Source organism: Lissotriton vulgaris, chromosome 5 (genome assembly GCF_964263255.1).
Source record: "Lissotriton vulgaris chromosome 5, aLisVul1.2, whole genome shotgun sequence".
Classification (NCBI taxonomy): domain Eukaryota; kingdom Metazoa; phylum Chordata; class Amphibia; order Caudata; family Salamandridae; genus Lissotriton; species Lissotriton vulgaris.
The window spans coordinates 777,487,852-777,776,209 of NC_141693.1; positions in this window are offsets into that span (position 1 = coordinate 777,487,852).

Genomic DNA, 288,358 nt, shown 5'->3' on the forward strand with positions numbered 1-288,358 from the left:
ATGTAGTAGATGTTGCTATACAGACACTACAATTTTAAAAAGAAAATAGGTGTTACAAAATAGGGCAGTATTCTAAACAGTTGTACAAGAAATATACTATGCACAAGAGTTACAGTGTAAAGGGGTTACAAAATGTGTAAAGAATTTATATTCCTAAACAAGAAGTTGTAACTTCATAGGAGAAATCAATGATATACCTGTAAAAAAAAAAAAATTAATATATAGGAGAAACATGGAGGAAAAAGTGTTACAGCAATTTGTATCTTACAGAGCAACATAGTATCCCTCCATTTGTTCAACCTGGTTTCATTAAAAACTCCTATGTTCTAATGGAAGCTAGACCTCTAATTTGGGTTGCAGGTATAGAATCAGGGAAGTTTGTTATACTAGGGAGGAGATTATATCAAGAAGTAGTGAAGTTCCTTGTCTGTGTTGTGTCCCCTTTGTGTCGCCCGCAGGCGGCAAATCCATTTAGCTTCCCTTTGTCTAACAGCTAGCTCACGGTCACCCCCTCTTTTATCCTGTGGTATGTGGTCAATACCATGGAAGCAAAATGAGGTGTCATTTGGATGTTTCTCATCATAGTGTGAGCTTACTGGGTAGCGTTTGTCCTTATTAATGATTGCCCTTCTGTGTTCTTGTATTCTTGATTTTAGAGGGCGGATGGTGCTCCCCACGTAAATGATGTTACAGCTACACCCCAAAACGTATATCACATGAGTCGTGTTACAATTGATGAAGCTGTTGATTTTATAGTTTTTCGAGGTGTTATAAGTGAAGCTGGTCGTTTTATTTAAGCCTGAATCGCAGACAATACATGACCCGCATGTATAAAAGCCAGAGGGTTTTGATGGAAACCATGACTCACGTGGGGTGGTGACATAGCTGTGGCATAAATCATCTCTAAGGGATCTGCCTTTTCTGTATGAAATGGGCAATCTGTTAGGTATTAGGTCTCGTAACCCAGAGGCACTTTGCAGTATCTCCCAATGTTTCCTCAATACATTATGAATTCGGTTACTGTTGGAATTGTATTGAGTTGTAAAGGTGATGCTGCGGTCAGTTTCTTTGTGTTGTCTTGCATTAGATGTTGTGTTTAAAGTATCTTCCCTGCAAAGGGTCTTCGCTTTCTGTATGGCTGTGTCCACAACCTTTTGTTTATACCCCCTTTTGAGAAACCTGTTTTTTGCACTGGCCAGGTTTTGGGCATAGGTGTGTTCCTCGCTACAGTTTCTGCGCAGTCTTACCATCTCGCCGTATGGTATGTTTTCAACTACAGCGCGAGGGTGGGCGCTGTCTGCGTGCAGTACAGAGTTGCATGAAGTTTCCTTCCTGTATAATTTACTGTGTACCACCCCCTCCGTGACGTAAAAGCAGATGTCTAGAAAGTTAATGGTTTCCTTGCTGTGTGTCATGGTTAGTTTCACGTTGTGTTTGTTGATGTTAAGATACGCATGGAACTGCAGCAAGGATTCCACCGATCCTGACCACAACATGATGATGTCGTCGATGTACCTCCCCCAGAACACAATGTGTTCGGTCCAGGGGGAGGCACGTTTGTTCCAGGCATGTACCCTCTCAAAGTGACCCATAAACAGGCAGGCGTACGATGGTGCTGCCTTTGAACCCATGGCCGTGCCACGGGTCTGGTGATACCAGGTAGAGTCATGTAGGAAGTAATTATTACTGAGAATGATATCAGTCATGTCCAGTAACATGTTGTTAAAATCATGCTTGTCAGCTGGTTCCCTGTCCAGAAACGATTGCAGTGCCTCAATGCCCATGTCTCTATGGATACAAGTGTATAGGCTTTCAACGTCAAATGTGACGAATGAAAGTTCCTCTGACCACTGAAAGTTGTTAAGCTTTGCTAAGATGTCCTTGCTGTCTTTGACATATGATGGAAGGTTCATGACATATTTCTGTAAATGGAGATCCACAAACTCTGAGATTTTCTCTGTAGGGGACCCAATTCCAGAGATGATCGGACGTCCCGGTGGGAATGCCCCCCCCTTGTGGACTTTGGGCAGGATGTATATGCATGGAAAACGTGGTTTGATTACCCTAAGATATTTTAGCTCATCTTCAGATAGAAGACCCGTTTCTTTCCATTCTAGTAGTTTAGCTGTTATCATACCCGTTACTCCATTTATAGGATTATGAGGGATGCGTTTATAGCAACTCGTGTCGCTAAGTTGACGGTCAATTTCGGACATGTAGTCACACAGATTCATGACCACAACATTCCCGCCTTTATCTGCCTCCTTGATGACAATAGTTTTGTCAGCTTTGAGTCTTTCAAGGGCCTGTCGTTGACAGGCGGAAATGTTGTGGTTAGGAATGGTAGAGAGTACTCCGGTGTCTTCAAGTTTATACAGATCAGCAGACACCCTTTCATAAAAGGTATCAATGTTGGGATGGTAATTAAAGGTGGCAGACATCACAAGCAAGATGGCTACTTACCTGTTAGGTGAGGGGGAACAGTGCAATGGCTGACACTTGCTTCTGGGTGAGGGAGGCCTCCATCTCAGTAGGCTGTGGGACAGGGGGCATGGTGGAAGTTGTGGAACAGACCTCCCTCCCCCATACAGGCCTCCCAAGCAAGATGTCTAGCTACCTGTTAGGTGAGGGTGGACAGTGTAATGGTGTTTGGGTTGTGCAAGGAAGTACTTCTCAGTGTGTTGGTTGGCATTTGTTTGTACTTACCAGTCTCCACTCCCTCGGATAATCCTGTGAGACTCTCAGGATGCAGTAGGGCAAGCACCTTCTCCTCCCATGATATGAATGTTTTCTGTGGGATGGGAGGGCCACTGCGAGTCACGTTCGCCAGCTCCCAGTTCTTGCTCCTCTTCCCCTTGACAACCCTCTTGAGATCATGCCACCGCTTCATGATCTCCTTCTTGGATCGCTGGAGGTCCCTACTGCATTGACCCTTTGTACTATCCTTTCCCACATTTGTGTCCTTGTGGCTAATGGTGTCTGTTGGACCAGGCTACCAAACAGTTGTGGCTCTACTCTGACTATCTCATTGACCGTGACTGTCAACTCACCCTCTGTGAATTTGGGCATTTTCTGTGAGGTCATGGTGTGTGGGGGTTGAAGTGTTGTGGGTGCAGGTGTGTGGGTGGCGGGTGTGGTGTTGGTGTGTGAGGTGTGTTGTGTGCTGTGGGATTGTTGGTGCTAGTGTGATGGTGGTAGTGATCGTGGTGGTGGTTGTGTGTATGTGCTGTGCTCTTTTGCCTCTCCTGTCAGATGTGGTGTATGGCCTTCTCTTCTGGAGTGTTGCAAAGGATTGTGGTTAGTGAAGGGGCTGGTTTATACTCAGTTATGTGGGTGTGTCCAAGTGGGATTTGACTGACAGGTGTGTTTTGGGAGTTGTCCTGTGCTTTTATTTTTGATTTTGCATTTATTTATTTCATTTGTATGTGTTTTATGTATTTGGGGGGCATGGCTACTTTGATTTGTGCAATGTTTGGCATCACTGCGGTGGTTTTGCATCGTCTGCCATTTTTTTCATGTACCGTCCACTGCGGTGGCTATGCAGCAGCTCTTCCGCTATCTCTCCCATTCACTCCTGTGTGCCACGGTCGGAAGCAGCGGTTCCGACCGCGGGACCCTCGGGGATATCCTAATTTCCCGTGCAGTGTCTCCGCTTTCCTTGCAGCGGGTTGTTGCTTTTTCGATCGCTGCGGTCGTTTTTTTTGCCGTCACCGCTCTTGTCGGGCGGTTTTGGTTGGCCCGCTACCGCCGTAGTCAGTCTTTTGTGACAGTTGATCCTATTTTGGCCGCCGGTTTATCCGCGGTCCTGGCGGGCAGTTGTTTCCCGCCGCCATGGCAGTTGAGGTGATTTTCCTCCCGCTATCCTAATGGGGGCCATAGTTCGCTGAGAAGTTAGTGATAATCTCTCAGGTGTTATTTCAAATGAGCATAATAAGGCACTAGTCAAATACCAAAGAAGTCTAGCCCTATGAATGTGGACGACGCCTAATGTTGAACATCAATAACATGCCTTCTACAACCTGTGTATGACATATTTATGGGTTAACACAAAATTACTTCCACCAAATAGTATAAACCGCTTCTCGTGGTGTTTTGTGTGGTTTACGTAGGATAAAATAATTAAACTTACTGGTTTCTTAAGTGTCTCAATTCATCTGTAAGGATTTTTTAACACAGACATGACTTTTCACTTCTATGACCTAAAAACAAGCCTGCAAATACTTTCACTACAGGTTGGCCATTTTGTTAATATCAGGAAGCGATATTTTTGAAAATGAGAGTGGTGTCACAAGTTTCGTACAAATACATGGCCAATAACTGAGTATTACAGACCCCCCAGGATATTGCGGCATAGATTTGCAAATTTAGCAGCACAAAAATGGAATTTTAGCGGCATAAGAATGGAAATTTAGCAGCATTATTGCAGCAGTTTGTTGTACTCGTAATCTTTCATTTTCAGTCTTAAACTGATTTAGCAAAGTACTCCACTGTGAAATAGGCATTAGAGAAATAAGCAACAACTATGACTTCATTGTATATCAGTTTGAAAATGTTTCAATTCTTGTTTGTGAGGTTGCGGCGTGGTTCGAGCCTCATGACAGCTCAACATCCTATGTATCATGTAAAGAGTTCCAAGGTGCACTGCATAAAACTGAAAAACAAGTTTCTTTAAAATTACATCTAAAGCAGTGACAGCTGCATGTTTTTTGCTTTTTTTCACCCGGAGGGTAAAAATGGAGAGCACGAGAGGGAACTGTCTCTGCACCTGCTTTTAAGAACTACTGGTGCTGAGCAACTGCCTCCAGACCTGGCCCACTTAAAGCCCTGGAATTGCAAAATGCTGGAGGGTCTGATCATGTCAACAGGAGCTAGGGAAGGCAGTGAATGTTTTCAGCAATGTACAGCCTTACCCTCGGTCAAGACTGTCTTTTTCATGTCTTCCCACAATGCTCCTCTGCATTCCAGCATCTGACTCTAGGCCTCGAAGTGGCAGATTTCCTTGTCCAATGCTTCTCCCCTGAGAACCCAGTGTTGACAATATTTACATCACTTACATTTACTGCAATGTTGACAACACAAAGACATTATGTACATAAATAAACATATATACTCAAACACAATTGTAAAGGTACAGAACGTTCCACATAGAAAAAATAATTTTTCAACTGAATTATTTTCATCCTACTGATTTATATGTAGTATTGGGACTTTTATTATTTAGTCCTCAATTTAGAGTGTTTTCTAGGTCCTGCGGAGGTCAGAGACTATTTACAATTTCTTAACTCGAGCCTGAGCTTTCTGGCTCAAGATGCCTAACGATCGGCATGTTTTTATCCTTGTTTACTCTTGAACTCTTTTTACATAAGTGCCAACGTGTTTTGACCTTCGTGAATGTAGGCCCGCGATGCTGTGTTTATATGAAGGTCTTCGTCAGGGCTGGACAGTTTTCTGGTAGGACATCTATTGCCTTATGCTCATAGTTTGTTGTTGTACAGGTGTTCACAACCTAATCATGGTGCAGGGGGGACTTCCGGTTGAGTTGATCTCCTTATCCTTTCTTGTTTGTCTGTTGCCTTCTACATGTAGGCGATCTCTTTATGCCGTTGTTGTCGTTGCTGTGAATTCCTCGCGTCTTCCGTCTTCACTTCATTTTTCCGTGACAACACATGCATGTCACCAAATGTGCGACATCAGGTGGATTATTTGGTAGATGATTCAGTGTAGTTGATGTGGCATGTCTTTGGCCGGAGTTGCCCGGAAAGGGGGGGCCTGGGTGTTGTGGCGGTGGGTGCTATGGCCCTCTTGGGTGTCCAGCCTGTATGATCAATGGCTCCATGGCATCTGTTGCCCTTCAGTTGTGGCTCTGGCCTGGCCTCCCTTTTGTAGTGCAGGCTGTGGTCCGACTTTGCACCAGGTCAGAGCAGGTATTATTTCCTGCTGCTAACGCGCCTTATCGCAGGTTTTGTGGTTTTATCGCCAATCTGGCTGGTCGTTGAGAATGTTGCGGAGTGGTGTTGTCGCAGCTTTTGGCACAGGACCGCCAACTCTGCATCTCATTAGCGATAGTTGCGTGGGGGTCATCTGTGGTGATTTTTTTTGCGGCTGCTATCGCAGGTAAACTGGTGCAATGGGCTGTTAGCACCAGCTTGTGAATGGGGTGATAATTGTATTGCGACTTTAGCTGCGATAAAGTGCCAATAACTCAGCTATAACTCCTTGAGAATATGCCCCCTACCCTAATCTAATAGGCAGATGTGTGATACCTTGGGAGAACTGTTGCTGCTCTTCTAAGTAATGGCATACCACCAGTATCACATCATGCCCCCTTAGCAGCATTTGAGCCAGTTCTCTTTTTAAGGGGTATCAAGGATCATGGTAGAACTGAGCTTGATTCCCTTGCTAATTGTTCGGAGTGGAGGGTTGATTGCTTATGACTATAATAAAGAATTCCCTCGAGGAGATCTATGATAAAAGGTGAGAATTTATTCTCCTACAAGTGATCTTAATTAGTAGTAATAAGCACTAACTATAATAGTAATCCCACCCCCAACAAACGGGGAGACACTGCAGCACTTGGGCCAACACACAGGAACAACATCAATAAGATATCAGGAGTTCAATAAAATGACTAACACTTGTTCTAAACATGGGTTCTGTCTTTTGAGTGACTGTATGGGGATAATGCACAATCACGCAAATACACCCATTGGGGAGATTCATGGGTGAAACCAATGGGATTTCAAACAGCTGCACATAAAAGGAGGTTTGAGGAGACCACAAGATAACCTTTATCTGTTTCTTGGCTGGACACTCTATTTCATCGAAATTCATAAGGTATAATCTTATTTTTGATTAATCACCAACTGGTCAAATACAGAACGTCTAAACTGCCTAGGTTCCTCCTTCTCATTTCTAAAAGAATTTTTATATCACTTTATCCATACAAGTTAAGCATGAATTGTCTGGAGGATGGATTAAGCTGGCACCTCTTTACAGGTAGAATTGCCCTCTAGAATGCCTATTCAATGAGTGGGAATGTAGTCTGGTAGCCGGATATTTCTGCAGCATGGGGGGTTAAAGGTAAATCCACTGGTAGAGGTACTGCTAGGACACTGGTTAAGGAACTGCCAGAGGTGTTGTTTCTGCAAAATCCAGGGATAGAAAGGCAGGTACAGGTCTCAAGCTCTATAGGGATGCAGTGCCTGAAAACAAACGGACCACAAAAGACATATACAAGATGAAAGCATGCCTTGGAGTAAGTATACAGAGCCTGAAGTGCAAAGAACATGTCTGTCCCAATTTCTTCATCCATTCTTTGGAACCCTCAACATCGAAGGGGAGGCGCCTGTCAAAATTGAGCAAAATTGAGCACGTTCCTTAGTACTCAAGTGTCTTCCTTGACCTTCTTTTACAATAATGACGCTCCTTGGGTTGATGGGATCCAGGCAGGCATACACTACAGTCAAATACTGGGGTTCTCTTTGAGCCTTTTACCTGTTGCAAGAAAGGCATTATAGGAGGGCGTGGCCAGCCGGCACCCAAGATGGTCACAAAGAGTAGAGCTCCGATCGACAGCCTCCTAAGTTCCTCAACATCTGTCCAATTATCTGCTTTTGCCCGATAATTCTATTTGTCCCGAGCTCCCTGACGCGTCCAAAAATGGCAAAGTTGTGACAGCCCTGAACGGAGATAGCGCTGCAGGCAACAGGACGTGCTGGGAGGTGATGGGTGTCCCGGCAACGAAGGCACTGTGCGACGTCTCGCGACGCCTCAGTCTATGGAGATGAGACCCGCAAGCACCGGGCCACGACTTCTCTGTGTGGCCCGCTTGCCTGGATCATAGGCACAGCCGCTGCTACTCTCACACAATCACGGTGGGATTCCTGCAGTGGCCCCGGGGGCAACATCGAGACCAGCCAGTAAGCCTACGCAGCCTAGTGAGCTCCTGCCTGAACTGCGGGCTACGGAGGGCGCAGAACGCAACTGCATTGCGGGGGGAGAGTGGTGTTTCCCTTACCCACTGCTATCCTGTGAATTGCGCCTGATATCTGGGGCCCATAAACCCTGTTCTGCCCCTGAGTTCCAATCTCAGAACAATGTCTGCTCCATCTCCCCTACCGTCGACATCACACACTAATGTAGCCAACTTGGTGCAGGAGAGCCAGCGGAGCAATCTAGAGTAAATGTCAGCGCAAGGGCCTCCTCTACACATAACTAGAGGATCAGCAACATTAATTTAATGGCGCATCCAGGGAGGATGGAGATTCTGTTGGACAGTAATGTTTTTGCTTGCGACCTAGCTAAAGGAGTCAAGTCTGCAACGCTTGGTGCAGGCATGATCTATGGTGGAGTTGTGGGATCTAATAACAGGAGTTGCCCCCTATCATGGAAGTATTGAATGAAGTGATCGACCGCCAGCACAGATAGGTGGGGTGCTGGTAATTAATACTTCCGCCTGTCTTTTGGGCATGCTCGAATCCCATGCTTGTGGCATCTACACCCTAAGTGCCGTTGGGGCTATCTTCAAGCGACGACTCTGCCACCATGTCCACTGCAAAAGGGTGCAAGCCAACCCACCAGACGAAATTGGATACATTTGTGCACTCCAAGACTGGTACCACAGAGGAGAAAACCACAGTGCACGGCTCAAAGCAACAATCGGAGGAAGGGGCCCGACCCTTTCCGAAAGTCTGATCCGCATGTGCTATCTCTCTGCTCGTCATCATGTTGATCATGTGTTCTTATATCTGAGCGCCAGGATACCCGTAGGGTGACAGTAGAGCTAATCAAGCACAGATACAATACAATACAATACAATACAATGTCATGGAAGCCATACAGGGGGTTCGCTCAGCGCTGGAACACAAAATCGACAGGTAACAGCCGAGGTCACCCTCATGCGTGCCGACCTACGCAATCTGGGGTAAAGAGTCAAAGCTACCAAAGATTCAGTGTCAACGCTCCAAAAATCTACGAAAACACTGGAAACAACTGTCAACAAGCTCCAGGCGGAACCTTCGGGCCTGGAGGCGAAATTGAAGTCTACCAGGGGCACGCACATAGAAACAATGTGCGCATATTGGGGGTTCCTAAGAGAGCGTAGGGGCAAACTATGGACCTCATTGTCGAGGACTTGATTCAGAAACATCTACAGCCCAAACTCTGTCACAATATTTCTCAGTTGAACGAGCTCACAGAGTGCCTGGAGGTCCTCCGAAACCAGGCCCCCCTCCACGTCCCATTTTAGTGAGAATATTCAATTACCATGATAAAGACCTTATCCTTCAAACGGCGTGCACTGCGCCCCCCACTCAAGTTCGAAAACTCGATTATTACACTCTTTCCAGACTTCACACTAAAACTGCAAAAGATGCATAGATCCTTTCTGGAAGGGAAGCGGGCACTCCGTGACAAGAACTTGAAATAAGCAATGCTTTTGTACGGTCAAGCTGCGTGTGCTGGCAGAAGGGAAGTCCTGTTTTTTTCAAACCCCAGAGGAAACTTGGGACTGGTTAGAAGGATGGAGAACTCCTGGTGCTCACAAACATGGCTCTCCTCGACGTTTGCAAAGGCAAGAGAGTTGCCAGGAAAGTTCAGATTGTGAAGAAGGCGTTTGAACATGTACAACGGTTACGCTAAACGGCTAACTAGCTGACCCTCTGTTATATCCTGTTCTTTCTATCTCTTTGTCCCTCCTTAGTGTTAGTGTCTGCTTGTCTATGTCATGTCTCTGTGATGTCATCCATGATTCTACCTGTTGCTTTTCAAGAGATTTATCAGTTACCTGGAGGCTGAGCAGGAAGTTATCTGCTCCCGGTGGGGTTTCTTACCTGACTACATTTCTACTTTAATGCTGTACCTGACCATCTAATCCCAAGATTAAATATACTACTTGAATATTACAACGAGGAATTATCATCTTTATTTTACTGAATGCAACACCCTCCAAGAACTGCAGAGTGATATCGTATGCCGTAGGGGCGATGACTGTAGATCTGTCCCAATGAGAGCTGGGTGAATATACCATGCTGGACAATGGACTTGTGTTTGCAGTGGATCGAATTAAATGTGGGATAGTGTTGCAATAGCTGAAGAGGCAGGCCCCAGATGTGGTGCTATTACAGGAAACTCATGTACAAGGATCCTCGTATGTGCCCTCAATAGATAGGGGTGCAAACTGGTGGCCCACTCTGGCTATGCAGGAGGGTCCAGAGGGGTGGGCATTCTCATGCGTAACTCATTCCCCTTCCAGGTCCAAATGGTCACACGCGTTCCACTTGGGAGAATTGTCAAGGTGTTGGGCCTGTGGGAGGGTAGGTCCCTTAATGTAACTTCACTATATGTGCCTCCTAGACTTCACTCTATGACATTAACTGATATCAGTTCACATATATTGAATCTGCTTGGGGTGACCTACTGTTGGGGGGTGATTGTAATGCAGCCCTCATTGGAGACCTAGACAGGCGAACGCCCAAACGGGGTGAAGCGCTCGGGAGGATGCTGACTGATTTCTTTGGGGCTTTGGGTCTGGTAGATGTTTAGAAAGTATGCAAACCCTCGGCCAGATAATACACCTTTTTCTCCGGAGTTCACTGTAGCATGTCCCAAATAGTATACATCTTCTGCAAAGCCACCCAGCTCCCCAAGTTTGGAGAGATCTCCTTTCTGCCTAGGGGCATTTTTGATCATTCCCCGCTAGTAGCGTACTTTGGCGGTGCCCCCCCACACGCCATGAAATGGTTCTTAATCCTTGGTACCACAAGGTGCCGACTATTAGAGATAATCTTACAGAGACCACCAACAAATATTTCACCGAGAACAATGGATCAGTCAATTCGGGCATAGTTCTGTGGGAGGCATATAAAACTGTGGTTAGGGTTGGCAGGGTGGCGGCAATTGCCGGACACTGGAAGGAAAGTTAGAAGCGGGTAGAAGAGATAAAAGGTGAGATTGCCCTTCTCGAACTTAGTCTCATGACATCAGCCACTCCAGATAATCCACACAAACTGATCATGAAACAAACTGAATACAGAAATATCGCTGAAGATGCAGCTAAGGCCCAATATCGTACCACTCAGCACCGTACATATGATATTGATGGTAAGGCGAGCAACCTGTTAGCTTGGTTGGACAAACGGGAAATAGCCAATAGATGGGTGGATGAGATTGTATGCCAAGATGGTACAAGACTGTGGGAGAGATATGGAATCGCTAAGACATTCGCGGACCACTACAAGAAGGTCTATACCTCCACTCAGGCCTCCACCCATACAGAAGCGAAAGAATTGCTAACCACCCTGGAACTACCAGTTCTGGAGCCCCAGGATATTAAGGACTTGCACTCCGACTTGACAAATGAGGAGGTTTCCAAGGCGATTTGTGCCTTGCAGTCTGGAAAGGCCATGGGCCCTAGTGGTCTTCCAATTGAACTTTACAAATTGAATGCATCTACAAGTGCCCCATACCTCATACGGATGTACGAGGAAAGTGTGGACAGGGGTGTCCTGCCAGAAATGCAGAGATTGGCCGATATTGTTGTTATATACAAATAGGGTAAACACCCCTGAACATTATGGCTCGTAGAGGCCTATCTCTCTCCTAGATCCAGAAGTCAAAATATTAGTCAAAATCCTGGCACGGCATCTCTCACATTTTCTCCATAAATTAATCCACCCAGACCAATCCAGTTTTATGCCGACTAGGAATACCACTCTGAACCTTTGACGCCTTCACGGAGTCCTGGGTAGGGCAGCCACAATTCATGAAGAGGCAGTGATCATGTCTCTAAACGCCAAGATAGCATTCAAAATGATTGAATGGCCCTTCTTATTTGCCACACTTGAAAGATACAGGTTCGAGGATAGGTTTTTATCCTGGGTGCAACTTCTTTACTCGGAGCAGCTGGCCTGAATACAGGTAATCGGGGGGCGTTCAACAACATTCACATTACAGAAGGGAACAAGGCCCTTTCCACCTTACTTTATGCCTTGGCTCTGGAGTCCCTGGCGATCTGGATCAGGAGGGACCCCCTTATTAGAGGCCTCGATTGGTCTGTTTACTGGATGGATAAAATCTCCCTTTAGGCTGACAATATTTTGCTTTATTTGGCCAGGCCCTGTTTTTCCATTCACCGTGTCCCACATATATTTGCTCTATTTCGAAAGTACTTTAGCTTTACCCTTAACTAGGACAAAGCCCTGGTATACGTTCTGAGTGCGGAGCGTCCAACCCTGCCCAGGGGCTGGGAGGCTAAGATAGTTACAGACGTTTTTTTTTGTACTTGGGAATATACACTACTACTACTAACCCTACAGTATTCTACAATCGCAACCTTGCTCCTCCTCTCCGCTGCTTTCATGAGGACGTACAACATTGGAAAACCCTGCCCCTTACTTTATTGGGCAGGGCCGCCCTCTATAAGATGATGGCGCTTCCTTGATTCCTCTATGCCCTACAGAACACACCTTATTTGGTTCCAGCACAATACTTTAATGCCATTGATTCAGAGGTACACACTTTGCTATTAAATAATGGTACCCCCAGAATAGCTTTGGCTAAACTTACAAAAAGCTAGTACGACGAAGGTATAGCACTGCCTGCAATTAAAAGCTATTAATGGGCCTCCCAATTAGTAGTTATTAATTACTGGGTACACCAACCATGGACAGATCCTGCTTGCAGGATGGATAGACAAAATATGCTCCCCGGCAATTATCCGAGGGCAATCTATGGAGGGAGGAAATATGCACCAAAATGCACTCCAACCTCCACCACAATTGATATATGGCACAGGGCGACTGCTGCATTGGGGTGGAAACCTAAAATTACACAAGTCACCCCATTGCTCGACACATACCAGTTGGGAGTGTTATCGAAACACCCAGGATTTGATAAGTGGGACCTGATAGGTCTCTCAAGAGTTGGTGACTTATGGGTGGAAAGCAAGGTGGTCCTGTTCAGTGATCTTCAACAGGATTATCAATTACATAGCGGAGAAACTTTTAGATACCTTCAAGCCCGAAGTGCACTACAAAGGGCGAGACCCAAAGATCTCCTGTCCCTGGAGGACAGACTTCTAGACGATTACCTCCAGGAAAAGGCCATCTCACTGACATATTGTAAAATACTGAAAAATACACCGGACACACTGGGGAGAACTCTTGCAAAATGGGTGGATGATGTTGGAGACAGCGTTGAAGACAGGCAGGAGGCTCTGGTTTTTCCCAGGAGATGGCGATCCGATCCCATTTTAAATTTATCCAGCTCAAACTCCTACACAGAGCTTACTACACCAGTTTGGTGCTTGTCAAAATGGGTGCCTTGAGCCCCTCCGCCTGTTCCAGGGGATGTTGTCAAACCTGCACCTACCTACATCAGTGGTGGGATTGCCCGATCCTTCAGACACACTACAGGAGGGTCACATCAGTGCTGTCTTTAACCTGTCATAAAACTTTGAAGTTTCGCCCACCTGTATCTTCTTAATATCTGGGATGCATCTGACTTATCGAGAACTGAGAGAATGTGGGTCTCTCTGGGTTGTAGGGTTGTGAAACGTAACATAGCCAGGACGTGGAAAGGGGTCGCTAAGCCAAGGTTCAGGGACTGGGAATCTGATATGGATTGGTGCATGCAGGCGGAGAGGGTAATATATGAAAGCAGAGGATGCCCTCAAAAATTGACTAGAATCTGGGGTCCATGGAATGTAAGTAGAGGGTCGATATGTACACCTTTCAATGACGTTTCCCCACTATCGGCGGTCCACGAGGTTGTGTAATATTTGGATCACGAAGTACGGCGTAAAGCATGCAACTGCATTAATGATCCTATGTAAAGATATGACGATTGCTATACTACTGCACTGTGAATGTTGGAAATTATGGAGATTGCACTGCTCTTTGTTGTATTCTGTCTTTGATGCTTTTGGTTTTGTTTATGCAATAAAAAGATTTTTTTTTTAAAGGGCATTAAAAAAAAAAAGAAGGGCATTTTAGAAAAAAAGAAAAGCACTTGTTTGTCAGAAAAACAGAAGAATGAAGCTCTCAGCCTCAAAAGACATCAAGCAAAAATGAAAAAGAAGCCAGAGTTAAGAGCTCCAAGATTCTGTCCCCGGGAACTGGAAAAAAAACTGTCTCATCAGTTACTAACTAGACATGATGGGACACTAATGAATACTTGACAAATACCAAGGACTAATTTCTTGGTTTACTCCTAGGTTTTAAAATATAAAAAAAATGTATTGAATACCACATGATTTGCTCTAACAAAGAATCATATACATATACAGATATGCATTTTTATTGAATCCATTGTCTAAACCTTGTTTTTTATTTTTTATGTAATTTTGGTATATAGAGGTTTGTCATATTTTAGAAATGAAATAGTTTTTAATGTTCTGTGTATTTGTGAGATTATGCACAGCCTGTATTTCATCTATATAATTTGTCACTGTTTTACCTAGTGGAGTTGTAATCTTGCCATACTGATGGTATTCTATTCCTTAAAGGATCAGCAGCAATTTTCCCAGCCTTTCAGGCTTTGGCCTATTAGGTTATGTTGTTTTTTCATCTCACACATCCTTTGAAAAGAAGTTTATGATGTAGTTTTCTTGTCACAATTTAATTTAGAATGACTCTTCTACATTTAAAATAGATTTTTTATAAAGAAAATATTCGGAAATTGGCCAAGATAATCTTTTTAAGGGCTAGTGAAAATACTTTACTGTTTTTAGAAAACTTGACTTTGACAGAGGAGCCTATTGTTTATATATTTGCAAAATAAAGCGCTCCAAGACCCCGTAAATGGACTAGACTGTTCAATGCTTAAGACTTATAATTAAGATCACTTGGAGTAGGTCATTCATTTTATTTAATTTTATGATTTAGCTCATTAGCTTTACTGTTTAATTTTTTTAGATTTCTATAATAATGCATCATCTTCATATGACAACAAGGGGCACCTGTAATTCACAATAAAACTAAGTTCAATTAACAATGTGGTATTCTGTATTTCATTTGCTGGTTATTTCTTACTTCAGTTAAACTGATACATTTAATCAAAATTCCTAAGGAAAAGTATTTTCAGTAATTTAACTAATTACTACACTTAATACAAATATTAAAACACATTTCATTACATTAATGTATTCTAGTTAAAAGATTTCTTGTTCATTTCTTATTTTATATTGATAAAAGTTGAGGACGTACTTGAAATAGCTGAAAGGAAGTCACTCATCATGCGCATGCTACTAGATCTTTAACCTTGTTTTACAAAACCACAATATCTTTCTCCACAGGCTCAAAGTTGTAGTCTACTAGGTGGTTCAAACCCTTCCAGGAAGAATGCATACAAACCTTGAGCATGGGATAATACCTGTCCCATACTGACAACTTCTCATTCAGAGTTTTGCTGGGGGTTTCCCTTTTTCTCTTTCCCTGTAACAATTGCATAAAACCTCGCATGGACATGCACTTCGCCCAACATCTCCAATTCCACTCTCATGTGGATAACACACAGAAATAGCCAATCATTTTGAATGCACAAGCAAAGACCTCCAAAGCCCCAAGTTTTAGGCTGAGTCTAACACCTTCAAATTAAATGGCTCAATACCCAGAAAACCTGCTAGTGGGCCCGGTATACCTACTCAAAATTATTAAGACCCATTGAACTCCTCCTCCTTTTTTGGTTGATAAGTTTGCATCAAAGCAAAAATACAAAGTCTTAAGAAAAACCCTTAAATTTAGCCCACCACAATTCGGTCCAATATATTTGGTGCACTGGTCAACTTAAGTCTAGACCTTAAGACTGGCACCAGCCAATGTTTTTGAGAAACATTTTACAAACAAATTTGGCAGATCTTGCAATTATATTAACTGACTGTTCCAAAGTATTTACAATTTGAAAATAATAAAATAAACATCTATGACATTTTTCACCTGATTTCTTATTTTACAGAGTCATGTAGCACAATTTTATTAAACTGTAAGAAATGTTTAATAGACACTGTTGATTTCTTCCAAGAGTTTAAGAGTATCTTCCTCTATTGGTAATCCTATTTATTTGGATTCACACAGTTTTATCTCAGTGTGGATTGTGGGTTTCTTTTTTGCCTTGTTCAGTGCTGTGCATCTTTTCTTGACTTCAACAAACTGAGAAGGCTTTTGACCTCATGGGATGTTCGCAATAGTACTAACAAATATGGGGTTTCCTTCCCTCATCATGTGGTTAATCATGAAGCTTTACACAGTACCAACAATCATCAGAACAAAAAATGTACTGGATTTGTGTCCATTGAGGGTCACAGAAGAGGTGTTACTCTCTCGAATACTTTTTGTTTTGTTTCTAGAGATCACTGCAATTGCCATATATAGGAAATGGATTTTTTGATTGAGGGGGGTTAAACCTTTTTCAATCAATCAATCAATAAATCAATCAATAAATCAATCAATCAATCAACCAGTCAGTGCTTGTTGAGCACAGCTACTCACCGTGAGGGTCTCAAGGCACTGGGGGGGATTAGGGGGGGAGGTGTTACATTGGGGGGTTGCAGGTCCGACAGGGTGCTGTGGTTCATTCGGAGAGCCAGGTCTTGAGATCCTTCCTGGATTGTGTCAGAGACGGGGAGAGGTATTGCGTTCCAGGATTTGGAGGTAGGAGAAGGCTCTTTTTCTGGTCCTGGTCTTGCGAATCCGAGGGACAGTGGCGAGGGCCATCTGGACGAGCAATCAAAAACAACGATCCTTGTCAAGGTGAACCACAAAATTCACCAATTAACCTGTGCTTAACCCTCTAGTTGCTCAGCACAAAAACAGTCAGGCTTAACTTAGAGGCACTGTGTGAAGTTTGCATGCAGCTCACAAACAGTAATAAATTGAAAATACTAAAGCCTCGAGCAGAATGTGTGAGAGTGAATGCCTTGTTCCACGGCTTTCCGTAGTCATTGACGCTGAGTGATAGAATCTCACTGTACTCTGACGACATTTGCGACTAGGCAACCTCCCCAACTCTGGGCTGCAAGCGCTGCAAATCTTAGAAATGTTCGGGTCCAACTCAGGCATGCGAATTAACAAAGAAAAGTTGTCTATATATGTCATCTCCTACCATGCAACAGTCATGCCGTGGGCACCTCAGGGTGTACATCATGGAAGAGAGGACCCAGACATACAACTGCAGCCTCTGCTCTGAACTAGAAAGACTGGCCATAGACTTTAAATTCTGAAACTCTCTTCCACTGTCTTTGCTTGGTCGTTCAGCAATTATTAAGATCGTCTCCCTGCCAATACTTTTATATCAGCTTCAGAACTTTCCATTCCCAGTGCCGAAAACCTTCTTTGCCAGGGCCAATGCCCTGTTATAGGAGCTTATGTGGAACAGTGGAACAACCTGAATTGCCCTTGCAAAATGTTGCTGATCTACATTCGAGGAAGGCTTCGCCATCCCAGACCAGGTTCTATACTTTAGGGTGGCACACCTGTAGGTGCCCAACGACTGGTGATGCTAGAGGTTCAGGGACCAAGCCTATGCAGTGGAAGGATGGGCCCTAGGCTACAACTACCTTCCATATTTGCTGTACAGTAGCGAAGGGCCACACACCATGCTAGTCCCTACATGAAGGGTGCTAGCCACATAGAAGGAAGTCAAGGGCTATGGGATGGGATGGCCGGCTGACACTAGAGACACCGCTGTGGAAAGGGACTAGCCTTTCCCAGGTGGTGCACTCCGCAGGTTTGCCAAGTGGGATGCTATTGGCATCACAACACTTGGGGACGCTCTAAAGAATGGGTCCCTTAAGGCTTTTCCAGAACTGCAAATGGAGTACCAACTTCATTGCTCCCAGCTCTTTCTTTACCTTCATCTCACATTCCACCCTCACCCCATATTTACTCACAGACACTGAAAACCCAGCCTACTCACCCCTGGAGGCGAAAATTCTACTGACTAACATTAGTGTACACAAGCTATCAGCTATCTAGCACACTGCTCAACCAACAACTACACCCCATGGAGGTGGTGAGAGAGGCTTGGTCAAGAGACCTAAGCCAGTTGGAGGATGAGAAATGGAGGGAGAAAGTGCCGGCCAAAGGGAGACTGCGATAGCCGCACAATTCCTTCTAATTCAGCTCAAACTACTCCATGCCTTATACCTTATGCAGACATGACTCTTCCATATGGGACTAATCAGTTCTGGGCACTGCCTGTGCTGCAATGATGACACTGAATATTTAGTGCACGCCTTTTGCAGCTGCTCCCTTCAGTCATAATTTTGGGAAAGAGTGCTGATGACTCTTGGAACTGTGTTGGGACAGATTGTCCCCAGGGAGCCGAAGCTGGTCCTGCTGCATGTCACATACGACATAGGGGGCAACGGATATTCAAAAGCCTAACTCTGGCCCGGCCTGCTGGTGGTCAAACCAGACATTGCAAGGGCATGGAAGAGTGCAGATGCTCGGTCCAGTGAGGGATGGGCGAATGGCATGGATTTCTGTATGGGCCCAGAATGCCCGATAAACCAGACTAGAGGGTGCCCACATAAATATATCAAGATATGGAAAGATTGGAACAAACATAGGGGGATCCAAATGCAAGCTTGCCTGCCCAGGCCCTGGCTCATTGACAAAGAGTTGCCCTCCTTTCAGCTCGTATCAGCAGGCCTCGAAGAAAATTTACTTGCCCACTCGCAATGGAGATTCAGATTTTATCAGGTCAAGCTATTTTTAGCACCTTCTAGTCTGTTCTGGGGAGTGATCATAAGCTGGAAAGAAACAAGTGTTCTGTTCATTCAGAAAAAGAATGTCCAATAAAGATGTCATTATATGTTGTTTTTATCTTGACACATTAGCTGTCTGTTCAAGGAAAAAGGTCAATGTCAGTTTGTCTTTTTACAAATTGCTCCTTGGAAAATTGAGGTTTTTTTTCATTCGCTTATTAAAGTTAGATGTTTTTGTCAGTTGAGCTATCTGAAAATCTCAATTTTTTCCCTAAAACCTAACATTTAAATAGCCTGTAGATGAATAGTACAAATATTTCAAAATATATCAGGAATTTCGAAAGCACATTTTTTTGCCATTAAGAAGTGTGATGTAAACGAAGATTTAAATAGTAGTAAAACAAATCAGAACATTTTAATTGGTGATGTGCAAATGACACATATTTGCAGAAACTCTACTTCCAAACAATACTGTTTGCACACTGTATAGTTTTATCAATAAAACCATATGTTAGTGGGAAATTGTGTGGACATTTCAATGTAAAATCTGCTGATTGTAAATTATAGTGTGGTATCACTTCAAGCTTTAGTAATATATTCATTAAAAGTGATAGTTTTTGATCATGATTTGAGAAATATTCTGCGCCCCTGATGACAATGCTGATAATGAACTACGAGGTAAATTTGGGGTCGTGTGTATACTATGTGGCTAGATTTATATTATATATGGAGCAAAGGTTTAGGCTATTAACTCAAGTAAGAGTTTTTTGTACAGCAGACATGCCGAACTTGCACATTTGAAGGTGCTCTTGTGCCTGATAATGAAGAAAATGGCATCTCAATGAATTAAAGTATTTTCCCATGATCACATCATTTGAAACCAGTTTATGGGTCAAGAGCAGTAGAATTAGGATGAGCAGATTATTGTAGTCACAAGACATGCATGTCTAGTAACATTTTTATGATTTTTAGAGGCCTCATCAGGTTGAGATTTAAGATAGGGATGTATTGGCACTTCAGCTTACTGTGGCCCCTGTGTCTGCGGCAGCCACTGAGAATATGCTCTCTAGCTTATGGGACATGAATATGCCACTACAGATAGATGAGTGGTACAATGATGCTGAAGTGTGTTTATCCCTTGTATTTTGTATGCCAGGCTTGGCTCTTGTTTTGCTTTATTTCATACAAAGCCCAATAAATAGTTGCTTAAAACAAAATAAAGTGAAAATGAAAAACAAGAAAACTTCCAAACAAGTTTAGAAAAATAGTGAACATGTTAATAAATAAAATGAGACCAGAACGACAGAAATCCAACCAGTAGAAGTGGAGATATGCAATTTCAAGGATTTAGGTAAGTATAGCCGCTGAAAACAAAAAGTGCCACTTGAGGCCATCTGGTCATGCAAGACTGGTGAAAAGTTGCAAGTTCAGACAGACCGCGATGGAGCAGGAGCCAGTAACAGGGACAAGGTTGGTCCTGCAGAAAAGATGCACTCCTCAAAGTCCGTAACAAAAAGTCCAGTCGTGGTGGAGTAGACCCCAAGGAGTAGGGAGAGCATTGCAGATGGTCGCTGCTGTAGCGCAAAGAGAAGCATTGCCTCACAGACAGTTATAGCTGAAGCGCAAAGATCCAGTCAGGCGTCACTGATGATTGTTGCTGGAGCTTTGTATTGGCGGTCATTGCGGGCTGTTGCTGCTGTAGCGCAAAGTGCAGATCTGCGCTGCTGGTCATCCCTTGAAGGAGCTGGAGCCATGAAGAGTCGGCTTCACTGGAGCTTTGCTTTGGCGGTCATCATGAGTGGCTGAGTCATGGTGCAAACGGGTCTATTCACAATCGCAAAGAGCTCAAAACATCATGATTTCTCCCTTTCTTCGCAGGAGGATCTCAACTGATGTCATCCAAGGATCTAGGACCTGGGGAACTTACTCCAACAGAGGCCAGTAGGGTTCAAGCAGGTCCAGGACAGGGCCAAGAAGATCCAGAGCAGCAGGTCAACTGTGCAGTTGCAGGGAGACCTCTGAGGCTTGTTGTGTCCATGTAGCTCAGAACAGTTAGCCACCTAACCCTTGGAGTCACTAATGTAGCCCTGGGATCAAGCAGCAAAGCAGTCCTCAGCAACATGGCAGTTCTCTGAGTGTACAAGACAAGCTTGAAGCAGCAGGGCAGTCTTCAGAGGTACAAAGCAGGCCTTAAGCAGCAGGGAAGTCCTCTAAGGATCAAAAAAGGCCTCAAGCAGCAGGGAAGTCCTCTGAGGTACAAAGCAATCCTTAGGGGAATCCTCCACAGGTCTAGGAGTGAAGTAAATAATTGGCCTGAGTGTCCAATATTCATACCTGGTGTCAGCCTTTGAAGTGGGAGAAACGTCTTGTCTTCCATCCATATCTTATTCATAAATGTCCTTACTCCCCTGTCCAGGCTCCAAGGGGTCATGGGGGATAATGTACTGGTGTCAGGTTCTTTGTGAGGGTGATACGGCAGCTCCTTTGAAATGTAAGTGGGGCAGGGAACAGCTATACCCCTCCCATCCAGGCTGGATGGCTCACCTTGCCAACACTTAGTCCCCTTTTATCTCACTATCTGGGAAAAATACACAAAGGGGAACTGCCACCCACACCCAATCATATGACTTAGTACACAGGCTGCAGGCTCCAAATGGTTAGGACAAGAAAACACAAACTTTCTAAAAGTGTCATTTTGTAAATTGGGACTTAAATTTGGGCTTTCCCATGAAAGAGGGTTTTAAATGACAATGTCTTTGAGTATAAATGTGATATACCTACGTGCTCTCAATGAAAAGTTATCACTAACTAAATGGAATAGGATACTTATTGTTATCCTAAGGGAGGGGTAGGCCTTGTGTTAGTTAAAACGAATTTGAGTTGTTCAACACCAGGACATGTAAATATTAAAAGTAAATGTCCAACTTCTTTTAAAATACACTGCACCCTGTACTATGGGCTTTCTAAGGAACACCTTAGGAGTGATCTACATCTAGAAAAAAGGAAGGGTTTTGCCTGACAAAAGTTTATTTTGCCAAGTCGAATTGGCAGAACAAAACTGCACACAGGCTGCAATGGCAGGTCTGAGACATGTTTTAAAGGGCTGCTGAAGTGGGTTCCACAATAGGTGTTGTAGGCCCACAAGTAGCATTTAATTTTCAAGCCCTGGGCACATGTTCTATCACTTTACTAGAAACGTGTACGTAAATTAAATGTGCCAATCAGGTGAAGGCCGTTTTACCATGTTTTAAGAAGTGAACACAAGCACGTAAGCACAGGTTAGCAGTGGCAAAAAGCCCTAAATGCCAAAAATAATTTGTCAGCAACAGCAGGGAGTACGCAAAATGGTTGGGGGAAGACCACCCCTAAAGCTGTCAGGTTTAACACCATCATATCTGCCTTAAGTATACAGATCTCACTGGGCGGGATGGGCAAGCTAAAAACTATATGCTGACAACATGGTTTTACTTTTAACGGCTATCAAGAAACTATTTCCTAGGCCTTACATTTAACTGTTACTTTCTAATGCTTGGGTAGCTATCGTATTAATACCTGTGGGCTGGAAACACTCCATTTAATACCATTGTTGCTGCTCTCGGAAGAGTGCTGCAAGCAAGTGAGGCTCTAACCGGGATTTGGAGCTCTGAACATTTTGCCTATTTATGAAAGAGCAAATTAATGGGCATGACTTGCAAGGAACAGCGTAGGACCTGTTTTCATGGAACTCCACAACTGTTTGCCCAACATCATCAGCATGAGCTTTGGCAAGATCATTACTTGTAAAAAGGTGAGATCTTAACCCCTTTCTGAAGTGAGTGTAATTGGATTGGGCCTGAAGGGAAATTAACATGATATTTATGCCTTAGAATACGGAGCAATTGGCTTCCTTGTCTGTTTTATTTTAAACTTCGGTGTTTAGATCAAATGTTGAGACTTATCACGGGAAGAAAAGGGGAATACCAAGTAAACATGGTGACCACGTAGGAACTGATGTTATGCAATGCAATTTTTTATGGCAGAGACAGAGCTACGCTTAGTGAGCAATGCTGACAGGTAAGTCAACCATTAGTGAATTACAATAGCCCGGCCTTGATATAATAAGGATTGCGCCAAATCTGGAGGAAATGCAAAACCGCCTGGAAGAATCACACAAGCAATTGAGAATAAGCGTCCGGATAAGGTGTTGACTGAATCATGGTGTGACGACACACACTTAACCACCACAACAAGCAGCTTGATGCATTCCTGACGGCTATCACGGCGATGAGAGAAGCATTGGACTGTACAATTGATACAGTGGCCATCGATATGTTTCACAATGACCAACGGAAGTTGAAGCATATTGTTAGAAAAAAAACCTGAACACCTGCTGACAAAACTTTACCCTGATACCATAAGGCTACAGGAACAGATGATTGAACACACAGAGTGAGTACGCTTTCTGGAAGGCAAGGTAAGGCAGAGGATTTAAAAGGCTGATCACTGGGAATAATGTGAGTGTGGTGGGCCTACCAGAGCACACCGATTGGTCTTATATAAAGGTCTACGTAAGGCAATTGATCCTTAGAAAGGTAGCCCCGTCAGACCTATGTGGCCTGTGTGCCACAAAGAGGATGCATGGTGTAGTAAAGGAAGATCAGGAGTCCACTTGATAGGTTAAGATCCTTTATTCAGGTTCCTTCCAGGTTAGACAGACAGGTTACTATATAATGTAAGTAGATAGGAAAACCCCACCAGGAGCTCGCTGTTGGTAGCTCAGCCTCAGGTGACCAACTGCCACAACCAGGCAATAGAGAGGTACAACCAGCTAGAGAGATACTCTGGCATTCTATGATGTCATAGGTATTGTAGTATTGTCTAGCCAGAGAGGAACAGTGAAGATAGTGTTTACTACATATCCTCTCTCTTTATAGAGAAATAACAGAACAAAGGAAAACTCAGTAACAATACCTCATAAGTCTCAAACAGCAAGGAAGTACACATTTTAGAACAACCAAAAGTAGTAGTGTACAATAAAAGATGACTTTAACATGAGGTATTATTATTTGAGAAAAACACAAAGATTCAATATTATGACATCAGACTATGACATAATATACCACATCCCCTCTCCTTAACAAAAGAGTGAGGTTTTGAAACAAACCAAGACTACCCTCAACACAACCCTTGATGAAGAAATGTCAACACTTAATGTATGACAAGAGTGTAACTCGAATCTTACCTAAATGAAGCCCTGGCCAGTAGCTACAAGAAGGTAGACTCAGATAAAACATAGTGTAAACACAATCTTTATCAATAACAGGAGACCTTGAACCTGAGAAGGGTACTCTGCAGGACAGCATGTTACACTGCAGGACAGCATGGGCATTGACTACCCAAAAAAAACACAGTTTCCCCTGGATAGGGTACACCGCAGAGCAGACTAAATATCTCTGGGAACAAGGCATGGAGTAGCCATTAACACTTAAGAATCTAATTTGGGCGTTGACTGCCAAAAAAAACACATAACCTCCCCTGAAAAAGGGTACACCGCAGAGCAAACAACAAAATCTCTGGGAAAAGGGGCATGGACTAGCCATAAATACTTATGGAACCTACTATAGGTGTTGACTACCCATCAACATCCCCGAACAACCAACCAAGACATAGACCACCATAGACACCAACGTCCCTATGAGAGGGTACAGCATAGAGTAAAGACTATAGCCCTGGGACTAGAGGTGGAGTAAATACTACCTTTAAACACCAAGTACATGGTATAGAATACTCACACCAAAAACACGGGCATGGACTACCCACACAAAAATACCTCAGGGTACTAATTAAAATGATATGGACGGGCATGGACTACCCCCAAAAAAAAAACACCAAATTGCATCCCTAACTTAGAATACAGACAACTCATAGCTTAGGCAGGCTGGTAAACCAAGATTACAACATCCCCTACACAACCTTATATGTGATGTGAAGACTAAATAAGGACCCAGACCATTGAACAGTGCACTACACACATGAGCTGTGCAGCACACTCACTGTCACACAATCCACTTGCATTGAAAGCTGAATTGGAAGAGTGTACACATCCACAACTTAACCAAAGAAAGGATAACCCACCCACACAAGACACTATTCGAAATAAAGCTAAAATGAATAATGTTCAATGGTAAATTAACAGCTAAAAATAAATAAATAACACATGCTCCGGTGAGCGACCTCTCACCCGGGGTCTTCGTACTCCGCTGCCTGCAGACGCCACAGAGGTCTCAGCATACGCCGTGGAATCTCGCCATGAAGATAGGAAGTGATCGAAAACACGAAGAAAGTCCCTTCAACGCCGTAGCTTGGCACTTGCTCGAGAAATATTGCAGAAAACCGTTCAAAGTGCTGGACTAGTATTGATTTAAGTCGTGTGTCAAAACTTGTTGACTCGGCAGCACAAAAGCGTAAACGAAAGGCAGTCATTGTGGAATTCACGGCACAAGACGGCTTGCAACAGAAGCCTGGAACAGCGCACTGCACGCTGTTACGCCTCCGCCGGATGGTTCACGGCAAAGGCGTGCTGTGAATAATGATGACTGAACAAAAGGCAGACGTCACAGACTATGACAGGAGCGAGGCAGGCAGCGCGCGATGTGCGCGCGGTGGGGGAGACGGGCGAAATTCAAACTGCAGCAGTTAAACTGTCCTGGCACAGTAAGTGCGAAAAGAAAAGAAATGTGTTCTTTTTTTTTAAAAATGTGTTTGACTCACAAAATAAATCTACTGTCCGTGTCCCACTAGTTGCCAAAACATACGAAGACCAAAAAAAAACAAGCTTTCCCACGAGCTCACCTCTCAGCAGTCACAACGCCTTCCTCCCAGGTGCAGGGACAGTAAACCGAGTGTAGACAGGATGCCTCCCAAGCAAGCGCCCGCTTCAGACACAGGGCAGACACAGGGAGAGATGGCATAGGCTGCTGAAAACCCATCGGCAGAACGGTTCCTCTGCGCAGAGGCAACACAAATGTCCCCACAAGCGCCCGTTTGAATGCGCAGAGGCAACACAAATGTCCCCAGACAGGAGGCGCTGTACACAACCCTGTCCGGCTTGTTGAAAAGACACGCCTCAGTATTTCTAGCGCCGCTTTACCAGACACTGCTGAGTCTGTTCAGGCGCTGCAGACTCGTAGACAGCAGAAGGACAAGAACGGGCTCACTGACAAACACACCGGCAATGTCACTGTTGTTTGTTTTCCCAGAACAAAACGCTGGCAAATCCTTTTCTGCAGATCAGACTTGCAGACAGTGAGTTCAGACAAGTTGCAGAAACAGGAGCACGCAGATTGCCAGGAGACATCAAATAAAATGAACACATGCCCAGAGTGCAGGCTGTCTAGATGAAACACGACACTGGTGGGGTCAGCTGGGCATTACCTTACAGTATAAATACGAATTTTCCACGATTCTTGATGTCTTGGGTTCTTTCTTTTCCTTTGTAGTTGCTTAATCCCTTGTAAATAACTGCACGCGTAGATAAATCCAGTTCAAAACGTCGCCAAACTGTAGTAAAGGAAGATCAGGAGTCCAGCTCAGCCTCAGGTGACCAACTGCCACAACCAGGCAATAGAGAGGTACAACCAGCTAGAGAGATACTCTGGCATTCTATGATGTCATAGGTATTGTAGTATTGTCTAGCCAGAGAGGAACAGTGAAGATAGTGTTTACTACACATGGGGTACCAGAAAAACCTGGTCCCCAGGTGGCACCAGAGGTCTGTGGTACTGAGGATCTTAAACTTCATAGACAGATCTAAACCTACAGTAGGCAAACTGGACTGACAGTGTAGCTTCGACATGCATAGTTTCTGTTACGTTATGTTAAAATTATTTCTACCGCGCACGGTCACCAGTCGGTTTCATGGCGCTCATAGACAAAGCAGGGAGGGTAGACGGTGAGGATTATTCGTAAGCTAGCTGAAAGAGATGCGTTTTAAGTAATTTACGGAAACAGGTGTAACTGGGGCAGAGTCGGATAGTGATGGGGAGGGAGTTCCAAGTTGTAGGGGCGAGGAAGGAGAAGCAGGAGCCTCCGTGCTTTTTGCGTTTGAACCTGGGGACGGTTAGAAGGTTATGTGTGGAAGACCGAAGATTCCTAGAAGGAATGTGACGCTTGAGGCTGAGGGAAGTGAAGGCTGGGGCAAGGGCAAAGAGTGATTTAAAAACAGTTCAGCCCAGTTTGAAAATGCATCGAGAGGCTACTGGGAGCCAGTGCAATCTCCTCAGCAGGGGCGAGACATGTTGGTGTTTAGGCTGTTGAAATACCAGTCTGGCCGCCTGGTTTTGCACCAGCTGAAGCCGATGAAGGTGGTAAGCAGGGATCACCACGTACAGGGAGTTGGCATAGTCAATACGGGAGGTGACAAGGGCCATGATGACAAGTGTGAGAGCCTCAGTAGTGAGAAACCTGGGAATTTTGCAGATCCTGCCCAGATGGTAAAAGCAGGCAGAAGTAACGGCCAGAGGTTCTCTTCGTCCCATTATGAGTGCAGTCAGCCCAAGAAGGAAGATATGTCTTTGTGGCAGGATGACTATATGCTACCCTTCTGGCTATCATTTACACACCAAAGGTTGACCAAGCAGGTATTCTTTACTCAATATTAGAATACAAAGCAAAATATGTTTAGTTACCAATTACGTGGGGAAGGATAACTTTAATAGTGTAGGGCTAAACCTCGATTACCAGATATATGGCAAATCCTCAACCCTGTAGTTTATTCATATGCTCTTGACTTACATAGCAGACTTGACAGAATCAACTGCACCAAAGATCTCCACATATCCATAACCCCTGCAAACTATTTATGCAGGATATTGTCAGACCACAACCCACTCTTAATATGCTTACAATTGGAGACAAATGTAGGATAATAAGCCCCTCTTCGAAACAATGGTGCTAGAAGAACCTATTTTTAAGATTAACATTGGGAACGAAATTGACCACTTCTTTAGAGAAAGTGAAAACACTGCCTCAGACACTCCAGTAGAGTAGGATGCATTTAAGAGTAATGAAAGGATACTATATTCAAATGACATACAGTGTGTGGAAATCCCTCGAAGTTGATGTACAGAAATTGGAGACTTAAATGCACACCTTGGAACAATAATTTGTTATTTGTTATTTGTAAAGCGCAACACTCATCCCAAAGGATATCACGGCGCTAATACCAGGCTGATGAATCTGCAGAACTGATGCTAAAGACTGATGCGTTATAGATTAGAGAATAAATGTGTTTTTAGTTTTTTCCGGAAATGAAGGTAGTTGGCAGTGTTCCTGCTACCCCATATGTCATGGAGGGACTATGCGGACATATAGCGCCAAGATGCATGGAGCTCATGATCAAGCAGGGGTCTTTAAACCTTAATGTCTTGGTATAGTTATCATCATAAACATCTTTATTCAGTTATAAATATAACCAAAAAAAGAGCATAAAATACAAAACATACACTTCATAAAAACTGGATAAAGGAATACATTGTTATAACACCATAAAAAGTTTAAAGAGAAAGATGTGTTGATGAATTTTATTGAGAATCCTTGTGTACAACAGCATAATTAATCAAGTCTAGATTGCCTTGATCTCAGAACTGCATGTAAGAAAACATGAAACAGCAAATAAACATGTCCATTTGGCGGGAGCCGCAAATACATAAGGGGATTTCCAACGTGTGAGCAAGGGACAAACAGTCAGACAGGGTCAGTCTATTCAGCTGGGAACCCTCCCTAATCCGCATCTTAATCCAAGACAGCATGGACCTGAGAGAATCAAGGTGTACAGGAAGTCATATAGCTCCTCATAAACAGAAAAGGGGTACTTTGCGGGATCTACAGATTAAGTCTTATAAATGGGCTTTCTGCAAGTTGGATTTTCTCAACCGTTCTATAACCTCATACCTCATTGCCATATAGATCCTTCAGAAACACACTTAGCGTGATAAAGCTTAACTAAGATCTCCAGTGACCATGAGACCAACCTCTGCAAAGGATGCAAACTGTCCAAACTGAGTGTTCTATAAAGAAACTATCTCTAAGAAATGACAATATACAGGGGATTCATAATATACAGGAGATTTCTAAGGGGAAAATGAGGACATTGTCAGTATCATGTGAATAAACCTCAGTAGAAGTTTAGTATTAAATGTGTTTATTGATGTTACAGCAAGTAGCAAACAGTGATGCCATGTGGGAGCAGCAGAGCAGTCCGAGGACTGATCCACCGAGCGATGTTAAGGAAGGCACATGCCAGTGAGAATGTCATGAGGAAGCAGACTTATACACAGCAAGCCGCCTACAACCCAACCTGGGCCGGCTGCGTCATAAACATTTGAGGCTGGAAAGCATCCCCGGGACCATATTGCGTTCCCTCCCGTTTGAAGACCTGCAGCCATATTATCCGCACTACGGAAACTTCATGTCCATCAGTCTCACTTCGAGCACCTTCCTTTGCCTTAAGGCCTATCAGCCACTCTATAACATCGAACCCAGGACAGCCTTAATCAACCAAATGAGAAAAGGAGAAAATATCCCTCCCAAACAGTCTCCACCCTACCCAAATTCCAACCACCCCTCCCCCCGTGTACCCCCACACCACCCAACTCCCCCCGCCCCACCTCCCCTTGGTCCATGGTCCGCTTTACCCCTGCCGCTGGTCCCTCGTGACCTTCAGTGGTGACTCAGTGTGTTTTTGTCTGTTTCGGTGTCTGTTAACCTCAACAGTAGGAGATACTTAGGACAAGTCACCTCTTTGAACTCAGACGCCAATAGGGACAGAAATGGCCTCCACAGCTCCGCATAGCGTTGAGGTTCCGTGACGATTGTAAGTGGTGTTTTCGACTCGCACGAATATGGTCGAGTCTAGTATCTATGAACCGCAAATGACGAGTTTTGTAAGTGTGCGCAGTTTCGCTGTGCTAACTTAAACCGTTCGTTTGTTATGTGGGTTTGTCATCTGTACCCACGGGTTCCATCTTAGATACGGCATCCATTTTGTCTCTTGCCCTCAAGTAGCCAGCGAACGGACGCTGTCCGCTTTGCGACCCTGGGACTCCCAAGATATGGCGGAAGACACATGTTCTTTGTAAGTGTCTTTATGACGAGGGGGATGCTACTGTAAGGCAGATGGCGCCGCTCGAGGCTCATCTTGCCGCACGGGCTTATTGTCTCAGTCGTGCATCTCATTAGGCACGTCCCTTTGATGCCTGTATCTCGTGCTTCTCGACACTCCCCTTTTACACCCTTTCCGATCTCCCTACTGTCTCCGTCTTCCTCTGCACCTGTCTTCGTTCCTATTTCGATCTACTTTACTGCTGATTGGAATTTGCTAATGGTGGGAAGATGGGTTTTTACAGTTGGGAATCGCCAAATGTTTCCGCACTTATGTTCCGGATCTTGTGTGTTTCAAAGTGATCTAAGCGACCCCTCTGAGAGCGACTTGTGGGAACCAGGTTGTAAACTATTGTGTATCATGTTATCCTATGGGTAAAAACTGTATAAAAGGAGCGATCCACAAATACAATTTGAAGCAGTCTCCCCGAACTACACTCGATGTACTTCCTGTGACTTCTGTGTTCCCTGCAGTAAATAAACCTTGACTCTTTGACGCCGAAGGAAGTGTCCCGTGTCTCTGTGACTTGTACGCCGGAGCAGGTTACCCACGAAGGTTTCAGGTGTTGTGCCCTGGCACCGCTGGGTCCAAAGAACCCAGTCCTTCAGTTGGCGCCCAACGTGGGGCTGCATCAGTGGTACCGGTCCAAGCCCGACGATCGTGAGGAACTTCGTGTGAAATCTCCGAGGGAAGGTGCACCCCGCTTCATCGATCCTGTTGTCGAAATAAGTGGCCCGAAGACTTTTCCCGCGAAGATTCCCGCCTCCTAACGGCTGCGACGGACTGCTGCCCTGACTGTAGACCTGTTTTGGCGCCTGGCGTAGACCTTGGTATAGCGAGACGATTGACGGGCCTTCCTGAGGACGCCATTGATCTTTGAGTTAAGTATTTGTGGGTCGCTCCCAGAGTTCTTGGTTGTAGACACTTTAGCGAGTGTCTTTGTTGTAAACACTTTAGCGAGTGTTTTTGTTGTAGACACTTTAGCGGGTGTCTTTGTTGTACACGCTGTGTGAGTGTTTTTGTCGGTGACACTTTGCTAGCGTACTTTGTTGTTGTTGTATTTGTTTGACGACTGCAGCCGCCAAAGACCGAGGGTTTAGTTCTTTGCTGGGACTTGGTAAATCCCGAAATCCCGTAACCCTTGAAGTTTGTGAAACTCGGCTAGTGTGCAAGATGCCTGGTCGCAGTACTTTGTTCAGTTGCTTTAGACCTTGTGGTGCGGATTCCCTGCTGGAGGACTCGTGTCCGATACCTCCGGTTGGAACTCCTACATATGACTTATATAGCAAACATGGGCTAGGCCCGATTGCTTTTAACGATTATTGGATCAAATATACAAAGAAAGACGGCGATCTTCGTTGGCCACCTCACGGTAGCTTCGAAGCGTCGATCTTAGATAATTTGGAAATAAAGTTGTTCGAACGTAAATCAAGGCCGGCCATGTTTGATGCCTTTCGGTTCTGGCGCAAAGAAGCCCGACAGAAAGAGATCAGACAAAATAAACGTAGTCAGCGAGATACTGTTGCTACTATAGTGAAGAAAGCTGAGCAGTTTCAGCGTGATAAGGAGGATAAGGATAAGGAAGTGTTTGAGAGATTACAGCGTATGTCCATAGACAAATGCTATCCTGTTTTGCCTACGGAGTCGGATAAGAAGGAAGAGGCAGTTGAGGATTCTTTAATGTCCTATCTTATGAAGTCGCCACCTCCGTACGTACAGGGTACCGCAGCTCCTGTGGTCCCTGCCGTACCTGTTCTTCCACCTGTAATTCCTCCACCAGTTCCTCAACCTGCACCTGCTCTTCCGACTGTTCCTGCTCCTTTGCCTATTTCTATTCCTACTGCTCCTCCGCTTCCACATACTCCTGTTCCCGCTACTGCTCACGCTACTGCTCCTGTGTTGTTAACCCCTGTTGCTGCTAACGTCTCTACTCCTTCTCTTGTTAGTCCTGTGTCTTACTCTTCTCCCTCTACTCGTAATCGTGATTCTCCCCTTGCGACAAACTTCTTTCAGTCGCTCGGACCTGTTTTTGGGTCTGCAGGTTCTGATGGTCCACAGAGACGTAGCCAGCTTCCTGGTAATAGAGAACGTGTTGCGCTATACAATATGGCGATGGGTTGGATGATAAACCCTGTTAGAAATCCACCTCGTGTTGTCCTCGAAACGTTTGATCAATTCAACATACCTACTCAGAGATATGTGTTTGATGAAATGTGCAAGTTCTTACATGATCAGATAGCGGCCAATGCGCCTGACGAGGTGCTGACCGCCCTGTCTGAACTCCGGCTTCAGTTCGCAACTGGACTGATAGTCGACACTAATGTCCGACGTGCTATTGAGCGGTTGCTATCTCTTCGTCCCGCTCCTATTCCTCATGCATTGTTCGTTGAGGACATTGAACAACGAGATGGGTCTGGCCAATATCCTATGCGTGAAGTTCCGCCAGTTTGGGTACCCGCTGATAATACTAATGCTAATGCTCCAATACCAGCACATTTCCAGAGAGTGTGGATACACCTCCCTTGGAAACGATCGGAAGTGCTTCAGGTGAAACAAACTTTGCCTGATCCTCGCAAAAATCCTGCGGGGTATTACAAAGAATTATCGCAGCTCGTAGACGCTACGATAATGAATCTGGCCGATATCGACATGTTGTTTGGCAATGTCGTACCGCAACCGGTATGGGCCAAGATTCGTCACCAAGATCACGCGAATGAATTAGGTGGTGATTGGGCTGCCATTACAGCGGCAGACGCTGGACAAGTGGCTGCTACTAAACCCGATCAGTTGATTGAACTTCTTCCCCAGCGAATCATTACATTAATGAAAACGCTTATGCCAGCTATGAGGGTAAATTGGGACAAGTTGTCAGCCTGTAAGCAGGAGAAAGATGAGAGTGTTTCAGACTTCTTTACGAGGTTCGAGGAAACATTCGTCGATCATAGTGGGCAGGATATGGGTACTGAGGGTGGACAGAGGTTGTTTGTGGATAAATTCGTATCGAACTTATTGCCCGACTTGAGCCATAAATTGAAAAATTCAGAAAGTTCATGGGCCGTTTCTACCTCAGCTCAGATATTGGCTACGGCACAATATTACGAAAATAGAGAAAAAGAGGAAAATGACCGTGCCGATAAAAAGACGAAAGAGCTGAAAACTAAAGTGTTGTTACAACAAGCGTATCCGCCGCGTTCTAATCAGAATGCGCCTCAGCAGAATAGATCGCAGTCGCAATCGAATCAATCGCAGCCGCGTAATGATTCATCTTTTCAGAGATCTTCATTAGGGTACAATCAATGTGCTTATTGTAGACAGGAGGGACACATTAAATTCAATTGTCCTGTTTTAAATGACCGTAGTGGTGGTAATTCGTCTAGAGGAGGTCGTGGTGGTGCACAGCACGCATCACGTGGTAGAGGTCGTGGTGCTCAGAATGATCGCTCTGACCATTCATCAAATTCTAATAACTGTTTCGATCAACGTGGATCATCGCAAGGACGATCTGCGCAGTACAATGTAGACGATTATTACGTCGATCAGGGACCTGACGATAGTAATTACTAGGACAGCCAAAGACAAGGAGAGGGAGTGGTATCAGTTCCGGTTGATCAGAGAGGGCCTTACGTCGCAGTTGCTACATCGGGCGTCGTTGAGCCTTTTCTGTTGGACACTGGTGCAGCGAAAAGTTCTATCATGCATTCGAAACTCCCTGGCGCACCTTTGTCTGGCTTAACAAATGTTTCCGTTGGATTCTCTGGCGCCCCCGTTAGCAATCCAGTTTCGCGCCCTTTGCCCCTTAAAATTGGGCCACGTGAGCTCGAAGCTCCATTGATTTTGTCTACTGGTTGTGGCGAAAATCTTTTGGGTCTGGATTTGCTTAAACGCTTGTATGCGACTTTGTATTGTTCTCCTGCGGGTGTAAAGCTTACGTTAGGAGAGAGGGTAGTCTCTCCCATGTACTTGTCCCTCGATAAGCTTCCACCGGAATTGAGTTCTCTTCCTGCATCTTTGTGGGCGACGGGTCCAAATGACGTGGGCCTACTTGATATCTCCCCTTATGTTGTTCAGTTGAAATCGAATGTGCGATTGCCACGTATTCCCCAATATCGTATCTCCCTTGATGGTGAACGAGCTTTGTTAGCGATCATCTATGATTTGATCGAGAAAGATGTCATTGAAGAAACTCGGGGAAACGTGTGCAATAGTCCTGTACTGCCCATTCTTAAACGTACTGATCCTACCAAACCGCCTGTTTATCGTTTTGTTATCGATTTACGGGAGGTGAATAAAATTGTGGTTCCTCAATTCCCTGTTGTGCCTGACATTACGGCGCTACTGACTCTGATTCCAGCTACAGCTTCATGGTTTTCGGTGATTGATTTGAAAAATGCGTTTTTCAGCATCCCGATTGCCGAAGAGAGCAGGGACCTTTTCGGTTTCTCTCTTGGTGGACGTAGCTTCCGGTTCAAACGCGCTCCTCAGGGCTACTGTGAAAGTCCATCGATTTACAGTCAAGCTTTGAAGGGTCAACTAGATGCGTTTAGGTTGCCGGTTGGTGCGGCTTTAATTCAATACGTCGACGACTTATTGGTGGCTGCTGATACTCAGGACATTTGCAAAATTGCTACAGTGTCGTTGCTGCAACATCTCTGTGAGTTAAATCACAAGGTGTCACCTTCTAAACTCCAATATTGTTGTCAAGAAGTAACCTACCTAGGTCACTTATTGTCAAAGGAGGGAAGGAGATTGACCCCAGAGAGAATTGCAGCGATTGCGCGCATGGCTGTGCCACAAACCCAAAGAGATGTGCGTGCCTTTCTAGGTATCACATCGTACTGCAGGCAGTGGATTCCTAATTTTTCATTGCTGGCGAAACCATTGGTGGCTCTTACGTGCAAGGATGTTTCGACTCCTTTACCATGGACGGAAGAATGTCAGAAAAGTTTTTCTGAATTACGTGATTCATTGTGTTCGGCTCCTGTGTTAGGTACCCCTGATTACAGTAAACCGTTCACGTTATATGTTCACGAGAGGGAAGGTTGTGCTTTAAGCGTCTTAACGCAACCTTTTGGTGGTAAGCAACGTCCATGTGCATATTTTTCCTCGACCTTAGACCCAGTAGCTAGAGCATTGCCGAGTTGTTTGAGAGCAACTGCGGCAGCTGCGGTCTCCATCCGACAATCAGCAGGATTGGTCATGGATAATATGCTTACGGTGATGGTTCCGCATGCAGTCGATACTCTTTTGAACCGTACGAAAACTCAGCACTTGACGAGTGCGAGGTTATCTGGGTACGAATTGACGCTCTTGGCAAGCCACATTCAGATAAAACGTTGTAATGTCCTAAATCCGGCAACTTTGTTACCAATTAGTGCAGAGTCAGATGCAGTAACAGAACATGACTGTTACTTGCGGACAGAGGAGGAAACAAAAGGTCGTGTGGACCTTAAAAACACCCCATTGGAAGACCCGGATGGCATCCTGTATGTGGATGGGTCATGTTTTAAATTGCCGAATGGTGATGTGACTACTGCTTATGCTGTGGTGACATTGAATACTGTTGTTGAGACTGCGAGATTGAGTCAGAATTCTGCCCAAGCTGCAGAGCTGATCGCTCTTACTAGAGCATGTGTATTAGCAAAAGGTAAACGTGTGAATGTGTACACCGATAGTCAGTATGCTTTCGGTGTAGCGCATAGTTTCGGACGATTGTGGCGAGAACGTGGTTTCTTGACGTCACATGGCACGAAAATACAGCATGGCCAGCTTGTGAACGATCTTTTGGATGCATTGACTTTGCCTGCTCAAGTTGCAATTGTTAAATGTAGTGCGCATCGTAAAGTGACGGATGATGTTGGTCGTGGTAATGCGTTTGCAGATGAGATTGCTAAGGAGACTGCCCGGAACCTTAGCACTCGAATGTATGTGACGAATTCGGTTAGGTGGCCTACAGAATCAAGTATGTGTGAGAATACTATAGAGAGTGTGAAAGCAATTCAGAATGAGGCCACCGACACTGAAAAGATGAAGTGGAAAGAAAGTACGGGAAGGTTGGATGTGAATGGTTGCTGGATTGATTTGTCAGATCAGAAAAGATGGATGTTGCCTGATGCGTATGTACTGGCCGTTGTGCAAATGGCACATGGGTTAGCACATATTAGCGCGAAAGGTATTTGCAAGTTGTTGGCTGATGTGTGGAAGAATGATGGAATTACTAAGTGTGCTGAACGTTTGGTGAAGAATTGTATGGTGTGTATAATGTACAATCCTGGCAAAGGAACCCCAACTCCCCCTGGCAGTTTTGCTCCTCCTTTGTATCCCTTTGAGGTGATCCAATTGGACTTCATCCATATGGAGCGATGCAATAACCTGAAATACGTTTTGGTTGTGGTTTGCGCATTCTCCCGATGGATCGAGGCCTATCCCCTCAAAGACAATACTGCTTTGTCTACTGCGAAAATCCTACTGAAGGAATACTTTCCTCGGTATGGAATGCCTAGAGTCGTGTGGTCAGATAACGGAAGTGAGTTTGTTGGAAGTGTGATGAAGAGTGTGTGTAAGGGCCTTGGAATAAATCAGAAATTCCATAGCGCCAATCATCCCCAGTCAGCTGGATTGGTTGAAGGGTACAATGGCACCCTTAAACTAAAATTAGCGAAGATTCAAGCTACGACTGGACTTCCGTGGCCTGATGCTTTGCCTCTAGCATTACTGTCAACTAGGGCGACTGTACACTCCCGAATAGGGCTCAGTCCCTATGAAATAGTGTTCGGCCGTCCTGCGAATGTGTGGGGGGTTCCTAGGCCAGGAATATTCTCTGATCTTGAGTTTCCGATGTTGATTGATTACTTACATGACTTGACTGCTAAACTGAGGTTAATTCATCAACAGGTTTACGACGCCTTGCCGACGCAGACGGAGGGTCCAGGCCACCAGCTCCAGCCCGGAGATTGGGTGGTTACCCGAAATTTTTCACGAAAAAACAATCTGGACCCTCGCTTCACCGGACCTTACCAGGTGCTCCTGGCCACGAGGACTGCCGTTCGTCTTGAGGGGCGGAAAAATTGGGTACATGCTACCCATTGTAAGCGAGTCCCTATTCCTTTGTCGGCAGACCCGTGGGTAAGGAAAGGCATTGCGTCAACAGAAACAGAAACATTGCCGGCGTTTGTACCTTTTAGCGACGCACAGCTTGTTGGAGAACCCTCAGCGCAGCAGAAAGCCACTGTTGAACATTTGTCAGCAAGAGACTCAAGACCAGACCAACGAACTGATCAGCAGGACGCTGTCTCTTCGACAGATCCTTTGTTCGACGTGCAGACACGTCCCGGGAAACATCGATATTCTTTGCGATCTCACACTAAGGACAAATAAAAATTTGCTTGCTTTGCTGAAATTGATAACTGCAATATCTTCGTTTCCCATGATCAACTTTGAACATTCGTATCATTGAAAATTGTTTTGTATATATATATATATCAAGCTTCTTCCTTGTATCTTTTTCTTCCACAGCTGAGAAATATTGTGCTAATATATACATATTGTGTATTGAGGGCCGTAGGGCCGCACGCGTACTTCCTTCTGGACAGTAGGTCTTGACACTAGGTTAAAGACCGTCGGTTCCTAGGAACTCCTGGGGATTGACTATTGCTGCACAGAACGAAGTGCGTCAAGAAACGTTGCGGACGGTCGTAGGGAAATGGCATTTTCGAAGCTGAATGATTTGGAAGGAGCTCAGGCATATAGAGTCAAGCTGCAGAAACTTAGTCGTACGAAATGTTTTGTATCCCAGTTGTTTGTTTTGTTTTTAACTGCTTCTGCATTTTTGGCGGGTGGGGTGTATTACACTATGTCTTACTTCTTACTTCCTACCCCTACTCCTACTCCTTACCCTAACATTACTTCTACTGCTTCTCCTCATTCCTTTCATATGTTACCAGAACACGAACAGGCTAGACGTGTAGAATTCCGCAACAATTCCTTTATCCAGCTCCTCCATCAGCATCAGTTAGTGGTTAACACTACTAATTGTTGGGTGTGTGGGTTGATGCCACATACTACGGGTAAGGGAATTCCATATCTGGTGTTACCGTATAGTTCCCAAGGGTCAGCTCGAGCATTCCAAACAATGCTTCGAAGCGCACTAGGTTTCCACCCCTCTCCAGAACGTTCCCCCAAACCGGGTCCTACCTCGTGGCAGTGGGTGGTATCGATGATAATACAGGATTTGGAAGATGAGATCTATGATGCTTTTCTCATCCCTAAGGCAGAGGTACAAGCCTATAGGGCACCGGATAGAGGGGAATATAGTACGTTCACTAATGAAAAGCAGCTTAAAAGCTCGCCTCCGATATGGGTCGTACCCCACACTGGTAATTTTTGTATCGTGGGTCGTGGTTCGCAAGCCTCACTTGGAGTAAGTGCTTGCACTGAAAGTTACGTTCTGTCAATGTCCCCGATCCCTGTGCTTCTGGCTGCCAAGGGTACGTACTTCATCTGTCATGATCGTGCATATACATGGTTGCCCTCAGACTTTATGGGCTCATGTTTTGTTGCAAATCTGTTGCCTCCGACGTTTACTGTAGATGCCGATTATCATAAGACTAGAGTTGTACGAGGCGTAATTAGCGAAGAGGATACTGCCGGTCAAGAGGCAGGAGACTTTTTCAAGGGTTTCCTCCCGTTTTGGGGACCTATGGTTAATAGTAGGAACCTGAGACATTTGACTCGAGTGGTAGAATCGACAGCTAACATTACTGCCAGTGCCCTTGGTAATATCACCACAGAACTTCAGGCGGAGAGACTTATGACATTACAAAACCGTATGGTTTTAGATGTTGTCTTAGCAGATCGCGGTGGGGTATGTAAAGTGATCCATTCGAGCTGTTGCATTTTCATTCCAGATAATGCTCCTACTGTCTATCAAGCCATCTCGAAGTTGCACAAGATCTCCGAATCCATACACGTGGATGTAGGGGATTGGACGCTACTTGGTTGGTTTTGGGGCCTGGTGTCGACTTGGGGTTGGAAGATTCTGACGATCATCGGGGTTGTGGTAGTGTTCCTGTTCACGTGTTGCCTTTGTGTGCAGTGTGGTCCTGCCTTATGTGGCCTCTGTGCTACAACGTGTATGAGACAACCATCTGTTACCAAGGGGACTCGGTTGGACAGAGCTATGCTACAACGACATCTTGATGGTCTGATGAATATCAAATATGATTCCGACTAGTGCTTGCCTACATGAGGGCAAAAGGAGCGTCTGAGGTTCCGTGACGATTGTAAGTGGTGTTTTCGACTCGCACGAATATGGTCGAGTCTAGTATCTATGAACCGCAAATGACGAGTTTTGTAAGTGTGCGCAGTTTCGCTGTGCTAACTTAAACCGTTCGTTTGTTATGTGGGTTTGTCATCTGTACCCACGGGTTCCATCTTAGATACGGCATCCATTTTGTCTCTTGCCCTCAAGTAGCCAGCGAACGGACGCTGTCCGCTTTGCGACCCTGGGACTCCCAAGATATGGCGGAAGACACATGTTCTTTGTAAGTGTCTTTATGACGAGGGGGATGCTACTGTAAGGCAGATGGCGCCGCTCGAGGCTCATCTTGCCGCACGGGCTTATTGTCTCAGTCGTGCATCTCATTAGGCACGTCCCTTTGATGCCTGTATCTCGTGCTTCTCGACACTCCCCTTTTACACCCTTTCCGATCTCCCTACTGTCTCCGTCTTCCTCTGCACCTGTCTTCGTTCCTATTTCGATCTACTTTACTGCTGATTGGAATTTGCTAATGGTGGGAAGATGGGTTTTTACAGTTGGGAATCGCCAAATGTTTCCGCACTTATGTTCCGGATCTTGTGTGTTTCAAAGTGATCTAAGCGACCCCTCTGAGAGCGACTTGTGGGAACCAGGTTGTAAACTATTGTGTATCATGTTATCCTATGGGTAAAAACTGTATAAAAGGAGCGATCCACAAATACAATTTGAAGCAGTCTCCCCGAACTACACTCGATGTACTTCCTGTGACTTCTGTGTTCCCTGCAGTAAATAAACCTTGACTCTTTGACGCCGAAGGAAGTGTCCCGTGTCTCTGTGACTTGTACGCCGGAGCAGGTTACCCACGAAGGTTTCAGGTGTTGTGCCCTGGCACCGCTGGGTCCAAAGAACCCAGTCCTTCAGCGTGCCCCCTCCCCTGCCCTAGATAGTGATAGTTTCTCCATGCCCAGAACCAACAAGAGGCGGTGAAGCCACCCCTGATGTGTGGGGATGTGTTTGGATTGCCCAAAGCACCACTATATTCTGTACGGCTGACCCCAACGCAATCGCTATCAGGCGACCTCTCCGCAATCACAGTGGGTAAGTCAGTGCATTCGGCAGCCCTAGGATTACATAGGCGGGGAAGCGGGGAATGTTTGTCTCGAAGTGTGTATCTATGGCCCCTAGTATCTGGCTCCAGTATTCTTGTAGAAGTGGGCAATCCCAGAGCACGTGAACTAACGTGCCAATCTGACCACAGCCGCGCCAACACCGGGAATCCTGTCTACTATCCATTTCGTACAGGCGTTCGGGGGTGTAATACCAGTAGGATGCGACCTTCGTAAGGGTGTCTGTGAGTCCCATATGGTAGGCTGAATGGCGCGCTCTATAGTAGACTCCCTCCCATTCCTTGTGAGATAGGGTTCTCCCCAGTTCCCGCTCCCAACGCACCCTGCCCGCATTGTAGGTGTATCTGTGTTTTTGCATGAGCATTTTATAAAGGTCTGAAATCAGTTGTTTACCGTTAGTGCGGGAGATCAGCCAGCGCTCAAATTTTGTCAGGTGCCTGTCCGCCGAGGACCGTACTGCGGCGTTGAGCGCCCAGTGCCTGACCTGAAAGTAACGAAGCCTCTCCATTTCAGGTAGGTCGAATTCCTGCCGAAATTGCTGGAAGGGAATTACTCCTTCCGGGCCATAGACGTGATGGAGTGCACGACAACCTGCAGGCTTCCATCGCGCATACGACGTCTCGTCCGTCCCCGGGTGGAATTCCGGATTCCCAATAATGGGGGTAAGGGGGGAAGGGAGGGTGGTGAGTTCATGGCTAACCCCTACTCGGTCCCAGATCTCTAGGGGTACCCGCATAATGAGGGACGCATAGAGATTGAGAGGCCTGTGTTCCCGTCGCATGAAGGGGATTTCCTGCAAAGTCCGTCCGGCGACGGCCTGGTCTTGAAACAGCCAATGTTTCCCAGATTCCCATCTAACCCATTCCACTAGGAAGTGAAGCTGGGATGCTTGAAAATACGTTGCCAAGTCTGGCATCCCAATCCCGCCTTGTCCAGGTGCCAACATGGCGATCCGGCGCTTCAGGTGGGGTTTTCTCCCATTCCAAATGAACTGTGACAGTTCTGACTGCATCAGTTTTATCCAGCCTCGAGGTGGTGCAAGGAGTATCGTGCGAAAGAGGTATAAAATCTGGGGAAGAACCGTCATCTTATCGGCTGCCACTCTTCCCAGCCAGGATAGCGGATAATACTTCCAGTGTCCCATCTCGTGTCTGATTTTCTGCCGCAGGTTGGAGTAGTTAAGATCTACAGAGGCCTGAGGGGATGGAGCCAACTGCATCCCCAGATATGGGACCGCGTCCGTCGTCCACGGTATGGGGAACAGTGCCAGTAAGTGGGTGCGCGTGGTGGTTTCCAGGGACAAATCGAGGGCCACCGATTTAGACATATTGACTTTGAATCCAGAGACTCGGCCGAATCTCTCAAGGTCAGCAATGCAAGCCGGTAGAGAACTCCGGGGACTAGCGAGAGATATCAGTACATCGTCGGCATACAGGCTTATTGTGTGGGTGTCGCCCCCGAACTTGATACCCTGCACCTTCGAGTCGGACCGCAAAAGGTGTGCGAGGGGCTCCATATAGAGGGCGAACAGTAGGGGGGACAATGGGCAGCCTTGCCTAGTACCTCGTTCGATTTCAAATCAAGGAGACGTGCAACCATTGATTCGGACTGCAGCTGTAGGGAACTTGTAGCAATTGAACACCCTCGTTCGGAATTTGGGCCCCATCCCGGCTTTTAGCAACACCTTTTCCAGATACGGCCAGTGTACTCTATCAAATGCCTTTTCGGCGTCTATGGCCAGCATCATGTATTCACCCTCTGTCCGAGCGGCCTTCTCCAGAAGGTGGAAAGCCCTTTTAGTGTTGTCTGAAGTCTGTCGTTCAGGAATAAATCCAGACTGATCCAGGTCGATCAGTCCCCCAATGTATGGACCCTAAGCGGGAGGCGAGGATCCCTGTATAAAGCTTAGGATCGACATTCAAGAGGGAAATAGGTCTATATGCTCCGCACTCGGCTGGATCTTTGCCTGGTTTAGGTATCACCGCGATGGACGCCTCAAGCAGGTCTCTATGGATCGCTCCCTCCTCCGCAAAGGAGGTAAAGAGTCGGGCTAGTAGCGGGGCCACTTGGCTACAGAATGTTTTATAAAAGCTTGCCGGGAAGCCATCCGGACCCGGGGCCTTGCCTAGCTTGAGTCGGGAGATGGCAGAAATCACCTCCTCCGGTCTGATGTCCCTTTCTAAGCAATCGATCTGATCTTGCGTCAACTCCGGCAGAGGGATAGCCGCTAAGAAATCTGTCTCTGCGTCCGGGTTTGGGGAGTCGGCTGCGTATAACTCTGCATAAAATGCGCTGAAGGCATCCGCTATGGCTTGGTTTCCGTCCACTGTAATGCCATCGATCCCTTTTATCTGGCGCACCTCCCTGCGCTGCGTGACCTCGCGGAGCTTGTGTGCCAGCAGGCGCACACACCTGTCTCCGCCCGTATAATGTGCATGGCGCAGTCTCAGTGCTGCGTATTCTGCTCTATCTAGATCTAGGGCTGCCAATTGTTGGCGGGCAACTTTCAAATGCCTCCATATTTTTGGAGCCCCTGTCCTCCGGTGCATCTGTTCCAGTTCCCTGGTCTGCAGTGTGAGCTCCTCCCTCTTGGATTGTTGCTCTAAATTTTCTGCTGTCGAGATAGATATAAATTCACCCCTAAGAACCACTTTCAATGCGGCCCATTGTGTGGACAGAGTGGTTTCACTGTTGTTGTTATGGGCGAGATAGTCCGTGATCACGCTCTGAATTTTAGTGACCACCACCTTCCTCTGCAACAGTGAATCTCGGAGGCGCCAAACCCTACGCGAGCGCTGGATAGGTGGACGGAGAGGACAGCCGTAACTGGAGCGTGGTCGGAAAGTGAAGCAGTACCTATGTCGGCACTATTGACAAGCGCCTTAGTGGCAGTGGAAACAAGCAGGTAGTCAAGATGCTCATATGTTCTGTGTGCAACTGAGAAATATGTGTAATCCCTCTCATCAGGATGAAGCGTACGCCATAGATCTATTAATCCCAGTTCCTGTAATCTAACTTTGCCTGCCGCTGTGAGTGCCCCCACCTGTGTAGTGCGTTGACAAGACCTGTCCAGTGTGTTGTCGAACACCAAGTTTAAGTCCCCGCCCAGGACTATGTGATGGTCAGTCGTGTCAGTGACATCAGTAAGCGCTCTGTGAAGAAAGTGTTCTTGACCGTCATTGGGCCCGTATATCGAGCCAATCGTAAAAGTCCTGTCTCCCAATGCAAACCTGTAAACTAAATGGCGCCCCTTGGTTTCAGCCAGTTTCCCCAACACCTTTCCCCTAAACTTTTGTGCCACTAGGATCGCAACTCCCGCCTTCTTATCAGGGCATGAGTAGAAAAATTGGTGGGGAAATTTACAAGACCTCAGCGGATGACAGTCCCTGACCAGAAAGTGTGTTTCCTGTAGGAGGCATATATCCGCTTGAGACTGTTCTAGTTGGAGCAACATCGCTTTGCGTTTTACAGGGTTATTTAGGCCACGCACATTCAGTGTGAGGATAACTAGCTCATCCATCGTCATCTAGAGGTGCCAGCCCACTACCCGCCCCATATTGGTCCCAGGAAGAACCGGGCCTGATGTCCCCCATCCTGTCCCTGTGCACTGACTTCACCACCCTGGCTCCTGGACCGACCCCACTGACACTCGAACCATGGACCAACTTCCCTACCCCACCCCATCCCCTCCCCCCCCCCCAAAAAAAATCTGCAAACTGTCATAGTCTCTCATCCAGAGATGAAAAGGAGAAAACCAGTATAAGGTAGTCTTACTAGTCTGTCTGGGAGCACCCTCCCGCCGGCGGCCATGTGGCCAGAACTGGCAACCAGATCAACAAGTTTCAGTGAGTTCTTCATCCCGTGGGGCGGTACCGTTGTCCGTGGCTACCGCGTCCACAGCGGCGCATTGACCCGCTGCAATCTCCGTTGCCAGAGGTTTCTTCACTTGTTTCTGCCGCCGTAACTGGCTCCACTGGGGCCTTCGTCCCTCCGTCTCCTGCGTAGTTCCAGGGGCCTCGGTGCTGTCTTCGGGTGTTTCTATTCCTAACAGCGTGCTGGCCTCCAAGACCGACCTGAGCTGGTACTGTTTGTTCTCCAGTCTGAAAATGAGGCAGAAGGGGTGACCCCAACTGTATGGGATATTGTTCTGTTGGAGATACGATGTGATGGGTTTGAAAGGATGGCGTTTGTGCAGTGTGAGGGCGACAAGTCTTGGAATAGCAGTGGCAACGTGCCTTGAAATGCGATCGGGTGGTTCTGGCGTGCCTCTGTAATATCTCCTCCTTGGTACTGTAGTCTTGGACACACATCAGTATGTCCGGGGGAGGCGCCGTCGCCACACGAGGTGTCCCGGTCCTGTGGGCTCTGTCTAGCTGTATGGGTGAGTCTAATGGCCACCCCAACACATGGTTGAAAAGTTCCCTTGCGTAGCAAAATGCATCTTGGGTGGCCTCAGACGTAGCCACGTTTCGAATGCGAATGTTATGGTGTCTGGAGCGGTTCTCTAGGTCTTCCAGGTGGAGCTGGAGGTCCTAGGTAAGAGAAAGGGTTCCCTTAAGGCACAACTAAATAAAGGTATAAAATAATGTACCTTATGACGTAACAAATACCTACAACAAAAATATGGAAAAGTTAAAACTTCATTTATTTTGAATGTATTAAAAAAAAAAACAATAGGGATAACTAAACTAGATCCCTTAACTAAAACAAGATAAAATTGGAGCAGTACATATAATTGCGACCTGCACAATTACAAGCAGACAGAACAGTTACAACATACACTTGTTGGATACAGGTTTGTATATTCTTTCTCCGCTCTGGAGGTCCACCTGTTGGTCGTGCAGCCGGATGATTTCCTGTTGTTGGGCCGCGAGTTCAGTGTCTTTATCGTCGCTCTTAGTCTCCAAGTCTGCAACCCTCTCCCCTATGCCGTCCATCTCCCGCCGCACTTCTCTGATTTCGCTGGTGAATTCCGTCTTAAAGGTCTGAATATCATCCCGCAGGGACACAAAGAGGGACTCCAGAAAGGCCTTTGTGATGGGCTCTGCTCCGTTGTCTGGGTTCTGTTCCATCTTCTTCGGTGTCGGGGCCACTGCGTCTTTCTGTGGGGGGGTCTGCGTTTTTGCGAAAAGCTCCTTCACGGTTTTGCCCCGGGGGGGCCCGCCCGTAGACATCAACCTTCCCCGGTGCTCGTTCCACCCGGCGCTCCGGTGTTCGTCCGCCAATCCGGTAGGACCCCTTCCGCACCGTGCCTGTCAATTGATGCCGGATGCCCTCGGGGCCAGTATACTCCGGCCGCTCACCTCGTTGTGGTCCTCTCCTTCTGTCTTGCCTGCACCCAAATTTGACCGTCGTCTTGGGCCTAGGCGGGATCCGCTTCGGTCAGCCACCTCTGGTCTCTCCTGGTAGGCCGCACCCTCCCCTAGTTGTCCGGCCGTTACTCCAGACGTTGGCCGCGTGGACCTCCTCTCTTCTGTGGAGCCCCCAATGCAGTGCCCGATCTATCACCGGCCTCCAGGGCGGGGAAAGCAGACTCCAATCGCGGAATGGCCTACAGTGCCTCTGGCCTCGCGCTGCCACTCGCTGCCTTCCATCGAATTCCCCACTAAGCCAGCCGGGCCTGGGCCTGATTCGCCGCTATCGAGGCACTGCTCCCACCAACGGGCTGACCTGCCCATCAAAGGCACCCCCTCTCCCCCGGTCCGCCGCTGCCGCAATGTCCCCGGACTCACCGATCCGCTGCCCGGAGCCTCCGGTCATGTGTCTCGCCTCAGACCTTCGTATCGGCCATACGTCCCCACCGGTCTCTGGCCCGCACGGTGTCTCCCGGTGGCTCCGCCGCACTCTGGGCCTCTGCCGCGCTGCCTCCGCTTGCGCTTCTGCGACCGCTGCAGGTCTCCGCTCCACACTCAAGCAGGCGTCTCCGGTGCTCGCCTCAGGCGGTCCCGCGGCCGCCGAGACAGGGCTCCTCCGCTCGGGCGCGCGCCACCTCGGGAGTCGGTCTCGCTATCGGCCCGGTGGGGGGATGGGGCGCCTCACGCTCTTGAGGCTTCAGGCAGTCCGTTTTGCGGCGCTTCTCGCCTCCGCCGCCTTCACTGGTCCCGTTCTGCTGTGTGTTCGGTTCCGGCAGTCCGCAGCCCCACCAACGGACCTGGATGCGCCGGAACCGGTGATAAAACAAGGCCGCCGGCAGGAGCAGTGGAGACCCACGTCTGCTCACTCCGCCATCTTGGCCACGCCCCCCCTCAGTAGAAGTTTAGACAAATGGAAAGAGATTTTAGCATGAAACTTCACACTTGGGAAATCTCGGGGAATTCAGAAAAGGTAGAGATATTTGCTGTCTTTCAAGTCAGAAAAGGGTATTTTATTTTTTAAATCCATATATCGCTCCCACAGTCCATAGCCAATCCCATGGTGCCATTTGTCAGGAGCTGGCCACTCCCTAAATTCCCACCCTAACATAATTAGGTAAACATCTGCTTGATCTCAAGTGTTACATCTTCCTTGTACTCTGGGTACAGAAGACTCCTTTAATCATCATTTCTGCGCATCTGCTGCCAACTTTTCTAGCCCCATACCTAACTATCAATCTACTAATAAATAATGAGCCTTTCTCTACCAAAAACGAGGGACTTGATAACACACCTGCAAAGAAAGGAATAAACAGCATACTAACAGCCTCAAAATGTGCAATAGACAGCTAAGGCCTAATGTCAAGCTAAGTTAGTTCGAGAATCAAAAGGGAAACACATTATAATTTTATTGACCATAAGAAAGCAAATTCAGTGCGGAGAGACTCCTTGGAGTAACCAGGCACTTTGCAAATCCTTTAACATAACATAACATAACAAATTGTCATCATTATAACGTAAAAATATACTAAATTAATGTGCTATTTATCACTCCAACACACTACTTGGTGATTTCTAAATGTGTAAACAACAAATGGAGGAGTGCCCTCTATAGGTATAACAGAGAAATACTTGTACCCAATGCTTAAAGATCAATAATGCACAGTGTGCCCAACCTTTTTACAGGACATAGTATGTCCTTTCAGAAGACCCCTCACTCACCAACCTAGTTGGTGACATGCTTCATCATCGGGGTCCCACCCCGCAAGCCGAGTGCCAGCAGGGTGTGCTTCGACACCTGACTACAGTGGAGCGGGTATTTTTCTTTTTTTATATGTGCAGTGATACTAAAAGGTGATAAGTGATTTAAAAAGAGGCCAATACTACTCACTCCAAGACTTTATTCCTGAGTGATTGGACACCCTAAAGATAGAACTGTGACACCTATGTCTAATTAGGTAGACTCCGGTGTTCAAGACGTGTGGTGTTTTAAAATAGCAACGTGTGCTATGTGATTAAAATACAGGTCTACATGTTTCAACCATCTTGCAATTGTGGGTTTTCATCAGGACCAGTGTATATGACCTGGGTGGTGCCTCTGGGTTCCAAGAGCCGTATGCGCACATACCTTGTGGCTTCTGCTCATCGGTTAGGTAACCTACTTGGTTCCTTTGCGGTACACCCCGTGGAAGTTCCACGGAGCATACGGCTCTTGGGACCCGGACGCCCATGAAGCGGCCAATTACCGCTTTCTGAGTTTTTCTTCCAGAACAGGGAGAAGACGACACGATTTTGCAAAGGGCCACAAGTTTGTAGTTCCGTTTTTATGATCGAGGGCAGGGCGCATCTTAGCGTGTGCGCACCACCCAGGTCATCTACACTGGTCCTGACGAAAACCCACAATTGCAAGATGGTTTGGGTCAGTTGTGTTTGCCTGTAGCAAGAATTCGCCAAATCTTGTTGACTAGCTTCTGTATGTCGTATGTGGCTAGACAGAACGTAGTGACACATGTCACTAGATCAGGGATGGGCTCTTTTACATTTGATTTCAAAGAAAGAGACTATACACCAACCACAATATCCAAATGTCACAAAAGAGCAAAAAACCAGCCGAGAGAGTCTCTCCTACAATCAAATGTAAAAGAGCCCATCCCTGATCTAGTGACATGTGTCACTACGTTCTGTCCAGTCACATATGATATACAGAAGCTAGTCAACAAGAATTGGCGAATTCTTGCTACAGGCAAACACAACTGGCCCAAACCCAGATTTGCAAACAGATGGACAAAAACCTTAAGGACTTGCTGGTCCATACACGACCATCCAAGACAAAGAAATCAACACAAACAAGGAATGCTAACATGATTCCGGTCACCGGCCACTATCCGTGTGGTACCTGCCTAGTCTGTAAACTTACGAAAACGTCAAAATCATTACAACTAACTGAGTCCTTAAACTGGACACAACGGTAACATACAAATTGTAATTCTACTCATGTAGTCTATATGATATGTTGCCCATGTGACAAAAAATACATAGGCATGACCTGCAGGAAAATAAAAACGAGTAACAGAGAACATAAGAGCAATATCAAGCTAAAGAAAAACACCACAAAATTATGTTCACACTTCATTGAAGCAGGACATAATGATGAAGAATTGAGGGGGACTGTATTAGAAATGCTTACAGACAAGACCATGAATGCAGAGAAGCTACTGTTTGAGAAAGAGCAGAGATGGGTGAACCGCATACGGACACATTTGACAGGACTAAATGAAAATATACTGTGGCATCAATTTGCATAGGAAAATTCTAAGAACATCTGGAATATAGAACCAACACTGTTAAGAGAGTCTTTTCCTATTTAACATCTAAGCGGGTATAAACATCGATACCTCAGTTAACCCCTTCAGCGCGGCGCAAATTTTTGCGCTGTGCTGAACGTTCCATTGGGGCTATGGAACCATGACGGAAAGGTTCCGTCATAAGCACAGGCCAACCAACGCTCATGACGGAACCGTTCCGCCATGAGCATGGAAGGGGTTAAACTAACTCTAGTTTACCTTCCAGGAGATTATTTTCCCTCTTTATACACTGATCCTCAAAGCGTAATATTGCAACCCTAACTCCGAACATGACTCTCCTAAAAAAGCGACATTAATATTAATATTGGGACAATAAAATTATAATCTAATGAGCACTAAATGAGGTTTTTCCCCCTTCCTTTACTGTTATACATCATAAGAAAAGATATCTCAGTCACAAACATGGGGTCCAAATGCTTTACACTGTGAAACATACAGCCGCTTCGAAGTACAATAAAGTTTTTGATTTCCAATAAGGAAGTAAGTAACCAAGGGCCAGATGTAGGTAAATCACATTTACCGATTTTGAAATACCGAATATTACCGAATTTTACCGATTCGGTATTTCAAAATCGGTAAATGGGATGTAGGTACCAACATCTGGATTTTTTACCGATTCCTTAAAAATTCGGTATTTACCGATTCGGTAAATACCGAATCGGTATTTGCTATTGAATCCTATGGGCCTTGAAGCCCATAGGATTCAATTCAAATACCAATTCGGTATTTACCGAATCGGTAAATACCGAATTTGTCAAGGGTGCAGGGGGTGTCACTTTGACACCCTCTAGCACCCCCAAAACGGGCATGTGTGCAATGTGGCACACAGACATTCCCTAAGGGCACGTCTGTCTGTCACATGGCACATGTGTACATGCACAGATGTGCATGTACACAGGATTCAGTATTTTACCATGGATTTGTATTCCATGGTAAAATACCGATTCTTAAAGCCATGTGCCAATGGAAATTTGGCTACCCACATTTCAATCTTGCATTTTCGGTAAAATTACCGAATCGGTAAAATTACCGATTCGGTAAAATTACCGAAAATGCAACATTTAAGGGCCCCTACATGTCAATGGCCATTTACCGGTCGGTAGCGGCCGAATTCGGCCGTTACCGATCGGTAAATGGCTATTTTCGGCCACCTACATCTGGCCCATAATCCCCTTTCTATGAAGACGCTTCAAATAGGAAGAGGAAACTGGTCTCCATTGACCAGGGGCAGAGTCAGCACAAGATGGAAAACTGTTCTCCATGCGGGTGAGAATGGCGCCGACGGCGTCTGCAATTCACCGAAGGGTAAGATTCATGCTTCTTACAACTGCAGTTTTCTCTCCAGCTCGGGACCAGAGAATCCCACGCTCCCTGCTGAAGCGAGAGGTTTCCAACAATAAGGTAATACGATATGCGTCCCACAATTAACGTTCCACCATTAAAACAGGGATTGATGAATTACGCACCAGATAACGCAACTAATACCGCGTTTATCTGAACGCTTGACACACTGTTTAAAATACACCTTTACAGTGAGCGCTCCATGACGCACCATAACTGTGGGCTAAAAGTAATTCATGATGAAACTAAGATACCTCTATATAAGACAATATAATTACTTACTCTGCATTAGTGGGCATAAACAATATATTTGCGGCAACCACAGTATTAGCGCGATATATAACCTTCACGTACTTGGTCGCACAATATACAGCCTGTGGCCATTTATCTGTATACATTCGAGGGCTCAAATCGCATACCTTATGCAACCCTAGAATTAATGCGACATAAACGTCAGGCACCTGGTCACGCTAATTAATTTAATATATAATCGTAAATATAATCGTAAATTTCTTTGCCCCAGTTTCCTATACCAACTTGACGAAAGCATAGAGCTTAATGGTGGGGTAATTTCCATACAGTTCAAAATCAAAACCACATAACACACAGTGAGACCCTGAGATCCATGTGTACATTTGCATTGAAAAGATTTCGCCTTTGAGGGTGGCACAGACGTTAGCGGTCCTTAGTGGGACTATCCTTCTGAATATAGTGTTTAATATTAGCACGTTTTTTCAAAAAAATCTCAAATTGAAGTTTTTTACACATAGTGCTGAACCTGCACCTCCATATCTGTATGTTATGTTTCTTTTGCTTTTATTATAGGAAATCTAAACAAGTTAGAAACTAAGTGTTGAGCCTAACACTATTTAAATACTTCACAAGTTGTGTAGTAACACATTTGTTGTTTGTTGTGTCTGTCCTGACGAATGCTCCGTAGACCCGGCTGGGCGGAATGGAGCAGAAACATTTTGACCTTGTGAACCACGTGTTATAATGAGATTCAGTAACACGATCTCAAATTATATCCTCCTTTTTTAATAACAAAACTCTACCCTTTTACATTAAAATTTACTTACGGTAGAGCTTTGCTTTTTAAACACTACCTCCCAATTCCTTTTTTACTTTCTTTGGGGGTCTCCCACTATCTCTGGACACTACTACTCAACCAGAGGTTGCCTCAGGTTGAGGCTGGCATACAGCACGTTTTTTGACACCCAATGACAATGCCGTAACGCGTATGTGGTGCGGAGAAACGATATACACCGCACAATTAACATAGCGTTTATGAGGGTGATTCAACCTAACCTACAATCACGTAGTTACAAGTGTCCACTCTCTCTTTTGATAATTTTATATGTCATTAGCAACCACGTTTGCACTACAATGATGGACACTACTTGGAGGCCGTGATTCTCCTACTTCTCCAGGTACAGAAAACGAACTTGGCGCCTTGTTAGCTGCATTCAAATTTGAGGACACCAGTTAGGAAGTATGGGAGGATTCTATAAGCTTATTTTGTTGTACTAGGATTTCCTCTATGCGATTTAGTTTATCTAAAATGGGACTCAGCCTATCTTCCAGCATACAACTCATGGTTGATTTGAAAGCTTCCATCGTATCCGGGTTGACTGCATTTACCATTGACGGAGCAGCTCCCTTGATTTTAGGGGCAGGTTTAGGGGGTACCTTTGGTCTAATTTTTGGGGCCTGACTCCCTATAGGCTTCGACTTCCTTTTCGCGCTCCCACTAGACCTAGAGGTCCCCCTAAGATTTTGTAAAGGGCCAGCATTTCCTGTGCTTCCAGGGCACATGGTCCAAGCTACCACCAGGCTCATCAATCCCTAACATGGGGGCAGAGGCACCACTCTCCCTATTCATGATAATCACAGTGGGAGAGAGTACTCTATGGGGTGCCACATGAGGAGATTGAGCTTCAGTAAACTGAGAAGTGTCACCCGACCCAGGGGATGAGAGAAAACTCTGTGATTCAGTAATGACTTCCCTTGGTGGATTGATTGCCCCCCCCCCCCCCATGAAAGAGAATAGACCTTTTGAGGGGGATCAGGAAAGACGCCTATTCACTATTTAATTTTTTTTATCGATGACTAAGGCAGCTCTTATCTGAAAGTCATCCATAGTTGAGCGCTTAGATACCTCGGGGTGATATAGCGCTTTATAAATGAATAATAACATAACATAACATAACAGTTGTAACATTAGCCCTCGTAGCAACCCTCGACCCCTCTTGACACGCTTGAGTCTTCCTTCTCCCCATGGTGCACACCCAAGATAAACCCCCTAACCCTACAATAAGGTATCAGCCCAAGTATCAGCACAGTACCTAAAGCCCTGGTTTGGGTAGACCACCGTGGAATATTTAGAAGAGACAATAAAAGGGCCCCTTAGATGTGTTACTGTTTCTCTAGACAAACAGTTCAACAGAATCAATAACCCTGACCACAGGATCCTTGGCATCAAATTACTCCAGATATAGAAATGAAAAGAAACCCAAGAAGGGGAGGCCCGGTCCGGCCTTACCCGGCCCCTGATGGGCACAGACGGGCAGGCCCTTGGACTGGGCTACGTACTGCGCGCGTCCGGGGGGAGAGGCAGCGCTTTAAGCACGATCACCACGCCTCCCCCTCACTCGTGGTAGCTGTGCTTCAGGTGGTGCACCCTGGGCAATGTAGGCTTCCTCCTGGGTGGCGTGACAGATCTGGGTCAGAGCAGCAGAGATGTGGCACCTCGCAGAGCCCCCCACCAGCAGAGCACTGAGTTCAGTGAAAGAGAGAGTATAGCGGCGAAAATTCAGGCAGGCACCAGGTATGACAAAGTCCCCTCTCTATCATTAAGTCTATTTTGGAGCACAGAGTCAGTTAACACCTAGAGAAACATACCAGCTCCAGATATTTCTGAACACTAAATACCTGGGTGAGTCCAAAGTGGTGGGGCTTGTGTGGATCCAACTACTTTTCTTACCCAGACTGCCATGCAAAAAATCATAACTATGCATCAAAATACCTAATTTCCTGAGACTTTCCCGGGCTTTGCTGATCTCTGATTTGGGTCCACTGTCAGCTGACACCCATAGAACCCTACCAACTCTGGTCTTTCTAACCAGTTGATTCTGAGGAATCCACGGTTGTATGGCGTACGTGAATCCCCGTATGCTTTCTTAGCCCTGACCACCAAGAACAGAATATTTCTAAGGGCCAGAAGCCACCTTATTTTATTAAGAATCTAAGCATTATGCAAACATTCTGTAAACCTAGCCCTTTATCAGTAACACTATTATGCCCTATCAACCCAATGACTTCCATTTCTGCCGCTTAATCAAACAAGATGATCCTCTCCATATCAATCCATCCATCAACCTCTTACCAAGCAAGTCACATACATAGTCCTACACATGGGTCGTCGTAACACCATAAATAGATTGCATTTACATTCAGTCTCCAGCATGTGATGCAAACATGGGAATGATATAGACAGCACCGCATAGAATATCTAGATCTAGGGATTAATAGCAGGCAGCACAATAACAGAACGTAACATTGCAAGACACACGGACATTCCAATAAAAGTTCTTAGTTTAGATCATGTGACGGAATATAAACTGAAACACTAATGCAAATTTGGCAATATACAGGTAACTAGTCAGGTTATGAGTTTTTAACGATTTGACTTATGTGGGGTCCAACTGAATCACTACTTGGAGTAGTTTCTATGACTTGAGCCTCAAATACTCAAAACTATAGCAACGAGTGTACATAAAAGAAATACAAAAAATATGCAATATTGTATTGTTTCTTAATATTTCTTTAATAACAAGTAATGAAACATGACGTCGTCAGTAGAAACATTCCATGGAATACACAATATGTAGACAGCATACAAAGTAAGTGTAGAAATATACATGGATTGTATCTGATATGGATGTGCAAAAAAAGGTGGTCAACACAGAGATGACCCGTCCCTAATAATAGCAGAATAGACAGGGCCATACCAGCATCGCCAAACACAATCTAGTCCTCGATTATGGCACAGTTCAAGTGGATTTGTTCAAAGAAACCGAAAAAGTGAAGTGTCACTAGTGCCCTCAGCTATTGAAGCATCAGCATCTCTTTGGAGGACTAAGTAAAGCTGACATGGGACTCTGATAGCCCTGGCCCTGGAAGTGGAAGGGCCAACTCCCAGAAGGCGTCCAATTGTTCATGTCCGTAGGCGGCATCTCAGATCCAGTCCGACTCAGGCAGATGAGGCCCATCATCTCCCATTTCAAGTCATTCGAGCACTTTACAAGTAGCAACAACATGACAATGAGTTTCCCTAACTCAGCAGGAATATATTTGACATATGCTAATAGATAAACAAGGGGTTGTGTGGTACCTTTATGTCTGTAACCTTAGCAATAGTGTTAAGAAAAGTTGTCCAATATTCAGCAATCTTCAGTCAGAGCCAGGCCAGATGAATTCATTTGTTGTCCTTTCATTTGTAACGCGAGCAGGTAGAATCCTCATAGCCCTTCTTGCACAGCGGCTGTGGGGTGCGATACATCTGGTTTAAAAACTTCAAATGAATGAGTTGTAACCTGTAATTAGGGGATAGCATCCTGGTTTGTGAGGAGCACATACTCCACTGCTGCTCAGTATTGACACCTACCAAGAGCGGACTTTCGGTTTACACACCGGGTCAGAGATCCTTCTACCATTATACAGTTGAGTGATCAGGTTCTTCAGGAAAGTATGAAGTTAGCATTAGGTGCAGCACAAGGAGGGTTGTAGGAGCTTCAGGGAATGTTGGATTAAGTTTCCTGCAGTTGGCTCTCAGTCTCTAATAGAGAAATGCATCCAGTGGGGTGCATTCAGATTGGTCTGCATTAGTTTGTAATGTAGGAAATCGGCCTTCGGGGAATAAGTTGCCCGTCTTAGCGAGCTGCATCTGTAATTGAAGGCAGGTACTATGCTCAGCTGTGAGGGCACTAGAAAGACTGTGAATGGCAGAAATGTCATTCAAGTAGTGGTGATCTATTTTAGCTCTGCATCTCAAGACATTCCTAAGGCCAGGTAGTGAGGCCAACAGGATCAATCTCAGCTCAAGGTCTAATGGGGGCCATACATAGTGAAGTATTTGATGGCCAGGGAGCAATGCAGTCAGCTTCCAACAAAGTATGGGGGGGAAACTAGGATGGGACCAAGAGAGCTGGGCCCACTCATACATGCCTACTCAACGAGATTGTCTTTTTAGCAGCTTTAGAGTTAAGAAGGAAAAATAAATCACAATTAAAATTCAATACAATGTAACCAATAGGGTCACACAATAATCCACTTGACAACTAAATCCGAGATTAGTAAAATTTAATTGCGCATTGAGAAACAGATCAATATAAATCAACCTCAGCATTCTCTGATATCACTCTTACTCCTTGCAACAGTTCACCCTCCTTCACAACTTCTCACACTCGCTCTCATTCACACTAATCATATGAAAAATAACAAATAACAATTGTCTGCTCCTCTAAAAGAATCAACAGAATACAAGCACCCAGAGAACAAACATATTAAAAAATGAAACCTCGACCAGCGCGGGACAACTTTGATCAGTATAGTTTCCCTCCAATGCAAAAGGTCCACCACACTAATCACAACTCTACCTTGCACAAAAAGTACCCTATCTCCATTGGGCTTCAATGACGTCTCAAGACAAACCCCACAAAACTTTACCAGACAAGTACAACACAATATCCTCTGCACCTTTATTATATATCTTGGTATCTTAGGTCACATTGGTCCCAATAACAACTTCAACAACAACTTCAGCAACTTAAAACGACATTCACACGACTCTCACAACATCTCCTCCAGACATTGCACAGTCAATATTTCACCACAAGCTAAGCATAGTCCTCACACACACAACTCTACTAATACTCAATCATCTGCTGCCGCTGTTTCAACACACACCACTGGAACTCCATCTATTTTCACGTCTCGAACCTGGACTCTGGACTAGGGCCACTGGGGTTGGGGTGTAGACTGTTATAGGTTAGGTGCGATCTTCCTCTACTTCAAGAGCCAACCATCCTACTCTGCTACCAACTTAGAGAGTGGGGCCCACTCCAACATTCCTACTCAACTAGATAGTCTTTTTAGCAGCTTGGGAGGTGAGAGGGAGAAAACAATCACAATTAAAATGCAATACAATGTAACCAATTGGATAACACAATATTCCACTTGACAACTAAATCTGAGATTAGTAAAATTTAATTATAAATTTACAAACCGACCGATACAAATCAACCTTAGCATTATCGTATAGAAACACAGAACAAACTAAATCAGCCCAAATCTCCTAAAGAGATTTACCCTATTTAACAAAAGCCATACAACTAGTTCTATAATGACAATGCACGTAATCAGGAAAAATAATTGAGCATTAAATTACATTAAAAGATTTTCAAAGGTAAGCATAAGCATGCTATCTTTGCCTACACTGCCTTAGAAGGGAAATTCCTAAACTAAGAAGTATTGAATAAGGGTGAAAATAGAGATGTGTCAGCTGTCAGAGTCTTCGGTAGAAGAAACTCCATCAAAAGGTTAAGTAGCATGGAGCCACTCAAAACAGAAATAGAAGCAGAGGTACCTCATGAAGTCCTAAGATGTATCTCTGTCCCTCACCATGTTACAGCATAATACATTAGTTGGACTCAAGGTAAGCCACATGCTTCTCCATTAACTTTCCTCGCTTCCAGCACAAATTGGTTACTGGCACCACCTTTCCCACACCGAAGTTGCTACTTCATTTGCCCTTGGCCACTAGTCTCCTCCTCCATGAGAACTTGCCTCCTTGCTCATTACCGCATTTCTCTTTGCCAAGATATCTTCTCATACCTTGCTATCTAACTAAAACAAAAACCCTTTTTCTAGTTAAATATGCTTTGTCTGCACTTGCAGTTGAAACAAAATACAAGCAAATGCACTTTAAGTTGAAGGTTAAATACAAATTACATGTTAGACTTTAAATGTGAGCTTGTACTATAGTGGGACTCGTAGCCCAAACTTATGTCAATTCAATAGTGGACAGGGTTACAAATACATGCACATTCCAAGACGTATAGCAAATGCAATTTGTTAATTCATTAATATATGACAAAGAATGTATAATATTTCTTGTTATACTTATAAATGTTTAAACATTAGTTTGCACATACACATTCTGTTTCACTAGCCTCACAATGAGACACATCTAAATGTTAACTTCTGAAATATTAATATGTGAATGTTACAAACAACATTATTAATCATGTTTGTATGCACACTGTTATAAGTCTCATTCGTTTTAACGTGGAGTACTTTAAATATGCAATACTCCATCTTTTCTTGATAACATTAATCACACAGATTATATTTGAGTGCTGACTATGCATGATTATGATGTACCTCTACAGAATTTTATGATGGGATCAAAATTGCACTGCTCCAGGACAGTAGGAAAAGTTGGTGAAATTAGCCCGAGCACAATAGTAGTATAGTTATAAGTCATGGGTGCATATACAGCCTTGCTCAAAGGGGTGTGCATGACACCTATGCTATCCGGTTCACCCAGTTATCTGGAATCAGACGTACCTCAGTCTATTGAGGAACTGTTGTGTTAGCAGATTAGGAATATTGACGTAAAGGTAACAAATGTAGGTAGGACAATCTTCCCGGCAACAACAGTTTTTCCCATCATGGACAATGGGTGTTTCAACAATGTGCACCCTAGGTCCTCTAAGTAGGTTATGGCTCTGCCATAATTTTCTTGCCACATTGTGTTGCTATCCTAACAGACCCAGAATCCCAGATATTTAGCATAGCCTCTGACTGTTTCAGTGGGAACTCGAGAGAGAATCAAAGATAGGAAAGGGTCAGGGGGAGATTGTGGACTTGGACCAGGTAATCATGATCACTGCTATGGAGCCAAACATTATGAATTCATTGATTACTGGCAAGACATTCCTCTCTGGGTCGTGGATTTAGAGGGTGACATCATCAGCATACAATGATATAAGCAGCCTGGCTGAACAGTTGAGTCCTTTCTGGCATAGAGTTGTCGAAGTCGCTCTGCAGTAATCCACTGAATAAAACGGTTTATGAACCACAGGTGTGTTAGCAGCATGAAGAGATAATTCCACTCCAAAGGGTCAAATGCTTTAGTAGCGCCTATGAGTATCGCTGCTGCATGCATTGAAATATTTCTTTATTTCACAAGTAAAAAATATACTAAACTCAAAATTTTAATTTTATTGGAAAGATTGGAAATTTTCATTAATGTATTTTTATTTGAAAACGACAAAGCTGCTAATGCCTGCTCTTTAAGTTAACGCATAGCAGCTCTTCAATTGATTCTTCCAATTGCCCATACTAGATGATTTGCTGTACTTGGTCTTCTCCTATGAATCAAGCAAATAATACCAAAATAATGTTTAGCCTCCAATTTCGAATTCCTTCACATTTATAGGCTTTTAGAGTTTTAAAATGTTTTATTTAAAACTGTCTCCATGCATATCTACTTTATTAACCTGCTAATATTTAATTTTCTAAACAATTGCAGTCCATCCTGATAGAATTCACTTTTCGATACTCTAATTACCCCATGATGACGTGTGAGTTAGCATCATATGACTAACTAATGCATTTACGTGAACGCACTTATGCTGAATTCATATACTTACTTATTACTTATATTCGAATGTACGTGTGACCATATTAGTTTCTTAGCTTAGCCTGTGTGCCACCATTTTGTGTAACTCTCTGTGCCTGCGGCCTCTGCTCGCTCATGCCCCTCCCGCAGGAATACAGAAATATACTAAGACAGCAGTTTTCGTTTCTCGGCTCACTGTGGGCGAAACTAACACTTTTTGTTATCTGTAATGTTCTCATGCCCAGAGACGCCGAAGCCTAGCTCCCTGGCCTTGAGCAGAGATAATAATGTATCCCTTGCAGGTGCAGATGCCTGCTGTATGAGAGCATTGTCTACTGGTCTGAGGCTCAGTAACTTTCCACAAGGGGCGTACCCCATTTTACTGTATTGCATTATAATGTATTGCTGTGATGCAGAGAGTCAGTCCTCTCGTTCGCACTCCTAGGAGTGAGGTCGGACAGGGCCCTCTCATATGAGTGTTGTTTGGCCTAATAAAGACTCTTTGTTTTTACTTCTCCACTGTCCGGCTGACTTCCTATAAGGTAATTATAGGTGAGTGCTGTAAGTCACTCTAGTGGATTTGAGCCACGCTTATCAGATGGCGCCCGAATAGGGACCCCGCGATAAGGATCTTTCTCACCCGTAAGTGGGTAGCAGAAGACCGGGGACCCGCTGGTCGGCACGGTGGGTCCGGGATCCCATTTGATGCCGAGCTTGGTTCTCGCAGCGCTGCCCCACCCTGCTGATCGGGAGAGGTCCCGGTTCGGATCTTACGCCGGGGTCCAGAAGGCGGAACGTGAAGCTGACCGTGTTGGTCCTGGCAGCCGGAGGTGGAGAACGGTAGAGGTCGGTGCCGCATACGGAAGGTGAGTGGTCCACCTGTGATTGCTGTAGGAACGGGAGTGTTCCGAGAGACTAGAGTGTCTCCGATGGTTTGAGGAGCCGGTGTGCTCCTGGGGCTAGTGTGCTCCGGGGAACTCAGAGTACGAGTTGGTGCTCTGACAGACTTGACGGGGTTGGGGACATATTTCGAGGTAATTGTTTGTGGTGATCCGACCGAATGGTACTGTGGTGGAGGCGTGGCTCATTGTGGGTAGACTCTGGCGCGCTTACCCTGAACTCCTAGTGTGGTGATTCAGTGGGGGTGTGATCCGGGTTTCCCGCGGTAAAGCGCGCAGCGATCCATAGTGCCGCACGGGTAGCGGATCCGTTCCCCCTCCTCAGAACAGTTAGCGTGCTGTTCGGTCTGCGGTAGAGTCCAGGTTCCCCAGGACTTGGTCGACGGGCCTTGTCCCATTTTGATAACACGTGTTTTGGAGATATTGTATATGTGTACGTGGTTCATTTACATGTTTGTGTGTGGGTAAATTTGGGTTGTGATTAGAGTTAAAGCAAAGATGCCGTGTCTTAGCAAGTTGCGATGTTTTGGATGCTGTTGTCGACCCTCAGATACTAGGCTGGCCGAGAGCCAACCTGCACCCCCCGAAGGGACACCGAGTTTTGATATGTATGTTAAACATGGACTGGTTCCGATTATGTTTGGTACTTTGTGGCATCGATACACTGCTGATAATGTGGATTTACAATGGCCTTTGACGGGTTCTTTTGATGAAGCTAAATTGGATTATTTGCAAGACAAACTGTTTGCTAGGCGTAGCCGCCAGAGTATGTTCGACTCTTTGCGAGTGTGGCAGAAAGAGGTCAGGAAACGTAAGATGCGAGAGGAGAAAGAGGAGTATAAAAAGTCCACCCAGACTATGGCGCAGAAAGCGAAGGAACACATGGGGAATGAGAATGCACTACGCATGGAGCGCGCAGATAGACTTTGTAGGTTGAAAGAAAATAAAAGTTACGTAGTACGAGAGGACGACCCAGATGAGATGGAGGACATTTTAGATGCCCGACCCCCACCCCCTTATGCCCCACAGCCATTGTACCCCTCCTTGCCACTTTCGGCCCCTAGTAGCGCCATTCCAGGTCCTTCAGCGAGTGCCCCCCAACAATCCCTGCCCTCGACACCCCTCGTTTCTCTACTCCAGCCCGCTTCACCCGCCCCTTCGCCATTTTCTTTAGCACTCCCTACTGTTTCAGATAGCACCACCCCCAGTCAGGAGATGTTAACACCGAGTCGAGGCGCAGGTAGCGGATTGCTTTCACAGGTACGGAAGTTGCTTACACGTTCTACTGTTGGTTTGGATGAAAAAAGTTTGGTGGCTAATCAGGCATGTCAATGGGCCAGGAATAATATTTATTCGTTCGAAGATATTTGGTCCACCATGAAAGATTTTGAGCCGTTAATGCAGCAGCACGCTTTGTGGCACATGGCTGGTGTATTGATACCGCTATGGGAGCAGGGATATGGAGGTGTGGCTCCGGCGGTTTTGCGGGACATACAGGCTGGAGCGTATAGAACGAATACGGGGGTAAGGGAAGTGATGAGTAGTCTGCGCGCGCTTTTGCAATACAGGAATGAGTTACCCTCTGCCGGCACACCCCATTTCCCAGGTCTCCACCCAATGCGAGAGGTGCACCCTATTTTTCACCCTGAGGTCCCCGAGTTGTTAGACCCAGTTACGAGGGCTGTTACAAGGAACAGAATTGACGCGCATTTTCAGGAGCAATGGGTGTACACGCCATGGAAGAGAAGTGAGGTGTTGTCATTGAAGGCTCAGCTGCCGGATTCTAGAAAGAATCCGACCGCCTATTACAAAGAACTTACGGAAGCGGCGTCTTCTACTGTGATGACGTTGGCTGATGTTGAATTGTTTTTTGGGCTTTTGGTCCCGGTTGATGTGTGGCGACAAGTGAAAGGTACGGATCATACGGAGGAGCTGGGTGGTACATGGCAGGAGTTGAAGGATTGGGACAAGGAGCGTAAGCCAGGAGAGAAGCCGAAGGCTGAAATATTAGCTTTACCGGGGCGCATAATAAAGTATATGCACTCCCTCATTCCCCCGAAAAAGGTAGATTGGGACAAGTTGACGGCTTGCAAGCAGAAGAAAGATGAGGCGGTCTCCGATTTCTTTACAAGGTTTGAAGAAACGTACATGGATTTTAGTGGACAGGATGTGTCACAGGATGGGGGGTTACGGCTCTTTGTCAACAGGTTTGTCACCAATTTATTGCCTGAAATATCAGCTAGACTGCAGGCGTCGGAGAGTACGTGGACAACGTCCTCTCCTTCGGGAATACTCAGTATGGCGCAATATTACGAGCACAGGGAAAATGAGAACAAGGATAAGCAGGAAAAGAAGGCTAAGGATTTAAAGACAAGGGTTTTGTTGCAGCAAGTGGCAAGAGGCAGAGGTAGGGGCGCGGCGCCAAGTCGCGGAGGCGGGTTTGGAAGAGGTGAGAGCAGGGAAAGGCTGGGACCGAATCAGTGCGCGAAGTGCAAGCAGGAGGGGCACTGGTGGAGGGATTGCCCGCTGCTTCAGGCGAGCGCTGGTGTAGGGCGCGGACGAGGAAGAGGAGGTGGTGATTTTGGGAGACAGGCTGGGCGATCAGAAGGAGGCGGGAGACCGGGTGGCAATTATTTTGACAATAATACCAATAGGCAGCAGTTACAGAGCGATGGTGCCCAGTACTATAACGATGATTACTCAGTTGATGATTTGACAGGGTTTTCCCACAACTAGGACAGCGTAGGACAGAGCATGGGACCAGTACTTATGGAAGTTGATCAGAGGGGACCTTATGTCGAAGCCGACTTACTAGGGTCCCAACAGAAATTTCTAGTGGATACGGGTGCAATGAAAAGTTCAGTGGCTCGTTCTCGGGTCCCAGGGGCGGCTCTGTCTGGCAAGAATAACATATCCGTGGGTTTCGCGGGAACTCCGGTGATTAGCCCCATTTCTAAACCTCTCACGTTGACGATTGGTCCTTTTACTGTTGATTCACCGTTTTTATTGACATCAAATTGTGGTGAGAATTTGTTGGGTTTAGATTTATTGAAGAGATTGCATGCCACCATCTATTGTTCCCCGGATGGCGTGTACCTTACTCTAGGCCCCAATGTTGCCCGCCCACTACAGTGTTTTTCAAAAGACGACCCGCTGCCACCTGAGTTTCGAGGTATACCCGACAGCTTGTGGGCTGTCAGTGATAACGATGTGGGGAGAATGGGCATTGCCCCGGTGTCAATAAGAGTGAAGGTGGGAGCCAAATTGCCCAGAATACCGCAATATAAAATACCTAGAGAGGGTGAGAAGGCCCTGTTACAAATAATTCAAGATTTAATACAATGTGGAGTAGTGGAAGAGACTGATTCGAATATATGTAACAGTCCTATTTTGCCTGTACTTAAAAGACGGTCACCTGATGCAACAGATAATACTCCTGATGTCTATAGATTCGTGATTGATCTGCGGCAGGTAAATAGAGTAGTGGAGCCACAGTACCCGGTGGTCTCGGACATCACTACGATATTGACAATGATTCCACCTTCGGCCAAATATTTCTCTGTCCTGGATTTGAAAAATGCTTTCTTCAGTATTCCAGTACATGAAGATAGCAGGTACCTTTTCGGATTCTCATTGGCTGGCCGTAGCTTCCGCTTCAAGAGAATTCCTCAGGGGTACACTGAGAGTCCTAGTATATACAGTCAGGCTCTGAAGGCACAATTGGATGATTTGGAACTTCCACCGGGCAATGTAATGTTGCAATACGTGGATGATATCCTAATAGCATCGGATGAAGAGGAGGGTTGTCGGGATGCTACCGTGAAATTGTTGCACCACTTGGCTAAGAGGGGGCATAAAGTGTCCCTTCCGAAATTTCAATACTGTCGAACGGAGGTCACCTACCTCGGTCACCTCCTTTCGAAAGTGGGGAGGAGATTGACGCCGGAACGCATAAAGGCGATCACTAACATGCAGGTACCTAACACGCAGCGAGAGGTGCGCACGTTCCTAGGCATAACATCGTATTGTCGTCAGTGGATACCTAACTATGCGTTACTAACAAAACCCCTACTGTATCTGACTACCAAAGAAGTGCGCGAACCCCTACCATGGACCCCCGCATGTCAGGAAGCGTTTGTGTTACTAAAACAGTCTCTGTGTTCTGCGCCAGTTCTTGGAACACCAGATTACCAGAAGCCTTTTGTTCTCTATGTGCACGAGGCGGAAGGTTGCGCGTTGTCTGTCCTAACACAGTGTTTCGGGGGGAAGCAGAGACCATGTGCGTACTTCTCTGCAATGCTCGATAATGTGGCAAGAGCGCTGCCGAGTTGTCTTAGGGCCACGGCGGCTGCCGCGGTCTCTATAAGACAATCCGCAGGGCTCGTGCTGGGAACAGATCTCACAGTGATGGTACCGCATGCTGTGGATATTTTACTAAACAGGACACAGACGCAGCATTTAACAAGCGCTCGTCTGACGGGTTACGAGATGACTCTTTTTGCGCCCCATGTGACAATTAAAAGGTGTGCCACATTGAATCCCGCCACCTTGTTACCTATCCCCACAGATAGTGACACAAATGATGACGACATACATGACTGCTTGTATAGGACAGAGGAGGAGACAAAGGGGAGGGTGGATCTGACAGACAGGCCCATGGAAGAACCAGATGGGGAACTGTATGTTGATGGATCCTGTTTTAAATTACCAGACGGGACATCGACAGCAGCATATGCAATAACGACATTACAGACGGTGGTAGAGACTTCTAGAATACCCTACAATTCTGCCCAGGCTGCCGAGATTATCGCCTTACTGAGAGCATGTGAGTTGAGTGAGGGGTTGGATGTCAACATTTACACCGATAGCCAATACGCCTTTGGCGTGGTTCATAATTATGGGCGACTTTGGGCAGAACGAGGATTCTTGACCTCCCATGGACTACGCATCCAACATGGCCCACTGATATTACGACTGCTAACGGCACTGACTTTACCCAAAAGATTGGCTGTGATAAAATGTAGCGCACACAAGACGATAGTGGACGATGTCGGGCGAGGCAACGCTTTTGCCGACGAGACAGCAAAAGAGACGGCTAGAGAAAAATTACCACGAATGTTTGTGGCAGGGCCAGCACGATGGGTCCCAGATATTCATATGTTCGCAGACACGGTACAGAGTGTCAAGAACATACAGGGCAAGGCGACGGATGAGGAATTGAGAGCATGGAAGGATGGGCAGGGACGACTGGATGCGGATGAATGCTGGACAGATGTGACGGATAAGAGACGATGGATGTTACCGAATGCATATGTCCTTCCAGTAGTGACGATGGCACACGGTCCTGCCCATGTGAGCGCGAAGGGCATTTGTAAGTTGTTAGATCCGGTATGGAGCAATAAGAATATCTCTAAGATGGCCACCAATTTGGTTCGTCAGTGTATGGTGTGTTTGAGACACAATCCTGGAAAGGGTACCCCTGTCCCAACTGGAAATTTTGCACCCCCCTCTTTCCCTTTTGAGGTGATTCAGATGGATTACATCGAAATGGAAAGAGTCAACAACTTGAAGTACGTCCTTGTAGTCGTATGCGCCTTTAGTAGGTGGGTGGAGGCGTTCCCAACGAAGGACTGCACAGCTATGTCTACTGCAAAAATGTTGATAAAGGAGTATTTCTCCCGCTTCGGATTGCCTAGGGTGATCTGGAGTGATAATGGCACGTCCTTTAATGCTGAATTGGTGAAGAATATATGCAAAGGTCTACACATCACCCAGAAGTTCCACTCAGCCTTGCATCCTCAAGCAGCAGGACTGGTGGAACGATTTAACGGCACACTCAAGTTAAAAATGGCCAAGATATGTGAGAGTACAGGTCTCCGTTGGCCAGATGCACTACCCTTAGCTTTGCTTTCCACGAGAGTCACTGTAAATGCAAAAATGGGTGTCTCCCCGCACGAGGTGGTATTTGGCCGCCCGGCCAATATCTGGGGAGTGCCCAGACCCAAGTGTTTTTCAGAAGTACCTTATCCTCTGTTGACAGATTATCTGTATGCTTTGACTAAAGATCTTCGTTCTATTCATCAGCAGGTAGCAGACACTCTGAAGCCGTTGCCGGAGGGGCCTGGACACACCATCCACCCAGGGGACTGGGTGGTCGTAAAAAAATACCAGCGGAAGTCCTGCTTGGAGCCGAGGTGGTCGGAGCCGCGCCAGGTGCTCCTCACCACGCGCACAGCACTGCGGATTGACGGCAGAAAGGCGTGGACCCATGCCTCTCATGTGAAGAGGGTCCCGCTCCCGTTGCCCTATGATAGATGGGTACAGGATGGCATCGCTGACCAGGAGTGTGAACATATCCCAAGATATGTTCCTTTCTCGGATGCTTCACTGATTGGAGAAGAGCAAAGCGGAATTGAGAATGCTGTGAGCTCTACCACTCCTTTTGTTGCTAGCAAAGAGATATCGGAAAGTTCAGCATCTGCCACTGATACACCTGCTTTGTTTTCTGACCCCGAAGTGCCAGGAAGCACTCGCTACAATCTCAGGCCCCGAAGAAAATAAGTACAGTGCTGGAATATGATGGACTAAATACTGGAAGAAGGGCTTAGTGGACATTCTGAAAAAGAAGATTTAGTGATAGGGATGGACTTGTAAGAGCCCTGGTGTTTAGCCGAAGATTGTGTTCTTTGAGACTAAAGAGTGGTGCAGGGCCCGAATAAAGTGCTTCCCTTGTTTCAAAGTGTTGACCAACGTCGTGGGAATAGGTATGAACGGTAAAAGCCTGCCTGTGAGGCTTTGAAGGACACAGGGAAGAAGATCCCTTTTTAAGGGTTGAAGAACCCCTCTGGCCGGTCAAGGATTGTCTGGGACTATTTTTTTAGTAGTAGTAGTGTGATTTTATTTTTTTATCTTTGTTTTGATTTTGGTATTGAAAAGAATACAGAATGTATCCCTTTGGGCGGCCAATTCCTGATGAGGAGCAGCCCTTTGCAGCTCCCCCGAGACGTGAGCCCGATTCCCCCTGGTTGGCCCTTCCCCGAAAGGGTAAAATAGTGGTTATAATAATTGTTTTAATAACATTTCTGGTGACTCTTGGGATACTGTTTTTCGTAGATAAATACTATCCTGTTCATACATTTGCACCCACACCTACTGCTGTTCCGGAACACCAAATGTTGACAGTTGAATACGGTGAAAGAATGATACGTGCAAATTATAAAGATAATGTTTTTATTAAGACTTTGCATCATGCACATGCCACTACCAATATGACAGATTGCTGGGTTTGTGGGCTTTTACCTTCCGCTGCCTATAAAAAAGATAGGTTCCTCGCTCTCCCTTTATCACCAGTGAATAGTTGCGTGGGGTGGTATACTCTTATAGGTCTTGTTAAATATTTTCAGCAGCCAGATTCTTTGACTCCCCGCCTGCAGAATAGGGGGTGGACATTGACCATGCGAGTGCGGCCCTTGCCTTCAGCTTCCCTTGGACGAATATACACCGACGGACGTTTTGACCAGACTTTTATAGAGACATGTGAGAAAAAGTTGGGTCGATTCTTAGCACCTAATGATACTGATCGACTCAGGGATAGCTTCCTGAAATTGAACGCCACTTTGTCTTATAGGCATCCCCCTAAAGGTTACAACAGCTCCAAGTCCTTGATACCCCTGGCCGTGGTGGGTCCTCCTCCATTTTTCTGTATAGAGGGAAGGGGTCCCATCAAGGTTGGAAATAGCTCATGTAATGTGACTGCCTCAATACGCTTGCCTGTTAGCCCCTCTTTGATTGCCCCACCCAGTGTCTATTTTGTTTGCGGTGAAAATGGATACTTATGGTTGCCTGAGGGTTGGGGTGGGGTGTGCTACCTGGCTTATCTGATTCCTCCTGTGTATGTGGCCCCCTCCGATTACCACAGAACTCATCGACGATTCCCTAGTCCGCAAGAGCAGCCGCAAGAGCAGCGTAAAAGGAGGGAACTTCAGGTAGAAGACGTTGATCAGACAGATACCTCGTATCAGCAATGGACTGATTTTTCTAAGGGTCTGCTTCCTTTCTGGGGTCCTATATTCAACAGTAGAGCTATTAGACGACTTTCTAGGGTGATGGAGAAGGTGGTTCTGGTTGAGGCTGACATTACGACTAACATCTCTGTTGAGGTTCAGGCTATGAGATTATTTACGATCCAGAATAGGATGGTTCTTGACGTCATACTAGCTGATAGGGGCGGGGCCTGTCGCGTCATCGGGACCTCTTGCTGTGTGTATATCCCTGACTCCGCCCCGACTGTTAACTTGGCAGTGCAAAAATTGCATAGATTAGCGACTGAACTGCACCAAGATAATGGAACATGGTCTCTCCAAGGGTGGCTCTGGGGTGCCTTTTCTTCCTGGGGTTGGAAAATACTGATGGGTTTGGTTGGAGTGGTGAGTGTAATTCTGTCATGCTGCCTCTGCATATATTGCCTCCCTCCATGTTGTTCAATGTGTGCTGCAAATATACGTCCGAAAAAGAAGTTACATGGTCAATATGTCACTTCTATGATTACTGAAATACCTGCTGATGCAAGTTGGTTAATGTTTATTGCAGAAGATGTCCTCGACTGAAGAAATGTAGGCCTGCCCCAAGAATGTATGTCGGCACTACCTTTTGGCAATTAAATGAGGCTATAGTTAGCCAATGATGCTAAAAGGAGGGTCTGATAGAATTCACTTTTCGATACTCTAATTACCCCATGATGACGTGTGAGTTAGCATCATATGACTAACTAATGCATTTACGTGAACGCACTTATGCTGAATTCATATACTTACTTATTACTTATATTCGAATGTACGTGTGACCATATTAGTTTCTTAGCTTAGCCTGTGTGCCACCATTTTGTGTAACTCTCTGTGCCTGCGGCCTCTGCTCGCTCATGCCCCTCCCGCAGGAATACAGAAATATACTAAGACAGCAGTTTTCGTTTCTCGGCTCACTGTGGGCGAAACTAACACTTTTTGTTATCTGTAATGTTCTCATGCCCAGAGACGCCGAAGCCTAGCTCCCTGGCCTTGAGCAGAGATAATAATGTATCCCTTGCAGGTGCAGATGCCTGCTGTATGAGAGCATTGTCTACTGGTCTGAGGCTCAGTAACTTTCCACAAGGGGCGTACCCCATTTTACTGTATTGCATTATAATGTATTGCTGTGATGCAGAGAGTCAGTCCTCTCGTTCGCACTCCTAGGAGTGAGGTCGGACAGGGCCCTCTCATATGAGTGTTGTTTGGCCTAATAAAGACTCTTTGTTTTTACTTCTCCACTGTCCGGCTGACTTCCTATAAGGTAATTATAGGTGAGTGCTGTAAGTCACTCTAGTGGATTTGAGCCACGCTTATCAATCCTGAGTAGACATTGTGCACCTCCATTGGTCTATAGACTCCAGGTTAAGAACCAATGGCCTAGAAGGCAATCACACTTAATCCCTGCCTGCAGAATGAAGAGCAGTCTTTCGGTTTCAGGTACGGGACATCTACATCCAGCCCTGTGCACAGTGCATCATGACAGTTCTTCAAAGGACAAAAGCACCAACATGTAGACAAGGCTAAATATTTAATTCGGCCAGCGGAATTGGAGTAATTTGGTAATTCTGTGTTACTCTTAAAGTGGAATGACTTATAAATTCTGCCTCTCCGCAGGCAGAATTAATCTACAGCAAATTGTTTCTAAAGAGGGCTGGAAGAGAGAGAAGTCCCTCTATGTTTAAAATCATTGCAGATTTAAGTTTAATATGCAGTAGTTTTAAAAATAGAGGGACTGCTCTCTCTTGCCGCCCTGTTTAGAAACCACTCCAGTGCACACCCCTCAATCTGCAGTGATTACTGCAGAGTACGTAAGGTCGCCAAGGGGTATGAGCAGCAATGCTTTTTTTAAAGAGGGCGGAAGAGGAGAGCATTCCCTCTATGTTTAAAAACACTGCAGTTCAAACTTTAATCTGCATCGGTTTTTCAACAGAAGTGCTGCTCCTACTTCCAGTCCTTTTAAAAAAAGTACCTGCACATCTGTACATATCCCGCGGCACCCTTACCTACTCCGCAGTGATTACTGCTGAGTAAGTAAGGGCGACGATATGTATGCACTGGAGAGCGATATACAGTGGCTTCTAAAGTTTAGAAACCACTGCCTACCCGTAGGCGGCGCCGCCTTCAAATACTATGCAATAATCACTGCAGAGTACGTAAGGGAGTCAAGTGGCAAGTGGTAATTGGCTGCATTATTTTCTTAGCGCGAAATGAATCCTCGCATCCATTTTTGGTCGCAGGGTGCATTTTGCACCAAGAAAATCGCCCCAATGCTCACTCCCTCCTATCACAGAATTCCACGGAATATTGCTGAATTTTAATGTAATTATGTGCAATCAAACTCCGTCAATTCCGCCCACCCCTACAAAATATTAGTCGAGGACAGTTGGTACATCAGGAAAGGCATTTGGAAAAAACATAGGTAGATATTAACAAAACTTAACTGTAATGTGGTAATTAAACCCTGCAGTCAGTGTCGAACTGGGACATAAAATAGGCCTGGGCTCCAAAATAAAGTGGCCACCATTAGCGAATCAGATAGCTAAAAAAAGTGATCCACCTTTGCAAATCAGGAAGCTTTTAACTTGTAAAGACACGCTGTATAAGTGTTTTGCAATGTATGGGGAACTGCATGCAATTCTGCTTGCTGTAGGCAATGTATGTGGAAATATCAGGAAATTTAACAGTAAAAAACAGCCCATCAACACATGAAACACGACCGCAAAAAGAACGAAAGCTTGCCCACACACTGACCTATCAAACTAGCCATTCGGGCACTTTAATCAGCAAGACCTACCTGTGGACATTACAGTGGTCCAGTGGCGTAGCTTGAATTACTGCCACCTGGGATGGACACTAAGTTTGCCGCCCAGTGCAGGTAAGAGCAAGGGGGTGGAGGCTGATGGACAACTTGTTCTTGGGGGGAGGGGGTCTGGCGGCGGTCTGGGGGCAGAGGCATGGTGGCAGTCAACAGGCATCACTACTTCCTCACCTCTACCACCCTCAAGAACAGTGCCTCCTGAGGTGGACACCTCCCCCCCCCCTCACCCCCCCCCCCCCCCCCCCACGTCGGCTACACCCCTGCAGTGCTCTTCATTGTGCCTGAATATCTAAAACACAATTTGAGTACCTTGTGATTTTCCTTGATCAGAGGGTGGTATGCTATACACAGCGAGTGTCATACAAGGCTGTGTTAGAAGTTGAGTTCAATTCGCCAGGGCACATTTTAAGGCCTAACCTTTAATAATTCGTTCGTTTACTGGCTCAATTGAAGGGCACCAAAACTAGAAATCCCGGAAAATGCTGCTTTGTTAAATGATTTTCCGGGACTGGAAAGAGTGTTCTTTGAAGCATAAACTCATCTAGTCACCCTAGTCAAAGCCACAAAGAAGCGAAGGACGTAATGTCATTTATGGAAAATAATAATAAAAGAAAAGAATCACTACTTCAGCAAAATGTGTTTTAAACTATCCCTCAAGGCCCTATGCCCAGAAAAGCATCTGCCACGGTTCTTGTGGATTTGAATAACGTTATTTAACTTTTTAACTATTTTTTCTGATCTATTTGTAGCTTAACAACCTTTCAATCAGAATCGTATTCAGCAGCTTCCCATCCTCGACAGCTGTATGCCGCATTAAATTACTTCTAAACCCCACTTAATCGCGATTGTAACAGCTAGAAAAACAATTAAAGAAGTTATAATGCATGCTGGATGGAGAATGCCAAGGAAGAAAAAAAAAGTAAGCGTTATTCAAATCCAAAACAAAGGAAAGAGAAGAAACTACACCGAGGAAAAGACGTTTCTTTAAGAGGAAGCTGCTTTAGGTGGGACCACGTTGCGTTGTCTGGAAGAGAACAAAGGCAGGGGGGATGAAAGTGGTAATCCGAGCAGCTAAGAGGTATTTGATGAACCCAGCTGGCATTACTATGAGATGCATCTTTCTTCCTATTGTGCCTGAAATCAAGAAGACAGCTAACTAACCAGAAAGGAAATCGAATTGAGACCATGTGCTGTTGTTTCCTAACATGGCATTATTCACTTTCTGGTAGGGATTAGTATTTATTTATGTGATGGGCTGCTCTGTTTGGAATCCTATATTTGGGGGTTTTCTTTTAATGTGCCATCAGACAGTAAAGAGGACATAAACAATAATTATAACATTGAACATTTGAGAGCACCACTGAAGACAAAGGGACGGCTCTGGGCTAAAAATGGCTGGTCTAGGTCTTGGCCTCCATCATTCCACTATCTAGGTATTTCTATCTTTATAGTTTCGAGCATTCTACTCCAGTGGGTGGAATATTCCAATAGCCTTGTAGTAACCCTTGAGGCGTACTGTTTTGTAAAGGCTCTCTCCCTCCTAATAGGTCTTGGCCTATGGCCCAGACCTATAATTCTGGTCTAGGGCCTTTAACAACAGCTATTGCTCCTTGTATAGATTTTTTGCCCAAATTGGTGGTAACATCGACTGTGTCTACAGAGTTTTACCATAAAACTACGAGTCTGTTTTCTAATGCACTGAATGTGTAGTTTTCACATGTAATTGATCACATGCACAGTTTAAAATGGCGGATCTCTGGCAAAACGCTGTTGGTGAACAAGCCTGCTGGCTCAGATGAAATGCGTCCGACATTGCCGAGTAATTAAAAATCTGGAAAGAATTACAGAGACGTCATTTCCTTATGGTGTAAGGAGTGCACTTGTTTTATATATATATATATATATATATATATATATATATATATATATATATATATATATATATATATATATGCCAGTTCACATCCTTTGAGAAACCGGGACCCTCGGACTGCGGTGCAAACCAGGGTCAAAGGCACCCTGTTTGTATTCTCCTTCACCACACGCTAACAAACGTGTAAATGCACTCGACCTCCAGACAATATTCACCAATGAATTAAGCCATCCAGCAAAGTTCGTAAGTGTATTCTTTATTCCAGCATGGAACACAGTTCATAGAACTAAACCCCCCTATATATATGAGGTATGTGTAGCTCCAAAGTCCGCAAGCACAGCACGTACAGCCATACGAAAAAACAGGAACCAGCGAGACCCAGGAAGGTGCAAATTTTCTTTATTTAGTATTCAACCCAGCACCAGTCCGCCATGATGCGTTTCGGCTAGAGATAGCCTTGATCACATGACAACGTCATGGGGGCTGACCACCCATTTAAAGTGCAAGAGTGCCATCACATGTCATGGAAAAAGAAAAAATACTACTATTTCCAAAATGTCACGTAATTAATACAGCATAAATGCGGTATTGCACACACACAATTTACAAGTCGGTAACAATTATTAAAATAACTGTAAAATACATATTGCAAACCCAACTGTAAAACTTCAGTGATCAAATGTCAGTGTAAGAATTCATGGCAATGACTATATCAAAAAACCTCTAAAATAGATATAAAAGTTTAAAAGCCTTATAAATATTTATATATAATTATTTGCCATTAAAAACCATCAGAACACAATGCCATACGTATATTGAAAGAGGCAGCAGTGAAAAAAATGCAAGAGGATAACAAATAGTCCCAATTGTCATGCATTCATGTCTGTTCAGAATAAATAATGCCCATGTGGGCTATACACTGGCACTGAGGTAAAAGATAAAATTAGATATGTGCAAATACGCGTAAATAGTGCAAACATGTCATGATGGCAATAAAGTGCTATCAGAGAAAAGTGCGAATTTGTTAAATCAATAAATGTTAAGAAGTAAGCATGGGCGAATTTTGCGGATCTCGCGTTCGCGAATTTTGCGGATTTGCGAACTCGCAATCCGCAAAATCCGCGAATTCCCGCGAATTTGCGGATTTTTTTTTTGTGTGTTCGCAATTGTTTCTGCCAGTTTGCGAGGATTTGGTACTAGTTCGCAATTGCGAACTTACTTGTCGGCTCGCAACGGTCGCGACTATGTTGTTTCTACGTCTGGTTCATCATCACAGCCTCCCAGCACCCTCTGTTTTACCACTGGCACCCTCTCTTTGACCCATGCCACCCTCTGTTACATCAATGCCACCCTCTGGTTCATCATCACTGTAGAAGATGGGGGGGAAAAGCAAGCCCACCTGCCCTGCTTGAACTGACATGAATTAATTTGGGGTTAGTTTATTAACAACACCTGCCCTGCCCCAACTGACAATAATGAATTAGGGGCTAATTAATGTGTCACTGAAAGAATTTAAAGTTCCAGCCTGGCACCTGCTTGTCTGCTCCTTTAGCTGTAAATCAGGACCTTTGTGGCATACAGTTAAGGTCAGAGCAGGGTCACACAATAGTTGCAAGCAGGCAACCGAATTCTGGAGGGCCCCCTCAGGAAGCACTACAAAGAATCGTTACAAATCATGAGGTTGACCTTTTGCACCTGCTCATTGCTTTTGCTTTTGCTGAAATCGTTTTTCGGTTTTTTTCGCGCTATTCGCGGGGCGCGGCGTCATGCGAAACCGACCGCGGAAGCCGCCAATTCGTGCGAATGAGCATTTTATTTTTTTGCGGCTTGTTGTTTCGCGAGTTTTTTTGCAGTATTCGCGAGCCGCTTGCAGCGCAACACGCAAATTTACCCCAAGGTCGAGTACGGGCGCGGCCATTTTGTTTGCGTGACGTATTTCCGTTTCCGCCCGCTATGTATAATCTCGCGCAGTAAGCGCATTGCGAGTAGAGGTTCGCACGAGATCGCGCGGGAAATCTAGAGGTTCGCACGAGATCGCGAGGAAAATCTCGCGCGAACTTACTTTCGCGCTCGTGAACGGGCGCCGGCCATCTTGTTTTTCATTCATTTCCTGTGTCTGGGCATGGTGTTTAATCCTCTTGGTATCTTTGCCATCCTTTGCTTGTTTTCAGTTTTTTTTTTACGATTTTGCTTCTTATCTATCCCTCTCTTTTCCTAGCTGTATATTTTTGTCTTTTCTGCTATTTTTCTTTACTTTTAAACTACTTTTTTAAACTCTTTTCTTTTCTTCTTCCCTATCCTATTCTTTCTTAATTTTCTACTTCTTCCTACCTTACCTGCCCAGACCATGGTCAAGCCAGGCGCCGTGAAGCTGCCCAGGCACTTGAGGGCCGCAGCGGCGGCGGGGAGTAGTGCTGGACCCAGTGGCAGGACAGCATGCAGGAGATTGAGGGGGGAGCAGGTGACGCGACGGGAGATATTCAGCCCGGAGGAAGTGGGCGCGCTGGTCTACTTCGTCCAGCGCCGCCTGCCCAGGACCATCGCGGGAGGCGGCAGGATCGCGGCCGGCGGCTACCACATGCGGTAGCGCCGGAAGCGGTGGGAGAAGGTGTGCTGGGCCATATCCCACCTCTACGGGGTCCAGCGCACCTACAGCCAGGTCACCCATCGCTGGACGGACCTCCTGGACCGCGAGCGCGACCTGCTGGACCAGCTCGGCTTGGAGATCCCTGGGCTTGGTGAGTAGTAGTAGCCATTTAATCACTCACTACTATGATGTTTTCTCCTGCTCTGTGTTGTTGTATTGCAAATATTTGTTTTTTACATGGAGCAAGCCAATAATGCCGCTGATGACGATTACATTGTAGTTAAATTATATTTCAAAATCTTCTGTGCATTTCAGGTGCACTGCTCTCCTTCTCAGTGGCGTTGCTACTATGCTTATTTGTTTTCTATTTCGTGGTCTCATTGGCCTGAGTAACTATTATGTATGAGTGTACTTTACAGAACTGCGTAATGCTAGACACTAGGGGGCAGATTACATTTACAAGCCCCTTGCGCCACGTTTACGTTGCCTTGCGTGACGCAACAGCGGCGTAAACGTGCCGCATCCCTGCGAGTCATTTACAGCATGACGCATCTAGGGAGATGCGTCACGTTATAAAGCCATGGGCCTGCACCACAATGGGTGCGTTCCTAGTACGCAGGGTGGGCGGTCCAGCGGCTGTGCGCCTCGCAAAATTGCCTGCGTGAAATGTACAAGATTTAACGCAGGCACTTCTGCGACGCTGCTACGTCAATTCAATTCCTTATGTCTGCTCGAAGCAGGCGAAAGGACTGACACAGCATGTTAAGTATTGGGTGGCCCTGAGCATTACTGGAGTTGCATTGCGTTGGCGACGTGACTCCAGCGATGCGCCGCTCTTACGTGACGAGATGCGTCAGGCAAGTGCCTACCCTTGCGCCAGGGCGCGCCGCATTGTAAATGAGGCACATCTGCCGTGTCGCAAGGGTAGTTTTGCGTGACGCATTTGATCTGGCGCATCTCTGGAGATGCGCCAGAACGCGTAAGTAAGTATGCCCCTAAGGGGCAGAATTGCAATTACCGTCGCATCCCTGCAAAGTAGCAGGGATGCGCCATTAATTGTGCGGCCCGCTACCACCACCAAACATGGTGCGCCGTATTTGCAATGCGGCGCACCATGGGCCCAAAACGTCACCGAAGCTTTACTGCTGGAGTTGCGTCGCAACGATGGCGCAGCTCCATCAATGCTCTGGGGTACCCTATCTCCCCAATGCTGGGTCAAGCCGTACGTCTGCTTCAAGCAGGTGCAGGGTTTGTGTGACGCATCATTGTCCTAAAGGTGACTGATTGATATTTTGTAGATTTCCCTCAGCCACTATTAGGATGTGTTCCAGCGCAGGAATGCCCTCCCTTGCGCCGGAACGCCCCCTGATGGCGCAGGGCTTTATAACGGGATGCATCTCCCAAATGCGTCACGTTGTTATAATATTATACGCCGCACCATGGCGCCCTTTTTTGTTTAGCTGCTGCGTCACAAAAGTCACGCAAGAACGGCGCAAAAGAGCCGCAAGGGCTTAAATCTGCCCCTTCCTTTGTACCCCTGACAATAAGAAAAATAGTGGCGGTGGATTGATAGTTTGACTATTTAAATGACTGGTAATGTAGCAGGCAACTGTTAGTGTTGTCACTGATCTGACTGAAATCACAATGGAGTTTGTCTGTCACTTTGCGTCTTGCCTGCGGACTGCTGCCTGCCAGTCCTAGGTGAACGTTTCAGTACTTTGTTTAGTGAGTTACGTGACTTTCGAAGTCACAGGTCCGCAAATAAATGAAAAGTAACCATAATCAATATAATTTCGCGGAAATATTTTGTTATTGTTCTTTTGAAATGTTTGATTTGGTTGACATTGACAAGCAACAATCATCCATGTTTTCTGTTCTTTCTTTCATGTTGTACGTCAGCTCCCCCCAGGGGCGAGAGGAGGACACAGGAGCAGCAGGAGGCGGATGCTGTTCAACAGGGCCAGGATCGGGCAGGCGAGGGCTCCTCTGCTGGCCCCAGTAAGTTTTCATTTTAGACTAGTACCTATTTTTCCTAGCGTTCCTCATTTGACTTTTTTCAAAATTGTCTTTGCTCTTCTTGTAGACTGTATCTAAATTCTTATCCTGCCTCTACTATGACTCCCTGTGGTATTATTAGATTATTCTTATTAGTCTGTCTGTGTAGCTAACTAAGATTGCACGGTTGGCGAAACTCCCATGATTCTAGTCAGCAATAGCTCTATCAACTTAGTGCAGTCCTCTGGGATTGTCCATAATGTCTTTTGAAGTGTTCTATCTGGACTCATGCTTGCAAAAATTGCAAAACCTTTCGCTCAGTCACTCTAGTCTTGACCAAAAAACACAGATTGTATTTAAGTTTAAAAGCTTTATTAAAAGTAAACACATTTATTAAAATGAAGTCATAATAAAACTAAACGTTTAACTGATAATGGAAAAGTGGTTAGTGCTGACGATTAATTGAAGACATTTCTTGTGGTCGAGCCGAGCTCTCACCTGGTTTCAACTTGATCTTGTTGTTAGAAGTCCATCTTCTGTCTGTGTGGAGAAAAATGGTGCGTGTTAAAAAAACAGCCTTCATCAGTTGTGCCAAAAAGTGCAGCAAGACAACCTTCCCTGGAAAAAGGGACATTTTTTTAAACTTTCACGTAGACAGTCACAAATTACATTGTTTTCACATGTCTTCATTCCTAGACCAAAGACTAGTGACTAGTGAGTGCTTTATTCTAACATTCTTAAATGTACTTTGTAGGTGGAACATCTGGTGGCGGGGCCAGTGTGGAGGTGGTGGTGCTCGACACGGAGGCGGAGGGCGATTCTTCAGGGGAGGAGGCGGCGGCGGCGGCTGTGAGAGTTGAGACGGTGGTGGTGGCGGCCAGAGGTAAGCTCTTATATATTCCTTACTTATTGAGATTGAAGACTAGCTGGGAAGGCAAGAATATGAGATGCATGGCTGGGTGAATGATGAAGCAATGATGGGTGGAAGGACAACAGCCTGGGTGGGTGACACAGAAACTGTATGTGTCCATATACCTGGATCATGCTACTATCTGACTCTTAGATAGCATATGTGTATCTAGAGCAGGGGTACTCCTAGTACGGCCCGCGGGCCGGTGGTGGCCCGGCAAGCCTTCCTTGGCGGTGCGCAGACCTTGCAGACAATAACTGCTCCCCCGGCCCCCACAGAGCAGAGGCTTTTTTGTATTTCACCTGTTAGCGCCCCTGCATCTCCACTCTGACAATCACTGCTCCCCCGGCCCCCACAGAGCAGAGTGGAGATGCAAGGCCACAAAGAGGTGAAATAGAACAAAGCCTCTGCTCTGTGGGGCCGGGCAAGCAGTGATTGTCAGGGTGGAGAAGCAGGGGCGCTACAACAAACAAAGCCTCAATAATATGTTAATGGTCTTTTAAAGACCTGTTAAGTACTTTGGTGTTGTTGTCTGTGTGTGCGCGTTGAGGAAGCGGTCTCAACCCGGGCTGAAGGCTGACACAGATAGACACTCACACAGTGAGATGACAGAGGGGGAGGGAGAGGGAGGGCAGGAGGGAGAGAGAGATGGAGGGAGGGCAGGAGGGAGAGCAGGAGGGAGAGAGATGTATGTAAATGCTGGGTCTGGTGGCTCAGTGGATGAGGGCATCTGCTGCAGGGACCTGTGTGCAACCTCATGGTCACAAGTTATCGTTTTGCTTTAGCCCCGCCCCCTCTGACTCCGCCCCCACCAGTGCGGCCCTCGGCCCCAAACTACACTGTAAATGTAGCCCCTGAGAGAAAGTTTGTGAGTACCCATGATCTAGAGAGAGTAGACGGTCAGTGGATGAACTAAGTGTAACTTTGAAGAGCATGTAACACTGCACCCGCACGTCCGTTCCAGTGTAGGAAAGGCAAGGAAAAGAACTTTTAATTTTGTCCAAATACTACCATAAATAGTAGCAGTAGTTTGTATTGCAAGCACTGCATAGATCCGGTTATTATGGTGGCCACTCCCTACCTCTCTTAATAAGTTTAGTAGTACTCAGTCATTCATGTGTGGATGTATCACTGGTCACTCAATAAAAAGCAAAGCACCTAAAGTCATCCCATATATAAGCAAAAACATCCCATGTGAAGTGATAGATAATCAGATTATTTATCTTCTTCAATTTTCCATTTCTAGTACTCATTTCCACTGTAGGGTGAAAGTTACATTAATTAAGCAGTAGCCCTTGAGTTGTAACAGAGTATTCTCAGTGCCACCCGTAATAGAAAAGTAAGAGCTTCACCACCTGCATGTACTGGACGGGTACAGTAACGCAACGGCAACGCAAGTCTAGGTCACTCCTCATGGCGTGCGTCTCTTTTTCTCGGGTGCAAGTTTACTGCGCTGGCATTATGCCGGCTTGCAGAAAATAACGTACCAATTTTCCAAAACAAGAGATAAGAAGAAGAATAAGACTGGTGTACTTTCATAGTCGACTCCAATGGAAGTCCACAGTGCTCGTAGAATTTGTTCCTTAAACTCCCACTAATGTTAGAGCAAGGATGAAGAAGTGTGAGGTTAGATAGATACTGGCCTCAATAGTTATGTAATGCGCTTGCAAGTTGCTAGTTGTAGTGCAACACAAATTTCTGCTGAATGATTGAGTTAATCTTAAAGAGCATTGGTTACAGACTATGTCTTTCTTTCTTCATATAGGTTCTCCTTCCAAACGAACAAGGAGGAAGGAGCTGGCTAGAGCGGCCCGGCAACGGAGGATCGAGGCCACTGTTGCGGAATATCGGCGGCTGGTGGCCCTGGAGGACGAGGAAAGTGTGCAGTCGACAACAACAACAACGTCGTCTGCATCGGCCTCCGTGGCCCCACGGGCTGCCACCCAGCACAGTGGTCCACCCAGACTGAGCCGGGCTGCCAAAGGCAAACGCCACCACCGAGCAGCAAGGCCAACAGCTGCCTCTCACAGGCATTGCACCTGCAAGGCAGTGAAGGCACGCCTGCGCCGCACTACCCTGATGGTGTCCCGCCTTCAGCAGGAGCTCGCCTTGCTCCGCGAGGAGCATGATGCCCTGGCCCAAAAAGTTAACAGCATCCACCCATAGTGTCCCTTGCCCCTTTTTTAGAGACTTTTGGGGGGTGGGAATTGGGAGTTGGGTTTTTGGGGACTTTTGAAGGACAATCGTTGGGGTTAGGGAGGGTCTTGCGGGAGATTATTTTGTTAGGGATATAAATATACTTTTTCAAACTTTATCTGAGCATACCTGTTTTTTACTGCTTGCCTGGTGGGTGGGGGTTTAACGTTGACTGTTTTCCTGAAAGTTTAGTTCCATTTTCTTCCTTTAAGTGTAAATGCCCAAATGTTTTCAACACTAAGTGCCTCTCACAGACTAAGTGAAGTGAATCCAAGAGTCCTAGGACTTTAGTAGTACTACCTTCAGTCTCTCGTCTCTCGTACTAATACTCCATTATACCCCCAAACCACCAAACGCTTATCTTACCTGTAATTTGTGTTTGAAAGTAGGGCTAGACCCAGGGCTGGCTCCACGGGAAACACCGAATAAGGTTGGCAATCTTGGTCGGATAAAATTTCCTCATAGCGGTGGTACTAGTGGTGTGACACAGTGGCAGTTGCATGCCTATGAAAAAAAAGAAAATGAAATCTGGTTTGTCCTCCTGAGCAATTCAACGGTACAACTGAGAATATAGCAGGTGACAGAAGTACAGTAGAGCAGTGCCACATTGTAGCCTAACAAATGGTAAAGTATAACTACTAATTCGGTTGAAGTTCTTTCACATTAGCAATGGTTCTTTGTCAAGCAGAGTAAGAATATATCCTCGGATTTCTTCACCAGCCTGTTGCTATCACCTTATCCTCCCCAGCAAGTGTGTGGATTTATTGCTGTCATAATAATTTAGTCACACATCAATCAAAACCACACAGCCCGGGGGAAGAGGGTTAGGGTTTGAAAAATGGATGGGTACGGGGGTTTTTGGGAAAGGTTTTGGGAGACAAGAAAAAATAGCACAGCATAGACAAACTATTGTGAACATAAACAAATCTTTGGGTACAAACCTATCCATCAATCTTTGAAAGTGCATGCACTACTGCATGCATGTCAGTGAAAAGTAAGTAGTACATTCGACAACTGTGGAAAGAAAGAATGCGACAGTACAGGGCCTGTGTGGAATTATTGATAACGATATTCAACATAAGGTCTCTGTAGCCAGATACCCGAGAGCCTTGCTGGTCACTATAAATCCATTCACAACAACACTCAATGGGGTTGGTCTGGAAGGTGTCAGGTTTACTCCCCGTGATCCAGTCGATGCAAATATGGTTCTACCTCCAAATGTCACCAACACCCAGAAGTGTAAACACAGGGTGTTCGAGCCATTAGGCGGGGGAGAAAAATAACAAACTAAAATAAAAAATGTGGGATGGGTAAAGGTAGGGTCAGCAGGGAAAGGATACCTGTAACAGAAGACAAGACAGGCATCAGTGAAGTGCTGTCCTAACATACAAGGGTACTCTCATATAGTCTCACTAAATAACCAAGGAAGTAGACAAGTACCTGAGCACCAAGAAAACATGACCTTGGATAGGAAATACTATAGCCCTTCTGCCACAATCTGTGAGGAAGGCCTAAGAAACACATAAACATATAGTTAACGAACACACTCCTGTCGCGCCAAACACACTCGCGTTATACTAAGACATCAAACCCACTACTCACAACATACCACAAACATGGTAGAGGACTCAATGTACAAAGGGGGTTCCAAATAGTCAAAGCAAAGATGTATGGTCCAACAAAAAGGAAGAGGGAAACGGTAGTGTGTAGGAAGCAAGAACTACAACACTGCGCTCTCTAAGTAATGACCCAGTGCAGAATCTTTGGTGAAGGTCAAACAGAAAAACGTAGTTGCGACCACCACTGAATTCTGCCAACAACACACCCCACGGTGCACTACACAAAGAGAACTGGGGTAGCCTGTAGTTACCTCACTACATGCCCAGTTATGGAGTTCCTTTGAAATACACAGTTATACAACGGAGACGCGTAGTTGTCCTTACTACCGCGCTCCGTTTTAATAGTACAAAAACGATCCCCGATGTGAACGCTAACACGTGGAATAGACCGCCACTGTGCTCCGCCACACACAATTCAACCAAACAGGAATTCATCAAAGGTAGAATTCTGTTAGAAAACAGTCACAGAACCTCCCTTAACAATCCGTTCAGGCAGTAATCAGCTGACCGCACGGGCGGCCGAAGAGTTTAGAGCGGCTTTACCTGAAGACGCGTGAAGTCCGTCTACCGCCAAGGACAGAACACGGAAGCGCTCCCCACTGAGCCTCAGGGGGGGGGGGAGGTGATAGTCCACAGGAGACACGATAGAAAAGCATGCAGAGCGTCCGCTCTCATGCCGGTGCAGAACAGAAACCAGAATAACGCGCAACAGGAAGCGCGTCTGTTCCCCAGATAAACTTCCTGCAAGTCTCCCGCCTACTCATGGGAAATGTAGTTTCATAGTACGGTAGGCGCTTAGGGGCTGCGTAACCTGACAGAGGTATAGTAGATAGAAAAGGAGAAATTGCTTTTTTCTAGGTGTCCCCTCACTCACCAGGGTTGCCCCTTGGTGACATGCTTCATCATTGGGGCCATCCCAGTCCTCTACGGCCTGGGGCGTGCTGCGACTTGCGAATTACGTAGGAGCACTTACAAATGACTATGTGTGGTGCAGATGTGATAGTGGAGTGGACTAAGTGATGTGTTAAGGGATCAATGTAGAAGCCGAGAGAGAGCCAAGAAATGCAGTCACAGTCAGAGAAAAAGGCAAGGGATACTGTATCTATGTGGTTGTAGTGGTCCTGTTGGAAGTGGTAAGTAAGTTGCCTGCAGAAAATAAATCCTCCTATTAGCGGCACTCCTCCATTGCAGCCGACGCTTCGTCCATCGATGTTGGTCACCAGAAGACACCCTGTCCACTGCCTGCCTGATGCTGAATTGTGGCTCGCTACTGTGAAGCCTGACTCCATCCTTTTTTCCCCATTGCAGAGACTGAAACCCGGCCTGTAATTATTCAACGAAAAACAGGAAGTGATATAATATTATAACACCACTGATAAATAAATATAAGGTATGTAGGCTGTGGAGTGCAAAAAGTCACAATTTGATTTTCCTAGTAGACAGTACAATATTTTTGAAAGTGCGTACTCTGAGTCACCTTTTGACGGATAAATAAGTATGGGCAAATTAATGTAGCGGATCTTGCCCCTCAAGCTAGGTGTACTGTAAACTGCGTTTTAGAACAAAATTAGATCTTCCTAGCAGTGCTCCCACCCAGACCCTTACTAAAGCCAGTCGCAAAAATGTAGAAGACCCCCAATCAAATCTCAAAAAACGAGGCCTAGCAGAAAACTGGTGACAAAACTTACTTTGAAAGTAAAAGTAGGCCGAAGTACCCCCTTCCTAATTACCCATTACCCACCGTGGATTGCATTCAAACCACTTGCAAGCAACCAAGCAAAAGTAGCCATAGCCAGCATCGCTCCAAGACTCGAAATCCCCCCCACTCAAACACATGCAATAGAAATACTGCTAACCCTAACGAACCCTAAGTTAAGAATAGTGGCAAAGGCTTTCTTTAACTATGCCAAATCCCCCCTTTCCCACCATGGATTTTCTTCAAATGACTTGCAACTAAAATTACACATTCTCACGAGTGCTCTAAGACCCCAGAACTCAGTTGGAAAAATCTAGAACACCCGAAACACATGCAATCCTGCTGCTAGGGCTAACCCTAACGAACCCTAAGTTACAAAAAGTGCCAAAACTAAAGGCTTTTCCGCGCGGATTTTGTCCCAACCACTTCTACCCGGTATTAGACCTTCCCAGGAATGCCCCAAGACCCGGCAACCCACCCGCCAAGAAGCATAACACCCCCAAACAGGCCAAAAGCAAAATCTCATACTTGCAATATTTCTGGGCCTTCGGTCCAAACGCGCTGCGTAGCTAGGCCATACGTCGGGGTTGGCACGACGGATTTCCTGAAAAGCAAATGCAATCAAGATTAGAGTGTCCCAGCAATGCTCCCAGACCACGAAACTCACCCACAAAGAGACGGAACCCCCCCTAAGAGCACCTCAAAGGCAAGCAAGTTATCAAAAACACAAAAAAAATTCCGCCTGGGATTTGGTCCAAAACACTTTTATCCGGTATTAGAGCTTCCCAGCAATGGCCCCAGAGCCGTCAACCCAGGAGAAAACGAGTAGAAGACCCCCAAACAGCCAAAGAGCAAAAGTACAAAAATGGGGACTTAGTCAATTTTTCACAAATTTCCCAAATCACTCCGCGCGCGCTCTGCAGCTAGGCCCTAAGTCCCCTCTGCCACCATGGATTTGCTTCAAACCTCTTGCAAAGTAAAGTATATATAGCCAGCAGTGCTCCCAGACCACGAAACTCACCCACAAACACCAGGAAGCCCCCCAAACAGGACCCCCGAAAACGCTACATAGAGCAAAATGTCAGAAATAGCCAAAAAAAAAATCGGCCTGGATTTTGTCCCAACCACTTCTACCGGGTATTAGACCTTCCCAGGAATGCCCCAAGACCCGTCAACCCACCCGCCAAGAAGCATAACACCCCCAAACAGGCCAAAAGCAAAATCTCATACTTGCAATATTTCTGGGCCTTCGGTCCAAACGCGTTGCGTAGCTAGGCCATAAGTCGGGGTTGGCACGACGGATTTCCTGAAAAGCAAATGCAATCAAGATTAGAGTGTCCCAGCAATGCTCCCAGACCACGAAACTCACCCACAAACACCAGGAAGCCCCCCAAACAGGACCCCCGAAAACGCTACATAGAGCAAAATGTCAGAAATAGCCAAAAAAAAAATCGGCCTGGATTTTGTCCCAACCACTTCTACCCGGTATTAGACCTTCCCAGGAATGCCCCAAGACCCGTCAACCCACCCGCCAAGAAGCATAACACCCCCAAACAGGCCAAAAGCAAAATCTCATACTTGCAATATTTCTGGGCCTTCGGTCCAAACGCGCTGCGTAGCTAGGCCATAAGTCGGGGTTGGCACGACGGATTTCCTGAAAAGCAAATGCAATCAAGATTAGAGTGTCCCAGCAGTGCTCCCAGACCACGAAACTCACCCACAAACACCAGGAAGCCCCCCAAACAGGCCCCCCGAAAACGCTACATAGAGCAAAATGTCAGAAATAGCCACAAAAAAAATCGGCCTGGATTTTGTCCCAACCACTTCTACCCGGTATTAGACCTTCCCAGGAATGCCCCAAGACCCGTCAACCCACCCGCCAAGAAGCATAACACCCCCAAACAGGCCAAAAGCAAAATCTCATACTTGCAATATTTCTGGGCCTTCGGTCCAAACGCGCTGCGTAGCTAGGCCATAAGTCGGGGTTGGCACGACGGATTTCCTGAAAAGCAAATGCAATCAAGATTAGAGTGTCCCAGCAATGCTCCCAGACCACGAAACTCACCCACAAACAGACGGAACCCCCCCTAAGAGCACCTCAAAGGCAAGCAAGTCATCAAAAACACAAAAAAGTTTCCGCCTCGGATTTGGTCCAAACCACTTTTATCCGGTATTAGAGCTTCCCAGCAATGGCCCCAGAGCCGTCAACCCAGGAGAAAACGAGTAGAAGACCCCCAAACAGCCAAAGAGCAAAAGTACAAAAATGGGGACTTAGTCAATTTTTCACAAATTTCCCAAATCACTCCGCGCGCGCTCTGCAGCTAGGCCCTAAGTCCCCTCTGCCACCATGGATTTGCTTCAAACCTCTTGCAAAGTAAAGTATATATAGCCAGCAGTGCTCCCAGACCACGAAACTCACCCACAAACACCAGGAAGCCCCCCAAACAGGCCCCCGAAAACGCTACATAGAGCAAAATGTCAGAAATAGCCAAAAAAAAAAATCGCCCTGGATTTTGTCCCAACCACTTCTACCCGGTATTAGACCTTCCCAGGAATGCCCCAAGACCCGTCAACCCACCCGCCAAGAAGCATAACACCCCCAAACAGGCCAAAAGCAAAATCTCACTCATACTTGCAATATTTCTGGGCCTTCGGTCCAAACGCGCTGCGTAGCTAGGCCATAAGTCGGGGTTGGCACGACGGATTTCCTGAAAAGCAAATGCAATCAAGATTAGATTGTCCCAGCAGTGCTCCCAGACCACGAAACTCACCCACAAACACCAGGAAGCCCCCCAAACAGGACCCCCGAAAACGCTACATAGAGCAAAATGTCAGAAATAGCCCAAAAAAAAAAATCGGCCTGGATTTTGTCCCAACCACTTCTACCCGGTATTAGACCTTCCCAGGAATGCCCCAAGACCCGTCAACCCACCCGCCAAGAAGCATAACACCCCCAAACAGGCCAAAAGCAAAATCTCATACTTGCAATATTTCTGGGCCTTCGGTCCAAACGCGCTGCGTAGCTAGGCCATAAGTCGGGGTTGGCACGACGGATTTCCTGAAAAGCAAATGCAATCAAGATTAGAGTGTCCCAGCAATGCTCCCAGACCACGAAACTCACCCACAAACAGACGGAACCCCCCCTAAGAGCACCTCAAAGGCAAGCAAGTCATCAAAAACACAAAAAAATTTCCGCCTCGGATTTGGTCCAAACCACTTTTAGTGCTTCCCAGCAATGGCCCCAGACCCGTCAACTCACCTGCAAAGAGGTAGAACAACACCCCCACAAGTGCTGAGTCTTTCTTCATTGGGCGTAAACCAGCCCTCTGCTTTGATGGAAATAGGAGTCTGGAGGAGGAGGATAGAGGAGCATGTTCTTCTGAACTTGTGAACCTGAGGAATGCAGACTGCGGCACCTTCAAATAAATTAGCAAACAAGTGAAGACAGTTCTGCTGATGGGCTTGTTTTTGTGATTATCTGATTAAAGTTTGAATTATATTAACTGTGCACAACAAAGAAAGACAGACACACAGGAATAAAAGTGAATAAGGATGAAAAAGAAAGTTATTGATTCGTTGTCTCATTTTCAGGGCTCGAAGTCGGTATCACGGTCCAGGAATAAGAATAAGGCTTCGTCATCATACTCTGCGAATTCAGGCAGGGTGAGGTCAGTGTCACCTGACAGAGTAGAAATTCCCTCATCTATGTTGCTGGCCACCTCCTCTTCATCCGGCACGCTCTCTCGTACTCTGAAATCTGGTGGTATGAGGTGCTGATTCATCTTGATCATTGTTAACCTCTCCACATTTTTGGGCGAGAGGCGGCTCCGTTTGGGAGTTACAATCCCACCAGCCGCACTGAAAACCCGTTCAGAAGACACACTTGCGAGTGGGCAAGACAAGTAGTTTAAAGCCAGGTTGGTGAGCGGTGGCCACAATTCTTTTTTCCCATGCCAATACGCCAATGGGTCAGAATTAACATAGACCTCTGTTGAGTCATTCAGATAGTCCTTCACCATCGACTCAAGGTCCTCATCCAAGGTTCCTCCACTTTGCTTAGCTCTTGCTGTGCCTCTGACCTTTTGAGAACCAAACCCACGCAGAGCTAGCCAATCCTCTTCAGCCTCCAATGTTTCTGTTGTCTTTCGTGCAGATGATCCGGTTGCCGGTGTCTTTAACGGCTGAGAGGTCACTTGTGCCACAGCCACAGGTGCAGAAGTGGATTGTTTTGACTGGGGATGGCCTGCTGATGTACTGCCATTTCCTTCAATTTCCAGCCGTTCTGTTTCAAACTTCTTGGCTGACAAGGCTAGCCAACGTTTGTACTTTGGAACATGTTCATCATCAAAAGGAAAGAATGCTTGGCCTGCCAGCGCCTTTTTGTAGCGTGGATCCAGAATAGTAGCACAAATGTAATGCTGTTCTGAGTGGATCTTTTTAAGACGTTCATCACCTTGTAGGAGCTCTAATAATTGCTCAGCCAGAAGCAAAGAGTCTTGCTTTTTGTCATCTTTTCCAAACACAGAACACACCTCCTTCAGTTGGTCCTCCAGCATGTACAACAATGGGATAGCTTTTCCCAAATTAGAGTCCTCCTTGCTGACTGCACGCGTGAAGAACTCAAAAGGACGAAGCATGCGTGTCAGGCTTTCAACTATGTTCCATTGCGGCCCACCCATCCTCAGCTCCTCTATACCCTCTTTCAAGAAATATTGATCGAGTTCCGTATACTGCTCATACAGACGCTCAAGCATGTAGAAGGTTGAGTTCCAACGTGTTACCACCTCCTGGATGAGTGCTTTCACTGGCATTTGACATTGATATAGCAGGCTCCTCAGCTGCTTCCGGGCCTTAAAAGAATGCCTGAAATGCTTGCAAATTTTTCGGCAGGTCTCCAATACACTGTACGCTGCACTGCGTTTATTACCCAAGAATTTTTGGACAACCAGGTTTATACAGTGCGCCAAACACGGCACTCTGAAATAGTAACCGTCCCTCATGGCCTTATCTATATTGGCGCCATTGTCCGTGGAAACATAACCAACCTTGCGTTTTAGTGGGGACAGACAGTTAAGGACCTTTGTGTTAAAGACATCCAAAATGTTTTCTGCTGTGTGACGTTTCTCCAAACCAAACATGGCTAGTGTTGCATGTTTCCGAGCACCTTTAAAAACAATGTTAGTGTCAACACCTGAGTTTAGCTTTGCTTTAGCCCCTGAAAAAGAGACCCAGTGTGCAGTGATGCACATGTAATCAGCGCCTGCGCCACTGGTCCACATGTCTGTTGTCAGATGTATAGTGTGAACAGCACTCTTCTGCAAAGCTGCCTCAATCACCTTCAGAACATCTTCATGTAGTGCTGGAACCGTAACTCGGGCAAAATAGAACCGGCTAGGAACCTTCCATTTAGGGCAGAGCGCTGTCACTAATTCTAGAAAACCAACCCCTTCTACAAAAGAAAAAGGGAGAAGGTCCAGAGCTAGCATTTTAGCCAGCTTAGTGTTATACAGACGGGTCATTGGGTGGTTGCGTTCATATTGCGCTTCTGTAAACAACATCTTTTTAATGTTGCCCTGGACCAATGATTTACGGGATGATGATGATCTCTTCGACCCAGTTACGCTCGCTGATGAACTTTTCCGCATTGATGTCTCACTCTCTCCCACACTCTTAGTGTGGCTCCCATGGGGTGTGCTGCTGACATGGGAACTGGGTGTAAGTGAAGTGTTTGAATCGTCTTCTTCTACCTCCTCGTCATCAGCAGATGAAAAATCAACGTTTTCATTATGTGCAATTCCGGCTTTCTTGACCGCCTCTAGGTGCGGAAACCATTGGACAGCGTGCCTTCTCTCAAGATGACCTCTCTGGCCTCCGGTACCATAGTTAGAACCAAGCTTACCACGACTAAATCGAAGCTTACAAAGGCTACAAATGGCTACGTTTTCCTTTTTTGGGCAAACACTAAAGAAGTCCCAAACTGGAGACTTGAAATGTCTTCGGGGGCCGGAGGAGGCGGCGATACTGGTGGTGGTGGTCCTGCTGCTAATGCCAGATGAAGTGGAGGATGTGGATTGCCGAACTTCAGTACGTTTTGCACTTTCACCACCACGAATTGAGGTCGAGGACGAGGTGGGTATCTTCTTGCGAAGAAATATGGAAGCGGTAGGTTTTGGTGTACTACTTAACTCCAAATCTAATGATTCCATTTCCATTGCCTCCTCGCCGACATCATCATCACGCTCAGCAGCTTCTCGGGATAGGGTCAAAATGTCTCTTTGCTGCATGCCCGGTGGGGCTGCAGTGACCTTTGTGATGACTGGCTCGTCGTCATCGTGAGAGGCTTCATCACCAGCAGTATCTGTCACTTCTTGTTGAGCCTCATCACACTCCATAGGTTTGAGTTTTTGGACGACCTTCCTTTTACGCTTAGGTACTGGTGTCAGATCATGGTGTGCCTCACTGTCAGACCGCAGTTGTGGTTCCCAAGACAGATCACTTGCATCAGAACGAGGTGGGCTTGAAGAAGATGTAGACACCCCCCTTGATCTTTTCCTTGCTAGGGATGTGGAAGACAATGAATGATCATCAGGAGGAGTGGCTTCCAATGATACCTCGGCTTCATTGTCGATTTCCAAATGTGCCCCTACTTCGGGAGGAACAACTATTGTGGGCACTTGTGAACCTCCATGCACCTTTGCTTGCGCATCTCCTTTTGCTGCCTCTCCTTCCACATGTACTTGGGCGTGTACTTGCACATGGTGTTGTTGTTGCGGCTGTGGTTGTTCAACACTTGTCAGATGAGTTACAACAACCTGTGTTGATTCAGGGACATTGCTGCTACTTTCTTGCGATGAGCCAACATCACTGGTCGATGGTGATTGGAGAAGTACACTGACTGCCTCTGAAGCACTCAAGGGCTTTGACTTAAGTTGGCGTGGTGGTGGAGGCACTGAACCCAATGGAGCAGGGGTGCTGCTCCCAGCTTGGTCCCCAGCAGATCCTGCTGCTGCAGGCGTACTTTTTTTTTTGCTCCCAAAAAAAGTGGCGGGTGGCACACCAGCCTCCTTGGTAACTTGCTTCTTCTGCTCCTTACTAGCAACTTTCTTGCTAGAGGAGCTACGGAGAACTTTCTTTGGGGGCGGGGCCATCTTCTTCAGAGCAGGTCAGACAGCAGGCCGCAGTTGCACGAATTGTAGAGTTGTCTGAGGCCAGACGTGACGTCGCGTGACGTTATGCTGCACACACACACCGCTGCAGGACTTCTTCCTGGCACTGGTGGTTCTCTTGAGTCTTGTGCACCTAAAAAAAATGGAAGACAGAGGAACATCAGTTCAGTTATAGAGCACAAAAAAATCGAAAAACACTGCAAAATCAGCACAATCCCAATCCATCCATGCCCTCCATAATGTTTAAATTCAAGACAACCCACAGAAAGACTAGGCCCATGCAAGACTCACTACCCCTGGGCATAAATAAAGGTTGAAAAGTAGGCAAAATGGTTGGAGGCCTAACAACAAAGCCTGCATTTAAAATGGCCACTTGCCTGCCAGCACATGGCCAGTGCCTGTAGCTGCACTCAAAATGGCCACCAGCCACATGGCATGTCCCTCCCCATGAACACCCCCAAAAATCGAAAAACACTGCAAAATCAGCACAATCCCATTCCATCCATGGCCTCCATGATGTTTAATTCAAGACAACCCACAGAAAGACTAGGCCCATGCAAGACTCACTACCCCTGGGCATAAATAAAGGTTGAAAAGTAGGCAAAATGGTTGGAGGCCTAACAACAAAGCCTGCATTCAAAATGGCCACTTGCCAGCACATGGCCAGTGCCTGTAGCTGCACTCAAAATGGCCACCAGCCACATGGCATGTCCCTCCCCATGAACACCCCCAAAAATCGAAAAACACTGCAAAATCAGCACAATCCCATTCGATCCATGGCCTCCATGATGTTTAAATTCAAGACAGCCCACAGAAAGACTAGGCCCATGCTAGACTCAAATACCCCTGGTGAAAAGGCCACAAGTACAGGCCCAAAAAACGAAAATCACTGAAAAATCTGCACAATCCCATTCCATCCATGGCCTCCATGATGTTTAAATTCAAGACAACCCACAGAAAGACTAGGCCCATGCAAGACTCACTACCCCTGGGCATAAATAAAGGTTGAAAAGTAGGCAAAATGGTTGGAGGCCTAACAACAAAGCCTGCATTCAAAATGGCCACTTGCCTGCCAGCACATGGCCAGTGCCTGTAGCTGCACTCAAAATAGCCACCAGCCACATGGCATGTCCCTCCCCATGAACACCCCCAAAAATCGAAAAACACTGCAAAATCAGCACAATCCCATTCCATCCATGGCCTCCATGATGTTTAAATTCAAGACAGCCCACAGAAAGACTAGGCCCATGCTAGACTCAAATACCCCTGGTGAAAAGGCCACAAGTACAGGCCCAAAAAACGAAAATCACTGAAAAATCTGCACAATCCCATTCCATCCATGGCCTCCATGATGTTTAAATTCAAGACAACCCACAGAAAGACTAGGCCCATGCAAGACTCACTACCCCTGGTCATTAATAAAGGTTGAAAAGTAGGCAAAATGGTTGGAGGCCTAACAACAAAGCCTGCATTCAAAATGGCCACTTGCCTGCCAGCACATGGCCAGTGCCTGTAGCTGCACTCAAAATGGCCACCAGCCACATGGCATGTCCCTCCCCATGAACACCCCCAAAAATCGAAAAACACTGCAAAATCAGCACAATCCCATTCAATCCATGGCCTCCATGATGTTTAAATTCAAGACAACCCACAGAAATACTAGGCCCATGCAAGTCTCACTACCCCTGGGCATAAATAAAGGTTGAAAAGTAGGCAAAATGGTTGGAGGCCTAACAACAAAGCCTGCATTCAAAATGGCCACTTGCCTGCCAGCACATGGCCAGTGCCTGTAGCTGCACTCAAAATGGCCACCAGCCACATGGCATGTCCCTCCCCATGAACACCCCCAAAAATCGAAAAACACTGCAAAATCAGCACAATCCCATTCAATCCATGGCCTCCATGATGTTTAAATTCAAGACAACCCACAGAAATACTAGGCCCATGCAAGACTCACTACCCCTGGGCATAAATAAAGGTTGAAAAGTAGGCAAAATGGTTGGAGGCCTAACAACAAAGCCTGCATTCAAAATGGCCACTTGCCTGCCAGCACATGGCCAGTGCCTGTAGCTGCACTCAAAATGGCCACCAGCCACATGGCATGTCCCTCCCCATGAACACCCCCAAAAATCGAAAAACACTGCAAAATCAGCACAATCCCATTCCATCCATGGCCTCCATGATGTTTAAATTCAAGACAGCCCACAGAAAGACTAGGCCCATGCTAGACTCAAATACCCCTGGTGAAAAGGCCACAAGTACAGGCCCAAAAAACGAAAATCACTTAAAGATCTGCACAATCCCATTCCATCCATGGCCTCCATGATGTTTAAATTCAAGACAACCCACAGAAAGACTAGGCCCATGCAAGACTCACTACCCCTGGGCATAAATAAAGGTTGAAAAGTAGGCAAAATGGTTGGAGGCCTAACAACAAAGCCTGCATTCAAAATGGCCACTTGCCTGCCAGCACATGGCCAGTGCCTGTAGCTGCACTCAAAATGGCCACCAGCCACATGGCATGTCCCTCCCCATGAACACCCCCAAAAATCGAAAAACACTGCAAAATCAGCACAATCCCATTCCATCCATGCCCTCCATGATGTTTAAATTCAAGACAGCCCACAGAAAGACTAGGCCCATGCTAGACTCAAATACCCCTGGTGAAAAGGCCACAAGTACAGGCCCAAAAAAACGAAAATCACTGAAAAATCTGCACAATCCCATTCCATCCATGCCCTCCATGATGTTTAAATTCAAGACAGCCCACACAAAGACTAGGCCCATGCACCACTCACTACCCCTGGTCAAGGCCCCAACAACAGGTCAAAAATAGAAAAACACAGATAAATCAGCACAATCCCATTCCATCTATGCCCTCCATGATGTTTAAGTTCAAGACAGCCCACAGAAAGACTAGGCCCATGCACCACTCACTACCCCTGGTCAAGGCCCCAACAACAGGTCAAAAATCGAAAAACACAGAAAAATCAGCACAATCCCAATTCATCTATGGCCTCCATGATGTTTAAGTTCAAGACAACCCACAGAAAGAATCAGTCCACCCACCACTGAGTACCCCTGGGCAAAAGGCCCCAAAACAGCCCAAAAATCGAAAATTCCAAAATTTTAGTTGCAGCAACTGTAATGCCCCAAACAAACTTACTTGTAAAATTTCTAATCCAACAGTGATCCAAAGAAAGTCAAAAAGGCCTCAAATCCAAAGATCCAGCAGCATCCACAAAAAGTAATCCTTCCAGCTCCACATCCAAATGAAAAGTGACCAGGAGATGGACAAAGCACTGGGAGGAGCCTGCTGAACAGGAACAGGAAGTTGAAGACTATGGGGCACTTCCTTCCTCCCACCCCCTGCCCCCCTCCCCAAAATGGACTCCTCGCTAAAAAAGTGCAGGCAAATGTCAAACTAAGGAGTTATTCACATAAAAATCATCATTTCTAGAAGGTTTATGCTGCTTGCTGGTGGATTTCTTGTGCAGAATTGCAAATTTATATTTTCGCTCGCCGCATCTCAAATCTCGCAATTGCGAAGTACCGCGAGACGTGATCTCGCCGTACTCGCGTTGACAAACTATCGCTGGCAAGCCGCGATGACGTAATCGCGCTCGCCAATTCCCGCGGGATCACACAGCAAGATCCAAAATGGCGCAGCACTCGCAAACTATCGAAAAAAACAACTCGGCAAACGATGATAAACGCCGCGCGCCGCAAAAATTGTATCACCAACGCCGCGCGCCGCCAAAAAAATCCGCTGCGTGCGAATTTGCGGATTTTGCGGGAAATCCGCAAATCTTGCGGATTGCGGATTTCCCGAAAATCCGCAAAATCCGCGAGCGTAACGGATTTTCCGCCCATGCTTATTAAGAAGTCAATTACAAAAAAGGTCAGGAGGGGTCCAGGATGCATGTTAAAATATCAATTCACTAGTCTAAATTCAAAATTGCAAGACAATCACAGTACTGAAGAAAAAGTGCAATGTGCATACAACACGATGAGCAGAATACTATAGATAGGTGTGGCAGTCCTCCCCAATATTAAGCCCATGCGGTGACTTGGTATCTAGTGATATGATGTATCGGGTCTCTAGCTTGCGCAACAGGGACTCTCTATCACCTCCCCTGCTCTGGGGAGGAACACAGTCTATCACATAGTATTTCAGCAAGGAAGCATCTTTCCCATGAGTCTTCTCAAAATGCCTGGCTACTGGATATGCCGGGTCTGCATTGGTGATAGCTCCCAGATGCTGTAGAATACACTTGTGGACTTGTGGCCTCGTACTGCCCACATATCTGAGCCCACAAGGGCATTCTAAAACATAAACTGCAAATTCAGATTTGCAGTTTAGTTTTTGCTTGATTTTAATGGGAAACGGGGAAAGTGGTGTGCTAACCTCAGACTTGCTGATGCCATGTTTGCATGCTTTACAGGTAAAGCATTTCAAGAATCCCTTGCTACTGTCTAGCCAGGATCCCATGATCACCTCTGGGCTGCTCAAAACCAAGCTGTCTTGCATTGACCGGGCTTTGCGATAGGTAATACTGGGGTATTTGGGCATAGTAGGGCCAATGAGAGGGTCACTGGATATAAGGGACCAGTTATCCTTGATTATTTTATGAATGCTTTTATGTTGATTACTGTATCCAAGAATCAACCTAGTCTCCTCACAAGGTCTATTAGCAGGAGACTGCACTCGTTCAGCTCCTGAGCCCAGGAGTGCTGTCCTGTCCATTTTGTTGGCTCTCTGTGTGGCACTATCTATAATTTCTGATTTGTAACCTCTTTGAAGAAATCGGGCCCTACAGTGGGATTGTGCCAGCCGGCATTCCTCTTCACTGCTGCAAATTCTCCTGACACGAAGCATCTCCCCATAGGGGATACTCCGTATCAGGTGTGCTGGATGATGACTACCAGCATGTAGCAGTGTGTTGCCCGCTGTGGGCTTGCGGTACAGCTTGGTATGGATGCTACCGTCCCGGACAAAGATTTCCACATCCAGGAACACAATGAGTGCTAAAGCTACTGGTGAACTGAATATTGAGATTGTTGACAATCAGTTCCTTTATGAACTCGCTTACTTCAATCTCAGTGCCATCCCATACAAGGAACAAATCATCAATATACCTTAACCAGAGTTTCACTTTGGTGTTCATTGTGGCGGCATGCTCAGTCATGAGGACCTGCTCCTCCCAGTACCCCATGTGCAAACAGGCATAACTGGGAGAGAAGCAGGCCCCCATTGCCACACCCCTGGTCTGTAAAAATAGTTGCTTGGCAAATAAGAAGACATTATTGTCTAGACATATGGAGATCATATCTAACAAAATTTTCGAATGTTCCTGGAAGCAGCCCTCTCTCTTCCCAAGAAAATGTAGAGTAGCTTTAAGTCCATCTTGATGGAATATGCTGGTGTATAGTGAGGTAACGTCCATGGACACCAGGATATAGTTAGAATTCCATCTAAAATCAATGAGTCTCCTAAGTAAGTCACTTGTATCAAGGATAAAAGAAGGCAACCCTTTTACAAAATCTTGTAGGAAGAAGTCGATGTACTTGCTCATGTTTTCTAACAGGCTGTTGCAGGTAGAGATGATAGGCCTGCCCGGTGGTTGCTGATAGTTCTTGTGCACTTTAGGGATGAAGTAGATTACAGGGGTAACTGGGTAATCCTTTTTAAGAAATTTATACTCATCCATGGTCAGCAAGCCCTTACTCCTCCAGGCAGAGAGTTTGGAAAAGATTTCATTCCTGGCCTTAAGCGCATCTTGCATAGTAATACGCCTGTAACAGTCCCTGTCCTATAGCTGTTTAAGAGTTTCTTCTAAATACATCTTGCGTGGCCATAGGACCACGTTGCCACCTTTATCAGATTGATATATATATATATATATATATATATATATATATATATATATATATATATATATGTATATATATATATATATATATATATATGTATATATATATATATATATATATATGTGTGTGTGTATATATATATATATATGTACATATATATGTATATATGTATATATATGTATATATATATATAAAGTGGCGCACAAATTGCAAGTTTCGCCCGTGGCTTAAGGTAGATACTAAAAAGAGTGGGGCTGAGTGCCGAACCCTGGGGCATGCCGCAATCCAGTGGTTGAGATGAAGAGGTGAAAAGTAGAAGGAAGACTTATTGTGAGCAATCAGTCAGGAAAGATTTAAGCCAAAGCAGAGCCTGGTCTCAGATTCCAGTTCTCTCAATTCTATCTGGTATCAAGGCCCAAGAAACAGAATTGAAAGTTGAGAACAGATCAAAGAGCATGAACATCACTGGAGAGCTCTGATCGAGCTATTCCTTAATGAATTCTAATACCTTGAGTAGGGAAGACTCTGTACTGTAACCAGCATAAAATCCCAATTTGGAGACGTGCAGGAGGAGATTAGATTATAGGAAGTGTGACAACTGCTTGTTGACCCTTTTCCCCAAAGGTTTAGCAACTATAAGAATAAGAGAAGTAGTTCTGAAGTTGCTGAGGACCTTTGGATTGGTAGATGTTCTTTTTAGCAGGGGGAGCAGTTTCCCAGGTTTCCAACTTTAAGGAACCAAACCTAACTCAAGAGAATTATGCATCACGTTGTTGAGGACCGGGTTTAAACACACCGGTGGCCAGATTTAGAATAGAGGGTGGGCAGGGGTCCAGAGGGGATCCTAATTTACACCTATCAAGTTCTGGGAAATAGGGTCAAACCTACTAAGAAGAGGACCTGACTGAGTGAGGACAGGGGCATCCAAATCAGGAGGGGCTTGCATAGTGGATTAGTCATAGATGTTTTGTATTTTCTTATAGAAGAAATTGGAGAGATATTGGCATAGTTGGAATGAGGTGAAGAGAACATTTTCTATAGCAGTGGGAGACAGGAAGCTTTTAATAAGTTTAAAGAGCTTGCGAGGTTTAGTGTCTGCCTTAGAAATGGATGCATCAATGAACATTGTCTGAGTTTCCCGCATGGCGGAATGCTAGGATTTCAGCGAGGGTAAGTAGATACTTTCGTCTCATTATGATAAGCCATCCTCCATCTCCACCCAAGTCTTTTACAAGATTTCTATGCCTTAAGTGCATCAGAAAACCATGGTGCAGGAGGTTTTGAACTATTAGAGATGTGGGTTTTTATGGGAGCAATAGCATCCAGTGCAGAGATAAGCCAATTATTGAGACTGGCAGCATCCGATTCCAATGCTCCATTACAATTAAAGGGAGTGGACTGTAGTGTCTTCACAAGTGGTGCTTCAGAGAATATATGCCACGGTTATAGATAATTTCCTGACTGGTCCTTTCACTGGGCGTGAGGCCGGGGAGAGAACGTGAATGTGACCAAAACATGTTCAGACAAGGAAAGCTTTAAAACATGCTTAACCACAACTGTGGAGGGATTTCAGAAATGAGATCAAGAGTGTGACCTGCATTGTGACTGGGTTCCGTGACAAGTTTTTCAAACTTAAGACCTTCTAGTGAGGTCAGGAATTGCTGCGCAAATCAGTTATTTTGAACATCGACATGCAAATTGAAATTCCCCAAGTACCACAAAGTTAGAATGCAGAGGTGACAACTGACCAAGTGAATCCGATAATAGTTGTAAGGAGTCCACCGGAGCATTGGGGGGGGGATGGGGGGGGGTCGATGGATAAGTGTGCTCCAGATAGGGCAAAGAAAGGGGCTAAGCCAATAATAAATGACAAACCTTCAATGTTATTGATGCTCAACAATTTACAGATGGAGCAAAAGTAGGAGGAACAGTATATAATTGCAAGCCCCCACTGTTTTTCTGCAACTGATCAATGTGTTTGATAGAGAAGCCAGGAGGGATAGCCAAGCCTATACCAGCAGCCGACCAGTCCTTGAGACAGATTTCTGTTAGAAACACCAGATTCCAGCGATTCTCAGTGAGTAGGTTGAAGGTAGGTTGAAGGTATCTAAGGCATGTCTAGGTAGAGATCATCAATTAATGAGACAGGTAGAGAAAGAAGGGCTCTGAGTGGATGAGGGCATAGCATCTGACTCAATGCAAGGGGTTAAGTCACTGCCCTTACCAATGGACAGACCAGACTTAGCATAATTGTCTAGGGAAAAGCTGAAATCAAGGCATCAGTTTCACCCACCCATTCTCGCCACCCACATGCAGGCTCGATAACATTATTGCTGGAAGCAGTATTGAGATTCAGAAGCTCAACCCTTGTGCATGATCTAATGGAGGCCTTATGGCTAGGTTTACTGCCAGCATGACTTGCCCTGGCCGTGATCGGGTGCAGGCGGGCTGAGACAGGCTTGCCATAGGCACACCCGCTGCGCTTGTCCACTGTGTTTCCGGCGCATTGAGGCCTTTCATTGTAAGTGACAAAGCGAATCCCAACACTGGACCGCAACTCAGCAAAAATGCCATCTCACAGAGGGTTCGCAAGTAGGTATGAGGAAGTGGGAGCGGCACATACAACAGATGCATCAGATGCAAGAATTAAAATTTGAAACTGCCAAGAACAATATTTTTTAAATGTTGCTTTTTTACAACACCCCCAGTCAGTGCAAATACAGCTGTAAGCCCCACATGTGCAAGAAATCAGAATATAAAAGGTTAAAAAATACAGATTCAACTAATTAAAGCAATTTGTGCAGAACTAACAAAGGAAATCATCACAATGGAACAGATTGCCAAGTACAAACAGTAAATTGAGGTTTTAGGGAGCAGAGTGGGCAATATAGTGCAAAGAGTTAGAGCCAGATGTACGACCGGTTTTTGCAGTCGCAAACTGGAAACCAGCCCATTTGCTACCGAAAAAATTGTCTGCCCCATGTACAAACCCAATTTTGCAATTTGGTGACCTATTACCGTCTCGCAAAATAGGGTTTGCGACTCGCTATTAGGAAGAGGCGTGCCAATGGCCTCCCTTCCTAATACTGACTCGCAGTTCAATGTACAATTGTTTTGCAACTGCTATTGCGGTCGCAAGAAACAGTTGCAGTTTACCACCTAATTCAAGTAGGTGATAAGTCACAAACTGGAAGGTATCACATGGGGACCCCTTCCCCTTTGTGAATGGATGCGAAAATATTTTTTAAGAGCAGGCAGTTGTCCCACGGATCACTGCCTACTCTTACAAAATGAAATAGAAACATTTCATTTTTCTATTTTAAATGCTTTCCCTTAAGCAAATCTGGCTGCATTAAAAAACTGCTTTATTTAAAAACACACAGTAGTTAAGTGGTAGGAGAAGGCGCCCCACTCCGCCCTCCTAGATACACCTTCACACACAGAAATGGGGCTACGCAAGTCACGTAATGTGAAGAAGAGGAGAAAAACCCACAAGTGTTTTAATACTGCACTTGCCCGCAGAAATCAGTGGCATGCTACATCGTAGGGCTGCTAACACACCTCCGCGCAGACCAACACTGGAGGTGGAGCAAAAGGGAGGGGGAGACAAAACAAACACTAAAAGACTCTGTGCAGGATCAATTGAAAGGTTCAGAACAATGTTTAAAATAGACCTCGGGATCTCCGAACCAAACCCTTTAATGATGGACTCCTTGGTCTAATTAAAAGGTCATTCCAGGACCAGTGGATGGTGATATGGTGGGTATTAATGAACCACCTACCCCTCCAATCTGCAAACTGTTGACATGTTTCAGCCAGCCAAAGCAAAATGCCCGGCTTTCATCAGGACTAAGAAAGATCCTTTAGACACTATCCCTACCTCCTTACTTGTGGAGTAGAGCACGGTCACAATCTGAGTGAATGCTCAGGTGTAGTGGCAGAGTAATTTACTCCCAGTGAATATCCTGTAAATAATGAGACAGTAACATACGTGAGCAAACTAGATTAAGTGCACATGGTGTTAAGTGGTTTTATCCCTCTAATTCAAAAGTGCGACCTAATGGGTTCTAAAATTAAGAATAGGCACCATACAGCAATGTTATGGGCCCATTATCCCATGAGAGTGCATATATTGCGCTCTTTTTGTGTATAAACATGCTTAAAAATGCCGGGTCATCAATTCTCGTGCTGCGACACAAACATCCTCGGGCGTATCTACCGAGTTTTATTAAACAGTGGTTGAACTGGGGGGGGGGAGTGAGGACAGCTCCCTATAGTCAAACACTGCAATAATGGAAATAAAAAAGAGAGAGAGATGGACGTTCTCATTAATAAGTGGCAATTCAATTAACGCTCTGGGTGCTTGTATCTTGTAGACTGTAGCAGGGTTTCCGTTCTCCCACAGAACTGTGCACAGAGATCTAGAACCTGGGTGAGTTAGGGTGACCCAAAACTCACCTTTGTTTCAGAAATCCCCTTACCAAGCTAGCTACAGTGTCTCATCGGTAGTAATTACTTCCCAATGACTTAGACAATCCAGAACATGAACTTAGGGTACCTCAGGTATCGTGGAACACATGAACACTCTTTCGTTATATAATCATTACAAACCGAAACTGGGAGGCAAAGAACACACGTGCAAGTTTGAAATGTTTATTTTTCAATGCAAAGTTCTCAAACGCAGTATCTTGTATAATACCAACATACAAATTATAAAAATCAGAGTTAGCAGCATAGTCACTAATCTATAATAAGCAAAAGGTGATAGCATGTTATGATGCAAAAATCTATAGAATTCTGTATCACCTATATTTCGCGCACCCTATTTAGTATATTATATTATATCTAAGAAGGTCTCGTTTGGGTTCTAGCAGGGCGGGCCCATACCTCTAATTCTCAGTAGGAGTAGATCACATCAACAGCTACCAGCTCTCTGCATGCGAAGCATCAAGTGTCTTCATTCATTCCCTGTAACTCTATCTTAAACCCGTGTAGAGCCCAATGTTGGCAGCAACATTATTTGTGTTATGTCTAACGTGGTGCGAGGATCAGGCTTTCAGCAACCTTGTGTTAGGTTATTCTTAGAGTGTGCAGTTCTCGGTGTGCAGACAGTTGTACCAAGTGTACCTAGCACGACTGATACCAGAGCAATAACATATTATTCTCAAATAAATCACATCTTTCGTCTAGGTTGAAAGCTACAATAACAATTAGGTGTTGTGTGCAAACTGAAGCTGAAAGAATATATGGCGTTTAAACATTTAATAAGCTCATGCTAACTTAACACAATATATAGAAACGTAGTAACCATATGACACCCCCCCAATGATCCGAGGACCGTTAAAAAAAGAGAAAATATAAGCCAATACCCTATGAGAGGCAAAACATGAAAGCAGAGTTCAATGATATTGAGCCAAGCTAAATGTATGTAAATGTATATAAGATTGTAATAACAAAAATATGTATGAATGCCTATAGTGGCCACACAAAAATATAAAAAGTCGAACTTAAGGCCTACTCCCAGTTCATAGGCCTAGAACATATGGAAGTCGAATGTTCGTATTAAAAAAGGCACCATTCAGAATTACTAAAAAGTCACGTGCCATAATAATGACAGTCTTCAAAGTCACTCATGGGTTGAATGAATATGCAAAATAGGTAGCTATAGCTTCCAACATGAAATCACTGTCATCATCCGAAAACAGTTCAGCCATCCAATTAAGCAATGGGAAAGAACATACGTGCTCCTCCAACACCGATTCCTCTAGCAACATCAGAGGACAACTCAGTGGGTTCTCGAGAACGCTATGTGCCAGAAAGTCATGCGCCGCTGCGAATATGTCCCACTGACCCATTAGTCCATGCATCGCTGCCACAGCCATAACCCTTTCGCCAGAACAAACCAACTTGTGAGCAACTACGGGGCTCATCAGCTGATCAAAATTGACGTCAGGAGAAGTCGGTAAGCAGAGACACAAATCAATGGCCCAGTCGAAATCACAGCTCAGGCAATGAAACACAGGCTGGACACTTGTGAAATAGGAAAATCGGAACGATAATCCAAAAGCCGTGCTTAAAGTCGCAAGCTGCAAGGAGCCATAGTAATCAAGCATCCGGTTGCGAAACTGCATCAGTAGGGGCTGAGCGTTTCCTTGCGCAGGATGGGCATCCATGTTTTAGAAAGCAAAATATCACCAGAACGCCTGCAGCCAAAGCCAGCAAAACAGGAAATCCGCCAAACAGGCTTGCGAATATAGAATGAAAGAACGCAGGGATAATACCAAATACTTTTTCAAATGTAGTCACGAGACCACTGCTAACCAATTTAAAAAAATGTGCCAGGCCGGTTGTGGAGGAGGCATTGAAGATTTGATGAACCAGCTCGGAGAAATGAAACGGCAAATCAGTATTTAAAAGTGCCTGCACCTCTGTGCGTGTGTTAGCTATGTGAAGGACATAAGTTTCACGGGCAGAGCTCAGGGCCACTTGCTTCTGAGACAATAGGGCTCTTATACGGCTCAAACCATTGAACTCCGTTCTCAAGGTTGGTATTCGTGGCCAAATTGAAACATCTGAATTCCCATGCGTGGGTGGATATAACACATTCTTGCAACAAACCACCCTTTCTGATACAGTAACCACATATGCGATACCGACCATTAACCCACAACACATCTCGTTATTTAAAAGTAAATAACTACCGTTGGACAATAAAGTGAATGTGGAAACTATTGCAGGAACCGGTGTCCCCTTCAAAACACAGGCCAAATTAGGCTTGTCCTGATTGCAAGAACCATGCAACTGGATGTGTCTGCATATTAGTGAGCGGTCAGGCGACTGTGTACATTCTTCACCATTCAGATTCACTTCATTCCCTTCCTTTAGGCATCTGTAAGTGTATGGTAAAGACCATGTCTCATGGAGGAAAGCACTGCCTAAAGGTTCATATCGCCCTATAACTATATATTTCATACAATTTGTAAATTTATACAGAGCAAAAGGTAAGGTAATAATACCATGGATAAGCCATGTAGCAGCAGTCACCTCAGCCACAGAAAAGGGCAAGGATTATAATTTTTCAATGTGTAACATAGAAAATGATGCATCTCTCATTGAAAGCATGCGCTGTTTTTCAGTCAAATTAAATGGGGCAAATAGTGATGAGACGTTCATATAACTCCAAGGCACTCAACCAGACTTCAGAGTCTGTAGTGTCCAAGCAAACTGCATTACAGAACGCAATTGATTTTGACCATGATATAACACGGACACTTCATCATGTACAATGTCAACAACAGAAGACACAATATTGTTCAACGTGTAAATTCTGGAAGAAAGCGTGTTAATACTGTTATCGACAAATGCAAGTACTTTTTCTAAATTTGCTTGATCAATAGCTCTCAGGCGCTTAGCAGCCTCAATTTGAGAAACTTTCCAAATTTCATTGTAAATCGCATAAAGCCACCGTTTAGATCTACCTTTAGCTGGGCCTTTTATAAAATCGTTCAAATCCACATTATCATTTAATTGAGACAGATGTAGTTTAACCGCAGCTAATGTGGAATGTTGCAACCAATTCTGACACAGCTTCCCCACAGAATAAGTCGTGACAGTATAATCTTCTTCAAAACGGGGATCAGGTCTGACCTCTGTGAACCCTTCAGCCAAACCCAGAAAACGACGTTGGCAAGAATCAGCACTCCTATGCCACATCAGCCAACCCTTTGAAACCAAACTGGAAACGTTAAAGGATGAATTGTGCAATAGAGCTTGCAACTCATGAATGGACAATTCAGTAAAATTATCCCAACCTGAATATTCCTCCAAATCTGGGATGGTCGGTGTATTTAATTTTTTATAAGTAGCCAATCCAAAGCATGTTGTTTGGAAAATGGATGAATTTAAAAACAACATGTGATTTGGGATGAGACATGCACGGTGCAAAGCCTCATTGCCTTGTACCTGCCAATCTTTGGTACCCCAAACCGATTTAAGGTCAATTGTTCCTTTCCAAAACTCGTAGCCATCTACAGCCAACCTGTCTAGAAAGGACTTCGAATACAGCAATTTTGTATCGGTAAGTCTAACTTTGGACATGGACTTCTGTGTCATTTTAAAATAAAATGACCCAGGATTCGATTGATTAAAGTCAGTGAAATAAGTATATTTTTTCAGAAACGATTTGGAGCTGCCACCTAATGGAGCAGGGCAATGTTCCCATTGTGTATAATTTACAGCAACCCTCCTTGAATTTGTTTTATGCAAAAAATGATTACCATAATGTTGAAAACAAAACAAATCGCCATAATTAATAGAATCTAAATACAGATCCTCAGCATCGAAGGCTGCATAGTATTTCAAATCAGAGAATAATGCTTCTACGGCCTGAATATCCCAATCATCAGAACGTATATTTTGTTTAATCACATTTCCCATGTTTACTCTAAGCACATTTGGAACATTAATCACTTCAGTGGGCCCATGTATCTGAAACCTAACCGCATCCCACACAATACCATCAAGGACAGGCCAAGCAGTAATGTTAACTGTATTTAAGTTTCGTTTCAGTCTGTGCGCTGAATGTGAAGAGGAAAGAGGGGCAAATGTTCCATTAAGGTACCGAATTCCTGTTCTTTCTTTAACGTAGTGACCATCGATGAGGCGGAAAAAATAAAACACAAAACCAATTGACATAAAAAGATAAAATGAAAATAGGATCAACCAAATGTATGTCCAAGGGGGAATTAAAAAATGTTTTTTAAACAATGTGGGATATCTTGCAATAGTTGAGGGTTTCTTTGAAGGTTCCGAAACAGAGTCAAAAGAGAATCTGGACTGGTCGGCCAAACGAGTCTGTAAATCAGGCATTGATAAATCAGCAGGATAGGTGTAGGTCAGCTCATCAATGTTAGTAACAGGAACAGTATTTAATAAAGGACTGGATATGGCAGACATCTCGAGGGACACCTCCTGTTCTGCACCAGATGTAATAGCCAGCACAGAGTGCCTCACTATGGAAGGACAGGATACAGCCGGTGTCATGCTATGAAGAATCGGCCACCCTGTGTGCCTTGACATGTCAATAGAAATAAATCTGTTTTCCTTACGACCAGGAAGTGGTGGTAAAATGACTGTTCTTGTGCCCTTCACTCCAAGAACTCAAACCGGTGCTCGATATGAGGGACCAAACTCTTTCTTGTTATCGATCTTCTCTCGAACCAGTTCTCCAACTTGGGGTAGCCAGCCAACTACCGGGATCAGCAGCGCATCATCCGATGTGGAGGGCAAATGTTCCTTTGCAAGACTGTCTCTGGTCTTTTGTAGATTCTGTAAAACATTGCAATGTTCATCTACGTCAAAGGCCGTGGCCTGGGCCTTGCAGTCTAGCCCATCGAGGTCAGGGACATACATCTTGATACCAAAGAGCATTTCGTACGGGATCCGCCCACCCAGAGACCTTCTAGGGAGATTATTAAGCGCACGCTGCACGCCTATGAGGTGGGCTAACCAGTTTCTGCCAGTGCCTATAACTCGAGCTGTCAAAGATTGCTTTAGGTCGCGGTTCATTCGTTCAACTACACTATTGCCCTCGGGCCTGTAGGGACTCGAAAACTTGACTTGGACCCCCAACGAAACCATAGCATCCTTATACGCCTTAGAGGCAAAAGCCGGACCCTGATCCGAATGGAAGGTACCACAGGCAAAAATTCCCACAAAGACTCGCAAATCCTTAATGACAGTACGTGAATCAGCGCTCCGATGTGGCCATACCCACACAAAGCGTGTGCATGAATCAACTGCTACTAAGATGTACTTGTACGCAGTATCAGAAGAAAAGGGACCGCAGTGATCTAAATAAACACATCCAAGCGGTTTATTCGAGATGTACAACTGTGTCTGAGGCGGACGCGCAGCAGTTGAAGGCTTAATCTGCTGGCAAATGTACATTGAAGGACATAATCGCGCGTCTGTTTGTACAGTCCCCGCCGCCAGAACCTTTGTTGTAGCTGAGTTACAGTGGCTGAGACGCCCGCATGCGCAGACGCCACACCTTCATGAGCCGCTGCAATCAAAGCAGCCCTGCGATCCGAGTTGGAAACTAGACGTTCGCCAACATCAGGGATTTTCACATAAGGAACCTTATCAGGACTTAAGTGGTATGTGTCTTTAGAAGGGAACCCCGCAGGATATTTACTTCCCTTCTCTGTTGCAGCAACTGCTGCCAAGATGTCATCATCTATTTTGCTTTTGGACCTTGTGACTGCCGCAACTAAGTATTTTGATACCGCTGACTTCGCTGCTTCATCAGCAAGCGAATTGCCAACAGCGTGAACCCCCACGCGCTGATGACCGAGAGTATGAATCACAAACACGAGTGGCAACCTCTCTTTAAGTTCCGCCACTCGGACCCAGATCATTTTATGTTTTATTGTGCTACCTTTGGAATCACGAAACTCATTCTGAATCCAAAAGAACAAGTTATCATTGTAAGACTGGACACAGTGGTAAGAGTCACTTACGATCAAAGTCGTCACACTTGGATCTGCGTACTCCAATGCAAGCATCAGAGCACGAAGCTCAGCTAATTGTGCGGTGCAGTCCCCGAGCGTCTGCGTTTGCACGACACTGGACTTGAACTCATCGTTCACCATGGCACCGACCACAATGGCGCATGCGGAAACGTAGGCATGTTTAGAGCCATGCGCAACCTGTGCCGAACCATCAGTGTAAATGATGCAATGGAAATCCTCCAACGGCCGCATTGCTAAAGGAGCAGGATGAACAAATTCATACTGTAAATACTTCTGCGACCGTAAAGTGGCGTCAAAAATAAACGTGACATCTTGTGACGTCAAGGATGCAGCCCATTGAATCCACCGAGGGTGCAAAGCTTTGGAATTAGGTACACTGGCCTTCATAACCGCCTCTAAAGCAGGACACGGGGTAACAACCAACATGCGTTTTCCTTGTGACAGGGCACATTCCTTAAGAATTGCCATCTGTACAGCCGTTAAAACTTTCTCCACAGTGGAAAAACGCAATTCAGCCGAAGTGTACAAGTGTGACTTGTAAGCAATAGGTACTGTGTCTCCTTCATTAAAAGTCAGGTACGTGAAACCCACCGCCCCAGGGATAATTCTTATCACCAGGTTGGTCTGGTTATCACGAGTCTGTAAGTATTCAGAAGCGAGCAAATCAGCCTGCAAAGACTGCAGAATGGCTGAATGCTCAGGCAGCCAGCATGATTTGGAGAAAGATGGTTGTATCAAAGCATACAAAGGCTTGATACACTGGGAATATTCCGGAATGTAAGTTCTCCCGAAATTCAAAAATCCCAGCAAAGACTGTAATTTTTTCAGTGTTGTCGTAGAGCGCAATTGTGCGCATTTCTCCAGGAAGTGAGGGGCCAACCCTTTTCCCTCGTTGTTAAGCTCGTAACCGAGAAACAACACTGTGTACTCTGCAATGTGCGACTTTGCAAAGTTAAACTTGTAACCAATGTCAGCAAAGTTACAAATTATGCTATTTACTCGACACAGATGCTCCCAAAGATCGTCGTCTGTGAGATAAATGTCATCCACATACGAACAAGCAACCGGGTCGATGCCCTCCAGAAGAGAGACAATGCGGGCGGAGAATACTCCAGGACTGTTCTTATAGCCCATTGGGAGACGCCGAAACATTTTTTGCACACCGCCGCATGTAAAACTGGTCCATTGGGAACTTAGACCATCTAACCTATGTGCATAAAAACCATTGGAAATGTCGAGCGTGGTTTTGAACCGTTTACGCTCAAGACTATTCACTAAAGCAGAGCCATGAGTATTCTGTACTGCGCAGTTACGGCAATGCAAGTTTAAATGCCTATAATCCAAAACCAAACGATATGAGCCGTCCGGTTTGTTTACAGTAAAAAGGGGGTTATTCATCGGTGACACACACGTTTCAATTACACCTTGATATTCCAATTGTTCAAGGATAGCAGCGACTGAAGCTTTGGCTTCACGCCGTATGGGATATTGAGGTTGAGGCTGAGGCTGAGACCGCAAAGGAATCTTGTGGCTTGGTGACAATTTATCCCAGCCACACTGATTGCGGTACACAGCCGGCGCAAGCGCCAGAGCCCACTCTTCTGCAAAATGCAGCGCTTCTACTCTCGGTACAGTGTGTGCGAAACTGGGTGGGATTACCTCCTCCCCTCGCGGAGCTGCGAGAACAAAAGGTGGGGGCCAGTCTGCCTCCGAAAGCAAAATGTCATACGTAGACGAGAGATTTTCCCAAAATACCCCTTTTACAGTTCGCTGCATGTCACCTTCAATTAACAGGACAATTTCAAAAAGACGTTCAGGGGGAGCAACATGCGTATCAGCAGTCTCAATCACAACATAAGTTTCAGTCGCTGTCACCTTCAACAGTGGACGGAGGGCCTCTCTCACTATGGTAATCTCCGCCGCGCTGTCCAGCAAGGTCAGAGCCCACGTCAGATTCCGAAGCCGCGTTCTCACTATCTGGGGCATAACGATGCGCTGTCAGGGCGGCGACTTTCTTCGTAGCAAACTGTGGTCTCTTGGGCGTAGAGCCTTCCTGCTGATCTCCACCGTTACGCGGGCGGGGCTGACCACGTCCTTGCTGGCCACCCGGCCCCTGCCGCCCCCTCCACCACCGGTTGACGGAGCCGATGAGTCCTGAAAGGAACGAGGAGAGCGTTGGTCAGAAGCCTGAAACCTCTCAGGCGATTTAATCATCGCGCGGTCGCGCAAATCATAAACACGATCCGACTGCGCAGGCAACGGAGACGCAGGAGCAGAAACCTGTGTTTGTTGTTGTTGTTGCTTACCCTGATTTTGCTTTTTAGGCCAATTTTGTTTCTTGGACTTTTGTTGACCACTAGTTTCCGATGTCTGAACCTGGGGCTGCTTTTTCTCTTTATCAGGAAAAGCCTTAAGCCCCTTCGCATTGCGGCCAACCATTTTATAAGCAGCCACAATGATCCTTGCCAACTGACGGGGTCTCTCGGCCTCGGGAATTAACGCTAACGCGTTAGCAACCTGAAAGTTCACTGCATCTCCCTTGACATTTGCAAGGATCAGATCGCAAACTGCATCAAAGGAGCCACACAGGCGCATACCCAATTCGACCGCCGACTCCGGTCCGTGTTCATCCTGAACACGTTTAAGGACCGCACCCAGATTGGTCACAGACGGGGTGCCGTAGCACCTCGAATAGACCGCTGCAAAAGTCTTACCCCAGGTCTCACAGTCAACAAGCTCAGGTGCCAAATCTTTCGGTAAACTTAGTGTAAGAATCCGGTGCTTCTAGCTGGCCGAATTTCTCTGCAAGCCAGAATGGAAAATCATCCTTGTCCTGCGGCTTTTTGCCCATCACGGAATTCACCATGACAGGATTGATTTTCAAACCAGCCTGTTCTGCACGAAGCTGTGCACCCCTAGGGGCTACGTCTTGAACATTACGGCTAGTGTAATGAACAAGCGCTTTAATCACTGCCACTGCGACTTCATGAAGTTGCCGCAGATCAGCCATGTTGCAAGTGGCGCGATTAGGGTGAGGAGTGAATCCAGCCAAAGCGGGCCAAGGAGTGCCCGGAATGGATAAAGGACCCAAACCTCGGAGCGGTTAAAGCGTGTGGTAGGGCGCCACCAAACCAAACTCCATGCTGCCAAGCGTCAATAGGAACCTCCAGTGCTCTGTACGGAGCATACGCAGCCGGTACAGCCGTAGCAGTGTAGGTGTGGAAAACACCAGAATTGGCGTTCACCGCCCGAAATGTCACCCACGAATAAAACAGTTCGTATGGGTAAGCATGTTCCGCACTCACCACCAGAACAACAGCCAAGCCTTCCATAGGGACATTATAAGCCCGCAAATGGTCACGCACCGCAATGCGACTATGCTGCGGGATGTCCACGGCTTGTGCCATGTCAGCACAGGAAAGTGAAAAAAAAGATTACTGTGTAGCACAACTGGGTAGTAATTCAACGAAACCGTTTTTAGATAGATTCAAGCTTGAAAAAAGACCTATTTCAAAAATAGGTAGGTTTTTCCGACACTGCCGTTTTCCGGAAACGGGAATGAAGGGGTTAAGGTTTGAATGATATACTACTCGAGTGTCATGATATAAGGCCAACAACGTATGGGCGCCATGTAGCAGGGTTTCCGTTCTCCCACAGAACTGTGCACAGAGATCTAGAACCTGGGTGAGTTAGGGTGACCCAAAACTCACCTTTGTTTCAGAAATCCCCTTACCAAGCTAGCTACAGTGTCTCATCGGTAGTAATTACTACCCAATGACTTAGACAATCCAGAACATGAACTTAGGGTACCTCAGGTATCGTGGAACACATGAACACTCTTTCGTTATATAATCATTACAAACCGAAACTGAGAGGCAAAGAACACACGTGCAAGTTTGAAATGTTTGTTTTTCAATGCAAAGTTCTCAAACGCAGTATCTTGTATAATACCAACATACATATTATAAAAATCAGAGTTAGCAGCATAGTCACTAATCCATAATAAGCAAAAGGTGATAGCATGTTATGATGCAAAAATCTATAGAATTCTGTATCACCTATATTTCGCGCACCCTATTCAGTATATTATATTATATCTAAGAAGGTCTCGTTTGGGTTCTAGCAGGGCGGGCCCATACCTCTAATTCTCAGTAGGAGTAGATCACATCAACAGCTACCAGCTCTCTGCATGCGAAGCATCAAGTGTCTTCATTCATTCCCTGTAACTCTATCTTAAACCCGTGTAGAGCCCAATGTTGGCAGCAACATTATTTGTGTTATGTCTAACGTGCAGCGAGGATCAGGCCTTCAGCAACCTTGTGTTAGGTTATTCTTAGAGTGTGCAGTTCTCGGTGTGCAGACAGTTGTACCAAGTGTACCTAGCACGACTGATACCAGAGCAATAACATATTATTCCCAAATAAATCACATCTTTCGTCTAGGTTGAAAGCTACAATAACAATTAGGTGTCGTGTGCAAACTGAAGCTGAAAGAATATATGACGTTTAAACATTTAATAAGCTCATGCTAACTTAACACAATATATAGAAACGTAGTAACCATATGACAAGACATATGCCATAGTTCTATGACCGGATGAATATTCGAACGGCATATGGAACAACATCCAAGTCTGCATAACGAGGTGTAAAGTATGCTCTCTTTAGTCAGAAAAAAGAGCCCATAGACCCCTTCCCAGAAATTGAGTAGGCATACCCCCAGAGCCCCCAGACTTACTTCTTCAAGGTGAGCTGTTGCCAAAACAAGTTGTCTCTCCCAACGCCGTGCAGCTGCATTGAGCTGAACAGCGAGGGGAGTTAACCGGTCTGTGTCTGTCTGCGTCATCAAGTTTCTGACGTAGACGGCCGGCGGCGTGCTGCAGAGAGGGTGAAAACTAGACCACTACACCCTGCCATCATCTTGGAGTGTTGATTTTGGTCACGGGTGCAGTATCCGCATGAATAGGGCATATAGATCCGCCAAACCACCTGGACTATGACTTCTTCCTGAGGCAGGGCAACAGTGAGGAAAAACAACATTACCCGACTCACCTGCTGGAAAAAGGGAGTCAATCTAAAGACAGGAGGAAAAACGATCCCTGTCGATAGTTGGCTCAGAACACTATGTATGGGAGGGTGTTAATATCACAGACCAATAGAGAGGTGCCCGCATTACCACTAGTGAAGGCCAGCTGCAGGAGTCCAAAGAAAATAGGGCTGTAAATGGAAAATATACACCACAGCCCGCCATGTATTGCTAGATGGGGCAGGACAAATCCCCCATGTGTGCGACAAATAAAGCCAATGACAAAAGTAGGTCATATGTCTCACTGGTCATAGGGAAACCTTGTTCTATTGTTATTGAGTCAGCCGTATCAGTATTAAGACTTTAGAAAGACTATGCCAAGAGGAATCATGGGTCTTTTTAGGTGGCAATACACTCACTGTTAGAGTTTGTACTAAGAACATAGTCCAGCCCCATACTGTGTAATGAGGAGTGGCCCTGTGTGTCTTTTGTTTTAACTTTGTCATGAATAATGTTCCTTGTTTTATACTTTACTATGAGGGGTTTTGAAGTTGGCTCCTTTTGCACAACATAGGCCAAAGTGATATTTTTGTACAACCTGATGCAGGATTAAACTGGATATTCAGTTTGAGCTCAGGGGCTCATTTGAATACTCATTGTACAACCTGATGCAGGAATAAACTGGATATTCAGTTTGAGCTAGGGGCTCATTTGCATACTCAGCACATTGCCTTAATGGCAGTTGAGGCATGCTGCCCATGTTTTTCTAACCACACCCTAACTGGAGAACCCCAACCAAAGAAATAGTATAAAGGCCCAACATTTCAATAGAACTCGCTTGTGCTCGTTGAATCCTCTTCCTCACCTGATTTCCAGAGCACCTCCAGTGCCGTGTGTTCCTCTGCAGTCTTCAAGGCACCTTCCCAGCGCGAGAAGTGTTTCAGCGGTGATCCAGTTTTGGCAGGGTTTCCATGGGAACACCAACGCGGCGAATCTTCCTTTCCGGTCCCGAGTGGAAACCTGTCCGATCTGCAACAAAAGAAATAGAAATCATAAATCAAGTAAGATCTTTGAAAAAGCTTGCATAGAGAGAAGCGCGCATAAAGGAAAAAAGGTAATTACCAACTCCATTTATTTTTGCAAATGTGTATTCTTTGAGTTTCCGAACATTGTTTACAGAATCAAGACTGAAAGAACAGATATTTGTGCTTAATGAAACTTCCAATGACTTACCTTTGAATCCCTGAGCATAATCCGGGACTCTTCTGTCACCACGATCACAAATCTGAGCATTAAAAGAAAACACAAGAGGAGAGAAAGAACTATATTGAGAGCATATTAAGACTCAGTGAACATTGTGAATACTATTCGTATGTTTTGAAGTTATTATTTAGTAAGTTAGTGCGAAGGTCATACTATAGTGTACTGGAATAACAGTGCAGGTCAGTGATTGTTGTCATTTTATTTCCACAGATTTAAAGATAAGGATAATAGCATTTTGTCATAAAAACTCATTGTGAATCAGAATCACGTTTTATACAAAGGTATCTTCTTGACTAATGTTATAAACACATAGAGAAAAAGACAAGACATGGTTTTTATAAGAGAAGTGTGATAACATTATTGCTTATGTTTTACATGTACTTTTCAACTCCCAGAAGTAAGACTTGCTGAAGGCTTTAAGCTAGAAAGGAGTGACGTCTAATCAACGTGAGCCATAACCAAAGAAGTGTTTATTTTTGTTTATTATTTTGTCCAATTTTTCCCCCTTCCCCTAGGAATCTATTCTTGCCAAAATGAGTTGTACCTCCAGTAAGGCTAGTATAGGTTTTTAGAGGCGGAAAAGAATTAGCGTTTTATCTCTCAAGTTAAACAACCTGGATTTCAGGTGAGGGAAGGTTAACATAACCGGGCAACTATGGTGCGTGTTACTTACAGACGTTCCCTCTGTGTATTTCACATAAAGTAGAAAAAGAAGGTACTAAGTGACGCATAGTAGATACCCTATCCTCCTAAAGAATATTCAAAGTATTCCAGGTAATATCATCATTGAGGCCACAGATATGGCTCCGCACTCTGTAAATTAATTTCTGCTTCCTTAAGGAAAGGGTGTTCTCCGAATTACGGGCCATTAGAGGGATGTTTGACTTGTCTATAACTGTCCAAAATAAGTTTTTCCCCGTATGTTTCTTCTCCCTGAAATGTGTGGTCAGGCGTGTGGCTGTCCTTTGGCACCTACTGGTAGATCTTTGTTCCATTATTCTTAATTTCACTTTTTGAGTCTTCATCCCAATATAGATTAAGACACAAGGGCATTTAATCATGTAGATCACGTCGTTGGAATTGCAGTTGGTGTGTCTGCGTGGTTCCCATGGGTAGGTTAACCCAACATCCACTGTTTTTGTGTTGGCAGTCAGATGGCAGACGTCACAAGACCCACACCGTTGTGACCTGTGACCGGGGGGAGTTCTCACATGTTCTCCTGGTTTGGCCTGGCAGCGGGTCTTGCAGGTATGTTCCTGGGTCTGGTATGTACCAGTAAGTCCCTTATGTTTTGGCTCTTTTTGAATGAGAATAGGGGTTTCTCTAAGTGCAGTCCACTTGAGTTAAGGATCCGCCAGTTACGTAGTATGATCCTTTTGATACTGTTGGAGGCGGTGTTGAAGGTAGTCACTCAGATGGCTTTGTTGGTTCTCAGTTTTTCCACTTTCTTCAGAAGATATTCACAGTTGCAGTTAGTGACCCTTTTCTATGTCCTTTTGATGACCTTACATGAGTACTTCCTCTTCAATAGTTTACCTGTCAGTATAGCAGCTTCTGCTTTGAAGTCTCTTGTGTTGGAACAATTTCTGCAGAGCCACAAGAATTGACCCACAGGGAGATTATCCCTTAATGACTTTGGGTGGAAACTATCAAAGAGGAGGAAGCTGTTCCTATCAGTGGGTTTATGGAGCACTTGTGTTTGTAGGCGCCCCTCGCTGACTAGAATCACCAGATCCAAAAAGGGCAAGCTCTCAGTTGTGATGGTCGATGTGAAGTGCAGAAGTGGGTTTTGATTTTTCAGCCAGTCCAAGAAGTCCATAATTGACTGGGCATCCCCATCCCAAATCAGAAGCATGTCATCAATATAGCGCCTCCACTTTTTCCTATTACCCCTCCAGGAGCTGGTGGGAGAGTAGATGAACAGCTCTTCAAAAGCTGCCACATAGAGACCAGCCAAGTTCGGGGCAAGGCACCACCCATATAAGTACCATGGGTTTGGAGGTAATGTGTGCCGTGAAATTCGAAAAAGATTTTCTTCATTGCTATCTCAGTAACATGCATAATAAATTACCTCTGGGTGCAGAAATCCCAGTCTTGGTCAAACAGGATCTCTTCAACCACTGGCAGTGTCTCTCTCTGCGGTATGTTTGTATATATTGATTCTATATCAAGACCCACGAGGAACTCCTTTTCTGGATCAAAAGTGAGGTCCTTCAGTAAATTGAGAACGTCTGCAGTGTCCTTAAGGTAGACTCTCCTGTTCTGTAGCAAAGGTTTTAAAAATAAGTCACAAAATTGAGACAATGGCTCAAGGACCGAATCTATCTAAAGCAGTCACAGGCACGGTGGTCTGCTGACCCCAGCAGAGCACCTTCCCTGGGAGTGCTAGCCATTCCCAATGGGTCGCAAGTTGCAACTGCCTCATGAATATTAATGAGGCATGCAATTTGTGACCCCATTAAGAATTGTAAACAGTGTCTGAGACAAGGCTGCACATTACATTTTGCGAGTCGCGAGACAACACAATTTGTGACCCGCAAATTGTAAGGGTTGTATATCTGGCCTTTAATTATTTCTCTAAATAAAGCGATTGCAGTTTCATTCAAGTGACCAAGAATGATCTGTAAGCCAAGGAGTAGATCATCCAAGAGAGGACAGTCTCCTCACTCTTTTTCTGCATTTATAGCATGACCTTGTGGTTGGAGAGGTCCTTTCAGATATCGCAATATGGACGCAATAAAGATATTTGGCTTTAGTGAGGAACAATTGAACAAAATCCTCAGCACCAATAATAGAAATGGACATAGTGTGACGATTATTCCAAATGGAGGAGAAAAATGGAACCAACTTATAAACTTAAAAAAGAAAATGATTAGAACTGAACTCATAGAATATGTCAAATCTGGGATAATTCCCATAGGGCTACAGGTGAGGAACCAGGTTTATTTGTCCAAAATAAAACATTTGTAGACACCTGGACTCCTATTTCCAATCGCTGCCGCAGAGATTGGATGCTGCTCATTATAGCGACAGCACAGGAGACAATCCTCATTGAAAGGAGGGAGATAGAAGAATTAGAATCAACCCTTAATGAGAGCAATGCCTTAGAGGAAGCCAAAAAGAAACTAGATGAGATAAACCAAGATATATGCGGGTATTTGGAATATCTGATAAATAAAAAGACACTCGAATTGAAAAAAGATATGAATAGGTTCAACAATGAAACTGTATACCCTTTTCTCAGAAAAGATTATTACCTAGAGAAACAGGAACAGAACTGGGAGAGGCCCCAGAGGAACAGATTCTTCAACTACAGGCAACCCAAACATGTTAATTTTTCTGACACCTCAGAGAGTAGTGGGGATAAAGAAGTTCAGAATAGGTTCAAAGCTTTATTTCAATATGTGTGATATCATAAAAGCACATTTACAATTAAAAACACAGTTCATTAACAGTGCATTAAAAAATTACTTATAAAATCCTTTTATATTACAATAAATAATTAAAAATATATTAAACTTTAACAGCTTTGTTGATATTTTAAAATAAAAAGAAATTCAGCTTGGATTTAAATAATCCAATAGCCTTCAGCCTAATCAGCCAGGCCCAACTAAGAAATTTAAACACCCCACACACTAAGGTTGTACTACAATCAGCTTTAAGTATTCTAAGTGCAACGGAGTGGTCCCTTGTTCCAAGCAACAGGCACACTGGTTTGAGCCATTTCTGTCTAGGTTTTATACAGGCTGGGCATACAAAGAAGACATGAGCAATGTTTTCAATGACACCGTCACAATTTGGGCAAACAGCAGAGGTTTTATGCGGTGGCTTCCACTTACTGGTACGATTACGAAGAGGAAGGGTGCCCAACCTGAACTGGATAAAAAGGGATCTATCTCTGAGTTTCTTAATAAAGTCTAAATAGGGCTCCAGGTGAGTCTTAGGCTTGTGCTGACGGAATACCTTAGTCAGCCTACCTTGGTTTGGGTCCCTCTGTTCCTGATCATCAACCCATGCCCAGTAGGCTCGCTTAGTTTCAGCCTTGGATAGTGATACCCCAAGCTCCCAAGCAGTTGTAAGGCCCATTGCCAGAAAAAACTTTTTTATATTAACTATCCAGCTAATTTTATGGGCTCCTTGAAGGTTCATGACCTCTCTTAGGCCATTGGCGTACCTTGAAAGCTCCGGGGTGCGCCATAGCCGGGCCCAATATAAAAGAGGGCGCAGGGTGGCAAGGTCCTTGATGGAACGGCGACCCAGATCACTCAAGAGTGGCTTAGTAGGCGTACCCCTCGAGAGCGATACAAGCTCCCTAAAGATCTTGTTCTCTGCAATAACTAGGGCATCAACACAATCAAAGCCCTAAAGCTCTGCGCCGTAGAGGGCACAGCCTACAGCTTTTGCAGCATAAATATCCAAAGCAGGAGCAATGGGCTTGGAGGTGGATGCACGGTGTTCCCTCCCTAATACTCCAACTACCCTCTTATGGCTTAGCGCCATTTTATCAATATGTGGCTGCCATTTAAGTTTATCTGAGATTCTAATCCCCAAATAGTCGAACTCTTTCACTCGTTCCAGAGTCACCCCGTCAAGGGACAAGGTAGATCTAGACGATCCACTCGGGTTGAAATAAAGAAGCTTAGTTTTAGATGTGTTTATGGCAAGGCTCCACAACTTATAAAACAAACAGAAGCGGTCCAACAGCTTCTGCAATCCTGCGGTGTTTTTTGATACCAACAGCGTATCATCCGCAAAGAGTGGTGCGGGGACTTTATCACCCACCAAGACCGGGGCATCAGCATTAATTTCGAGCAGAAAGGAAACTACACCATTCACAAATAGCGTAAAGAGTGTCGGGGCCAGTACGCAACCCTGGCGTACTCCTCTGTTCACAGGGATTTTATTAGTTTTTTGCTCCTGTGATCCCCATCTAATACGGGCATAGTTTCCGTCATGCATACGAGCCAGGAGATTCAAAATGGGCAAAGGAATCCCCATCTCCTGCAGGACCAGCCATAGGCGGTCTCGGGGAACCAAGTCAAAGGCGGTCTTCAGGTCAATAAATGCCAGATAAAGACCGCCTTTGCCAATGGTAACCACCTTCCAGTGTAAGAGTACCAACATCAATACCTGATCTATCGTGCTTGTACAAGCTCTAAAGCCCGCCTGAAAGGGTGATATAATACTGTTCTCATCTTCCCACAAAAGAATCCTCTCCAGGAGTACCCTGCCAACCAATTTCTGCCCAGCATCTATAAGACTAATTGGGCAGTAGTTGACAGGGTCACCCCTGGGGCCCTTCTTGTAAATAGGGATCACTTCTGCCCCCTTCTATGAGTTCGGGACTGGGGAGCCTTCCAACAAGGCATTCATAAGGTTTACAAAATAAGAGGCCCAACCTTCAATGTTAGCTTTAAAGAGGTCACCTGGTACACCATCCTGCCCCGGGGCCTTAGCAGGTACAATCTTAGTAAATGCAGCCAGGACCTCTTTCTTGTCTACTGTAGTGAATGGAGCCTGGGCAGTATCAATAACCATGGCACCATAAAAGGGCCCTGGAGTACCGGACTGCTCGTCACCTCCGTACAGTTTCCTAAAATGCTCAAACCATTCCCTATCTGTTATATGGTTGGGGGTTTGATCCCGGTCACAGCCATTGGATCTTCTAACAAAAGACCAAAATACCTCACCATTTTTAGTTTTGCTTGCAGCTCTAAGACTATCCCAATATGATTCTTCCCAGTCCCTCTTAGCTAATGTAATGGCTTGTCTGTAATGTAATCTGGCCAACCGGACAGCAACTGGATTACTAGATTTAATAGCAAGAATCAGTCTGTTTTTACTTGTTCTACAATTTCTATCAAACCACTTCTGCACTGGCTTGACAATTGACCGGCTCTTTTTACTGGGAACTACGAATAGTTTACCGATCTGACCTATAGTATCAGTATAAATAGTTTCTGCCGCCGCAGACCCAGCTGCATCCTTACATGCTGCAGAAAGCCTTAAAGTCTGCTCACTAAGGATTTCTTCCAATGCACTTAATCTTTCTTCATCCATAATAAACTTTGGCCACTTGAGAAACCTATTACAATTGGATGGGACAACTGTCTTAGTTATTAATCTCACGCTAGTGGAGGGGGTGTGCTCCTTCCTCTGCCACAGATCCACCATTGTGAGGGACAAGGGGTTAGGGTCACTATCTACTGATGGAATAATGACCATATCCTCCACCGACTTCCATGCCCTCCTATCCACCATTATGTAGTCAATTCTACTTTCACACAATACCCTGTTATATGTATTTGCCCCTTGAGCATCGGAAATAGTATGCCCATTTACAGCTCTTAGTCCTGATTCAATCATTAAGGCGTTCAGTTGAATGACAACCGGTGACCATCTCTTCACGGGCATAAGCAACAGAGACGGAATACCCCATCGGGCATCTTCCTCATAAACTCCAAGGATGTCATCTACTGCCAGGGGCTCAAACGAACAATTTAGGTCCCCAGCAACCAGAACTAAAGAATCAGGGGGACACACCTTGAGCAAATCAGATAGAGCAGAGATGGTGGAAGATTTCGCCCCCCCCTTGTGTGCCTCTGGCATATACATTAAAAAATTCCCATGTGGTAATGCCGTTCATACCCTAATGGAACGTCTCATAACATCCAATGTTGAGGAGGTGTGGGGAATAATCTTAAGGTTGAGGTCTACCCTTACCCATGCCATAAGCCCTCCAGAGGGACGACCTCACCAACCGAGATAGCAGGTGCATAAAAACAAGAAAAACCCGGCTTGTACAGAGGTTCAATGCACCAAGTTTCCTAAAATAAACATATATCATACACATCAATAAAATTGTTCCAGTCCGGTAATGAGAGCTTATTTCGCAGACCTTCCACATTCCACGAGACAAGTTTGAAATTATTGGTATGAACATTACAGGAGATTGGGCACATGTAGACTGGTCTAAATCCTGTGTATTGATGTTAGTAACTCTCAGAGGTTCTGAAACCAAAATTGGAAACTCTGGGCCCGAGGGCTGTGGTAGTACAGAAGGAAGGGCAGGGCGACTACCCAGGGGGGAAGAGGAACTAGTCATTACACCTACTACCTCCTGGAGTCAATCAACAGCCTCCAGACAGTTGAAACGATTTTGGGTAGAGATAGGGTCAAGGGTCAAAAAAGGCCCAGGCCAACCCCCCTGAGGTTGCCCCCTCCAATTCCGCTGCACCGTTGTCCAGCCATCTGCAAAATGGAATGAAATGACCTGGAGGATAAAAATAGGTCAATGGAAGGGAACTGATAGTCACACTTGGACTGGAGTATCTTCAATTACAGATGTACTCGACTGTCCTGAGGTTGTTAAAATTAATCAGGATACAGTCCCCCCTTATATTTTTGGCCAAGTGGCCAACCCATGGTACCCTCCGAACCATAAGAATTTTGCTCACAATGTGTAAGGGCAGTGGTCTGTTTATATTTAACCAGTGGACAACCCTGTTCCGCAGTGTTGTAGGGGACTCCACCTCATGCTTACCCAATTCTGGCACCTCTGCTAGAATTACCACAAATGGACAGACCTCCGGGGGTAGATTTAAAATATGTTTCCCCTTGGGAGTCTGTACTATGTAAACCATTCCACCCTCGCTGTCCTGAGGTGTGTTATGCTGACATAGTCTACTTTTGTTGACAGCTGCTGGGTCTTTGTTAGGGGGTGCACCTGGAACCCCATGGACAGCGTTAGGTGCTACTGTGTCCTTCGGGACAGCCGAAGCCTTTGTTCCACTGGCTTTAACTAGTGATTGAGTAGCCAAAGGAGTAGTATCCCTTAACAAGGAATCTGCGGTTCCCTTAAAATCGCACTGAATCCTTTTTAGATGTAATTCAAGCTTGCTCAATCTATCCTCCAACGGACGCAGGAGAAGTCTGAGTGTATCATATATGACAGTAGACTCAGAATCCCTCACCCTACCCCTAGCGCCCTGGCTTAGCTTCCCACCTGTGGCCTGATGCACCGTTCTAGTCAATGCAGGATCTACTGTGCCCGGAGCTAGGTTAACAGAATCGCCCACAACGGGCTGCTCCGGAGTAGCTGGAATTACTCTAATATTTTTAGGGGCTTTCTTTTTCCTTCCACCCTTACTAATTGACAGCCCTTGCTTATACTTCGGAATTGCTCCAGGGTCTCTATCACGCAATTGTCTAGTATTGTAAACCTTAACAACATTGGGCACAATGGGCAACTTTTGGGGAGATAGCAAAAGTGATTCTGAAACCGTGGACTGTCCATCAGAGGAGATATGAGATATATCACAGAGTGGTAGCTGCGGAATGGGGAGTTCTATAATTGGTAAAGCACCAGAACCACTATTAACACCTTGATGGACAGGAGTCCGCGCATTCGCAATAAGTCCCATTGAAGACCTTCTTGCAATGGCGAGGTTCTGGGAAACTCGTCGCTCCATTATCGAGATTCCCTCATCAATGGCACAGTTCATCCTGGTTATAAACTGGTCCATGGTACCCGTGAGGTTGACAGTGTCCGCTCTCCCCTTGACCTCCTTTGGAGGCATGGATAAGAGCCCAGGGAGTCAGCAGCAAAAGTATAAAGCAAAAGTACTCACAAGTCAAGGCCGCATATGAGATGGAAAGGGGGTGGCCCGTCACGTCCTTATCCGGACTTGACCGAGCTTCCCACGGCGTCCCTTTGAATTGGACCTCAGCGCGGATTTAAAGCGCCTCCAGGCGCTGGCGCGTGGTCAGAAGAATGCGCCGCCGCTGAGGCTTCCAGGGATTGTGGTCCCAGGCCGGCGGCACGATGGAAATGCAGGAATTGACCCTTGGCCGGTGGCGGCGTTCGTGTCCCCGCGGTATGGCGTCAGGTAGGTGCTTCCGAAGGTGTCCCAACAGAATAGGGAGGAAGGGCAGAGACAGGGATTAGATAAAGATTATCCTGAGTGGGGTTTTTAGGGCAAAGACAACAGAGGCCCCAAAGGGGACTCTCAAACAGAGGCAGGTGGATACCATGAGAGGCCAAAATGGACGAAACCAACAACCCCTAGATTATGTGAGGATTCAAACTCCGCAAGAGTATCTCAGAGCAAGGAACAAGAACTATTGGCTATAGAACAGACCCCCATCATTAATCTCTCTAAGAGAATTTTAAGTAGAGCTGAAGAGGAAGTACTTCGAAAGGTTTTAGTTTTGTCCCTGCCACTGGTATTAATAAGTTTCTTCTGGAGAAAGATCTGCAGGCATTTTTCAGAAAATCAGATTACGTAAATTCTTTGAGTATGGATCAAGTCAGGAAAAGGTGGCTGACTCAGGTCTACGCCCGAAGTCCACTTTTACCCCAAGATTAGGAATGGTAGGAAAGAATGTGGCGATCTTTGAAGCAGTTGTTAGGATGGAAATAGAGAACCTTCTAAAACAAAAACACCACACTCACAACATGTCCCTAGCACAGAAACAAGCTCTAGATTCCTTTTCCAGTGACATCAAAATAACAGTAAAGCCAGCGGACAAAGGTGGCGGGGTGGTGATCTTCGATACAGAGAATTATGAACAGAAAGCATTGGATCTTCTCTGTAACCTTGGTCACGACTTGAAATAATAAGAAATGAAGTGGAATCACTTGTTGAATATGCGAATAATGAAGAATGGATAAATTCCAATGAATATGAATTTCTTATCAATAGAAACCCCAAGATACCAGCCTTTAATGGACTGCCTGCAGTCCATAAAAACTTCAACAACCCCCTCTTAGACCAATAGTAGCCTCCATTGATTCTCTTTTGGAGCCCCTCAGCAAGTACGCTGATGTGGTCTTAAAGCCTCTTGTTCAGAAACAAAAGTCCTATATTAAGGATAAATCACATATGATATCCAACATAGAAGGCCTCTCCTTTAATGCTGAGAGTGAGTATATGGTGACCCTCGATATCGAGGCACTATATACTAACATACCGGAACATGACACCATTGAGGAAGTGAGAAGGACCTTTGTAAATGCTGAAATCATTGGAGCTAATGAAGAATTCATTGTTAAGTGTGTGTCAATGGTCATACTTAACAATATTTTTATATTCAAGGGTTACTTGTACATCCAGTTGAAAGGCACCAGCATGGGGCCACATGTGCGCCGAGTCTAGCCTGTACCTACATAGGGGCATTTAAGGAAAGACATATTTACAACAAAGTCTCCCCTTTTATGAAAATGTCCACAAGTGGGTCTGGTTTATACACGATATTTTTTTCATATGGCGCGGTCCCCTTGAACAACTCAACTCATTTCATGCATGGCTGAATCTTGGGTTAAGAATCTCAAATTTACTGCCAACTTTAGTCAGAAGAGTGTCAATTTTCTAGATATTACAATCGAACATGTTGATGGCATCTTGGTGTTTGAACTGTTTACCAAACCAAGTGACAGGAATACAGTGCTTCACTATAAAAGCTACCACCCTAAAAGTCATAGGGACAGCATACCGTTTGGCGAATTTCTACGCTTACGTAGAAACTGCAAGTCCTTAGAAGATTTTTATGAACATTGTGCACATGTAAAAAAAAAAATTAAGGAAAGAGGCTAGCCTAAAAAATTGATTAACAGATCCTTTAAAAGGGATAGATTTTATAATAGAGATAATCTTCTTGACAACAGCAATATTAATAAAAAAGCGTGTACAGGAGCAGATAGTGATAGTAAGCCAGTTTTCTGCAGTGAGTAATCAACTTTATAAACATTATTACCCTTACTTGGCAGATTTTAAATGATGGTGAAGCAAACAGTCTCCCTAAACCTCTCTATGCCTTTAAAAAGAATAAAAATCTCCGCAACTCCTTGGTTCACACCTACAGGGACGAGTCAACGGAAACACAAAGTACCCTAGCCGGTGGCAGAGCTAAAGGCAACCACAGGTGCGGTAACTGCAGTGTATGCAAGTTATGTGTTATAGCCAAGGAAGTTACCCTAAATGGGGTTACGCATACCATCTCAACACTCAATAACTGCAGGAGCAAAAACCTTGTATATCTTATTTTGTGCTCGTGTGGCCTGGGATACATAGGTGAGACTGGTAGGGAACTTAAACATTGCATGTGCGAACACAGATCAGCCATCAATACCAAAAAGGAGAATGCCCTCCTAGTTGGTCACTGGAGAGAGAAACAACACAAGTATAGAGACCTGAGATGGGTCGTGCTTGAAAAGATAAGCGAATTTAAAAGGGGAGACGATAGCGCTCATAGAAGAAAACTGCAAGAACAATGGTACATAATCAAATTTGACACTGTAAAAAATGGCCTGAATAGGAGTGAGGAGTGGGAAAGGATTATTGCCATGTAATCTTTAAGGGTTCTAGCTCTGCTCCTCACAGTACCTGATTTTCACCATACATTTTATCCACCCTTATTTTTGGCCAGTATCTGCCTTTGATTCAATCCTGTAGTATATCTGATAGACAAGGGCGGTCTATCAAATTGACACTTCTTATGTTCAGTACGTTCATGCCTATCTAGGAAGCTTGTAGTGAAATATAGGGCAGTTGAGCTCTAGACATGAGATAATGAAAATGTAGGGGGGTTGGGTGTTTACCCACGGGTTACATTAAAATTAGTTTCACGTCAATCTTTAAAATTATACTGTTTAATTCCAGCCCAACTGTGTGGCAGTATGAGTAGAGATGCGGTCTCTTTGCGATTATATTTATTAGCAACGCACAATACAGTAGTGTAGTTGCATATGCAGTCACGTTTTAATTTGGGTGGTTACTTTTTGTGGTCTGGACCTGTGCCCCACAAGTATTGAACTGAAAGAAATAGAGAGCAAAAGAGGAGGTCCTGATTAATCTTGACCTTTTTTATCTTCCTTAGCGCATATGAGTATAATCAAATTACGATACAACCAGCCTGCGGATGGTGAGATACACCCAAGCATAGTTTTTAGTGTAGCGTTAATCTTGACACCATTCCAAGATGGCCACGAGACATGCGCAGAAACGCCGGGAATACGCTTAGTTCCCCACGAACAAGGTAATTGCTTTCCCTTTATATAAGACGGGCCGGTGCCGAGTTAGTTTTACAGCATACGAACCGTGGAAGGGAAACGCACGGCATCAGGAGGTAAGACACCCCTGAGACTCCGCAATCCGTAGGGGAGCATGGGTTTTGGGGAGCGTGGTTAAATAGGTATTCGATGGGTGGTCACTTAACCACTAAGATCGTTACACCACCGGCTACAAAAGAGAACTGCCTAACTGCTACGAGGTGTGATGAGGTGCTCTTAATGAGAGTTTCGCGCCATGCAACAGTGGGAGTCCATTCTTGCTTACAGACTATTCCCGCTGTGGTGTTTGCATTAGACCAATTACATTCTAATGATCGGGACTGTCATTAGAATGCAGCCGTTGATGGCGCCTCCATTAAATTAAATTAAGGGGGCATATAAAGCTTGTAAGCGCTCTGCGGGCCAAAACATCTTTTTAAATAGCCCCGATTGTTTGAAAACAGACCAATAGAGACCACACCATAAAACACTTGCAGGTTTGGTTTTGTTGTTTCAGTGTATTGCAAGGTGAAGTAAGTTAAATTATAAATTGAAGGCAGATTGATAGTTTCTTCATAAGATTTATTGGTATAAAGAATCTCATCTAACAACCAGCAGTTCAGGTAAGGAATAACTGTCCAGATTTACTTACAAAACTATTACAGAATCTTATGACATCAATCAATGACTCATTACACATTCCAACACGACATACTAGAATTCTACACTTAACATTCAAAGTAAAGAAGGGAGCAGAAGCAGATTACCAGACACCTCCCCTCTTTACTTAATTTAATTATCATAAAACAAATATGAATGTACTAAAATATCTATACACAGTCAGAAAGATATGAAGGTCATTTACTAACTCTAGATGAACTGCGAATATTATTTTTTACACCAGATCGTGAATGAGATCCATCCACAATTCCACTTGAGCTGTGATTAATCTTGCCTTTGAATACAACCACTCTACTCAAGTTCCAAATGCGATGATCTTGAGTTTTAATCGCATTTCTAAATACTTTTATTACTATAATTGGTTTCATAAATTTAGAACTGGCATTCTCCATTAAACCAGGACGTTTTATCATTACCAGATCACCAACCATCACCTTAGTTGTTTTTACAGGCTTTTTTGTATCAAAATAACTCTTCCTCATCTTTGCTTTCTCTTCATCCTTTCTTTTAATTTCAAAATCATCACATTTACATTTTTTACCTCTACCTAATTCATACTTGTTTATCCATCCTGGTTCTACATTAGTATTGGTAACTCTTCCTCTAAACATCAAGAAATGTGTTTTCCCTGTTGTGGAATGAGTAGACAACCTATATTCTTGAAGCTTCTTCACTACCTCAGATTTCCAGTCAAGAGAAGAAGACCTTGCAAGAGATATGGTGTCCTTGATTACTCGATTAAATCTCTCAATCATACCGTTGGTCTCAGGATGATAAAGAGAACAGGTTTTATGAATGACCCATTTGGACGAAAGACATTTTCTCATCTCCTCAGAAACGAGCTGAAGTCTTGTCTGTCAATAATGATATGGGAATCCCTTCTCTGGAGAACAAGTCTTTCAAACATTTGAAAATGCGAAAACATGTCCATGACAACCAATACAAACGTTTGTGTAGAACCATTACTAATAATTGGGCCCAAAATATCCAAGGCAACGTCCTGCCAAGGCCCAGAGGGTATTTTTCTCAATACCATGGGTTGAATACAAGGACTTTTAGATTTTTCACTTAAGGAACACGTAACACAATTACATAACACTCACTCAATTTCCCTATCCATCCCTGGCCACCAATACGTCATGCGTAATCTCTCTTTACATTTAGATAAGCCTCCATGAGAAGAATGCACCATATCACTGATCTCCTTCCGGAGAGAATTAGGAGGAATAATTCTTGTGCCACGAAATAACAATCCGTTATCATTCAATTTATTATTGAGAATCCAATGCATACATTCCTCCCTCTTTCCGCTCTATTAATGGCTTGGTATTGTAGTAAGGAAATGCAGAAAACAGTTCACCGACCCAGCTATTATGGGAATCAGTCTCAAGTTAACGCCAATTGACTTGCATGCAACGCTTGGCATTCAGCTCCGATTATTTAAAATATACTGCTAGTCATGGAAGAAAGTCCTCCTCATGAAATAGATAGTTGAGCATCACACATTCATTTACTTCGTAGAGGGGGCACACACGTATAATAGGGTGGGTCACTCATCTAGGATAGATTACATCCTCTTAAACTTTCCTTTGTGGGCCTACATGGAGGACATGATAGTTCTGCCCTCCTTGGAAAGTGATCACAATGCACTTTCACTATCCCTATTACATTGGTGGAGGGACAGCGGTTCATTTCTTGGAGCTCCTGACGCATCTGAGCAGAGGTCATCGGGGGGGGTGGTCCCCTCAAATTGCCTCAGACGTTTAAAATGGGACAAAGTGGCTATTGATGAAGAAAAACTATCCTGCATCAGAGCCGTTATTGTTGCAGCTTCTGAAATTTTGGAAAGTATCCTCCCAGCCCGCACAAGATTTCAGCTATGTTTAGCGAGGTTTCGACATCAATAGGGGACTTGTTCATGGTTAAACTAAACACTAAGGGAAACAAAAACCATGATAAGCGACAGGGCATATCAGGCTGGTACTCATCGGCGTGCCGTGCTGGAAAGAGAGCCCTAATCTTGGCAGTAAAGAGTGGTGATACATCAGCAATAGCTGCCAAACGCAAGTCCTACAAATCTGTATTAAAGGCAGCCAGGAGAGACTGGGAAGACGCCTTCTGGCAGGAACTTCGTGCAGCGAGCGCAGAAAAAAATGCTAAAGGTTTTTGGGACTTGTTACCTTTGGACACTGTCATTACATGCAATATAACCGAAGATCTGTGGCACTCACACTTCTCAAAACTGTACACTGCATCTGCTGTAGAAGTGATGGACTTTCCACTACCTCAGATCCATCAAGGTGATGGCAGCTATGAGGAGAGCTTATTCTCCTGGAAAGAGGCTGAAACCGCCATAAAATCTCTGGTCCCCCGCAAAGCTGCTGGGCCTGATGGCCTACCTGGCGACCTTCTACGCATGGACATAAGCGAATGGGGTATGCTAATTGCATCGCTACTGAACGCAGCTATGGCAGGCGCCCCCCTCCCTGCTTCTTGGATGGCAGCTGAGGTGGTCCCCCTGCACAAGAAAGGCTCAAGAGACGACCCAGCTAATTATAGACCGATTAGCTTAATTGATTGTTCCCAAAAAGTGGCGGGTAAGGTCCTCTTATCTAGGGTCCAGCAGTGGGCAGACGCAAACAAGATACTCTCGGACTTTCAGGCTGGGTTCAGAGCCGGTACAGGGGCAATAGAACAATCGCTAAGGCTGCTCATGATCTACTGGAAGGTCGTCACGATTGAGAAGGGTACCTTATATCTGCCCTTCATCGACCTCCGGACGGCCTTTGATTTGGTGCCTAGAAACAACTTGTGGAAGGTGCTGTGTGACCTCGGTATGCCACCCTACTTGCTCCATCTGATCATGAGGTTCCACGAAAATAACTACGCCCAAATACGCTGGGGGCCAAATGGACAAAAGACCTCAAGAATAGAGGTGAATAGAGGTGTGCGGCAAGGCTGCGTACTTGCCCCAACCCTATTCTCCCTATATGTAAATGGGGTGGTGGACTTCTTGACCCAGATACCAGCAGATCCGCCCCGTCTGGCAGGTCGTTTAATCCCTACCTTGCTCTTTGCTGACGATACTTTACTTTTGTCAAAATCTCCAATGGGCCTCCAGCAGCTTCTCTCCGGATTTGACAACTTCTGCAAGCAGAGAGGTCTCTGTATCAATACAGACAAAACTAAGTATCTCATCCTGAACCCCCCACAAATGCTCGGCCCCCCTCCAACATTGGGGCCCGTTGCACTAGAAAGAACCAAGATGTTCGACTATCTGGGCATCCGCTTGGTGGATTCTATGAAATGGGACTGTCATTTGTCTAAAATGTTGTTGAGCCTGAAAAGAGTGGCTGGGGCCCTGTTGAAAGAGCAGAGAGCAGCATCTACAAGGCCAATAGCGGCAGTAATGGACATTTACTCGGCCAGAGGAGTGAGTGCAGCACTTTATGGGGCAGAGCTCTGGGGGATGTCAAACATGAAAGAGCTTACCCGAGCCGAGAATGCCTTCCTGAGAAGCCTAATGTCTCTCGGTCCTTCTGTCCCTATTCTACCCTTGCAACTGGACATGGGCTGCCGGGCGATTGAAGATCAAGCAAAATTACGCCCCCTACTACTGTGGGCCCGCATCTGGAGAGTGCCAGAGCTCTCAAGTTACGCGGATGGCCTACGGGAGATAATTAAATCCACAGGTTGGGCAAAAATAAAATGGCTAAGGGACATTAAGGCTCTACTTACCAATCTGGGGCTGGAAGAAGCATGGCACCAACAGTCAGCCCCGCCTAAATCCATGCTAAAACAACTCTATTGGTCATGGGTGGCAAGCAAAAGAAACTCTTCCTCAACGACTTGTAAGTCCACCAGAAATTTTGTGGAGTTTAAAGATGTCCCCATCAGAGAATTGTACCTGGACATTATTTCCGCCCCATGGGATAGATCCCTGTATTTCAAATTTAGAGTAGGTCTTCTCCCTGTAATGGAGCTCACATGCCACTGGAAAATTCCATACCAGACTGCGCCATGGTGCCCATTCTGCCCTCAGCGCCGTGAATCTGTCCCCCATCTGTTATTCGAGTGTCCTGCCTATAAGGTTCCTCGCATGAAATGGATTAAACCAATGTGCCTCACCTTGGGCACCAGACATTGTAATGTGGCACTACGAATTTTACTTACAGACACTCGTTCATTCTTCGCATGCGCCACCTCGAAGTACCTAGGTTGGGCATGGCGAATACGGTCAAAAAGACTTAGGCAAATTGTTTAATTAAGATTTTAACATATGGTCTGTCTCTGGCCTATTTCTTTTTTAGCTAATTTAAATAATTTCCCCTTCAGAAATGGTAAAAAAAAAAAAACGTTGAGTATTAGTATATTAAGGGCTTTTTATGTTTTTTATCTAGTAATGTTTTAAATGAATTAATCATGTATGTACGCTTTTTAAGATATTTTTATGTCGAAATAAAGCCTATTTGACTTTGACTTTGACTTTGATAAATGATAGGATGAGCCCGCATTGAAGAAACACCAATTTGAATTTGAATTTGAATTTGAATTTGAATTTGAATTTAAAATTTCTTATAGAGCGCACGTATACCTGCGGTTTCTTGGCGCTATTACTGACGGGATCCTAAATTAAAAAGCTGGGGGAACAGGAAAGTTTATTATTCGAAAGATTTCGTGAATAGATAGGTCTTGAGTTGTTTACGGAATTGTGGGTAGAGAGAGATGGTGCGGAGTTCAAGGGGAAGGGAGTTCCAGAGGGTAGGGGCGAGGGTGGCAAATTTAGAGCCTCCCCACTTCTTTCTCCGGTAGCGTGGGATGGTGAGGAGGGACTGGGAGGACGAACGAAGTTCCCTGGTGGGAACATAGGAAACAATCTCGGAGGAGATGAACTCAGGTGCGAGTCCGTGTCGAGCCCGGAAGGTGATGGAAACAAGCTTGAATTCAATTCTGGCTCGCACAGGGAGCCAGTGAAGTGATTTCAGGAGCGGGGTAGAGTGGTGGAATTTGGGGAGTTTGAAAACCAGGCGGGCCGCCTGGTTTTGGATCTGTTGTAGGCGACGCAGACTGTAGGCGGGGATGCCGGCATACAGGGCGTTGCCATAGTCCAGGCGGGATACCACCATGGCCAAGATGATGAGCTTTAGAGCAGAGAAAGTGAAGAAACGGGACACCCTGCGTATAGTGCGCAGTGAAAGAAAGGAAGAAGATACCACAGAGCTAACCTGGGAGTGAAGGGTGAGTTGAGAATTAAGTTTTATACCAAGTGTTTTGACTGAGGAAGCGGGGGTGGGAGGAGGGCCAAGAGAAGGGGGCCAGAAAAGAGGGGACCAGGGGCTGGATGAACCACCCGTCAACACCAACTCGGTTTTGTCGGGGTTGAGTTTAAGGTGGTTGTGGTTCATCCAGTCCCTGATGTGAAGCATAACAGATTGAAAGTTTAGAATAGAGGAAGGAGAAGATAGATTGAAGACAAGCTGGAGGTCGTCCGCATAATTAAATACGCCGACCTCCATCTGTTGAAGGGAGAAGATTAGGGGAGCAATGTACAGATTGAACAAGAGAGGAGAAAGGGAGGAACCTTGGGGAACCCCGCACTGAACTTTCCGGACGTCCGCCGTGAAGTCACCCAGGCGAACAGCCTGGGTGCGGTCGCTCAGGAAGGAGGACAACCAGACCAGGGCGGTCCCCCCGATCCCCGCCGCTCCGATACGGGAGAGGAGGATGGTGTGATCCACCGTATCGAAGGCGGCTGAGAGATCGAGGAGCACAAGGGCCGGGTGCTGATTAGTGTCCATGCCCTCCCTGAGGGTGTCCAAGACCGACAGGACAACGGACTCCGTAGAGTGTGCAGGGCGGAAACCGGCTTGACGGGGGGCAAGAGCACCATGATTCTCCACAAAAGAGCTCAGAGCGCAGGTGACGTGGCGCTCGAGCAGCTTGGCCAGGAATGGTAGGAGGGAGATAGGACGGAAATTGGCGGGGACAGAAGGATCTGCCCCGGGTTTTTTTAGGATGGGCACAATTACCGCAGATTTCAAGGGTTTAGGAACGATGCCTTGAGCAAGAGAGCTGTTAAGAAGATGGAGGGGAGGGTCAGGGCAGGAAACAAAAATATGGCGGAGAATGTGAGCGGGACAGGGGTCTAGCGGAGAGCCGGATTTGACCAGGGGAACCAAGGTGATCAGGCTCTCCCGAGTGATAGGGGGAAGTGAGGTAAGCTCGCCCTTGGGGGGGGGGCATTGGGGGTCAACAAAAGAGGAGGAGGGTGGCGGGATGTTAGCCTTGATGGTGATGATTTTGTGAATGAAATAGTTGTTGAGGGAAGAACAGAGTTCTTCGGAAGGGGCCGGCTTAAGAGTAGTTCTGTCCGAGAACGCTAGGTTGTGGACGATGGTGAATATCTCCTTGGACTGGTTTTCCGCGGCTAAGATTTTGGAGGAGAAGTAAGATGTTTTTGCCTCCAAGATGTCTTTTTTATACTGGCTCAAGATGTTAGTGTAATCCAGTTTCAGAGTGGGGCAGTAATTTCTTCTCCATGCCCGCTCCGCGCGGCAAACTGTTAATTTGGTGGTCTTAAGCTCTTCGGTGAACCACCGATTAGCGTCCTTGTCGCGTTTGGAGGTAATGCGCTTGAGCGGGGCAAAAGCGTCGCGTCCGTTGGAGAGCCACTGATCTATGGCGTCGACCTGGGAAAGTGTGGGAAGACCCTGTAGGGGGGGGAGGGACGAGGTAAGGAGGGAAGAGAAATTCTCCAGGTTGACACGACCCCATGATCGGACCCAGGTGTTTTTAGGCCGGGGGGGCTTAGCTGGAGGGTGGATGGGAAGAAGGAATGAGATTAGGTGGTGATCCGACCAGGAGCAAGGGGTGATAGAGAGTGAATCCACAGGGCAGTTCAGGGACCAGATCTGATCGAGTATATGACCTTTGATGTGGGTGGGGGAATAGACGTGGGAAATGAAGTTGAGGGAGTGAAGGGTTTCGGAGAATTCCTTGGAGGATGGGCACTCAGCGGAGTCGGAGGGCCAGAAATTAAAATCGCCAAGGAGCAGAATGGAGGAGTTGTTGACTGTGATGGTGGCCAAGACCTCCAAAAAGTCGGGGAGAAACTGTGAGGGGGACTGAGGGGGACGGTAGGTGAGGAAGCAGGTCAGGGGGGGAGAGGTGGAAACTGTGCGGATCACCAGAAATTCAGTTGTCGCGATGTCGGGTAAAGATAAAATTTGGAAGGGGAGATTGGTGCGTGCGATGACCGCCACGCCACCCCCGGCCCTGCCAGAAGGGCGGTCCGCCCTGAGGGCATAGTAGGTGGCCGGTAGGGTGGATAGTAGGGCAGGGAGGGAGTCATCGCAGAACCATGTCTCGGTTAAAAAGAGAAGGTCGGGAGCATGGAGATCCAGTAAGACTGAGAGTTCATGTGCATGGGCAACAGCAGACCGGGTGTTGAGATAGAAGGCTGTGAAGGCTTTGGGGGTTGATGAGGGAGCGGCGCTACAAGACACGGGAGGGGTGTCAACTGCAGGGGAAGGACAGACAAAGGGAGTAGCAGGAGAAAGACCAAGGGAGGAGATGCGAGAGCAGATAGAGGCCGAGATGGGCCAGGGGCCCTGGCAACAGCGAAGTTGGTCAGGGGTATAGATGATAGGCGGGGCAGAGTGACGAGCCCCTAGTCCCGGCCCGTCGCGGACGGGCGCAGACAGGCTTGCCTTAGGCGCGCCTTCGGCGCGCAATCGTCGCGCCCGCTGCGCTCGTCCGCTGCGCTTCCTGCCAAGACACATGATTTATGGAGAAGAATCAGGAATTTGGAGGGGGCGTGGCCAACCGAGGGGGCGTGTCTGGAGGCGCGCCTCGCCCTCGTGAATGGCGGCCAGAAGGAGGGGGTCGTTGCAGCGTGGAGCGCTGTTTAGAGGATGTGAGCTGAAGGTAGGTAAAAGAGCAAAGTAGTAAAAACACAATATCACATCAAAGTTTTAAAATAATGCAGAATCAAGCCCCCGGCTTTTCGCCTCAGGAGTCCGTTGTCAGTGCAGCGCCCAGCGTTTGGCGCGCGCTATTTATATCGTGGTGAGGGGCGTGGCCAACCGAGGGGGCGTGTCTGGAGGCGCGCCTCGCCCTCGTGAATGGCGGCCAGAAGGAGGGGGTCGTTGCAGCGTGGAGCGCTGTTTAGAGGATGTGAGCTGAAGGTAGGTAAAAGAGCAAAGTAGTAAAAACACAATATCACATCAAAGTTTTAAAATAATGCAGAATCAAGCTCCCGGCTTTTCGCCTCAGGAGTCCGTTGTCAGTGCAGCGCCCAGCGTTTGGCGCGCGCTAATTATATTGTGGTGAGGGGGCGTGGCCAACCGAGGGGGCGTGTCTGGAGGCGCGCCTCGCCCTCGTGAATGGCGGCCAGAAGGAGGGGGTCGTTGCAGCGTGGAGCGCTGTTTAGAGGATGTGAGCTGAAGGTAGGTAAAAGAGCAAAGTAGTAAAAACACAATATCACATCAAAGTTTTAAAATAATGCAGAATCAAGCTCCCGGCTTTTCGCCTCAGGAGTCCGTTGTCAGTGCAGCGCCCAGCGTTTGGCGCGCGCTATTTATATCGTGGTGAGGGGGCGTGGCCAACCGAGGGGGTGTGTCTGGAGGCGCGCCTCGCCCTCGTGAATGGCGGCCAGAAGGAGGGGGTCGTTGCAGCGTGGAGCGCTGTTTAGAGGATGTGAGCTGAAGGTAGGTAAAAGAGCAAAGTAGTAAAAACACAATATCATATCAAAGTTTTAAAATAATGCAGAATCAAGCTCCCGGCTTTTCGCCTCAGGAGTCCGTTGTCAGTGCAGCGCCCAGCGTTTGGCGCGCGCTATTTATATTGTGATGAGGGGGCGTGGCCAACCGAGGGGGCGTGTCTGGAGGCGCGCCTCGCCCTCGTGAATGGCGGCCAGAAGGAGGGGGTCGTTGCAGCGTGGAGCGCTGTTTAGAGGATGTGAGCTGAAGATAGGTAAAAGAGCAAAGTAGTAAAAACACAATATCACATCAAAGTTTTAAAATAATGCAGAATCAAGCTCCCGGCTTTTCGCCTCAGGAGTCCGTTGTCAGTGCAGCGCCCAGCGTTTGGCGCGCGCTATTTATATCGTGGTGAGGGGGCGTGGCCAACCGAGGGGGCGTGTCTGGAGGCGCGCCTCGCCCTCGTGAATGGCGGCCAGAAGGAGGGGGTCGTTGCAGCGTGGAGCGCTGTTTAGAGGATGTGAGCTGAAGGTAGGTAAAAGAGCAAAGTAGTAAAAACACAATATCACATCAAAGTTTTAAAATAATGCAGAATCAAGCTCCCGGCTTTTCGCCTCAGGAGTCCGTTGTCAGTTCAGCGCCCAGCGTTTGGTGCGCGCTATTTATATCGTGGTGAGGGGGCGTGGCCAACCGAGGGGGCGTGTCTGGAGGCGCGCCTCGCCCTCGTGAATGGCGGCCAGAAGGAGGGGGTCGTTGCAGCGTGGAGCGCTGTTTAGAGGATGTGAGCTGAAGGTAGGTAAAAGAGCAAAGTAGTAAAAACACAATATCACATCAAAGTTTTAAAATAATGCAGAATCAAGCTCCCGGCTTTTCGCCTCAGGAGTCCGTTGCCAGTGCAGCGCCCAGCGTTTGGCGCGTGCTATTTATATCGTGGTGAGGGGGCGTGGCCAACCGAGGGGGCGTGTCTGGAGGCGTGCCTCGCCCTCGTGAATGGCGGCCAGAAGGAGGGGTCGTTGCAGCGTGGAGCGCTGTTTAGAGGATGTGAGCTGAAGGTAGGTAAAAGAGCAAAGTAGTAAAAACACAATATCACATCAAAGTTTTAAAATAATGCAGAATCAAGCTCCCGGCTTTTCGCCTCAGGAGTCCGTTGTCAGTGCAGCGCCCAGCGTTTGGCGCGCGCTATTTATATTGTGGTGAGGGGGCGTGGCCAACCGAGGGGGCGTGTCTGGAGGCGCACCTCGCCCTCGTGAATGGCGGCCAGAAGGAGGGGGTCGTTGCAGCGTGGAGCGCTGTTTAGAGGATGTGAGCTGAAGGTAGGTAAAAGAGCAAAGTAGTAAAAACACAATATCACATCAAAGTTTTAAAATAATGCAGAATCAAGCTCCCGGCTTTTCGCCTCAGGAGTCCTTTGTCAGTGCAGCGCCCAGCGTTTGGCGCGCGCTATTTATATCGTGGTGAGGGGGCGTGGCCAACCGAGGGGGCGTGTCTGGAGGCGTGCCTCGCCCTCGTGAATGGCGGCCAGAAGGAGGGGGTCGTTGCAGCGTGGAGCGCTGTTTAGAGGATGTGAGCTGAAGGTAGGTAAAAGAGCAAAGTAGTAAAAACACAATATCACATCAAAGTTTTAAAATAATGCAGAATCAAGCTCCCGGCTTTTCGCCTCAGGAGTCCGTTGTCAGTGCAGCGCCCAGCGTTTGGCGCGCGCTATTTATATCGTGGTGAGGGGGCGTGGCCAACGGAGGGGGCGTGTCTGGAGGCGCGCCTCGCCCTCGTGAATGGCGGCCAGAAGGAGGGGGTCGTTGCAGCGTGGAGCGCTGTTTAGAGGAAGCAGGGAAAATGTGAAGATATTATCAAGCTTGAGCAATTATGCGGCGAAAGGCTCCCAAACCCTTGTTATTATCCAGAAAACATATTTATTTCTCCAACAGTTATTTTAGTCCAACAAGGTTTTTTTTTTTTTTAATCTAAGGAGTAGTCATCCCTTAGAAAACAGTTTAAAAGTAAAAAAAAGTCTTTCATGCTCCTCACCAATCTTCCCTGTTGAGATTCTCTGCGCTTCCGACTATGCCAGTGAAGTAAGTTGAATCATAAATTGAAGGCAGATTGATAGTTTCTTCATAAGATTTATTGGTATAAAGAATCTTATCCAACAACCAGCTGGTCAGGTCAGGAATAACTGTCCAGATTTACTTACAAAACTATTACAGAATCTTATGACCTTAGTCAATGACTCATTACACATTCCAACATGACATACTTGAATTCTACACTTAACATTGCAAGTAAAGAAGGGAGCAGAAGCAGATTACCACACAAGGTCTGACCTACATGAGGCAGACGAGCTGCATGCAGGAAGAACAGAGGATCTCCTGCCTCGTGTACACCGCTCCTTTTTACCTACATTTTTATATATACAATTGGAGGGCTTCACATCTCAAAATGAGAGGTAGGTGTCCGTGATACATGTACAGGCAGCCAAAGAGAGCTTTTAACTTGGGTAGTTATATCTATGTAACAGGGCTAACTCTGTCCTTTTTCCATTTCTCTCCAATTTTCTTATTTTTGTTGAATAGGGAATATTTCTGCAAGGAGCTTTAAGTCACCTTAACAAAAACAAGGGCACTAAAGTAAAATGATTCTATAACTTTATAAGTCTTAGAGGCTACCACTCAAGGGCGTGTCCTTATTCAAGAATTCAGGTAAAGGACAATCGTTTATATGTACACAGCATTCTCTGTCCTAGCAATGAGAAATCTCCTATTTAATACAGAGCTTGCTTCTCTGTTACATCCGTCCAGCTTAGGTTAATCTGTCACCTGCATGGACGGTGAAGAAACAGTGTGAAAGCGAGAATAGATAGCTGGTCATTGATCATTTTATGAAGATGGTGAGTGTGGATGTGCGACTCATTTATTCATAGGTACGAATAGTGTGAATGATAGGAGAGAGTGTCCTTAGAGAGTGACAGAGGTGGGCAGGTTTCTCCCCCAGGGCCTCCGGGATTGAGATATTGCGCTTAGCTTAGTCTGAACAATTGCTTTTTGAAACTCTAATGCATTGGGAGGTATATTCGAATCTTATAAAATAATGTTGAATGAACTTGTCTTTTTAAATATTGTTGTTTTGGTTCTCCACTGATTGAGAAAATTTGATTTTAAATGTTTCTTAACAAGAATGATATGGGGGTAGTTCAGTGGGCTAGAGCTGCGTTAAAGGTGAGAAGGGGGCGCAGCGCAACCTCAAGAATTTCTCATGCAGGTAGAGGCAGGGGGTTGACATACACTTATGGACTTCATTCCCCAGAATCCATCAGTCTGGGAAGTCAAAAACAGGCTGATTGTACTCCACTTCCTGGATTAGGATTAGGTGAGGAAGCACTACTTCAGTCAAGGACTGATCTACAAAGACCGCAAGTTTCAATATATACTCTTAGAAGCAATAAGCAAGACATGGTGACATCTAAAATTGCAATACCTGTGAAAAAAGATATAAAGCTCCCGAAAAACAAAGTACCGCTTTCTATTACTAAACCCCCCTCTCCTCTAAATCTAAGGCAAAATCGAAGAAAAGGAAGACCGGTTTCAAACATTCACCCCCTCAAGTCGCTGTATATAAAACTAAGCCCGCTCCTTCACTCAAACAATATTTTAAGGTGATTCCTCCTACTCTTGAGTTCAAACCATTATCTGGGTCTCTTGTTTTCACCGACTCTAATTTTCCACAGAGTCTTCTGAGTCCGAACAAATACCAGCCTCTAGTGGATCAAATGGAATTAGCAGATACGCAGAGCTCCGAACTAAGTGTTAACTTATCTAGCCCACAAAGTGGATTAGCATCATTAATATTATCTAGTAATGAAGACTTATTATTGAAGGAAGATAAAGACCCCCAGTTGAATAACATGGAGGTTAAGACCCAGGTGAGCTTGGATGTAATGCCAGGGAGTCTGGGGGCGGAAATACTAGATGAGGACGATAAGACCCCTAGTGATCAATCAGTTCTGTTAATGCTGCAGTTTTTAAGTCATGAGATGAGAAACGGGTTCAAGGTCTCCAGAGGAATCAACAAGAAATTAAATTGATGCATTAGCTGTTAGAACTACGGTTCTAGAATCTACAGTCATAGACCTGAAAAAATTAGCTAATCAACATACAAAGAAAATCGATGATATAAGACAGCGAGAGCAGGGGTATCAAGAAAAAGTGGAATCCATTGAAAATGCTCAGAGAAGAAACAACCTTTGTTTACTGAAAGTTCTGGCTATTCAATCTATGAGGGAAAAAAGATTTAGGGCTAAAGTATCTGATATAGAAGTAAAAACAGCCAGGCTAGAAGAAGATCTGTTAGCTCAAAACCATCATTCCGAACCAAGTATCTTACGAGAATTAGTATCATGTAAATCTCAATTAGAAGAGGTGCTAGATGCTAGACTCGGGAAACTGTGGCAGGCTAGCTCTCTTGCCCATTTTGAATATGGGGAAGCTAGTGAGAAGCTTTTGGCTTGGAAAACAAAAATAGAACAATCTAGGAATAGGATCAAAGGAATATGGTCTGATACAACGGGTGAGATTTCAGAGAAGAGAAGAAAAGAGACCCCAAGATAAGGAGCTCCAAAGCTAGGAGAAAGAAGGCCGAAGGAACAAAATTTGAGAAAGCCCAGTGCGATAACAAGCAGACCACATCACGGTACATCGCCCACACAACCCTAAGGATACGGTATAATCATCCGTTCCCTGAAACCCCAGAAAAGAGAAGTCCTGAGGAAGGTGCCACAAAATCAACTGTACAGCACCGAAACGCGTCGACGCACTGTTTCTTTGTTCAAAAGAATCCAGTTAGGGCCGGATACGGTATAATCATCCGTTCCCTGAAACCCCAGAAAAGAGAAGTCCTGAGGAAGGTGCCACAAAATCAACTGTACAGCACCGAAACGCGTCGACGCACTGTTTCTTTGTTCAAAAGAATCCAGTTAGGGCCGGGTAAAACTTTAGATGGGTATCTCATTCTTCCACTAAAGCTTTATAGTAATTGAACTAGGTCAGGCTTTTTGGATCTGGTTTAACTGAGTGGCAAAGATATCTGGTGAGCCACATATGCACTAAGGGTTTTTTGTAATTACATGTATTTTGCTGTATATTTTTTTTAAATATGTTATAGTTATGTCTTCACTTTCCGCGTAGCGTAATATCATGTATGTGTAACACTGTTGATTTTTATCCCTCCAAGGTACCTTTCACTTGGATTTTAAATTGTTTTGTGAAAATTGTATGAACTTGCTTTGTTTTTATCATGTGATTGATTGTAATTTTTTAATAAATATAGATTGTTAACGATCCTATTTCTTTGTGGAAAACTATTCTTATAATTGTTCAAATACCCTCTGCACTTTGTGACCTCTTTCCTCTTAAAACAGGAAAGGCTAACAGTTATCGGTCGACCAGTAGATCCCAGGGATCCCCCCGTTTGACTAGTTGATAAATTAGTGCATGGTGATCAGAAGGGATCTGTGAGAGGTCGATCTATCCAGAACATGATCCAAGCAGTAGTGGGAGCAATTGATCAAGGCTTCTCTTTATAAGCTTCCTATAGCCATTATTACACTTGACACCACTAAGGCGTTTGATAGCGTAAACTGGTTTTATCTAACTAGAGTACTAGAAAGATGCAATTTGAGTAAAAAAAAATTCAGAGCCATTTCCTCTATTTACCAACAACCCACGGGCAGAGTACTGATCAATGGTAATCTTTCGGCACTCATATCTATTAAAAGAGGGACAAGACAGGAATGCCCCCTTTCGCCCCTGCTCTTTAATTTATATATTGAGTCCTTGGCAGGGAAAATGAGGCAAGATATGAACATTGTGCCCTTTCAATTTAGAAATTGGGAAAAAAAGTTTTACTATATGCAGATGATATGCTGATATATACTTCGGATCCAATACAGGCAATCCAGTTGATCTACAGTGCAGCAACCCAGTTTGGTCAGTTCTCTGGATATCAGATCAACCAGTCCAAATCAGAATGTATGCTGTGGAATTTAGAAGCTCAGCTTCCTATTTTAAAACAAGAGATAAGATATCTAGGAGTCCAAATCACCCAGGATATTGAAAAACTAACGGATAGAAATCTAGATAGAGTAAACACAGAAATTGTTGACTCTTTAAAGGGCTGGTCTCTTCTTCCTCTTACATTAATCAGAAGAGTAAATATTATAAAAATGATGCTTTTACCTAAATTGATTTTTTTGTTTCAGAATATCCCCCTAGCTTTCAGAGAAGCTAAACTTAGAATAATCCAAGCCAAATTTAACTCCTTCTTATGGGCCTCAAAGGGTATTAGGATTTCATGGAGGAAATTGCGTAGGAAAAAAACCAAAGGTGGTTTGTGCGCCCCAGACCTGAAGCTTTATGCGTGGACTTTACTACTCAAAGCAGGGATCATGCTTTTTAACTGTCCAGATGGATCGGAAGCAGGCATAATGTTCAAGGAAATGTTGATAGGAATCCAAGGGGGTTTACATTGTTTCCTATATAAATATGGTGACCCGCGCTTTTTTAAAAAGGTTCGATTGAAGATGTTGAGCGATATGGCTCTTACTTGGGCTATATTAAGGAAATCTCTGAAACTTGCATACTTTACAGCCATGGCGTCTATCTGCTATTCCCCTGGCTCCCCAGAGCGGACCAAGGACAGTCTCGCAAAACCTTTGTTGGCCGCTGACATTGAGTACTGGTTTCAGTTTATGCCTGGTAGGATGCTCGTATCTTGGGATGAGATTTCTATCGTGACTGATAATAATCTATCTAAGTTTAAATACTTTCAAATAAAGAGTTGGAGTCAGGCTGTAAGCTCCCAAGTAGGAACAACAAACGTTTTGTAGGAGCTGCTTCAAGGGAAGAGCAGGAAGATAAAGACAGCAACCTTCTATTGGACCATTCTAGAAGCAGAAGACGGAAATTTCATCTTGCCAGCTCATTTGTGGGGAGAACATATCTTGGACGCAGATTTGGAGAAGCTAAGGCAAGTATCCTTTGACTTACTACACACTACAGTGTCTCCTGCCAATTTAAAACGCAATAATTTCTTTTCTCTCCACAGAGTTTATTGGTCCCCTGCTAAGCTTTCTACATTTTCGAAAAGTACTACCCCCTGCTGTCCAAAATGTAAGATGGAAAAAGCAGATGATCTTCATATGTTTTTAACATGTCCGGTCTTGTGTAATTTCTGGCGTGGTTATCTGAAGGTATGGATAATATGTTTACGTTTAATATTCAGGTCAGTACTACACTTATATTTTTTGGTATTCCTTTGAACTATGAATCACTCTCTCGAGATATTAATATGCTGTTGCTTTATTTAATTATACTTGCTCGCAGAGATATCTGTAAATCTTGGTTAAAAGATACCGCACCCACCTATCTAGACTGGATTAATGCAACTAAACATACCTTGAATTTGGACAGCGCAAATTGGAAGGGTAAAAAGCATTTTTGGATTCCGTGCATTGCTTGGCTGGATAAGTTTTAAAAACAAGGTCGAATGCCTTTTTGTAGAATAAAATACCCTAGGATCAGTTCTATGGTTGGCTAGTTAGATGAACTTAATTGACCTTCATTTTATCAGGGTATCTACAAAAAGTGCTTCCAATAAGATCTTCGGGGCTCATTAACATACCGGGGTACATCCGCTGTGAGTGGTTGGTATTAGTTGAATGTACTTCGAAAATATCTTTTGGCGTATGAGGACTAAAAAAAAAAGAAAAAAGAATGATATGTCATACTATATTGGAATGTCATTTTTTTATATATGTTGTGAGGTGAATCACTAAACGTATATGTATATGTATATTCTTTTTAGATGGAGGAATAATATCCTGTAAAACCTTTGTCCTGAAGAAGGTGATTTTATATATTTCTCTTTTACCACCGAAACGTGTCAACGCCACTGTTGTGTACAAGGAATCCATCAGGGAACAACAATAAGGAGAAGAGCAAGGCTCTCACCTGGTTTTCTTCCCTAAATAATAGAATTGGACCTTTTAAAGACAACGGAATTGTCCTTGTGTGAATAGGGTTTCCTCTTGTGTAGTCATTTGTATGGTTTTTCTATTGTGTACTGTTAATGTTAATGTTAATGTTATATGTATTTGTAAAGCGCAACCTGTTACCCGAAGGTGTCCTGGCGCTAAGAGAAGACCTGTTAAGAGCTGGGCGTAGGGATAACCAGTTAGATTGCGAACAAACATGTTTTCAGTGCCTTTCTGAAAGGCAGAAGGTTGGGGATGTTTCTAATGCTCAGTGGTAGTGTGTTCCACGATTTGGCCGCATTAATCGTGAAGCTCGTTCCACCCCAGTTTGCTTTCTTTACCCGAGGGATGCTGATGAGTTTTTGGTCTGCTGATGGTAAGGCTCTATTGGGATAATACCAAGTAAAGCGTTGCTGAAGAAATTTCGGTCCTATGCCATGCAGAGCTTTAAACACAAGGCAGAGTGACTTGAATTGCGTGCGTTTGCTGACAGTGAGCCAGTGAAGTTGTCTTATTTTGGTTGCGATGGATTTGCATTTTACAGCATCTGCAGTTTGTTCATTAAACCTTTATGAACTGAAAGTTAGAGACTATTATAATAGTCTAGTCTAGACATTATGAGGGCAAATACTACAGTTTGTTGTGAGTCCTTGGGCAACAGTGGCATGATTTTTTGCACGATTTAAGGATATACGAGCTGGTGGAGGCAACCTGGTTTATTTGGTCCCTGAAACTCATTTTATCATCGATCAAGATTCCAAGGTTCTTGACCTTTTTTATAGGGATGGGTAAGGGACCCATCTCATCTGCCCAGCAGCTAGGAGTCCAAAAGTTAGGGTCATTTCAAAAGAGAACTACCTCCGTCTTGCCCTAATTACGCTTCAAGCAGTTCCTGAACATCCAGTCCCTTACTGCTTTTATACAATCCTTCAACCTTGTTGCAGTTTCATGAAGTTTATTTGGTAGTAGAGTCACGACAATTTGGGTGTCATCAGCGTATGATGTTAATGTGAACCCAAAACTTTGAATTAAGGGAGCTAGTGAAGATACATAAATGTTGAACAACGTTGGGATTAACGATGAGCCCTGTGGAACTCCACATGGCAGGGACAAATATTTGGCTTTAAATCCATCTAGTGTCACTGTTTGGGTTCTATCTGTAAGAAAGGATGCAAGGAATTTCCATGTGTTGTTCTGTCATTGTATGTTGTATACATGTAAGTTGTTTATTAAATTAGCGGATAAGGAATTAAATGTACTAGAACTCCAGTAGCTGGAGGATTGATCCTCGTGCTTTTAAATGTTATCAATTTTCATTTTAATAAACTAACAGTTTTGTACGCGCTATACCTTAATCTCAGTTGTCTTATTTGGTTTGACCACTTTTGAAGACTCAGAGCGGGTGTGCTTTTGAGGTACCATAATATCCCACATGCTGTATGTATGAGGTTGTGTATGATTCTTGTCTGGTGTACGTAAGAATTATGTAGTGGTATACTCGGTTCTAGGGGAATATTGTGTTTTCACCTTCATAAGTATTAGGTTCAACAAGGTACAGGTGGCAGAATTGTAGACTTTGTCGGTGGACCAGAAGTATAGATGGAAAGGCCATGGAAATGGGTAGGTGCAATTCTCCAGTTTGCTCATATGTTATTGAAGAGATGATGCCAAGTGAGAAAAATAGGAAGAAATACTGGACCCTAGTGGTCTTAGAGTGCTAGCGGGCAGAACACTAAGATATTCCTGGACCAAGTGACCAAGAATGATCTGTAGGCCAAGGAGTAGATCATCCAAGAGAGGACAGCCGGAGTAATACTTAGTTAGGCTTACTTTCTTGGAGTATATAGGGGTCAATGCTGGTAAAAGCAAGGCAGAAGGGGGTTGTTGGGCGAGGATGTGGTGATGCTTGAGAATCTAAAGAGCGTTCAGCCGGGAATCAGATTTCTGGAGGATAGTAATGCAAGGCAAAAGTTGAGATAAGATGCAATAGGAGAGGATGTGGTGAGATGGCCAGAGCTGCAACCTTAGAAACTGGGAAATCAGCTTCGAATCCCGCCGTCCGCTCAACATCTTGTAATTCTGGGTAAATTTCTTAAACTCATGCATTTAGTAGTAGTAAAGTTAGGACACCTAACTTTACTAATACTAAATGCCTTCTGTGAATACCAAAAGTAGTAAGTTTAACCAAAAGTAGTAAGTGCATTCTGTGAATACCAAAAGTAATAAGTGCCTTCTGTGAATACCAAAAGTAGTCAGTTTAGGATTTTGTCTCAGATTAGTTCTGTGAATCGGGCCCTACATTTTGTGCTTATGTTCAAGCAGGTCCAAATGTTTTCTCTAGTTGAGTCGAAAATGTTTCTTTAATGAGCTTGTCTGCTCATTTTTTTACATTTCAATATCAGTTTCAACTAGTGGTCATTTAACATTAAATCCTAAATATTGCCTGAGAGGCAATCACCACTTATACAGTGCATCCATTCAAACCTCTCCTTCGTGTAGAACTCACATCCAATTAGAAACTCTGAGAAAAGGTTGAAGTTCTGGGCGAGGAGGAGTTATGGAGAGAGTGGATGCCGTTTGGGATATTAGATAAAAGTACAAATATAGAGTTTTATTTTAATTTGTTTAGATACTAGTAGCTCTGAATATTGGGTATGGGTTGTGCCCTCCGGGATTAATACTGGATACCTTTTGTCCTGCTGGAATGAAAGTAGTTACCATGAATATACAATACAGCTTCAGTAAGGCCCTGGAGGGTGAGCTACCAAGCTGTTGGTGAAGAGCTAGCTCTGTTTGACCAGCAGCATTCAGCATGCTTTATTTAAACATGCCCACTCGTATAGAAGGGATTAAAAGAGCTTCCTAAGGGACCTAGAAGGAACTACATTCTGGGTGGGGACACAGAGAGCCCCGGGGAGAACAGATAACAGAGCCAGGGTTGAGGCTTGTCTCTAGAGCCAAAGAACTAGCAGAGTCAGCAAATGTGTAAAGCAGGTAACACAACATAAGAAAACACGGTAAAGACTTCAAAAATGAAAAATGTATTTCTCCACATTTTTCAGTCTCCCAGTTAACTTATACTGGTGGTGCCTTTTCATTATCAAACACTTTGCACAAATATCTGTGTATGTTCCTTGGAGAGCTGAATAATGAGCCAAAGACCTGCACAAAGGAATGTTAGGACTGAATTGTATAATCACACCACAAGATATTTATTGAAGGTCATGCAGCAGTGACTCTACTGTGTGGTAGCTGGGAAGGAGATAAAAACGGTGTTATCACTAAATATTCGATCCTGATTGGTTCTCTTCTTGGGAATCATCAGGAGTGAGATTGCATGATTTAAGCTATGCATTGCTGAGTTAAAGGTTCAGAAGCCCCTTCCGCTCGCCTTAAAGGATACGATTTGCTTTTTCCCTGGGCAGACTGCTTTCTCACTTGATTGACTGAATCTTCATCTTATTCTGCGTTTAGAGTCATTACTTGATGACACCTTCTGCCTGACTCCACATCAATGTCCTGATTACTCTAGCTTATTGGAAATGAGCCTGCTTTGATTTGATATAAGACAACTTTAAACAGTTTGTCTCTGCATTTGTGGTTTTGAATTGCTTTAAATTGTTTTGACTAATGTATTTTTTTTTTTTTTTTTAAATATTTTTAAAAACCTTTATTTATAAAAGAGCACACAGCTATTCAGCCCAACATCCCGGAGGCAGGGCAGCATATAATCAGAAGGAGAAAAGTGCAAGATAATTCACAGCAGAACTCTGCAGGTTGTTTTTATGTTTTTTACAAAAGAGAGAGAACTAACCAAGTAGGAAAGCCAAAAGGCTCATAAGAGTGGCAATGGAGCAGCAGAGACGGTAAGGAGTCGGGAAAAGGCGGAAGAGGACAGGTAAAGTATCAAAAAGCAGGATGAATAGTAGGATGAAAACGGGGGGGGGGACAGGAGAAGTACAAGCAGCATGGAGCAGTTGGTGTCACAGGTTACGGTGATAAGTGTTCATCCAAATGGACAGGTTCCGGTGGCAGGCACACATCGCCTCTGTACGCATTCCATGCCCCCCACACCTTATTCCATGTCTGAGGCCTCCCCCTGGCGGCATAGACCGTCTTTTCTCGGAACATACACCAATCCATGTTGGCTTTCCATTGTACTACTAGTGGGGCTGTAGCAGCACCCCACTTCTGAGCAATATCACGCTTAGCAATCATATTGCCCAATGTCACCCAACGGGTCTGCTCAGTGTTATGGTCAGTTGGTTCCCAGACATTAAGGAGACACCTCCTCGCCTCCGCAGCCAACACCACACCAGTCACCTCTCCCATAATACGGTGCACTCTCGCCCAGTATGGGGCAATGACGGGGCATTCCCACAGAATATGTAGAAAGGTGGCAAGGGCACCACAACCTCGACGACAGAGGCCATCGGGCGAGAACCCCATATGCAAAAGCCGAGGGCCGGTGACATATACCCGGTGAAGGATTTTGAATTGCACCAGTCGGAGGCATGAGGAGATAGCGACCTCCTTAGGGGAGGACACCGCACTTTGCCAGTTCTCGTCGTCAAGTTCCAGGCCATCCGCCGTCCATTGGTCTCGCAAGCCCAGGAGGAGATCAATTCGAACATTAGTCAATTTCTCATAGGACAGGGAAATAGCACTATCAGGCACATGGCCGTCCAGTATCCTGTCTTCCAAAGGGGAGCTTTCGGGAATCTCTCCCTCCATCGGCTTGGCAGAGAGCAACGCATGTCTCAGTTGAGCGTAGCGGAAAAACTCCGTATTACCCAAACTGAATTCGGCCTGTAGTTGAGGAAAGGACTTGACTTCACCTTTGGTAACCATATCGTCTACCCTGGAGATGCCTATGAGATCCCATTTGTCGAAGCCCTTGGTGTGCCACAGCCTGCCCAAGATATCAGAGTCGTATAGTGGGGTAAACCTAGTCAGTCTGCCCTGCCAACCTTGCGCTTTAGTGATCGTCCGCCAAACATGAACCGCCGCCTTGGTCGGGCCTGACAGGCGCCGATCAAAGGATCTAGAATACAGGGCACGATAGTAATTCCCACCGCGCAAGATCCATCTGTCCATTGCGTAGCCTGGGCTATCAATAGGGCCATAGAAGCCATGGTTGATGGCAGTGAGCTGAGAAGACCAGTAGTACCGACGTACATCTGGTAAGGCTATGCCTCCGTCATACCATGGTAATGTGAGCTTCTGGATAGCGACGCGAGGTCGACCATCCCATATCAAAGCTCGTTGCAAACTCTCAATCTCCCGAAAATAGCGGGCCGGAACCGGGTCCTGAGTGTTCTGCAAGGCATAAAGGAACCTAGGCAAGGACATCATTTTGAACAGGGCAGCCCGGCCCAGGAGAGAGAGCGGGAGCTTGCGCCAGCTGTCCACGTCGCTCCGCAGCCGCTGGAGAGGGGGGAGCAGATTGTGGTCATAACGCGCCTTGGGACTGCCGGAAATGTATATCCCCAGGTACTTAAAGCCCTGTGTTGCCAGTTGGATATTGCAGCCTCTTGGAAGGCGCGGTGTGTCTCCCTTAAGGATATAAAGAGATGACTTGGCCCAGTTGATAACCAGGCCAGAGTAGCGGCCAAAAAGCCTAAGCACGTCGCATGCCACGATGAGCGAGACTAATGTATTCTTGTACTGATTTACAGTTAATTTGACTGACTGGAGTTTGTAACTTTGTTGATCTGCTAATAAGTCTCTACAGTTTGCAAATCTACTACTGTGTCATCCTTGTAGGGCCTAATGTTCTTCACTATATTCAATGTATTTTAGTTTTTGAGTCACGCCTCAGTCTGGGACTAAGGGTCCATCCAGTGGTATACAGCTTGTACTTGAGTTTGCACCAAAGATCTGCATGATACAAATCCAGTGCAACAATAACGTATCACTGAATTGAGTGACATTAATTGTAAGCGTTTATTTTTAAAAACTTGAAACATTCAAGAATACCTCCATGTTGTGAAGATATTGCCACAAGTTTCCAAAAAGTGTATGTTGTGTGCTACGACCCACTGGTGGGTCACACGCCGATTTTTGGTGAGTCATGTAAGTCCAAGTAATAAATAAAGGTGCCTTTAAATTCTTAATTTATCTTATCAAATTTGCTGTGCTTCAAAGACAGAGGTCCCAAAACACGTTTTCCCCATTCATGTCCTCACCATGTTTAGACACCAATACAGCTCAAAGCACAGAATATATTAACATCAAATTTGGCAGAAAGTTAGATCTGGGTCTAGAAAAAGTGTTTTATGTAATTTCGTGTAAATCCATTCAGTGTTATGAGAAAATAATGTTCAAAGACTTTGTATACCTAGGGAAGTGGAGGAATCACGGATCAAACAAATCTCCTGCTGAGATCTGATTGCCAATTAATGCTCAAAAACTTTGTGTATATATAGAGACATGCAGAAACTGCAGATCAGACATATCTCCTGCTGAGATCTGATTGGCTGCCACCACATCAAAAAGGAAGGGGTGGAAGCCATCTAAGGACTCGGTCCAGAGTCCTACATTTTTGGGGGGAAAATACATAAGGCAGCAGGGTAGGGATACCCTAACCCCTTGTGTCTGGTGGTGGGGTCCCAGATGGACTCTGTCTGGGGCTCAAAAAGTTTAAAAATATATATTTTGCCACAAATTCATGGAGGACTCACGAATCCTCTGTAAAATTAGAAACAAGGGGACTTAAAAGAGAAGGCACGATTTATGTTGTTTGCTCATTCAAACAACTGTTTAGAGAGAGGAAGAGAAGCCTTAGTAACAGATGACTTTGGAACATGCTGTAGACACCCTCCTACCACCTGACCTTACTCTGTAGCAGTGGATAATTCCCTTATTTGCCTGAGTGCAAGCGCCTAAGAAGGAGATGCGCAAGGGTAGGTCAGACTGCATGCATGAAGAACTGGATAATAAGGGTGGTGGGATTATGGGAACGGACCCAACGCCAACAGGAGACTATCACCATCAAGCTGCTCAGAGAATAATAGACTTCAGTCCTAGTACCTTCTCTCCCTCTTTCATTCACCTCACCACTTCTATACCTGTCTCAGTGGCTGCACTTTCATTTGCCCTGCTAAATCTGTAGGAAGAGTCATTCCATGTACTTCCGCAAAATGGACTAATGATTTAGGAAGATGACCTGAAAAGGCCCTCTTCATGTGGCGCTCATTTAGAACACAAAGAAGAACTGACGATGAATCTCCCGTCTTAGATTTGATTGAAATATATTCTCATGTGTCTATCAGGTTACCACTAAACAGATCACATATACTGAACATCTTTTACTTGATCCCACCATTATGATCACTAGCTTCCAGTAAGTTGGTTTTTGCGAAACCCATGATCCAAGATGGAAAACACAATATCTTCTTTAACAGTGTGGAATGTAGATCTACACATGTGGTCAAAATGAACATGGATAATGTAGAGGGCTTGCGGAAAATGAGGAATGATGAAGTACTGTTTTATCCAGTGACAAGAGATGACTTTGCTGGCCTTGACCAACAGCCCTAAATACCCTTTTGCAAGCAATTAGGTGTGATGATAGCAGTTAGTGGTCACATAGAAAGAGGATGAGAGGGGTCGTGCTCGATCAATCTAGCAGGAGAAAAAAGGACAGACAAAACTTGTATGACTCACTTGGGAGGAATACTTGGGCTTCGCTACCAGTGGCTTTAACAAATGCAATGAGGGCAACTACTATTTTAGAAAGCAGAGAGAGGTTTTAGAGTGATACCCCTAGCTAGCCCACTTGTGAATAGGGAGAGACAGTGAGGCTGGTGGTAAATGGGGAATGGGTGCTAAACAGTTTGAGAATTTTTACCTGGAACCTTTTTGGACTATGTGCCAAAGTAGAACTCTGGGAGTGGCAAAAATTAATCAGGAAGAATTATATTAGCTGTTTCCAGGACACTTGGATAGTTACAGAACTAAGCATGGAGGGCTATAGCACATATTATGCACCAACCACCACATAGAGAATGAGCAACCCATCCGGTGGATCAATTGATTCGGGTGCCGTCGAAATTGTCAAAACCTAAGGATGTATTAAGTATGTCTACCAATACTATGCATATTAGATTGGGCAGGAATTGTCCTAGGAAGAGAATTATGGAGATAATAAATCTGACTACAGTAACCTACCACAGAACATCATATTAGTGTGTGTATACTTTAATACTTCCCTGGGACTTGATGTACAAGGGAGTGCACTCCCCGAAGAAGATCTTCGACACTGTCCATCATCCCACCCTTCTTAACACCCTCGAAGCTCGCTTCGGTCTCGAGGGCACCGTACTCAAATGGTTCTCCTCATTCCTTCAAAATAGATCCCAACAAATTAAGCTCATTCACTGCCTCTCCAAGCCCCAACCTGTCTCACTTGGTGTTCCGCAAGGCTCTATCCTCTCCCCTACCTTATTTAACCTATTTATGGAACCTCTCACCCTCATCCTCAAACAAGCTAAACTATGCTATCACCTCTATGCTGACGACACCCAACTTTACTACAGGATTAAATCTCACAATGACATCCTCCACCTCAATGAGACCCTGATTAAAGTACAAGCTTGGTTCCATATTAATCATCTCAAACTTAACCCGAGAAAAACTGAAATCATCCATTTCACTCCAAAAAATAACTCCCTCCCCATTCAACTTTGGATTAAGGATATAACAGCTCTCAACTGCTCCCTCTCCCCCTCAAATTCAGTCAAATCCTTAGGCATCAGCATTGATTGTAACCTGAATCTTATCCCACACATCAAAAATGCTGCCAAGGGTGCCCTCTTCACCCTCCACCACCTCAGAAAACTCAAACCTTTCATACCAGCAGACGACTTTAAAATCGTTGTCCAATCGCTTGTCCTTTCCCGTATTGACTATGGTAACGCCACACTTGCTGGCACTCCTAAAGTCCACCTAACACCGATCAAATGTGTTCTCAACCTTGCCGCAAGACTTATCTCAGATTGTAAAAAATTCGACCACATATCTCCGGTCCTAAAAAACCTCAATTGTCTCCCATTAGAAGGTAGATCCACCTACAAGATTGCATGTATCATGCACAAAGCACTTCACCAAAACATCCCCTCCTACCTGGCAGAGAAATTGCAAAAAGCTGGGTGCTCCAGGTCCCCTGAGGAGCTCTAACTCCCTCGTCCTTACCCCTCCTACACTCAAATATAAAAAAGCCCAATCTCGTGCTTTTTCGGGGAATGCCCCCTCGATCTGGAATTCTCTCCCCAAAGATCTTCGATGCAACTCCTCATACCCTCTCTTCAAAAAGAGACTCAAAATACTCCTTCTCAACAAATATTGGGGAACGTAATTTCTCTTTATTCTGACACTTCGCTCCTGGCTCCTTGGTTCTCGCCTCCTCTTAACCCCTTGCCCGCCTTCCATCCCACATCTCCCCCTGTCTACTCTCCTATCTCCCTCTGAATTTCTACACCACCCCATCCCTATTGATCTCTATCCCCTCTACTCCCCCTCCCATTCTAATACCTTGTATTACATCACTCATATTGAAATGCACATTGTTTATTTTGTTGCAAATGTTATCTACCTTGTAAAGCGCTATGATACCCTCGGGTCTAGTAGCGCTATATACAACCTTAGAAACAAATAAATAAATAAATGAATCTTTCATGGGGAGCACCCAAATCGGATATTGGGAAGTAGCAGGGGGAGTAAGTCCCAGAGGGAAGGATTGAGGTCTGTGATACTGACCTGTTGATTAAGACATCCTAATGGCTGTACTTTATCTGATGTTGCGGCACATATGATTTATTGTTATTGATTTTATTTTAGTAAACATTAAAGCCTGGACAATGGTGACGGATATGTGTGTAGCACCTTGCCCAAATAGCGATCACAATCCTCTTGTATTTCTTTGTGCTGGAAAAAATCTAATAATTTTATTTATGATTAAGGTGTCAAGAAAAGTTGCACCTTAGTATCCCACCAAGGCACTAGAAGGGCCGTTAGTTGGAATTCCAAAATATATAAGTATCTTGCCCAGGAACTGAGGAATGCAATTCAGCCTAGTATAGAGCAAGTATTGATGACAGCGCCTGACGAAATTGACGATAATAGGGTGTTAGTGCAATTTGAATAAATTATTGCTAAGATATCCACCTTTTGATGACAACATATGAGCTGTAATAACCGTATTGACAACTGGTTTGATTGTGAGTGTTGGATAATAAAGAAGACATTGTCATATCCTTGGGTGAGATACCAGGAGGCCATTGATTCTGATGAAACCTTTATTAGACGAAAAGCAATAATGATCTGACTCAGGAAAAAAGCTTGAGATGCTCCGTTAGACTTGGGGACAAGCAGCTGGCGATAAAAGGGTAGATTTAACTTCTCAGAGGTAGAGGTAGAAGAGGCTATCTTACATCAAAAAAGAAGCAAAGCCCAGAGCCCTGACTTTGTATCACTAGATCTCTACAAACCTGATCTTTCACTATGGATCCCAATTTTTGCCAGGATTTTTAATGCAGTTTTGAGATCCCAAAGCACACTCAGATCATGGCATCCGGCAATTATTGTTCCAATATCTAATAAAGGTACCAGAATAGATTTGTCTAAATATTGCTCGATATTATTGGATGGTACAGGTAAGAACTATGGAAGGGTGCTTTCTAACTGCATGCAAGATTGGTTTAAAACTAGGAAAATACTAGCAGACAACCAATCATGTTTTAGGAGAGGTATTGGAACGATCAGTCAGGCCAACTTCCTATATTTAAGTTTATGTCAAGTATGTTTGGCAAAGGCCTCTTTACTTAACGTTTATTTATCTAAAATCAGCCTTGACTTAGTAGATAGAGACCGGTTATGGCTGGTGTTGCAGCAGCAGGATTGGATCAGTACTTGTTAATATCCTTGCAAAGCTTACATAAGGATACAATAACGCATGTATGTTATGGGAGTACAGAGTGTTTACTGACTAACAGGGGTGTGCACTAAGGCTGTGTACTAGCCCCTTGCTTTTTTGATTATTCTTCAATGATGTAGGCTCATACTTGGATAGTTTCATAGTTGATTGTTTGGAAGAACACTTGATTATTTACATATGTAAAACTTAATTCATGATAGTGAAACCAACGGTTGTGCTGAGATGCTCCTTCTCGGTGAATGATGAGACACAGGAACGGGTGAGCACATTTGATTACCTCAGCATGCATTATGACATTAAATTGACTTGGAGCCATCATAGGTTAAAGGTAGCGACCGTATTAAAGCAAGCCAATGCTGCAGAGGCTTAGATGTAAGCCAAGGAGGAGGGGCAGTCATCGAGTATGTCACTAGATGTATACAGAATAGTATCTACTTTTTTCTATGGAGCAGACATTTTGGGCTATATAAATGTTTTCATAATCCAGGAAATTGAGGACAGGTTTTAAGATCAATATTGTCCCTTGTGTCGGGAATGCCCTTAGTTGCCCTATCTCTGGAACTGGGTATCATACCTTTTTCAGACATCATTGCCTGTGCTCCAATATTTTTTGGGCTTTGCCTACACGGGAAATGGTATGTGGGCATATTTCTGGAATCCATCAATGAGATCGTTTATCGCCTGAAACTTTTAGGATGGGTTGGATTGATCCTGTCTGGGATCATACTAAAATTACTCAAACTTGGCATCATCAATAAGCGTTTAAGTAGATACACTTAAAAGGAATAAGGAGGTCTATTGGCAGCATGAAATGTAAAAAGTCTACAACTTCGGTAAGAGTGGTTCCTTGGTACAGGGATTCCTAAAGCATAAAGTTCATGTTGATTTTGAATCCTATCTTGATGACATTCATTCTGAGCTATGGCATTTGTTATATATTGAACATCGTCTGGGTACACTTCCATTAAAAACCTATGTCGTCAGATGTGCCAGCCAAGGCAAGTGATGAATTATGTGACTGTGCTAGTGGAAATAAAGATATCAACCATTATGTTATTTTGCCCAAAAGCCTTGAGTGCCCTGGTGCAATAAGTTACTCCCCTATTCAGTGCTTACAAGCTATTGAATTAGACTGATGCTTTCGCCCTGGGTCACAGGACAGCCCACCCAGATATGTATTGTACAGTTTCCATGTACATTTGGAGCACTTGGATCATGACCGTGAATCTTAAGAATAAGGGGAAATCAGGCAGATCCTAGTCTGTTATGTTTAGGAGTGTTGACCATTGATGTAGTGATTTATGCATTATGAAAGTTATAATGATGGTCATGTATGATTCAATGTTCATGAATGGGCTGGTTGTACAGAAAAACCTAGGATTAGACCCAATTTCCATCTTCACTATTAAATGAATAGATGATTTTTATTGAATTTATTGTGGTTCAGTGTTGGTCTGTATTCATGTAATGTGCTGTAACCTATCGCTGCGATTTTACAGTTGTAGGATGTAAATTGTTAAGGCTAATGCTAAGAACAATGAAAGGATAAAAAGATTTGTTCATGGAGGTTTATAAGTCATGTGAAAAGGTGTTTCTTCCTCTAATTTTGTGATAGTGGATGTTATTCTTCCTCTCACATACTGGAATTGGTTCATTGGTTAGGTGTGTTGGTTTGGTGTTTTGGTCATCATTCTTTTTCCTCGTGACTGTTTTGTGGAGAGCCAATCATTGACCAATCCTTCCTTTTAAAAATTCAGACACAGAGCGACTTAATACTCAACTGGGCTAATGTCACTAGAGTGGTATCGATTTTTGTGAAGACCAGCCGTGTTGCCTACAGAGTTTTTGATTCTAATGCCTGTTACTGTACAGCTTTGAGAGTTGTTTTTGAGAAGTTTGTACCTGGCAAAAAGCAACCTTACAGTGCTGTAATTCTGTGCATATAAATGCACTTGTGCATTGTACAGCCCCCTGGTAAAATATAATATAATCGTCTGTCTTCAATGCTGAATTTGTAAAAGAGTATGTGCCAGAACCAAAGTTTCATTAAAGTAGCCATCAGCTGATGCTATTGAAGGTCACAGTATTGAATATCAAGTCTTCTTGCCATCAATTCGACTCATGCCTCTTTAATCTACCACCAGACACTCGCTGCGTCTTTAACTCCTAAAGGTTATTTTTAACCCATGCTTTCTCCCTTTCTCCCTTTGTCACTGTTTATCTGTCTCCCTTTCCCCTCCTTTCCAACTTCCGTGTTTTTTCTCTTTCATGCTGGGGATCAAAGTTTGCTGACATAAAAAATGGGTTGGTACCCTAAAAGGAGTGCTGGTGGCCCACACCTAGAACCACAAGTTCAAACTAAGCACTACCTGTCTTCATAGAGATATTTAGGTAAATGTACACACAGGTTAAGGTGATTTGTATATTTTCAATTTCTCACGGAATGATCATATTTTCATAATGCTTCCACATATCATGTGTAACTATTTTAGTACATTTCAATTGCACAGAAAATACCACTTTGCCAAGCAATTCTATGAATCTAATATTCTGTAGAATCAGTACTCACTTTATGCAGAGGTCTTCAGGTGGTAGAACCAGCCCTCATTTTTTAGAATCTAGAGTTATTTTTATTATCAGACATTGACCCAGGGAATAAGAAAAGGAGAACATTAGAGATGAAAATGAACCAGCAGGAGTGACATAAAAGGACGGGGGCCATACTGCATAGGTGAACACTGAGAGCACCAAGTTAAAACACAGCCTCTACCACAGCTCTAGGATGACTGATGCCATTACTAGACAATAAGCTTAAGTAGCACTGTTTTACCACCTTAGGCAGTGGTAAATGGTTGCTTGTCACAGGAGATTGTAAGGCATGTGCGCTACTTGTGGCTAGAAATAGACCAGCAATTGTTGCAATACTTAAGGTAAACAACAGACCGGAACACTATAGCATTAACAAAGCAACATTTTAGGTCTCCTCACAATCAAACAATCTAAACAGAATGCAATTCAACAAAATTGCATAGCAATACTGCAACACAAATCATAGCAATACATAAAACAGAACACACCACCGTACAAAAAGGCGCACAAAAAATATACTCAAGCTCTCTTGTCCCAATTCACCACCTATAATATCTTTTAACAATTTGGTGGTAAAAGGCTTTGGGAGGGGGCACTGCCTTAATTTAGCACCAATTACATAAAAAGGTGTTAGTTAAAATGTTTGGTGATCCAGCACAGGAAGTATAAAGCGGTGAAAGAAAGAGGAATGAGGGAAATAGTTGGTATTTGTACATCCCGGCATTCAGTAGCAGCAACAGAGGGCTGCCAAGAAAACCCCTTGGCCTCTGCACATATTTTCTGGGGACTTTTTACACTTCAGATAGACTTCTGTAAAAATGGTTGAAAAAAGAAACTTTCATGCAATCAGGGCAGAGCCATAACCCATTTTGAGGTCTGTCTTGAACGCACTGATGTCGCCAGTCTGATGTGATCAATCTAAAGAGCTTTCAGGAGTACTACAGACACTTTGGGTCTGCCCACGTTGGTGAACAGGAGTGCATATTTTGAATGGGCAGGGGTTGTGTGCTTCAACAGAAAAAGTGCTGAACTTTAAGGGATGTAATTATTTATCAAGTTGCATGAGCCAGAGTTATTTATCAAGTCCAGCTATTTTTTAGAGCAAAGCTTGACCTTTAGGTCAAACTCATGCCACTGCAATGCTATATGTGTCCTAGATAATTATGGTGTTTGTTCTCCTCTGGGAGTAGCACACATGGGAAGAGAGCTATGAGGAATGTGTTGGTGTATTGTACATACAGGCACTATCCCGTTCCCTTGCAATTATTTTCAGGTATACCTTAACATGGCATTCCTTGAGAGAAGGGTGTATTGTATGCCATTTGCCAAAATATAAATCCCACTATATCCTATGGCATTTATATTTGGGCGGATGGGATATCCGTCATCGTTGCGATGGAGTAACTGTCCGCCAATATCTACATCATGCCCTATGTTAATTTAATTCTTTTTCAATACTATGTGTATGTGTTTTTTGTTTAAAGCAATACCAAATCTACCAAGCAACCAACAACCTCTAATAGAAAGTACATACCTGCAACTTTTCTCTACAACTAGGTTCATCTATTTTCCCTATGGAACCAAATAAGGAGAACGTTGTGTAATGCTTCCAAGTGTGAATCCTCCCACCACATTCAAGTGTGATCAGTGGAGCATCCGAACTATGTTCCCTGCGCGGAGCAGGACTAGGTGGGAGAAGATAGCTCATAGATTCAGGGTCTGAATAATCCCACCAGGCCTTAATCTTATGATTCCCATGGCAGCCCTGACCTCATATACCTTTTTTTCCACAAAGGAGCAGTGATCCATCCCAGTTTTGAACTCCCAGAGTCATGGCACCTCTCTAGAGTTCCATTTGGCAAGAACACAACTGGACCCAAGAACAATCTGCTACATCTAGAGCCCTCCCAATCCTCGAACAGTCACAGGGGGGCCAGCTTGGGTTTAAGTTGGATGGATCTGCCCAATGTTGCTGCCAGGGAGCTCCTAAAACAGGACTAAAAGTGCTAATTGACTGGGCATTCCCAGTCCATGCTAAAGGATGTGAATCATCGGACCTGAACATCTGGTTTATTTAGGGGTCAACCCGGGTAACTATTTTCCAAAGCTTCTTCTGCATGTAGTACACTTTGTGGGGATATCCTAGCTCTCTCCATTCTTCAACTTTCAGTCAACGTAGCTGTGTCTGCTACTTGGCATTCAAAGCTTTCAGAGGATCAGTTGGATTGGCTATGGGTGGGGGGCAGTAGATTCTTGATATGCCTTGAGCACCAAGGAGTTCTAGCATTAATTGTGCTATTCTCGTGTCGTTTCGTTTCAAAACTTTATTCGATTCAAAGAAAAAGAATCATAAAAGTCAAACAATTACATGTACAAACATAGTTTAGAGTTCATTTTTTAAAAACAATTTCACAATTATAACATTAATCTAATAAAGAACATTGGCTAAAAATGATCACAGTTAGAACCCATAACTTTTACTTTCAATCTAATTTAGGTGGTTCATAGATTCATCATGCCAGGGTATACATTAAGGGACAGGGAAGTAATATACATGGGGCCAATTTTAACCATAACGTTTTCTAATCAAAAGTGAGACTCGAATAAAGTTTAGCATTGCACAACAGACGCTAGATGAGGATAGCGATAACAGATGGTCATATCCCTCTTTATAGTTACATGGATGTTTTTCCTTAAGGGTCGGCTTAATAAACCTGATTCTCGGATCCTTGTATAGAGGACAGAAGAGAACCAAATGCATCGTACTTTGGCTATCTTTATTATTGCAAGGACAGGGGGGCAGTCTCTCACACCAACCCCCCTGTTTAGGGAACGCAAAAAGAAAGTGCAAGATGTGCAGCCTAAACCTTGTCAAGTAAAATCGCCATTGTAGATGATTTGTAAAGGTTAAATAAAACCGATGCTGTAAAGAAGCCTTAGGAACATGGGGGCTGAACAGGGAGTGTGCCAATGAGGATTTCCAGTAGCTAGATTTAATAACAGCTTTGACATCTCCCTGTATATTTTCGGGGTTATCAAAGAGGTCACCCAGGCCTAGTTTATGTAGCATTACATTGACATAAGATAGCCAGGGGATCTGTTTCATGTTTGCCAGTTTTAAACAGTCCCGGAGGATATCTCTGGACAGTTGTAAGTCCTCTGATAACCAAATTTTACCCCATAATAATAAAGGGGAAAGACGAATGGTGTCACTCACATAACTCAAGCCTATCTCATCATGGGCAAATCTATTTGAAGAACTTGATGGGATAGCTAATACACGCTTTAAAAATTTGTTCTCCATAATTTGTATCGTGTCAGGGCTTTCGGTCCCCCAAACCCCTGCCCCATAGGTGGCTACTGACAGACATTTTGCTTTGTACAGGGTTTTTAAGTGTGTAACAGGTTTTTGGCCTAGTTTACCACAGAAACGAAACAGACCTTCAATAGAGCGGCTAGCACTCAAGACTCGAGTCTTCATTAACGGGGCCCAGCTTAATTTGTTATTGAAAAGGTTTCCCAGGTAGTTGAAATTTTCAACCTTTTCAATGGTAGAGTTGTTTACTACAAACTTTCTGGTTTTGGTGCCCTTTGGGCCACAGACCATAGCAAAGGATTTAGAAAAATTAACCTTCAGGTCTAGGTCCAACATAAATTTATGGAAGGCATCAAGACAGTGCTGAATACTGTTTCCTGTGAGAGTCATTAATACCGTGTCGTCGGCGTAAGAGAGCATCGGTATGCTCCTGCCGTTGACCTTTGGAAGGTCATTGCAGTGGTCCAACAGGTATTTTTCCAGGCCATTGGTGTACACAAGAAACAAAAAAGGGGCTAGTATGCACCCTTGTCGGACGCCCTCAGTCGAGGGAATAGACTTAGTTTTCTCTCCCCCTGGGCCGAACCTTATGGCTACAGTGGTTGATTCGTGGAGTCTGCGAAGCAGAGTAACCAGGGGTTCCTCGAATCCCATATCCTCCATCAATTGCCACAACTTGCTCCGACACACAGTGTCGAATGCACTAGAGAGATCCATGAAGGCAAGATGGATGGAAGAATTCCTTGCCTTCATGTATTTCCCTATGATCAGGGCCAGGTTCAGGCACTGTATTCTCGTGTCATATTCTGGGAGAGGCTCTAGAAGAGACTCAAGTGTTCACCTCAGTTGAATAAACTGAAAGAATTGAGCATGCGTACCATAGAGTCCCCGTTGAGCTCATCAAAGAACTTCTAATGATTATCTGACAAAAATATCTTCAATTTAGAGGCCAATGTAATGCCCCCTATTTAAATCCAGGACCCAACAGACACTTATGAGCCAGTTCCACACCCAGAATGAAGTTTCTTCTGTAGATTTTCTGTACGGCATGTGTGTCACAGGGCATTCTGCCTCACCTGAAGCATGTTTTTTATAACCTGCCATATGAAGCATGATCAGTGGAAATATAAAGGTAGCATGGGATTATCCTAATTCTAAGCCAAACCAGCTCTAACTGATTGGGAAGATTAATTCTGTCCCCAAAACACCAGTTATTGATCACAATAGTCTGGACAGCCCAGTAATAGAGCTGAATGTCTGTGGTCCCTAAACCTCCCTCATATGTAGATCATGTGCATTAAAACTAAAGCACAGGAAATTCTGTAGGGTCAGTAACAACCGAGGATGTGTTATCTTATACAGGACAATTGTACCCAGAAGATAATGGTAAAGGAGACCATTTCTTCAAACCTCGATTCATTAATTCGAGCATGGGGGTTATGTTAGCCTTCCAATTTGTGTGTGAGGACCCAAATATTTAAACTTGTCTGTAAAGGTTTCCTGTTATGAGTGTTTCCCTGATTCTCTATTTCCCTCTCAGTTGGAACCAGAACAAACTTCTTCCAATTGACCGTAAGACCAGAGGGTGTACCATAGGTTTCCAGGATCTTCATAATCCAATCACCTGTTGTGGGAGGATCCTGAAGGAAGAATCAGACATTATATGCTGGGGCTTCATCAACTCCTTCCACTTGAAGACCCACACTAATGCGAGAAGAGAAGAAGAAACACTTTATTGTATAGTTAGTGCATCCCTCCACCAATAGCCTGATGGCCAAGGCAAACAGCAGGGTGGAGAGGTGGCAGCCCTGTCTAGTGCCCATCTGAATAGGTAAGGGTCGGACATCAGGCTACTGGCCCTCAGCCTGGACCAAGAGAATAGAGAGTCTTCTTACAGGCCAAGAACCTGAGGCAAAAGTTAATTTTTTTTTAGAACCTGGACCTCTCAGTTGATTGAATCAAATGTTTTTTCAAAGTCCAAGTTAATTTCATTATAACTTTTAATGTATTTTTTAATTTTTTTTAAAAGGACATTTCTAATATTTTTATTTTACTTTAAATTTAATGTTTCTATAGATTAAATTAAATACACTTATTTGATATACTGTCTTCTTAAATTACCCTTTCCTAAACCCTAAAAACCCTCACTATCCCTTAACATTGCCCTTCCGATTCAATAAAAATGCCTTGCTTCCCTTTCTCAAACTCTACGAATATCTTGCTTCACCTTGACACACTCCTCTTGAACTAAAAATAAGACCTTACTGGCCCTTAATTCCACCCATACTTAAACTTTAAAATACCCTTACTACCCTGTAATGCTAACCTTATTTGAACACTACAAACCCATACTGCCCCTTACCGTTACCCATCTTTGAACAAGAGTAACCCTTACTACCTCTTAATGCTACTCATCCCTGAACCCTAAAATATTCTTACTACTCCTTAACTCTACCCTTCACTGACCCATTAGCCCCTTACTATCGCTAAACGCTATCATTCACTGATCCATAAAAGGCTCTTACTGCCCATTAACACTTCCACTCCATGAACTCTAATAACTACTCTCCCCTTAATGCTGCCTTGCTTGGACTCAACAATCCCCTTAATACTACCCTTTCCTGTACCCTACAAACTCCTTATTACTCCTCAACACTGACTAAGGGACTCTGCCGGCTGAAAGCTGCAGGGTTGGCCTAAGGATGAAATACTGGGAACAATTTTGAATCAAATTACTGATTCCCTGGTAATTATTTTCTATAGTAACCCTTAGAGTCTCACTTATGATTCCTGTTATTCTATCAACACCATCTTCCTCACAGTTATGCATGCTCTCGGTATTGGGAACTCTTAGAGGATTTATAAGGTGTCATCAGGAACGTTGTTTTAAGGCCCGTAGTGGTGTTGAGCAACATAGAAACGTTTACCTCTTTACAGAGTTAACCCCTTCCGTGCATGGGACGGCCGGAGCTGTCCAACGTCACAGTGGGCGTGTGCGTCGGACGGCTCCCGGCTGTCCTAGCACCCACTCAGGAAGGAAGAGCTGGCACCCCCCCCCCCCGTGGGCTGCCCTTCAGGTTGCCCGCACCAAGGAAGGTAGCTGAAGCCCTTCCGCTGCATCTCGCCCGCTCACTCCACATCATCTAATGACGTCAGTGCATACCGCATGCTGACGTCATTCCAAGCAACCGGATGTGCTGGAAGCCATTTGATTCCAGCACGTCGGCAAGAGAGGAGGTGAGTTTCTCCTCTGGGAGGGGGGATATAAACAAAAGAGGCATCAGGAAAAGGAAAGGGTTTTCCTTTCCTCTTTTGAGCATTCCTGCTGCACAATCGCGCATGGGGAGCGATCGTGCAGCAGGAATGCCCACTAGACACAGGGATTTACTTTCTTTTTTTTAGAAGGATTCTACTGTTTGCGGGGAGCGACCCCTTGGGACAGGATCGCTGTCTTTTGGGGAGCATTATTTCACTGTTTCTGCCCCTCTGGAGGGCATATCGGACCATTCGAACAACAACCACCAGGGATTAGTTTGAAGGGAGCGGGCCCTTGGGCAAGGGTCGCTCCCCTTTGGGAAGCATTATTTTAGCCGTATCGGCTAATTTTTCTTTGTTGTGTGGGCCCCACTAGGCCACCAGGTATTTCAGGTTTTTTTATGTAGGGGAGCGGCCCCTTGGGCAAGGTTCACTCCCCTTTATGGGTTGAATTGTTTGGCCTTTTCTGCCCTCCTTAGGGGCAGATTGGCCTTCTGTTTTCAGGCCAATCTGCCCCCAAGGGGAGCAGAAGACATTAGACATTAGAGATTGTTTTTGGGGAGCGTTCCCTATGGCAAGGGTCGCTCTCCTTTATGGGGTGATTATTGGGGGCAGATTGGCATATGCTTTTAGGCCCATCTGTCCCCAAGGGGGGCAGAAGCCACTTGACACCAGTTTTTTTAAATGTTGTTTGGGGAGCGGCCCCTTGGGCAAGGGTCGCTCCCCTTTATGGGATGATTATTGTGGCTGTGTCTGCCCCCTTTGGTGGCAGATCGGCCATATGTTTTTAGGCCATCTGTCCCCAAGGGGGCAGAAGCCCCTAGACACCAGTTTTTTTTTAATGTTGTTGTTGGGGAGTGGCCCCTCGGGCAACGGTCGCTCCCCTTTATGGGGTGATTATTGTGGCTGTTTCTTCCCCCTTGGGGGCAGATGGGCCTTATGCTTTTAGGTCACCTGACCCCCAGCTTGGCTGGTGGATTGTGTGTGGACTGGTGCATTATTTGCATATGTGATTGTAATGTTTTATTTCTCCTTTTTATACTAGTGCAAAACTTGTGATTCTTGTTTGCAGATTTGGCAGTGGTTAATCTGCAGTTTGCGTAGTTTCATTTATATGGTAAGAAAAACATTTTTGTTGTGTTTACTCCAATTGAATATTATTGTCAAGCATGAATGTATTTTGTGTAAGTGGTGTAATAATAGCAGCATATTTAGTTTGTGTTTTGAGCATGCAATTCTTTGTGATGTGTTTTGCATTGTTTTATGTGTAATTTTCTTTTCTTTTTTAGTGGTATATTGTTGGTCCTTGCTGTGTCTGTGCAGAGTAGGTGGTGGTGAGTCTAGCTGCATCTGGCAAGTGAGTGGCATTGTTTTGGAGTATGTAGGTCTTTGTGATAAAGCAACCTTTTGTTTATTACTTATTTTACAAAGTATTTGTGGTTGTTGATTTGATTGACAAGTTACCTTTATTAGTAAGGATTATGGATAGCCGCAGAATTACCGCTCAGCGGGTGGTGTGAATGCTTTTTGAATCTTCCTCTGACCGTGATTATAAGACTGACAGTGCATCTGAGGAAGAGGAGGAAGTGCATGATTCAGGCAGTGAGTTTTCTGTCCACGAGGAATCATCTGATGATGAAGCTACTCTCAGTGCGGATGAAGTACCTGTTTTCTAGGAGGACACTGATGTGTCGATGGTGCAGCAAGAGGCATCTGGATTTCAAACTCAGGGTGCAAGGCTTCCCATTGGCAGTGCTGGACTCTGGGTTGATTTAAACATGGTGCAGACGGTGTAGCCTGCTTTTAGTGATGATGCAGGGTGTAGAGTGAATTGTGAAAATGTTTTTCCCCATACAGTTTTTCAGTTGTTTATGGATGATGCACTTTTGGCTGAGATTGTTGAGCAGACTAATTTGCATGCTGGACAGTAATTGAGGGACAACAGTGCCAGACTTAGGCCCCACTCTAGAGCTACCCGGTGGACTCCCACAAATCTAGATGAGATGAAGACGTTTTTGGATGTAACTTGTTCGATGGGCTTAGTAAGGAAGTTGTCACTGGCTTCATATTGGTCTGCCAGTCCATTGATTGCAACGGCTATATTTCCTGCAATTATTGTAGTTGTAGTTCCTATATTCCCAATAGGCTCTGTGCATTGGAATAATATATCCTATAGAATTTACCTAGGACTTAGGTTGACTAGGCCTCTATCAAATATATTAGACTTAATTGTGAGTGCCAGCTAGCTCAGAGGTCACTAGAAACTTTCTCAAATAAACAAGATGGGATTAGTTTCTGACAACAGAATAAACATGACAACTTTGTTTCCCAAGATAAAACTGATCTTCAGAGTTGTGGAAACAATAGATAGATATTTCACTCAGTCAATCGTGCATTCTTCGTTTCACCAGAGGTGCAGAGAAATAGAGAGACAGGCATTTTCAATAAAAGTATTTATTGAACAGTCTTCTTTCTTATGCAGAAGAAATTAACTGCTACAATCGTAATACTAGCTGTAAAGTATAATGCGTACAGCAAGAAGAGTATTATGAAATAATACTGTAAAAGCATGGTATGGTTTCCAAGCCATAAAATACATAGAATACATACATTAAATGAATAAGGACTAAAAGTACTCAACTGGTGCTTCTAAAATACGCCTACCCCGATGTACCTAACCTAAGTCTAGTATGAGGGAAGAAGTAAGTGTGGTGTAGCATAAGTTTAGTTTCTTTTGCCAAGAATCTATCCAAGATTTCTCTTAGGGTCTAATCAGCTCCGTACTTTGGTTTAGAATGAAGGAGGTCTGCTATCTCTCTGTCTCAGGACTCGATTTCCCAACAACCCGCAAGGGTAGCTTGGAAACACTATAGTTGGATTTCTCAGCAAGAGAAAAGACAGCATTTCTCTCAGGGCGTCTGCTGGAGGGTCGGCTTCCTTCGGCACTTGCTGCAGCGAGATGCGTCGGGCAAGTAGACAGTCGAACTGCTCCAAACCACTGTGTGTTTGCTTGGACAAGTGTGGGCATATTTATACCTTGAAGGTGCCGAGTTTGACGTAAGGTTGGACATAATAACGTCATCAAAGAGTCTCAGTTCTTTGAAAACTCCTTGAGTTCTTGGATAAATTAATATTCAAGCAAGGGGAAGTCCCTAGCTGCTGAAGGCGAGTTTTCCAAGAAATCGTTGTGGATTTTCGGAACTAGTGGAAGTAGCCATGCCGTATTTGGACTGCATGAGCTATGTCTAAATATGGTTATGATTTCTATGCCTATATAAGGATAGGGTGATTTATACCTATATAAGGGCATGAATTGGGAAATTTACACTAGGGTCCTAAAATGCAATACAACACTATGAATCGTGATCGGTATTTACTTTTGCTTCGGATGCTGCATTTTGTTTGTAATGCTTCGGTGTTACCATGAGATCACCCTAGCTGTGACCATCTTTTTAAAGATTCGGCCTATTCTTGATCATTTTGTAGATCGATTTTCAGGCAATCTATACTGCAGGGAAAGAAATAGCTGTTGATGAGTCTTTGGTCCTGTTCAAGGGCCGTCTGGATTTTAGGCAGTACATTCCTAGCAAGAGGGCACATTATGGAATTAGGATGTATATGTTGTCCGAGAGTAGGACAGGATATGTCTATAATTTCCAGGTGCCCACTGGTGGGGATTCCACTATACATTCCCATGGTGGCCTGTCCACTTTAGGAGTTTCAGAGAAAATTGTGTGGGAACTTGCAGCAAGAGGACTATTTAACACAGTTCACCATTTTTACCTAGATAACTTCTACACTGCTGTGCTTCTGTTTAAGGAGTTGTTCAAAGGGAACAATCTTGCCTGTGGCACAATCCCTTCTGACCGTAAATGTTACGCAAAAGAGCTTGTTTGAAAAAAGCTTCTGAGGGAACAGTGCAGTGCATTGTGTTGTGATGAGCTGCTAGCTGTGAAGTTTGTGGACAGGAGGGATCTGTACATGCTGACTACTACAATGATGACAGTACTTTACCTGTGACTGTTTGAGGTCAGGTTGCTGAAGTGCGCAAACCTGTGTACATTGTAGACTACAATAAGCACATGGGTGGTGATAATAGATTAGATCAGAGGTTGGAACCTTACAATGCTGTTCGTAAGGCTTACATTTGGTATAAGAAATTGCCCATCCATATTTTCAATTTTGCAACTTTTAATGCTTTTGTTGTGTTCAAGGAGTGTTCTCCAGCATCAAAGATGACTTTTGTTCAGTTTCAGGAGTCTGTGATAGGCAGCCTTTTTGTAGTGGAACAAGCAAGTGTTCCTATAGTTGGAGTGGTGGTTGATGTCACCAGATTGAAAGATCGAAACTTTCCTAATTGAATTCCTCATATGCCCAAAAAACAATCCCTGTAAGAGATGTAAAGTCTGTTTGCGAAGGGGTATGCGGAAGGAGAGTCGTATGCACTGTGCTGATTGTCCTTCTAATCCTGGGCTGTGTGGGCCCACATGTTTCAGATTGTATCACACTCAAAAGAGTTCTTGGGAGCAACCGTGAGTCTAATAGTATACTGCCTGGTCTGTATGTTTCATATTTGCTGTTCAGTTTCACGGTTGCAATTCATCAATCAATCAATCAATCAAAGCATTTATATAGCGCACTACTCACCCGGAGGGTCTCAAGGCGCTAGGGGAGAGGGGGTCCGCTACTGCTCGAACAGCCAGGTCTTGAGCTGCTTCCTGAAGTCAAGGTAGTCCTGGGTCAGGCGGAGGTGGGTCGGGAAGGAGTTCCAAGTCTTGGAGGCCAGGTAGGAGAAGGACCTTCCTCCTGAGGTGGCTCTTCGGATGCGGGGGACGGCGGCGAGGGCGTGGCCGGTCGATCGAAGCTGGCGTGTGGGAGCGTAGAAGTTGAGGCGGCTGTTGAGGTATCCTGGGCCTTGGTTGTGTAGGGCTTTGTGTGCGTGGGTGAGGAGACGGAAGGTGATTCTCTTGTTGACCGGGAGCCAGTGCAGATCTCTCCGGTGTCAGGAGATGTGGCTGCGATGGGGGATGTCCAGGATGAGTCGTGCTGAGGCATTCTGAATCCGCTGGAGTCTCTTCTGGAGTTTGGCGGTGGTTCCAACGTAGAGGGAGTTGCCGTAGTCCAGACGGCTGGTGACGAGGGCCTGGGTGACCATCTTCCTGGTCTCGGTGGAGATCCACCGGAAGATCTTACGTAGCATGCGCAGGATGTTGAAGCACGACGAGGAGACGGCGTTGACTTGTCTGGTCATGGAGAGGGAGGAGTCCAGGATGAAGCCCAGGTTGCGTGCGTGGTCTGTTGGTTTGGGTGCGCTGCCCAGGGCGGGGGCCACCAGGAGTCGTCCCAGGCGGAGGGTGAATATCCCAGGATGAGGACTTCCGTCTTGTCCGAGTTCAGTTTCAGGCGGCTGTTCATCATCCACTTGGCTACGTCTGTCATCCCTTCGTGTAGGTTGGCTCTGGCGGTGGCGGGGTCGTTGGTGAGGGAGAGGATCAGCAAGGTGTTGTCGGCGTAGGAGATGATGTTGAGGTTGTGTTGGCGTGCGATGGCTGCGAGGGGGCTCATGTAGACGTTGAAGAGGGTTGGGCTGAGCGAGGAGCCTTGAGGAACGCCACAGATGACTTCGGTGGCTTCTGATCTGAACGGGGGGAGGCGGACTCTCTGTGTCCTTCCGGCGAGGAACGAGATGATCCATTCCAGTGCCTTCTCCTGGATTCCGACGTTGCTGAGGTGCTGCACTATGGTACGGTGGCAGACAGTGTCGAAGGCCGCGGAGAGGTCTAGGAGGATGAGAGCGGCTGTTTCTCCGTTGTCGAGCAGGGCTCGGATGTCATCGGTGGCTACGATCAGGGCGGTCTGGGTGCTGTGGTTGGCCCGGAAGCCAGAGTGCGAGAGGTCGAGGGATCCGTTCGTTTCGAGGAAGGTGGCCAGCTGCTTGTTGACGGTCTTCTCGATGACTTTTGCAAGATACGGGAGCAGCAAGATGGGGCGGTAGTTCTTGAGGTCGGTGGGGTCGGCTGATGGCTTCTTTAGTAGAGCGCTGAGTTCGGCGTGCTTCCAGCTCTCCGGGAAGGTAGCGGTGTCGAAGGAGGTGTTGATGATGTCCCGCAGGTGGGGTGCAATGACAGCGTCGGCCTTCTTGAAGACGTGGTGGGGGCAGAGGTCGGTCGGAGATCCGGAGTGGATGGAGTTCATCGTGCGGACGGTGTCTTTGGTGCAGATCGGGGTCCAGGCGCGGAGGGTGATGTCTTTAGTTACTGCAGTTGTTTGTAGTTATATTTTATATCTAGGTCCAATTGGTTTGTGTTTTCTTTCTTGTTAAATAAAATTTGATGTCGTGTGCGTGGACTGATGCTTGGCTGGGTGTGCATGGACTGGCGCTTGGCTGGCGTTGTGCATGGATTGGTGCTTGGCTGGTGGTGTGCATTGGCTGGCGCTTGTCTAGCGTTGTGAGTGTGCTGGTTCTTGTCTTGCGGTGTGGGTGGGCTGGTGCTTGGCTGGCTGGGTGGGTGGGCTGGTGTCTGGCTGGCGGTGTGGGTGGACTGGTGTTTGGCTGGCAGTATGGGTGGACTGGTGTTTGGCTTGCAGTGTGGGAGGACTGGCGTTTGGCTGGCGTTGTGCGTGGACTGGGGTTTGGCTGGCAGTGTGCATGGGATGCATTTTTCTGGCGGTGTGTAGTGATTTGCTGCTGGTCATTACACACTCTGCTAGCCAAATGCCACTACACACACTATGTCAACCACCAGCCAATGTGATTGCTGTGTCAGTCATGTAGGGATATGAAAGTGATGAGCTCTTGAATGGCATTGTCTGTTGATGTGAATGTTGTAATGTGCTGGACCCGCGGCTGGCGGTGTGAATGACCTTGTGTGTCATGTATGAAAGGTGTGTGAACAGCCTATAAAGAAGTTGGAGCCTTGCCGTGGCTTTACATCTCACATGCTGTGAGTCATTGGATTAGGTTTTTAACCTTTTAATTATGGTCAGTGCATTTCCTTTTTGTGAAAACTATTGTTAATAAAATTTTACTCTCTGAACCTTCACTCACCTTTGTGCCAAATCCAACCAGTATGTGTGTGTACTTAAGGAAGGGTTTGTTTTGAAGTAATATAGGTCTTTTCTGTCTTTCTGTGCAGGGAGTACATTGTCTCTACATTGTCTGTTGATGTGAGTGTTGTAATGTGCTGGGGCCGCAGTTGGTGGTGTGAACGTGTGTGTCAAGTATGAAATGTGTGTGAATGGCCTGTAAAAATGTTGGTGCCTTGCTGTGGCTTTCCAGCTCATGAGATGTGAGTCATTAGTTCCGGTTTTTAACCTTTTAATTATTAATAGTACATTTCTTTTTTGTGATATCTCTTGTTATTAAAATATACATTTTGAACCTTTCACTCATCTTCATGCCAAATCCAACCAGTTTGTGTGTGTACTTGAGGAACAGATGGATAGGCAGTCATATTTGTCTTATCTGTCTTTCAGTGCTGAGGTGTAGTTTGTCTCGAGGGACAATTTACCAACTTAAGATATTTTTGTAAACCAAAAAAAAGAGAAATCTGAACTACTGGGTGGTGTGCCTCTCATTGATCTTAGCAACTTGTTTTACTCTCAATGCCAAACAAACTTCAAAATGTGACTATAGTCACACATTTTCCTTGCATTACTGTGTCATATTCTTTCGTTATAAGAAAGAACAATTTTCCTACCACACAGTGTTCCCCCAGCTCTCCCAATAAAAATGGTACCTCACTCATTTGGGTGGGCCAAGTACCCGCGACAGGCAAGGGCCCAAATTGTATTGTGGAGGTATCAAAATGACCTATCACAAAATGACCTAGTTTTACATGGTGGGGGCACCTGGGTTTTTGGCCCCAGCCTCAGCTGCCATATAGGAAAACCTACCAAACCCACACGTTTCTGAAAACTAAACACCGGAGGAGTACAAAGAGATTTGGCTTGCGTGGAACCCCTGACGTTTTCTTACCCAGAATGAAGGAAATAACCTGATTAGGGCCACCCGAGTTACTCACGACCACCTCTCAGCCTTCCATACAAATAAAGAGTCGGTCAGACAGTAGAGAATACAAACCAAGTATATTTATTCAGGTACACTCGAGCGGAGTCCAGTCTGACCAGCCTCCTAGGATTGCTGTGGAGGGACTGGCTTCAGAAAACATAGAGATACATTATGTACATTTCTGAACCAAGGGAGTCATGCCCATGATGGAATTTTACTAGCAGGTGCTGCTAAAAGAAAGAGGTACAGTAGGATGAGTTTCGACTCTGAGGCGGGGCACACTTTTTCACCATGCCAAGGTTGTTCTGTCCAAGCCTACCTCTAGACTAGTGGGAGAAAGCCTCTATCTATGGGAAAGGTATGTGTTAATAAGAACCGTGTATTCATTAGCAGAGCAAGGCCTAACCTTGGAGTAATGGAACTTTCCGCAGTCTGCTTCTCGAGAAGGGAATACGCAGTTGACGACATGATTCAAAACGGCGGCTAAACATAAAATGATGCCACGAATGCTAACTTAACATAAGAACAATGCACAAACAAAATAGCAAAAACATCTTAATTTCATCAAGAATCCCCTGCTAACCTCGAATTTAGCTGAAAATAATCACATTTTCACCTATTTCTGTGTGGGATCCCCGTGCCAGCACAAATGTCCTACCACACAGTGTTCCCCTTGGTCTCTCGAGTAAAATGATACCTCACTTGTGTGGGTGTCCAATGCAGAGTCGGCTAAAAATGTTTTTTTTTTAAATGTAGCGCTTAGAATTTGTTGTGCTATACCCTTAATCTCTATGTTTTTGGCTCTTCCCATTCACAGGCCCTTGCCCCACCCACACAAGTACCAGTTACAAATGTGTTTTGCTTTTACAAAGTTTGAGATTTGCAAGGGATTCTGGGTCAGGAACCTGATGAGAACTACACAAGTCACCCCATTCTGGATTCCCCTTGGTGTCTAGTTTTCAAACATGTATAGGTTTCCTAGGTTTCCCTATGTGCCAGCTAAGTTAGGGTTCAAAATCCACAGCTAGGCACTTTGCAAAAAAGAGTCTGTTTTCACTGAAAAAATATGGTGTGCCAACATTGCATTTTGGGCTGTTTCCTGTCATCTGCACTAGGCCTACCCACAGAACAGAGGTAACATTTTTATTGGGAGACTTTGGGGAATGCCGGGTGGGTGGAAATTTATGGATCCACGCAGATTCCAGAACTTTCCATCACAGAAATGTGAAGGAAATGTGTTTTTGTTTGTACAAAGCTGGGGGTTTGCAAGGGATTCTGGTAACAGAACCTGGTGAGAGCCACACTAGTCACCCCATCCTGGATTCCCCTGTGTGTCTAGTTTTCAAAAATGTATAGGTTTGCTAGGTTTCCCTAGGTGCCGGCTGAGCTAGGGTTCAAAATCCACAGCTAGGCACATTGCAAAAAAGGGTCAGTTCTCACTGGAAGATTTTGATGTGTCCACTTTGCGTTTTAGGCCATTTCCTGTTGCGGACACTAGGCCTACCCACACAAGTGAGGTAGCATTTTCATTGGGAGACTTAGCGGAACACAGAATAGTAGAACAAGTGTTATATCCAATTGACTTCTCTTTGCATTTCTGCCATCCAAATGTAAGAATTTGTAGAAAAGTAAGTCATTTTGAAAAACTGCTCATAAACTCTGTGGGGCATATTATCAAGGGAGGAGAAATGGAATTATCGCCGCCTTTGCGTTCGTTTTCGGCCGCAAAGCGGTGATAATTTCATCATCCTATTAGCAAGCTGTTGCTAACATCTTTTAGCGACAGCTTTTAGGTGATAGCGAGTGGTTTGGGGCCCGCTTTGCATGTCAGCGATATTTATCGCTAATGACAAGCAAAGTGGGCGTACCCAACCAGTTAGGGACTGAAAGCCGTCGCTAACTTCGCTATCGCCTATTAGCAAGGCAGGTGTAGCGATAAAAAATTTGCGCTAAGCGCAAATATCACTGAAAACTATCACCTGCTCAGACCAGCTCTTAGCCTGTATATCCCATGAAAGGTGGATATTCAGGCTAAGACCCTATTAGTGATAATGCCTGAATATCGCTGGATTTCAAGCGATATTCACGCATTTCGCCGCTATCGCCGGATATTTTATCGCTTTGGAGATAAACGTTGCTAATAGCTTGTTATCTCTGCGATACAATCCGGCAATGCTTGGCGATAAAAAAAATGTCGCTAAGCTTCTGTAGCGATAAATATAGCTAGCCGTTGATAATATGCCCCTATATTTTGTTCCCATTTCAGAAATATAATGGTTTCCTTGGTACCTAGTTTTCACTCTTTATATTTTACCATATGAATTGCAATATACCCGTACAAAATGAAAAACTATTGCATGACGCAACTCAGTTATTGGCTCTGGGTTCCTCGGGTTCTTGGTGAACCTACAAGTCCTATATATCCCCACAACCTGAAGGGTCCAGCGAATGTAACTGTATATTGATATCAATGACTCTCTCCTACTTAAAAGAAGTTACTGGTGAAAACGTTGGTACAAATGGCTGTTTTTTTTTTTACTCAATTTCAATATTTTCTATTTTCAACTGTTATTTTCTATACAAACACCTTGAAGGATCTAAACAAATGACCCCTTGCTGAATTCAGAATTTTGTCTAGTTATCAGAAATATATAGCTTTCTGAGATCCATTACTGGTTTCACACCCATTTCTACCATTAACTGAAAGGAGGTTAAAAGCACAAAACATAGGACAAATAGGCTATGTCCCAGTAAAATGCCCAAACTATATAGAACATTTTGGTTTTCTGACAAACGTCTGCCTGTCTCTGAAAGCTGAGAAGATGGTGATTTAAGCACTACAAAACTTTTGTTGATGCCATTTGCAGGGAGAAAAACAGACTCTTCTGCAGCAATGTATTCCCATTTTTAAAAAAGTGTTTTGCTATATTTTGGCTAATTTCTGGGTCCCCTTAAGGGGAATCCACGAACCCTGGGTACCTTTAGAATTCTCAGGGTGTTACAAAAAAAAGGTGTACATTTGACAATGATACCTTATGTGGACAAAAAGTTACAGGGGCCTAAGCGCAAACTACCCAAATAGCCAAAACAAAGGCTTAGCACGGGGAGGCATAGCTGCGAAAGGGTTAAAAGAAAATTTTTAGGCCATCAGTGGAATACATTATGCAGTTTATGTACAGCGGACCTGTGCTGAATTGCCATATGGGAGAAATGTGTACCGCTCCACTAATTAAGTCATTTACAGGATGTTGGATGGTTTGCCATTATGCAGAATTCGGGTTACTACAACCAGTTATCATGACATACTTAGAGATGTTCATGCATTGTTTCTGTCTCTTTTTCCGTAAATATTGGTGTTAATTTGAGACACGTTTTTAGCTTCTGCTCTAGCACTACTTGGTATGGAATGAAGTACATTTCTCTTAATGCTATAATAGGATTCAATGCACTGAGAACCACTTACCACACATTTCACCAGTGTTTTCTTCAGCTTCCCACATATTTTAAATGACTGCCAAAGAAGCCTATCAATGATGACAAAGGTATGCACCTGTTACAACGCATTTTTTACAACGCACTACCACTACAACGCAGGCATTACAACGCATACCATTACAACGCATAGCGCTGGGGGGCGCTCTAGGATAAGAGGTAAGTTTAATTTACTATCCAACACCTTCCCTAGGGTCCACGGGGACTGGAGTTAGAATAGTAAATTATACTTACCACTATCCAGCACCCCAAAGCGCTATGCGTTGTAATGGTATGCGTTGTGAATACCGCGTTGTAATGGTATGCGGAGTAAAAGTATGCGTTGTAACGTCATACATCCGATGACAAAATACACCACATATTAGTGTGTGACTATGTAAAATGTTCCTTATTAATGGTGTTAGAAATGGGGGTCTCTAGTTGGCAATGGCTGGCCACTGTCCAAGTAGGGACCCTTCTTCCACAGTCAGAGTATGGGGGTTATACCCTTTGATAACCCCTGCTCAACTCTGTGGTAACGTAGCACGAGCGCTAGGCTTATCTCAGAGGCAGTGTGTGAAGCATTTATGATCATACACAGTAACACAGTGAAGAACACTACAAAGGGACACCACACAAGTAGGTATAAAAAATAAGTATCCTTATATAAAGACTTAACACAAGGCCAATAATGATAAAAAGCCACAATACTGTAAAATAGGGTTACTCTTGAAATGTTGTAAAAATAGTTAAAAGTGTGTAAATAGGAGTTCAGTTCAAAGCAGTGGTCTCTGCGACCCTTTTACTTACACAGTACCTGGATTTCGTAGCAAAACAAACAAAATGTCGCAAACGATCTGTAGCGATGATTTTCCTCATGCGAGGCCGTCGATGCGTTGAATCCTTGTCGCAAGGGGGGAGGATAAGCCGATCTGCAGATGCGTGTGTGACACAGCAACAACTTCTTCACGTTAGGCCAGCGATGCGTTGAACCCTTGCCGCAAGGATAGATGTGCTGAACCTGTTGCGTGTGCGACCCTGTTGTGATGAGAAGAAATGGCGCTCCGTGAGGGAGCGACGATCCAGGTGTGATGTAATGAAAATGGCGAACGCACGGCGCCCGCACTGCGATGTCGTGATGCGAGGATCCGGGGTTAGGGAGCACTCGACAGCCTGCAAATGAGCGATGCGATGATCTTTGGGTGTTAGAAAGCACTTTGTGGCCCACAAGCGTGCGATGCGATGATTTTTGGTTTGCGAGCGCTCTGCGGCAGCAGAGCAATGATTTTCCTTACGCTCTTCAGCTGTGACAGCTCGCAAATGGGTGCTAGCAACAATTTTAGCACTCTCTTCTCTGTAGTAGAACTAGAGGCCCTGGAACTCACAGGAGCCTCACCTGCAGATAGAAATCCTCCCTTGGAGGAATCAGGAGGCTGGTGGTGGAGTCAGATGTGCCTGAGACTCCAGCAGGAGGCTAGCTCTCTTCTAGCCCTTGGGTGCAAGCTTTAGCAAGTTGAAATAAAAGTCCTCCTCCCTCTTCCTCCAAGTCCAGGGAAACTACTGCAGGCCAATCCAAGAAACAGCACACAAGCACAAAGACAGTCCTCTCCTGCAGATTCCTTCAGTTACATGGACGGAGGTTCTTCTTGATATCCAGGAGCAATACAAATTGTAGGGGTTTGGGCACAGGTATTTATTCACCAAAAGTCACAAGTCACTGAACCCAGCCCGAACCAGTTCTGCTCAGTCCTAGAGCACTTTGTTTACCAGGCTGCATCCTTCTTTTCAGAGAGAGGGGGTCTACCATCAGACGCACAGTAGGAGGTAAAGCCAGCATTCACCTTGCCAGGCACAACCCTATTCAGGTCAAGGAGCTACCCCTCCCCATACTCCAAATGCAGATCTCTCTATTCAACCCAGGTCTGACTCAGCCTGCCCTGTCCCTCCAAAACCAGACAGTTAATACACATAACAGAAGAGCAAACTGGAAGCCTTAAGCAAGACAATACCTACTTTTTAAAAGTGGTATTTTCAAACACAGAATAGAAAAATAAACTTTACCAAGAGATGTATTTTAATATTCTGAGCTCCAGCATACTAAGGGGCCCATTAGGATGGCGGCGGATTGCCCCTGCCAGGCTGGTGGTAGCCACTGCCAGCCTGGCGAGGGCAATCCGCCCGCCATCCGCACCTGAATTCCCCCCGCCATATTAGGATGGCGGGGGTGAGCGCGGCGGACAGAAAAACCATCCGCCGATTTTCCGCCGGGGCCGAAAAGGTTTAATATGGTGGCGGTGTCTATCAGACACCGCCAGCCATATTATGATGGGCCTGGTGGGATGCCTTTCCGTGGCGGCGATGCCGCCACGGAAAGGCATGCGGTCTTCACGCTGGGGGCCCTCTGCGGGCCCCCAGAGTGAAGTAGAGGTGAGGGGTGCACACAGGGGGTACCTGTGGTATCCCCCTGCATTTGCATAAACAAAGCGGCAGGCACAGTGCGGTGCCTGCCGCTTTGTCTATGCAAATACATTAATGCATTTTTTGCATTGTGGCGGGCGGTGCAGAGAGCACCGACAGCCATAATGCTAAAAATGCATGATGTGCCCGCCACTGTGGCGGGCACATCCTAATACCCCCCACGGGACCCCCGCCCTTATGGCGGGCGGTCCCTTTTTCCGATGGGATGGCGGGCGGACAAAGTTCACCCGTCATCCTAATGGGGGCCTAAATTCGCATTTCCACCATGTTCCTCGGGTCAGTTAGGATTATATAATGTAATAGTCAAACTACCCATTCTAGCCTATGGGGAACAGATAGCCTTGCAGTAGTGAAAAATGAAATGGGGTGTAATTCACTACCAGGACATACTACACATACCAAAACATGTCCTACCTTTCACATACAATGCACCCTGCCATAGGGGTGACTTACAAGAAGCCAAGGTAAGGGTCAGGGGCTGGGAAGTGTGTGCACTTCACAGCCAAAATAGCAGTTCTGGACTGCACGCAGACTCTGCAGTGGCAGGTCTAAGACACGCTTTACAACTGCTCCTGTGGGTGGCGCAACCCAATGCTTCAGGCCCACGAGCAGCATTTGGGTTACCAGCCCTGGGCACACATAAGCCACACTACTAGGGCCTAACAGGTAAACCAAATAAGCCAATCAGGGATATACCAATTCACAGTCATATTTACTCAGGGAGAGCATATGCACTTTAGCACTGATCAGCAGTGGTAAAGTGCCCAGTCATAAAGCCGACAAAAACAGATCAGGAAAAATCCAGGAGGAAGGCAAAAAGTTTAGGGGTGACCCTGCAAAAAGGGCCATTTACAACAAATGGCCTTTGTAAGCAAGGTAAACTTCACACTTTAGGTCTGGCTTCTCAGGGCACCTATCTGGATTACATTTTTCAGCAACATTTTATACTATGCCTAGAGTGGGCTATGGCTAGTCGTTTACCTCATGTTATTAGCTAGCAATTCATCATTCCATCTAGCAGGAAGTGCTTACTTTGAATGCACAGGGGATTATTCTAAATCTGGAAAATAAACTCAGCTACGTTGTTTGTCACATTCATTTCTTTCTCATATATGCTTTGTACACAGGAAGCAATATTTGTTGCTACTTTTTCCCACCATTGGCAAAGACTAATATGAGCAACAACATTTTGTGCACACAATGACTACAAACAAAATGTGTGCATGCCTGTGTTTACAAATGATGGTACATCAAAGCCAGACCTATTGGACGATTAGCAATCCTGAAGGGTGACAGTCTTTGCAAGTACTACTTTCAGTCTGATCTGCCAAGATCCCTTGTTCTTTGGCAGGTTTAAACACGTTTAGGGCTGAGCCTGTTTCATTGCAAGACCCAGCTGTTTTCAGTGTCACTTCTTCGTTAACAAGTTGAAAAGATGTTCATCAGAAGGCGTGACTTGTGCTAACATATCCAGTACAACCTCATATACCGTGCAGTATAGATCGAAGGTGAATTGAACAACATTATAGATATTTATTCTAGCCTATGGTACGTTTTCTAACAAGTAAAGTTATTTTGAACCTGTATGCCACGCAACAAACGTATCCTCGACAATGAATGATTCGTAATAAGCAGGGGCGTTCCTTCGGGTGGGGGCATGGGGCTGTTTGGGTCGCTACACCTCCCAAATAATTGTATTCTCTAGTAAATAGTTGGGTACAGGTTCTCTTAGTCAGGTTTCACCTTGGATTTTTACATGTATACAGAGACTCGCGCTTTCGCTCTCTATCCCTTTAGAAGGTCTTCAAGAGTATTGGTTATTTTACAAAATATTGTGTTTCCTCCCAGTTTGTACCCCTAAAAATCCACATGCCTCTACCTTGCCTCTACCCCATCAGTCCCTCTCCAGCCCTACTTGCCGTGGAATGTAATGTAACAGGATATTTCGTGTGATTGTTGGAAAATCTGAAGGTCACGCCTCTCCAGTCTTGCTGACCATGTTACACCCATGGTAATAATGCATGCCCTGCTGAAAATATGTTTTGCCTTTAATTACCACGGTATGTCATTTGTAGATTAAGTAAATCCATTTAAACAGCAGCGGGCTATAGGTTAGACAGCTTGAAGTGTTATTTATAGATAAGAGCATTAACACATTTTTTTAAATGAGGAGCCAGTACAGAATCCCACCAACCTCCCTGATTATAATTTTCATTTCGCATTTTTTATATTAAAACAGTTAAATTGTGGAAAACGTTCCATCCAATCCAGCTATGCATTTGAAAGCTATTTTTGCCTCTACACGTGACGAAGCAAACTCTAGGAAGCAAATCAGTTACAATGCATGGCGGGAAAAGGCTTAGGGCTTTTTTAGGAGTGGCCTTACCAGCTCCATTGGAATCACCGGATCCGCTGTGGCACCTTGGATCCGTCCAATTTCACCCGGGTGAAAATGAGGAGTGGCCGGTGGAATCAGACTCTGCTCATCATATCAAAGTGAACCCCCAGAGTCTCATTTGTAATCCCCAGTAACTTCACCCCAGAGTTACTAATACCCCTGGGACGTCAGGGTCTTTGTAAGGAGAGCCTTAGTGTTGTCTGGTAATGAGAAGTGTTCGGGTGCTTTTTCCTGAAACATATGTACCCTGTTCTATAGGGAATCATCTCCTGGGTACAGGGCAAACTGTAACCCCGAGCCAGCCTCCCATCTAGAAAGGTATAGCATTGTGGGAGGGTGGCGGCTTTTCAAGCAAAAATAAAGCTAGTACAAATACACCAGGACCTCTGCTGCCCAAGCTGCTAGAAGGCTCACCAAGCCAACACTAAGGGCCTTATTTATGAAGGACTTGCGCCGCCGATGCGTCACTTTTTCCCATGTTAAAAGTGACGCACGGGCGGCGCAAGTCCTTCATAAATAAGGCCCTAAATGTCCCCCTAATGCTTGAACTTGCTTCTCTACCAAAACGTAAGCTCCGGATACATTTGGAGGACTGTTTATTTACCTCTGGGAATCCTCCTGAACAGGCTGTTTGCAGGAACTGCGCAACAGGATATAGACATTTTTAGAAACATGTCCCTAAGATCTCAGAAGACCCATGACACCAGTGAAGAGACACCAAGTTTAATTTAAATGTCTTGAATGTATCAACACTTCCTGCAACAGACAGTAGCGGCTCCTCCACTAAGGCGGGGGATCGTCGCCCCACTGTCGTCAAGCAAGAAAAGAAAGGAAAAAATAAAATAAAATGATAAAAATGTAATGGTATTATCATTTTATGTTGTCCTCCTGCTGCAGCAGCTTGGATGAGAGGGCAGGGCTGAAGAGCAGGAGAGGAGGCTACAACCCTCCTAAGTGCTCAATGACAGTTTGGTCGGCCTCTTGGGACGGCCAAAACAGTCATGCGCATTTTTCTAGTTCTCCGTGCAGGCTGCATTACAGCCTGCATGGAGAACATGCCCACCCCTACAGCCCTGACTGAGCGCTCCGACCAATCACAATGCTGCATTGTGTTTGGTCAGAGGAGCCTGTGTGCAGGGTGCTTCCTGTTCCTGATGAGAGCAGGAGCAGGTACACACGGGACCCAGCTGGAAGGTGTTTTTTTTTTATTGTGACACTCGCGCCCCCCAGTTCCCTCCTATGCCCGCCTACACCCCATACCCGGCCCGCCACCCGCAAGCCGCGCTGGCTGCCACTGGCAACAGATTTATCCGTCACCTGAAGGAGCATTCAAACTGGAAAACGACTGGGATGCGTAATAATATTAACCCCTTCGCTGCTGATGACGAGCTCAGCTCGTCATCAGCCACGGGTGGCGTGTGCTGATGACGAGCTGAGCTCGTCATATAACGCGGCTTTTTAAAAAAAGCCGCACAGCGCAAAAATCGCCGCAGCAGCGATGCGGTTAATAGTAGTAGGAAGAGGAGGAGCAGGATGTGTAGTAGTGGAAGGAGGAGCAGTAGCAGTAGGAGGAGGAGGAGGAGGAGGAGGAGGAGGAGTAGTAGGGTAACCACCTGGGGTGGGGCCAAATTTAGGGCAATGACTGCAGAAATTCAGGACAAAGTTTCAAAATTCAAGGAAAACATTCAGGACAAAAGTCAATTTTAAGGATACATCAGAGTAGGCGAAGCAATTATATAAAAGTGAGCAAATAGCCGGCAGAAAAACAAGTAAAAATGGGTTTATGTTTTTTGGTTTGTATATTACATTCCTGTACTGAACAAACATTCACACGTAACTGGCTTTATTTAAAGATTTAAAATCAACAAACATATGCACATTGAGGAAAATTTGACAGCAGACGTAGGGATAATTTGTCACAGGATTCTGCCCCCTTATCAGGAATGATAGTATCTGACGCAGGGCTCTGTTGATGAACGTGGATTCCTCCTCGTTGGCCGTAGTACTAGTACTACTAGAGTCAGCAGAAGGGTGAAATGCTGAATATGTAATTAGATCAAATTTGAGATTGTACATATGTGGAGTGTGTGCTAAACAATTAAAGGATTTGTGTATACAGTGCATGGATGAGATAACCTAAATTCATAATGACAGTGTATGCTTCTGAGATGTAAAATAGTTCCTCATACATTCCATAGGAAGCAAAGGTATACACCCAGCCAATACAACTGTCAATAAAAAGAAAGTGGGACTAAAATACTCCTTTAGTTAGATCAAATATGCGATTGACAGTATCTTGCGTCAACACCTGAAGGTTCCTGAGGAAAAGAAGCTATTGGCAGAAAAATGCACACCCAATTATAGGTCAATCTAAAAACATGAAAGTGAGCACATACAACGGTTTCACAAAATCCTACACATGTTCACTTCAATCTGCATACCAGGGTTGTTCCAAAAGGTCACTGCTATGTGTTCCACAGCTCACTATTGCCCACTGCATCGTGTACCACAACCAATAGCATTGTTCACCAGTCCACAAAGCACTAGGCACTACCATTTACAGGACAGTGCACTGAAAGCCTCAGCACATACAAGTAAAAGCTTTCGCACATTGCCCCACCAGCCTCAGAACATTGTGTTAAAACATGGGACAAAGCACACCCACCATCCACAATGTAGTGTAACCACACCAGTGGCATAGTGCCTCATAATACAGTTTTCAACATGTGGACAGTATTCATGAAGAGTTTGGTCCCATCTGTCCATTCATCCATCTTTTCACCAATCAAGATTCACAGATCCACCTATAACCATCCATCCAACCAGCAAGATCTATAAAAGCAACCAATCATAAATCCATCCAAGCACTTATCCGTCCCTCCATTAATTAATCTATCTGACCATTTACCCACCAAGATCGGCCCATCCACCATGGTCTATTCATCCAATCACCCACCCACGCATCCCTCTTATCTTATCTTATCTTATCTTAAGGGGCTCTTATATAGCGCACGGACACCAAAAGGTTTCCTGGTGCTGGCTGAGTGCAGTGAGTTGGAGAGACGGGGGTCTAGCCAGTCTGCGTGAAGAGGTAAGTTTTCAGAAGTTTTCTAAATGCCAGGAGGGAGTTGGCAGATTTGAGAGGGAGGGGCAGCTGATTCCAGAAGGAGGGGGCAAGGTAAGCGAATCTACGACCGCCAGTTTTTTTAAGTTTGGTAGAAGGGACAGCTAGCAATAGGCGTTGGGAGGAACGGAGATTGCGTACTGGACGGTAAGGGACGCCCAGTGATTTGAGAAAGGCAGAGGAGGTCCCGGACACAGCCTTGAAAGTCAGGCTGAGTATCCATCCATACACCCACTAGGAGCACACCACTTATGTGGCCATCCATCCAGCCACCAAGATTCACCCATTTACACAGATCCATCCAACCAAGCACCGATCCATCCATCTATACATCTATCTTGATCTAACATCCATTAATCTAGCTACCTATGTATTCACCAACATCCATCCATGTATCCATCTTCCCAGTCACCCGTCTATTCAGCCATGAAGGAGGAGTGATGGGTCCTGCTATTAGTGGGCATGTCGGTTTGCTCAGTCGTCTGAGGAAGGCCAAACCAACATACTGAGATGTCTCCAATCCGAGCTGCATTGCAGAGTTCGAGACAGCAGGCAGAGACACCCGGAGCCTCTGGGAGCACAAATCCAAGGTGCTCACGCCAATCTCGGTGCTTCGATCATACTGCCAGCAGCATGAGAGCAGCATCTGGATTGGCTGTAGGGGAGACTTGGAGCCTCAGCCTATGTTGCAGTGAAGCCAGAAGACCAGCAGTGGGTATGTCATTTTTTTGTTGTTGTTGGTATTTTTATTGCCTATCCCCCCAATGTGCTGCCCCCCGCTGCCCACCACTTATCCCCGGCCACCAGCCACTACTGCGTCACATAGCTGCCAGCTGCATAATATGCCAGAAAAATGTCAAAAGTAAAATTACGAAATTATGGACAAATGCTGTCCGTTATCAGATCAGTAACAGTCCGTGTAATTTACTGACAGGTGTTTACTGTAAGGAGGTAGGCAGAGTAGAGGAGTGGTAGTGGTAGTAGCAGTAGTGAAGGGTTTAAGAGAACCATATATTTCATTCTAAAAAGAAACACATATTCACTTATCCAGAGTAATGATAGTAGTCATAACATTCATAAGATTATCCAATTTAGTGGAATGGAGGATGGGAATTACAAACTGTAAAACACCTACTACAGAATAGCATGACACTTCATATATAGAGGCAGAATGTTAGTATGCCTGTTCCCAGATCACCCAGGTGTGTGATGAATCATTGCTTGCCCATTACTAGCTACTGAGCAATAGCAACAACTTCCACCAGGGTAGACGAAGGTTTGAAGCACTACTACCCAGGTACATAATATTCTCAAGTCTAGCATTTTGTGTTCCACCCCTTCCACAACTTCTGGGTCTGCTGTATTGCTGTATGTTAACCGCAGTGTTTCAACATATTGCAATGTCTTCAGAAAACGCCACACAAATCCAAAGATTAAATTTTTGGTCCCTAATACTCCTCGAAATAATAAGCGTTTTGTCAAATATCAAATTCGGTTTGGTGAAAAATCTCAGCTATTAAGAAAATATATATCTATCTATATTATTAAAGTAGTGTATTGGATTACGCCAATGCCCTTTATATTAGACTTCCTACCTATCTGATAAAAAAGTTTCAGATCGTTCAGAACGGGACTGCCAGAGCATTACTGGGTACGCCTGGAAGGTCCAACTCCAAACAGATGCTATGGGAGCTGCATTGGCTCCCGGTAGAGCAGCGTGTGTTCTTCAAGGCCCTTACACTTGCCCACGGGGCTCTTTATAAAGTGGGCCTCTGTACTTGAGGAGACGTTTTGATTTTTATGTACCACCTAGGCATCTTCGCTCCACGGGGCAATGCCTCACTGTTAAACCTAGGTACTGTCTTGTTAAAACGAGAGCCAGCTCCCTCTCAGTCAGAGCTGCTAAGGCCTGGAATGTCCTGCCCTTTGAGCTTAGGAACATCAGCGACCTCAGGCTGTTCAAAAAGCAGTTAAAAACTTTGCTTCTCAAGTAACTTCCCAGCCCCAGCGTTCGCCCCTGTGTCCCTTCTACCTATGCTGTCGTGCCGGGACATGTCCGAGTATCCATGTGTGGTATAAATCTGGCCTAACATATCATAACGTGTTGTAATTACATTTATATAGCGCTTACTACCCCTGACGAGGCGTCAAAACGCTTTTTTGGCAAGTTGCACTCTACTCCGCAACCCATTAATGATTAGTGGTGGATTAGTATAGTGATATATGAAAGTAATTTGAGTGGTGGATATGTTAGTCAGTTATTTGATTTGAGACGAATAGTGGAGGTATAGAAGAGGTAAAAAGGTTTGCTTTTATTAAGCGCTTGCTACCCCTGAGGGGGTGTTGAAGCGCTTTTTCGGTGAGTAGCACGCTACTCTGGAACCCATAAAGAATTAGAGAAACTTTGGCACGCGTGGCTGCACCCAAGATGGCCGCCTGATTCCGGGGCTCTGTGTCGCATCGGAAACGCCATGTTTGATATGCGGCTCCAGTGACTATAAAGGGGGCTGAAATGGGCAAGTAATTTAATCGGAACACTTCCTGCACGGAAAGTATATTTTTTTGTTTTCTTTTCTTGATTTCTTCATCTATTATGGGCTCCTGAACTCTATACTTGCTCTTCTGCCGCCATTTAGTTTTTCTGTTATTTGAATCTCCTCAGCACTGGACTTTCTTTTTTGAGCTTTTGCATTTCATTTCCTCACACTATGGATCAGTTCTTATCTCATCCGCCCTGAGCCTCTCGGTTTGCCAATATATACATATTTTTTCTCCTTCGCCATTTGGCTGACTGGCTGTTTGTTTTTCGGCATTGGGATATTTGGAGAAGGCAACACATATTTACTTTCAGCTGCATTCTTTTTCTCTACTGCGTGGTTCAAATTTTACCTATGGGCAGAAGTAAAAGTTTATTACAATCAAATATAAACAGCGTTTCCAAGGTGTCTAAGTCTGACTCCAGTCTACTGTGCCCTCCATGGACTGTTCGCTCCTTGGCAGTTGACATGGTTTAGTCCTCAGCCTATCGGTCATCTCCTCTACCTCTGTTGAGTTCTAAGATACAAACAATGCCTACTGCTAATAAGCGCCTCAAAGAAGACCCTTTTTCTCCTCCTAAATCTCTTACTCCTGTATCTTTACATACTGTTCTAGAGGAGATATGTGCTTTATGCTCATTTATTGAGGAGACCAATACTCATTTACAATCACTGCAAAATAAGTGGTCATCTATGGACTCTCGTCTTTCCTTGGTGGTGCAACGTGTCAGTGATGTCCAGGATGTGCGGTAAAAATCGCGATCCTTGAGAAAGTTGTCTTATTTCTAAAAATAATCAGCTGAGGATCTTGAAAACAGGAATAGACGTAATAACCTTCGCCTATATGGCTTTCTGGAGGGTCTTGCAGGATATGATCTGGTTGCCTTTTTCACTTCCTTTTTTCCAAAGCTCCTAGATCTTCCAGCTTCGACTTAATTGAACATTCAGCGTGCTCACAGATTGGGCCGCGCCTGTCTTCTACATCAGACCCATCAAAACCTTGTGGAGTGATTCTTCTTTTCTTGCAGTTCACAGATCTTCTTCAGGTGGTAAATCCAGCCAAATCTAAAAACATTTTGTTTGGTCTACTCCTAATTTATTTATTTCCCAAGATGTTTCTACAGCAACGGCTAAACGGCGGAAAGACTTCCTTGAACAAAGACCTCCACTAAGAGCCCTAGGTGCACAATATGGGCTTTTTCATCCATGTCTCTTTAATGTGACATTTCAGAACAATACGTCTACGTTTGAGGATCCTGTAGACTTAAGGAAATTTGTTCATTCTCATTCTACATCATTGATGGAGATTCCTGGTCCTTCTTCTTCCACTTGAATTTCATGCAATTGTTGTTGTATGTTTAACTAATGTTTCTTTTCCTTACAGGCTGCATATTGATGCTGATTCTCTCACTCGTTTCATGTTATTCTCCCTGTTTAATTTCTTTGCAGGTTATTTGGAGTTCTTTTGCCAGTTTCCCTCCTTTTCATAATGTTGGCCTCCTGACTTGATACCTCCTCCCCTGTTGGTTGCGTCATTTTCATCTGTTGTCGCCACTCCTTATTGTTGTCCTCATTTTTCTCTGAAACGGTACGTCTTAAAGTCGTCATTTGACATGTACTGTCCCTTCTCACTGTGTCTTTTGTGCCATTTTTCCTCTCCTTTTCCTCTTTTCGCGTTCCTATAGTATATGTTCCAGTATTTTCTCCCTTTCATAATTATTTCTCTTCTCTTCTCTATTCCTTTCCTTTCTTCTCATTATTTATGGTCGTATGGTGTTTTATGTATTGTTAAGGTTTTTACATTCAGGGTCATATCCTGGAATGTAAAACGTTTTGTTAATCCTATTAAGAGACAGAGAATTTTGTCTCACTTGGCTTCCTGATTTGTTTCTTTTGCAAGAAAAACATCTTACTGAAGAAGAAGCCATCAAACTTAACGTAATTGGGTTGGCTTAGTTTTAGTCTCCCCTACGTCTACTAAGAAGAATGGAGTTGTTATTCTTTGTCATAACAAGTTTAACTGTTCTGTTTTATCAAATAGGATGAATTCTGAGGGAAGGTGGTTGTTGGTTACATTGCTTATTAATGGTATTTCTCTTACTGTTTTTAATGTTTATGGCCCTACTCAACCTGACTATTCATTCTGGCCTAATAGTACAAAAAAGTGCATTCAATATAAGGATGGATGTTTTATTTTAGATGGGCAGTGTAACCAGATTACTGATCCTTTCCTGGACCGGAAATCTGAGGTTTGTTTTGTTTCCCATAAACCTCATAAACAATTCATCACTACAATGTCACAAACTCACTTTGTAGATGTGTAGCGTCTATGTAATCCAGAATCATTAGAATTTTCTTTTTTTCACCCCCCCCCCCCATGGGTCCTTTACCCGACTGGATTATATTTTTCTTTCTAGCACTTTGTCTGAAAAACTTATTTCTTTCTCTCTTGAACCTCTTGTTGTCTCTGATCATGCTCCGGTTTTTACTGATTTTAAGTTGCTCCCACCACATCCCAAGTCCAATAGATGGAGATTTAATAATTCTCTATTGAAAGATCCCTTCTTCTCTTCCTCATTTATTTCCTTTGCAAATTAATTCTTTTTATTGAGCGTATCGCCTGTTACCTCTCCCCAACTTCTGTGGGACACTTTTAAAGCTTCAGCTTGTGGCTTTACTATTGATTATGGGCCAGATGTAGGTAAATTTTATTTACCGATTCTAAAATACCTAATTTACCGATTCGGTATTTTAGAATCGGTAAATGATATGTAGCTAATGATTCGGGAAATTTTACCAAATCGGTAAAATTTGGTAAATACCAATTCGGTAAATACCAATTCGGTATTCCCCATTCATTCCAATGGGCCTGTAGGCCCATAGGAATGAATGAGAATTACTGATTCGGTAAATACCGAATCAGTAATAGGGGGTAGACTTACAAGGGTGGCAGGGTGTCACATTGACACACTGTTGCACCCCTGTATAGTGCATGGGTGCACATGTAGCACACATACCCCTCATGGCACAGTTGAAAAAAGCACAAAATTGCTTTTTTTAAGGTTTTTGATATTTATCACCAACTTGTAGTTGGTGGTAAATAACGAATCCTTACAAGTGAAAAGCACTCACTTGAGTGCTTCCCAGATTAAGGAATCGGTAATTTACCGAATCGGTATTTAAGAATTCAGTAATTTACCGATTCCTTAAATTACCGATTGGGTAAATTACTGAATCCTTAAATTAGGCCCTACATCTGAAAAGCCTAATACCGGTCGGTAACGGCCGAAATTCGTTAAATTTGTCCGTTACCAACCGGTATTAGGCTTCCTACATCTTGCCCTTTGTTTCCAGAAAGAAGAAACAACTTCTTATACAACAGAACGTTCTCTTAGCAAATATTAAACTTTTAGATCATCAATTTCACACTGCTTCTTCTGACATCTCCCTACAAGAACTTATTCGGACTAAGCTGGAATTTAGTAAATCCTCTACGGAAAAGGCTTCCTCTATATTATTATGTAGTAGCGCCCGCTATTAGGGAGGCCGTAATAAGGCAGGGTCCCTTTTAGCCAACTAGCTTAAATCACAGAAAGAACGTTCGCTCATTAAATCTATTCATTCCTCGAAAAGGTCCCTTCTTTTTAAAGATCAAGATATCTTGGATGAATTTACAAGACTTTTTATACATTTATAGACCCCTGAGTCCCCTGCTACCTCCTCTCTTAAAGATACTTATTTCAACGCAGATCAAGTTCGCTTTGAGGCAGCGCCACAAAGCTCTGTCACAATCTACTCTTATCTGGCAATTTCTGAGTACCTCTGTTTGTTAGCTGGGGGCAGTTTGGGGGGAGTGACATTTTTACTATTTTAATCAATTGCTGCTACACTTTAGCAACTTGCTGCTACTTGTTTTTTTGGAATCTTTGTTCCTACCGTTCTGGTTGCTCGTTGGGTGGTTGCTCTGTTTCCGATCTCCTCGGTCCACTGCCTGGCATTGGCCAGTTTGAGTGGAGGGAGCTGGAAGCAGGCTACTTTACCCCCACCCCTCCGGACTCACTTCCGGGCAGGGCAGCCATCTTTAGGCGGTTGGCGCTCTAGTTTTTGTCTCTCACCCTCTCATAAATGGGGGTAAGTGACCGGGTGTGCAGCGGATCAAGTTTGCTTTGAGGCAGCGCTACAAAGCTCTGTCACAATCTACTCTTATCTGGCGTTTCCTGAGTACCGCTGTTTTTTAGCTGGGGCAGTTCGGGGGAGTGACATTTTTACTTTTTTTAATCAATTGCTGCTAGACTTTTAACACTTTTAATTAAACTTGCTGCTACTTGATTTTTTTAAATCTTTGTTCCTACCGTTCTCGTTGCTTGTTGGGTTGTTGCTCTGTTACCGACCTCCTAGGTCCAGTGCCCAGTATTGGCCGGTTTGAGTGGAGGGAGCCGGAAGCAGGCTACTTTGCCCCCACCCCTCTGGACTCATTTCCGGGCACAGCAGCCATTGTTAGGTGGTTGGAGCGCTAGTTTTGTCTTTCACCCTCTCATAAATGGGGGTAAGGGACCAGGCACGCTACTGGCGTGCCGAACGATAGCCTGTCTCCGCCTGGACAGTGCAAGGGGCCAGGAACCCTGCCTCTTTCATTACGTATATGAGGAGCGAATTCCTCACCCAAAGACCCACCGGCATGAACAGGTACTGTTCTCCTCAGGACTGGGGTGTTAGCAAGGAGAAATATAAGTGCAATGGCACTGGTTTTGTTAACAGCCAAGGATATGCTCCCCGCAGCCCCTCTAGTAAAAATGTCTGGGAAAAGCACCCTGCTACAAAGGCATACCACTGCCTGCTTCTCAATACAAGGTCCCTCATCAAGCACAAGCTGGAATTTGCTGATTTAATGACCCAGCATAACCAGGATATCACTTTCCTAACGGAGACCTGGGCCGATAATGCATCAGACCCAGACTTTAAGGGGGCTGTTCCAGCTGGATTCAACATTGAAAGACTGGAAAGACAGGACCCCAGGGGGTGGGGGGTGGGGTAGCGAATATTCATCGCAGTTCGTTTGTGGCCAGTTTTACCCCAGTATTTCATCTAGAATGGAAGATTCTTAGGTTTAGCCTCAGTTTGACATAATCCTACACCTTCCAAGGACTATTAGTATACCGTCCCCCTGGGCCTAGGAGGGGTTTCATTGATAAAATACAAACTTTTAAGGAATCTAGTAACACCTGTGCTAATTTTACACTGGTTGGAGACTTTAATTTTCATCTAGAGTCCACATCTGATGTGGATACAGGACATTTGGTGGACATTCTTAAAAGCTTTGATATATCCAATGCATTGATGCACCAACTCATATAGCCAACCACACACTGGATGGCATTTTTACCAATAAAGCAGATTTGGGCACAATTAAGATAATTCCACTTCCTTGGACGGATCATTCAGCTATCTTTTTTCCCTCTTGACCCAGTGTAAGGGAGCGTAACTGGGTAACTCAGCCAAAGTGGTTGAGTTCCGGCCTTGGAAAAGTGTGAAAATAGAGGCACTACAGGAGGATCTCTCTCATTCCATATTAGACCTTGTCAAGTATAAAAACAAAGCTGCCATAAGCCTTACTCAATGGCTGGAGACTGCGTGCATTAAAATAGTACTGGTGAGAACAATAAAAGCCCATAGGAAACATCCCTCTGCGCTGTGGTTTTCCCCAAAGCTGAAGGAAGCACAACTAAGTTGTAGACGGGAAGAGCGTCTCTGGAGAGTAGATTACTCCCCGAGAAAAAAGCTAGGGACAAAAAGATCCTTGCAGGGTACAAAGAGCTTAATAAAGCCGAAAAGACCACATTTTTCTCAGGGAAAATTAGAACAGCTGGGAATTCCACCAGGGAACAGTTTAAAACAGTTAATGACCTGTCACACTGGAGTAACAACAAGGTTTTTGAGATGGACGAAGCCTTCTGCGGCAAGCTGGTGGATCACTTTCAATCCAAGGTCAATTCCATCTTTCATGCATTTTCTCAGCAGCCTCCCAGTACGAGCCTCAGTTGGAATGCAAAAGTGGCCTGGGTCCCAGACTCAGATAACAGTCAGGAAGACTCCCCCACTTTTGAGGAGTTCCTTCTCGTTACGCAGAAAAAAAAACTATCAGCTTGATGAACTCTATTAAGTCGGGTGCTCCTTTCGATCCATGCCCCCCTGGGATCATCAATAAGTTGACCAATCAGGTGGCTGGACCACTGCACGATCTCTTGAACCTAGTACTGAATTCTGGGGTATATCTTGGCATCTGGAAGAAGGCCTCTGTTCTTCCTCTTGAGAAAAAGCCCTCTCTGGACCCCAGGTCATTCGACAGTTACAGACCTATCTCCCGTTCCCGGCTAAGGTCTTAGAGAATGCCATGAACGCACAGCTACAGACCTTCCTGGATGCTCATTGATTGTTGGATCCTGCTCAGCATGGGTTCAAAGCCCATCATTGCACCGAGTCCGCTCTGGTGGCAGCGGCAGAGGAAAGTAGAGGGAGGGTGGACAAGGGCAGCAGAGAGCGACTAATTCTACTTGATCTCCCTACTGACTTTGACACGGTCCACCATGTGCTCCTGAGAAAACACATGCATGTGCTGGGTTTCAGGAGCATGGCACTATCATTGCTGAACTCCTTTCTTGAAAACATGCAACAGTGGGTTGAGTTGGGAGGGGTTAAATCCTGCCCCTTTTCTTGCCCATGTGGGGTCCCACAGGGATCGGCACTTAGTCCAACGCTTTTTAATGTTTATGTCACCCCTTTGGTACAGCTTATCGTGAGCTTTGGCTTGTCCGTGCTCTAAGCTGATGACACACAGATTGTGGCGTCAGTATCATCCCAGGTTGAGAACAATGCCAACAATTTCCGGAGCTGCATGTCCGCTGTTGCAGGCTGGATGGAGGAGAACTGCCTAAAACTAAATTACGGGAAAACTGAGGTATTGCTTTTTTGGGAATGAAACCTCCTTCTGGAATGCATCATGGTGGCCCCAGTAGTTGGGGGATTTACCGAAGCCAGTTCTGAAGGCCAAAAATCTGGGAATCATGTTTGACACCAAGCTCTGCTTCAGTGCTCAGATTAATGCAGTGACCTCAGGGGGCTACTATTTGCTACGGATTAAAAAAAAAACCTGTTTATTCCGGCTGAACTTCAGAAGACCGTAATGTTGGCCCAAGTTGGGTCAAAGCTAGATTAGTGCAATATACTCTATCTAGGTATTCCGAAATAATCGATAAAAAAACTGCAGTCTCTCCAAAATGCGGTTGCCAGAACACTTCTGAACATCCCTAAATTCAAACTGGTGTCGCATCTACTGCATGGCCTGCACTGGGTCCCAGTGGGGAAGAGAATTTCTTTCAAAACTCTGTGCCTAATGCATAAGTCACTTCATGGAACCGACCCACTCTATTTTCAGAAGCTATTTACATGGTATATTCCTACCAGAACATTGAGATCTAGCACAGAGGACATGGTTCATATTCCGAGAATCAATCGATTAAAATGGGGTGGGAGGACTCTTACATTCCAGGGGGGAATTCCCTCCCTCTGGCCCTCCACTCCTAGCACAGCCTGCAGCTGTTCAGAAAGCAGCTAAAGACCTGGCTGTTTCTGCCGACTGAGCTCTAGCGTCCGGCGACCCACTTCTCGGGTCCCTTACCCTTTTCCGTCTTGCTCTTCTCAGCGCTAAGACACCCTCGGGTATTGCGCGCTTTACAAAATCAATTCATTCATTCATTCATTCAATTATGTGCCCTTTCCCTCTCAAGATGCCTCGAATTTCTCATCTCTTGATTTGGATTTATCACTGGAGGACATTTCTAAGGCTTTAAACTTTCTTCAAAAAGGTAAAACCCCAGGGCCATATGGTTTTATAGTAGAATTTTACTTACATTTTTCAAATGTACTCCTCTCTAAGTTTTTACAACTGTTTCTTCACTCTCAGGAGACGGGTGGAGCAAATGGTATGTTTCAGGAAGCCACTTTATGTCTAATTCCCAAAGAGGGTAAGAATCCCCCTTACTGTAAGAATTATCATCCTATTACCTTGATAAACCTAGATTACAAAATATTTGCTAAACACTTGCTCTGAGTCTTGACCCTATTCTGTCCTATCTCATTGGTAAGAAACAGTGTGAGTTTGTCTAAGGTAGATTGATTTCAGACAACTCTAGGCTTTTGTTCAATGTCTTGAATAAGGCCCCTCATCTTTCATACTCTTTGGCAGCAGTCTCCATTGAAGCAGAAAAGGCCTTTGACAGAGTAGATTGGTCTTTTTTACTTAAAGCCCTTACGTGGCATGGATTTGGCCATACCTTTCTTTCTCTTTTTTCTCTGCTTTATACTGCTCCTTGTGCTTCGGCACTGGTTGATGGACGGACCTCCCAACTCTTCCCATTACAGCAGGGTGTCCGTCAGGGTTGTCCCTTGTCACATTTTTTGTTTATTTTAGCCCTCGAACCTTTCTTATCTTGTATCCGTAATAATAAATCTATTTCTGGCTTTCATTACCGTGAACGACACCTAGAAATATCTGCCTATGCTGATGATAATTTTCTTTTTATTTCCAATCCAGATATTTCTATCCCCCCTTTATTACAGGAAATTTAAGATTTTTCTTTAGTTTCAGGATACAAAATCAACTCAGATAAAACGGGGATTCTTCCTGTTACCAAATTTAGTGTAAAGCAATCTTTTGCTTCTACTGGTTTTCTTTGGAATAGTTCTAAGATTAAATATCTAGGTATTTGGTTTACTAGTTCTACTATTGATACTGTTATCATTAATATGAAGGAAGGACTAAACAGAGTTGAAAAGCTTCTTTCTTCTTGGAACCTGTTATTCCTCTAATTGTAGGGACGTCAGGGTTCTATTAAAATGATGATTCTCCCCATCTTGTTATATATTTTGTCTATGATTCCCCTTCCTATATCCTCTATCTATTGTAAAAAGCTCGACTCTATGCTTTCTAAATGTCTCTGAAATAATAAGAAACTTAGAATCTCTTTACTAAGTCTGAGGAAAGCTAAATCTAATGGAGGGGTACGCTTTACCAATTACCGCCTTTATCATAAGGCTTTTTGTCTTGGGCAGGCCTCTAGGTAGTTTCTTTCTGAATCCTCTCCCTTTCTACCCTTATGGCGTATTATTGAACATTCTCTATTGGCACCTTTTTCTGTGAAAGAAGTTCTTGCTTTTTCTTCAAAGACTTCTATTACCTCTTCCCCATTATTTAAGCATACTTGTTCTTTGCTGAGACGTCATTATCCGCTCAAGATTCTTTCTCGAGAGGATTTTCTCCAGTCATCCTTATGGTATAATAGTCTTATCACTCTCAAACATACACTCCTTTATTGGAAGACTTGGAGACTCAAGGGCATAATTTGGGTTCAAGATTTATTTGATGGTACGATTCCCTGTTCTTTTCCTCAATTTCAGGCTACTTTCCGTTGTCCTCGTTCCTTTTGGTATAAATACTCAATTCTTGTGGAGGTAATTCTCGATGTTCTTTAGTCGCTAGCGGCATCTAATGATACCCCTCCAGATGATAATATTTCATGTTCAAATCATGTTCTACAAAGCAACACTACACCCACAACAAGCAAGTACTATAGGCTTACAATGTCTATTAGTTCCATAGATCAATAAGACACAATTGTGGCTGTGTTGCAAAGCACAATGAAAATTGCTTCCATTCTGAGATAGTGAGACTCTGTGTCACCTTAAGTTTTAAAACATTCAATTGTATGTCTTGCTTTAAACTGAAAAGCAAATGCAACATCAATGAGATCATTACCACTAAGCTGTTCATCATGGGGGGTTGTCAGCAGCACAAACCAAGAGCCACCTGGGCCACCCACAGCCCCAAAGGGGGGCAGAGGTCAGCGCCGACTCCGCTCGCCCACACAGTGCAGCTTGGCCCCACACAGTAGGCGTAGCACCGTGAATAGTGTGTGCCCACACGTGCTCCCCGACACTAATTGTCGTGTGAGAGATCAACCTGGCACCCCACGCCCCGAAGCATGGGTAGGCTGTCACCCCCACCCGAACTCAGCCACCCAATTGTAAAATAAATAGTGTTTGATTTAATAGACTATATTGTTGCTCTATTTACAAGAATCGTGGCCATATACACGGTTTACCTGGCTACTGTTTTGCCTCTTAGTTCACTGATGGCACTGTCGCAAGATTCTTGGGGGTCAGACTGGTTATAAGTTCATGTTCAAAATGTATCACTTTTATTAAGTACTTATCCGTGCAATGCTATAATGGATGTATTATTGTCAAAGGTTCCTCAAGTGAAAGAAATATACTATTTTAAATTGTGATTTCACAACATCATTTTTTATCTGTTGTTTGTTGGATGATTGACTTGGAAAACATTTTCAGAGCTCAGCTCTAGCCTAATTGTCAAACCAGACCCTTGGCTTAGCTTTAGCTTGACATGCACTGTTAACTTGTTGGCTAGTCCACTCCTTATGCATGTCCTATCCTGGCCCTCATTTCCTGTTGGATGGCAAAGCAATCGTGTTACAAATCAAATTAGGATTACAAACTTTGAGGAACCACTGCATCCTGATTTATTAGGTTGAAGCCTACCAGGCAGCGCAGGTGTCTGGTATGCTAACAATATCTTAGGGACATTTAGAAAGCTTGCCTGGGAATACATTCCACCTGTTGCTTACCATTGGGTTTGTGGTTTATAACTCACATTTCTATTTGCTAGCTTTATTTGTTCTATGCTGTCCAGGTTGAGTTCGTCCCTCCCAAGAAGCAAAGTCTTTTCACACCAACTCCCCCTTGTATTCTTCCACGAGTGCTCCTTTCCTTAAACAGGCCTGTAAAGCTTGCTCTTATCTTGTCACATGTGCTAGGCATTCAAAAAAGGGGTCCAATGTCAGGCTTTGTCTTCGCAGTGAACTTGGTGTTTTCTGGTCTCTTCATTCTAGGACTTTAAAGTGATAGGATTCATGTGATAATCTTGCTGAATACTGGGATATGAGAGTTTTTCCTGGTACACAACAACATTCAAATGAACTGTGCAAGTATTTCAGAATATATCATAATTATGAACGCAGAAATTAAGCAAATTTATTGTTAATTCTGAAGTAGGTTGGAAACACATACTTTAAAACAATCAAAACAAATCAATACACTAAGTGAAGCCATTTCCACACATCATCGTTTGTGCGTTGGATAGTTTAATAGTAAAACTGTACATCTGTACAAATGTAATGGTCATTTCAACTGAAAATGTGCTGTCTGTAATGGTTGTATGACGTTACAAAGCATGCTTTTACTCCACATGCCATTACAACGCAAGTTGTTACAACGACTTGCTGTCGGGGTGCGCTGGAGTTTGGAATAGTATAATCTACTATTCCATCTCCAGCCTGTGTAACAGTAGGGAAGGTGTTGGAGTTAAACCCAACACCTTATACTCCCTACAGCAAGCCATTCCTTGTAATGGTATGCAGGGTAAAAGCATGCATTGTAATGCATGCGTTGTAACTGTTTTTCCCCTATGCAATGGCAGTGTGTTACCACGTCATACATACTCCAGTCAATCCCACTCCACTCTGCACAGTTCCACACCACTGCACTCTACACCACTTCACTTTCCACCACTCCATGCCACTGCACTCTAATCACTCTGCACCACCCCACTCTATGTCAATACACTCTACTCTACTCCACTGCACTCTTTGCCACTGCACTCTACACAACTTCAGCCTATCGCCCTCCAATATACTCCACTCTATGCTAGTCTGCAACTGCATTCTACTCTACTACACAATATGGCAATACACTCTACGCCAATGCACTTTACTCTGTAAGACTCAACTCTACTATCCTGTACTCTACACCAATCCACTTATGCCACTCTAATCTACTCTGCACCTCTGCACTCTACATCGCTTTACTCTATTTTTTGTTGTTGTTTTTTTTTGTGTATTTTATAAAGCGCGCAGCTACCGTAACGGGGTGTCCCGTCGCTGAAGCTCAAACAGCTATGCTATGCGAAGGAAGAGGTAACTTATCAGAAGAGGAGGGTTTTCAGGGATCTGCGAAAAACAGGCTCTGATTGGATCAGGCGAAGAGAGATCGGGAGCTTATTCCAGCGGCTTGAAGCGCCTACTTGGAATGTTTTGCCTCCCTTGTGGGCTTTTTTGAATCTCAGTATGACTAGCAGCAGTTTAGAATTGGAGTGGAGGGCTTGGGTGTTGCGATAAGGACGCAGACATGATGTAAGATAGGCTGATCCATGTCTTTTTGTGCTCCGGAAAGCCAGGGTCATGGCTTTAAACTCAATTCTCTTGTGGACGGGCAGCCAATGTTATTTCCGCAAGTGTGGGGAGATGTGCTCTCTTAGTGAGATGCCACTGACTAGCCGGGCTGCGGCATTTTGGACTATCTGAAGCCTGTGGCACAATCCCGCTGTAATGCCGAGGTACAGTCCATTAGCGTAGTCCAAATGAGATGAAATGAAGGCTTGGACTATTGTTTTCCTAGTGTTGCTGGGCAAATAATTGATGAATTTTTTTATCATCCTCATTTTGCCAAAACAGGCCGTCTAGACAGTTTGGATTTGATTGTGGAAAGATAAGCACTTGTCCCATCTAACGCCTTGGTTTCTGGCTGAGTCTTTGGGGAGGGGGGCGGGACTCAGATCAATTGGCCACCAAAGGTTCGAGTCCAAAGGGGAGGGTTGATTAAAAAATAGGACCTCGGTCTTTCCCGCGTTGAGTCTAAGATAGTTAAGATCCATCCACTTCGCAACATCCCTGAGACAGTTTTTTAAAGGGTCAAAAGTGGTCGGGGAGGGGTCATCATAAGAAAAAAGAAGCTGAATATCATCAGCAAAGGAAGTCATCTTAATTCCCGTCAGAGATATTAATTCAGCCAGGGGGGTAAAGTAGACATTGAAAAGAAGCGGGCTCAGTGAGGAGCCCTGCGGGACACCCCACTTAAGTGGCCTGCTGAGAGAAATGAAGGGAGGAGTATGAACTTATTGTTTGCGGTTGGACAAGAAAGAAGCAATCCAATTGAGGGCCGTGCCTTGAATGCCTATGGATCTGAGACGGTTCAGAAGGATCGGGTGAGAGACGGTGTTGAATCCTGCCGAGAGCTCCAGCAGCACCAACACCGCCCTAGATCCCCGGTCCAGTGACCACCGCACCGAGTCGGCCATTTCAATCAAGGCCGACTCCGTGCTGTAGCCAGGATGGAATCCATGTTGAGAGTTATGTAGCAGGCCATTAGATTCAATAAAATTGGGCAGCTGTTTATGAGCAAGCCTTTCGAGAATCTAGGCCTGGGCAGGAAGAAGGGAAATAGGCCTGTAATTGGCCGGATTCTCGGGGTCCGCGTTGGCCTTTTTCAAAATAGGAACCAGAAGGGCATGTTTCCATACGTCTGGGTAAATGCCAGAACTCAAGGAGGCATTCCAAATGGGATTAAGATGTGGGTTAAGGAGAGCAGCTAGGAATTTATATTGTTTAGCCGGCCATGGGTCGAGGGAGATCCAGATTTACATGTCTGTAATTCCTGGAGGGAGAGGTCTTCCGGAATTTCCAAGAAGTCTGCAAAGACAGGTGTCATGGCAGGGTTGGCAATCTGGTCTTCCTGGATAACCAGACAGTCAGCGGTGGGGAAGGAGGCATAAATGAGAGCGATTTTCTCTTTGAACAACTCGGAGAGCAGGGTACAGAGGGATTGAGATACTGGCGGTAGGCAATTGAGAGCCTGCGGGTCCGTAAAGGATTTGACTGTGTTAAATATTTCTCTAGAAGAATTGTGAGCTTTATTAATTATTTCAGATAGGTAGCTTCTTTTGTGGGTTATGATCAATTTTCGATACTCTTTAGGGGCCGACCGGTTTTTCAGTTTACTTTCTATTGAGAAAGTCAATCTCCAGCAGCGTTCTAGGGATTTGCAGGTGGACTTTTTTTGTCTTAGGTCATCTGAGCACCACAGTGCCGCAGGGGTGGATCTGTAGGTCCTAATGGGCAGGAGGGGGGTCACTAGATCAATGGCTGTAGTCACCCAATTATTAAAGTGAGAGATGCGCAAGTCTAGATCGGGGGCACATGGGGGATTGGGAGTAGCGAGATGGTCGAGCAGGAGTTCTGGGGAGATCTTACTCCAGTTTCTGCCAAATTCCTTAGCCTGAACAATAGGTCTATCGTGGTGCCACATTTGGATAACAAATTGAACAAGGTAATGATCAGACCATATAACTGGTCTTGGTGTCTTGACCGAGATATCCGGGAGATTCGAACAGATAAGGTCCAGCATATGGCCGGCTTTGTGGGTGGAAAGAGTAATAAGTTGGTTTAAGCCACAGCTTCCCAGAGTAAACACGAAATTAGTTCTAAGAGGACAAGTAGCGTCATCCGCATGGAGATTCAGGTCTCCTAGTAGAGTAAAATTGGCATACCGCATACTCGCTTGGAGGATAAAATCCGTGAGGGTCGGTAAATGCGAAGGGTTAGATTTAGGAGGACGATATACCAAAAGGCCGGAACAAGAAATCGATGTGGAAAATTTAATGCAGAAAGGGAGAGCCTCAATAGAGTCAATTGGCTCATAGTGGAATGTAGAAATAGTCCATTTTGATTTATATATAATGGCGATACCACCTCCGATTTTACTATTCTGACGGTTGGCACATAATATGCTATAGCAGCAGGAATGGACAAGGTCAGAGCTGGATTGGTTTCCTCGCCTAGCCAGGTTAAAAATAATAAGTCCCAGTCATTGTCTCTAAGAGACTGGGAGATGTTGAAGAAGTGTTTAACCAGAGACCGACAATTTAGTAAGCCGGCGGAGAGGGTAAGTGACACTTCGGGTTCAAGGAGAACTTGTGCCTGCCTAGCATGGGGGTTGTCCCACGAAAAGCCACAGGCTTTGCATGAGTGGTTCTTAATTAAGAATTCAGCTGAGAGTAGCTGAGAGTGAGAGCACCCAGTTGGTCTGCAGGACGTCAGTTCCCGCCTGCTGTAGGTAATCTTGCCCGATATGTTAGAACGGGCAGCATCTCTGGCCCTGGCTGTGGAAAGGTAAAGAGAGAAGGGCTTGCCATTGGCGCGCCGTCGGCGTGCCGGCTGCGCAGCCGAGCAATGAAGGCCGTATCGAGCAGGTGAGGGCGGGAGGGTCCAGGCTACTGCACAGCAACCCGAATGCTACCCCCAAGATGGCAGCTAAGATGGAGTGTAACCCCGCGGCAGCACCTAAGCAGCTGCGGGGGGGGCAGATGCAGTGGGCAAGCAAGCAGACTCTGCAATAGTGGCTAGCGAAATCACAGAGGTAAAATACAAAATTTATAAAACACAATTTTAAAAAGCGCCCTCTAACCTTCCCGGCTTTCCGCCTCAGGAAGTGAAAAGCCATCTAAGCTAAGCGTGATGTCTCAAGCACGTTTTTATGAGCAGGTGAGGGCGGGAGGGGCCAGGCTACTGCACCGCAACCCGAATGCTACCCCCAAGATGGCGGCTAAGATGGAGTGTAACCCCGCGGCAGCACCTAATAGGCTGCGGGGGGCCAGATGCAGTGGGGAAGCAAGCAGACTCTGCAATAGTGGCTAGCAAAATCACAGAGGTAAAATACAAAATTCATAAAACGCAATTCTAAAAATCGCCCTCTAACCTTCCCGGCTTTCCGTCTCAGGAAGTGAAAAGCGATCTAAGCTAAGCGCGATGTCTCAAGCGCATTTTTATGAGCAGGTGAGGGCGGGAGGGGCCAGGCTACTGCACCGCAACCCGAATGCTACCCCCAAGATGGCGGCTAAGATGGAGTGTAAGTCCGCGGCAGCACCTAATCGGCTGCGGGGGGCCAGATGCAGTGAGGAAGCAAGCAGACTCTGCAATAGTGGCTAGCAAAATCACAGAGGTAAAATACAAAATTTATAAAACACAATTCTAAAAAGCTCCTTCTAACCTTCCCGGCTTTCCGCCTCAGGAAGTGAAAAGCGATCTAAGCTAAGCGCGATGTCTCAAGCGCGTTTTTTATGAGCAGGTGAGGGTGGGAGGGGCCAGGCTACTGCACCGCAACCCGAATGCTACCCCCAAGATGGCGGCTAAGATGGAGTGTAACCCCGTGGCAGCACCTAATCGGCTGCGGGGGATCAAGATGCAGTTGGGAAGAAAGCAGACTCTGCAATAGTGGCTAGCGAAATCACAGAGGTCAAATACAAAATTTATAAAACACAATTCTAAAAAGCGCCCTCTAACCTTCCCGGCTTTCCGCCTCAGGAAGTGAAAAGTGATCTATGCCACTGCTATTCAAAGAACTGCCCTGGGGCAACATGCGGCCCTCCTGACCTTTTCATGTGGCCCCCTGGTCCAATGCAGCACTGATCTGCTGTTTATGCGATTCAGCGCTTAACTTTTTTTAAAATTTAATTAAACAAGCAAGTATTTATTTAAAGGTTAATTAATATTAAAGAAAGGAACTAACTAGGTTGTCCTGCACCCTTTACTTTAGGAACACCTTAAAGCCATCTTGCAGCAAAAGTGTAAACATATTTAAAAAAATCAGAAAGTGTATTTTATTAACATGCAGTACTGTTTCGTTTTAAAACATCAGATTATAACAGTTCATTTAATTTTTTCTTTAAGTGATAGTTTTCAAACATGAACATATAAACTTCAATCCCCCCTCCCACCAAGGCTGACAAAATTGCCAATAGTGAAAGAAGAGGCAAGTCAGTTGTTATGTGCACACTTTGGGTGGTCTGCGTTAGTACTATACATGCCCAAAAGTTTACTTTATTAATTCAAATACAGGAAAGTTTTTGTACAACACACTAACTGAATGTATGTATTTTGAGGTCCTCTTATGTATGATAACAAAGAAATAGGAAGGAATTTGGAAAAAAACAATTGCATAGGATCACACATTAGATAAGGTAGGGAAGCTGGGATTCATCCCAGGTCTTCTGGTTTCTCTTTGTGCAATTCAGCCTCTAAATGTATATGCTTCACTTCCCCTACACCAACCTTACCTCCAAACTCCCCCCACATTCGCCACTGCTGGCATCAGTGCTGCCCTCGGTCACATTAGAAACCAAGCTTTTAGACCCTGTTAAAATGTTTGGGAGTACATATGCTCTACGCCATTACACTCTACACCACTGTACTTTACCCTGCACAAGCCTACTCTCTGCCACTTTAGTCTAGTCTGTGCCACTTTATGCCAATCCACTCTACACTACAGCATTCTACGACACTCTACCCTACAACACTGCACTCTCTGCCCCTGAACTCTACGCCACTCTACTCTGTACTACTGTAATCTATGCCAATGCACTCTATGCCACTCCACTCTGCATCGCTGCACTCTAAGCCACTGCACTCTGCATCACTCCACTCTACACCACTGTGTGCCATTGCACTCTCGTCCTCTCTTCTCTCTTCCACTCTACTCTCCACCACTGCACTTTACTCAGCACCACTCTAATCTGCTCCACTGCATTCCACCACCCTACACTGTATGCCGCTGAATTCTAGGCCTGGCAGCTGCATCCCTGCCTGCAGGGTCAGTAAATAAGCAATGCAAAACAAATGACCTTAAAACAGTTGTTGATTCAAAACCATTTGTTTTTTTGCATGTGGGTGATTCCTGTCTCTTGCAATATCACCTGAGCTAAGCAATGCAAAACAAATGACTTTAAAACAGTTGTTGATTCAAAACCATTTGTTTTTTGCATTTGGGTGGTTCCTGTCTCCTGCAATATCACCTGAGCTGTGCTGATCTTCAGGGCTTTGGGGGGCATGGGAAGGGGTTGGAGTGTGGTTCCTACAAATGAAGTAACATTACATTATAGTGTTTCGTATTTGTGCAGGGCACACCCTGAACTGGTGTATTCTAAAGTGCTCTCCTATGATGAGTGAAAAGGAGTAACCGAGAAAAAAGAACTTGCCTAGGATCAAACGATGTGTTAGGTGTAAGCAAGGATTAATGCAAGCTTTTTGTGCAATTAAGTCACAACATGGTTATCTCATTCTCTCTCCCGTTTTAGATTAAAGCATAATGCTTTGTGTTTAATTCTTTAAGGCACTGAATCAGTGCACTGTGTTATGTACATCCCTGGTTCTCCAGGTTTCACAAGGATTGTTTTACAACGCATCATATTTGCTTTTTTGTTCCCAAACAGTGCTTAATTTGAACCGGTGGTTTCCGGTGCTCCGCACTGGCACTTAATTATCAACACCAGCACTTATGACATGGTGGTGCGATTTGCCTAATATGAAGATGAGAACATTAATTCAATATACAATAAAAGAATGATTAATACCTGCCACCAAAGCCATTCTTATAACTTTGGGGCCGTAGAATAGTCTGAATTGTCACCTCTTTAAGAGTGTAGTGGTTAGCTCAGTTGGTACGATCATTGGCAGCACTGGCAAGGGCAAAGAGTGGTGCAAGCTGCAGTGGCCCTGGTCATTAATTTGTTACAAATTAAGCACTGGGATTACTTCGCCAAACCCTCGTAACAGTGTCAGTCTCGCTCACTACATTGAATCCAGTATGGGGGCTGATCAGGACAAACTTGCTGGGGCTCCTGTTAGTTTCCAGTCCGGCGCTTCTGAAACCGATCCCTGCAAAGGAGGGAAGAAGGGCTTCTCAGCGGCGCCTTTTCTCTCAGCCCGCATCTCTCCCTTCCCTTCCCAGCTCTCGACGCTCGTCCTTCCACAGCAAGGATCACTGCGTCCCCGAACCACTCGATTAAATTGCTAATATCTGATTGTTCTTTAAGATTTTGAAACTTGCTGAGAAACATTTTGCAGATGATTTTTCCTCGCCTGCAGTCACTGTGCCTAATGCCCAGTCATTGCGCGCCATATGGGTTTATATGCGGTGTAATTTTCCACTTGGTTACATTTTACCACACGCGCTTCCCGCCGCGCGTCGATGACGACTGCAGCAGATCCATAACGGCCATTTCCCCATGGACCTATCCAGTCGCGCTTATCAGAGGGCTTGGGGCTGCTATAGTTGGGTTAATCAAGGGCCCCTGTCTGATGTCAGATATAAGGTCCTTTTATTTGCTGTTTCTAGGTGAGGAGTGATGTGATAGTTCCATAAACTGTACTGACAGCTGGGCTATTAGGTTCATCATCTGCCACAATTTGTTGGCGTCATTTCACCAAAACAAAGGGGGTGAGGGGGTTGGGTGCTGGGGCATTATTAGTAGCATCACTTACATATCTGTCGACCCACCATTACCTTCTGTGGAGGTCATAGAGGCAAGTTTTAGGGAGCCATTTTAATTTTAAACAAACAACCTCAGTAGCGTTGATGTGGGTGGACTTTCATGTGAGAAGCTTCTTTTAGTCCTAGTCTTCCACGCAATGAACCGTCTTCGAACTATGAAACATATGGTTATCAGATCTCTAACGCATAGCATTCTCTCTCAGCTATCACGAATACAATAGGTGAAACTAATCCAAAATCTACTCCTTGGTAATTGGTCCCTGTTTATCCTCAAATAAAGCACGGAAAAGCATAGCAACTTCAGTGTAAACTACGACCCCACCTCTTAAAAAAAAATAAAAACGATCTGAACACTAGTAAATTTTATATCCGTCAAGCCCTCATTCAATACTCTTCTGCTCGCTTTCCTAGGTCCCATAGTAAGCCAAAATACATCTTTAAGGTAGTAGTGGGACTTACTGCTGCTTCTCATCCTATTCTCAAAAACAAAAACACACAATTGATGGACGGAATGCAGAACAAATCAAAACATTCACCCCCAGTCAAGATATCTGGCTTAAATCCATCATGCTTTTGTTCACCATGCCACCCCAGTTTAGACCTGGCCATATGCAAATCAGTCTTGACCCTGAGCCTCAAGGGAACAGTCCAGCTTGAACTGCCAAGCCAGGTCCTCCCTGGACTGGAAACAAGCATCCTAGGACCGGTTTCGGGGCCCCCCAGAGCATTGCTGGAGCTGTGTCGCGCTTTCGACGCAACTCCAGCAATGCGCCGCTTTTACGGCACAGATGCGTGACGCATCTGTGCCGTTTTTGCCCCATGGTGCATCCAGGGTGGCAGAGCTGTGACACACAATAACTGGCGCATCCCTGCTGATACGCAGGGAAGTGCCAGTTATTGTAATTCTGCCCCTATGGATTTAGGCCCAGATCTCTGTACTGAAGTGAATGTATGACATTGTTCTGCATTCTGTCCATCAACTGTTGTTTTTGCATCTCATCCTATTCTAGCATTTCCTGTCTGTAAAATGTTTTTGAAATTACATTGCTTCCCTTTTCACTTCTAGTATACATAGACTCCATCTCTTCGGAGCTTTCATATTCTCAGCCCCTTCCTATGTTTTTATGCCTTCCTTGCCTTGCTGGAAAGAGTTCAATCAAACTCGGGATGACTTGGACATCTATCTAAGCTGTAAATCAGGCTCTCCTTTTGATCCCATACTGCATTAAAATGTCTCTTCTTTTAGACATCTTCAACTCATTTCTTCAGGAGTGCTGTCTCGCCTTTTTAAACCAGGTAGAGCCACTCCTCTGTTGAAAAACCCACCCTCAATACTTCTTGATCTTCTAACTACCGTCCCATCGCCCTTCTTCTCAAGACAGCTGCATTTCTTGAGTCACTTGTCTCTAAGCAACTGCACTCATTCCTGAAAACCTGCAATGAACTGTATGACAACCACTGTTACTGTTAATGTCTTGATTTTCATAAACTGTTTGAGAGATAGAACAATCGCACTCCTGTTTCGATTGAGGGGTAAAAGGCTTTATGCTGAACTGATAAAATCAAAACAGGATGACCATCAAAAATGGAGCGAAAAATGGAAGGATAACCTTAATATAAGCTGTGACAGTTTTGGCACTTCTCTAGAAAAGGGATATTCTTTGTTATGTTCAGCACCCTTGCAGGCGCAACATTATAAAACGATATATCACTTATATTATACACCCGCTAAAATAGCACAATGGGGAGGCACAGTGGGTATTAAGTGCTATAGGTGTGGAAGCTTTGATGCAGATTTACAACATGTATTCGCAATGTGCCCTCATCTAGATTTACTAAAAAAAGATATTGAACGTTTCATAAACAAGATTTTAGGAACTGAAATTGTGTTAACCCCCGGAACTATATTACTAGGAGTTAATCTGGAGGACGTACGACCATTTAGCGGGAGGGAATTTTTATTTGTTGCAATATCTGTTATGAGATTATGCATAGCCTCGGCATGGACTGACCCTATACCTCCTACCTTCCATAAATGGTTGGCTAAGTTATTAACAACATACAATGTGGAGAAAGAGATCTATGCAAGGAAGGGAAAAAGGGGGAGGAAGCTGGGTAAGATAATATGGGACCCTATTACGCGGTGGAAAGATGTTCCAATAGTTTAAAATTAAGTTCTACCGGAAATTCGGTTAAACGAGGATCACATATGAGATATATACTGTTATGTTGGTAATAATGTGAGAGATTTATTTGATTATATGGAAGCATTAGAGAAGGGTAACTCTGTTTGATTGCCTTAGGTTATACAATTTGGAATAATATTTCGGATCAAATTATTTTACTCCTTTGCCCTAACGGGATGTTGCTCTCTTTATTATGCCTGTCGTTGCTTTATTTGTTGTTTTTTCTCAATGTCATGCAGTTTTTTTTTCCCATTTATATTGCCGTGCCCTGTACATAATTGTAAAACATTTCAATAAAAATATTTAAAAAAAAAAAAAGGAGTGCTGTCTCGCCTTTTTAAACCAGGTAGAGCCACTCCTCTGTTGAAAAACCCACCCTCAATACTTCTTGATCTTCCAACTACCGTCCCATCGCCCTTCTTCTCAAGACAGCTGAATTTCTTGAGTCACTTGTCTCTAAGCAACTGCACTCATTCCTGAAAACCTGCAATGAACTGTATGACAACCACTGTTACTGTTAATGTCTTGATTTTCATAAACTGTTTTAGAGATAGAACAATCGCACTCCTGTTTCGATTGAGGGGTAAGATTTTGAATGCTGTTCGGTAGGTGCTATTTGGTAATCCTTTCGGGCTGAAGGACCAAATGATACGTAGTATGCACTATCCCAAACTTGGATAGCGTCGCCAAATGCACTCAAGAATGAAAAATTTCAGAAACGTTGTTGTGCGTTTGAAGTTAATTTATTAAAGCAAAGTTGTTCTTGGTCTTAATGTTGAATTCACATCATGAGATTCATAAAAAACATCCGTGTTCAATTCTTATAATTATTTCGTAATTTCCCAATGCATTTCGGGCTGGAAGCCCTTCATGAGGGGATTAACAGTACTGTTAATGAAGGATAATACACAAAAATTAATACACGAACTTAAAGGCACAGCAATTGATATAAGCGATCATTCTAGGATAAAAAAAAATGTATATCAACATAGGCATTTATATGCTAATATATGCATTCAAGTTAATAAAGTGCATCACAAGAGTAAACACATGAGCTCAAAAAATTCGACCCACAAGATGAAACAGAGTATGAAATGATCCACACATGGGGTGGTGATATATTGGGAAAGGTTGGGACTATGGTGCTTTACTGAAAAGTAAGATGGAAAAAGCACGGGTAAGTGGGTTGGGGAAAAAATGCGGGTACTCGAAAACACTTGACTATACGAATTCGGACCTGTGTCCAATCCTTAGGAAAAAATGTTAAAATGCGTCCTGTTTAAGTCAATGGAAGAACGGGTGCTGGCTGGTATTTTTCCCTTTTACGTTCGCCAGCACCCGTTCTTCCATTGACTTAAACAGGACGCACTTTAACATTTTTTCCTAAGGATTGGACACAGGTCCAAATTTGTATAGTCAAGTGTTTTCGAGTACCCGCATTTTTTCCCCAACCCACTTACCCGTGCATTTTCCTTCTTACTTTTCAGTAAAGCACCGTAGTCCCAACCTTTCCCAATACATCACCACCCCATGTGTGGATCATTTCATACTCTGTTTCATCTTGTGGGTCGAATGTTTTGAGCTCATGTGTTTACTCTTGTGATGCACTTTATTAACTTGAATACATATATTAGCATATAAATGTCTATGTTGATATACATTTATTTTTTTATCCTAGAATGATCGCTTATATCAATTGCTGTGCATTCATGTTTGTATATTAATTTTTGTGTATTATCCTTCATTAACAGTACTGCTAATCCCCTGATGAAGGGCTTCCAGCCCGAAATGCATTGGGAAATTACGAAAGAATTATAAGAATTGAACACGGATGTTTTTTATGAATCTCATGATGTGAATTCAACATTAAGACCAAGAACAACTTTGCTTTAATAAATTAACTTCAAACGCACAACAACGTTTCTGAAATTTTTCATTCTTGAGTTGATTTTCATAAACCCACCTGTGGCATTTGACATTGTCAACAATTACCGTTCTTTTATTTGTACTTCAGAAGATAGGCATACACACGCAGGGGCGGCGTGGCTCATCCACTAAGGCGGAGGAGCGTTGCCCCACTTCCTTTCAGCAAGGCAAAAAAGGAAAAAGAAACTATAATAACGAGATGTTATTATCATTTTATTTTTCTGTGCTGGGGCAGTTTTGTGGGGTGGGGCTAGGCTGCGCACTTAGGTACCCTCCTAAGTGCTCATGAATGTTTGGCCGCCCCTCTGCTTCTTCAAACCATTTTCAGAATAGGCTTACATATTTTATAGAAGCATACACATATGGCCGACGAGGAAGCATTACAGAGATAAAAGGCAGTATTACATACACAAGACTCAAGGCATCTGAACAGAACGTCCGACACATCTATAAATGCCCTTCAACCATGAAATAAAGTTAATTTCAGGATTCGATTTAGCTATATAAATGACTTTAAGTGCACGTGGCCATGGCCTGTCATTAACAGACAGGCATGGATATGCTTTTATTGTCTTACTGGCGAAACTGCAACCATGTCGTTAAAAGTATAAGACTACTCAAAGTTTTCTATCCATTCTCTCTAAAATTAAAAAATAAAGTGTTTCAAAAATAGTAGAAGGAAAGATTTTTTATAAAGTAATACAGATGACAGGAGCTACTCACCTTTATATGTACATTCTGAAATATTGTAAATGGTATACAGGGATAATTGTATGTAGTATTTATTAATGTTGTATGTTACAATAAATTGCTTATTTTTGTTTAAATAAGGCATTTAAAGTTGGTATTCCCCAATACTGTTTAGCTACATGCCACCACAAGTTGATGCGATAAAACACATCAGCACTGCAAGCTTGTGGGAATAAAAGAAAAACAAAAAAAAAGAAAACACACATACACACAGGGTTCATCTGTGAGCAATGCAACATAATCAAAATACAACACTATTCAAGAGACTTGTGACCCAGTTGTCATGAACCAGAAAACATACCGGGTCTGCCAGAACATGTTCACTCATGACACCGATGGAAAGGACTCTAGACCTTACACCCCACCCAAGCCCTCAAGATCCACATATTTAGAAACATAGCTAGGACAACTACTTTAAAAAATGTTATTTGGCCAGAACGGTAACCTTAAACTCGGGTGTCATTTACATACCGTTAAGGCAGAAATTGGCATTTCATTTGTTAGAATATAGGATCGAAAATGCGGTTATTTGAGCATCTAGAGAGGCTCCACATGCTGCTGTGCAACGGAGAAATTGCCATGTACTCCACAGCAGTCTAGATAAGCTCTGGAAAGGCCGCTTTGCTGGCGCGCCCCAGCTACATTTCTAATGGGTGCACGTTGTATCACAGAATCAGCGGCCTGCACGCGCAACCGCCCCCTAGTTGTATTTAGGAGTTTGCTGCGTCGTGCGTTTTGCCGCGGAAATGTTTCCAGTTGCAATGCCCTAATGCGACATCCCCCCTACAGAGAAAGCCTATTAAACTGTCTTTGGGAAGTAGTTAAGAGAGTTGCAGAGGCGACAGTGAGTGACAAGCCCGAGTTGCAATCAACATACAGAGTTTAGGCCATCGCCTCTTCGGAAATCCAATCACGGGGGTGCTGCGAGTGGGCATGTTCCCCAGGTGATGTTCATTGTTTCAGGGTCATTTGCACTTTTTATTTTGGCGCTTTCTCATTGGCGGCCACATCAGGTCGGCATACTACTGAAGGTTTCGATGATTAAATCGAAGGAAAGGCATTCATGTTTTAACACATTAATGGTTTTCCTGAAAATGTAAAAGCTCCATGGCCTTATTACATACAATTTACTACTCACTCGGGGTAATTACAATCTTTCGGCTTAAATTCACAGACAGCGATTACATTTCGAAATAATTCGCCACCTGGGTGGGAGAATGGAAAGTGCTGAGCAGTCCATTTTATTCACTCCCTGGCCATTTCTGCCCTGCTCTCCACTGGGCTGCAGGGCAGCATTGTTTGCACCCAACAGAAGGCGGAAGTTTCGGATGCCCCCTCCCGAGGGGACAGACTTTCATCATGGCTTTTCTGAGGAGTCCGTGCCACTAAATCATATTATTTATTGAATTGTTTTATAAAGCACGAGCTAGCGGCAAGGAAGATAGCAAGCCACGTGCTCTGATCTGTCCACCAAGGAAGTGACGCAGAGTCTGCTGGGGTGAGGTTTCTCCTGTTATTAAACATCAGCACTTAACGGTGCTTAAACAACAGGTAATCAGTCCAGACCTTTTTAGGTCTAAGCCTTCACGACAGTATAGTTGTTTGGTTTGCTAAAGACATCTTGAGGACATTCTGAAAGCTTCCCTGGGAATTAATTCCAACCAGGGCACAAGTCCTATAAAAAGAAGTGGGGGGACTGACCAAGTATGACAATATGCAAATGGCTTCATGACGTCACGACATAGCGCTATAAAAGAGTAAAATAGTGCTATTTAAATTATTTTTGTAAATACTGGCATAGACACACTCATCTGACTCTTACAGTGTCTGCATTTATATACAGGGGCAGAACAAAAGCAAAGGCATGCCTCTCTTAAGTATCTGTGAAGAGAAGGCATGCTGTGTGTCTTTGCTTCCCTCTGTGGCATTTACACTTAATTGTAAGGTTCCAGGCGGCCACCAGCATATACAAAGAAAAGGAGGCCGGATGGCCCCGTAACTTCGGCCCAGCTGGAGGTGAAAAAAGGCTCCCTCACTGCCTGCACGTTGCTGCTGGGAATGGAAAGCAGGCACCGTGCAGGTGCTGCTGAACGTGTCCCTGTGTCTGAAAATTATACCGGAACAAGTTCAGCTTATTTCCGTGGGGACCAACTCCTTGGCAGGGGGGACGGTGTCCAACCTGTGAAAAGAGTGGTGGGGCGTGTATCCCTGACTCAAGCCCTGATTCCAGCCATTGCTTACCATTGGCTTTAAGGTTTGCAACTCCTATATACTTGGCTTCTATTTGCTGGCTTTATTTGTTTTAGGCTGTCTAATTTAAGTTCATCCCCCTGGTTGAGCTTCCCTTATTTACTGTATCCTTCAGAGTACTCAAGTTCTGTAAGCAATGCTTTAAATCTTAAAGTTTAAATGTTCCTATCTTGTCACATTTGCTTGTGCATTCATAGACATTTCCACTGCTTGTGCACTCTATGCTTTTATCAGGAAAACTGTATTTACTGTGCAAATGTAATGAGCATTTCAATTGAAGATGTATTGTCTACACCGGGCATACTCCACTATATGCCACTCCACTCTACTATGTGCCTTTCCACGCCACTTCACTCTGTGCCTCTCTACACCACTCCACTCTCTGCCAAGGCACTCTACTCGGTTCCACTGCACTCTTCACCATTGCACTCTGCCCTGCACCACTCCTACTGTGCACCACTCCACTTCACTATACTCTGAAAAATCAACTTTTCGCTACTGCACCACTCTACACAATTATAAACTATACCACTGCACTAAACTCTAGCCACTGCACTCTGTACCAATGCAATTTATGCCAATGCACTCTAAACCACTTTTCTCAAACCTAATGCACTCTAGGCCAATGCACTCTACACCACTTTAGTTAAAACCAATGCACTTTATAACAACCTACTCTGCACCACTGCACTCTATGCCACCCTAATCTACTCTGCACCACTGCAGTCAATTCCACTCAACTCCACTCTGCGCCACTCGTCTCTAGTCTAAACCACTGCACTATACTCACAGCACTGTACGCCAATACACTATACATCACTTTACTCAAAACCAATAAACTCTACAACAGTGCAATATACTCCAGTCTACTCTGCACCGCTGTAGTATAGGCCACTCTACTCGACGACATTATACTCTATGATACTCCACTCTGTGTGACATTCTTCTCCATTAAGATTTACACCACTATACTCCACTTTGTGCCTCTCCACTCTACAACACTCTAATTCACTCTACAATGCTCTGCACAGCTCCTTCTATGCCACTTTACTTCACTCTATTCTGCAACACACTTCTCCACTCCACTACTGCACTCTACACAACTCCACTTTAGGCCACTTTATGCCACTCCACTCAACGACACGCTTCAACACTCCACTTTATGCCAATCCACTCTACATAAACCTACTGCACTCAACAGCATTATACTCCACTTCACGAAACTCCATGTTACTTTGCTTCAATCTATGCCACTCTACTGTGTTCTATGCCACTGCTCTCTACGAAACTCTACTCCATGCCCTTCCAGCCCCTCGCCACTCCACATCCTCCACAACACTGTACACCACTCAGCTCTATGCCACACTACACCACTCTAGGTCACCCCATACCACTATACACCATGCCACTCTATGACACTCTCCTTTATGCCAATACCTTCTGCCCATGCCAAACAGTAGCCAATTGCTCTTCCATAGGCGAAAACTAAAGTCTTTGCCAATGCCTGAAGACCTGGCCAACTATAGGCCTATTTCACTATTACCAACTATCAGCAAAATAGCTGAAAAATATGTGAATCGGGTCCTTTCTTCCTTCATTGAATCCACGGAAGGATTGCACCCTACCCAGACCGGGTTTAGAGCAAAACAGGGAACGGAGACAGCCCTGGTAGCAGTAGTGGAGGCAGTTAGAGGTATAGTGGATGCAGGAGGCTGTGCTGCGGTGGTCCTGCTGGACCTCAGCGCAGCCTTCGATACAGTAAACCACTCTCTTCTGCTGCATCGGCTGCATCTTACAGGAGTCTCTGGATTGGCCATTAAATGGCTCCATTCTTTCTTATCCGACAGAAGCTTCTCTGTCTTTGAGGGAGAGGTGTCATCCAGCCAGCTGCAACTGAATCACGGCGTCCCCCAGGGCTCCTCCCTCAGCCCAACTCTGTTTAATATCTATATGAGACCTTTGGCTGAGGTGGTGCTTCCCTGGGGAATCCAACTTGTTACCTACGCCGATGACACGCAGCTGGTGGTTTCCTTGGTGAGGAACGATGTTTCAAATCCGGGGATCAACAATCTGACCCCATGTCTCACCAAGGTTCTGGAATGGATGACTTCCTCCTTTTTAAAGTTAAATGGGGCCAAAACAGACATCATGCTCCTAGGTTACAAGGCCCCAATTAATCTTGATCCTTGGTGGCCTCATTGCCTAGGACCTCCCCCAGCACCCAAGACTCATATAAAGAGCTTAGGGATCTGGCTAGACTCCTCTTTAGGATTTCAATACCAAGCAAAAAAGGTAGCCGGAACCTGCTATGGGCTGCTGAGAGTCTTAAAAAAAGTGCTAGACCTTCTGCCATTCGAAGCCAGAAGATTGCTAGTCCAGTCATTGATTATGTCACGGCTGGATTATGCAAATGCCGTCTACATGGGGGCCCCGGTCGGCACCATAAAAATTTTGCAATCGGTACAGAATTGTGCTGCCCGACTACTCATGAAAGTCCCTAAAAGATGTTCAGCAAAAGCCGCACTTCAATCCTTGCACTGGCTATCCATCAAGGGAAGGATAACTTTTAAGACCATGTGCATGGCGCATAAATCCATCCATGGGGCTGGCCCGCCTATCCTGGATCCCCTTTTTTGTCGCCACCAATCAGTGAGATCTCTGAGATCCAACCAGCGGAATTTGCTGGTAGTTCCCAGGATGAAGCTGGCCCGGATGGGTGGCCGTCGACTCTCGGTGCATGCAGCTAAAGAATGGAACGCACTCCCAGATGCCATTAGGCATGAGTCAAACCACCTTGCTTTCAGGAAGCGCTTAAAGACGCACCTCTTCCAATAGTGTCTTTACTTTCCTTTGTCTTACAGCGCCGGGATGCTCAAGAGTAGCCATGCGCTATAAAAGAAAGTATTCATTCATTCATTCATTCATTGTTATCGTCTGGGTTGAAAGCGCAGCTGTCGTCAGACAAATGTGAGAATCACAGAGAGGTCATTGGCTCCACCCATATGTTGGAAGCCAGGAGTAAATGTTTTGATTGGGAAGAAGCTGTGTGCGTCCACAAAAAAATGTGCTTGCCTTTCACAAAGCTGTGATCACTTTTGTTTATTTATCCAGCTGCATGAGCTTGAACTTTCAGGGGCACACACATGACATTGAAAGGTATTAGTGTCTTAGATACCTAGATAAATTATGGCAGCTGCACAGTTGGGAGGAGGGCAGGCGTTAACCTACATAGATGTTTATATCTGGTCTGGCTTTACAAGGCAACTGTCACCTTACCTTTTAACCTGCACAAATGTTATTCTTCAGCTGTTTGCTTCCACACAAATGCATATAATCCCATGGTACATTCTTAAAAGCCAGACCTATTGGCATTGCTGATGCTTGTTTAGAGTGGTGTAAGGGTAGTCGCTGTAGTGTTGTAAAAGACGAGGCAAAGCCTTTTTGAAAATACTGATCTTCAGTTTTGTTTGAAAGGCTCCAGGACTTGTTAGGCTCATTTGCTCTGAATAGAGTCATTTTCAGGGTTGAGTGCCCAAAACCCTCAGTGAACTTACCTCCATGCGACTTTATCTGACCCGGGTGTACCTGTTTGTTGTGCTAAACCCCAGAGTTTGGTTTATGGTTCAGAAATAGATCTTCCAACTACCTTAGGTTGCGACACCTGTGCTTTGAAAATGGCACAAAGAATTTAATGGCGCTGGATCCTAAGTGCAAAGTTAATGCAAATTGATTTATTTAGGATCAGACTGTCTCAAAGTAGTTTCACAATCTTTCTGTAGTGATCCTGCACGTTTAGTGTTGCAATATTTCAATCTATGCATGAACACTGTTCTGATTTAAATAGACATTGGAATTTTAAACACTACAGTGATTTCATGGCATAAGGATCGTTTTGTGCCCTCCCACACACTGTGATTTTTAACTTGTTGGGCTGGGATAAAGGTTGGTCGAAATTGCTTTAAACAGTAGATTATCCTCTGAGGAGTCTGTAATTTGAAGGAATTTGGCCTTTGACCGCTTAGGCAGAGAGAGCTCTCCTACTTTCATTGGTATATGTCCTTTCCTGACAGTTTGTTGTATCTTTTTCTGATGGTCTGTGTGGTTACTCAGATGGATGGGGAGTTGGATATTATGTGCATACATTTTGAACAGCATGTGGTATGGAAAAATGATCTAAACCAACAGTTTCATGTAAATGTTTAAGAAAATTGCTGTCAGCGGGAGCCCTGTGGGATCCTTGCATAGGAGCAACTTCACATATGAGGAAAGAGTGCAAATTTGACACCCTTCAGCATCCAGCACCTTCCAGAATAAAATCTTCAACCGCCCTTCGGGAGTCATTACAACTGCCATTGGCAGCACTGTAAGCTAAAATGTATCACACAGTCAGTAGAGGGATGCCTGGGGCATGCCTCGGTGGACAGAATCCAGTGGCAACTCTATAATAGGTACAAAGCAGCTTCATTGGATCTCCTCTCAAAAAATGAAAACCATATCAATATAGACTAAATGTTCAAAATTGTATATATGGTTGAATAATACAAAGCGCTTAAAGGAAAATATTTTATTATTTATTTTATTTAGAAGTTTTATATAGCGCTAGTCTGCCGGAGGGTATCGGAGCACTTCACATCAGCTACAGAGCAGAACAAAAGAGAGCAGAACATAGTAAAATAAAGCGAGACGTTCTGAATAAGAGTAATAGTAATGTCAATGATGAAGAGTTCCATTTCAGGGTCTCGAGGAGCCGCGTCTACAAACGTAGATACTTAGGCACATATTAGCCTCTAACTTTCGTAAATTTCACTTATCTGTAGATTATATTTTTGAACTAATGTGAGTAAGGTGGGGATTTGTGTACCCCGTCCTGAAGAAGGAGCTCTGCTCCGAAACATGTTGACACACACTAGAGGTAACGTATATTAATTTACAAATGACCTCGCCTATCACCCCTTTTAACAGTGCCAGCATGGGGAATCATTAAAGTTTCTTGCCTTTTCCCACGTGCCAGGTGCTTTTTAAACCTCACCCTATTGACTTAAGACCCCACCACTCACTAACACCGCAATACCCCCACATGCACCACACATAGCCAAAAAAGTGCTCCACCGTACGCGTAGGTTAGTAGCACGCCTAATCCCGTAGAGGGGTGCGAAGAACCCAATGATGAAGCATGACACCAAGGGTCCTTTTGGTGTGAGAGGGGTATTAAAACAACACTGTGTGCTCCCCACCATTGTAGGGACCACCCTCATACCTTCTGTGGATTTCATTTGTTTAAATATAACTGTATAGGGAGAACGAATCCACTTTCCCTCTCTGTCCTCTTTTGTTATAATTGATATACACTAAATACCACATACTTTCTATCCACATAATTTCATTGCACAACATATGACTTAATTCCACTACACACAACGTACATCCACTCCACCCCAAAAACATTAGTAAACAACTTTTACACAACGCCAATCACTCTAACTCTCGCAAATGTGAGACCTACTGCATGGCAAATGCTTGTTTATCTAGTAGTCGCGTTTACAGAGTGGTGGAGAAAGGGGGCTGGGCCTCCAACCAGCGCTCAGGAATTCCACTGCATAGGACTTGCAGGAGGTACCAGGAGTGCTTCTTGGCCCCCAAAGTCCCTCAGGAGTAAAGTGGACTTCTTCCCCAACCAGTAGTGTGCAAGGAGGCACGTTTGCAGAGTGGTGGAGAAAGGGGGGTAGAGCCTCCAAAGATTTCTCAGTTATCCCATTGTATGGGATTGGAGGTATCAGGAGGGGTAGTTGGCCCCCAAGGTCATCCTTGGGGGCCAACTACCCCTCCTATTACCTCCAGTAAGTCTCACACAGCAAGATTGCTAAGTTCCCATAGCAGGCCACACCCCCTTTGCCCACCACTCTGCAAACGCGTTCTTTGGCGTGCTTTTGGGTGAAGATTGAATTCCCCTTGCCTCTTGAGGGTCCCTGGGAGCCAACTAGCCCTTCTGTTACCTCCCGTAAGCCCCACATAGCTAGATTGCTGAGAGGTGGACATGGCCAAACCCCCTTTCGCCACCACTCTGAAAACTCACCTCCTGGTGCGCTGTTGGTTGTTGGATGAAGTCCCCTTGCCTCTTGAGGGTCCTTGGAGGCCAACCAGCCTTCCTGTTACCTCCAGTAAGCCCACACAGTTGGATTGCTGAGAGGTGCTTAGAGGCCATGCTCCCTTTCTACACCACTCTGTGAACACGCCTCCTAGCAAACTTCTGCTTGAGGGATGAAGTTCACTTTAGTTCAGAGGTACTCAGGACACAAGGGAACCTCATCGTCCCACTAGCAGTGCACCAAGAGGCGTGTTTGCAGAGTGGTGTAAAAAGAGGAATGCCTCCTACCACCTCTCAGCAATCTCACTGTGTGGGGTTTACTGGAGGTACCTGGTGGGCACTCCTCCTGAGGCCAATGGCGGCCCTGGGGACCCCAGCCCCTGGGACTAGGCCTTTGTTTTGTTTCATTTCATTTTTTAAAGGGGAGGGGTCGTACAGCCCCACTCCCCAGGCCGATTTCACCCTGGGACCCCCATCCCCGGGGCATGGCCATTTTTTTTCTTTTTTTTTACTATACTTAAAGAAGGGGGCCATGTGGCACCCCTCCTACGGCCAATGTTTGGCCCCGGGTACTCCATCCCCCGGGGCTTGGCCATTAAAAAAAAGTTTTCTAAAGGAGGAGGACCACTCACCAGACCTATTTTGGCCCTGGGGACCCCACCCCCAGGAGCATGGTCTCTGTTTAGGGGATCGCGGGGGGATCCTGAATGCCCCTGAGGTCCCTGCCGGCTCCCCGACTCCTGCGGGTGCCGGCATTGCTTTTGGGCAAAGGGAGCTGCTTACATACAGCTCCCTTTGCCCAAAAGCAATTCTGCTTCGCTTCATGAAAGTGAGAGCAATTTTCCTGCTCTTGCTTCCATGAAGCGAAGCAGAAGTTTGCTATGGCATGGCGGGAGCAGTGCTCTAGTCATGCCTTCCCAACTGCAATAATAATAATAATAATCCACATTTGTAAAGCGCGAACCATCACCCGTTAGGGTCTCTAGGCGCTGGGGGCCGTCGGGAAGATTAAGCAAGCTATTGCCCAGAGTCACATGGTGCTGGGCTAATTTGCCGCCGGCCCCAGGGATCGAACCGTGATCCCCAGATTCCAGAGTCAGTCACCCTGGCCACGGCGTCACACCTCTCCCCAGGACATTGCTGGAGTCTGCGCTTCGGGTGGTAATCCCCAGGGCCATGGAGGGCTGCTGCGTGACGCGCATCCCATCTTCTGTGCAGCCCCGGGGAGTTGATGATCCCAGGGGCCAATGGTCCACAATGTAACTCAGCACTTAATTGATGTATGCCCTGGGGAGATGGTGGCTCGAGCACCCCCACACTTAATTTTTTTTAAGTAGCCATGGGAAGGTAGCAGTCCCCGGAGTAGAGTGGGTGGAAAGGAGCCCCCAACACCACTTTTTTTAAAAAGCCCCAGGAGGTGGTGGTCCCCGGGAATTGGAGGGGCTCGAGCCCCCCACACTTCATTTTTTTAAAGTAGCCCTGGGGACTTGGGGGCGAGGGCCCTGCACCCTAATTAATAAAGCTCCGGGGAGATGGTGGTCACCAGGGCAGAGTGGAGGGGCAGGAGCCCCCCTGTGAGAAGTTGTCCTGGCATATGATGTCCACTATTCTAGTGGGCACCTTGCACCAGTTCAAACGACCCTTATTGATGGTAGGATAAGACAACCTTTATAGAAAGCTATCCTAGTGGTAGCTGTGGAGAGCAGCCTTCAGGCGAATTCTTGAAGGAATGTAAAGCAGCTTGTTTCACCAGTCTATAATCTCTAGAATGATCAAATGAAAGAGCACCACACCAGGTATATATAAAAAATATATGTATTTATTCTAAACACTACCCCTCTAGTCTCTTTATGAGGCTAGAGGCAAAAGTACAATACACGGACTTGAATAGCACACAGTACACTAGCACAGTATGCGTTTTGCCCTAGGGGCCTCACAAACCATATACTAAAAAAGTGGTATAAAACCACACGAGGGATAGAAGCGAGGCCTAGGGCCTGTAGAACCAACTGGGCAACCAGGAACCACCCAAGGTAGGGACGCAGGAGACCCACGGGGGACGCGTGCAGTGTTTAAACACAGCCACAAATCACCGTTGACTTCTATGGAGAAAGTTTAGGTTACAAAGTTAAAGATTAGGGACACTTAGGAGTGGACTACGGTGGAACCCCTTCAGTACTAGACACTTAGAGAGTCAAGACCCACAGGAGCACCGAAGTACTCGTGTTACCTCACCCAGGGAAGCCGGGTGCATAGGTGTCTTTTCGTGTCAGGTTTCGTCGTCGATTCCAATGGAGATCTGCAAAGAAGTGCTGCAGGCGTCTAGGAGAAGAGTGTCCGGATGGATACAAGGGTGGATTGGAGATCTGAAGAACCTGAAAGCAGAGGGGACAGAGTCTGAGTCACTAGCCAGTGACGATGATGGCAACAGGAAGATGCCAGCCAATATCAAGTGCTTTTAGGTGAAAAAGGTGAAGCTTAGACTCTTCAGCCACGAGGGCCAGGAGGCGTCGATGACTACCAGGAGCTGGATTCCAGCTGTCCCACGTCGGATATCGAGTGCTGCAGTGTCCGTATCCGGATTGGACCCAACAAGCCTTGGCAATAGCAACCCACGCAAGATGACAAGATTGGCTTTGGTGCAGACCAGCAAGGTCTGAGGGACTCACCCTTTGTAGGGGAGTCAGGGCACATCTGGAGCAACCAGGAGAAGCCAAGAAGTAAAGTAAATTCCTTTGTGGGGACCCACTAGCCAACGGACTAGGGATCACAAAGGCACCTCAAGCTAAAATGCTGAAAGCGGGCCCATGGAACACTCATGGAGTGGGCGCCCTCAATCTTCGATGCAACAGGTGCTCAGGGATTGCACTACAAGTAGCCCAATGCACAACTTCGGTAAAGCTTTGGAAGCTGATGCACTAGCAAATGTGCAGGATGTCCAGGAGTTCAGGTCCCACGTCTCTCGTGATAGCTACAGGTCAAGCTTTGCTGGGGACTCGTGTCATCCTCAGAGATGTCTGGAAGTCCATGTCCTGTGTCGCAGATTTTTCAAGGTCCGTCGGGAGCCTTGAAAATGCAGACCGGCAAGATGCTCCTTTGTTGCATGTTTGAACAGGGGAGTCACTCCTTGACCCCAAGGGAGATGTCTTCCGTCTTCCAGTCAATATGGAATGTCCAATATTTCTTCTTCAGAGTTTCATCCAGGGTCACCTAAATCTCAGTGACTGGGTTCCTATACTTATAATAAGTTTAGGGATCGGACTAACTCTAGCGTCCCACCTATGGGAGGACCTGGGGACACAAGGTATATATCAAATATATATGTATTTATTCTAAACACAACCCCTCTGCGCTCTTTATGAGGTCAGAGGTAAAAATACAATTCAAGTCACTTAGTTGATATGCGATAAGTTGCACAGTATACGTTATGCCCTAGGGGCCGCACAAACCATATACTAAAATAGTGGTATAAGAACCACAAGAGAATTAAAAAGCAGGCATGGGGCCTGTGGAATCGCTGGGGCTACTCTAAACAACCAAAGGTTAGGAAGTAGGAGGCCCACAGGAGACGCGTGCAGTGTCTAAACACAGTCGCCATTGACTTTCTATGGGAAACGTAGAAGTTACAAATATACAATTTAAGTACACTTCTGGATGGACTACGATGGAACCCTTTTAAACTAGGATACTTCGAGAGTCAAGACCCACGGGAGCACCGGAGTACTCGTGTTACCTCACCCAGGGAAGACTGGTGCATAGGTGTCTTTTCGTGTCGGGTTTCGGCGTCGTTTTCAATGGAGAGCTGCAAAGAAGTGCTGCAGGTGACCAGAGGAAAAGTGTCCGGGTAGATCCAAGGGTGGATCAAAGATCTGTAGAACCTGAAAGCAGAAGGGACAGAGTCTGGATCACTTGCCAGTGACCAGGGCAGCGATAGAAAGATGCCACCAGATGTCGGGTGATTTCAGGTGAAGATGTGAAGTTTGTCTCTTCAGACACGAGGACCAGGAGGCGTCGATGACATCCAGGAGCTGGATTCGAGCTGTCCTACAAAGGATCTAGTTGACTGCAGTGTCGGTATCTGGACTGGACCCTATAATTCTTGGCAAACGCAACCCACACAGCATGTCGAGATTGGCTTTGGTGCAGACCAGCAAGGTCTGAGGAACTTTCCCTTTGTAGGGAAGTTGGAACAAGCCTGGAGCAACCAGGAAAGCAAGTTAGATGTAAAGGAAAGTCTTCGGCGGGCTCACTAGCCAATGGACTAGGAACCACAAAGACGCGTCGAGCTGAAATGCAAAAACGGGGCCCACGGGTCACTCGTGGAGTGGGGGCCTCTGAGCTTCCGTGCAAATAGCATTGGGGTTTGGGGCTTCAAGCACCCCAATGCACGACTTCAAGTTACCTCGTGAAGGGAGTGCAGCTTGCAAAATGCAGGATGTCTAGGAGTTCCGGTCCCACGTCTCTCGTGTCCGCCACGGGTCTCAGCTTTGCTGTGAGCGAAGGTTGGGTCAGAGATGTCTGGAAGTCTGTGTCCTGTGTCACAGATTCTTATGGATCCGGCGGGAGCCTCAAAAATGCAGACCAGCAAAGTTACTGTTGGTGCCTGTTTGAACAGGGTGGTCACTCCTTGACCACAAGGGAGATGTCTTCCGTCTTCCAGTCGAAAAGTTTTGTCCAGGGTAATTTAAAGTCCTAGTGACTGGGCTCCTATACTTATACTACTTTTAGGAGCTGGACTACTCTTAAGGTCCCTCCTATGGGTGGACCTGGGAAGGGGGTGGTTACACCCCTTCCCCTTTGTCCAGTTTTGTGCCAGAGCTGGGGCTGAGTGCCCCAGCAACCGGTTTGAACTGGGAAATGCATGGAGCACCTTGTGTGCCCCAGGCAGTGTCTGAAGAGCATTCCCTGAATGCAACCCACCCTGCCCCAATACACTAAGGCCTGTCTGGGGAGGTGCTGGCACCTCCCTGGACAGGAAACCATTTGTCCAGGCCTCCCCTGCCGGAGTTTTGTCCAGCAGCAGGAGGTCAGACTCATGTCTGTGGCAGCAGCATCCATTTTGTGACGCTGAGGCTCTTTCAAACATTTACCGGGTAAGTAAGTGTGTACATGTCTTCTCCTTCTAGAAGGGTGGAATTCTACCCCCACCTCCAGAACTGGTGGGGGGGGTAGGATTCCAAAGTGTTTGACACCAAACACGACATGTTTTGATAAAGCCATTCCAAAGTTAGCATTAGCCGCAAGGATTATAATGCATTTTAGGGTATATGGTATGGCTATATCATAGAACAGCTATAAGGAAGGGATTCCGAAAGCTGCAGAGGGGCTCAGCTCATGCCAGGGCACCGTCTCACACAAAACCAAGCACTCTGCATTCAGGATTGTCAAGGCCTGCCATAGGAGTGACTTATAGGTTAATATGTGTCTACATATATAGGTAGATATAGGTATACTATTTCTAAGTAAAGGGGTGCTTACACAACCTTACCCAGGCTACAAGTGCAGACCTGTGGCGCCATTTTGGAAGGCTTCCCAGGGGTGGCGTAATACATGCTTCAGCCCCTGGTAGGCCTCTGGGGTACCTATGCCCTTGGTACCTAAGGTACCATATACTAGGGACTCACAAGGGTAACCCAGTAACCAATATGAAGTGTACCTAATATACATGCAATCAATTTAGAGAGAGAAGAACTAGGCTGTGGTCCTGATTAGCAGGGCCACAGCCAGACTAAAGTCGAAAAACCATTGACACACAGCAAAAAGTGGGGGTAACCATAGGAAGCAGATCCTACTCTCCTACACCCCCCCCCCCCCCAAACGCAGGGACATTAAACTAACCTTGACCAGTTGAGTCTTCAAGTTCTAAGTGGAAATATCTGGAGAGTCCATCTGCATTGGCATGGTTACTCCCAGGTCTATGTTCCACTGTATAATCCATCCCCTGTAGAGAAATGGACCACCTCAAAAGTTTGGGGTTTTCACCCTTCATCTGTTTTAGCCATAAGAGGGGCGTATTGTGTGTCTGAACTGTGAAGTGAATGCCAAACAAGTATGGCCCCCGCTTCTTCATAGCCCAAACCACAGCAAAGGCCTTTCTCTCAACAGCTAACCAACGTTTCTCTCTAGGGGTCAGCCTACTGCTAATAAAAGCTACTGGCTGGTCTTGGCCTTCATCATTCAATTGTGACAGCACAGCCCCTACCCCCAAGTCAGATGCATCTGTTTGGACAATTAATTCTTTGGAGTAGTTAGGACTTTGCAGAATTGGTGCAGTGCACATGGCCTGCTTCAGGTCATCAAATGTCTTTTGACAGCTGACTGTCAACTGAACTTTCTGAGGCATTCTTTTAGAAGTGAAGTCATTCAGGGGTGTCACAATGGATCCATACCCCTTGACAAATCTCCTATAGTACCCAGTCAGGCCCAAGAAAGCTCTGACCTGAGTCTGGGTGGTTGGAGCAACCCAGTCCATTATGGTCTGGATTTTGCTCTGCAATGGTTGATCATGGCCTCCACCTACAAGGTGGCCCAGGTACACAACCCGACTCTGCCCTATCTGGCACTTAGTAGCCTTGATAGTTAGGCCTGCTTTTTACAGGGCCTCTAAAACATTTTTCAGGTGGATCAGGCGATCTTCCCAGGTGGAGCTAAAGACAGCAATATCATCTAGATAAGCTGCACTGTAGCTCTCCAGGCCTGTTAAGATTTTGTTCACCAACCTTCGAAATGTGGCAGGTGCATTTTTCAGACCAAAGGCCATTACCAAAAATTGATAATGTCCACAAGGGGTTGAAAATTTTGTTTTTGGCTTTGGATCATCAGCTTGTCTGATCTGCCAGTAGCCAGCTGTTCGATCAAATGTGGTCCGAAATCTGGCATATGCCAACATATCTATAAGATCATCTGCTCTAGAATTGGATGGGCATCAGTCCTAGTGACTGCATTGAGACCTCTGTAGTCAACACAAAATCTCATTTCTGTCTTACCACCCTGGGTGTGAGGTTTTGGTACCAAGACTACTGGCCTAGCCCAAGGGCTATCTGAAGGTTCAATTACTCCCAGACCCAACATTTTCTGGACTTCTGTCCTGATAAAGTCCCCGGCATTATCAGGTTGCCTGTAAATCTTATTTTTAACAGGCAGACTGTCCCCAGTATCCACTTCATGAGTGCACCAGGTAGTCTGACTTGTAGTCAGTGAAAACAAATGTCTAAACTGTTGGAGAACTTGTCTGCAATCAGTTTGCTGCAGATCAGTGAGGCTGCTTGCCAAGGCTACTCCATCCACTGATCCATCATCAGGGTTCTGAGAGAGGAGGTCAGGGAGAGTATCACTCTCTTCCTCCTGTCCCTCATCAGTACCCATGAGCAAGCCCATGTCTGCCCTGTCAACATATGGTTTCAGTCTGTTGACCTGAAGCACCCTATGGGGGCTCCTGGGAGTTCCAAGATCTACCAAATAGGTGACCTCTCCCTTCTGTTCAACAATAGTGTGAGGTCCACTCCACTTGTCTTGGAGAGCTGCGGGGGCCACAGGCTCCAACACCCACACTTTCCGTCCTGGCTGGTAAACAGTCAGTACAGTCTTTTGGTCAGCCAGTCTTTTTGTAATTCCTGGCTAGCCTCAAGGTTTTTGGATGCCTTTTTCATGTACTCAGCCATCCTGAACCAGAGACCAAGTACATAGTCCACAATATCCTGTTTAGGGGGTTTGAGAGGTAACCCCCATCCCTCTTTCAACAGACAAAGTGGTCCTCTGATAGGGTGTCCAAACAGAAGTTCAAATGGGCTGTAGCCAACCCCCTTCTGGGGAACCTCCCTGTATGCAAACAAAAGGCAAGGTAGCAGGATATCCTATCTCCGCCTGTTCTTTTCTGGCAGACCCTAAATCATACCCTTTAAGGTCTTGTTGAACCTTTCAACTAGACCATTGCACTGTGGGTGATAGGGTGTGGTGAACGCATAATTCATTCCACACTCCTTCCACATTGCAGTCAAGTAGCTAGACATAAAGTTTCCATCTCTGTCAGATACTACCTCCTCAGGGAAAACCAGTCTTGAGAAAACTCCCAAGAGGGCTCTTGCCACAACAGGTGCTGTAGTGTTCCTAAAGGGAATTGCCTTTGGGTACCTAGTGGCATGATCCACTACCACTAGGATAAACCTGTGCCCAGATGCAGTTTGAGGATCCATTGGGCCAACAATGTCAATCCCCACTCTTTGAAAGGGAACCCCCACCACAGGTAGTGGTATAAGGGGGGCCTTTGTAGTGCCACCTGCTTTGCCACAGGCTTGGCAGGTTACACAGGAGCGGCAAAACTCCTTTGTGTCTTCAGACATGTGGGGCCAGTAAAAGTGAGAGATAATTCTGTCCCAAGTCGTGTTCTGGCCTACGTGTCCTGCTAAGGGAATATCATGGGCTAGTGTCAATAGGAAGCCCCTGAATGCCAAAGGTATGACCAATCTCCCGGCTGTACCAGGCTTGGGGTCTCCACTCTCTGAATACAGGAGGCCATCATCCCAGTAGATTTTATGGGTGCCATTAGCATTCCCAGCAGCCTCAGCAGCAGCTTGCTGTCTGAGGGGTTCATGAGAAGGGCAGGTCAACTGCGCCTGACTCAGATCTGCCCTGGAAGGGCCCCCTGTCCCTAGGAACTCAACCTGATCAGGCTCAAGCTCATCTGGGACAGTTTCTTCTTCAGGTTCACAATCAGTTCCCTCAGAAGACTGATCCTCACTCTGAGTCAGGGGGAAGGCACTGCCTGAACCCTACTGCTCCTTTTCTTGGTAGGCAACTGGTCCATTATTCCAGTATCCAGTGCCTGTCCAGTGTTAGACTTTCTGACCTGTTACTTAGTCACAGCAAACACATGTGCAGAAATTCCAAGCATTGCTGTATTGGTCCTCAACTCCAATTCAGACCCGGTTAAAGTTTCCAAATCATTGCCAAGCAAGCATTCTACAGGAAGGTCGGCACTGATCACAACCTTCTTAAAGCCAGTTATCCCTCCCCAGGAGGAATTAACAACTGCCAGGGAATGGTTGGTTCTGACATTGCTGGCGTTGATCACTTGGTAAGTCTCCCCAGGTATGACTTGTCCAGGGTTCACAAAGTCTGGTGTCACCATTGTGACACTTACCCCTGTGTCCCTCTAGGCCTCAGCCTTTTTCTCATTAATCAAAGGTGTTGTCTGTACTTGCCCAGATTACTGGGACTCACAGAGGAGGTCATATCCATGCCTCCATCACAGACTAAAACAGCTTGAGTTGGCACTCTGACTAGGCCAGAATCCATCTCAGATCCCAGGGTTAACCCAACTGCACCCTTCTGCTGGGAACCACCACTTGTAGCTGAACTAGGGGAAACAGTTGCCTTAGGGGCAATGGTGGCTGGAGCTGTCTCCTTTTTGGTGCAATCACTGGTCCAGTGACTATTATTTTTTACAAACGTTGCACCATGGTTTATTTGGGCCTTCTTTCTTTTTGGATTGGGGACCCCACACATTAGAAGCTTTTTGGCCTGGTATTTACCTTTCGCCCACCGTTTTGATCCTGCTTTCTTTGGTCACCACCTTGGCTCTGTACCTTTTGCTTCACCCTGGTTCTGACCCATTTGTCTGCATTCTTTCCCAATTCTTGGGGAGAGGTTAGATCAGATTCCACCAGGTGCTAATGCAACATCTGGTTCTGACAGTTATTAAGAATTTGTTCTCTCATGATCAGATTATACAGTCCTGTATAGTCACACACTTTACTGCCCATTAACCATCCCTCCAGAGCCTTAGTAGCACAATCTACAAAGACAACCCAGTCCTGAGTCTGTGCCTTCTGGGTGTCTCTGAACTGTATCCTGTACTGTTCAGTGGTTAAGCCAAGCCCATCAGAGGACTCTTCAGGACTTTGTAATCATCAGAATCCTCTTCTCTTACAGTGAGGAGCGTATCTCTACCTTTGTCTGCAAAGGAGAGCCACACAATTGCTGCCCACTGCTCCTGGGGTACCTTCTGTACTTTCCAGGCTCTCTCCAGTGTGGTAATCCATTTGTAGATGCCATCCCCGTTCTGATAGGGAGGAACAATCTTGTTTAAGTTTCTATGGTCATAAGACCTATCCCTACCACTAGGGCTATTGCTGCCACCATGGGGCTCTAGTCCTATCTTTTTCTCTCTCTTTCAAGAGCTTGCGTTTCATTCTCTAAGGCTTCTTCTTGTCTCCTTATTCTCAGCTGGGCTTCTTTCATCCTAGCAGCATGCTCCTTCTGCTCAAGGGAGGTCTTCCTCCTATGAGAAGAAGCAGAGGACCCTATAGATGTACCAGAGTGGTTAGATTCCTGGGAAGGGGATCCTTCCCTTCTAGGCACACCACCAACTCTTCCAGGGAGGACAAGGCTTGGGCCACTTTGGCCTTCCTCCTCTCCAGGCTGAACTGGATTCACCAGGTCTAGGTCATTATCTATTTCCTGGTCTTCATCATTGTCAGAGTCCTGGTGAGTCCCCTCACCAATGTGCACTTCCTCCAATGTATCCACCCCATTGCCTAACCTATCAGGGTCTGATGCTTTCTTAAAGTCATCAACAATTAACACCTCTATAAGGCGTTGGGTATTAGGAGTCTGTCCTGGCCTCAATTTTCTCATGGCACACAAAGTCCTTAACTCTTGGAAAGGAAAGATGTCATACTTAGATGTCTGTCTCTGACTGGCATCTGGAACAGGCCCACTGGGTCCCTCCTTTAAGGACATGACTAATGAGGTGTGGTGTATGCACCTACCTACACTATTTGGTTTTCTACTAAACCTCTCTTGAGTTGTAGTGGGGGTGTGCTAGGCTCTTAACACTCACAACTCTAAATTCAGTAGAATTTACTGTATTTTAAGCTTGGATTATATGTACCTATGGTGCCTTTAGTGGTTTTTCAAATGATATTCTCAAGATTATCTGGTAAAACAATGCAAGCTGGAATCCCACATGCTGCACACCAATGTGAGAAGTTGGCCTGACATATGATGTCCACTATTCTAGTGGGCACCTTGCACCAGTCTAAATGACCTTTATTGATGGTAGAGTTAAGACAACCTTTATAGAAAGCTATCTTAGTGGTAGCTGTGGAGAGCAGCCTTCAGGCTAAGTCTTGACGGAATGTAAAGCAGCTTGTTTTACAAGTCTATAATCTCTGGAATGATCAAATGAAAAAGCACCACACCAGGTATATATATATAAAATATATGTATTTATTCTAAACACAACCCCTCTAGTCTCTTTATGAGGCTAGAGGCAAAAGTACAATACAAGGACTTGAATAGCACACAGTAAACTATCATAGTATACGTTTTGTTCTAGGGGCCTCACAAACCATATACTAAAAAAGTGGTATAAGAACCATGTGAGTGATAGAAGTGAGGCCTAGGGCCTGTAGAACCGGTGGGGCAACCAGGAACCACCCAAGGTAGGGACGCAGGAGACCCACGGGGGACGCGTGCAGTGTCTAAACACAGCCGCAAATCACCATTGACTTCTATGGAGAAAGTTTAAGTTACAAAGTTAAAGATTAGGGACACTTAGCGGTGGACTACAGTGGAACCACTTCAGTACTAGACACTTCGAGAGTCATGACCCATGGGAGCACCAAAGTACTTGTGTTACCTCACCCAGGGAAGCCGGGTGCATAGGTGTCTTTTCGTGTCAGGTTTCGTCGTCGATTCCAATGGAGAGCTGCAAAGAAGTGCTACAGGCGTCCAGGAGAAGGTGTCCGATGGATCCAAGGGTGGATCGGAGATCTGAAGAACCTAAAAGCAGAGGGGACAGAGTCTGGGTCACTAGCCAGTGACTAGGATGGCTACAGGAAGATGCCAGCCAATGTCGGGTGCTTTTAGGTGAAAGAGGTGAAGCTTGACTCTTCAGCCACGAGGTCCAGGAGGTATCGACGACAACCAGGAGCTGGATTCGAGCTGCCCCACTGCAGTGTCAGTATCTGTATTGGACCCAACAAGCCATGGCAACAGCAACCCACGCAAGATGACAAGATTGGCTTTGGTGCCGACCAGAAAGGTCTGAGGGACTCACCCTTTGGAGGGGAGTCAGGGCACATCTGGAGCAACCAGGAAAACCCAAGAAGTAAAGTAGATTCCTTTGTGGGGACCCACTAGCCAACGGACTAGGGATCGCTAAGGCCCCTCAAGCTGAAATGCTGAAAGCGGGCCCACGGAATACTCGTGGAGTGTAGGCCCATAATCTTTGATGCAAAATGTTCAGGTCTTGAACTACAAGTAGCCCAATACACAACTTCGGGAAAACTTGGGAAGTTGATGCACTAGCAAATGTGCAGGATGTCCAGGAGTTCCGGTCCCACGTCTCTCGTGATAGCTGCAGGTCTCAGCATCACTGGGGACTCGTGTCAGCCTCGGAGATGTCTGGAAGTCCATGCCCTGTGTTGCGGATTCTAGAGATCCGTCGGGACCCTTGAAAATGCAGACCAGCAAGATGCTTCTTTGGTGCCTGTTTGAACAGGGTAATCTAAAGTCTCGGTGACTGGGTTCCTATACTTATGCTAAGTTTAGGGGTTGGACTAACTCTAGGGTCCCACCTATTGGGGTACCCGGGGAGGGGGTGGTTACACCCCTTCCCCTTTGCCCAGTTTCGCGCAAGAGCTGGGGCTGAGTGCCCCACCAACCAATTTGAACTGGGAAATGCATGGAGCACCTTGTGTGCCCCAGGCAGTGTCTGAAGAGCATTCACTGAATGCAACCCACCCTGCCCCAGTACACTAAAGCCTGTCTGGAGAGGTGCTGGCACCTCCCTAGACAGGAAACCTATTGTCCAGGCCTTCCCTGCCGGAGTTTCGTCCAGCAGAAGGAGGTCAGACTCTTGTCTGTGGCAGCAGCATCCATTTTGTGATGCTGAGGCTCTTTTGAACATTTACCGGGTAAGTAAGTGTGTACGTCTTCTCCCTTTAGAAGGGTGGAATGCCCCGACCTGCGAACTCTTTTCGCAGTGTTATGGCCAATGGTTCCAGTGCCAGTATGAAAATAAGAGGCGATAGGGGGCAGCCCTGCCTTGTCCCTTTACGTATTGAGTATTCCTCTGAAATGTGGCTACCAGTGCGGGCTCGCGCCGTAGGGGTCTTATATAGCAGACGCAACCAGGTGAAATACCCTTTAGGGATCCCAAATTTCACCAGGGCCTGAAACATATATTCCCAATAAATGGAATCAAAGGCTTGTCTTAAATCTAATGAAATACAGCCCGCATGTGGGTATCGACTCAGGGCCTCCGCCAATAAGTGGTGTAACTTGCTAATATTTAACGATGTGCTACGTGATGGCAAGAACCCGGTTTGGTCAATGTGGATTAGTCTGGACAGAGATGGCAATAACCTATTTGCCAGTACCTTGCTTAGGATTTTATATACCCTACTTAGTAGGGACAACGGACGATAGTTGTCCATATCTGTGGGATCTCTCCCAGCCTTCGGAAGGGGTATTACTAATGCTTGCGCCATTGTACTGGTAGAGATCCCGTCTCCCATGCTATTTTATATAACACCTCCAGTTGAGGTACTAGGGAGGTACTAGGGAGTCTGCGTATGTGCTATATAATTCTATGGGGAGTCCATCTATGCCAGGGGTTTTATTCTGCGAAAGTCCCTTCAGGGCTACTTTAATCTCGAATTGGGTGATGGGACCCGTGAGATCTTCCTGAGATGCAGCTGTGAGTCTTGGGTACGTCACTTTAGAAAGGAAGGATTCTGTTTGGGATTTCGAGTTATGGTCTGTTACACTGTATAATGCAGTGTAGTATTGTCGAAAGGCCTTGTTGATATCTGCCTGTGTATTAACTTTTGACCCAGCCACTGTTATAATTTCATGTATAACCACCGTGGGGGGGGGGGCTCGGATTAATTTGGCAAGTAGGGCCCCGGATCTATCTGCTTCAGCGTGTGTGCTTTCCTCATATATGCTTGATAGTCTATGACCCACAGAGACTCTAGAAGTTCTGCATGTTTAATTCTTGCCTCTTGCAGTGGGCCCTTTTGGTCATCATTTGTTACAGCCTCCTGTTCCAATATACCCATGTTATCTTCCATATCTATCAAAGCCTTATGGAGTTCCTGTCGGACACCCACTGTTATTATCGCTTTCCCCTGAATCACAGCTTTAAAAGCGTCCCACTCTATGAATCTGCTCGTCGCCGTATTGCTATTTTCCGTAAAATAATATTCAATGGTCATTGAGAGTTCACTACGGAATACTGAGTCCTCCAGCAGCAGTGGCCATAACCGCCATGTGGTAACCGGTGTGGGTACCCTCCCCCATGCCATAGTTATCTCCATTGGGTTGTGATCAGAGAAGGTTTTTGATAAGTACGTGGATTGAAGTGTTTGCATTGCTATCCTGGTGGAGCAGTATATCCTGTCTATTCTGGTATGTAGGTCATGCACTGCACAATAATAGGAGTATTCCCTGTGTGTGGGGTGTCTCATCCTTCAGACGTCACATAACTCTCATTCTTGTGCCCACCTAGCCAATGCCTCAGCTTGCTTGAACACACCTGCCCCATGTAGTGGCGGATGTCACCTATCAAGGGCCACGTCCATTACAGCATTACAGTCTCCTCCCAGTATCCATGGCTGTGACTCCTATCCTGCCAGTGCCCTGCTCACTATGTCCCAGTACTTATCTTGTTCAAAGTTCGGAGCATACAACGTGCCCAGGACTACGGGTTGCCCATCTAACGTACCTTTTACAAACATGTATCTTCCTTGTTTGTCCACCCTCTGTTCCAGAGCTATAAATGGTACTCCATGCCGTACCCAAATAGTTTCGTAACAATGGGGTGACCCAGTATCCCTAAGAACCTGGGCAGCAATGAATATGATAAACAATCAGTTCTTTCGGGTGCAATGAATTTCTTCACTTATATCTCGTTATCCACAATGTATTCAATATTTGTAAACATGAGTTAATCAACAAACACAATTACAAGTTATGTGATTGACAAAGGAATCCAAACCATCTGAAGAGATTGCAAGGTACTTTATAAATTGTCTTCATTTATAAATACTATCATTTAAATATGAAAATAAAAGGCTGTCTGTTTCATACAGTAGCGCATGAAGTGATAATTTGTGACAATTGGTGCTCAGTGTGATATTGTGCCATACAATATATACAGTGTCAAAGTCATGTGGCAGGAGGGGTTTTAGGGAAGGGGGAAACAGGACCAATATTATGCAATTTTTCAGATCAATCTGTGCACATTATTAGTCAGTTGTAAATACAGAGTCTTTGGTAAGTATGATCCACTGGTATGTAATGTCGATGTTTCAACCCTAGTGTTGCGCTCTTGAAGCGTCTACACGGGTCTTCATCAGGACTGGGCGGTGGGGTAGGGGAGAGGAACGTGGCAGCCTCCCAGAGGACCCAGCCGGGCTATCCTTTGGAGGTTGGTGAAAATGATTTCTTCGGTGAAACTCTCGTTTCAAATTTTATCATGCGATTCCAAATATCAACTCTGTTAACCATACAGATTTTGGCCTTTTCACTCAATGTTGTCGCCGGTGCTTCAATTATCACCTTGTTAGGTCGAGCTGACGTTAGCATTCATGCGAAGCATGAATGCTGTCAGCTCGACAACTAATGTGATCAGTATTTAGGAGAGTGGACACCAAAGTGTTACGAGCTTTTTCAGTGTGGGATTTCACCTCGGGAGCGCGCAGCATTGTCTGCAGTGGCAGTGTCAGTTTCGCTTTTTTATTACTTTCGTTTTTCCCGAGGCTGGCTGAGGCTGGCTTGGAATGAACAGGCTTGCCCCCGCGCATGCGCAGAGTAACTCACAGCCCTTGCTTTTACAGACGCAGGCAGGCAGCCCCCACCCCTCTGCATGCACGCACGCACGCACACACAGGCGAGCGCATGCACACGCAGGCACACACATACAGGCACACAGACACTCGCTCACACACACACACCCCCCTCCCCCACAGTCACACACACGCACGCACACATACATACAAAGCCCGCCCGCCCGCACTCGCGCGCGCACATGCTTTTCCCCCGCCCTCCCCCCTCCCCCGCTCCCCCGCTCAGCAACGCACTCACCGGCTTCCTTCGTGCGGCGGCTCTCCTCAGCTGCAGGGCCCGGCAGCAGGACTCTTCTTCCCTCCTTCGGCACCGGGGCGCAGGGTAGGCTCCTGCCTGCTCCGGTGCTCCAAACACGGCGGCTCCGTCCAATCGCGGCTCTTCCGTGGGAGGCGGGGTAGGCTCCCGCCCTCCTACTTCCTGTTTCCTGTTGTCGCGCCGGCCTGCCTGACTTCCTGGTCGCAGGCCGGCAGAGTGACGGCAGTGATTTGCGGTATTTATTTAGTTAGTTATTTATGCATTTTTATATAGCGCGGACTTTACCCGAAGGCGGTATTTATTTATTTATTTTTTTGGGACGCTGCGTGCTGTCCCGCACCACCTCCTGCTGCATTTCCTGCTAGTCGGCGCCCGTTGCCATTGACAATTCTTTTGCATGTCCTATGTGAAAGCTGCAGTATTTGTCTTTGGTCAGTATTTGACACTTACTGAACACTGTTTTTACGTCAAGAATCCACTTGATAACATTGCACACGTGTTTTGTATTTTAAATTTGCTTTCTCTAGCTGCATTCCTCGCAAACAGCATGCACGCATTTAAAACTAGTTCTTTATGTTTTTCCTTCTGTATTTCTTGCTCTCGTTTTCTCGCTCCCTCCTACAAACTTAAGTATCGGCCCTTGCACTGAGTTCTTCCTTTCTCCACCTCCCTCTGTGCCCCACCAGGTCATTATTTACCACATTGCAATATACTTTTTTATCGCAGTTTCAAAACTTTTTAGCTCTTGCTCCTAATGCAGTTGTCGAGTGACCTTTTGTAGTCAACGTAAAAAACAGATTTCATAACAACTGTTGAAAGGGGCTTAGGCGTCACTCACATACATGTTGGTTGCCTTGAGTAGCAGGACATTGTTGCTTATGGTCTCAAGCCAGTGATCTTGGCTGTGTGCCGGATCTGTTTATGTAAAGTTATGTTAAAGGCAGTAGGCCTGAGATATTTGTTGTGAAAATGTTTGTTTTTTCCCAAGATTTTCATACGCGTAAATTCTTGCGGCCTAGTGGACGTTGGTAAACCACTGTCATTCTGGTTCTGTACAGTAAGCAAAGCAGGTTAAGGTGCAAACTTTTCGATTTTCAAGGGGAGAGGATGTAGCCTTATGGTTAGAGCAATGCAATAGGTCTTGCATTATTAAAGTTTGAGCTAATGGCATTGTAAATGACAATGCCTTTTATTCATTTGCATTGGTGCGTAAACAAGCACTTTGTACTTCTAGTCCATGCTTATGAGAAGCAAGGCTGGCAGTCTCTTTTACTGCCAGCCTTGCTCATCTTAAGGAAGGACTATATGTTCAAAGTGCGTGTTTATGCACCGATTGCAGGTTTTAAAAACAAATGAATAAAAGGCATTGTCATTTACAATGCCAATAGCTCAAACTTTAATAATGCGAGACCTATTGCATTGTAAATGCTTGTGTAATATATGTTGGCATCTGTCTCGAAGGATCCAAATAACTGTAGTAAGAGGTGGAAAAATGCGCCCCCTCCATTTCTTGCGCAGTTTCACTACTTTGCTGCCTTTCATGTGAGACTCTTGTACATATACTATGTGTGCTTCACGACGCTTTAGCTGTGCATGAAATCCTATGCTGCTTCTGTACTGTACCCATTCGCCGTATATTCCATGTTATTATAGTGTATTTACCCTGTGTAGTCATTGCAACTAGTTTGTAGTTTTTGGGAGATGCGTGTGATGCAAAGGAAAAATAGCCTAGTTTTCCATTGCCATACCATGAGACTTTCCCTTTCCCCGAACATCCCAATACTCGGTCTGGTCATCCAACTATACCGGACCATACAACTTAACTTAAACAATAAGAACTCAATGGTCATGCATAGTGCTTTTGCCATGTGGGGGACATCGTTAGCGCCATTCATGTGGTGTACTCTTCCAACAACATTTCAGTTGAGCTTCTACGGAACCTAGGCCTAATCATTAATAATGATTGTACATGAACCGTCATTACAGTGTACATTGTACAAAAGCCCATTTTGTAGTTACGTAACATACTTGCGGTTACAGTCAGCCATACATGACTTTAATGACTTGCGGAGTCGCAAATGGGAACAGAGCCACGCTTCCATCAGAGTCCGATTCTTCCGAGGAGGTCTTAGCTTCCACTCCTGAAGTATGCCTAAATGTGGCTGCAGCTATAAGTGCCTTTGATTTGTTCTGTTGCATCTGTTGTGTGGTGAGGTATTGCCGTGCAGGAGTCCGCTGCGTCCTTCGATTACCTCGCCCAGTGGACTTCCCAGAGCTCGTTTTGCTCCTTGCAGTGAGGTGTGATTTAGTCAGTGCAGCGTTTGTTAGTTCCATCACCTCTAGCCAATCTTCCACATCTCCTGGACTTTCAAAGAAATAGGATTTTTGATTTTGCAGAATTTTTAAACGCGCTGGAAAAATCAGTGCATATTTTAGGTTTAAGTCCCGAAGTTTCTTCTTGACTGCTTTGAAGGAAGAGCGCGGTCTTTGGACCAACATTGTGTAGTCTGGGTATAGGGAAATTTTTGTATTCTCGAAATTTATCCGAGTCACAAGCTTTTTGCAGGAGAATGTCCCTGTCGTAAAAGTTCAGTAGTTTCACAATTAAAGGTCGGGGCGGGGCACCGGGTTTCGGACGGCCAGTAGGTATCCTGTGTGCTCTCTCTATGCAATATTGCGTGGAGAGTCCTTCATTTGTGACTTGGTCCCGGAACCACTGCTCCATATATCTAGTCATGTCGTTCACTTCACTTTTCTCCAGCAGTCCAATGAAACAGATGTTATTATGTCTGGCCCTTCCTACTGCATCTTCCACCCTGTCTAGTAGGGTAGCCACTTGATCCTGCAGCTGTGTAATCTTAGTTTCAGCCTGTGATTGAGGCAGGACCGCCTCTTCCAACATTGCAGCATTATCTTTCACAGTTTAGCGTGGTCCGCTCTGAGTAGGTTAAGGCCAGTAGTTAAAGTTCCAATTTGAAGTTCTATCACCTTCCTTGATTCACGTACTTCCTGCAGTATGAGATCCAGCTTGTCTACAGGTGCATGTGTTACTGTCTATGAGGTACACTCAATACCTGGTTTGTGAGTCGCAGGGGTCGCCGTGTCCGGGACAGAGTCCTGTTCTCCCTGATCTTGTTGCTTCACTCCTTTGCGTCCCATCATGTAAGTCACTCCAACAGCAGGCGGCTCGTGTGGGTTGGACGTGGTTTTACAATGTGTCTCTCTCGGAGGATACCAGTGCGCCTCCGCAGCACTCTTCCCAGCTCCCGTACCACAGCGCCGCGGCCCTCTCGCTTGTCTCACTCCACCCGACTGATCTCCTTGTCCTCAGCCACTTACTGCGTGGTATATACTGCACTGCAGCCACTGTGTCACACACCGGAGCGGGAGGCCTTATTTTATCCACATTGGCCACGCAATAACTGCAATCCCTGCATTAGCAACTCTAGACCTCTTTGCGCAACTCCATGCACAGTCTGTGCCCTTCACAGCAGTCAGCAATAATGTGGTGGGCCACAACAGCCCGGGGATCGCTTGCTTCACGGCCTTATGAAGGCTCACTGCAGGCCTCTCGCCATCCGCCCCACCACAGCAGTGCACAGGACTTGCGCCCTTGCCTCCGGTCCTTCTGGAAGTGTTCCCAGTAAAGCCTGTCCCATTTAAGTGTATGCGCATCTTCCTATGTCGCATCAGGGGGTATTCACCTCTCTGCGCTCCTCCTGGCAGTTCGGGCACGGTTATGTCTGCCTTCGGACGCTCTCTGCCATCATCTGCCCCGCATTGCCCAACATGTCTCAATCGGGGGTTCCGAGTACCCTGCTCACTTCAGTCTGGGGTCCCGATTTAGGAACTTGCTCCCGCTCCGCTCACCGCACTTGCCTGCATTGCAGTTATTTTCTCCTCAGCTCCAGGACCACTTGAGAGGCTCCACCTGCAGCGCGCTGCCTGCGCGCCTTTCCACGCTACGGGGAGTAGGCTGCACCGCATCCCCGGCCTCACGTTGTCACTGAGTCCACCACGCCGGCACGCCTCTCGTGCTGTGTCTCCCTGGCAGCACTCGCCACCGCAATTCCTCGCAATTCCACCCGGCAGCAAGGCAGTCCTGGTCCTGCGGCCACGTCCCGCTACCCCGCCGCAGTTACTCCGCCACACGAGCGCGGGGGTCACTCTCCTCAGTTCCTTCCCGGCTCTTCACTCCTGGTAGTCTGCTGCACCATGAGACCTCCAGGGACACAACTTCGGCTATGTTTGTTCTTTTGTTTTTCCGGCAGCACTGACTCTTCTCCGCCTTTCCCGCTTTGTGCCCTCATGCTTTTTTTGGTGTTCCTGCAATGATTAGGCTATGTACCCCAGGATTATGTCGGCTCAGATCTAGAGTTCCACTAAAAGATGGCCGCCGTGCTTGGCTGCTAGCCACGCCCCACCAAGCCATTCCAAAGTTAGCATTAACCGCGAGGATTATAATGCACTTAAGAGTATATGGTATGGCTATATCATAGAACAGCTATAAGGAAGGGATTCCAAAAGCTGCAGAGGGGCTCAGCTCATGCTAGGGCACCCTCTCACATAAAACCAAGCACTTTGCCTTCAGGATTGCCAAGGCCTGCCATAGGAGTGACTATAGGTTAATATGTGTCTATATCTATATAGGTAGATATGGGTATACTATATCTAAGTAAGGGGTGCTTACACCACCTTACCCAGGCTGCAAGTGCAGACCTGTGGTGCCATTTTGGAAGGCTTCCCAGGGGTGGCATAATACTTGCTTCAGCTCCTGGTAGACCTCTGGGGTACCTATGCCTTTGGTACCTAAGGTACCATATACTAGGGACTCACAAGGGTAACCCAGTAACCAATCTGGAGTGCACCTAATGTACATGCAATCAATTTAGAGAGAGAACAGCTAGGCTGTGGTTCTGATTAGCAGGGCCATAGCCAGACTAAAGTTGCAAAACCAGTGAAACACAGCAAAAAGTTGGGGTAACCATAGGAAGCAGACCGTACTCTCCTACACCCCACGCTATTTTCTTTAAAAAAGCCCCGGGGAGGTGGTGGTCCCCGGGTCTTGGGGGGCCTACGAGGCCCCCCACATTGATAAATGAAACCCGGAGAGTTGGCGGTCCACGGGGCAGCATGGAGGGGCAGGAGATACATAGATATCTATAAATATTACATTTTCTCAAAAACTACTAAACGGATTTACACCATTTAACAAAAAGGTTGCTTTCTGAACCAAGAGCAACATTTTTGCCAAATTTTGTGTAATTCCTTTCAGCAGTTTGAACCATAGCCTTGTCTAAAGTTTCCAATGGATATTGACATGGAGAAAAAATGTTGTGGCACCCCCCTTTTTTTTCGCCCCCGCTTGATGAATCACCACGAAACCTTTAAGACAGGAGGTGACCTGAGCGCCCCATTAGTTTTGAAAATTTCATGAAGATTCGTCAAAAGGCGCCAAAGATATTGGCAAATCAAAAAAACGCTTTTCCCATGGAAACTAGGCCCTAACTACAACTACCTACTGGCTACTGCCAGTAGGCAATACATGTATACACATATACATATATATATATATATATATATATATATATATATATATATATATATATATATATATATATATATATATATATATATATATATATATTCACTGAAAAACCATAGGTTTCACACCAGTTATAGTTAGGTGGAAATTTTACTCGCATAAAACCATTGAAATTCCCACGTTATAGTTAGTTGGACTCAGTATAACTTGCGCGTGCAATGCACTGCTGATGACGTCACATATTACATCACTCATGACATGGTCAGTGACATCACTCATGACATCACTGATGACATCTCAAATGACATCACTGATGACAACATCCTTGTGACAAAGTGGCAGACCTCCTATCAGCATAAAATAACCTTTGACACACACATTCAAAAATAGAAACTAACATTTTCTTAAAAAAGGAGAAACCAATACCAATTACAACAACTTATTAGGTAATTCCAACAGCTACATACACATCCACTCATTCACCAACAGTTCGATATAGTCACTCATGCATGTACTTACTCATCATATGTACTCATACACCTATACATCCTGTTACACACTAATACTCATCCATATAGTTACTCACACACAAATTTACACATGCAAATAAACCATTTACCTGATTATACTGCTATATACACACCACTACACATACTTTTACAGAAACTGAAACATGTTTACTCTCTTAAACAATCAATTATAAAAACACATACTCACTAACCCACCCATACACACAATCATCCACCCATACAGTCTTGCACACATGCTGTCTTCAACATACATACAAATAGTGAGTCACTCATTCATGCATCTGTGCTCTAAGTAATATCCCCCACCGAACCATACAGACACTGATACTGATACTCAAAAAAACAACTAATAACCCATATACACACTCATGTAGCTACTCACCAACCCATGCAGCCACTTATACACAAAGTGAGACACAGATACAGATATTTAAATATTTAAACATTACTCGGTAATATGTATTCACTAAGATACATTTAATAAGTCAGTTAACCAATCAATTTTACACAAACAAAACATCCATTTAGACATTTATTTACCCATTTATTCTTCCATCAACCTTTAGATATACATATATAAAAAATATTTATTTTTCAGAAAGATACACATTCACTGGATGATGTCATGAGTGATGTCATTTGAGATGTCATCAGTGATGTCATGAGTGATGTCACTGACCATGTCATGAGTGATGTAATATGTGACGTCATCAGCAGTGCATTGCACGCGCAAGTTATAGTGAGTCCAACTAATTACAACGTGGGAATTTCAATGGTTTTATGCAAGTAAAATTTCCACCTAACTATAACTAGTGTGAAACCTATGGTTTTTTCAGGGAATTTAATAGGTTTTTTAAATGCTAATTCCTAACTATACCTGGTGTGAAACCTATGGTTTTTTCAGTCAATATATATATATTTGGAGGAGTTCTGTTTGATATTTTCAGCGCGTGTGCCAGAAGTCGCGCTTCGAGAGGTCCCCGCAGCATTTAGTTGGCCCTGGCTACGCTGGTCTTCGCATCTGCGAAATTCCGTTGTCCCTGGTAAGGGAAGGACCGGGGCCCACCACCGAGCCTGGGAGGATTGTTGGCGGAGTAGCAATCGGCTAGATTGCGCTGTGGGCGTGGAGGATCCCACTTTGCCCCCGTCTATTGTGTTTCCCGGATTCTGGAGGTGGCTGCGGACTGGGGAGCGGAGGAGGCAACTGTTGTTTGTCAAAAAAAAACCCGGGGGGCACGAGGACTAGCTGGGACAAGACTTACCCCCGCAAGACACCAAGAAACGGCCAGGTATGGTGCATTCTGGGTCCTGTAGGCACCGCACTACATGCAGCCTGCAGGAAGTGTCACACGATTGGTACTCACCTGAGGGGGCGGAGTCACGTTGCCAGCAGCAGGAAGAGGCAAAGACATTTTAAGTCGAGCAGGAGCCTCACTGTGCTTATACCCATGGCGCTGAGGAAGGCGGACTTCAAGCCGAAATGCATTCGCCACTGTGGGTGTTGTAACGAATAAAGGAAGCCTTCACTGTTTCCCCTGTGTGGCCTCTCTTCTTCCTTTGGAGGAGTTCTGTTTGATATTTTCAGCGCGTGTGCCAGAAGTCGCGCTTCGAGAGGTCCCCGCAGCATTTAGTTGGCCCTGGCTACGCTGGTCTTCGCATCTGCGAAATTCCGTTGTCCCTGGTAAGGGAAGGACCGGGGCCCACCACCGAGCCTGGGAGGATTGTTGGCGGAGTAGCAATCGGCTAGATTGCGCTGTGGGCGTGGAGGATCCCACTTTGCCCCCGTCTATTGTGTTTCCCGGATTCTGGAGGTGGCTGCGGACTGGGGAGCGGAGGAGGCAACTGTTGTTTGTCAAAAAAACCCCCGGGGGGCACGAGGACTAGCTGGGACAAGACTTACCCCCGCAAGACACCAAGAAACGGCCAGGTATGGTGCATTCTGGGTCCTGTAGGCACCGCACTACATGCAGCCTGCAGGAAGTGTCACACGATTGGTACTCACCTGAGGGGGCAGAGTCACGTTGCCAGCAGCAGGAAGAGGCAAAGACATTTTAAGTCGAGCAGGAGCCTCACTGTGCTTATACCCATGGCGCTGAGGAAGGCGGACTTCAAGCCGAAATGCATTCGCCACTGTGGGTGTTGTAACAAATAAAGGAAGCCTTCACTGTTTCCCCTGTGTGGCCTCTCTTCTTCCTTTGGAGGAGTTCTGTTTGATATTTTCAGCGCGTGTGCCAGAAGTCGCGCTTCGAGAGGTCCCCGCAGCATTTAGTTGGCCCTGGCTACGCTGGTCTTCGCATCTGCGAAATTCCGTTGTCCCTGGTAAGGGAAGGACCGGGGCCCACCACCGAGCCTGGGAGGATTGTTGGCGGAGTAGCAATCGGCTAGATTGCGCTGTGGGCGTGGAGGATCCCACTTTGCCCCCGTCTATTGTGTTTCCTGGATTCTGGAGGTGGCTGCGGACTGGGGAGCGGAGGAGGCAACTGTTGTTTGTCAAAAAAAACCCCGGGGGGCACGAGGACTAGCTGGGACAAGACTTACCCCCGCAAGACACCAAGAAACGGCCAGGTATGGTGCATTCTGGGTCCTGTAGGCACCGCACTACATGCAGCCTGCAGGAAGTGTCACACGATTGGTACTCACCTGAGGGGGCGGAGTCACGTTGCCAGCAGCAGGAAGAGGCAAAGACATTTTAAGTCGAGCAGGAGCCTCACTGTGCTTATACCCATGGCGCTGAGGAAGGCGGACTTCAAGCCGAAATGCATTCGCCACTGTGGGTGTTGTAACGAATAAAGGAAGCCTTCACTGTTTCCCCTGTGTGGCCTCTCTTCTTCCTTTGGAGGAGTTCTGTTTGATATTTTCAGCGCGTGTGCCAGAAGTCGCGCTTCGAGAGGTCCCCGCAGCATTTAGTTGGCCCTGGCTACGCTGGTCTTCGCATCTGCGAAATTCCGTTGTCCCTGGTAAGGGAAGGACCGGGGCCCACCACCGAGCCTGGGAGGATTGTTGGCGGAGTAGCAATCGGCTAGATTGCGCTGTGGGCGTGGAGGATCCCACTTTGCCCCCGTCTATTGTGTTTCCCGGATTCTGGAGGTGGCTGCGGACTGGGGAGCGGAGGAGGCAACTGTTGTTTGTCAAAAAAAACCCCGGGGGGCACGAGGACTAGCTGGGACAAGACTTACCCCCGCAAGACACCAAGAAACGGCCAGGTATGGTGCATTCTGGGTCCTGTAGGCACCGCACTACATGCAGCCTGCAGGAAGTGTCACACGATTGGTACTCACCTGAGGGGGCAGAGTCACGTTGCCAGCAGCAGGAAGAGGCAAAGACATTTTAAGTCGAGCAGGAGCCTCACTGTGCTTATACCCATGGCGCTGAGGAAGGCGGACTTCAAGCCGAAATTCATTCGCCACTGTGGGTGTTGTAACGAATAAAGGAAGCCTTCACTGTTTCCCCTGTGTGGCCTCTCTTCTTCCTTTGGAGGAGTTCTGTTTGATATTTTCAGCGCGTGTGCCAGAAGTCGCGCTTCGAGAGGTCCCCGCAGCATTTAGTTGGCCCTGGCTACGCTGGTCTTCGCATCTGCGAAATTCCGTTGTCCCTGGTAAGGGAAGGACCGGGGCCCACCACCGAGCCTGGGAGGATTGTTGGCGGAGTAGCAATCGGCTAGATTGCGCTGTGGGCGTGGAGGATCCCACTTTGCCCCCGTCTATTGTGTTTCCCGGATTCTGGAGGTGGCTGCGGACTGGGGAGCGGAGGAGGCAACTGTTGTTTGTCAAAAAAAACCCCGGGGGGCACGAGGACTAGCTGGGACAAGACTTACCCCCGCAAGACACCAAGAAACGGCCAGGTATGGTGCATTCTGGGTCCTGTAGGCACCGCACTACATGCAGCCTGCAGGAAGTGTCACACGATTGGTACTCACCTGAGGGGGCGGAGTCACGTTGCCAGCAGCAGGAAGAGGCAAAGACATTTTAAGTCGAGCAGGAGCCTCACTGTGCTTATACCCATGGCGCTGAGGAAGGCGGACTTCAAGCCGAAATGCATTCGCCACTGTGGGTGTTGTAACGAATAAAGGAAGCCTTCACTGTTTCCCCTGTGTGGCCTCTCTTCTTCCTTTGGAGGAGTTCTGTTTGATATATATATATATATATATATAAAATTTCTATGGCAAAATGAAACCCCTCATTTTGTTCCTTTTCAAATTAAATTTATTAAGTGTTACCACTTTATTCCAATCAAGATGACTTCAGGTGTGCCATACTTTTGTCATAAGTAAGACTGTTAGCGTTCTAGTTGTTCTTTAGAACACTGTGGGACATTCTGTCTTTGGGCTATAGTTGGGCTACATCTGGCTGATATTTGGGCTACATTTGGGCTCTTTTGTCTCTGGTGGCCATCTTGGGAGACTGCATATCAGAATTGTTTTAATGAAATATAAGAGGATTTGAGAAGTCACTCAAAATGTGCCCTAATTTTTCTTTCTTCAGCACTAATCATAATTTCTATGGCAAAATGAACCCCCTCATTTTGTTCCTTTGCAAATTAAATCTTTTAAGTGTTAACACTTTATTCCAATCAAGATGACTTCAGGTGTGCCATACTTTTGTCATAAGTAAGACTGTTAGCGCTCTAGTTGTTCTTTAGAACACTTTGGGACATTCTGTCATTGGGCTATAGTTGGGCTACATCTTGCTGATATTTGGGCTACATTTGTTTTTTATTGTCTCTGGTGGCCATCTTTGGGCTACATTGGGCTACATTTGGGCTCTAACATATATATAGCCCAATGTAGCCCAATATATATTTTTTCAAAGTTAATTTTCGTAAAACCCACTGTAGCACATTTCTTGAGACATATGCAGAGGCACATCGGGGTACCAGTCCCTACAATTTTGCCAAATTTGGTGGAAATCCATTCAGCCGTTCGGGCTAAAAGTGAGGTCGACCGCCCTATGGAAATTAACATGGGGAAAACACGTTTTGGGACCCCCCTTTTATTTCCGCCCCCGCTTGACGAATCCCCCCCCAAACTTTCAAGGAAGGACCGGAGCTTCGCGAGGCAAATTTGAGGATATTTTCAGGCAGATTCGTCAACCGGCGCCAAAGTTATTCACAATAGAATTTTGAGATTTTGCATTGAAAAAAATCCTAACTATAACTACCTACTGGCGACCGCCAGTAGGTAATATATATATATATATATATATCCTTCTTTCTTATTGGTAACAATAGATGTTGTGTCCCTATACACATCGATTGAACACAATATAGGATTGAATGCCTGCGCCTATTTTCTAAAACAAAAAAGCATATCTCAGTTGGCACACTTAGCAATGCTGCTAACCATGATTGACACTTGCTTGACCAATAACATCTTCCTTTTCAACCATGACATTTTCCAGCAATTGTGTGGATGTGCCATGGGCATCTCTTTCTCCCCAAATTATGCAAATTTGACAATGGGGTGGTGGGAGAAGGAGGTAGCATGGGGGCCAGAACATCAAGAGGAATTAGAAAAAATAATGCTCTGGTCACGTTATATAGATGACCTCTTTCTCATATGGAGGGGGACTAAAGCAGAATTCATGGACTACTTTTCAAAACTGAACAACAACCAAATGGGATTATCATTTACATGTAACACCAGCAAAAACAAAATTGACCATCTGGATATCACAGTGTACATCGAAAATGACCAAATAAACACAACTCTTTTCAGGAAAAGCACGGCAACCAACAGCATCTTACATGCCGATAGCTTTCATCCAAGGTCTGTAATAAACAATATTCCCTTTGGAGAATTTATGAGAATGAAAAGAAACTGCTCATCAGAAAAGGAAGCCAATAACCAAATCTCAAAATGTGCATCGAGATTGGAAGCAAGAGGTTATAAGAAAAGCATCTTAAAGAAAAACATGGATAAAATCAAGCAAAGATCAAGATCAGAAACTCTAATACAAAAAAGACAAACCATTTCAACCAAAAACGATCCTCCAAGACTAATTTTGAGTTACAGCAAAGAGGCACACAAAATACGAGGATGTATACAAAAATACTGGCCATTATTACACCAAGACCCTGACTTGAAGAAAATATTGGGAAATGAGCCAAAGCTAACCTTCAGAAAAGTACCATCATTAAAAAACATGCTCGTACGTAGCCACTTTGAAAGTAAAGACACAAAATCATCGAATTGGTTGAAAACACAACAAAATGGTTTCATCAAATGTGGACATTGCAAAGCGTGCAAAATAGGCAAAAATAAAAAATATGTCAGAGATCCAGAAGGCCGACAAATTGTGATAAAGTCGAAGATCACATGTACTACTCAATATGTGGTATATGTAATACAGTGTGATTGCGCACAAATGTACATTGGGAGTACAGTTTGCACTTTGAAAAAGAGAATGCTCGAGCATATAAGAGCTGTAAAAAACAAAGACATGTCTTATGCCACAGCCAAACACATGCTTGAATGTCAAGAAGGAGATTGGATGAAAATGCAATTCTACGGCATAGACCAAGTAGAAGAAAATGAAAGATTGGGAGATCGGAAATCCAAACTACGCCAACTGGAATCAAAATATATCATCCGAATGAAAAGCAAGATCCCGAGGGGGATGAATTTGGATGAGGAACTCTTTGTACATTTGTGAAAGAGGACAAAAATACAAATATTCCTGGAACTGTACAATGAACAGAACAAATATCATTGCAAGAACTGTGGGTAAAAGAGGGTTGAGACTCAGTAACACAAAGGATACTCCTAGGTACTATACCTATAATTTCAAACTGTGATTTATACATGCTGAGTAATCAGAAACACATACTGTAATCATAACTACCAAACAACTTAGGATACACAAATGGTACTATACCGAAAATGTAACCAAGAAAGGTCCCTACCTGCCTTGGTTTTCCTAATTTTTAATTGGCTTGCCTCAGTATTGTGTTAATGTGTCATGTAAACATTTTGAAATAATTTAAACACTGTCACTTAAGGTGTTAAAAGACCGTGAGAAAGGGTGCATGCCCCAAACGCGTCGGTGTGACAGACTTATGGAGGAGTTTGCTGAATAAACAATTACTACTTACAATTCCCGAGTGCAGCGTTTCAATTTTGCGGAAAAAAATATATATATATATATATATATATATATATATATATATATATATATATATATATATACACACATACACGCACACACTAAGAAAAAAGGTTCACCTTTGTTATAGTTAGGAAGCTATATTTATTCTTTCTATACAAACCAAACTTAAACTATACAAACATTAGAAATTTCAAAATTATAGTTGTAACTTGCATTTAGAATTTACGCACCACCTTTAAATTACTATAAGTCACGACCCTTCATACACCGTCTTTTCACCTCACTACATTAACTATAACTCACCTCTCTACAATACACTGTGTACTCACATATCATGTCATTTGAGATGTCATATGTATGTTTATGAATTCTATGATTTCACATTGCTTAAGTGATGTAATATGCAAGAGTACAACTAGTGCATGGAGAAGGGGGTGAATTTAAGGTGATGTAGTATGGCGAGTGAGGCAACAAGACTAAATGTCAGTGCCCAACAGTAATCTTAAGGTGGTGCGTAAATTCTAAATGCAAGTTAAAACTATACCTTTAGAATTTCTAATGTCTGTATAGTTTAAGCTCAGTTTCTATAGAAAACATAAATACAGTTCTAGCTATAAAAAAAATGTAATTTTTTGGTATTTTTACCCAAAAAATGAAGTTGTACAGTTTGCAGTACAGTGAAGGAGAGTGTTGTAAAGTGTACTGTCAGAGTATATTAACACAGTAGAGTGGGGTGGCGTACAATGCAATAGGGTACCTTTGAGTGGCATAGAATTGAGTGGCGTAGAATGTAGTGTGGTAGAGTGGAAAATCATACAGTGCATCAGTGTACAGTGGAGTGGAGAGGCATACAGTGGAGTGAGGTACATTGTGGTGGCATACAGAAACAATAGCTCAGAGTGGAGGGACGCAAAGTGGAATAGCGTCTAGTGGATTGTTGTACGGTGGAGTGTCAGAGTGTGGTCACATAGAGTAGAATAGCATATAGTGAAGTGGTGTCCTGTGTAGTGGCTTAGAATAGAGTGGTACAGCGTAGTGTAGTGGGGACAGTGGAGTTGTGTACTGTGGAATAGAGTGGAGTAGCATAGAGGGGACTAGTGTAGAGTGCAGTGGTGCACACTGGAGTGGCATAGAGTGGAGTAGTGTAGACTGGAGTGGCATAGACTGGGATGTGGTAGAGTGCAGTGGCATACAGTGGAGTGGCATACAGTGGAATATCAAACAGTGAATTGGCAGAGTGAAGTGAGGTAGCGTGTAGTTGCGTACTCTCGATAGGTGTAGAGTGGAGTGAAGTGGCTTGGAGTGAAGTGACGTACAGTGGAGTGGTATGTCGTACAGTGGAGCAGCATTAAATGGAATAGTGTACAGTGGAGTGATGCACAATGCTATGGCATGGAGAGTGAAATGAAATGAAATGAAATTAATTGTATTTATATAGCGCACTTCTACCCTCAGGCCTCGTAGCGCTGTATTCATACCGCAGAGGAACCCTTCCTGGCTTTCCAGGTGAAGTGTCCACTCCTGGGCACCCCCAAGGTGAAGCCAGGCATCCCCTGCGCTGCTGGGGCCGACGTGGAGATTAAGCAAGCTATTGCCCAGAGTTGCAGCGTGGGACCCATGATTAGAATAGGCACTGAGGCGAGAATATCCGGTCCCAGGAGTTTTGAGCACGAGACCCGCCAAGGCGGGAATCGAACCCTGGTCCCGGGCCAGAGCTCCGCATCAAGGTCTGCCGCTTCTAACCATTGAGCCACACTTCTCCACAGAGTGGTGGAGTGGAGAGCGTAGATTTGAGTGGCGTACAGCACAATCGCATACACTGCAGTGGTGTGGAAAGATTTGAGTAGTGTAGAGTGGAATAACATAGAGTAGAGTGGCATTCAGTGGAGAAGCATAGAGTGGAATGGGGTAAAGTGCAGTGAAGTAGACTGTAGTGGTATACAGTGTAATAGCGTGCTGCGGCATATAGTGGAGTAGCGTACAGTGTAGGTACAGTGCAATAACATTGAGTTCTGTGGTGTACAGTGCAGTGGATTATACTGTAGCAGCATGGAGTGACATAGAGTGCAGTACCATACAGTGGAATATCACAGAGTTTAGTAGCAAAGAGTGGAGTGATGTAGAGTGTAATAGAGTACATTGCATTGTTATAGAGTGGAGTGACGTATAGTGCAATGAAGTAGAGTGGAGTAGCATGCAGTGGAGAGGGGTACCGTGGACTAGCTTATAGTGCAGTGGCATACAGTGGCATGGCATAGAATATAATAGCATAAAGTATAATGTCAGAGTGGAGAGGCTTCGACTGGGGTATCATAGAATGGAGTGGCGTAGAGTATAATAGCATAGTGTAGAATAGAGTGGAGTGACTACAGTGGATTAGCGTAGAGTGCGGTGGAGTATAGTGGAGTGACAGAGTGGACTGGCATATAGTGTAACAGTAGAGTGCAGTGGCATAGAGTGGAGTGTATTAATTGAAACTATGAAATTGTGTGAACGATACAGATGTAATGTGGCAAAAATATACATTATCAAGTATAAATGGTAATTTTTTGTAGTATGTGTTTATCGTATAATAGTGTTCCACGCTTAAAAAAAATGTTTTTGTTTTGCTACTGCATACCGCGGTACGTTTGTGGTACAAGTAGGTGAGAAGTTAATACGTGATCAGCTAATGGCTGTGTTTACTAAAGGTAAAAGGCAGACATGTCGTTTTCATCACAGTTTTGCTGCATTCAGGGGTCTGCATTTTGCTGTGTTCTGGGTTAGGCTCTTGCATATAGATAAGTATTAGGATTTATTGTTATTCACTAGCCATTACCACTTTATTGAAGAGGTACTAGGTAGAGAAATGCGTGGGAAAGTGCCTCTTTTGACATGGTTAGCAACCACTTTTTGCCTGGAACATGATGTGATTTTGAATTAAAAAAAAGCACACTAGGGTCCCTGCTAACCAGGTTAACAGCGCCAAATCCTTTTCCTAAAATTGTACCAGGATTGGCACAACTTCAGCAACCCCTGTAAGATCCTAGTAAATGGTACTCCTGGTACCCAGGGCATTGAGACTGAAGAGGGTCCACTAGGGCTACAGCACAAATTGTGCCACCCCAGGGACGAGAGGGCCATGTAAACTGCAATTGCAGGCTGCGTGTCTTGTCTTGGTGCAGAGAAACTGAAGAGTCGACATGGCACCCATCCCTGCATGCCATGCTCCCAGACACTGTATGAGGTGTAGGTAAGTCACCCCTACTTCAGGCCTTATTGCCCTAAAGGCATGGTGCACTCTACCTCATATGTGCTCATATCTGCCTGAGCAGATATGACTGTACAATGTTTAAGTCCATTTGTAGATCTTGTAAGTGAGCATGAAGCCATATAGAATACATGGGGTAGACACCCGTCATAATGGGCTCCCCAGCACCATGATGGCTTCACTGTACCCAGGGAAGTTTGGCACCAACATCAGCTCTTAATAAATCGACACTGATGCCAGTGTTGTATTTAATAATAAATGCACAGAGAGGGCACATTAAAGGCACCCCTGAAAACCTACCAAGCACTGGTGTGGTCGCTGACTAGCCTTAGCCAGCCTGGCAATACCAGACATGTTTCTGACCTCATGAGGTGAGAGATTTTGTCTCAGAGGCCAGGAACAATACCGGCTCTGGGCGGAGGTACTTCACACCTGCTCCAGGCTAGAATGGCATTCCAAGGTGGGAAACCTCAAAGGCGATGCTGCAATTGAAATGCAAACTAGGCATCTCCATATAATGGTGGATGCCAGCCCTCCTGTCCTGCTCCACATTTGGGAGGAGGCCAGAGGGAAAATTAGGTAGATTATGAGGTGGGCTCACATTCAGCCAGCACCACCCCTAAGTTGGAGCAGGTGATGTGGACCCCACTTTTCAGTTTCCTCCAACTTGCTTGAGAGGGAATTAGCCAATTAGGGTCAGGGTTGTGCCTACTCCCCAAAGGAAATAGCCACATAGAGGGTGTAGAGACCCTAAAGGTAGGTAGCCCACTGGCTACTACCTGTCTCCCCCTGTAACACCCCTAAATGTAGTATTTAGGTGGCACTCCAGAGTCTGAACTTTAGAATTAGTGGACCTAAGAAAACAACGGACAAAGAAGAACTGCTGACCTGAGGCCCGAATGCCTGCTCCAAAATGTTGGCGCAAAACCCTGCCTGCTGCCTTAAGGACTCGACCATCATGGTGTGCGGTCTCATCCTGCTACTGTGAGGCCTCCAAGAACCCAAGAGCACCTCCAGCACTTCGCCAATAACCAGAGAAATCCCTTGGGGTAGAGGAACTACTCCCCTGCAGTCCGCAAGTACCTCTCCCACAGGGTCCGGTTTACTGACTTGCTTCCCCCTGTGACTCTGATGCAGCACCGCAGCAAGAAGAGGTACACAAGCTTCGGAGAGTCAGATCTGTCCCCCTACTAGGTGAGAGGACACCAGGACCTACTGGAGCTGCGCTGTAGCAGTAGCCGAGGTGCCGGACCACCTGCAACCAATACAAGGACGAAGAGTCCAATCTGGCCTCCAAGCACCTGTTTAAAGACACTGAGACACCGAGACCCAATTCATGAGTGGCCCAGTTGTCTGGAAATCATCCCTGCAAGCTGCTTGCCCCTGACCACGCAGACCGCCTAGATGCACAGAGCCCAGCTGACTTATCTGATCTGCAGCCAATATGAATGAGTGTATGTGTGAGTGGGAGGCTATGTGAGTAGGTGTATGGGTAAGTGAGTGGCTGTGTGTGAGCATGTGTTTGTGAGTGGCTCTGTGGAAGAGTAAGTGGGTGTGTGAGTAGCTGTATGGGTAGGTCAGTGGGTGTACAAGAGGTTGGGTGTGGGGTGTAGATGAGTGTGGTTCTGTGAATGATGTCATCAGTGATGTCATTTGAGATGTCATCAGGGATGTCACTGACCATGTCGTGAGTGATATAATATGTGAAATCATAAGCAGTGCATTGCGGGGGTTAAGTTAACATTAGCTCAGGTAACTGTAACTGATGAATTTCTATGGTTTTCTATGAGTGAAAAGTGAGCCTAACAATAACGTCAGTGTAGTCTTTGTTTTTTCAGTGATTTGCTAAGATTTTTTAAACTCTATTTCCTAACTATAATGCCTCCAAACCTTTGGATTTTCAAGTGGATTTCCACGTTCAAAAAAAAATAATTATTTCCTAACTGCAACCTCTAACCTTTGAGAGTGAGTGTGTGAGTGAGTGCATGAGTGCCTCTGTGGGTATATGAGTCAGTGTGTGAGTCTCTCAATGTGTGTGTCAGTGGGTGTGTGAGTGTCTGAGTGAGTCTGTAAGTGGGTGTGTGGGTGTCTCAGTGGGTGTAGGAGTATCTGAATGAGTGTCTCAGTGGGTCTATGAGTGTGTGTGAGAGTATTTGAGTAGCACTATGAGTGGGTGTGTGAGTGTCTGAGTGGGTCAAGGACTGGGTATATCAGTGTCTGAGTGGGTCTGTCAGTGGGCGTTAGAGTACCTGAGTGTGTGAGTGTGTGTCCAAGTGGCTGTGTGGTTGTGTCAGTAGCTGTTTGAGTGACTCAGCCATAAGGAACCCCACCTGCCCTTTTATTCAACAGAGGTCCACAGTTTTGGAAAAAATATGTACCCAAGTGAAGTACTTCTTGGGTAAATGTCCAGTGCCCATTCTACACTACAGCTGTGTAATGGAGCATGAGGAAATGTCACCAGTGAGCTTGTGTGCCTTTTGGCAATGTGATTGTTCCTGGGGCGTCTTTCTCCAGAAATATGTGATAACATGAATCCTCCTATAGAGAAGACAACGAGACTACAGAGAGGTAAATCTCCACCAAACATGGGTCTTTCATCTTAGCTATATGAAGTAAGTGCTTCTTTGTTTGGTGGAGTTAACACACTCCCTAAAACATTGATATGCGACCGGAACCTGGCCCAACCAGGGGCTTGATTAAAAACAAGTGTCATAAATTCTGCAATTTCATGACAAATTAATTTAAAAAAATGCTTTTTCGCCCTGGCAGGATCCCGCTGGGACCCCAAGATCAAGGCTAGGGAGCAGGGTATTCGTACCCTACCCCCTTTTATTTTTTTCTTATTTTATTGCAGCTGAGTGCCAAGAGGGCTGCCAACGCTTCCTAGCTGAAGTGTTGGCAGCCAATCAGAGCTCTGCAGATCTCTGCACGGGCTCGTCATTATTCAAGAAGGCTTCACGACCACAGATATACAAATTTGGATTTCGTTATATCTAGAAAACTACAGAATGGATTTACACCAAATAACAAAACAGCACAATCTGTGGACTAAAAGCTAGCTTTTTGCCAAATTTGGTGAAATTGTGTTCAGCAGTTCGGGCTGCAGGTATGTCTAAAGTGTCTATGGGAATTACCATTGGAAATTCACTTTTTGACCCCCCTTTTTTCTTAGCCCCCGCTTGACCAATCTCCCTGAAACTTTCCATGCACAACAAGAATCATGGGGGCATTTTCTTTTTGCAAACTTTCATGAAGATTCATTAAACAGAAAAAGATAAAGGCAAGTCAAGTCAAAAAAACACGTATTAGTTGGAAACATGGTAAAATAGATAATACAGCTCTTTTTAGATAATTGGAGGTAGTTCTAAAAAGAACTGTTTTTTTTCTTCTTTTTATGTTTTTTCAGAACAAAAACAAAAACAGGGAATGCAAAACTGCTCAACAGGAGCAAAAAAAAGGGGAAAATTAGGGCTGGGGAAGGCAGTGGTGTTCTTGCCTCTTGCGTGCAATGGGCTTGATGCTCTGCTCCCCATAGCAAAGCATTTCATCGCATTGCTTGCACTTTATAGTAATGTCACTAAAAACAGGTTGAATGTTAGGAATCATCTCCAATTCCGCTGCACGTCCTCTCCCTGATGTTGTGGCTCCTCCTGTAGATGTAGAGGCACCATCCCTTGGGGGATTACGTGCCAGGAATCGGACCCTCTCCCGGGCATAGTTCTGGGGTGCCTGCATTGGACGTGGCGAATCATTGTTGAATTGCCAAAACTGTACTTCCTTCTTGGATCTCCTCGGGAAAGCACAGTTTGGCAGATTTTGCATTCAACTTTGGGAGCATTCACCTTTTTTAATCCTTCAGGAATTGAAAAAAACTTCCAAATAAAATGCTCCTTGATCTTGGGCTGAGGAGGCTCTCACTCAATGAAGCCATCTGAGTCCTCACTACTGCTGGATCGTCTAGCTGCCATTCTTTGCACAAAATGGTAGGACAGAAAAAAACAGGTCTTGCAGTCACAAAAGTGAAAGAAGAAGTGAAGGAAATGGGTGGGGTTTTCATTAGTTGTAAAAATAACTGTTAAGAACCGATTGAAAGAGTTATTTTAAGGTCACATGACTTGACGCGCTTACGCTGCGCGCACCCGAGCGCTTCCGGGGGCGCTTACGCTGCACGAACGTAAGCGCTTCCGGGGGTGCTTATGCGGCACGTACGTAGGCGCTTCGGGGGCACTTACGCGGGCGCTGTCGCGGCGCGTCTAAATGACGTTTTGCTAACATTACGAAAATACGTTCAAAGTTGTAATACGGGTATTTACAATCAAAAATACCACTTTTATAAGTATGCTACTGAATGTCTTGCATTATTATTTAGTTAAATACATACTTTTTTTCCGCACGAAGAAATGGCGCTCACCCTGCGCTCACGCTGCGCTCTCGGGTGAGCTTACCGGTGCGCGCACCCTGAGCGCCCCAAGACAATATGAAAAAAAAAATTAAAAATATACTGAAAAAAATATTCTTGTGAACAAAAAAAAATATTAGTTATAAAAAACAGGTAATAAAAAAAAATCAGTTGCATTGTTATAGAGTGGAGTGACGTATAGTGCAATGAAGTAGAGTGGAGTAGCATGCAGTGGAGAGGGGTACCGTGGACTAGCTTATAGTGCAGTGGCATACAGTGGCATGGCATAGAATATAATAGCATAAAGTATAATGTCAGAGTGGAGAGGCTTCGACTGGGGTATCATAGAATGGAGTGGCGTAGAGTATAATAGCATAGTGTAGAATAGAGTGGAGTGACTACAGTGGATTAGCGTAGAGTGCGGTGGAGTATAGTGGAGTGACAGAGTGGACTGGCATATAGTGTAACAGTAGAGTGCAGTGGTATAGAGTGGAGTGTATTAATTGAAACTATGAAATTGTGTGAACGATACAGATGTAATGTGGCAAAAATATACATTATCAAGTATAAATGGTAATTTTTTGTAGTATGTGTTTATCGTATAATAGTGTTCCACGCTTAAAAAAAATGTTTTTGTTTTGCTACTGCATACCGCGGTACGTTTGTGGTACAAGTAGGTGAGAAGTTAATACGTGATCAGCTAATGGCTGTGTTTACTAAAGGTAAAAGGCAGACATGTCGTTTTCATCACAGTTTTGCTGCATTCAGGGGTCTGCATTTTGCTGTGTTCTGGGTTAGGCTCTTGCATATAGATAAGTATTAGGATTTATTGTTATTCACTAGCCATTACCACTTTATTGAAGAGGTACTAGGTAGAGAAATGCGTGGGAAAGTGCCTCTTTTGACATGGTTAGCAACCACTTTTTGCCTGGAACATGATGTGATTTTGAATTAAAAAAAAGCACACTAGGGTCCCTGCTAACCAGGTTAACAGCGCCAAATCCTTTTCCTAAAATTGTACCAGGATTGGCACAACTTCAGCAACCCCTGTAAGATCCTAGTAAATGGTACTCCTGGTACCCAGGGCATTGAGACTGAAGAGGGTCCACTAGGGCTACAGCACAAATTGTGCCACCCCAGGGACGAGAGGGCCATGTAAACTGCAATTGCAGGCTGCGTGTCTTGTCTTGGTGCAGAGAAACTGAAGAGTCGACATGGCACCCATCCCTGCATGCCATGCTCCCAGACACTGTATGAGGTGTAGGTAAGTCACCCCTACTTCAGGCCTTATTGCCCTAAAGGCATGGTGCACTCTACCTCATATGTGCTCATATCTGCCTGAGCAGATATGACTGTACAATGTTTAAGTCCATTTGTAGATCTTGTAAGTGAGCATGAAGCCATATAGAATACATGGGGTAGACACCCGTCATAATGGGCTCCCCAGCACCATGATGGCTTCACTGTACCCAGGGAAGTTTGGCACCAACATCAGCTCTTAATAAATCGACACTGATGCCAGTGTTGTATTTAATAATAAATGCACAGAGAGGGCACATTAAAGGCACCCCTGAAAACCTACCAAGCACTGGTGTGGTCGCTGACTAGCCTTAGCCAGCCTGGCAATACCAGACATGTTTCTGACCTCATGAGGTGAGAGATTTTGTCTCAGAGGCCAGGAACAATACCGGCTCTGGGCGGAGGTACTTCACACCTGCTCCAGGCTAGAATGGCATTTCAAGGTGGGAAACCTCAAAGGCGATGCTGCAATTGAAATGCAAACTAGGCATCTCCATATAATGGTGGATGCCAGCCCTCCTGTCCTGCTCCACATTTGGGAGGAGGCCAGAGGGAAAATTAGGTAGATTATGAGGTGGGCTCACATTCAGCCAGCACCACCCCTAAGTTGGAGCAGGTGATGTGGACCCCACTTTTCAGTTTCCTCCAACTTGCTTGAGAGGGAATTAGCCAATTAGGGTCAGGGTTGTGCCTACTCCCCAAAGGAAATAGCCACATAGAGGGTGTAGAGACCCTAAAGGTAGGTAGCCCACTGGCTACTACCTGTCTCCCCCTGTAACACCCCTAAATGTAGTATTTAGGTGGCACTCCAGAGTCTGAACTTTAGAATTAGTGGACCTAAGAAAACAACGGACAAAGAAGAACTGCTGACCTGAGGCCCGAATGCCTGCTCCAAAATGTTGGCGCAAAACCCTGCCTGCTGCCTTAAGGACTCGACCATCATGGTGTGCGGTCTCATCCTGCTACTGTGAGGCCTCCAAGAACCCAAGAGCACCTCCAGCACTTCGCCAATAACCAGAGAAATCCCTTGGGGTAGAGGAACTACTCCCCTGCAGTCCGCAAGTACCTCTCCCACAGGGTCCGGTTTACTGACTTGCTTCCCCCTGTGACTCTGATGCAGCACCGCAGCAAGAAGAGGTACACAAGCTTCGGAGAGTCAGATCTGTCCCCCTACTAGGTGAGAGGACACCAGGACCTACTGGAGCTGCGCTGTAGCAGTACCCGAGGTGCCGGACCACCTGCAACCAATACAAGGACGAAGAGTCCAATCTGGCCTCCAAGCACCTGTTTAAAGACACTGAGACACAGAGACCCAATTCATGAGTGGCCCAGTTGTCTGGAAATCATCCCTGCAAGCTGCTTGCCCCTGACCACGCAGACCGCCTAGATGCACAGAGCCCAGCTGACTTATCTGATCTGCAGCCAATATGAATGAGTGTATGTGTGAGTGGGAGGCTATGTGAGTAGGTGTATGGGTAAGTGAGTGGCTGTGTGTGAGCATGTGTTTGTGAGTGGCTCTGTGGAAGAGTAAGTGGGTGTGTGAGTAGCTGTATGGGTAGGTCAGTGGGTGTAGAAGAGGTTGGGTGTGGGGTGTAGATGAGTGTGGTTCTGTGAATGATGTCATCAGTGATGTCATTTGAGATGTCATCAGGGATGTCACTGACCATGTTGAGGTAATATAAATTTTATGGTCAAGTTATGTTCCCTAGCGCGTACCCCACCGACTCCATGTACGAGTTAAAGTGCATGTAACTTCCCTCCTGTACCAGCTATGAAGACGCAGATACATTTGCGTCCACCGTTAACTTGTCCTCTTTCAGACCCACCATGAATGGGTTGGATGGTCCGTTCCTAAGTATGCTATGCCAACGTCTTTTTGTAGTGTACTCCTACGTTTTTCAGCCCTGGCTGAAGTAGGCCCTGAATCTCTGCCACCGAACCTCTTTTCTGGCTTCTGACTCCGAGAAATCTCTGCCCAGGCAGCCCCCGTATCCGTGAACTCTGACTTACTTCTAGCGCGGCCCTCCGTGCTCAGCTCAGCCTGCTGCCTGCCAAGATTGACTATAACCTTCGAGTTATCTGTTTCCCTCCCCGAAAATACATTCCTTCCTGCTAGCTTCAGTAAACATCCTTCCTTAGCTACAGGGCTAAAGGGCCGACCTGTCTCTGTGCAAGTAATTCATAGCTCCGTTGCCATGCTTTCATGGAAGGCCCCTTGCCCCACGTTTCTCATACAGACACCCAGGCGCTTATACACGCACTCACAGCAAGTATAGAATAGCTTCTGCCCTAGAGACCTTTCTGCCCCGATAGCTTAGTTCCTAAACATCAGATATCAGATATGATAGAAGCACAAGTTGATCTGACATGCCAGACTTCTGTCTCTTTCCGTCAGTGTAAATGTCAAGTCCCCTGCACCCCTCTAATTACACGTCATGCAGCTGCGCGCGCATCCAAGCTTCCGATTTCTGCTGACATTGCAACATTCTGTTAGCACCACCCCTTGGTGCCACCCATTTGTGACACCTATCAGTGACGTTTCCAGAACACACCTCTAGTTCACGCCTCTTGATTACGTACATGTACCACGTGTAATATTGTTATCTTGTCTTCTCTCAGCTGTTACGCCTCCTGCACTGTTACTTATGGAATGAAATAAGTATATAAGCTACGTACTGTTAATAAAATGTAGCGCTCTATCCCTTCTGACACCCTGTGTGGTGGTCAGAACATGATATCCTGATTCCTTTATGAGGAATAAAACCTTTAGAAACTCTTACACCACGGACTCTGTTTTCCTTCATTTTGATTGAGTTATTATTGATTAAGTACTTACCTGCATAGAAATTAAGAGAGTAAATTAATTATTTACGTCATTTTGGCGCCCGAACAGGGACCCCTCCCCCACCTCACGCGCCGGTTGGCGCGTTGCATACTGTGTCCCCTGCCATCAGTTAGATGGAACACACGTGTACTGGCAGGATTTCCTGCATCTCCCTCTGACCCACGGAGGTGACGAAGACTGCAATCAGTGCCCAGACGAGGCGGTGAGGAGTGCGGAGGATCCCGACCAGAGCCCAGCCGAAAGAAGCAAGGTCCGAGGTGTGAAGAGGCCCACCAGTTTTCCGAAGTTTTCCGAAGTTTTCCGAAGTTTTTCCGAAGTTTTCCGAAGTTCCGAGTCGAGTCCAGTCGAGTTTTCCGAGGCCTTCTGTTTTCCGTGCCTCCCGGTGAGTACCATTGCTGGGTCGTATCTAGACGGGTTTGGGTACGCAAGTCCGGTCTGCACTGTTTTTAGGCAGTGTATCTGTACTGTTTAGCAGTATATCTAGTATTCCGAATTTCTGAAATTCTGCACTGTTACAACAGTGTATCTGTACTGTTGAGCAGTACATCTAGTATAGAGGGGTAGTCATCTACGTTTTAAATGTTTTTGTAATTAATGTCGTGGTATGAATGTGATTGTTTTTGTGCATTATTGTGTTTTCTTGTATAAATAGTTACAGTCGAAATTAAGTATCAAGGATCAAGCATTTCAGTATCAAGTAGGCACAATGCCGTTTTTCAACAAGTTAAAGCAGATAGGAACTAGGAAAGGGATGTTAGAGGAAGAGATTCCAATCCCCCCTAGGGACACTCCAGGTAATTTCATGTATAATAAGCATGGCATAGACGCCATCCTGTATCTAGAATTATGGACCGATTATACCAAGCACTTAGAGGAAAGATACCGATGGCCAGTTAACGTAACATGGGATGCCGAGTGCATCATAAAGGTAGAAGAAGTATTACGGAAAAAGAAAGCCAGACAATCTCAGAAAGACGCCATAGAATTTTGGCGTAAGGAATCACGTAAACGTGCTGAAAGAGCACTCCGTAGAGAAGACAGACTTAAAGAATCAGAAAAGGCCCAAGAAAACGAATTAGTTACTGAGGGAATTCGAGTAAAATTAGAACAAATAGATCGTATCCAAAATAGCCAAGTGAACAACATGTATCTTTTGGCCGAAGGTACCCCTGACGCCATTTCAGAAATGCCGAAAAATTTGCCGTCACCATTGGTTCCAACTAAAGTAATGCACAAGACTACTAAAGACATATTCCTAAATTCCTATCTAGACGATGTAGCACCAGCTTACACCAATCTGCCTGTTCGTGCCCTGCCTACAGACAGGGACGGGGGTGGTATTCTGCCCCCAGGTCACGTTCCGCCGGTACCACAACAGACTTCTCCTGTTCCGCCAGCCCCGCCACTTCCCATACTCAAAACTGACCTACCGAAACCACGTTTGCCTGATCCACCTAAACGACAAGTTCACGTTCAGATACAGACTCCCCAGGGAGGTAATGTACAAGCGTCCGCTTCAGGAGGTGCGACCGCGGGTCCTCAGACCCCGCCACCAACTCACAGATTCAATGTCAGAGATATGCAGAGTCCTCTCACGTACAGGTCTCCCCACTCCTCTAATTCATCCCGCCTTGACACATTAAAAGAAAACATGTCAGTTTGCAGATATGATCCAGTACCCGGAAAAGACGATTTAATGATATTGGCATCATTACGGTTAAGATCTGCCACTGATAGCTTGTTATGCTATGCAGGAATGAAGGATCGTCTAGACAGAATATATGAGTTTGTTCAAACAGGAAAGGACTCTGACAGTATTAAGGATGCCATGGAGAAACAGAAAGTTGGCATGCAAGCACTGATACTACGATTTTTCATAAATTGTCTAATAAGAGAACGAGACAGGCCCGGAACAGATCAGAGTGAATTAGACGCATTGAACAAGTGGGGTCAAAATATAGCTGATGGAAAACATGACAGACAAAATTGCATAGAGTCTATGTACAAGAAGATTAAGAAAGCAGTGATAGCAGTACACCAGAAAGAGAAAGAAAAGGCTTCCTCCGAGGAGGAAGAAGTACAGGAAGAATCCGAAAGAGATATAGGAACAATAGCATATGTAGGTAAGGGAACTTACCTTAGGAAGGGTATCCGTCCGGAGAGCAAGAGAGCTTTCTTCTCTGCCTTAACAAATCCAAATTCTGCTGAGCATCAGTTCCAGGAAACTGATAAAAGGCTTCGAGATCGAGTTGGGTACCATGTACTAAATTCTATGGATGAACAAGAACTAGCCCGATCCGCTGTATCATGGGCCGAGAATGCAGACATATACAATGATGACACAGTAGCGCAGACATTTCTGAACCTCTCCCCCGACGAACAGAAATTAGCAGGTGTATACATGATTCAGCACCTTCTTATCAAATACAGGAAACACTATTCTGATCCAGGTCCTTTACACGAAACACTAGAAGCACTACTGATGGATAGATGGAGAGGCTTAAGCACTAAATTAATTCAAATAATTCTAGAACAACGACACAGATATGATACCTTTGTAAGCTCTGAATACGTTCCCGCCCCACCTCCAGAAAGGAAAATGTACCATATGCAATGCGGGGGTGGCATTGAAAGTCAGAACCCCTTACGAGAAGTGCACCCTGTTATGGGTGAGGATAAAACTTTGAAACGCGTGTATGTACACACGCCTCTGACTAAATTAGAACTGTTAGAAATGAAGAAACTAGTACCATGCCATGATAAAGACCCTGCAGGTTTTCACAGAGAGCTTAAAGACATGTTACTGATGGGAGATTACACGTATGATGACATCATGAAAATGTTGAAAGTATTATTGCCTACGGGTATATTCGAGAAATTAAAGGAAAAGGAATGGGAGGTGGGAGACACAAAGATTGCCTGGGCAGAAATAGAGGAAGAGGAAAAGAAACGGGTCCCAGGGTTAGGCCTTGGGGACAAAACTAAAGCATTACCAGGTTTGATAGTACAGGTCCTGCCCAGATTGTTGACAACTAGAAAAGAAGATTGGGACGCAATCTCGTCCTGTAAACAGAAACAAGATGAAGATACTAGTGACTTTTATTCAAGATTCGAGAAATGTTTTATTATTAATAGTGGCCTCCAGCCAAGTAGCGAGTCGTACCCACATCTTTTTGTATCAAAGTTAGTAGAGAACTCCCTACCATTAGTTAAAAATAGAGTATATAAAGTCGAGAGTACATGGCAAGCAAATACGCCATCCCAGATGTTACAAATGTTACAATATCACCAGAATAGAATTAGGGAAGAACAAGATCAGGAACAGAAACGTATGAAAGACACGAAAATGAAAATGTTAGTAGCTCAGACAGTCCCATCCGACGGACACAGAAAGGGTACGACCCAGACAAGTCACACTGCAGCTCCCGTTAAAGGGACATGCAATTATTGCAAGCAGCCAGGTCACTACGTACACGAATGCCCAGTTCTGAAACATAACATAGCGACAGGTAAAACTAAAGAAAGACCGCATCCGCCTAGACAAGACCATAACCAGCATCAGTCTACACAGAATACACAGCCTATGCATGCTTCCTCGACTCCAGCACAGACCGTAGCAGTACCACAGCCACAGCCCATCGCCGCAACTCAGCAAGTTTCACAGCAGATGTACCAGTATGCCCAGTCTGCTTACCCCGAATATTCCCGATATACATGAAACAGCCTAGAGAGGGAAGGTGGCTTGCCTCTTATTGAGATTCCTGTAGATCAAGAAGGTCCTTATGTACACAGTCAAGTATTGGGAAAAGACAGAAAGTTTTTAATTGACACAGGGGCAAGTCGCACTACAATAAGTCATGACGAAGTTCCAGGGGCACCCCTCTCAGGCTCACAAAATGTTTCCCTTGGTTTTTCGGGACAGCCTATTGTAAATGAAGTCTCCGAACCAGTCCCCCTGGCTGTGGGTCCATTATCACGTGTTACAGACTTATTACTCACGAAATCATGTCCAGAAAATCTATTAGGAATTAAAACATTGAAGGCTCTAGGAGCTATAATCTGCTGTTCCCCGGAGGGAGTTAGACTCTTTCTGCGGGATTTCAAGGGTCACTATGTTCTGCGTGAGTTTGACGTCAGATTGAAAAATGTACCTGATTACTTGTGGGCAAAAGGCCCAACTGATGTAGGATGTATGCACATTACACCATACCGCGTTACACTCAAGGCAGGTGTTGTATTACCCAGAATCAGACAATACAAGTTACCACCCGATGCTGTAGTGGCTTTACTGAAAATCATTGAAGAGCTCATTGCCCAAGGAGTGATCGTCGAGACCGACTCCAATATCTGTAACTCACCCATCATTCCGATTCTTAAACGTACTGATCCCAATGCACCGCCAGTATATCGGCTGGTGATTGATCTTCGAGAATTGAATAAATGTATTGTACCACAGTATCCTGTGGTCCCCGATATCTCCTCTCTATTGACTGCTATTGATTCAGAAGCAACGTTCTTTACTGTAATTGATCTCAAAAACGCCTTCTTCAGCGTGCCTATTGATCCAGAGAGCCAATATCTCTTCGGATTCTGTTTAAATGGACGCAGTTTCAAATTTTCGCGCGCACCTCAAGGATTCACAGAAAGCCCCAGCATCTATAGTCAAGCACTGAAAAGACAACTAGATTGTATTCAAATGCCAGTTAACACCGCTTTACTGCAATACGTCGATGATCTGCTGATCACCGCACGAAGTGAGCCCGAATGTGAAAAAGCATCATTAACAGTTCTACACTTTCTGGCCGACAAGGGACACAAGGTGTCTCCTTCGAAGCTACAATTCTGTGTTCAGCAAGTTGTGTACTTGGGTCACTTGCTGTCCAAAGTGGGGAGACAGCTCACTCCCGATCGCATTCAGTTAATTGCAAATATGCCACAACCCCAGACACAAAAGGAAGTGCGGGCCTTCATAGGCCTCACCTCGTACTGCAGACAATGGATTCCCCAGTATGCATTTCTAGCCAAGCCACTCATCCAGTTAACGACACAGGAGGCAGCGATTTCGACTGCCCTCCCTTGGACTCAGGAACACACACAAGCTTTTGAAGACTTAAAGAAAGCCTTATGTCAAGCACCAGTTTTAGCGACACCATGTTACAACAAACCGTTTACACTTTTTGTTACAGAACGTGATGGTACAGCGTTGTCTGTCCTCACCCAAGACCAAGCAGGTTCACATAAGCCTTGTGCTTATTTTTCTAGTACATTGGATTCAGTAGCCCAAGCACTCCCTGCGTGCTTAAAGTCAGTAGCAGCAACAGCGTTAGCAATCAGACAGAGCGATTCAATTGTTCTAGGTCATCAGTTAACAGTACAAGTTCCACATTCTGTAGAGGTTTTGTTAAACAGAACCCAGACTCAACACTTGACTATAGCACGATTGACAGGTTATGAATTAACACTATTCCAGCCACACATAGAAATCAGACGCTGCAGTATCTTGAACCCAGCAACACTGTTACCTACAGTTATGACAGATCCAGCTCCACATGATTGTATAGAAATAATTAATGCAGTAACTAAGCCTAGACGAGACTTAACAGATGTCCCATTGACAAATCCAGACCTGACACTTTATGTGGACGGTTCATGCATGAGAACAAGTACAGGAGAATTAGTGGCCGCGTATGCCGTGACCACTGAAACTGAAGTTAAAGAAACACATCGTATTGATATACTGTCCGCTCAAGCAGCCGAGCTCATCGCTCTGACCCGAGCTTGTATTCTAGCCAAGAACAGAAATGTTAACATATATACTGATTCCCGTTATGCCTTCGGAGTTGTACACGACTTCGGAGTCCTCTGGCAAGAACGAGGTTTTCTGACTTCCCATGGGGCCAAGATACAGCATGGTCCCCTCATTCAAGCACTGTTAGAAGCAATACATTTGCCCTCGGGCATATCAGTCATGAAGTGTAAGGCACATACTAAAGTCACAGATTCAGTTTCCCAGGGTAACGACCTGGCAGACCAGACAGCAAAACATACAGCACTAACTCACACCCAGATTACTGACATAACAAAAGCAATAGTACCAACAAAGTGTATGGCAGTTAGAGATCCCGCCCTAGACGTAATTGATATCCAGACACATGCTACTCCAGAGGAGATAAAGAAATGGACTGAACTAGGAGGGATTCAGACAGATCAAGGTTGGGTGACGAAGGGAAAATCTATATGGTTTCTCCCCGACTCAATGGTTCAGGTCATGATAAATACAGCACATAGCCCGGCACATCTAGGAGAGAAGGCGATGTTAGACAGTTTACAGAATCTCTGGTACAACAAACACTTACGAGCAGCAGCAAAACAGAAAGTGCGTACTTGCATGATCTGTTGTCAGTTCAATCCAGGTAAAAGCGTCCCTGTTGAGCAAGGAGGATTTCATCCTCCCGATCACCCTTTTGAAGTCCTCCAGATGGATTATATCCAGATGAATAGCTGTCGAGGTTTTAAATATGTCCTTGTAATTGTTTGTGCTCTGTCCCGTTGGACCGAAGCATACCCAGTCCCAGACTACACTGCTCCGACCACTGCCAGACAGTTGGTTCGTGAATTCTTCCCACGGTACGGTTTGCCCCGTGTCGTGTATTCAGATAACGGACAGCCGTTCTCGTCCGCGTTGATGAAACAGGTTTCCCTTTTGCTAGGATATCAGTGGAGGTTCCACTGTGTCCGACATCCCGAAGCAGCAGGCCTTGTAGAAAGGCATAATCAGACACTAAAAATCCGCCTTGCCAAGATCTGTCAGGAAAAAGGGGTCAACTGGATAGTCGCCCTGCCCGTGGCACTATTCTACATGAGAATGGTCGCCCATTCTAGATCAGGGCTATCCCCGTACGAAGTGGTCTTTGGCAGACCACCGAATATGTGGGGGACGCCCATTCCGAAGAAAATCACTGATGTTGATTGTAATATGTTGACAGATTACCTTGCCTCCTTGATGTCTGCACTCCAATCATGTCGTTCACAGGTTGCCGCAGCCTTCCCTGACAACACCGATGTAAAGGCGCATGAGGTCCGTCCTGGGGACCTGGTACTCGTCCGGAATTTCGACCGGAAAAGTCCGCTGGAGCCCCGTTGGAAGTCTCCGAAGACCGTCCTCCTTACAACCAGGACCGCTGTGAAAATCGAGGGGAGAAAGGGGTGGGTCCATACGAGTCACATCAAACTTTGCAATGAACTAAAAAACGGACTGAAACAGGACTCTGACTCGTCCACCCCCACCAAAGACTGTGTTGAAACGAAAGACTTTACCGTTACCGAACGAGAAAAGACTCCCCAAGAACTATATCGAATGAAACTCAGATCTAGCAAGTCAGACAGTTTAATTGTTTAAGTCCTCCCCTAGGTGAATCGGTTAAATGGTTTCTGACATGTATCCCCTAGATCGAGATAGAGAGAGAGAGAGAGAAGCAAAGAAACGTACATACTGCAAATCACTGCGTAGTCACTGTATAGTGACGTTGTTAATAATGTTTTTTCTAAGTATTCTAATTATTATTGCCAGCATTCTGCTACCTATATATTGGCCTATTTTCAGGCGTGAACAATCTGTTTACAATGTCTCTGCTGAGCACACTTTTAGTGAACTTCCTGCACATGAACTCTCTTACAGACTTGCGCTGCGCAACAATACATTCATTAGTATGTTACACCACTCCCATCAGACAAATAATGCTACAGACTGTTGGATATGTGGCCGACTCCCTCCCTACCAGAATTACAAGGGAGCTCTGCCCCTCTTTCCGTACCCGTTCACTCACAATGGCTCCTGTGGGGCATGGTTTAAAATAATTAATTCCTTAGATCCTGATATTGCTGTTTTCGATGGGGGCTGGGTTTGGGGAAACTTGAACTTAGTCCTGCTCAACGTCTGTTACCCTGATAAAGAGGGACTTCCCACTCGAATAGGAACTGATCTAGAAAATGAAGTATATGGATTAGGTAATTACACAATTAGCCTTATGATCCTTACTGTTGAATCCGAAGCTGCTCCAGTTTTGCCCCATATGTTAGTATTACCAGTCACAGGTGAATTATGTGTTAGCAAGAAAGGTTCAGTACACGTAGGTCATAGTAAATGCACTACTGTGGTCGAGTTCAGTGACCATGGTAAATCGTCCTTTAAAGCTACCAGTCATTCCTACTTTGTTTGTGGTCATACCGCATACATTCGTCTACCTCCAGATTGGGATGGTACCTGTTACATTGCATTCCTTCTGCCACCTGTTTTTCTAGCTCCCCCTGATTACCATAGAAATACGAATCTAGCACCGAATAGACCCAAAAGAGATATTCCACTTGTCGACTACACAGAAACGGCATGGGAACAGTACACCGATTTCAATAAGGGATTCTTTTTCTTCCTAGGACCTGTCCAAAACAGTAAATTGATACGCAGATTAACCAGAACACTTGAAGCAGTAGTACATGAAACTGCCTCCGCCTTAGGTAACTTAACAGAGGAGCAATCTGCTATGCGGGTTGTTGTCCTTCAAAATCGTCTTGTAATTGACGTCATCTTGGCAGATAGAGGTGGAGCCTGTAAGGTCATCGGGTCAAGTTGCTGTGTTTTCATCCCACAAAATGCACCATCTGTCTATCAAGCTATTACCCGTCTGCATAAAATTGCAAATCAGATACATCAGAATCCAGGCACCTGGACTTGGTCCGGTTGGTTCTGGACAACGTTAACAGCTTGGGGATGGAAGATCTTATCCTTCCTAGGCATTGGCCTCGTTATAGTATTCAGCTGCTGCCTGTGCCTACAGTGTGGGCCAGCGATTTGTGGACTGTGTGCCACATCCTGCATTGAGCATTCCAGTTGTCTCTCAAACAGTCAAAGAAAGAAAGATGAACATATAATGTTACAAGAACAGACTGATCGATTCATGAGGATCGATATATCATGAAGGGTCCGTAGGGAACAAGGAGGGAATGAGGTAATATAAATTTTATGGTCAAGTTATGTTCCCTAGCGCGTACCCCACCGACTCCATGTACGAGTTAAAGTGCATGTAACTTCCCTCCTGTACCAGCTATGAAGACGCAGATACATTTGCGTCCACCGTTAACTTGTCCTCTTTCAGACCCACCATGAATGGGTTGGATGGTCCGTTCCTAAGTATGCTATGCCAACGTCTTTTTGTAGTGTACTCCTACGTTTTTCAGCCCTGGCTGAAGTAGGCCCTGAATCTCTGCCACCGAACCTCTTTTCTGGCTTCTGACTCCGAGAAATCTCTGCCCAGGCAGCCCCCGTATCCGTGAACTCTGACTTACTTCTAGCGCGGCCCTCCGTGCTCAGCTCAGCCTGCTGCCTGCCAAGATTGACTATAACCTTCGAGTTATCTGTTTCCCTCCCCGAAAATACATTCCTTCCTGCTAGCTTCAGTAAACATCCTTCCTTAGCTACAGGGCTAAAGGGCCGACCTGTCTCTGTGCAAGTAATTCATAGCTCCGTTGCCATGCTTTCATGGAAGGCCCCTTGCCCCACGTTTCTCATACAGACACCCAGGCGCTTATACACGCACTCACAGCAAGTATAGAATAGCTTCTGCCCTAGAGACCTTTCTGCCCCGATAGCTTAGTTCCTAAACATCAGATATCAGATATGATAGAAGCACAAGTTGATCTGACATGCCAGACTTCTGTCTCTTTCCGTCAGTGTAAATGTCAAGTCCCCTGCACCCCTCTAATTACACGTCATGCAGCTGCGCGCGCATCCAAGCTTCCGATTTCTGCTGACATTGCAACATTCTGTTAGCACCACCCCTTGGTGCCACCCATTTGTGACACCTATCAGTGACGTTTCCAGAACACACCTCTAGTTCACGCCTCTTGATTACGTACATGTACCACGTGTAATATTGTTATCTTGTCTTCTCTCAGCTGTTACGCCTCCTGCACTGTTACTTATGGAATGAAATAAGTATATAAGCTACGTACTGTTAATAAAATGTAGCGCTCTATCCCTTCTGACACCCTGTGTGGTGGTCAGAACATGATATCCTGATTCCTTTATGAGGAATAAAACCTTTAGAAACTCTTACACCACGGACTCTGTTTTCCTTCATTTTGATTGAGTTATTATTGATTAAGTACTTACCTGCATAGAAATTAAGAGAGTAAATTAATTATTTACGTCAATGTCGTGAGTGATATAATATGTGAAATCATAAGCAGTGCATTGCGGGGGTTAAGTTAACATTAGCTCAGGTAACTGTAACTGATGAATTTCTATGGCTTTCTATGAGTGAAAAGTGAGCCTAACTATAACGTCAGTGTAGTCTTTGTTTTTTCAGTGATTTGCTAAGATTTTTTAAACTCTATTTCCTAACTATAATGCCTCCAAACCTTTGGATTTTCAAGTGGATTTCCACGTTCAAAAAAAAATAATTATTTCCTAACTGCAACCTCTAACCTTTGAGAGTGAGTGTGTGAGTGAGTGCATGAGTGCCTCTGTGGGTATATGAGTCAGTGTGTGAGTCTCTCAATGTGTGTGTCAGTGGGTGTGTGAGTGTCTGAGTGAGTCTGTAAGTGGGTGTGTGGGTGTCTCAGTGGGTGTAGGAGTATCTGAATGAGTGTCTCAGTGGGTCTATGAGTGTGTGTGAGAGTATTTGAGTAGCACTATGAGTGGGTGTGTGAGTGTCTGAGTGGGTCAAGGACTGGGTATATCAGTGTCTGAGTGGGTCTGTCAGTGGGCGTTAGAGTACCTGAGTGTGTGAGTGTGTGTCCAAGTGGCTGTGTGGTTGTGTCAGTAGCTGTTTGAGTGACTCAGCCATAAGGAACCCCACCTGCCCTTTTATTCAACAGAGGTCCACAGTTTTGGAAAAAATATGTACCCAAGTGAAGTACTTCTTGGGTAAATGTCCAGTGCCCATTCTACACTACAGCTGTGTAATGGAGCATGAGGAAATGTCACCAGTGAGCTTGTGTGCCTTTTGGCAATGTGATTGTTCCTGGGGCGTCTTTCTCCAGAAATATGTGATAACATGAATCCTCCTATAGAGAAGACAACGAGACTACAGAGAGGTAAATCTCCACCAAACATGGGTCTTTCATCTTAGCTATATGAAGTAAGTGCTTCTTTGTTTGGTGGAGTTAACACACTCCCTAAAACATTGATATGCGACCGGAACCTGGCCCAACCAGGGGCTTGATTAAAAACAAGTGTCATAAATTCTGCAATTTCATGACAAATTAATTTAAAAAAATGCTTTTTCGCCCTGGCAGGATCCCGCTGGGACCCCAAGATCAAGGCTAGGGAGCAGGGTATTCGTACCCTACCCCCTTTTATTTTTTTCTTATTTTATTGCAGCTGAGTGCCAAGAGGGCTGCCAACGCTTCCTAGCTGAAGTGTTGGCAGCCAATCAGAGCTCTGCAGATCTCTGCACGGGCTCGTCATTATTCAAGAAGGCTTCACGACCACAGATATACAAATTTGGATTTCGTTATATCTAGAAAACTACAGAATGGATTTACACCAAATAACAAAACAGCACAATCTGTGGACTAAAAGCTAGCTTTTTGCCAAATTTGGTGAAATTGTGTTCAGCAGTTCGGGCTGCAGGTATGTCTAAAGTGTCTATGGGAATTACCATTGGAAATTCACTTTTTGACCCCCCTTTTTTCTTAGCCCCCGCTTGACCAATCTCCCTGAAACTTTCCATGCACAACAAGAATCATGGGGGCATTTTCTTTTTGCAAACTTTCATGAAGATTCATTAAACAGAAAAAGATAAAGGCAAGTCAAGTCAAAAAAACACGTATTAGTTGGAAACATGGTAAAATAGATAATACAGCTCTTTTTAGATAATTGGAGGTAGTTCTAAAAAGAACTGTTTTTTTTCTTCTTTTTATGTTTTTTCAGAACAAAAACAAAAACAGGGAATGCAAAACTGCTCAACAGGAGCAAAAAAAAGGGGAAAATTAGGGCTGGGGAAGGCAGTGGTGTTCTTGCCTCTTGCGTGCAATGAGCTTGATGCTCTGCTCCCCATAGCAAAGCATTTCATCGCATTGCTTGCACTTTATAGTAATGTCACTAAAAACAGGTTGAATGTTAGGAATCATCTCCAATTCCGCTGCACGTCCTCTCCCTGATGTTGTGGCTCCTCCTGTAGATGTAGAGGCACCATCCCTTGGGGGATTACGTGCCAGGAATCGGACCCTCTCCCGGGCATAGTTCTGGGGGTGCCTGCATTGGACGTGGCGAATCATTGTTGAATTGCCAAAACTGTACTTCCTTCTTGGATCTCCTCGGGAAAGCACAGTTTGGCAGATTTTGCATTCAACTTTGGGAGCATTCACCTTTTTTAATCCTTCAGGAATTGAAAAAAACTTCCAAATAAAATGCTCCTTGATCTTGGGCTGAGGAGGCTCTCACTCAATGAAGCCATCTGAGTCCTCACTACTGCTGGATCGTCTAGCTGCCATTCTTTGCACAAAATGGTAGGACAGAAAAAAACAGGTCTTGCAGTCACAAAAGTGAAAGAAGAAGTGAAGGAAATGGGTGGGGTTTTCATTAGTTGTAAAAAAACTGTTAAGAACCGATTGAAAGAGTTATTTTAAGGTCACATGACTTGACGCGCTTACGCTGCGCGCACCCGAGCGCTTCCGGGGGCGCTTACGCTGCACGAACGTAAGCGCTTCCGGGGGTGCTTATGCGGCACGTACGTAGGCGCTTCGGGGGCACTTACGCGGGCGCTGTCGCGGCGCGTCTAAATGACGTTTTGCTAACATTACGAAAATACGTTCAAAGTTGTAATACGGGTATTTACAATCAAAAATACCACTTTTATAAGTATGCTACTGAATGTCTTGCATTATTATTTAGTTAAATACATACTTTTTTTCCGCACGAAGAAATGGCGCTCACCCTGCGCTCACGCTGCGCTCTCGGGTGAGCTTACCGGTGCGCGCACCCTGAGCGCCCCAAGACAATATGAAAAAAAAAATTAAAAATATACTGAAAAAAATATTCTTGTGAACAAAAAAAAATATTAGTTATAAAAAACAGGTAATAAAAAAAAATCAGTTTAAAAATCGTAGTTTACAAACTCGATATACAAAGGAATTAGCTTTTAAAAAACCTTTGAAATTCACTGAAAAAACCTTAGGTTTAACACTCGTTATAGTTAGGAATTAGCATTTAAAAAACCTTTGAAATTCACTGAAAAAAAACATAGGTTTAACACTCGTTATAGTTAGGAATTAGCATTTAAAAAACCTTTGAAATTCACTGAAAAAACCATAGGTTTAACACTCGTTATAGTTAGGAATTAGCATTTAAAAAACCTTTGAAATTCACTGAAAAAAACATAGGTTTAACACTCGTTAATTAATAGTTAGGAATAAGCATTTAAAAAACCTTCGAAATTCACTGAAAAAACCATAGGTTTAACACCAGTTATAGTTAGCTGGACATTTTACTCATACAAAACCATTGAAATTCCCATGTTATAGTTAGTTGGACTCACTATAACTTGCGCGCCCGCAATCCACTGCTGATGATGTCACATATAACATCATTCATGACATGGTCATTGACATCACTGATGACATCTTATAGTCCTAACTGACTCAGAGAACTAGGTAGAAATTCGAGTTTAGTATGCCTGAACTCAGAATGATAAAATACATCTTTTAGTGAAGTTGGTTTTAACATTCTGTTTTGAAAATAAATACCACTTTTAGAAAGTAGGTATTTTTTGTCTAACCATCCAAGTCTGCCTCTGCTAAGTTGTGTATTCCTTGTCTGGAGTTAGAGTGAGAGGGGCTGGGGGATTCCAGGAGACAGGGTGAGTCAGCACAGGGCTGAATAGAGAGATCTACATGCAGATGGGTGGTAGGAGTTGCACCTGGGACCTGAATCGTGCTGTGCCTTCCCTCCACAATGCTGGCTCCACCTCCTGTGGTGCGTCTGATGTCCCTGCCCTGCGAAAGGAAAGAAGGATTCATGTAAACAGAGTGCTGCAGGACTGTCAAGAACTGGTTTGGACTTGGCAAAGGCCTCTCTGCCTTTAGAGAACAAGGAAAAACTGTGTATAAAAAGGGGGACCCAGACCCCAGAACTTTAGATCACTTTTGGGAAACAAGAAGGAATCTTTGCTGAGGAGCAGAACCAGAGAGACTGAGGAGAGACTATCCCAAAGCTGAAGTGCTGCTTGAGGAATTGGCCTGCAGTGGTTGCCTGACTGCCAAAGAAAGGAGAGAGGAACTTTTTGTGTACTTTCATCAACTTGTGAAGGATCTCCAAGGGCTTGAGAAAGAGCTTGCCTCATGCTGAAGTCTCAGGGACAACAGACTTCACCCACCAGCTCCCCAAGAGTTCTTTGGAAGTGTCTGCAGTTGTGTTGGGAATTCTGAGGGACTGTGTGTCGCATGGAGCTGGAAGCGCGACTCATGAAGAAGTGTTTTGCAGCCGCAGCCGCTATTGTCGCATCGCCGGAAAATAGGATCGACGTTGCATCAGACGCCGCTGCATCAACAGAGAAGCATGTCAAGTCAAGTCAAGTCAAAGATAGCTTTATTCGATTTCATAAAAAAACATAAAAGCACATATAAAAACATTAAAACATTTAAAATTCAATTTTGATTTGATACAAACAAATGCAGTTCGACTACATCAATACTTTTCCAGACTTTTTACACAAAGTGCCCAGTGCAGTTCAAAAATTCATTAGCTCATGGAAGTTCTACATCTAATGATGAATTTTAAAAACTTTGATACAGTAATAATAGTTATTTCATCCTGGAGTAGAAAAATCTTAAAAAGAGCCGGTCTACACTGCCATAAGCCCCAGCGCTTTAACAAGGGGATTAAGTATCTTGTCCTTCCACACCCATAAAATTTACAAAAGAGAATACAATGAATGGTAGACTGCACTGAAAAGTCATCACATGGGCAGTTACTTAGGTTTTTACACCAATCATTTGTGGCTGGGAAAGTGAGCATCCTTAAGAAGTTACCCATTCTCAGCCGTGCTAATAGCATTCTGTCATAGCTACCCAGCTCGGGGCACAAATAAAGCTGCAGACCAGGCTCCAGGTTTCAGATCCACGGAAAACACTGTGCATAATGAAAGGTGGCATGGATATGAACTGGCCACTAAACTGGGGACACTATTAAAGTGTTTTGATGGTATATGCTGTGAGGCAGAACTCACTACGGGTATTATTTGAACAAACAGGACTACAAGTCCCAGTCAGCTTTGAATTTGCAAAGCCCACCAGAGGGCGATGTAACAGTTAATTGTGGACTCTTCCTGTTTGCATATGTCCATCAGCGCCCCAGCCCGTGAGCAAGGAGCAGGAGCTCCGAAACGCGTAGGGCAAGGCCATGAACATTTCCAGCGAAGTTGCCAGCTCTGCCTTATAAAGGATCACTGTAAGGCTGATTTCGACCTATTATTGTATGTGTCCTTGAGTGTGAGGCAAACCTTTGGATGATATATATCTATCAATGAAAAAACCATAGGTTGTACAGACATTATAGTTAGGAATTAGCATTTAAAAAACCTTAGAAATCCACACAAAAAAATAGGTTTCAAGAACGTTATAGTTAGTTGGACATTTAACTCATATAAAACCAGAGTAATTTGCCTGTTATAGTTAGTTGAGCTAACTATAACTCGCGTACCCCCAATGCACTGCTGATGACGTCACATATTACATCACTCATGACATGGTCAGTGACATCACTGATGACATCCCTGATGACATCTCAAATGACATCAGTGATGGCGGGAGGAGTGGGGTGCAGCAGCCTGGGTGCGCAGGTGCGAAAAAGCTTAGTTGCCGTGCGTAATGATGTGATCTCTGACCTCATTCAGTCACATGTCTCATTTTAAAGACCTGCTGGACCGTACTGTAGGCATGAGCCAGCGGGCAGTGCTGCCCTACAGACACGTGGCGTTGGCTTTTGGGGCACTGCAGTGAGCTGATCACTGAGAGTACATGCACAAAGGCTTGCGCCACTGCATTGCATGCGCACATTATGCTTCTAGCGTGCGCTCTGTTCCTTTGTATGTGAACGTTGGCATAACATATTATTATTTAACCTTGTGTATTCTCGTGCACTCCAACTCCTCTTTGAACTATGATTACCACTAACAGTTGGTAGATCGTACTTCAAGAAGGAAGGATGCACTCAACCGGTGTTCTCTATTAAGCTTGAAATAAACCTTAATTTACCTCAAGACGTTTCCAACATTATATTATTTCTTCCTTTTCAGACACTGAGTTGGTTGTGCCAAAATGGGCGGAGCGGGTGCTCACCCCGTGACGATGCCATGGGCATTCTGACGCCTTCTATTGTGGTATCAAGACACCGTACCCGATCGGAGACCTGTTGTGCAACCCTGAGAGAGGCACCCGGAGTCGGAGCTCGCATCAGCACGTCGTTGAACACACCGGTGGTGGCAGTTGAGCAGTGAAGCCTTGGTGCGCAGGAGCTGCAATTGAGCACAGTGCAGGGGAAGGGACTGGGGTGCAGCAGCCTGGGTGCACAGGTGCAGTCAAGCGATATTGCCATAGATGATAATGTAATCTCTGGCCTCATTCATATGTTTCATTTTAAGGACTTGCTGGACCGCACTCTTTCTCGTGGACCCCAACGTCCCAGACACATGGGTGACGGGAGGTGAACAGTGAGGGCTGGGTACAGTAGGCTGACAGTCTGTCTCCTCCTCCCTCTGTTCTTTTGACTCTCCGTCCCCTTCTCCCTTCCACCCACTCGCTCTCTGTCCCATTCTCACTTTTTTCCTTTCTTTCTAACTACCTTTCTTTTTCTCTTGGACATGGCACACATACGTATGTTTCTGTTTTGTCTTGCAGGTTTTGTACGCTGCTTCCGGAGGAGTCCCACCCACTTATTTCATGTTATACTGTTGTTTGTTCCAATAACCTTGTGTTTCCATTTATTTGTTTTGTTTTAATAAAGGTTATTTTTCTTACCAATAAATAAGTGAGAGTATGGGACTTCTTTTTCTGACAACACTTGTCTGTAGTTTACTGTGAAAATCGGTGGTTGATAGGAGGTTATGGGGGAAAACATTTGTAATTTTGCGGTGCACCTACAAAATATGAACCAACAGACTGTTACATAAATGAAGCCTGGGTAATTCTACAACTGCAAGGGTTCTATGAGTGTATGACTTTATTACACCATGAGTACTGCCCGTGTGATTACAGAACCAATAAGGCACTGCTTAGGGCCACTGAGGCTTCAGGTACTCGTGAGGCCCATCCTACATATTTAAGTAAAGCCCCAGAGGGTGGCAATCGCTGGACTTGAGTTGGACTCGAAGCCCCCCGAACAATTTGTAAACAATACCAGGGACGTGGCGATCCCCTAGGCTGCGAAACATCTCTGTGCCCTCCCGCGCCTAATTTACATGTGAGATTAAGGTCCCCAGTGATGTAGTGCTTTCCAGACCAAGACCCTCCTCCCTGCCAAATTTGGGGTAATTCCGTTCAGACGTTCGACCTGTAGCCTTGTCTGAAGTTTCCTATAGAAATGAGCATGGAGAAAACATGTTTTGGGACCCACCTTTTTTCTCTGCCCCCCTTGACAAATCACCCTCAAACTTTCAACATATGAGCTGATATGCACAAAGAATTAGTTTGGAAAATGTCATTAAGATTCATCAGACGATGTCTAAGTTATAGGCAAAACAAAAAATGCTGTTCCTTTGGAAACTTGGTCCTAACTATAACTATCTACTGGCGGCCGCCAGTAGGTAATATATATTCACAAACAAAGTGCTCCCAAGACCTCTTCTCGGCGAAAAGAGAGCAATGGACATCCGGATAGAATGCAAGCTGTTGTTTATTTATCACTCCTCCTCTGATGATGCATTTCAAGCAACTATATCATATATATATATATATATATATTCACTGAAAAAACCAAAGGTTTCACACCAGTTATAGTTAGGAATTAGCATTTAAAAAACCTATTAAATTCACTAAAAAAACATAGGTTTCACATCAGTTATAGTTAGCTGGAAATTTAATGACATAAAACCATTGAAATTCCACGTTATAGTTAGTTGGACTCACTATAACCTGCACGTGTAATGCACTGCTGATGACGTCACATATTACATCACTCATGACATGGTCAGTGACATCACTCATGACATCACTGATGACACCATCCAGTGAATGTGTGCCTTTCTGAAAAATAAATATGTTTTATATATGTATATGTAAAGGTAGATGGAAAATAAATGTTTAAATAAGTGTGTAAATGGATGTTTTTTAAAAAAAAAAATGATTGGTTAACTGGCTTATTAAGTGTATCTTAGTGAATACATATATTACTGAGTAATGTTAAAATATTTAAATATATGTATCATTGTTTCACTTTGTGTATTAGTTGCTGCATGGGTTGGTGAGTAGCTACATGTGTGTGTATATAGATTATTAGATGTTTTTTAGTATCAGTATGAGTGTCTGTATGGTTTGGTGGGAGTGTTACTTAGCACATAGATGCATCAATGACTGACTCACTGTTTTTATGTGTTTTGAAGACGGCATATGTGCAGGACTGTATGGGTGGATGAGTGTGTATATGCGTGTGTTAGTGAGTGAATGACTGTCTCATTAGTGTCTTTATCAGTAACTACATATGTTTTAATCTAGTATATGTGAGTATTGATGTATATGAGTGAGTATATGTGAGAGTGAGAGATTGAAAGAGTTCTTGTTTAAATAAGTATGTGTTTCTATAAGTGATTGTTTAAGAGAGTAAGTATGTGTAAGTTTCCTTAGAAGTAAGGTGGTAGTGTGTGTATATCTGTATATGCAAATAAATGGATGTTCAATAGTTTATTTGCATGTGTGAGTATGTATGTGAGTAACTTTTGGATGACTGTCGGTGTGTAACAGGATTTATAGGTGTATCACTACATATGATGAGTGTATATATGTATGAGTGACTATATAGAACTGTTGGTGAATGAGTGAATGTGTATATAGATGGTGGAATTATTGAATTGGTTGTTGTAACTGGTATGGGTATCTCCATTTTTAAAAAAAAATGTATTTCTATTTTTCAATATGTGTTTCATGGGTTACATTACAGTGAAAGGAGGTCTGTCACTCTGTCACGAGGATGATGTCATCAGTGATGTCACTGACCATGTCATGAGTGATGTAATATGTGACGTCATCAGCAGTGCATTACACGTGCAAGTTATAGTGAGTCCAACTAACTATAACGTGGAATTTCAATGGTTTTATGTCAGTAAAATTTCCAGCTAACTATAACTGATGTGAAACCTATGGTTTTTTTAGTGAATTTAATAGATTTTTTAAATGCTAATTCCTAACTATAACTGGTCTGAAACCTATCTTTTTTTCAGTGAATTTCATAGTTTTTTTTAATGCTAATTCCTAACTATGAGTCTCACTTTATAAGTAAGACTGTTAGCGCTCTAGTTGTTTAGAACACTCTGGTACATTCTGTCATTGGGCTACAGTTGGGCTATATTTGGGCTATATTTTTTTTTGTCTCTGGTGCCCATCTTTGGGCTGCATTGGGCTACATTTGGGCTACATTTTGGCTCTAACATATATATAGCCCAATGTAGCACAATACATATTTTTTCAAAGTTAATTTTCGTAAAAACCACTTAAGAATAGGGCTACCAGTCCCTAGAATTTTTCCCTTTTTTTTTTTTCCTAAATTTTTTTTTTCGGGAGCGCTCCCGTTGCGCGCCCCGGGGAGCGCCCGAAGAGCTTACTTCTATAAAGCGCCCCGGGGCGCGCTCCGGGGAGCGTCCCGTAAGCGCCAATATCGCGAACGAAAACATGATCGTGATGTATCGCGTAGCCGGGTCCGCGTGATACGCACGGCGTAAGCGCACCCGGAAGTACTCGAGCGAATACGATCGCGCAAAGTAAACATCCGACGCGCTTACGCGACGCGACCCGGGGCGCGTAGCGTAAGCGCGTCGCGTCATGTGACCTGAAAATAACACTTTTCATTGGTTCATAACAGTTTTGGTTTCATAATGATGAAGCCCCTAGTCTTGTGACCTGAAAATAACACTTCTCATTGGTTCAGGACAGTTTTTCTTTTCAAATGATGAAAGACCCCACCTTTTTTCCTTATTCTGACTTTGTCCTTTGACTGAGGAAGACCTGTTTGTACCTCTCTGTACCTTTTTGATCTTTATAATGGCTTCAGTAGCAGCAGCAGCTGGTGCATCTGCCCCACCACCACCACCACAACAACCAAGAGGACCAGCTCAAGATTACATTGGTGGTCAACAAGAGGAGGAGGAGGAAGAGGAAGAGGAGGATGATGAAAGATGGCTGCCTGAACAAAATACCCCATACAAGCCCAAGTCACACATTGTATGGGAGTTTTTTTCACTCCCAGAGGGCAAGAAAAAAGTGAATGCGGCCAAGGTAACTTGCCTAATCTGTAAGGAAGAACTCTCAAGGGGCAACCCAAACAAAAAATATTCCTTTGGTAACTATACCATGATTCGACATATGACCCGTAAGCACCCTAACAACTATTCTCGTGCAGAGCTCAGGGAACTGGCCAGTAACCTCCCCCAGTCTTCAAGAACCACCTCCCAAAGAAACAAACCCACTTCATCGGGACCAGAAACATCAGGGATGATGCCTTGTATTCAGCCACGATTTGCTGATTTTAAAATCACTTGTTCTGCATGTGGCAAGCTTATCGCCTATGGTGAAAAAAGCGTAAAGCTCATCGTCCTTGCAGGTGATAATCACAAGTGCCCCAAAAAGAAGTAATTTTGGGTTTTTTTTTGTTTTTTTGCTCCAGTTGAGCCAGTTTCAATTCCCTTTTTTTTGTTTCTCCCCCTAAAAGAATACAAAAAAAATATAAAACTGTTTTGAAAAGCCAAAAAAAGTACAAAATTTTCAAAAAACACAAAAAAAATATAAAACAACAAAAAGAAGAAAAAAAAAGTTCTTTTTAGAACTATCTCCAATTTCTAAAAAAAGGCTTCATTTTTTAAAAACTCTGTCATCTTTTTTCCTCATAGTACGCTCCCCGGTCCGCTCCCCGGTGCGCGTACCGGGCGCTCCCCCCGCGCAAAACGAAAAAATATATATATTTTAAATGCCCCGCGGGGCCCTTTTATAGCCCCCACATCAAACCTAGGGGGTCAGAGGGGGTCTATCCCTGACGCCTTATGGTCATTTCCCCCTTTGTTTTAGCCACCACTTGTGTCTCGATTTTACCGAGACACAAGATGGCGGCCGCTCCGGACTGTTTCGAATGTTTACAGACACCCAAGAGCCAATCAGATTTCTGTGCGCACCTCGCGTGTCGCGCCCGGTGCGCTCCCCGGAGCGCGTACCGGAGCGCGCTTACAGATATATATATTTTTTTGAACCAAAATTACTCACAATCCACTGGAGCACATATCTTGAGACATAGCAAAGGCACATCGGGCTACCAGTCCCTACAATTTTGCCAAATTTGATGGAAATCCATTCAGCCGTTCGGGCTAAAAGTGAAATCGACCGCCCTATGGAAATTAACATTGGGACCCCCCTTTTATCTCGGCCCCCGCTTGGCGAATCCCCCCCACACTTTCAGAGAAGGACCGGAACGCCGCGAGGCCATTTTGAGTAAATTTTCAGTCAGATTCGTCAACCGGTGCCAAAGTTATTCCAAATAGAATTTTGAGATTTAACATTGAAAAAAATCCTAACTATAACTACCTACTGGCTCTTGGGTGTCTGTAAACATTCGAAACAGTCCGGAGCGGCCGCCATCTTGTGTCTCGTTAAATCGAGACACAAGAGGTGGCAAAAACAAAGAGGGAAATGACCAAAAGGGGGCAGAGTAGACCCCCCCTGACTTCCTAGGTTTGATGTGGGGGCCATAATTTTTTTTTTTTCGAGTTGCGCGGGGGAGCGCCCGGTACGTGCACCGGGGAGCGTACCGGGGAGCGTACCATAGGGAAAAAAGAATGACAGAGTTTTTAAACAATGTAGCTTTTTTTATAAATTGGAGGTAGTTCTAAAAAGAACTGTTTTTTTTCTTCTTTTTGTTGTTTTATATTTTTTTATTGTTTTTTTGAACATTTTGTACTTTTTTTGGCTTTTCTGAACAATGTAATATTTTTTTGTTATTTTTATGGGGAGAAACAAAAAACAGGGAATTGTAAACGGCTCAACTGGAGCAAAAAAAATCAGGAAAAAATTAAGGTTTTTTGGGGCAATTGTGGTTGTCTCCAGCACGGTTGATGAGTTTTATGCTTTGCTCACCATAGGTAATTGTTTTACCACAAAATATACAACTGATTTTGTATTGCCCAAACTGGGGTTGTATGTTTGGGACCATCTCCCTTGTCTCTGGACCCGATGGAGTGGGTTGATTACTTTTGGAGGTGCTGGGTGAAGATTAGGGAGGGTTTCTGGCCAGTTCTCTCACCTCTGCCGCTGCATAGTTGTTAGGGTGCCGGCCTTGCATGTGGCGAATCATGGTGTTATTGCCAAAAGAGTATTTTTTGTTAGGGTTCCCCCTTGAAAGTTCAGTGCCACAGATTAGGCAAGTAACCCTCATGAGTGATGTCACTGACCATGTCATGAGTGATGTAATTTGTGTCGTCATCAGCAGTGCATTGCAGGCGCGCGAGTTATAGTGAGTCCAACTAACTATAACGTGCGAATTTCAATGGTTTTATGTCAGTAAAATTTCCAGCTAACTATAACTTGTGTGAAACCTATGGTTTTTTCAGTGAATATATGAATATATATATATATATATATATATTACCTACTGGCGGTCGCCAGTAGGTATATATAGTTAGGATTTTTTCACTATGGAACTTTTGAAAATTCTATGTCTAATAACTTTGGCGTTTGTGGACGGAATCGCCTGAAATTTTCAGGAACATGGCACATTTTGTTTCTGAGCAGCCCCTGAAAATTTGGGGGGGTTTCGTCAAGGGGGGCTGAGAAAAAAGGGGGGTCCCAAAACGCATTTTTCCCATCCATTTTTCCATAGGGCGTTTGGCCTCACTTTTTAGCTCGAACGGCTGAATGGATTTACACGAAACTTGGCAAAATTGTAGGGACTGTTAGCCCGATGTGCCTTTGCTGGGTCTCAATATATGTGCTCCAGTGGATTTTGAGAAATTAACGTTTAAAAAAACAGATATTTCTGTGACAGGGTCCCGGATAGCGCTCCAGATCGCGTACTTTTCGCGTAACGGAGCTTTGCGAAGCGAAGCTGATTGGCTCTCTGGTGTCTGTCAACATTCTAAACAGTCCGGTGCGGCCGCCATCTTGTCTCTCGGTAGGATCGAGAGACAAGAGGAGGAGAAAAACGAAGGGGGAATTTAATGAAAGGGGGCAAGGTAGACCCCTCTTGACCCCCTAGGAATGATGTTGGGGTTATTAAAGGGTCCCGTGGGGCAAATAAACAACATTTGATTTTTCGCGTTAGCAGCGCTTCCAGGTTCGCGAACTGGGTCGCAAACTGGTAGCGAAACGGGAATTCGCCATTTTGTGTTTCGATTTAATTAAATTAAAAGATGGAGGAAAAATAATGTGAGAAATGGGTATAAGGGGGTACGGGAGACGTATCCTGACCCCCTATGTTTTCTGAGGGTGGTTGAGGAGGCTCATATATGTTGATACTTGTCTTCCAGCGGCTGCGCGTGAGCGTTTTTTTTTTTGCTGCGTGACGTCTGTTAACGTTCGAATCGAAGGAAATCAGGAAGTGTTGACCGCCATTTTGACACTGCGAGTAAATATATTGTTAAAAATAATTGTTATAAATTAATCCGTATTGATAAACATTGTCTGCGCCATCTAGCTTTTTTAACAATGCCACACTTTTGTCGTGTATGTCAGCCATTTTAGATGCATTGACCAGACGCACTCTCTGCACGCCACCGATCCTCAGCATGGCTCCCCACCTTCGCAAGCATCTTTCTCATGCATTGGTCACATACGCTCTCTCTCTCATGCATGGTCCATAAACCTCCTCCCATATGCGCTGCTCTTCCCTGAGAATCACACCCCGTTCTGAGGAAAATTCAGCCCAGATTACAACCGATGCCCAGTTTCTGCTTCAGGCTGCCTTTCCAAGCGCTGGGTTCAGAGAGAGACATAGTCATTGTTTGCTCGTCGTGTATAGGCACCATATTCAAACCCTTTTTCTCATCCCATCGGCCGTTAAGTCACCATTTTTCCGTACTATAATCGACGTTCCGAAGTGACCTGCAGAAAGAGGGAAAAAGAAGGGGCGGGGCAGTGTTTAAAACACATCAGCGCACATAAACCCGAAAAGGCTTTTACTTACTACATACTCGGCCTATCTCCACGGGATGCAGTCCCTACCATCTCGGCGTTTAAGCCCAGGGGGGACCGGTAATGTGGGAGAGATAATTATCGGAGGCCTGTGGATAGCATAGGTTGCCCAAGTGTGGCATTACGGATCGTGTGCAGGGGAGGGTCAAAACAAAGGGCAGTCGGTGTAAAGTGGGGGCGAGCTCGTGCTCTCCTTTGAGGAAGAGAGATAACCTACAGTGGTACGGGGTCGTTTTCGTTCGTACTGGGGGGCCAGGTGACATTCCTTTGGGGTGGCTTAGGGGCATTTAAAACAACTTCCCTGATACAGGTAGCATATAAAGTAGAGGCTAAATACCAGGATCTTTATCGATTGCTTTATGCTGTACAAAAATGAAAAACACATACAACAAACCTGGACCATTCATATTTGCAATGTTTCTGCGTACTATACTTTTTAACCCTTAACTAATCGAGCTGCTTCATTTCACCTGCTTTTTTATTTATTTTTTAATCGGAAACAGTGGCCATTTATTCGAAACTTACCAATCTACGCGTTACAACTACGTTTGCTTTTTCAAAAACCTTTAATAAAAATGTTGGTGCACAAATACGGGCCTACAACCCCGTGGGCCGGCCACGGAGCAGGCTGGAACTGTAAATGGGGGGGGGGGGTATTTATTTGTGGAAAACATAACAGAGTCAGTGGTCGTTGATTTCATAGTAAGAAGTGCGACAAGTGCAACAAAATCATATCGCTAATTCATTGTGAGCAAGTACCAAAAGTGTCGACAATTCGAACCTTCAATAAATACAGTAATCAATGATGCATTAGAACTTAATATCAATTCATTGTCCGAACGTGTAATCAGTACCCGTCCCATGTCAATTCATTGTTCGAACATATAATCAGTCTTATCCCATATCAATTCATGTGCTAAAAACTGCATACATATCTCATGATATCAAGGCTGAGCAATCGGGCACAACAAGGAGTTGAGAGTTTCATTTGTACCGGCGCCATTTTGGGTGAGGTCAGGAAGGTCCAAGTATAGTCAAAATGTCTCCACCAACTTGTGGTTGGACCGGGACCTCTTTCGGCAGTCCAAAAGTTTTCGTTGAAGGGTAGCAGAGGGGACTGGCGACATGAACCATCAGTCAAAGTGGGGTGGGAGGCAACAATCTCTCCTACCGGGTCATACTGGTGTCCCACCGGAACTGATCAAGTTGGTAGTCTTGCAGGATTTTGGTCATTTCAAGACTGAGGCCGGCGCCGGCATGAGCGCGCCGACGTCCCGCAGCTACGTCGTGGTCGTTCCGTGGGTGATCATGGCAGTCATTCCCCATCAGGGGTGTCTGCGGGGGTCGGGGGCCCCCGTGGCTCTTATAGAATCTTCAAAGTTGAGGAGAACGTTTCTGGACGCAGGACTCATTTTCTAGCTGAACTCAAAAGCGTCGTTGTACCGCAAAAGTAAACGAGACCCCCGCTGGGTGAGCGGAGCATCATTGCCTCGCAATAGTGGACGAGATCTTTTGTTGGGTGAGTGGAGCGTTAGGGGTGCAGCTGAGGGGCCCCCACCTGGGGGGTGGGAGAGGCTCGTTCGCGCCGCCTCTCCCTCCCAGCGCACCCCACGCCGACACCTGGCGTTGATATCCGTGATGTCCGGACCAGGCGATAAGAGGGGGGGGGTCGGAGGCAGAGGCAAGACATCCCCCCCCGTGGCCTGCAGGGCGCTGCTTCAGGACCTTTTGTTGGGTGAGTGGAGCGTTGGGAGTGCAGCTGAGGGGCCCCCACCTGGGGGGGTGGGAGAGGCTCGTTCGTGCCGCCTCTCCCTCCCAGCGCACCCCACGCCGACACCTGGCGTTGATATCCGTGATGTCCGGACCAGGCGATAAGAGGGGGGGGTCAGAGGCAGAGGCAAGACATCCCCCCCGTGGCCTGCAGGACGCCGCTTTAGGACCGAACGGGGAGCTCATACCAAGCCGGGCCAGACCAGGAGATACGAGGGGAGGGGGGGGGTCGGTGGCATGTGCAAAACATCCCCCCGTTGTCGCAGCCATTATTGAAGAAAGATGAGGGATCCCGTCGGCCTCGGCTCCTCTCCTGGCCAGGGGGGGGTCGGTGGCATGTGCAAGACATCCCCCCCCCCGTTGTCGCAGAAATTATTGAAGAAAGAAGAGGGATCCCGTCGGCCTCGGCTCCTCTTCTGGCCCACCTTACGCGACGACTTCCCCGGCCGACGGCTGCCAGCAGGACCCGCCCTACACGTGCCGAAGGCCTCGTCTTCCGGATGGGCGAAGCCGCGAACCTGTTGCACTTCGGGAGTTTCCGGAATGGGGGTAGGTATCTGCTGATTGGTATCTATTTCATGTTACCGTTATTGGGCGTGGCGGGCGGTGGGACAGACATGCTTGGAGCAGTGGGGGGGTGGCAGAGGTTAGCTACCTCGTGGCTTCCGTAACGTCAAGCTTGGCTTCTCTCACCACTTTCATGTTTCTTATTTCTAGCGAAGTCAAAAACTCATCAGTGGCCTACTGATTTTGTTCGATTTCTTTCCCTTCCTTTTCAAGTGTGTTTCATGCTAAAGTTTCTGTTTAAGAGGATACAGTGATTACTTCGTATTTTACATATGTCTTCTTTATTAGGGGTACCCTCCAGTTGAGCCAGATGATGTACCTCTAATAAATGGTCCGGGTGGAACTAGTTTATCAATCACTGGGGAGTAGATGGGCATGACAGATTACAACGGGGGACAAAGGTCCGCATTACCCACCCTTCACTACTTGCAAAGACTAGACAGAATATTTCTATTCCACGTTATTTGCAAACAGAGAATACCTCGAAAGAACTATTCCTTGAACAATAAATGTCCAGCCAATCAATCAATCAGTGGGGAGAAAAACAGGCATGACGGATTACAACGGAAGACAAAAGTCCGCATTACCTATCCTTCACTATCTGCAAAGGGAGACAGAATATTCCTATTCTTCTCTGTTTGTAGACAGGGAATATCTCAAAGAGCAATAATCGATAAAAAATTAGTAGGATTATAACACTTTAATAACTTATAAATATATACATCGCAACAAAAACAGTAAACACCTTAAAACATTTTTTATTAAAACAGAAGCAACAATGACAACTAACAGTAGTGATATCCTGGGCGGGTGATGGAACTGGGATTGTTAATGGAAAAACATCTACAGAGAAAGCTATTGGTGAATTATACTTCTCCGGAAATTTAAAAGTCACAAATGTTTCATTTGTGTAATCGTTTCATAAACATGTACATTAAAAAACTAAATACGCTCCACTGTTTTAGAAAATCTTTACAGCATGCTAGATCACCCTTTAAAGTTACAACTACGAAACCTACTTACTTAAGCTGTTGAATTCGGCTTCAAATGTAATGCATAAGTTCAAGCTAGCATATCATATGTCTAAAAGGTTTAACATAATTGATATGCAAATTTAAATACTACCCTTTCTTAATGGTGACACCTTATCTCTCCTATATCCCACAATTTCCATGAGCAAAGCAAAAGAAATTCTGAGGCCCTGAAGAAATAAGGCTTACTGTAGGGTTGAACTCAATCTGGTGTTTGGGAGATTCCATGTTTTAGGGTGATATTCTGTGACAGGGTGCAGGCACCAGAAGAATTTTAGCCTAGTTCATCACATTGGAGAATTAGGGTCTGGGAAAATATCTAATCTGGTGAAGAACCATCCCTTCTTTAAACCCCATGGTGACCAACTATAGTTTATTCTCTATTTCGTTCCCTTGCCATAACAAAATAAAAGTCTTGGGTTATTTATGGAAGGGAATACTTTTTGTTTCTTCAAATTTTTAAAAGAAAAGAGGAGGGGGGGGGCAGCGTTCAATGCACATCAGCGTGCATAAATACGAAAATGTTTTTACCTACCACGTACTTGACATTTTACAGCTTTTCATATTTGCTATTAAAAAAACATTGAAATTCACTGAAAAAACCATAGGTTATAGACCATATATAGTTAGGAATTAGCATTTACAAAACCTTAATTTACTCGCACAAAACCATAGAAATTTGCATATATAGTTAGTTGCAATACCTATATATCGCGCACCCGCAATCCTCTGCTGATGATATCACGTATTACATCATTCATGACATGGTCAGTGACATCACTGATGACATCACTGATGACATCTCAAATGACATCATATATAGCGCACGACTGCCCCAGCCAAGGGGCGTCCCGGTGCTTACTAATCGTACCCAGGGGGGGCTGCTGCTGATGGAAACTGCGGATGACATAACATAACTAACAGAAGAGGTGGGTTTTTATGGCTTTTCTGAAGGACAGGAGATCTTTCAGTCCGCGTATCTGGGCTGGAAGTTCATTCCAGAGCTTTGCTGCTAGGTATCTGAATGAACGACCGCCCATCCGAGCTAATTTAATGCGGGGGACAGTGGCCAGGTTCTGTCCCTCCGACCGCATAGTGCGTCGGGGAATATAAGATGAAAGAAGTGGGCACAGCATCGGGGGGTTGGCAGATTTCAGGATTTTAAAAGCGAGGCATAAGGCTTTGAAGTGGATCCTCTTTTCTACCGGGAGCCAGTGTAGTTTCATAAGGGTATTAGTTACAGACTTGTGGCGGGGGGGACCCGTCAGAGCTCTTGCGGTGGCATTTTGGACTCGCTGCATTCTAGATTTCTCTGCTACGTTAGTCCCTAGCAGCAGGAAGCTAGCGTAGTCAAGCCGTGAGAGAATGGCTGACTGTACCACCAGTTGGCGAGTTTGGTGGTCAAAATATTTTAGGATAGGCCTTAGGTTTCGTAGAATCCCGAAGCAGGTGGCCGCCACTTTTTTCGTGTGATGGGTGAAATTCAAAGAACACAGATGATGGACAGAATGTAGAACAATGTCATACATTCACCCCAGTACAAGGATCTGGGCCTAAATCCATCGTTTTTTTGCACTCCACACCACCCTGGGTTAGACACTGGCTATATGCAAATCAGCTCTGACCCTGTGCCTCTTGGGAACAGTCCAGTCCGAACTACCAAGCCATGTCTTTCCCAGACCGGAATCAAGCATCCAAGGAACGGTTTCTGGCTATCAGCCTTCATCAGCCTGGATAGCTTGACTCCAGTGGTGTGGAGAGCCTGGGACTCACGTCTGAGTATACCCAGCACACTCGTGGTGAAAATTGCAAAAAACACAGATGATGGACAGAATGAAGAACAATGTCATACATTCACCCCAGTACAAGCATCTGGGCCTAAATCCATCGTTTTTTTGCACTCCACACCACCCTGGGTTAGACACTGGCTATATGCAAATCAGCTCTGACCCTGTGCCTCTTGGGAACAGTCCAGTCCGAACTACCAAGCCATGTCTTTCCCAGACCGGAATCAAGCATCCAAGGACCGGTTTCTGGCTATCAGCCTTC